The sequence below is a fragment of the Acomys minous genome (assembly GCF_964271855.1).
Source record: "Acomys minous genome assembly, chromosome: 19".
Classification (NCBI taxonomy): Eukaryota; Metazoa; Chordata; class Mammalia; order Rodentia; family Muridae; genus Acomys; species Acomys minous.
This window is the reverse complement of record NC_140499.1, coordinates 56,286,618-56,516,534: the sequence shown is the minus strand read 5'-3', so window position 1 is coordinate 56,516,534 and position 229,917 is coordinate 56,286,618. Positions and strand designations below refer to the sequence as shown.

General features: G+C 45.8%; 2 protein-coding genes across 5 annotated transcripts; both read left to right on the top strand.

The window, feature by feature from the left end:
• The first annotated feature begins 21,545 nt into the window (after positions 1–21,545).
• TMEM131L (transmembrane 131 like) lies at positions 21,546–155,924 on the top strand. 4 transcript variants are annotated; one of them, XM_084768806.1, is made up of 35 exons: positions 21,546–21,729; positions 22,327–22,397; positions 29,683–29,726; positions 88,402–88,470; positions 94,833–94,956; positions 95,814–95,930; positions 96,442–96,558; positions 113,858–113,935; positions 114,133–114,286; positions 115,740–115,798; positions 116,063–116,171; positions 117,983–118,076; positions 118,462–118,615; positions 119,242–119,412; positions 120,769–120,838; positions 121,903–122,020; positions 124,240–124,390; positions 125,827–125,936; positions 126,901–126,973; positions 129,541–129,668; positions 131,174–131,316; positions 132,073–132,259; positions 132,684–132,869; positions 133,593–133,742; positions 134,044–134,666; positions 137,909–138,057; positions 140,081–140,202; positions 143,493–143,650; positions 144,663–144,845; positions 147,655–147,733; positions 148,995–149,077; positions 152,703–152,823; positions 153,670–153,761; positions 154,836–154,975; positions 155,510–155,924. In XM_084768806.1, exons 1-35 carry the CDS (start codon positions 21,606–21,608, stop codon positions 155,783–155,785), a joined length of 4,827 nt encoding a protein of 1,608 aa, XP_084624932.1. In that variant the 5' UTR covers positions 21,546–21,605; the 3' UTR covers positions 155,786–155,924. The 4 variants fall into 4 exon arrangements, with proteins under 4 accessions (XP_084624932.1, XP_084624931.1, XP_084624933.1 ...); XM_084768805.1 differs by having other exon boundaries at positions 140,078–140,202; positions 153,673–153,761; XM_084768807.1 differs by having other exon boundaries at positions 21,547–21,729; positions 124,240–124,381; positions 140,078–140,202.
• A 42,293-nt stretch (positions 155,925–198,217) lies between these two features.
• Positions 198,218–203,442, top strand: TLR2 (toll like receptor 2). Its single transcript, XM_084768389.1, has 2 exons — positions 198,218–198,358; positions 201,068–203,442. The coding sequence occupies exon 2, from the start codon at positions 201,083–201,085 to the stop codon at positions 203,435–203,437; it is 2,355 nt and encodes a 784-aa protein (XP_084624515.1). The 5' UTR covers positions 198,218–198,358; positions 201,068–201,082; the 3' UTR covers positions 203,438–203,442.
• The last annotated feature ends 26,475 nt before the right edge of the window (positions 203,443–229,917 follow it).

Genomic DNA, 229,917 nt, shown 5'->3' with positions numbered 1-229,917 from the left:
CTTTGTCTTGCCTGTCCAACAACAGGGTTATGCTTCTTCCCAGCCTGGAGTGAAGCTCTCGGTTGAGGTAGTCAAGAGATAGTTATTGGTCACCAGTGTTTGTGTGTGCCTCTGCTCCTGACTTCCGGTCTGAAAGCTGTCTTCTAGGACTTGGTGTCACTCAGTCGTAGAATGGCTACCTAGCACACGCAGGTGCCTGGCTTCCATCCCCAACACTCAGTCCAATTTCTACAATTTCCATTTCTCCTTTTAGTAACCTTTTGCTTTTCAGGAAAACCAAGAATATTAACGGAGAATTTAGAGAAGCTGTGGGATACTATAGCTTAAGTGCTTTGAAATAAGAATTTCTCTACAAATGACGTTACTTAACATTTAGAAATATGGTAACTGTAGTTTTCTTTCATTGTGTGTGTGTGCACGTAACTTTTTGTAATCCTAGTTACTTGGAAGGCTGAGGCAGGTGGCTCGTGAGTTTGAGGTCAGCCTGGGCTACATAACCCTGTTCCTCAAAGACAATTTGTGGGGCTTCAGACATGTCTCCGTAGCTAAGACTGAGTACTGTTCTTGCAAGGGGACCTGAGTTGGGTTCCCAGCAGCATATATTCTATGTATTTATAATAGGTAGATATATGTATCTGAATGTGTAGCTCAGTTGTAGAACATATACTTAACATGGGATAGGTCCTATCTTATATCTTCAGTATGAAGATATAGTATAAAAATATTTACCATTTGCTGGGCAGTGGTGGCGCACACCTTTAATCCCAACACTTGGGAGGCAGAGGCAGGCAGATTGCTGTGAGTTTGAGGCCAGCCTAGTCTACAAATTGAGTCCAGGACAGTCAAAGCTACACAGAGACACCCTGTCTCAAAAAACCAAAAAAAAAAAAAAAAAAAAAAAAAAAAAGAAAGAAAGAAAAGAAAAAAATTATCATTTGCTAGTTGACTGCTGGTGGTCAAAGCACACTTTTTGATACTTCAAAATATTTTAATGCTCACAAAGATTCTTCCTTACTTTTTATATGTCTTATTCAAAGGGTAGTCCTTAGGAACCCTTTGCTCATCAATTTCCAATTTCCAATTTACTTTGAGACTCTACAGGAACGTATCCAGACATGTGATTGTGTGTGTGTGTGTGTGGCCAGTCTCTGCTCTTCTGTGATCTCTTACCCTCTCAGGGTCATGCTTGATCCTGCACTTCCGTTCGTTCAGCTAAGTGACTTCCGTTCTGCTGTGAAGAGACACCTTCGTCGTCGCCCACACAGTTGCCACAGTAGTTCTCACAGGGTTTCTCTCAACCCACCCAGAGTTATTTATATCATCACTTTAGCTTTGAAATCTGGTAGCTGCGTCTGTAAACTACTTAAAACAAAACTCACCCAGGGGTTCCCAGAAGAGGCTCTGGGTTAGAGTCATCGGTGTGAGAAGCACACAGGTTCTGGCTGGGCTGCCAGCTTCACTCTCACCCTCCCGGCGTTCCCACTCTTAGCATCTATCACCTTAGCCATAGATAAAATTGTCTTAAAAATCAGTTGAGGTTAAGGGCAACAGTTCTTCCCTGGTTCCTTATGGTTCCCATAGTATGGCACTGTGGTTAAGGGTGGAGGCCTCTTAAGCTACATTTTCCAGAGAAAATTCAACTTCACATTCCTGAGTGATTGTTGCATATCCTGTTAGGTGGTTGGTTTGCCTGTTCGTTCAGAAGTGTTGCCCGAAGTGTACATGAAAACTACATGGAAGCAAAGGTATACGAGCATCTCAAGAGTAAGGAGAGCACCAGGATCGTTTTACTATTTCATGATGCTCATGCCTTCTCCCTTCGGGATCCCTTACATAGGGGTCCTTACAGCTCAGTGGTAGGGCATTTGCCTAGTGTAAGCAAAGCCCTGAGTTCCATCCCCAGCACCAGAAAAAATGAAAATTGAAAAGGGCGAAGAAGAGGAAGAGAAGACAGTAAAAAGAGCAATCAAGTCTGCCTGAAGGGCACATGGGTGAGAGGGTAGTCAACTCTGCCTTAGATGAGCATTGACTACTTTGAGAGCTACAGAAGGCTCCAGCAGGTAAGAACACCTGAGCTTCACAGCACTCACCACCTGTGTAATTGTGAAATCTGCACTTACATATCTAGCTTTATCACAGTGCTGTTCTCGGACCTGTAGTTGGGGACGTTTAATGTAACTCGTGGCTGTGTTTATCTTCAGTGTGATGGTTTTGTATTATGAGTAACAGTATATGGGAAAGAAATAGGCAAGTTACTGCATGTAGACAAATCAGCACAGCAAAAACATGGAATTGGCATGCTTAGTGCATTTTCAGGGAAGGCAATTCATTCCTGGCGTTTGAGGGGGCTGCAGAGAGGGCTAGGAATAGACCAATGCTAGAACTGTGGCCCAGAATCGGCGTAGAAAGCCTTATAGGCTCTGCTGAGAATTCAGACTGTCTGCTGAGGTCCCAGGGATACCTCCAACACAGAAGATCAGCCTGTATTTTAGAGGGATCTCCAGCATCAGCATCCAAAAAGAGATGCTGGAGGTTCCCGTTGGCTGTTCTATGGATGGAAAGAGGAAGGCCAGATACTGAAAAGAAAACTCAGTATTGTTATTAGAATTCAGAGGGTGGAAAGAGTTGAAGATCATCAGGTCTCTACTTTGGCCTTGAACATTGTGCACAAAACCAAGATATGAGGACTAAAAAGAGAAGCAGGCCGTGGGAAGGAGTTGTTAAAACAATTCTGAGCGTTGTGAGCTTGAGGAGCCTCCCCCTCCCAGGGAGAGCCATTGTGTTTGCTGTGAGAGCAAGCCCAGAAGAGATCTTGGAGTCAGAGGAAGAGTTGCAGTGAGATCGTTGGAGCCATTTGATCAGCTAAAAGACAAAGAGAGATGACATAACAGAGAAGAGAAATGAGGGCGGGAACTGGGGGGGTCTGTGTTGGTTTGAGTGAGGATGCTCCCTACAGGCTCATAGATTTGAATGCTTGGTCCCCATTTGGTGGAACTATTTGGGGAGGATTTGGAAGTGTGGTCTTGTTGGAGAAGGTGTGTCACTGGGTGTGGCCTTTGAGGTTTGTAAAGCCCATGCCAGGCCCAGAGTCTCTGTCTCTATCTCTCTCTTTCTAAACCTTGCAGATCAGATATAAGCTCTCAACTACTGCTCCAGCACCATCTCTGCTTGCCTGCTGCCATGGTGGGCATGAACTTACTCCGAACTGTAAACATGCCCCAGTCAAATGCTTCCTTTTATGAGTTGCCTTGGTCGTGGAGTCTCTACACAGCAATAGAACAGTAGCTAAGATAGGTTCCTTTCCCCCTTTCAAATGTTCGGTGCCTTTTTTCCTCTTAAAAAAAATATCTAAACACACCAGGCCCTCGTAAGCGGAGATGACACCATTTGAGAGGTCCTTCGTCTTCTGGAGCTGTAAGAGCTAAGCTGGCACTAGTGAGATCAGGAGTGTTTCTCTGGGAGTTGACACACTTGTGGCTTAGGTAATACAAACCCTTGTAGAATCAGCTCACCTGGGCATTCACTAGCAGGCCTTGAAATGTCTGCACAAGTCCTCGGCACAGGGGCCACCACAACATGGAGCAAAGGAAATGCTTGCCTCAGCATCCAACCTTGGCAATCGTAAAATCCGGTCGCTGTTAACAGAGGATGCTGTGATGCCAGTAATCTAGGTAGGTTCTAGTGGTGACAGAGGAGGAGAACCACAGACAGGGTAAGTGAAGCAAGGCTGGAGACAGCACAGCTGGAGTGTGACACTGGTGAAGTCTGGGTTCATTCAGGCTGGGGGAGCCAGGTAGGAATTCATTCATGTTCTTGGTGAAGAGGAAGGGGTGAGGAGTCAGGAGCTGTGAGTCACGAGTTGGCTTAGTCAGTAGAGCACTATACTATACAAAGTAAGGATGTGAGTGTGGATGCCAGCACCCATGTGGCAGCCAGGAATGTCTGTGTGCATCTGTAACCTCAGCCCTGGGAGGCAGACACAGGCACATGTCTGGAGTTTGCTAGCCAGTGAGCCTGGCTGATTCAACGAGGTCTAGGTTCAGTGAGAGACCCTTTCTCAGAATAAAGAAAAAGTGCAGAGTGATAAAGGACATTCAGTGTCAGCCTCTGGCTTCCACATGCGTGCACACTCACACCCCTTCATGCAGAAGTACACACACACACACACACACACACATGAACACATAGCACACATATACACAGCATGCAGAAGAAGATACACACACATACATGAATGAACACATAGCACATTTATATACCAGCATGCACAAGTATACACATACACACACTTGAACATATAGCAAGCATATCAGGTATACCCACATGTATAAGTACACACATATATGAGCACATAGCATGCACACACACATATACACATCTGTATGCACAAGTACACACACACACAAACACACAACACACACTTCTGAAGGTACATCCCCATGCACAAGTACACACATACACATATGAACATATAACACACAGATACCCCCGTCTCTCATTAAAAGTTGGTGAATATGAAACCTTAATGAAAAGCAATGACTGAGAAAACAAAATCAACATTGAATATCATTTTGTTTAAATAAATCATTATAGACAGTTCTTTAAAGATAATATCACAGTTGTTTTCCTGTGGATACGTTTAGGATGGGCTTTTTGGAGGAGGTGGGGCAGAAGCAATGGAAAAACTTCAAATGGGCAGAGGAAGAAGGGGCGAAGATAGTTAAAGACAAGGAGAAAAGGGGGCCACAAAAGAGCAAGCTTGTCTGCAAAGTGGAGCCATCATTGGAATGACAGTGAGCATTTTACCAAATTGGCCATTAAACAAACAAACAAAAAACCCAAACAAACAAAAAACAAAAACTCCTAGAGTTGCACATTGAATTTTATCATGCCCTCAGTTGATGGTGAACCCATCCTTTGAGCCACTCAGGCCACAGACCTTAGAGTCAGTCTTGGCTGCCCCATCTTTCACTTGCCAGGTCTTTTTGTTCTCTAACAGGTTTTTTAAAATTGCTGTTTATTATCGTGTGTGTATGACTTGTGTTTCTGTGTATGATATGGAAGTGGGTGTGGGTGTGCCACAGGCACTAAGTAGGGGTGAGAACACAAGTATGGAATCCGTTCTCTTTCCACTTTTACATGAGTTGCCAGTATCGAATTTAGTTCAGCAGGCTTTCATGCCATCTCACTGGGCATATAGTTTGGAAAATCTTTTTTATCTCCTTTTAGATCATATTTGGAGCCCGACTGCCTCTCAGTAGCTCCCCTGCTAATGCCTGGTATGAGCCGCTGCAGCCTCTGGCCTGGTTTGCTCCACGGGCCTCCCAGCTGTGCTGCTGTTCCACCCTTGCTGTTCCCCACCGGCCCTCAACAGCAGCACACCAGCCGGGTCCTCACAGAGTGTACATCAGATCACGTCACTCTGTTAAAACCCTGTTGTGGCTCCTCAAATTATAGCAGAGTAAAGGTCACAGCATCTGTTGTGGCCTCTGAGGTGCTGACACCCCTCTCTCCACCTGTCCCTCTCTGACCCCCTCTCCGGGCCTGACCCCTTTCACTGCTCTGTCACTCTGCCTCCTGAAGTTTCAAGGCCTCTTGAGAATACTCTTTCCCCAGAGAGCTGTGGGGTAAAATTTGCCCACATGCTGTCTTTTTTTTTTTTTTTTGAGACAGGGTTTCTCTGTGTTATCTTGGCTGTCCCAGACTCACTTTATAGAACATGCTGGCCTCGAACTCACAGGGGTCCCCCTGCCTCTGCTGGGATTAAAGGCATGCACCACCACACCTGGCCCCCACGTGCTGTCTCTTTTTTCTAATGAAGCCTTCCTTTGCCTCACTGCTTAAACTTGTGTCTGTCCATACTTACCGCTTCCACGGCACCAACCAGTAGCCCTCTCCTACAAGGAAGATCACCTCTACTTGGCACGCAAGGCTGTTGAGTGTTTTAATCTCACAGCTACAGCTACATCTGATCTCAGACCTCCCTCCTTCCAGAGAATCCAACATCCTGGCCTGGGACTCACTCAGGTCCATAACTCCTTCTAGTCAGCGTGTCCTGGCAAACGCTGAGCACAGTATCTACTATGGCCTGGTTGTAAGAGCGCGTTTCTCAAGAGGGACTTTCTTTAGGTAGACTTACATCTGGCCATTTAAGGAGATTCTACTTTCAGTGTTATAGAAACTTGACTTTTCAAGAAATGAAAACATCTATTAAGCAGAGTTAATTGTTCTTGTCTGTTTTCTAATCTTGCGCGTGGCCTCCTCCACTCTGAATGGCGCCTTTTGAAAACTACACAAGGTTGTGTTTCGTTCGTTATGACCATGTGTATTCTCTGCCACACATCATTTTCATCCCCTAAAGTACTGAACTTAGCAAAAAAAAAAAAAAAAAAAAATCGAAGCAACCCCCCCATAGATAGATGTTCATTAAAATCTTAACTTTTTCATTTTGTGGCTAAGTGTCTTGGCTTGGGCTCTCCGGGAAGCCACTCTGCTGGTGGACTATGAGGCAGTCCTGGTCACCAAGGCGCCGAAGGCCAGTGGATTAATGGTCTGTTATCAAACACTGCTTTCACACAGGTTTGGGCCAGTATGCAGTTAGCTACGTTATGTTTGTTTATTAGCTGGCACTAGCTAATAAAATCGGGGAAAAACAAGACCAAGCCACTGTCACTCCTGCTCTTTTACATATGGAATGAGATTTAATTTGAAAATATGCAGAACTCATTTCTGTAAAGCTTTGGCAGTTTACCCTCTGGCATTAGCCAATTTATTGAGAATCATTAATTACCACCCTATGTTCCATGTGTGCATATGTGGCTGTTTCTTAGGAGCTAATGAGGAAGTGTTGCATCAAATTCATGGATTTTATATTTCTTAAAAAATGCCAAGGGCAGGTTTTAAAATCTTCTAATCAGAAGAAATGAGCATAGGAATATGTTAGTTAATTAGCTCAACACAGCCATTCCATAATGTCTACATATTTTGAACCGTGTGTACCATAAATGCGTATTATTTTTATTTGACTATTTAAAAATGTTAATTAAAAAATGAAGGCGTTACATGTTCAGCCCGTGAAGAAACAATGTAGACCTTGTCAGATGCGAATTTTTCTTGGGATGCAGAAGTGCAATCACAGGGCTGGTGACTTCTGAAAGGATGAGATCACCTTCCCTGTTGTCTTCAAGACAGCCCCAATGCCACTGGCTGATGTCCCCTCTCTTTTTCCACCGCCCGTTCTCAGTGGTCCCCGAAACGGAAGTCCAGTTCTCCCGGGGTTGTTGACTACAGATTTTACTGTAGGCAAGAGATAAGTGAATGGTAAACTCAGGTTGAAAAGCTGAGCTAGCAGGAAGTTGAGGACACGTGACTCTTTTATCTGTGCTAGGAATTCGTTCGTAGACTAATTGCTGAGATTTTGCCACTGTTTATACAGCATTTGAAATACTAGACTTTTACTCCCAGGAGATCACAGTCAGACTGTTTATGTCTCTCATCAGTTGAGCAAGAGTCACTTTATTATTTTAAACGGTCCCTCCATCCCGTCCCATTTCCTGATAACCAACCTTCACCAAGAGACTGGAACCGACAGCAGCAGCTAGCCATTGGCGAGAGACTGGGGTTTTTAAGCTACCGCCCCCTTCTCCCTCCACGTAGAAGCTGTTTTGTGTTTGCAGGGGAAAACCATAAGAGGCGGGCATGTAGGATGAACGGACTCAGCCTTACACCAAATTAAAGGGAAGGCACGCTCCGTGTCTCCTTTACTGTTCACTGTCCCAGAGCTTTGGGTGTTTGGAATGCAGCCTATGCCCTGTTGGCAGGAATTTGGAATCAATTTACAGTGTGCGAGATGCTAACACATGTTCTGGATCAGGGGCAGGGAATGTTCCGGAGCTGTAACTCTGTCTTCCCATTAGCACAGAGTCTTGCAAACTTGAAGCTGGAGAGGGGCCTAAAAACACTAGGCTCAGTGTGCATGTGTCTGCTTATAAACACAACACAACACAAACACAGACCCAGGGCGAATGCCATAAATTGAGGTCATCAGAAAAGATTAAAAAAAAAAAACAACAACAAAACCAACAACCCACCTTTATCAAATAGATCACCTGGCGTTTAGTAGGGATGCTACTTTTTTTTTTTTAACTAGAAATATAGCTGTGTGCACATTCGCATGTGTGTCTAGTGTTACAGAGATGTTTAACAACAGCTGGAGAGCACATCTGAGACTCAGTGGTGGCGAGAAGAAATCCAGCGGAAAGCGTCCATTTTAATAAGGCACACAAGCACTCGTACGAGACTCAGACAGTGTAAGCTGAAACTTGATACCCCAGGGGCACGAGGTAGAAGCTGAGTCTTGGCTCTAGAAGCTAAACATTCAAGTAACATGTAAGTGCGTGTAAGTGCACGCACGAAGCAGGCATCATTCGGCAGCCTTTGTGAAACCCAACGCCAAGGCTCGGCAAACAACATGCAATGCCGTTCTTCGAAAGATGGGATTTGCACATGATGATCAGAAAGAGTTACTTAAATCTTTAAACTTGTAGTGTTCTGGACCCTTGTAATGAGCGTCTTGTGCTTTCACTTTATGTAGGTACACATAGGCCTTCTCTGATGATTGTCTTGAGTGAATGAATGAATCCGTGACTATATGACTTTAAATATCCAGGCTATAAAAGTCATTGCACGAATCGTAATTGGTTTGGTGTTTTTAAAACATTTCACTAATTCACAACACGATTGACAAGTGAGTCTGAATTATGTATCACCAACATTTTGCCAACAAGAATCTGATTAATTTGACAGTTAAGCTTAGTTGTTTTGGGGTTAAGCTGTTTTTACATCTAGATAGATGTTTTAAGCTGATAAAGATGAGATATGATAGATATTGATTTACATTCAGAAACTTAGACTCACCAAGGTAGGAAAGATATTTTCTTCAAGGTTGCTAAATACAAATAGCCAAAACACTGTGAATGTAACATTTATGTAATTCTTGATTGTTTCATGGCTCTTCTTGATGTAGGTAGTTTATTGTGTATATATGTAATAATATAAATGTATATGTAAAAATAATAAAAAAGAAAAAAAGAATTTGATTAAATAAATGGTCAAAAAGCATAGCTTCAATTAGAAGAAAGACTATTTTATCATTTCTTATTTGAATTTAGAACTGTAAGAGTTTATGAAATGAGTCAGGCTTGGGCTGAGGCAAGGAGAGTACGTGAGCCTAGGAATTTGAGGTCAGCATGAGCAACACAGGAAACAGTCTCAAAAACTGAAGAAACAGGCATGAGGCTGGAGCACAGTGATAGCTCTCGATCCATGGTACTGAAAAGGAGGAAGGCTTGCCTGGTGTGCTCAAGGCCGTGGGTTCCATCCCCCACACCACACAAACCAGGTGTAACTTAGAAGATGGAAGTAGAAGATCAGGAGTTCAAGGTTATCCTTGGCTACATAGTGAGTTTGGAGAAAACCTGGGGTACTTGAGAACCTGTCCCTAAAAAAGGGAGGGGGGAGTTTATAAAACCCATCTCTTGATTTGAGTATGTTGTCAAAGAATGCCTTGGCTAGCTTTGCAGTTTCATATAGAGTGACACTCTAGTGTGTTAGTCACTTTTTTATGTTGTGACAAAAGGCTTGAGAAAATGACTTAAGGGAAGACATGTTGTTTTTTTAAAAATTTTATTTATATGAATGTTCTATCTGCATGTACACCTGCACACCAGAGGAGGGCATTAGAAGGTATAGGTGGTTGTGAGCCACCATGTGGTTGCTGGGAATTGAACTCAGGATCTCTGGAACTGCAGACAGTGCTCTTAACTGCTGAGTCATCGCTCCAGCCCCAAGACATGATTATTTTGGGATGGTTTTGGAAGTTTAGGCTCATTGTCCCTGCGCTCTTGTTTGTCATGAGGCAGAGCTTGATGGAGTGGCTGTAGTACAGTGGGACGAAGATGGCATTGCAGAGCAGGGGCCATCACCTCCCGGCACCCTGGAAAGCAGAGAGAGAGACAGACTGAGGGACTGAGGGACTGAGGACAATGTATAGTCCCCGAGGACCTGATCCTTTCAACTAGTCCCCATCTCCTAAGTTTCCACCATAGCCTATGAAACTATGACCTCATCAATGAATTAATCTATGCATGAGGTCAGAGCCATCATGATCTAATCATTTCCCAAGAGGCCTACCTCTAGACACTGCTGCATTGGGGACCAAGCCTTGAACATAAGCATTTTGTCGGGGGTGGGGGGGGGTGTATTTGGGACCATACCATAATACCTTCAGAGTGAGCATTACAAAGCATTTTCCAACCAGCAAAGTGCTTCTACAAACCTTATCCATCCAAACCCTACCTACCTGTTCCCTCTTTACTCAAGATATCGTGGCTGTGGTCAGAAGTGTCTGGTCTTAATATATGAGCATTAGTTTCCCAGAGGCCTGACTTCATCACACCAACTTCCCCTGACAGCTAGGGCCATCCTAGCCATTCCCAGTCCAGACCCCGCTCCTTTTGAACTGCTGACCTGTGCACCAATTTCCTGCTATAGGTGTCTGGACTGACCTGCTCATTAGGAGAGCAGAGAAATTCAGTTATTCTCCTTCTCCATGTAAGTCTGTCACACCTTGCCCACTTTCTTCCTGATGATCCCTCTCCCAAGCCTTCCAGTTTATCTCCCTCAACCATTCAGTCCTTTGCAAAAGGAAAAAAAAAACCATTATGGTGTGTGTGTGTGTGTGTGTGTGTGTGTGTGTGTGTGTGTGTGTGTACATATGCGTGTGCTGGTGTGCTTCAGCACACCTGTGGAAGTCAGAGGCCACTTTTCAGAGGCCAGTTCTCGTACTATGTGAGTCCTAGGACTGAACTCCTGTCCTCAGACTCAGCAGTAAGCGCCTTTACCTTGAGGTATCTCACTGGACTTCCTGCAAAGGTAACACCGTAGGCTATCTGATAGAAAAATGAATGCAGAATTGCTTAGTTCTGTCTAGGGTTTTGAGCAGTAGATTGTGTTTAGCTAAACACCTTCACCCATGTTCACCTTTCCAGATGGAACCCAGTTCTCCTTTCCTCCTTCACAAACTGCACATTCTGCCCAAAGTCAGACCTCTTCCTCTCCACATTACCTCTTCCTGTCTACAGTATTAAAATATAGACGTGTGAGTGTATTTATGTATACATATGTCCTCAAATGCCTTCTCACTGAGGCTGTCAATGTGTTTGGGTTTTTTTGTGTGTGTTTTTTTTTCTACTTAGGGGCTTTGCTTGGGATGTTTCCAGTTTGATCTCTTACAAATATCTTGTAAAATATATTTAAATTATTTTCTCTAAATTTCTAATAACTACTATTGTGTCAAGGGTATGGCCATTTTTAGGGCTCTTGTCTCTTATTCGGCTTTTCGTCAAGGAAAGGGACCATCTCGAATTGTCTGTGGAACTATAGGAATGGAGTTCTTCAAATCCCTCCCAGTGCTACATTCCACAATATTTCACCTTATTTTCTGCTGTTATGAACCTAATCACTATAAAGTGACACTGCTGGGACTAGAGCGATTGACAGTTGTCATGAGTTAAACCTTGGGGTTCAATCCCCAGCAGCAAAACTAAATAAGATAAAATAAAATGCTACTGCAGCTGTCTTGATTTGCACTACCAAGTCAGACAATCTATCAATATAAAAATATTCAGGGAGTAGGGAATATTAGGTAGTGAGTAAAAGTGGTTAACATGCCACCATGGTGACCTAAGTTCCGTTTCTAGAACCCACTTAAAAAGCTGGATTTGGGTGGCACATATCTGTAATCCCAGCATTTCTATGATGGAGTCAGGAGATTCAACCTGAATCTGGCTAGTGCAGCCCAGAGGCAGAGGCTGCAAGATAGACTCTGCAGCAGCATCATCATCATCATCATCATCATCATCATCATCATCATCATCAAACAACTGATCCAAAAAGCTGTCCTGTGATCCCACCTGAGCACCTGCTACTACATACACTCTCTCTTTTCTGTCTTTGCCTGTCTGTCTTCTCTGTCTGTCTGCCTCCGTCTCTAGCTCTTTTCTCTCACATACACAGGTAAATGTTTAAAAAGAATTCAGGACTCAGATAATCTTTAATATATAATAAAAATTTCAGGACGGGTAGAGTAAGTCATTCCATCATATCTATTGGGAAGACTTGGAAGGGGGGTGTTGGACCTTTAACTGCTGTTTGGCAATATTGTCACTGCAGTAATGTGCATACACATTTCCTCACCCGCTATAATTGCCAATATTTCTTGGCTAATTAACCAGCCTTCAAGCTTCAACCCCAGTATACCACTTCCAGCTTAGAGTGCTCACGCCGAATGAGGGCCCTAGGGATTGGAAGGGGGCTGTAGCCAGCGAGAATGGGAGCCAAAGTTCCCTGAGCCCTAGACAGTGCTCCTTTCCCCACATCCCGTGCTTTCCACTGCCCTCTGGACATGCAGATGTGTCAGGAATGCAGCTGTGATGCTGGAGTCCTCCCCCACAGCCTGCCCCCAGCAGCCCAGCAGCCAAGGGCTGAGTTTCCTCCTCCTGCTGTTTCCGACTCTGCCCCTTGGCTCTGAGCCACTCATCCAAGGACTCTCTTCAGGAGCTCGGCTCTAGTTTGTGATGCTTCCTGCTGTTCCCTCCGCGCTACCGCTACCGTTAGCAGTGGAGTTGCCTCGGGCTGTGTCTCTGCCCGTCTTGTTTGGCTACCGTGTTCTTCCTAGGCTGAAGGGCTGTTTCTCCATGCACTAGCCACGGGCAGCCACAGTGTGAGGATCCAGTCAGTTAGAATCACTTTGCTGTGCAGGTGAAGGCCCTCAGTAGTGTGATCTGAGGGGTACGCGTTTAAAAGGGTGTGGAGTCAGATGTCACATTCTGTCCTCCTATGACAGTGTCCTTCTCAGTAACTGAATGGGACATCCTATCATATCTGTAAGGGCATATTTTATATTACTTTCTAGACAGACAGACAGACAGACAGACACACACACACACACACACACACACACACACACACACGAGAGAGAGAGAGAGAGAGAGAGAGAGAGAGAGAGAGGAGAGAGAGGAGAGAGAGAGAGAGAGAGAGAGAGGAGAGAGAGAGAGAGAGAGAGAGAGAGAGAGAGAGAGAGAGAGAGAGAGAGAGAGAGAGAGAGAGAGAGAGGAGAGAGAGAGAGAGAGAGGAGAGAGAGAGAGAGAGAGAGGGAGGACGAGGCACCTGTACTGGATTTAGCCTGTTGTAGCAGAATGCCCTGGTGTGTTAGTAAAGTCACGGGCTAGATTGCCTGGGTTTGAATCTTGTCTCTGCTATTTAGTTCCACAACAGAGGGAGGGTCGCTCGATCTCTGCCTAGGTGAGTGTTTGTTCCTTTCATTGGCAGGATAATTCGTTGTTGCTTTATTTTATACAGGGGTATACTATATGACCAACCTGTTTCTTACATCTCTTTGTTTAGAGATGGGGAGGTGCTCTGATACCTAGGTTGGTCTTCGACCTCTGGGCTTACTTGGTCCTTCTCTAGCCTGTTATAGCAGGAACTACAGGCCTGTGCCACCGTGTCTGGCTCTTCCTGTTCTTTTAGTTAAGTTTTGAAAAGAGACACCGATCATGGGAAGATGGACAGATCCAACCTTACCTAAGGTGTCCCATTCTCAGTCAGTGGTAAGCAGCTGTATATGTGCTCGGAGGCAGAGTAAGGAAGCCTTATCCAGGCAAGGATGACTGTGACTTAACTGTGTCAGATGGGAGAAGTGAGGCCGTTGGCCTGGTGTTGAAGTGGACTTGGTGACAGCCTTTTATGAGCCATCATTTTTTTTTTTTCTGCAGTGCCGATCTAAATGTTCTGGCTTTGCCTTATTCATGCCCCCCTGCCTCTTTTTTTTTTTTTTTTTTAGATTTTTATTGACTTTGCCAAGTGACACTAGACTGACTTGCCATGAACCAAGGGGCGGCGGGGGTGGGGTTGGGTGGCGGTGAGAAACAGAGCCCCTTTATCACTCCCTCTTCATAATGTGTGGCTATCCTATGCCGAACCAGCAGGTTGTTATTTGAACTTTATGTGCGAGCCCAACATGACTGTAATTGGAAGGCACGCTGATCCAGGAAGCTGTGAGGTTGCTCGACATGGTAAATTCTGAAGCAGTAAAGATTGATGGATTTTAAAAGCTCAGGTTTCTGCTTTTCAAGCTATCAGGTTAGGATGGAAAAACCACTCAAGGATAGAAGTGGAAAGGACCGCAGAGGCTGTATCATTTTATGACTTTGTTTTTAAGAGGCCATGGAGGTGAAGTGTCTTGTAGGCTGTAAAGCATATTACAGGGAGATTATTCAAATGGGTTAAGTCAGAGAGATGGGTGTTCAGTTCTGGAAGCTGCTATATAGTGAGCTTGAGCTCCTGCAGCTGGGGTTACAGGCTTAACTCATACAGTACAACATGCCTACCTCAGCTAAATGGAAAGAAGAAACCCTCTGGAACCTTGGAACAGTCAATAACCAGAAACTGGCTCTATGGTTCAGACACTCTCTTAAAAAATGGGCCAAGAAAAAAAAAAGTGTGCTACATTTCTGGTGCCATAATGTCATTTGTTTGGTATCTCCAGTTACATGCTTTTGTTGTTGTTGTTGTTCTTGAGTTTGAACCAGGAGCCCCAAGAATGTCAAGGCAAATGCTTAAAGACCATGGCTCAACAGTGGTCATGAACCTTCTGTTCACTTGAAGATGTTAAGGAGACCTGCCCAAGTGTCCAAAAGGATGGATTAAGAGCTTGTTTTGAATTCTAGCTTTGCTGACTTATGACTGAGCAATCGCACCTTGCTTGTCTGTGTGCTGAGGCACAGGCTAGCATCTCTTCCCATTCCCTTGAGGCAGTATTAGGAGGCACACTTTAGAGAGGTGGTCAGGTCATTAGGGTTCTTATGACTGGAATAGAAAATGCCCCCACAGGCTGTTGGCTTGGTCCCCAGCCACTGCTGCTGTTTGGGGGAGGTGGTAGGATTTTTAGGAGATGGAGCCTAGCCTCTCTAGTTGTCCTCACCTGTCATAGTCATGAGAAAAGCCACTAACATAAAGGGGGGGGGGCTCATGAATGGGATTAGTGCCTTGTAAAAAGACCTCAGAGAGCTCCTTGCCGCTTCTATGGCAGGAAGACATTAAATACAGAGCATTTATGAACCAGGAGTTGGGCCAGACACTAGATCCATGTTAACTTCAGACTCCTCCCTTCAGAACTGTGGGGAATCAATCTGGGCCATTTTTAAGCCACCCAGTCTAGAATATTTTGATATAGCATTCCTGAATGCACTGAGACATTGTGTATCTATTTCCCCATGTGTAAAATAGTAATGGTGTCAGGACCTGTATCCTATGGGGTTATGGGAAGTATGGAATGAGTTACATACGAAGCACTTAGGACAGGGCTTGGTACATTATAGGTGCTGTATGAGCATTTCTAACATCATTCCTCGAAGCACCAGTTGAGTTACCATACTTTAACAACAGTTCTCAGCCTGTGGATCACAATTCCTTTGGGGGTGGGGGTCACAGGTCACGTATCCTGCACACCAGATATTTACATTACTATTCATAACAGTAGCAAAATTACAGTTGTGAAGAAGCAACAAAGTAATTTTATGGTTGGGGGGTCACTACAACATGAGGAACTATATTAAAGGATCACAGCATTATGAAGGTTGAGAACCACTCTCAAAAATGTAAATGGTGACGGAGGTGAACAAGTAGGTAGCATTTCCAGTGGAGGGCTACGTCTCACGTTGTAGTTTATGTAGGATCTTAAGTACCAGTCTTCCTAAGAGCATGTTACCAAAACACTGCCCCTGTTTTCTTGCTGCTCTTGGACAGTTTATCTATCCCAGCATCAAGGGAGAAAAACAAGTGGGGATGGCAGTGTGGGGATCTATACAGCTTGATTCCCCAAGTAGACAGTTTGCATCATAACGTGAACGTCATTAAGTTAATATATTTTCTAACTTATAGGGATAAGTGTCTCAGTAGACCAAGAGCCAGCATGCATAAAAGTCGCTAGAGGGACGAGGTCTGCATGTTCAGAAAGTTGTATGGAGAATCAAAAGAAATATATGGCAGATTTTGTATTGAGTTTCACATTGTAATTTACCAGAGGAATGGCGTGTGGGTGGGCCATCTTGTAGCTAGCTGCAGTTCATTCCACAAGGTGGCCAGCTGTAGCTGGGGCTTCATAGGGTTTTCTAAATCTACTACAAATATCCTATGCCAGGTAGAATTAAAACCTGATGTTAAAAAAGGTTTCTAATTTCTATTCTTGTCTCTTTGTTGTCAGGAGATAGGATGGTGAGATGAGTAAGAGGTAAAGTTTGAAGAGGTAATTAGTTGTCTCCCCTCCCAGCCTTAGTTCTAAATGAAAATAAGGGTCATAGTGCTAGTCCCAGCAGGCTCTTAGGAAGCGTATAAGACATGTCAGCACCATGAGTTTCCAGCGACAGAGCAGGAAGAAGCACCCCTGCTGGCCATAGTCCCTGTCAGTGAGTCTGTAAATGAGGTGCTAGGGTGGTTTGAAGAGGTTTGGCCCTCACACACTCATGTGTGTGAATGTTTGGCCATAGGGAGTGGCACTGTTAGGAGGTGTGGCCTTCTTAGAGGAAGTGTGTCACTGTGGAGGTGGGGCTTTGAGGTCTTAAATGCTCAAGCTCCACCCAGTGTGGGTTCCAGTCTCCCCCTGGCTGCGGGCCTGCATGCTGCATGCTTCCTACTATAATGAGACTAGACTAAATCCCCGACACGGGAAACTAGCCCCAGTTCAATGTTGCCCTTTATAAGAGTTGCCAGAGTCATGCTATTTCTTCAACAGCAATAAAACTGTCACTAGGACAGATGCTCTGCTTGCTTCAGGCATCCTTGCACTAGGGCTCAGTGTGGCTAACTTCAGCCCCTCTGCCTTGGGCACTCCAAGCACAAGCAAATGCAGCAGCACTCCACGACTGACGGATTGCAATAGTCAGATGTGACCATCAGGACAAAGGGGTTTCAGTAGAGAAAACAGAAGGCGGAGAGGGCTGTTGAAATGGCTCCACGGGCACAGGGGCTTGGTTCCAGGCTTGATAACCTGGGTTTGGTTCTTGGGCACCCACGTGATGGGAAAGAGAACTGGCTCCTGGATGTGCGTGTGAGTTCGAGGCTAGGCTGATCCAAAGAGCGAGTTCCAGGACAGCCAGGCATAGAGTAAAAATAAAATAAAAAGCGTAATAAAAAAAGTTTAAAAGATGACAGAAGGTACAAAGTCTCAAAAAGGTGGCCCGGTAGCGGTGGGCATGTGGAACGTGCAGACCACGGAGAAGAAGAGCACACGGGGTGCTGTAAGAGTCAGGAGGTGGGCACGGGAAGATGCCCCGTAGCTCTTGCAGGACAACTGTTCTCTAATACAAATTCCGTTCCCTACTGCAGAAAACTGCTGGGGAGCTTTGCGCATAACCCGAGCTCTGTTTTTTTTAAGTGGCCATTCTGGATCTGGTGCAATTGAGATGTAAGGAACATGGAAGCTGAGAGACCAGTGAAGGGGCATAGAGGCACGCGCGTGAGAGAGGGGGAGCGTGTCCTGGGCTAGCAGCGACGGTGGAAACGCTAGGTATGGGAAATGTTCTGCAAGTGGACACAGGATTTTTTTTTTTTGCATATATTTAAAGGATATGAAGGAAAGGAGAATTAAATATGACTCCTGGCTTTTGGCACAAGGAATTAGGTAGATAATGAAAACGTTAACTAGAACTTAAGACTAGGACGTAATCAGTGTGGATAGACGGAATTAAGAATTTGAGCGATGTTAGGTCTGAGATGCTCATAATACAGTAAGCTATCGATGACAAGCAGGCAGTTGCATTTAGAGTGGAACTCCCAGATGGGCTAAAAACTTGAGACTCATCTCCGTATAGACAGTAGTGACACGGGGCAGTATGTGTCCATTCAGAGAGGGTATAAAGGGTACAGGGACCACAGCCTAAGACCCTTGCTTTGAGGTTGGGCATGGGAGGAAGAGGCTGCCGAGAAAACTGCATCACGTCTTAGTTCGATTCTCACTGCTATCACAGACTACTCCAGATTGGGTAATTTATAAAGAAAAAATTCCTAAAAAAAAAAAAAATAAATAAATAAAAAAATTCAGAAACCTGGGAAATCCAGGTGAGGGCCTTCTTGCAGGACAGCCTGAGAAAGGAGAGAATTATTAATAATTGTCCACACTGGAGGCTTCAGGGGATGAGATGGGGTGAAGTTAGTGGTAGCCAGTGTGTTAATGAGGTGGCTCAGCAGGTAAAGGCAATTGCCTCTAAACATTACAGCCTAGAGTTCAAGTCCTGGCACCTGCTTGGTAGAAAGGAGGACATCCTAGGCTAGCCTTTAATGTGCCCCCCCCCCACATACACACATACACTCACATAGACATACGCAAATAATAAATGTAAAAATGATTCTTTAAAAAAAAAAGGTCATAGCAAAAAGAGTCTTTGAGTCAAGGCAGCAGCATTTGTACTTCAGGAATATAGGACCATCTCGTCTCGGCCTTTTGGCCAAGGTCAAGTGTGGGAATATAGGATCACAGGTTTCCACCCTGCGCATAGGCATTTCCTATCCAAAGCTGAAGATTATGTCCCGGCGGTGGTGGTGGCTTAGTGAAACTCTCGGTCTTGTTTCCTTAGGGTGAAGCTGAAAACTTCTGGAGCGATGGGCCAGCAGAAGGCGGCTGCATGTACAGGAATTACTCCGCTGTTTGAGTGACAGTGCCAATAAACAGGTAATTCATGCATTTAAAGTGTTAGTACAGGTGTGGCATGCCTCCACACTGGGAATAAATCGCAGTATGATTTCTAGCATTTATTGAACACCTACTGCCAGATTTTTGCCATGCCTTGTCTCATTTTATCTTCGTGGTTCTCTCTCACTTGGCCTCTCTAATCATCTCTAGATTAGGGGGTTGGGCTTACCACCTGAGTCAATTTTATGTAGGGCGTGTTGAGATGTAATAGGTGTGTAGACTTGTTTTTCATCTGTATTTAATTAAAAGTATGTTAAAAAGCATTAATATTGTGGATATTTTGAAATAACAGTCGGTATTATTATTGTAGTCTTGTGGTACTGGGGAGTACAGCCAGTGTCTTGTGGATGGGGCAAGCGCTGGCCACTGAGCTACATCCCTAGCCTTCTTTTCCTTTTTAATTTTGAGGCAAAGTCTCCTAAACTTGCCTCCATGGTCTTTTCATGACCTCTTTCACCTGCAGGATGGCCTTGAGAGTGTTCTGTTCTGTTCTCCTGCCAGAATCTAGTAGCCAGAATTTATAGGCCTCAGCTACCAGGCAGAGCTGAGTGTGAATTCTTTGTTGTTGTTGTTGTTGTTGTTGTTGTTATTATTATTATTATTATTATTATTATTATTATTATTATTATTATTGCTTTTTTGCCTTTAGCTTATGGTGTAGATTTAACTGAAGGGAAAAAAAAACCCTCAAAGTTAATAAAGAGAAAGATTTTCCTTAAATTCTCAGCTCTAACCGTCTGCCACTCTTATCTATTCATTGACAAGGGGATAGCAGAAACAGGTGTCATCTTTGGAGAACAGTTTTTCTTCAAAACGTGGAAGGCGCTTAACGGGGCCCTAACTTTCCTTTGTTCATGAGTCAGCATGAAGCACGCCTTCAGAGGAGGCCAAGTGGGTCAGATTTATCTAAGAAGACAGCTGTGTGGTCCTGTATCCTTCTCCGGCCACATGGCGCTGCAGATAGATGCTTCTGGCGCGGTGAGCAACAGTCAACCACCCACTTTGTAAAGACCTCAACCTGACAACATCAGGCTGCTAACCCTACCTCCCCAAACCTCTGGCAGGAGACTAAATGGGAGCAGATGGCCTAGAGCAATATTCTCAGCCTTTTACGTAATTCTCATTGCTAGCGTGGGACTTCACTAGTAAAAAAAGGTAAAATAACTTAAAAATCGGTGGAGTTTTACATCATGACTTTTAAATTAAACCTGTCAACTGACAATGCTTACTGTTTTCGCAGTATGAGAACATTTAAGATTAATGTATAGTAAATAAATAGGCCTGTAAGGGAACTTCCCATTAGAAACAAACTGAGAACACCTAATGTGGGCTATGTAAGTGTTGGCTTTATGGTGCTGTGTGTGACTTAAACCCAGAGCCTCCCCTCTGCTAACCAGGAACACCTTCAGCTCAGTTCATGTCCTTTTATTTTTTGTGTTATTTTGTTTTGTTTTTGACGCTCTTTAACACAGTGAGGGAATGTCAGAGTCTAAGGGACAAATATAAACAGAGAAGTGAAATAAAGAGGGTCACAGGGGATCTTTGCTAGGGACGTTCCCAGACAATCAAAAAAAAAAAAATTAGGAAATTGGATTTGCTCAAGTTGGGCAAAGCAAAGTGACTTTTTCATGTGGACATTTGCTTTTATCAGATGTCAAGTATAGCAAAGAAATCAGGTAGTTTAACCTCAGTCAGAGTTAGGTCCAGACAGCAAGATTGGGTCCACAGCCTTGTATTACCAAGAGAGCATCCGTCATTCAGTTTATCTGACCTGCTATGTGCCCATGTTTTTTTCCATAGTCTAGACTGGAAGGCTCCAGAAACAATTAAACAGACGATCAATGTAAGCAGACAGGTGTGCACCATCACTTCCTGCAGCTCACACTCTCTGAATTTCATATGAGCTACGTCTGCTGCACACAGCAAATCAACTTAAAAAAAAAAAACAGGCCAAAAAAAAAAATACATTTCCAGGTAAGACTCACACTACTAATTAAATTTGGAAACCGGCAGGCGACCAAGCCCTGCATTTCAACTCCGTTTAGTAAGGGGCTGGCTTACTTTTGCAGACTGATTCTGAAGGTGGGTACATCTGCAGGGTCTAATCTACGACGAAGCTCTCCCACCTGTCACGACTTGGACAGTCTCCACAGAGGGCGCGGAGCGCATTACCGCCACGCGGCGCTGAGGTCAGCCTCCCGGGGTGTTGGGAGAGCTTTTTATTCTAAATTACAGACCTCGCAGCCACCGGATATCCTTACTGTATAACTGGCAGTAGCTATGTGGCTGCACTCGCGTTTCCTGACAACCACAGCATTATTTCCGCTAATATCCTGTTCAAGGCCTCGCTCTGGGCTACGATTCATTGCCAGGACCCCTCCCCCCCCGCCCTCCCCCCGGCGCTACTGCCCCCCACCCCTCACTGCAGCCCGGGTGTCACCAACAAAGAGAACCCCTTGAAAGTTCACGAGAACACCCTCTCCTCGTGGGCCGCGAGTCCCGGCCCCTCGAGTGGAGCTGCTGGGGAGGCCCTCGGGCACGTGCGGCGCGCCGAGAGCGTTCGCATTGTCCTCGTCCCTCCGCTCGGCGCCGCGTTCCATCCCCTTCTATCTGCGGAGCACACGCGCTCCGGGGGCAAGCGGTGCGCCGGCGCTGAGCAGCAGGCCAACAGCTGCGGGGGCGGGGCCAACAGCGGGGGGCGGGGCCGGGGCGCGGGGGCGGGTCCGGGGCGCGGCTAGGCGGCCGCGGCGCCAGCAAGCGAGAGAAGGAGATCGCTGCGAGCGCGGCGAGCACCAGCATGGCGGGGCTCCGGCGCCCGCAGTCCGGCGCCTACCGCCGCACGGCCGCTGCCGTGAACCTTCTGCTGGGCGTCTTCCAGGTCCTGCTGTCCTGCTGCCGTCCGGGAGGGGCTCAGGGACAAGGTCAGCCCGTCGTCGGGGCTGGCTGTCCCCGCCGCCCCGCCCCCCCCTTTCTTTAAGGGAACTGTTGAAATCTGTGAGCGTTTGCGGAGGAAGGGGACCCGAGAGGCTGGGGAAGACCGGTTGCTGCAGCCCAGCGACCGCAGCGTCCCTCTCGGCGGCCCTAGGCCGGGCCAGGAGCGGGCAGCGTGGGGGCTCGGGGACCGCTAGCCGCGCGCGCCCCGGAGCCTTTGTGCGCGGGCCCCTGCGCCCCGGGCGCATCCCCCGCTTTGTGTGGCGCGCGGGTGCCTCGCCGCGCCCGGCTTCCTGCAGCTTTGTTTCCCCCAGCCCGGTGGCCCGGGGGTCGCTGTGCCTGGTGCGGCGGCCTCGCCCCGTGGTCGGGACCAAGCCCTCACGCCCTCTCCTCTTCGAGCGACCCTAGGGCCGCCGGCTGGGCATTGTATTTGCATCCTCGGTTCACCCCTCCGGTTGCCTCCCCCTGTGAGAGGAGAAGGAGACTTGTTTGGGGGCAGGCGGGTGGCACGGGGGACGGGGAAGGAAACAGGAAGCGTTTCTTTTCCGTGCATTACAAATGCGGTGTGTTTTTTGGTGTCCTTGCAGCGATTGAGCCCTTGCCGAACGTGGTGGAGCTGTGGCAGGCAGAAGAAGGGGAACTCCTGCTGCCCACTCAGGTGAGGAGGACCAGGTGACAGGGCGGGTGTGCTAGGGAGGAGAGGCCTGGAGGTTGCCGGCCTTCCCCTAGTGGCACAGGAGCACTCCGGTCACTTTGCAAGGCAAATAAACGGTCGTGCGGAGCCTGAACACCTGGCAACGGTGGCCCTTCGGCCTCCTCCCGCGCCATGTGACAGGGTGTGTGAGTCAGGCCCGCCGCAAGTTCAGAAGGTGGGTGCTCAGGCCACCGCAGCAGCAGCGTTGTGTGTCGCACAGCCTTGCGCCTGGCTAGTGGCGGGTTCCTTGGCTTGCTAGTGGTCCAGGGTGGGCGGAGGACTTGTTTGTGGGTCTACACTGCTGTCTCTAAGCATTCGGGTGTGGTGTGGATGGCAAGTGGCTGGAGGGACAATGGGAATATTGATTTCATAAATGTTAGTGAGCGGTACTTGCTATTAGCCTAAGTAGCTTTGGGATGAAGAAGTGACTTTAAAGGAGTGTAATCTTGGATTCTCTCCAAGTGTCTTTAATTCCTGTTAGAATACACCCACTTAAGAACCTGAATTTCTAGTTTTTCACCCCCCCCCCTTCCCCGCGATGATATAATGATTACATGTGGAAAAATAATTGCTAACGTTTTATTGGGAATCCGTAGCATAGAGGGCTTCGGGCTGCAACGGAAGTGGCACCAAAGCTTTTGTCTTCAATTGAATGTTTCATTGACTTGCAAAAGGTACCCATTTAAACATAATTTGCATGACTGTTTTTCAACAGCATCGCAATAGAGACTCAAAATGCATTTTTTGGGGGGGGGGTGTCTGTGTTGAATGGTAAGAGAACATTAGCTTGCCTGTAGTACATTTCAAAGTGTTTATTACTTCCCTGCCTGGGCTGGTGGCAGCATTAAAATCAAGCTGTTGAAGTCTGCCTTGCCTGCAGTCCCAGGCCTGCCGTTCCTCTGCTTAAGGGCTGGCCTCGAGATATGTGGAGTATTCATTTTGACCAGAGCTAATGAATAGCAGCTTACAGGCAGAGAGGTGATTTATTTATTTATTTATTTATTTATTATTTAGAAGATAATTTCCCAGCTCTTTCCTGAAGGCTGACAGGCTGCAGGAGAAGCTGAGAAGCAGCCTTTCTCCTAAAAGTGTATCCCACGTGGATTTTTAATCCTTGGTCCTAAATAATACATCTGTGTTTGAAAAGAGAGGAAGTTAAAAACAAAAACTAAAACAGCAAAACAAAACAAAACCAACAAAGTCTGAATCATCTGTAACTAGACCCTATACTTGGCACTTGGTGTGTTTACTTTAAATAGTCATATTTGTGAATATCAGCTGCTCAACAGTTGAGGCATGAGTGACCTTTGACCCAGAGGATTTCTCCACTGTGCCCTGTGCCTGTAGTATGCCAAATGCCATTCCTGGTCCCTACTCCTTGGATGCCAGTGACACCTTCACCGCCATCCTTTTGTTGTCCCTCTCCCCACTCTGTGAGCTTGTTGTTGGTTTAAAATAAGTTCTTGTCGCGTTGCCTCAGATTCCTCCACTTGGGCCATCCTCTCTGTTTCATTCCTGCATTAGCTGGAGCTATAGGAACGCATGTCTTCCATTGGACCTTGATCCAACCACCAGTTTTACCAAATGAGAGTGTCTCAAAGTATCTAGGGCAGCAGAATTCACATTTGGGTTCAACTGAAGCCTTTATGTCTGAACAGGGTAGTGATGCGGAGGCCAACACAAACAGGAAAATAAATTATAGACAATACCTGTTTCTGCCTCTGTGAAAGATACATTGTTTGTGCTCAGGAGTGGAAATGTCAAGGCCTATGGTGACGCTAATTACTTCGTTTATAGGCTCAAAAGTTATTTTATAAAATGGCTAGTTTCTGGCTTGATTTTACTTACTTGCATAGTGTGGTTTGTTCTGATTAAAAAAAAAATGGTTAGGGTTGAGAATGTGTCGTTCCAGAAGTCTTGCCATAGAGACTGATAGCCAAGGTATTCTAGCCAGTGCTGTGGCGAAAGTGAAACTAGAGCTCACAATAGTTTTCTGCACATAGCATCTCTGTATGCATGCCCTTTAGATACTGTCCCACTGCGCACATGCTGCCTGGGCAGGGAGGAAGGTGTGTGTATGTGCCTTAGATACAGACTGTTCTAAAGGAGTTCTTTCAAGGAACTTAGAATTATTTTCAAAAGGTTTTCTTGTGGATGTCACAAGAGTCTGTGGAGAATACTTATTGTGTCATGTACATTTTATACCTTCCATTCAGGAAGACTAGAAAATGGCTTTGGAACCTAAAAGTTGTAGACGAAAGGTTTGAAATAGGAACGTCAAGATATCATGTTCAATGAACAATAGATTTGCCCAATATTGATTATTTACACAGTTACTTATTTGGAAGTTTTTTTGTTTTGTTTTGTTTTTAAATGAGACTCTTAAGTGATAAAGAAGTTCTTACTTATCATTCATAAAAGAAAAAAAAATGAAGTCAGCCAGAGGTGGCGCAGGCCTTTAATCCTAGCTCTTGGGAGGCAGAGGCAGGCAGCTCTCTATCAGTTTAGGGCCAGCCTGACCTACAGAGGGAGTTCCAGGACAGTGGGGGCTTCACAGAGAAATCCTGTCCCCCCCAAAAAACCCCAACTAATCAACAAAAAACAAATCAAATCAACCAAACAGACGAAATGTTACAAGCTGCCAGATCCTCTTTGTCTCTTTAAGTGTCTAGGTATGAATTCTGGTAAGTCCCACTCAAACTGTTAAACTCATCCTTTTATTTGTTGCTAAAGATTGAACCTAGGGGCTGGAGAGATGGCTCAGAGGTTTAAGAGCACCAGCTGCTCTTTCGAAGGTCCCGAGTTCAATTCCTAGCAACCACATGGTGGCTCACAACCACCTGTAATAAGATCTGGTGCCTTCTTGTGGTGGGCAGGCACACATGTGTGTAGAATACTGTATAAATAATAAATAAATCTTTAAAACTAAAAAAGATTGAACCCAGGACCTTCCATGTGCTAAACACGTGTTCTGGTCACTGGTCTGTATCTGGCCCAGCATACCTCTCTTTTTTTGTTACCAGGTTTCTCATCTGTAGAGTCGGGTGTTTTTCACACTGATTTCAGAGGAGTTCCAGCTTGCTTGTCATCTTGGTGGTTTCTCAGCCAACTCATAAGCTTGGTCATGGAAAACATAAACACTTTCCCTTGCTGAAGGGGCTGAACCAACGCAGATAACTCAGTATGATAGGCTGTGTGGTGAAACTGATACTAATGGTGTGTGTGTGTGTGTGTGGGATCCAGAGCCTTGTGCATGTTAGACAAATGATAGCAACGAATTAGATCTCCCAGCCCTATTTATATATTTTTGTTATGTAGTCTCCTGTGAGGAAATTATTTGGTATAGGAACACAAAAATTTATTTATCACTCATAATGAGAGGAAAGAGAAACCCATTTGGTTTTAATGTTAGACTTACAGGTCTGCCTGCCCCCTTACTGTCCAGCACACTGAATCCAAAGTGGTGTTGATGGTCCAGAGACCACACAGGTCTGGGCTTCTCATTAGCTGCCTAGTGGTAGCTGCCTTTGTGGAAGGTGACAGGCTTTGTACACCTTACTAATCCATGTAATGGAGGGTGAAGTCCCTTACCCTGCTCTGGCCTTTGGGCCTCCTGCAGTCTGACCTTGTCTCTTTCTCCTCTCCTCTGGGACTCACCCACTAGCCTGGTTCTGGGCCCACTGAGTCCAATATGTTGTCTGTGGTGTGAGCCATGGCACACAGGCACCTCATGGCTGGGTCCTTTGTGAGGCTTGGATTGCTGTATGGTGGCCATCATCTCCTCCTTTCTGAATTCTTGTGGTGGTTTGATAACCATTTGTGCCATGGTCTGATTGCTGAGGTTCGAGGGTTCTGCTATGGCCACAGTATTTCCTATGTAGTGGGCATTCAGTCGTCACCCCTGGAGCCTTTGGAGGAGAGGCAGTTGTCATATCTGGCCCCGCTTCTTTTTTGTTGCTGAAGATACTCAGTCCTGAAGATGGCAGATGAAATGCCTAAGCGTTCACTGGCCTGCTGTTGTGAGAACCACATTTGGTGCTGATTTCAGCAAGAGTCCCCCTAGCCTTCACGGATTTACTCATGACTGTGCAGAGTGGAGATGGAGATGGTTAGGCTGGCATGGGCCTTGGTGGGCCTGGCTTGGGGTTGTGATGCCCACCCATGTAGTCATTGGCACCACACAAGTGAATGTCCGTAAGTTAGGGATAAAGAATAAAACTTTGTCTTTAAAAATACCATGTCTTGTTGATCCACCCCACCCCCACCCCCCAGCCTCTTAATTCTGAGGGGGTGGATAATAGAAATTGGCAGAAAATGAAACCAGAAACGGCACGGTGAACACGTGTTTGTTTGTTTGTTTAATCCCAGGTATAGTGTTAGGTAATAGCATGCAACTCCGATCGGTGAATCATTAACCAGCATTTGGAAAACTTTTTGTCAGAGAGGTTTATTTTTGGCCTCGACAACACTGAAAAATAATGACTAACGTGGTTTGAGAACTGTCAGCATCATTTAAGCACCATGTGTTGTTCACTCAAAACCATACCCTGTAGAGTGTAAAGAGTTTTGCCTGGATTTATAGCTGCAGTGAGGGAGTAGCAGGGGAGGATTTGAACCTGGGACATGTTTAGCTCTAAAGCCTGCGCTTTTGGTTGTGACGCTGTATTTCAGTGCCACCAGACCAGCACTGTGGTGACCAGCACTGTGGTAGTAGTGGCAAAGTGCCTGTGTTGGAGGGAAATAACTTGTTCTACTGTGAGCTGGAGAATGTTGCTTAGAAGTTCTCAGAGACCCCGAGAGCTATTAGAATCTCACAGACAGCTGGGTTGTACTGTGCCTGCTGGCCGAGCGCTGTTTCAGGTGCTGGTGGTGATGCAGTAAACCGAAAGATCTGCCCCTGACGCCCGTGGCCTCCGAATGGGGCATATGGATGATGAGTGAGACGCAGAAGAAGCTCGTGGTGGTGATGCAGTCTGTTTGAAGAGCATGTGTGTTGTATGCAGACGGGAAGAGGCAGTGATGGGGATGTTTGCTTTGCTTGAAGAGGTTCGTGTATTTTTTGAAAAGATACGTGAGCTGGCCCTTGCAAGCAGCCTGGGATTGAGATAGCTGGTGCAAGGGCCCTGGGGCACCGGAGCAGGTAGGAATAAAGAGGATTTGATCTTGTTCTTTGAGGGCTTGGTTTTACTGAGCAGATAAAGCTAGTAATGCCTGGGTCAGTCTTCAAGTGCTGAAACTAAGAACGGAGAGGAAGGCAGTGTCCCCCAGAAGGCTCACTTAAGGCATAAGGCCAGAAGGGGCCCAACCCTGAGTATTACATGGTGGACAATGTAGTTCAGTTTCTACTGTGACATTTTAAATTGCAACCAAGAGCCTGCTAATCTGGAGGGGGGGGGATGGGGGATGGGTGTGTCAGGGTCAGTGCTGTGCTGGGTGGATCCTTCCTGAAAGTGCTTGGAGTGTATCTCAGGAACACTAGGGAGCTCTGGGAGCATTTTCCGTTTAACAGGGTCTCACTGTTAGCCCAGACTAGTCTGGAAACTCCCCACCTTCTTGCCACAGCTTTTGGGTCAGTCATCCTCAGGCTCCTTGTAGGGTACTGAGCAGGGACTCTGAAGAGGGGGGTCTACTGTGGGGGGCGTGGCTAGGAGTGATGTGGGGGAAGATTGGTATTGATTGTGTTGGTGTTTGCAGAATAGAATGGAGTCAAGCTCCATAGCATAGCAACAAGCCCTGTAATGGTATGGTAGTGCAGGCCCGTTACATTGATGGTGGCCCGGTGGACAGGGTAGAGGATGGACAGATCTAGATTTCTTGTTGGAGATGGAGGGAGGGGAGCAGTAAAGGGTTTATCTAGGGGTCAAGCATTGTGATGGTGTCCTCAGCAGAAGGGGGGCTGGTTTAAAAAAAAAACCCAGAAGCTTCTCTGCAGGCACTTCTGACACTGGCCTGTCTGTGTTCGCTGGGGAGTGGAGCATGAGACTGTGGAAGTAGTAAGCAGTGTGACATGCTGGCAGAGTCACTGTTGTGACTGGCTGCTAGCTTGGTGCAGTGCAGAGCAAAGCTTGCCTAGGAGCTTGGAGACTTGGCCTTGGAGACAGATGGGCATGGGCGCAATGTCTGCAGAGTGACTGAGGGAGAGGTGGGGCAGCACCTCTTGACAAGCAGTCTTGGCCTTGTGATTTCAGTGTGGGTTAACATGCTGCTGCACTTGTTTTAAAGGCTTTATTTACTTTTACCTGATGAGATCCGGGAGGCCAGAAGTTGCAGGTGGTTATGAGCTGCCTCGTGCCGGTGCTGGGTTCTCTGGAAAAACAGTAATGGCTCTTGACCACTGAGCCATCCCTCCAGACCCAACATGCTGACATTGTAGTGCAGAGGACCCAGGACTAAGAAGCAATACCTAGGTGGGGCTGGGGGGTAGAGGATCAGCTGCACTAGGCCAGAAAGGAGGAGCTAGTAAGTCGGGGCGCCTAAAGCTCCAAGGAAGGATAATGCCACTGCAGGGAGCCTGGGGGGGACACTGGCTGCTTAGCTGGCCTTGCCTTTGTTCAGTGTCCGCCCTGCAGATGTTTCAGTTGCCTTTTCCTCCTGACATACATGGAAAAACTTTTAAGAATGGTGTTTACTTAGTTTACAAAATTAGCAGCCTTTTTATTGATGTCAAAGTACATCACATATTCATTAACAGCATTCTGAGCTAAACAATGTCTTTTGTCTTCAGTGAAATTACTAATTATTATTTATTTGTTCTGGAGACAAGGTCTCACTATGCAGTCTTGCTGGCCTCAAATTCACTATGTATACTATGCTGGCCTTAAAAACTGTGTTTTAGACCAGTAGGTTATTTACTTAACTTACTTAAGTAGGAGACCACCGTTTGTCAGTTTATGGCTTTGTATTGCCATTATAACATCATTTTTTTAAAAAAGGATTTTATTTTTGTTTGTGTCTGTGTGTCTGTATGTGAGTATGTGTGGTGCCATCATAGGCCAGGAGAGGGCATTTGATTCCCAGGAGGTAGAGTTACAGGTTCTTGTGAGTTGTCGGACATGGGTGCTGGGCACCAAAGTTGGCCCCCCTGGAAGAGCGGTGAGCACTTGTAACCACCGATCCACGCCAGCAGTGTCCAGCACACTACCACTGTAACTCTCTGTTGACTGTTGTGCCGGTCACTGCAGCTCACCATCCTACTGTTGGTGATTGCGTTTCTTTGAAACGGTTGTTAATGGATGTTCTTTTACCACAGGGTGATTCTGAAGAGGATATGGAGGAGCCCCCTCAAGGACAGAGGTAAGGAGAGTGGGAGCAGGCCACTGCCCGCCAGGCACCCTGCCCTCCCTGGAAGTGTCTCTGTATATGTGTTTAATATTATCTATAATGTACCTTTCTCTGACCTCTTTGACCTCCATGTAGTATACATTCTCCAGTCATTGTTCTGGTTTTGTTTTAAAATGGTATAGAAAACTGTTGTCAATGTTCCCTTGTTTACCCGTGGTATATTTATACTTTCTTTCTTGTTCAGAAACATCTGTTGAGGTCACACTCTGTGCTCAGTGCTGAACAGAACACACCAAACAAGACCTTGTGTTGTGTATAGTGTGGCAGTCAGTGATAAGAATGCTGGCTCGGTAGCTGGGTAGTGGTGGGGCATGCCTTTAATCCCTGCATTCAGGAGGCAGAGGCAGGCAGATCTCTGAGTTTGAGGCTAGCCTGGTCTACAGAGCAACTATCAGGACAGCCAGGGCTACATAGAGAGAGCCTGTCTCAAACAACCCCCCAACCCAATTAGGTTCTTTTCCCTACCATTGTGTGTGTGTTTTAATTTTTATTTATCTATTTAGTTTAGTGTATTGCTGAAGATGAAACCCTGGACCGTGTGCATGTTACACACACCACCCTTTTCTTCCTAATTAGGACTAGTTTTAGTCTGTCCTTCTGGAGACAGGATCTCATGTCGTCTGGGCAGTCCAGACCTTGCTCTGTAGCTGGCCTCCTACTGCGCGTGCCTCTGCACACTGGATGCTGGACTTAGACGTGTGCACCGTCACACCCAGCTTGGGCAGTTTCTCTCTGTCGGTTTTCTTTCTACAAGTCACATTTGTCACATTTATTCATTAATTGTGTGCGTGAGATAGACAGACAGCGTGCGCCCACGCACTGTGGAATGTTCATGGAGGACGAGGAGGACATGAGAGTATGTTCTCTGCTGCCACTGTGTGGGGGCTGGGGATTGAACTCAAGTTGTCATGAATGAAAGCAAAGGCTTTTACCTGCTGAGCCATTTGGCAAGCCCTCTTGTCAGTTTTCTATTGGCTTAAAGGTATTGGATGGCACATGTATGTATATATCAGTATGTGCACTCATAATGTGCATATAGTCTGTATATTTGCTTATAAAGAGTGAATTAGTTTCACTAAGTGTAGTATTCACATTTATTGCTTGCAGGGTGCTCCATTTTCTGTTTCTTTTGTTTCTTTTAAAAAATGCTTGCTACCTCCTAGCACTTGGGAGCCAGTGGCAAGCCAGTCTCTCTGAGTTCAAGGCCAGCCAGGGCCACATAGAGAGAAGACTGTATCTCAAAGCAAAGCAAAACAAAATCAGGAAAACAATGGTTGCTCCCTACACTTGTTGGTAATGACTTTATTGAGCTGTAGTTCATTTTCTGTATGGCTTACCCATTTAAAGTTGTAGCGTGTTCCCAGTTGTACAGACCTCACAGCTTTAGAATGTCTGTTTTCTCCAGAACACCTTCCCCTTCAGTGTCAGCCTCTGCCTTCAGGCTCAGTAGCTTGTGGCTTACAGTTGGATCAGCCTGGACTTCATTTTGCTGGGGCCACTTATTCCAATATTTCACTGTTATTTTTGTCCCCAGCTGCTTTGCTTTTAACCCACTTTCTGCCTGTTTTTCTTTTGTTCATGTTCTTTGTTCGGCTTTTTGGGCTTGAGATTTTTTTTTTCCCTGATGTGTGGTGATTATTATGACGCCGGTAGAAGGCTCCTGTTAGTATCCATTTCTAGAAATGCAGATTCTGGAGTTGTCAGAATTACCTCAGTGCAGTGTCATGTGATGGCTGAATTAGTCGCCCACCCATTTATGAACTGTTTATTGACTATCAACTGCAGAATTGTCATTGTTCAGTTGATTTTTTAAAAGTTTCTTCATACCAGTTTACTATCCTGTGACTTTAAAATAAATATGTGAATTGGGCATGGGAGCATTTGCCTATGACCCTGGCACTTGAGCGGTAGAAACAGGAGGATCAGGAATTCGAGGTCATCCTTGGCTCCTTCCCTGAGGATCTCATGAATTACATAGAGCCACATCCTATAGAACCAAAGCCGAAATTAAAATACACAGAGACTTGCTTTTGAATAGATGAAAGATTCACAAGAAGGTTACAGAGACACAGAGAGAAGGCTTCCATAATTATTACCCAGGCTCCCCTGTTGTCACTGTTAACATCTTCTAATACTCAGGAACATTTATGACTGAAGCCAACACTGGTATCTTACTATGAACCAAGTTCTGGACTTTATTTGGTTGTCATTAGTGTTTTCCTAATATCCTTTTCAGGGCTGAGTCATCAGCGCTGTTCCTCACCTGCTGAAGGGCCTCTCTGCTTCTGAGTGTGAGCTGGGGTTCCTCGGCTTCAGGTCCCGGGAGCCCGTGCTTAGTTTTGGTTGCCATGTCTCCTTGGGCATGGCTGGTCCTCAGTTTGTCAGAGTTTTCTAAGTTTTGCTGGTCTTTTGAGGGGTCAGGTATTTTTTGTATAATGTCCTTGAATTTCTGTTTGTCTGATAATTTTTTCTCATGGTTGAATCGGCTGGAGTGTCAGGGAGGAAGGCCACAAAGACAAGCTGCCCTGCTGTCCTGTCACATCACAGAAGGGCACATGTGGCACCACTCTCTCGTGTCGTTCTGGCTTGGATCCCCAGGTCCTGTTGTCTGTCAGGGTTCCCTGCTGCAAGCTCTTCTCACCGCACCGCCTCTTTTCATACCACATTCTTTGAGGCGAATTTATTACATAGAATTGTGCTACACCAGATCAGGTTGTTTGGAATTCTTCGTGTGTGGATTTGCCTCTTCTCACTCACTTATTTAGTAACTCATGTGAGTATTCATGCTCCGGGGTACAGCCCAGCACCGGGTTTCCCTTCTGTTTTAATGCCACTCATCCTTAATCATAACTATGAAGTTATTAGTATCACTTTACACCTTTTAATAGCTTTTTTTTTTTTATCACTTTTAAGAACTGCACCGCAGTACCAACTTTTAGTGACAGATGGGCTTGGAGTCAATTAAGCTGTCACTATCAGTTCAACAAAACCATCCATTTCTGTCTAGATACCCTGGAGTAGCTACTATTAGGACAGCTTGAGACTAGAGAAAATAAGCCAGTCTGCTTCATGAGAGGGCGTGGTTGGCAGCGCCACGCATCACTAGAGAGAATCTAGGTGCTGCACCGCCAAGGCTGCCTGACGCGGGGCCTGACCAGGGCCTTGCTCATTCTGGGGTGTGAGGCCCCCAGAGCAGCTTGCCTGTTACCTCACGCTGCAGCTGAGGAAGCCGTCAGTGTAATTGGGCCGCGGTGAAGACTTTGTTTGTGTTATCTTGACTTCATCTTCCGTGGAAGCTCTGTAATTGTGTTTGGTGGCACGCCAGGAGAGCACTATCTGAAACCTTTCTCCCTTCTCCCCTCCCCTTCCCTCCTTTTCTCCTGGGGGTTTCTCGGATAGCAGCAGCAATCTACTCCGTGCCCAGAAGTAAAGAGTGCTCTGGGACATTCCTGACAGAGTTGACCGCAGCGCTCACCTGAGTGGATGCACTCTGGGAAGCTGGACTGGCTCCCTAAGTGCACGTCTCCCCAACAAGCCTTTTTGGAGCACAGTAGTATTTGATAGGAGCCGAACTGTTTAAGAATTGCTAAAGAATGAATAATGTTGTTATTTTAGTTTAAAAATGATTATAGAAATCACATGCACTTCCTGCCTGGAGACTGTGTCTGTGGATGGCTGTGCTCTACCACTGAGCTGTTCGCTCTGCTGAAAGAGTTTAGAGTCAGTCAGTTAAAGGTGGATCCTGAGAGTCGGACACCAGAAGACTCCTGCTGACCTCTCCACAGCTGAGATGTGCAGTCGTTGGCAGAAGCGACTGCATCTTTAGGGACGTTTTCTTTGAGTCTGGAGGAGATCCCTCAGCCCCAAGGCCTGCTGGAAAGGGAGCTGCTTTTCACTGCTCTCTGTTCACCTTCAGAGAGCTGGAAAAAGGTTAGCCATTTGAGTCTTACTTGTTACCCAGGGTTCCGTTGTGGGCATTCCTTTCCTCCTGCTCTGACATCTCCTTAGGTGACCTCCCCTGCCGTCCTTTTGTATTTCTTCTCTATGAGAAAAGACAATTTCCAATCTCTCTCCCACTTTCTCTCCTTCCCTCTTTCTCGATCGCTCCCCCACCCACCTTGTGTTCCTTAAATGCTTACATTGTCACCAAGTTTCACCCCAGCCATTAAGCCTTTGCCTTGTTCTAATATACATGCATGCGTGCGCATGTGCGCACACACACACACACACACACACACACACACACACACACACACACACGCATGAACGCACATACACACATGTGCACACAGGTATATGTATATATGGCAAACAGATTGTACCTTCTGCCCAGAAGTCTCACCTAGTGTCCACTGATAGCTCTCTGTAGTCTTTAGGTGCTTCAAAGCTAGTGTGTCCGGAACTGAGCTCCTGGGCTTCTCCTTTGGCTCTTCCTCCAGCTTCAGGCCCTGGGTGAAAAGAACACCCTGGCCTAATGGTAATGTCAGCATGCTATAGACAGCAAGGCACAGGGTGACGGATGGGAGGGAGGATGGACGGGAGGGAGGACAGTTGGGAGGGAGGATGGGCAGAAGGGAGGGAGGGAGGACGGCTTCTTTTACTCCTTTCCTTCCCTCTCAGGACCAGCAGTCTTGGATGTATGGCTCCACTTCAGGGATTCTGCTGTCTCTCTTCAGCCAGGTCTTCCCATCCCAGTGATGTATTGGCTCCCTCTTGCGATCAGCCTTTTTTCGGCCAATTACTGCTGGGTAGAGTGTAGACTCCCATGCATGGCACAGGCACAGAAAGTCATTTGTGGTTGAGGATCTTGTCTGTCTTTTCCATCTTTCCCTGATGTTCTTATTTCCTTTCAGCCACATGGCTATGTGTCCTCTCTGCAATTTCCTTCCTTCCTTCCTTCCTTCCTTCCTTCCTTCCTCCTTCCCTCCCTCCGTTCCTCCTCCCTCCCTTCCTCCCTTCACTCTGGTTGCCTTCCGGAACCCTGCTGTATATAGCATGCTGACACTAGTATTAGACCAGGATGCTTGCTCCTTGTGGAAATTACCTTTGTGGTACCCGAGGTCCAGTCTGATACTCCTGTTGATTCTTCAGTTCCAGGCTCAGTAACTCACCCAAGGAGAGGCTGCTAGATGCAGTCCTGCGTGATCATGCTTTTTACTATTAGTCTTTTAGCTCGGTTCCATGTGTTTAATGTATTCTTCACGCCTAAGCCTCAGTCATTGCTGTTAAAGCCACAGGTGTTATATCAGTGGCACAGGTTGTGACTTTAAATTGAGCTACTGCAAATGTCATATATTTCAAGAGACTGTCCACCAGGTCTCTGTCAATGTCAGGGTCCTTGTTGCTTTCTCTAGGGTCAGGGCACAGAGACTGGTGCAAAATGAATGAATTTAGCTATGGTCATCATGGCTTTGATAAATATGAGGATTTCCTTTGACTCCAATCAGCCTTGTAATTTAGGTTTTCTTAATACAGTACAGGCTTTTAACAGGGTTCGTGGCATTTATTAAAACTATTCTCTAAGCGCAAAACCTTTTCAAATATTTTTAAAATTTATGTTGTGTAATTTTTAGCAGCGTTTTCATCATTTATATAATTATTCAGCTTTAATTGAAATAAATTACTAAAACAATATGCTGGAACCAGCAGCCCTTCATTTGCTGTTTTGAGCTATTTAAATACATCTTTCCACAGATTCTTGCAGTGGCTAGTTTGGTATGCATTTGCCATGTCATAATTTTTTAATCCTTAAAGAATTAAGCGTAGTCTATAATAAAAATAAGCAAGCCACTTCATTGGATGTCAGTCGCCCCTGGACCGAGCAAGTGGGACTGTGGTATAAGCGGTTGGGTTCGTGTAGATGTGGTGGTGAGCTGTCCAAGTCCAGTCAGAGACAGACTGCCCCTTCCTCCCCAGGCCTTTAGAGAGGTGATTTATCTCAAGACTAAAGGGTGTTCCATTTGCGCCTCTGTGGCAGGCTGGTTATTTATTACCACAGGACACAGTGTTCAGCTGCAAAACCACTTTACGGAGCCCATTTAGCAGATGGGCACTCTGCAGCGAGAGCCAGGCCGAGAGAGAGGCACAGCCCAGGAAGACATGCCCATGGAAGGGAGAGCCTCTGCCAAGTGCCTCTGAGGCAAGAGCCAGGGCCCAGCTGGGAGTCAGGCAGACACTGGGGTTTAAGCCTTGGGAACCCGGGTGTCAATGTCTTCGGGAAATCTCATCTCTGGGAAGGGCTGGACTGATGTGATGCTCTGGGTACCGGGCTGCTGTTATGCAGTGGGCATCTGAATGGCTGTACATCATGTTATGGGGTCCAAGGGGCTGTGAGGACTGAAGGCACCGCGGATGCACCGCTGATGACATCACAGCGGCAGCACTGATTAATTCTGCAAGGGTGTTCTAGGTTGCTTTTGCTTAAGATAGTAGCACAGCCTGGGATTTCTGTACTTAAAATAATTTCCCAAGGCAGTATTCTCTGTCTAGGAACACCAGCATTAAGATAATGGGGGCTCCTGGGAGCTCGTTACTCTTTTAAATGAATTGTCATCAAATTATTAGTTTGCTGCTCAGAGTTTTGCACATGTGAAATTTGAGTCTAGAGCAGTAGTGTCTGTCCCCCAACCCCACCCCGGCCCCCACCACAAACATACGCCATAGGAGAAGAATGTTGTCACAAATAATTGCTGTGGTAGTCTAGACAGTATTTCACAGATGCTGTGGTTAAGAGCTCTGGCTGCTCCTCCTGAGGACCTGGGTTTGATTCCGAGGACCCATACGGTGTCTTAGAATTATCTTTAAGTCCAGTTCCAGTGGACCCCGGGCCCTTCTTCTTGCCTCTGCAGGTACCAGGCAACCACTTGTGCACAGACACATGGAGACAAGACAGCCATACACATAAAACTAAGAAAAAATTATTGAGAAATTTTAGTTACAGATCGTTCCTATTTTGGAGAAGGTGGTTGTACCTACTTCTTGCTGTCCCCTTCTCTGCGGTGAACCTCCTTCAGTCTGTTTAGAGCCTTTCCTGCTTTTCACCTCTCTCTCATCTTTGTGTTTTGTTCAGAGAGAATGGCTCTGTGTGATGTGCTGCTGCCAGACTGTTCTCTTGCAGGGAGCTGATGGGCCCTCGTGAGATGCTCTAAGGTGCCACCACTGCAGTTGCAGGTAGTCGGCAGAGTGTGACAGCTTTAGTGACAGCTCCGCCATCATGTGTGGTCTCTGAATAGACCAGATGCAGTGTGTGTAGTAGATAGCTCTTGTCATTCTTCCTACACTACTGACTCAACTTGGAAAGTCAGTCTGCATTGCCGTTAAACAGCTGTCCAGGTAGCCAGGTGGATATGTGGTGATATTATTTTATAGATGAGGAAAGATGTTCACAATTGTAAAATAAGGTTACAGAGCTACGAAAGCACAGAATTATACAAGTGTTCTCTTTCTGTGCATACTTGTCTGCTCTGGTGTTGAATGCAAAGGAAAATAGGTCGGGAAGCATCTTCCCACTTGGATATACTGACAGTTTGCTCCTGTGGGATTGAGTTGTGGAAGTGGTTTTGTTCTTCAGATAGTTCTAGAAAAACCCCTGGAAAGTATGAGCCTTCTCTTCCGATCGTCTCAGAGGAGGATCTTTTAACACGTGCTGGATCTGAACTTTAGTTTTACAGTCTTGCTAAACTGGAATCCTCCATGAACATTCTGCTGTGTCCTTTTGAAATAATCTGGAAAATTTAAACATGCATAGTGGCACACCAGGACTGTGCAAACCGCATGCCACCGTGGTGCATGCGGATGAGTTGTCCTGTTGGCTTGCTTTGCTTTATGGTTATTTTCAGCAGCAAGGAACAGAAAACCCTGACTCAACGAGCTCCAACAATAAAGGAAGCATCATGTCACCTAACCAGAAGCCAGGGCAGGGTGGCTCTGGGTTGGTTCACTCAGCAGGTTTCTTTCTACCTGCTGGTTTTGCTGTGCTCAGTAGACTCAAGTTTGCAGGCCTCATCCGGAAGGGCAGGTTAAAATAACCTCCATCTGGCGCCTCTTTCTCATTAGCACCCTTAGGCATTTCTCCTTGTATCTCCGAGGTCACAGATGGATCTGTGCCCATCATGCCTCCTTACAGGCCTAGGCGGTGGGGAAACTGCTTGATTTACCTCAAAGCGGGGTTTAATCACAAGGGTGTTGTGGTCACTGGCCACTACCAGGGCTTTGCCTAAGTTGGGCCAGGGGCCTGGGCAGTAGGAAGCTGGCAGCAGCGCTGCCTCACCAAGGGAGGGACTGGGGCCAAGTGTGGAGGGAGCCACCGACTCAGCATTACCTGGGAACTTGCTAGACAGCTGAGTTCTCAGACCCCACCCAGGTCTACTGAGTCAGAAGCTCCGGGGGAGAGGCCCAGCCATCTGTGGTAAGGAGCCCTCTGGGTGATTCTGATGCAGGCTCCAGCTTGAAGCGTGTTGGTCCAGGGTGAGACATCTAAGGCATCGCATTTCAAACTTACTTTTGTTGACAATTAAATAATGAGAAGCAGAGGTGATCTCGCAGGGTCAAGCGGTAGGTAGGAATTGGGGGATGGCGGTTGTTATTCAGGCTTGCCTGTCATCACTGGCCCGGGGTTTTACCAGATCAAGAGTGCGTACATGTTCTCGTCGTATGGTCTCCAGTTGTGCCAGTGGTGAGCCTTGAGTGAGCCTGGTGTTCAGCATGCCTTGGCATACTGGTGAGCAGGGGGTTAGGCTACGGCCCTGTAGCTTCCAGCTCAGAGCTGGGAACCTCTCTCAAGCAGTCCACTTATTATAAAGGAGGTGTATCCGGCAGAAAGCACTGGCCCGATTACAAAAAGGCTGTTATTGGGAGGGAGTGGCCACTCATAGTTCAGGGCGATGTGTGTGCCCAGGCTGTCTCCTGTGGCGTGCGGCAAGGATGAGGGGATGAATTAGGGAGCATGGGGCCAGGGAAGGATATCAATTAGGTAAAAGTTGGAAGTGTTCTTAGAACTCAGAGGAACCGGGATGGCTCAAATCAATACAGGAACCACTCACACTATAAAGGGGACATCCATGTTCCCCCATCATCTGCATCTCCCTCCTCCCCCCCAGCCCCACCCAGTGACTCAGGGTGTGAGGAACTTGAGTGGTACTGGGGCAGGCTGGGGCCCAGAGGAGGCAGCTGGGAGCTATAGAGGAGCAATAAAACTGGGACAAGGCTTGTCTTGTGTAGTTATGTGGGAGAGGGGACTCCCCAGCTAAACCATAGAGCGGGGATTCACTGAGGTCCTTCTACAGTACTGTAGGAACGTTTATTTGCCAGCTGAGGGGGCTGGGTAGAGTAGGGTAAGAGTAGGAACCAAGTTTGACTGTGGGGTCTTGTTTTTCTAGGGCTGACGTAAAGGTCCCACAACCTGGTGCGTAGAACAATAGCAGTGTATTCTATCCGGGTCTGGAGATCAAAGCCTTGGTTCGGGTGCTGACAGGGCTCTGTTCTTCTGAGACACTCCGGGGTCCTTCTTTGCATCAGCTGCCTGGCAGCTGCATCACTGCGCTCTCTGCCTTTGTCCCTAGGTGTCTGTTCTTGGAGGATGACCACACAGTTTAACTCTGTAGGCAGCAATAACTTATGAGACCTTGTTAGAATCCCCTACCCCACCCCGCCACCCCCAGCTCACAGGAAATAATTGTTTGGTACTGGCTTACGCTCACACAGCCAGGCTGCACAGTTTCACATCAGCTGCACAGGCATTCTTGAGGATTTTCTTGGCAAAAAGTGAATGGATCTTTTTTCTAAATTCTTTGCCTATTTGTAGGAGCATATGCAAAGGAAATGGCAACAAATTGTGAGCGCTGAGTTCTGTGTGTGTGTCAGTTGTGAGAAATTACGTGGGAAGATTCATGAAAAAGTATTTGAAGAGCAAGTAGGCAAATCCTTGAACTCAAATCATGCTGCTTTAACTAGAGTTTAGAAAGACAGGACCACAGATGAGGCTGTGGGTTGGTTGTGTGTGCTGAGGGGTGCCAGTGAGAGATCTTCAGCCCATCCCCTTAGCTACCTGCCCGTGGAGGCCTGCTGGCCCTGTGGATCGATCCTGTGGGCTGTTCCTAGACTTGGCTGAGGATCCTTTTGTTGTTTTCTGGAAATGTTGGAATCCTAGAGGTGAGTTTCTGCTTTCATGCATTTTAGTGACAATTACCCAAGGGTGTTACCTCGACGTCCGCGGTGAGTAGCTGCTATCTCTCAAGAGTTTGAACCCTTAGCCTGGGATCTGTTGTTAGGTGGATAAATGCCACATCCAAATTGCCTGTTAGTTGGACTTTCATGTAACTTAATTAGCAGCTTTGTGTTTGGGGAGAAGCCTATCTCTGATCCTGAAATTGGTTCCGGGTGGGGTGGTATAATTCCTGGGTAATTAGGTGCCTTCACAGCGCCTACTCTAGTCATTAGAGGCCTGGGCATTTGGAGGCAGGACTGTGAGAGATGGAGAAAGCACTTGGTCTCTTGTCCTTAATCTTTTAATCCATTTAACCTGGGTTGTAAAGTGAGGCTTCATTTTAATTAGAAAGTATATTTAGGTGGCTTGGAAGGGGTTTCATTAACTCACCACATTTGGGGTTTAGTTGGTGGGGATCCTATCCCTAGTTGCCTGCTTAGGCTCAGGTGAAGGCATCCTGGGCATGGAGGTCCAGAGCCCAAGTTCTTTGAGTCTCAGGGCAAACCAAAAGTCTAGGTTAAAAAAAAAAAAAAAAGAACTGAGCCCAAAGCCCAGGCAGAAGCCAATCGAAGTGAGTTTAGTTTAGGGATGGGACCTGGATCATGCCTTTGTAGACTTCAGAGGTATGATGCTAGCCTGGGGATTAGGGTTTGTGGCAGATTGGGTGCCAGTAGCTTGGACTCATGAGTTTAAGGCCTGCCTCACCTAAATACTATTTACATTTTCTTATTATTTCCTCTTTGGGACTGGGAGAGAATGGAGAAGGGAAAAAGCTTTGCAATAGACTCAGCATCTGTGACTCACAACAGAGGGAAGCACAGAAGTACATTAGGGAACTGTGGAGCAGAGGAAAGGCCGTGTGGAGGGGATCTCGGTTTCAGGGGGGTTTGCCCACACATACCCTTTCGAGATTCTGACCAGGTAGGTGGTGATTGTGGTCTTGGTCCCCACAATCCCAGTGATGTGGGGTGTGATGTGAAGTCCCCAGTGTTTCTCGAATTGTTTTCTCAGTGACCCTCCTCCCCCACTCTTTCTTTTTTTGTCCCTCTGATTATTCATGTGAAGCCTGGCGTGGTGGCACACACCTGTATCCCAGCACTCGAGGAGGCAGCGGCAGGCAGATCTCAGGACAGCCAAGGCTACACATAGCCTGTCTGGAAAAACCAAATACATGAATAAATAAAATAAAGATTTATTCATGTGGCCAGTAAAAAGAACTTTTATTCACATAAACATGTTTATGGACAGCATGGAATGTGTTGTCATATTAGTTATTGCGTTCTCGTTTGTGTAGTTTTAACACGATTGTGTAATGAAAGCCCTCAGCACACTTACTGTAGTCTCTGTATTGATTTTCAGTGGTACCTTTGTATAGTATGATTTTACTTTAATTATCATTTTTTGATGTGAGGATTGAACTTATGTGTACTGCTGTGCTTTCGAGCCCTGATTATTATTATCTTTTTTTTTTTTAAACAGAAGGGTCCTTAGGCTATGTTACTTTTCTAGCCTGCTTTGGAGATTTTTCAGAAGAGACATAGTAAACATAATAATAACAGTAATAATAAAACACCAAGCACTGTGTTTCAGGCCCTGGGCAAAACAGTACATAAACATCGGCAGGTCTTTTCCTTGTCAACACTTTGGAGAAAGGCAGTGCGGGCTACTTGTGGCAGCACATCGGCATACAACACTTCCTTTGGAAACAGGAAATTATCCTGCTGGATTAGCAGACTTTAACATACTCTTTACCTGGAGGAATGGCCCCCAGCGCAAGCAGCTGGAACCCCAAACTACACTGGTGCTCTCCCAGAGGCACCCTCTTCATACTTAAGCAAAGGCCTCATGGCCAGAGTGGGCTGAATCTGTTCCCTTTCCACAGTTTGAAATTTTATTTATTTTTTATTTTGTATTTTTTAAGGAAAAAAAATGGCCTAGAGTGGCGTTGAACTCGCTGTGTAGTTAACCATGACCTGGAACTTCTGATCTTCCTGTGTCTGCCTCTGCAGTGCTGGGATTGCAGGCATGGGCCACTGTGCCTCGTGGGGGCATTTTCACTATAACGGGGAAGCACATACTCCTTTTGTAACTCACCAAAAGTTATTTTTAAATTAGAATATTAAAGGTCTGCACCCGCTCTTGGCATCCTGGTTCTCCTGAGTGTTTTTCCTCACCAGATTCTCATAGCCTCAGATAGCAGATGGCTCAGTGAGGGGAAAGCAGCTGGGCATCTATATTATTTTCTGTTGCTGTGATGAGATACTATGAACAAAAGCAACTTACAGGAAGGACTTGATCTTGCCTTATTTAATTTGGGTTCCAGAGGGAGAGTTCACAGTGGTAGGAGCTTCGCTTCTTCCTGCAGATGCAGAGGCTTAGGGCTGAGACTGAGGTGCAGTGAGGAAGCCATCATGTGTGCAGACATTAATGACTGTAAATGGTGTGAGCATCGCTCCTCCAGCTTCCTGCCTTCTCCTCTATCCTAAGACAAGGGGAAAAGCATGCTGTCATTTATCTGCACATATCCCAACGTTGCTGCTAATGACATAAAGTGGGAAAATGCAGGGTTAAGTTGCAGAAACTTTGACTCAGTATAAAAGGACAGGTGGGGTTGTTCTGTTTGTTTGCTTATTTTTCTAAGTATAACTTAGCTCTGGGTTGCAAGTTACAATGTCCGTGATGGTGATGGTGGCTTACGTCTAGCTTGTAGGTGCTGCACTGTGATTAGATGCATTAAAATGTTTGTCTCTCTTTAGTTCATCTTCAGATTATGAAAGAAGTTTGGGTCTTGAGGTGACGCAGCAGGTAAAGGCATGTGCTACCAAGCCGAACCAGCTGAATAGGTTCCCGGGTTCCACACTGGCAAAAGGAGAGAACTGGCCCCTGAAAGTTGTCCTCTGACCCTCACATCCACATGGCTTCTGTCTTATCCGCCACCCTCTAAACCCCACTTCTCTCTCTCTCTCTCTCTCTCTCTCTCTCTCTCTCTCTCACACACACACACACACACACACACACGCATAAACACACACACACACAGTAAATTTAACAAAAAATTTTTTGAGACAGGGTTTCTCTGCATAACAGCCCTGGCTGACCTAGAACCTACTTTGCTGACCAGGCTGTCCTCAAGCTCATAAGAGATCCTTCTGCCTCTGCCTCCCAAGTGCTGGGATTAAAGGCATGTGCCACCATGCCCAGCCTGATGTAACAAAAGTTTTTTTAAAAAAATAGTTTATTAAAACTAGAATTTTAGTTAACCCTTATTCAAATTTTTATAATTTCCATCAATGAATTTTTAATTAGATTTGCAACAAGTACTTTGAATCCTTAGGTTAACAAGTGTCTCAAGATTTTGTGTGTGTGTGTGTTGTTGTTGTTGTTGTTGTTGTTCTTGTCTCGAGGCAGGGTTTCTCTAAGTAGCCATGGCAGTCCTGGACTCACTTTGTAGACCAGGTTGGCCTTGAACTCACAGGGATCTGCCTGCTTCTGGCTCCCGAGTGCTGGGATTAACTGGCTCAAGATAGTGTTTTAAGTCTCTCAAATCTGTCAAATCTATTTTCTCAAGAAAACAGGCATTAGAAGACTGTATGAGGAAGGGGGTCTAACTCAGTAGTGGGTGCTGGCTAGCTTGTGTGATGCTCTGGCTTTGGTCTCCCTCACTGCAGAAACAACCAAAAGAAAGTCTAATGAAGATATCATCTGTGTTGCATGGTTGTTAGAAAGCCCCTGAAGCATATTGGCCAAATTAGTAAGTTATAAATGTGTAGCTTTGCGAGAACAAATGACTGTGGCTGCTCTAAAGTAAGGAGCACTTGTGAGTTGAGCTTTTGTTTAGTCCTTTTTACTTATAACCATTCTGGCTTTGTCACCTGTGGTCCTGGTCATAGGACAGCAGTGGGGACCAAGGCTGGTGAGTTGTGAAGTAGTAAGTTGGTGAGAGCCATCGCCTGAACGCTACTGACACTTGACAAGAGAAAGAGGGAGCAGAAAGTAAAAACTGAGGCAGAGCCAGGATGCTTTCTCCTGGGAGCTCTGTGGCGTGGGCTGGCCTGTGGTCCAGGTGGATGTGACTGACTGACTGAAGCAGGATGTTGCTTTCCAGCCCCAAGGTAGAGGAGCGGCACAGTGGCTTAGGCTTACTAGTGCTCAGGACTACCTGGCCTTGACTCTGACATCTCCTTGTCAGCTGGTGACAGTCGGCTAAAGCTTTCTGTGCCTTTGTTTCCCTTTCTTTAAAACAAGGCCGCTGCGGTGTTTCTGTGGAGTATATAAAAGCCGTCTGCAGGAGTTTGTGGCTGGCAGTGCATGGTACAGTGTGGGTACTTGAGAGAGGCTCCTCCTGTGGACCTCTGCATGGAAATAGAATGAGTTTATAACACTGTACTTAGAACTGGAGCCATCGCTTCATGGATAGGCCAAAAATTAGCAAATGTATTATAGACAGTGTTAGAGTAAAATACTCAAACAGGAAGTATGTTCATAATAATGAATCTTTTCAGGAAAAAAAAATTACCCTTGGCAACCTGGAAGACTTCATTCTGACGTGTTCAGTATTTTTGCTCACTGTGTTCCGCAGTAACATACATTTTAATTTCTTCTTGTGTTTGCACATTCGTGTGTTCCGCAGTAACATACATTTTAATTTCTTCTTGTGTTTGCACATTCGTGTAGATTCGTGCATGCGGTGGCATGCTTGTGGAGGTCAGAGGTCAACTTGTAGGCGTTTGTTCTCTCCTTCCATCATGTGCCCTGTCAGGCTTGGTAGAAAGTTCCTATACCCACCAAGCAATCTCACTGCCTCTCAACCCCCCCCCCCCATCCCTCCCGTCAAGGTGCCTTGACTTAGAGAAACACTTGGTAACAGGAGAACTGAATAGAAAGGTAACTGCCTAAATTTTAACCTTCATCAAGTTCCCTTTGGCCTGAATCTGTGGTCCAGTGAAAGTCCTTCATGCTAGGCTGCCCTTTCCCAGTTGTAGACTTGGTGAAGGCTTCCTTGCCTCAGGAATGGGAAGTTGTCTTCTAGCGAAAGAGTGATTACAGGGCTTTGGGGAAGAGAGATGATGGAAGGTCACTTAAGGGAAGGCGTTTGGGGCTGTTGATCAGGAGGAGTCTAAGAGTTGACAGCAGCTAGTAGGACCAGGGAGACAGAATGTGTGCTCAAAGTCCTGGGTGCAGGGACCCTCCCACCAGACTGTCTTGTCAGGTGTCTCTTGGCTTCAGTCTGGGGAGGTGAGAGCATCTCGGAAGAACAGTTGCTATCTACTACAAAACCTTGAAGCTCTCTTGGGGGTTAATAAGGATGTGGCTGTACCCCTGCTTTGGGAGTGCATGTCAGCCCTAGATGGCAGAGAAATCTGAAGATAATTCCTTGAGTGCCAGCAAGGCTGTAGAGTGGCACGCTAGCTCCACTTCAGGGAGGGTAACGGAATGAGAAGTTTTTAAGACAGTCCCATTCTTAGTCACGCATCAGACTAAGTGAGACTAGATTTAATGGATAAGAATTCTTTAGAAAGTTGTCACATTATACTTGCCCACAAGTGGTACCCTAGAAACTTGCCCTAAACTAGCATAAGAAAACAAGTCCAAACATTTTAAATACCCAAATGCTTTATTTAAACTAAATTCTATCCAGAAGCTTAAGCATACAACAGATAAATAAGGGCTGTCCTGTTATAGTGGGGTAGGGAAGCACACTGAGGCAAAAGGGTACTTGTCGCTCAGGGACTGCCTCTTACCTCTGTGTTGTTCTGTGATTTGATGGTACCCAACCCCTCCGTGGCCACACAGATGGGTCTCAGTAGGCTCAGCGAGCCCCGTCTGCAGAGGGGAAGAAGCTGTCTGCAGCTCACATGGATGATGGTTCAGCCTCTGCCTCCTTTTGTGCTGTGCTCTCCACTCTACACTATTTTGCTTGCCTTGGCAAATGTATTTCAAAAACAGAAATACTTAAATGTTACCCACTTTTAACTCAGTGAACATTAAAAAAAAATTTACATTGTACATTGAACATCCAAATAGGTTTATGTCCCTAGGTTCAGCTCTTACGGTGTCCTTAAACCTTCTGAGAGCACAGCTCTCATGTGAGCAGTTTGTCATTTTTTGATCCGTCAGTTCTCAGCCCAGCTCCCTTCCGGTTGCCTGTCCCCTGTTAGTCTGGGGGAGGTGTGGGGGGCAGGAGACCGAGGGTGGAAGTGTGGGCAGCTGTGGGCTGCCCTGCGCTCGATGCCCCTTGCTTCAGCCTTCCATCTGCTCCCCATGGGCACAGAGACAGGGAGGGGAGGCTGGCTGGCAGCTTCTCCTCATAGTGTATTTTGGCAGAAGGCAGCAGCTGCTGTTGGAGTGGCCAGGAGGTTCACCAAGGCCAGCTTCCCAAGCTCCTGCTGCCCCCGACCCCCACTCGTGCCCACCTCACCATTTAACATGATCCTGTAACGTGAGTTTTCATAGACTGGTTCACAAAACTACTTTTCTTTTTGCAAGGTGCTGGAACAGAGGCTACCCAGTCCTTTGCCCTGTATTTGTGGCTGCTACCTGGGGACGTAGGGAAGGGGGGGCTGAGCAAATGTGTCCCCCACTTGTATTCTATAGTGTGAACAGCAAGAGTGGGCTCCTGTGGCCTTGGGGTCCCCGAGTGTCCTCACTCTGAGAAAAGCTGGGCTTAACCCTTTGTTGTCAGCCTTTCCCAGCGTTGTATGCTTGGAAGCCAGTCCTCAGGGACAGAATTTCAGTGTGGGTTAGGCCTGAGCCCACCAGTCAAGGACTGGAAGGCTGTACCTTGTGTCTTGTGAGCACTGCAGCAGGCGGTGAGCTCCTGGCAGGCTCTTTTGCTCAGCAGTCAGCATGCAGAGCTCACAGTCATCCTCAGGGATTGGGATATTGCCCGGCCTCTCTGCCTGTGGCTACTGACCTGCAACAGCACCAGATGTGGCACATCCTCTGCAATGTGTCAGTCTTGTCAGTCCTCTGCCAGTGAAGACATAAGTCTCGCTGTGACTTCCTGCATTACTTGACTATCAGCTTCAGTTGGATCCCTTTATAGGATGGGAAAGTTGCTGCAGTATGCTGGCTTGGATGAGAAATGTCCCCCAAAGTCTCTGGCATTAAATATTCGGTCCCTAGTTGGTGGCACTGTTTGGGGAGGCTGAAGAGGTGTCGCTTTGCTGGAGGAAGTATGTCTGTCCCTAGAGGCGGCTTTGAGATGCGGCCATTTGCAGTTTGCTCTGTGCTTCGTGCTTGCAGTTCCAGACTTGAACCCTCAGCTTCCTGCAGCCACGCCCTTGCTCGGGCATCCTGGGTTCTGACCCTGGCGGTCTTAGGTGCCTCGGCCGTGGTGCAGAAGTAACTGATCCAGTCTCTGAGACTGGCTCTCCCTGACTGAGCCTCTCTCATTGTCAAGGATGCCTTGTGAGTCAGACCTCACATTTGTTGTTTGGGCTTTCCAGCCTTGGCCGCAGTGTCCTGCTGAAGGGCAGTTCGTGCTCTGCCAGAGGGCTTGCCATGCTGGGCTAATTTGGACAGTTACTAGGTCTCTTGTATTGGTTGGTTTAATTGTATTTTTAACTTTCTCATACTAAATCTTTCCTCCCTCTTTCTCTCTAATGTTTGTTTGGTAAAAACTGCTTGGTCTGTGTGTGTGTGTGTGTGTGTATGTGTGTGTGTGTGTGTGTGTGTTGTTGTTGTTGTTGTTGTTTTTGCTTTGTTTTTGTTTCAGTTTTCAACTAAAAAGTTGAAATTTGGCCAGAAGTGTTAGAGTAGCACTAAATAGTGCCATGTGTAGAGAATCCGCTTTGTTTTCTTTTTGTCTTTCTTCTCTCTTTCTCTCTCTCTCTTTTTTATTTTTTTTTAATTTTTGGGGTTGGACCTTATTTGGGGTTGGACATTATTTATTATAGTGAAATCTGAGACTTCATTGGTGCCAGCTGTCTTTTCATTTTTTTAATTTAAATTTAATTTTAATTTAAAATTACACATATATTTTTGCATGGGTGTGTAAGTATGTGGGTGTTAACTTGCTTTGGTGCATCTTGTGGAGGTCAGAGAACAGCTTCTTCTTCACCATGTGGGTGACTGACTGGGATGAGACTGAGCTCAGTTCCTCAGCCTCCGTGGCAAGCACCTTTACAGGTGGGCCGTCTTCCCTGCCTCATGTTAGTTTTTATGGCCAAACAAACTGAAAATCACCAAGCAGACATAATAACCTCAGGCTTTCTTTTTATTTTTTCCCACAGAATAAGCTCTTTTTCATAATATATTCTTAGATAGTTGAATGCATTAAAAAGAAAGTATTTGTGCCAGGCATGGTGGTGCACACCTTGATCCCAGCACATGAGAGGCAGAGGCAGAGATGGGCAAATCTCTGTGAGATCTAGGTTACCTTGGTCTACGTATAGTGAGTTTCAGAGTAGTCAAAGCTACATAGTGAGACCTTGTCTCAAAAAAAAAAAAAAAAAAAAAAAGAAAGAAAGAATTTGCCTTTGGTCTTACTAATGTATTAACATTTTATATTGTTGGCTTGGAACTATCTTAGCCTGTAGAGACCAAAGAAACACAAACAGACATCACCCCTAACACACACACAGTTTTTGTTTTCTTTCATGGAAAAATTGATATCAAATGACCAGTGACTTAATGTCCTTTCTCCAAATCCTATGTAATGACAGGACAGACTTTAAAAAAGATGCTTCTGTGACAAAACCCATGGGGAAGAGCCTGTTAATGGAGCATTTCAGATTACTCTGGGTGACAGAAGGCGGGTGCAGAGCCTTAGGGATACAGCTCAGGGGCAGAGCAGTTTCCTGTCATGCTAAGGACCAGGTTCCTTCCTATTGTGCCTCACTGCCCCTCTCTCAAAGTGTAGGGTGGAGACAGACTGATGGAGGAAGCAGGGAGGGGCTGCAGCGCGGGAGTATTAGTTGAGGGTGCTCTAGATGTCTGTGCTGTGGATTGAAAGACTCCCATCCAGCATGTGGTGATACTAGGCTCAAAGTTTTGTTTGTTTGTTTTTATGGGGAGGGGTTACTAATAAAAATACATCTGGGACATCAGATTGACTACTCTTAAGGCTATGACACTTACAATGTCCACCTCACAGGGGTTTTGCAATTATTAAAGTAAAAACTCTGTGTGTATGTGTGTGTATACATATTTATACATACACACACACACACACACACACACACACACACACACACACACATATCCCCTATTGTATTTTTGGCCCATAGTAAGGACTAGTTGTGTGTGTGTGTGTGTGTGTGTGTGTGTGTGTGTGTGTGTGCGCGCGCGCGCACATGGAATTACAACTGCTGCATTAGCTGTCACTGCTGCACTAAGATGCTACACTAAGCATGCCAATGTGACTTCATGATAAAAAAACACAGAGGTATAAGCACTGAAGAAGTTTACCGCTAGACTGCTTATTCTCACAGCAGCCTCCTGTGGTCAACAAGGTTGCAGCTTATTTTGTCTTGAAGTCTAAAAAAGGTCAGGTCTCCAGAGGGAGAAAAGAGCTGGAGTAGGATTTACCCCGTACCCTTTTCCAGAGAGTAGCTCCAGTGGTGGCGGCGGGGAGAGACAGAGGTGGGATGGGGTACCTACTAGTGTGCGTGTGCATGCATGCCTTACCTAACAGTCGTAAGGTTGTGTCTGACTTCCGCGGTAGGCTAGAAGAGAGCTCTCCTTTTGCTAAGTGTCTAGCTATAAATATCTTTCTAAATTTGGGCACAGTGGCTCATGCCTGTAATTTTAATGCCCAAGAGGCTGAGGCAGGAGGATTGCCTCAAGTTTGAGGGCAGCCTGGGCAACAGAATAAGATTCTGTGTAAAATTACGAAAGCTGGACAGCACTTAGAATGCTGAGCTGGCAAGCCTCGGGGCCAACCTAGGCACATAGTAAGAGCCAGGGTAGCAGGGACTACTAAGGAGTGACGCTCTGTCTCAGAAAACAAAACACAACAAAAGCAAAAGCAAGCAAGCAGGCTTCTCTTTGTGACATGAAAGGAAAAGTGGCCGGGTTTGGTGCCCTGCATTTTCTTTGTTGTAGTGAGTGTATATACCAGCACTGTCTTTGTCACAGTGAGCCTCTACTCACTCACACACCCAATGTACACTTCTAGAACATGCTAGAAGTGCATGTTAGGCCCTAACACCAAGGATCACTGACTTACTACCTGCAGTTTTGTTGACAAAGGAGTTATTATTTGGCGTTAAACTCCCAACAATTTAGTATAATTGTTGCACACTTATATAATTAATGCACACTTAAAAGGGTTCTGTTGAAAAAGTTAAGCTTAGGACTACTTTCACAGGGACTTGTAGATAAAAAGACTAGAAGTGACTGAGTCCACCTCAGGAGGCCAGTTTAGTGACAGCAGCTGGCAGGGGATAGTTCAGATGGCTCGGCAAGTCCACCAACTTCTGGTGTCATAGCTGTTTGGAACCTACTTCAGAAGTGCTGTGCATCTGATGGTTTCCTGGAAAATCTACACCTTTCTTTAAGAGGACAGCCGACGGTCCATTCCTTTTCCCTATTCCTAGATGGGGGCTTTCTAGAAAGAAGTTTCATTTTGCTGGGCAGTTTTTTCCCCTTGATTCCTGCTTTTCCTGACCATGTTTATTTTTGTTGACCCAAATACTTGAGATCTATTTTTAGATGCAAAACTTAGATGCCTGGAGGCTAATCTTAATATAAAGTAAAGCGTGCAGGAAAACGGAGACGTGGAGCTGCGGCTTCTCCCTGGAGCTGGGAGAGCCTCTGCTCATTCAAGAAGCTTCTTAAGAACCTTAGCACTTGGCAGGCGCACGCTCACTGCACTCGTTGCTGTAACTTCTTTCTTAATTCATGTTCTCTCTTACTCACGTTCAGAGATTTGCCTCTTCTTTCTTGTCTCTGGGTCACAACATAGTTTAAATATTGCCTGTAAGCCAGGACAGGAGTACCAGTTTGAGTAGAAGAAGGCTAAATTTATGCTGCATAAAGTGAGTATTAAGATGAAGCAAGGGCCTGGGGAGATGGCTCAGTGGGTGAGGGGCCTGCCTGGGAGCCTGAGGACTGGGGTGCAGACCTCCAGAACCCCACACAGAGGCTGGATGTGCATGGGAGCTGCCTGGAATCTATGCCGAGAGGCAATGCCTGTACAAGCCAGCTTGACTAGCTGGAACTGGTGGGCTCTGCTTGAGACTGTGCCTCAGGAATTACAATGTCAAGTGACCGAGGAAGATACTCAGAGTGGACTGAGGGAGCCTCCGTATACATTCACACGCATCCGCCCCCACACACAGCATGCATGAAAGAATACAATGAAAAACTAAGCAAAACGAGTAGGTTGCCTATGGGTTACTCTCATTTTCCAATTAGTAGTTGTTTGTAATGACTTCTCTTTAAAGCACCATGGCTTTGGAAAACATGTTGGACGGAAATAAAATTGGATGGATGGAGGTATCCGTGATTAGGAGGAAGCACTGGGTATACCGTAAATTGATTTTTTTGATTCTATTTTGTGCCTGAAGCTAGTTAAGACCCCGGATGGGGCCCTGAAGCCTGCTAGATATGTGACTGGGGCAAATGGTTTCCCATCACTTCAGGCAAAACAAGGCTGCATACTGTCTTTCTTGGTAGCCTTATTGTGGAACTGTACTACGATTCTGGTTGTGACTTTGCTTTGAAAATGACTAAGGATCAGGAAAATGGGGTTATTTTACATAAAAATCGTAGCTAAGGCAATTTAAAAGCTCACTATTCTGATTTCTTCAGCATATAATGAAACCTTTGCTTTTAACCATCATAAAACACTAGGTATCTTTTTTTCTCAGCAAAAGGAATCTCAGTCTGTTCGAGTTGCAATTATTTTGTTCATTGGTTAGACTGAGTTTTAATTTAGATTTTTCTTATAAATGATTTTTTTTCTCCACTTAATCTGCAGAACCAGCAGAATACTATACTTCTCTTAAGTAGGTTTTGAGACTTGCTTCACCAAGAGCCGCCTTCATATTTAGTGAAACGTAGGCTACCTGAGGGGTAGAGTGCTTAGCTTTTTTACAGGGTCTCATTTGCCATGCAGGTGGGTGCCTGCACCTGAACCCCAACTTGTTTTCCAGAGTGACCAGCCTTCAAGAGCCCATCTTGAAATAGTCACCCTCTGAGATACTGGGCCTCAGGACTTAGATATGCCTTTTAAGGGAAAGCAGTTTTACCCCTTAACACAGACTGAAGGGGAAAAGAAAATGGTTGTGATTCTGTTTGCATTCTTACCTTCTGTAGAGGTGCACTCTAGATCATTGGGACATTATTTGCATAAGATAGACTAACAATTTATTTTCTATCTAAAATGCTGTGCAGAAAAATGAGCAGAACTCAGAAAATGGGAGGTGACGTGATGTAAGCACAGAGAAGTTCTCATTAAACTGGGCTTGAGAGGAGCTGGGGACTTGCTGGAAATCTGGGGCGGACCCAGAGGTCATTCATTGCATGAAGAGTGCTTGGGCATAGCAGAGGGTCAAGCACGGGGATGTTGTTGTAGATTTTGGGAGCTCGACTTATTTCCTGTGACATTAAAACCTTTCCAAGACGTCAAAAGCAAAAATCAGAATTTTTTTTTTTTAAGTAGAAGACAGAGGAGAACAATTTACATATTGGCAGACCTGAAGGGGAGAGAGAGGAAAGAGTGGGGTGGCACTAATGCCAAGCAAATGTTCTGCAAGTCCAGTAATATACTTTTGGAAGAACCCACCAGCATCTTGGGAAGATTATCACTTCTGAATTATAGTTCTGTAAAATATGAGCGTTCACAGATGAGAAAAAAATGCTTTCTCAAAAGACTCCTGTAAACAATTGAGTGCTTTTTAAGGGCAAGAGAATTGGATCGTCATCGTATTTCTCGAAGTGACATACAGAGCGAGGCACCGGGGTGTACCAAGGATTTTATATTGAGCCAAAGTGTTCTTCACTTGTCAATACCAGAAAACAGCCTGTGCAAATGTGGGTATTCAGTGTCTTTGAACCCTTGATGGCAAGTGTGTAAGAGGGTGGATGTGTTACCTTCCCAGTGCAGGGACACACCTGAGAGAGCACTCACAGAGCTCACAGTTCTGGAGGAGTTAGTGTGACAAGGGCGCATATCATGGCAGGAGCACGTAGTAGAGGAGGAGGCTGCTCCCTCATGGCAACTGAAAGGAAAGAGGGAGAGGAAGGGGCCGGGTCCCTGTGCTGTCAGTAGCAGAGAATGGGGAAACTAATTGAAGATGGTTTTTACCTCTTTTGTTGCTTGGTGCGTCTCAGAATCTTTCACTGCATGTGCTTGCTGTGTTTGGACTGTTTTCTGCATTGTGAGTCTTGACTTTCTAAAAGAAAATACGAAACAAAAATAAAGGCGTAAGAAACATCAAACCACGTCATCTAGACTCTTGGTGTGAAGATGTAGCCTGTGACTTCCTTCTGTCACTTAATGAGATGCTGCTGTGCTGGGTGATGTCCTTATATGTATCTTCCCATAAAATGCTTTGTAATTGTACACCATATATCACCCATTGATAAAATTCCCAGAACAGGTTATAATGGTATTTTTGAAGGTTTGCTTGAATTGTGATGTGTAAATAATGTTTTGCTTTTTTTTTTTTAAAGTCTAAAAAGATGGCATAGAGTCCCACAACATTTGATACAGTCTCTGATGCTTTTTGTTAAAATGTCCTGGGCCTTGGGTGTAGCTTAGTGGTAGAGTGCTTGCTTATGGCTTTAACCCCCAGTGCAGGAGGGGAGGAGAGGAGAGGGTGGGAAAAAGAGAAATAAAACCAGTTAACCTGGATGAACCTACAAATTAGAATAATGTATCACCCTTCCACAATAGAAAGTAGGTTTTATGTTCGGGTATTGATCAGTTTAGTGGGTTCCAACTCTCACCCACTCCTCAGAATTCCCTAGGAAGCGGTACTGATGCAGCCATCGGCCACCGCCGTTGGAAACTCATGGCTTCGCAGTAGCTTTTGTAGTAGAACGGCAGCCACTTGCGGTGCCCTTATTTTGATCTTGGTTACTGGAATATGATATGTCATGAAAGGGAATGCAGTGTTGATTTCATAGAAGGCCCAGTTAAAGCTCAGCTTGTGAAATGAACTGGGATGAAAACATTTTCACTTACTCATTGGCTTTTGTGGTGCTGGTGATGGAACCCAGGGCGTTACCACTGGACAGTATGTATGTGAAACAATTGCTTTATATTAGAGTTGGATAATTTAAAAGAGGCTGCTTCCTCCTCCTCCTTCCTCTTCTTCTTCATCTCTGTCATTTCTATTTGCTTTTGAACTCAAGGTCTGTCATTCTGGTGACTTAGAGCTGTGGCCTTTAAGCTGGAGGCTGCACACCACTGCAGATATTTGAAGCCTTGAGGGGACACCCAGGCATCTGTCATTTAGGGGAATCCATGGCTGGCACCTAGACCTTGGGTGCTCTTAGTCCCAGCTATTGACCTTGCTGAGATGTCTATGGCCTACAGGCCTGCTGGTTGCTCCCCACCTCCTTTTTCAAGATGACCCTCTTTCAAGGGTGCACACTTCTAGCTCGTCGCTAATGGCCAGGGCACAAGTGCAGAAGTGTAATATTCTGCAGCTGCCAAGAACGTGAGTGACTCTTAATGATCTGGGAAAGGAGCGCTTTGCAAATAAGTTTTTTGTTCTTTGCTTTCAAGAACACCGAAAGTGACTTAATTGCGTGGTCAGCTGATTTTTAAAACCCGTGGATGCATTTTACTTGAAGTATCCTCTCCTATTTTCATCTGCCTAGGTCACATCTGTAAGAACTAGACAGAACAGTAGAGTTCTAAATCTAATGCCATGCCAGCCATTAATCAGTTTCTACTGAGAATAACCAAGCTAGGAAGTACCACCTGTGTCACCACAGTGCACATATCCAACGACATCTTGACTGACTTTGGTACTATTACACCTCTGATTTCATCCATTTGCAAATCCTTATTGCAGAGAAATAGGATAGGGTAGACTTCTAGCATGGAAATTGTAGTATGGAGGACTGTGTGGAAAGTAATTGGAAAGATGAAGTCAAAGGGAGGCACTTAGGCACCGCTCCTGGCTCTTACTGAGCGCTTCAGTTTCTTTCTCTGGATAGATGCTATATGGGAAATGGCAGTGGCTTTCCCTCCACAGGGAATGCATTGAGTGAGGGACAGTTTGACTTACACCTCAGAATGTACAGTGCTACAGGAAATATATTCATTGCAACAATAAAGACAAGGCCTAATGGCCTAGCTTTGAATGGCTCTGAAGTCTCTGCTCTAAGATCATCTCTGCTGCCCCATCCCTCATCCCTGGGCCTTCTCCAGGCTGTTCTTGACATCTGGAAGTCTGCCTTCGCCTTCATCTTTTAGGCCAGGTGTGGTGGTGTGCACCTTGAATGGCAACTCTTGGGAGGCAGAGGCAGGTGGCTCTGAGTTTAAGGACATCTGATGGACCTAGTTATTCTAGGCATGCAGGCTGTTGCCATGGTCACAGATGTTGATTTCACCCACCTGGGCCCTTTTTCATCTTCGGCTGGTTTTCTTTTTCTTCTACTGGTTTGGATGTCATAGAGTCATAGGGATTGGTGGTGGACAAAGGAAAGTACTAGATTCCAGGGGCAGGGTGAGTAGTGGTCAGGGAACTGTGGCCTAACCTGGCTGGGTCACTAGCAGGCTGCATGTTTTGTTGGTCTGATGTCAGTGCTAGCCTGAGGGGAAAGAAACTGATGTCTGTCTTTCCGGAGCACCTTTGCGTATTGCCTAGAGAAAGCTGGGAGGCCTGGTCTATGATAAGTTTGTTTGCTTTGGCCCAGGGCCTGTGCTGAGTAGTTTAGCAGCTTCCATTTATGATTTCTGTTCTTGGTAGTTTTGAAAAGACAACCCAAGATCTTTATCACATGAGTGTGCTCAGCTTGAGCTAGAGTGGAGAGGGTTTGCTGGCGATTTTGTCCTGGGGCAGGCGAGGTGTTCCGGAAGCAGGCTTGTATTCTCATCCCCCTGCTGAGTCTACTAGTTCCCGTCTCAGGGATGTGTAGTGCTGCGCACGCTGCCATACTGCAAAGATATTTAAGGACACATCTAACTTGACAAGATTGGTCTCCATGCAGCAGTGTCTTCCTACTTAACCTCAGCTCCAGTTGCTCTGCCCCCATCTGGAACCATGGCCAGACTCCAGAAGGAGAACATGACAGTGGTGATGTGATGCTTCCAGAGCAGGTGCTCTAAACATCATGAGGAATTCAGGGACACCCTTGGCAAACCAATGTGTCCTTAGGCATCTTAGCAAAATGTCACCTCCGTCTGACTGTCATACGGCACAAAGCTCCCAGTTCTGACAAGAATTACGGTAAAAACTCTGTCTTCATTTACTCTTTGTTCCCGTGAAGACTTAGGGCATCATCGGATGATAACAGTTTATTGAATGTGAAATGTTTATTCTCATAATCTGTTTTAAGGTAAATGATCAAGTCTCTCTGTCTGACTCTGTAGCTCGTTGTGTTCTTTCCCTGCCTGCTGCACTGTGGGGAATCGAACTCAGGTCCCTGTGCATGCTAGGCAAGTGCTGTACACTGAGCTGCACTTGAGACCCCATTTCTATCACCTCCCCATTTCTGTCACCTCCGCTGTTAGGGATTTTAAGTTGATTTCTTTAAGCAGCCGTTTTTTGAGACACCATTTTTCCCAGATACTGCGTGGCATGGCCTTTGGTTTCATTTAATTTTGCTTTGAGTTCTCGAGTAGCCTCTTGCCCTGGATGCCCTGGGCCAAGTATCTGCAAGCTTTGATCTCCTCCTGCAAATTGAGATTTATGGTCCCTTTTCTGGAGGCTGTTGGAAGGCTTACAGGAGTCCCAGTGCTCCTGACTCTTGCAGAGGCTTTCATGAGTGACCTGCTGCACTCCTCTGGGACCTCAGTCACCTTTTATTTGGCATGTGTCTCAGCTGAAGAGAATTGTTTTTCAGGTGATGAGAAACCAGCCAAGAATGTATGGTGGTATTAGCGGAAGGCCCTGTTTAATTTTCCAAAATGGAAATAGTTTTTCTTTTAGTATAATGGTTACAATCATAGTAGTTTTGTTGTTGTTTTGTGTGGTTGGTTTGGTTTGGTTTATTGTGTATCTCTGGGAGGCCCCAGATTCTTAGGCTGTCCTTTTGTCTCTGACTCCCAAGTGGCTGGGATTATAGGTGTGCACCAGCTTGCCTGGCTCCATAGGATTTAATAGGTAATTATTGAGTTCTTGTTTTCTCTCATTCTTTAAAACTTGAACAATGTGCTTGTGTTTTACCATTCCCCTAAAACGGGGAGCTAGGCTCTATTGAGGTGGGTAGCACTGCTGTTGCCCTTGCTTTGGGTTTCCATTTTGAAAGCGAGTCTTGTTGTATAGTTCAAGTTGGCCCTGGGTTTATACAGTCTTCTTGTCTCGGCCCCGTGACCTTGCGTTGTAATGAGATTCTGAAGTTAGTGCTCACCCAAGCATGCTTAGCGGTGAAGTTTTAGAAAACACTAAAATATAAATAAAATGAACACTGTCGTAAAATACATGGATGACTTATTTTTTGTGTCTGTTTAGGGGCATGTGTGCCATAGCACCCATGTGGAGGAGGTCAGAGGACAGCTTGCAGTCACCGTGTGCGTCTGAGGGCTAAACTCAGGCTGCCAACTTGGCAGCAAGAACCTTTACCCATTGAGCCACCTTGCCCTCTCGTGTCTGAATTCTTAATAAAAATAGCTTTATTTATGTGTTTTTGCAGTGGTTGGTATGAAAAATCAAAGCCAGTGCTTGGCAAGTGAGCTGCACTCAGAGCCTAGGGGTTTCTTTTGTTGTTTAAGTATTTATCTCATTATTTTATGTGTACGTGTGTGGGCCTGAGTGTATGTTTGGGCACCATGTGCCTCAGAGGCCAGAAGAGGCTGTCAAATCCCCTGGAACTGGAGTTACAAGCAGTTTTGAGCCATCTTATATGGGCGTTCAGAACCAGACCCAGGTCCTCTGCAAGAGCAGCAAGTGCTCTTAGTCCCCTCCCTTTCTTGTTTGAAGGACTCTGTGTAGCGCAGGCTGGCCCTAGACTTTACACAAAGCCGAGTCTGGCCTCGAATTTCAGATTTTTTTTGATTCCATCTCCCAAGTGTTGGGGCTTACAGGGGTGTGCCACCATGCCCAGTTTGAGTCACATTTCTTTCCTGATTAGTTATTTTGAACTTCTCTTCATGTGTTTGTTGGCCATTTGTGCTTGTTATTTGGAACATCCTTTGGCATTTAAAAAATCGGGTCAAGTGTTTTTTGTTGTTGATGATGTATATACCATAAGGTTTTAATGTTTCCTGCCAGAGTCGCTTTGTATTAATGCAATATGCTATACTTTCTTTCTCTCTGTGGTATGTTTTTCCCTGTTGGGGATTAAACCCAGGACTTGAAGTACATTAAGCATATGGTCTACCACAGAGCCATGCTTTCCTGCCTCTACTTCGTGTTTTTAAATGGATTCTATAGTAGACACACAGAATCTTGTAAGCTACTTTTTAACGTTAGTATGCTGTAGCCATCTTTCCAGGCCCATATATTATTATATCATCTTTCACAACTACTTTGTAGTTCTTTATATGAATGCAGTATAATATAAAATTTATTTATTTGAGACAGATTTTCTTGGTGTAGCTTTGGCTATCCTAGAACTCACTCTGTAGACCAGGCTGGCCTTGAGCTCACAGAGATCCACCTTCCTTTGCCTCCTGAGTGCTGGGATTAAAGGTGTGTGCCACCGCCTCCCAGCTTAAAATCGAATTCTTTATATATGAGCTTTATTTGATTTTTCTTGTTTTCTTAGATTTTATGTTTTGGTGCCAGAGCTTTATTCCTGCCACACAGATGCTGTACCACTGAGTCCCACCCGTGACTGTACAGAGACTGATCTGAAAGGGGAAAGAGAAGCTCCGCCCTACATATTTTGGAGGCCATACATCTCTAGGAGGCTGGAATTACAATCACTAGACTGATGCGTAGCATCTTGTCAAATGCCCCCACAAAAACTGTTTCCCTGTGCACTGCCCTGCCTGTGCCTTGGTCATTAGTCTCCCCACCACGTTCCCCACACTGGGTAGTATAGTAGGATTTTTTTTTTTTTTGTCTATTTTAAAAAAAATTCAATCTAGGGTTGGAGAGATGGCTCAGAGGTTAAGAGCACTGACTGCTCTTCTGGAGGTCCTGAGTTCAATTCCCAGCAACTACATGGTGGCTCATAGCCATCTATGATGAGATCTGGTGCCCACTTCTGGTGTACAGGTGTACAGGTGTACACTTCTGGTGTACAGGTGTACATGAAGACAGCCATTGTATACATAATCAATCAATAAATAAAAAATTCAATCTAAAAGGTCCAGGTAGGTATGCTTCTTTTAATTTACATTTTTTATTAAAATTAAGCTGATGGAAGTAGGTTTATTTCCTTTGTTGAACATGTTACTCCTGTGTTGGGAATTACTTCCTGTGTCATGAGGATGTTTCCTGTGCTGAGAGATTATTCACTGTGCTAAACATGGAGGCTTTCCTACCTCTTCCACACACAAACACCTCCTCTTGCCACCTCTTCCCACAGGTTCCTTCTAAGGCCACGGGAGGCTTCCTAGGGACACTATGACATGGCTATACTTCTCACTCCCCACCTCTGTAAGCTTACCCAGCCTAGGATGTGGTGCCGAATACAGTATCGAGTGGGACAGAGGCCACCTGTTCAGTGTCATTAGCACGTTTAGCATTTAGACAAGGTGCCTGTTGTTTTATCTGTGGCTTAGTTCCTACAAGGCGCATGAAAGCACAGCAGCAGTGGGAGACATATTCTGAAGGTTTTAAGTTATGACCAACCATGTGTGTGTGTACTGTGTGTTGGTGCAGTCCTCCGTGTGTGTGTACTGTGTGTTGGTGCAGTCCTCCGTGTGAGTGTACTGTGTGTTGGTGCAGTCCTCCGTGTGAGTGTACTGTGTGTTGGTGCAGTCCTCCGTGTGTGTGTACTGTGTGTTGGTACAGTCCTCTGTGTGAGTGTACTGTGTGAGTGTACTGTGTGTTGGTGCAGCCCTCCGTGTGTGTGTACTGTGTGTTGGTACAGTCCTCCTGCGTTCTCAAACTATTGACCAGAAGTAGAAAAGCCTAGTTTGGTTAGTTCCTGTGTTGACCCAGCAGAGTTATTTAATTTCCTAAAGCTCCTTTCCTAACTAGCCGTGTGGGTACCTCCTTTTATTACATTTATAAGTGTTCTCTGTGGCTTGAAAATTTGTCCAGTGTGAGTGGGGTGCCCTCCATGTGATTTGTGTATTAGTTTTCTGATTTTATTGTGAGCAAACATTTTACAGCCCATCAATCTAATGACCTTTGGTGGAACAGACAATTTCTGACTTTCTTTTTGTGAGAATGGAGACCTGGAGAAAAGCGGTGTGAGTGTGCAGGGCTGGAGTGGACTCCAGCGGACAGATGGGGTCAGGGCTGGCCAGGGCCGGCCTCTGCAAGGCTTCCCGGGCACCACAGAGGCCAGCTCCACGCTGTGGCACTGAGCACCTTGGAGAGGAGGCTCAGAAGACAGTGTCCGGGCATAGTGGAATGCGGTGGGAAGCACAGGTAGATATAGAGAGAAGATACAACACGGGAAAGGCGGGGCCCAGTGTGGGGCTCTGTGAAAAAGAGCCCACATGGTTAGCTGAGAAACTGTTCGTGGAATGGCCAAGTTTGAAAGTGCACCAAGCCCCATTTTTATGACTGCTGCTTTGCTTCTGTTCTGTCATCCTGGAGAGCAGACGGGTGTGGGGTAGAACCTGCGAGATGCTGCAGGGTAGGGATGCTGGAGAATGACTCTGGCGCGCAGGCAGGAAACTGGCTAAGTTAATGAGAACTAGAGGTGTATAGGGCAGTTTCAAAGAGACCGTGGCGGACTTTTGTAGTTAACTTGTCTGTAGGGAGTCAGTAGCTCTGTCTTGGTCTCAGGATGTCTTTCCAGGGTCCCTGGGGCTGGCTACACATCAGCCTTCTCAGAGTCTGGGGACCATGGAGGTAGTGAGGGACCTTACTCTCTGCTTTACTTGGCTCTATTTCTACATTTTTAAAAATGACTTATCTTTTTCTTTGGTTTTGATTGTTTTGAGCCAAGTTTTACTCTGTAGCTCAGGCTGTCCTGGAGTGTAACTTAAAGCCCCAGCAAGTCTCAAACACGGAGTGAGTGATCCTCCTGCTTCAGCCTCTGGAGTGCTGTGGTTACAGGCGTGCAGCACCGTGCACAGCCGGTTCTCTATTTCCCACGAACGGCCTGTAGTCTGTGTTTGCATCCTTTTTCTCCCCACCTGCTCAGCGGGCAGAGTGCACATGCAATGATCTGTTTGGTTGGTGGTTGACTGCATACGTTTGCCTTGGGAAAATGGAAGGTCAAAGGTGAGTGGGAAAGTAATGGTAGAGGTCTGAGCTTTGACAACTGGATGGCAACGGTCTGATGTCGTGTGCTGCAGAGTGTTCTCTGGGTTTCTTGCTGGAGTTCCGCCTTCAATAGAAGCTGCCAAAAATGACCTAGTGGCATAGTGTGCTTCTATTTACTGTTGAGGACATCAAAATGCCACTCGAATTCCAGTGGGTAGTTCTGTTCATTTTACCCTGCTCAGGTACTGAGAGGCTTTTCTTAGACTTTAACTAACATCAATAGAAGAAATAAAAGGGAACCACCAGCAGCTGCAGCCTGGAAGTGGGTATAGGCATTTAGTACCTGTGAATTTGGCGACTTTTAGAGACTGGGATGAACGAAAATGGGGCCGGAAGGCAGGAGGGTAAATTGGCTGCGGCCCCATGTATATTGTTGCATATCAGGCTGGAAGTGAGATCTGATGACAAAGGCATGTTGTCCTTTCAAACCCTGGGGACTCTTACAAGCACTTCAAGTGTGCACTGTGGGCAGGTCAGAAACTTGTGGATGCTTTAGAGAAATAAGGAAGTTAGCTAGCCCCCCCCCCCCACTCCCCACCCCCAGGGAATTCACACATTTCTGCACTTGAAAACAAAACTACCAGGGAGAAGCCCTGACCTTCATGCTGGGTGAATGCTACTGGCTGTGGTCAGGTCAGGGGAAGCACTTGGCAGAAATTCTCATGAGAACCTGCAGCCAGGACCTGTGTGAGCTCAGGGAGCTTGTCTGCTTCTTCATCTGGCCTAGCTTTGGGAGTAGGGTGTCCTAGAGTGTTTGAATAAGCACCACCTTTCTCAGGCCAATTTTACAATCCAAGATTTGTATTAAGATTGACTTAAATTTGCATGAAAAATAAACTCAGGTTGAAAGCTCAGTTTTCATGCATCTTAAAAATAGATACCTAGCTTTTAAATATCTGTTGCATACGGTAAGTAGCAAATTGGGAAGGCCCAGGGGACTTGAGAGAAAATTTGAATAACACCCTCATGGGAGACTAGGGCAGGCCAGCTGTGAGCTCTTTAGGCCCCTCTTTCCCCCTGACAGGGTTTCAGCTTGTAGCAGCACTGTTAAGGGACAGGTTCATAGGTGTGCCAGTGACTCTTGAGTGAAGTGGGTTGACAGTGAAATCTGAGGAGTTGTTTTGCCTTGAGGGAGTAAATAGGAAGAACTGGGTACCCTGTCCTAGGCCTTTGTAGCTTCTGCTTTTCAGTTGGGACCTCTGGATCTGGTGTTAAACCGTTCTTCACGTCCCACAAAGCAGGTGTTCAGCATGTCTGTTTCATGGGGAAGGATAGGAGGCTTGCAGCCCACCCTAGGCACCCAGGTCTTTGAGTCTGTAATCTAGGGAGGGGTGGTCATGGTGACTCCATGCTAGAGAGCAATGCTACCCACAGGTTGGCAGTGTAGCAACGCTAGCCACTTCCTAGATCTGTGATCTTGGGCTCCTATGATGAGGACAGGTTCTTCCCGTGTAGGCCTGCCTTGTAGTCTTTGTAGGAGTGGGGTGGTTATAACACGATCAGATGACTGTGTGCTTAGGACACGTTGAATTATAGCTGTTTCTCTAGGGAACTTTCTAGGCATTGGTCTAACAGATAGGGCACTTTCAGATACATACTTGTCTTATATTTCAGATACATGCTTGTCTCTCTTATTTTGTATCTTTAAAAAAATGTTTGTTTGGGCCTGGTGTGGTGGCTCACGCCTTTAATCCTAGCACTCGGGAGGCAGAGGTAGGCAGATTGATGTGAGTTCGAGGCCAGCCTGGTCTACAAAGTGAGTCCAAGGCTACACAGAGAAACCCTGTCTCGAAAAACGAAACAAAACAAAAAGTTTGTTTGTTTTATGTATGTGTATGTGCCACGGTATGTATGTGGAGGCCAGAGGGCAACTTCTCCCACCCTGCCATGTGGGGTTCAGGGATCAAACGCCTTGCTTGCCCCAAGCACCTTTACAAGCGCCTCACTTTTTCTTTTTTTACTTACATTGCATATATGCTAAGCAAGTCAGTGTTCTGCCATACTGTTGAGTAACTGCTTATCTTCTAGTTTGGATAAGAGGTATCTCTTAAGGCTGTTCTTTATTTCTAGTTGTAAAACGTCTAGACTATCAATGTACCATTCGAACCGCTTTAAGGGTGTAGTTCGGTATCGATGACTAGGCTGTGTGTTAAACATCCACATGACTGTCCCTTTCTAAATTGTTTTTATCTTGCAAAGCTAAAATTCTGTGCCCATTATACAATAACGACCGCACAGGGTGGTGGCACTTTACCTGTAACCCTGGCACCTCAGGGCCTACGACTGCTCTGTCCAGGTCCAGGCTAAGCCCGTCTCAAAACAACAGCAATTAAAGCAACCAAGCGGCCCAGCTACTCCCCCATTCTCGGTGCTGTCGGCCCCTGGCAACCACCGTCCTTCTGTCTCTGCGATTTGACTCTTCTCAGGACCCCGTGGGGTGGGCTCACACAGACGCGTGCTTTGGGGACTGGCTTATTTTACTTAGCATGTCTTTAAGCATTATTGATTGTGTTTTTGTTGTTGATGATCATTTTAAAATATTTTATTATTGAAGTGGAAACATGTTTGATTTGTGTTCTCCCGATAGTATGAGGAACAATGGAGAGATTCCCTAGCCCACATGTCTGCTAAATAGCTCTTGCTATTTAGAATACGTTCATCTCCAGGGATTTCATTTTAGAGTAGTTTAGTTGAGAGTAAAGTCCCACGCACAGTGGGAGGGCTGGTTTCTTAAGGCACAAAGAAGGCCATCGAGCATGAGCTTTTCAACAGTGAGAGGTGACATCTGCGTCTGCAGGGCAGAAGTGGAAGAGCTAAGGAGAGGTGTGGAGTGAAGTGAGAACCTCAGCTGCCCTTCATGAACTGGGACCTTCCCATCTTTGAAGTCTGCTTTGTGGATTTTGAGTTCCTGTTTTATGCTCTTTTAGTTGAAACTTTCTAAGTTCATAAGTGGGAATAGAGCACCAGCTTTCATTAGGTATGAGTATGAGGGGACATCTTAGTGCCATTGCTTTCTTCCAAGGTGGGTGCGTCGGGGGAGGTGTGGGCTTAATTACCGGGGAACCACACCCAGGCTGGAAGTGAAGGAGGCCACGGCCAGCCCTCAGCACGTCAGGCAGCCTGATCAGGGCCTCTTCCTGGAAGTCTACCCTCCCAGCCTCCTGCTGCTTGCTCTGCCCAGTGCTCTTCTTAGTGGCCACTAGTCAGAGGGAGTTCTGCAAGAGCCAGGGCCCATTGGCACCTAGTATTTTGTAGCCTGGTGTTGTAGTAGATGTTTCGTAGGCTGAGTGAGTGATTGGCAGTCTGCCCAGGATGTGGCCGTTCCCATGGCTCTTCTGTACCACAGTCCTCACTCCTACTTTGAACACTGGGTGTGCTCCATGCCCTGCCTTGATTTACCTTTCTCATGGAAGTAGGGGAAATGCCTGCTTCTTCCCACTAACATGTGGGTCCCCCCAGCCCACTCTGACCTGTCGTATAGCTGTTCATCATGTGGCTCTGTTCATCTTGTGACACCTCTGCTCTGTTGCTCTCAGTACTAAAAACCACTTAGATTGTAGGGCTGCCTATTGTTTCAACTTTTGTGCCTGTAGCATGCTATGTTAAGATGTGACCTGAACTTTGGCTGTGAATATGATTATCAAATGTTCTGTCAGGCACTGACAAACCCGGTGGCTACCAACTGCCTGGCTTATGCTAAAGTATTGGTTAAATTGAGGAGTTTCTTACTATCTGGCTCCTTGCAGTCTGCGGCATGCGGTATTTATTTTCTAGAAGATGTAAGACTTATTCTCAGCTTACTGAAAGCTCTTAGAGAGGGGGAACAGTTGCTTAAGAATGGCATGGGATGGGTGGCAAGCATAACAGACTTTAACATTTGAAAGAGAATAGTTCTTCCTTCAGGCCCATCCATCCTGAGGCCAACAGGCTGTGCGTGACCAAGAGTAGCTATGAATGTAGCCCAGCCACGAAACGTAAACTTACTTAAAGCGTGATAAGATTCTCTTTTGCAACTTGATTTTAGTTTTGTGACTTGGTTGTATAGCTTTTGATCATGGTCCCGTTTCGGTGTCAAAGGGTTGGACATGGCTGGTAGAGGAAACGACTCTATGATGTAGGTCTGAAGCTCAGACCTGAGGTAAGACGAAGGGGAAGTCTCTGAGGAAGAACTGCAGTGTTGGCATATGTGTGCGCTGATGGCTGCCATCCTTTGGCTGGTGCTTAAATGGGTGCACTCCTGAGAAACACTCAGAAAAGAGGCCACTTGCCTCTAACTGGCTTCCAGTGTCAGAGCTGAATTTTCATATGATCACTAATTTCTATTGATAGGATTGTAGAGGAAAGTCTGTGGGCAAGTATAAGAGAAAATTTAAGGGCTTGGGCATATAGCCCAGTGGTAGTGACCAAGCATACCCTTTCTGTCTGTTTGTCTTTTTGTCTTTCTGTCTTTCTTTCTTTTTTTCTTTTTCTTTTTCAAGACAAGGTTTCTCTGGGTAGCCTTGGTTGTCTTGGACTCACTTTGTAGACCAGGCTGGCCTTGAACTCACAGGCATACCCTTTCTTGTCTGAGGAGATTTTGTGAAGAAGTACAGCTTCCCACTAGTGCCTTGGATTGCTGGGTATGAGTGTGGGGCTTGGTTTTCAGCTCTGCTCATTAACTAGATTCCTGACTTTGGGCCAGAGCTTCTCCGGGTTTGCGTTTCCTGGCCTGGAGAAGAAGAGATTTACTTCTGTGATCTCTTAAGGTTGCTTCTGCCATAAACCCCCAGGGTCATGGGTTGAGTATGACTTTTAAAATAGCTGTGTTATTGAGAGGATTTTCAGCTGTGCCCCAGCCTTTGTGCAGCGTAGTCATTGCCGTTATTTATTTGTTGCTGTTGGCTAGCATGCCACTCTTCCATTATAACATGGTTGCCATAAGAAGAGACAGCTTTATGCTATGGCCCTAGGAGTGTGCCGTGGAGAAAAAGTGAGGATTGCCTCTGTGTGAGTGACTGCTGCGTGGTGTGCTGCCTAGTTCTGTGTCAACCTGACATAAGCTGTGGTCATCTGAGAGGAGGGGACCTCCATTGAAGAAATGCCCCCAGAAGATTGAGCCGCAGTCAGGCAGACATATATGTAGGACATTTTCTTAAGTGGTGGTCAGTGGGGAGCTCCCAGCCCACTGTGGGTGGGAGTACTCCTGGACAGGTAGTCCTGTGTTATGTAAGAAAGCAGGCTGAGCAAGCCAGTAAGCAGCACTCCCCCATGGCCTCTGCACCAGCGTTTGCCTCCAGGCTCCTGTCCTTTTTGAGTTCTTTTCCTGACTTTCTTTGATGATGAACAGTGATGTGGAAAGTGAAAGTCAGATAGACTCCTTTCTCCCCAAGTTGCTTTTGGTCATGGTCTTTTACCACAGCAATAATGACCCTCACTGAGACAGATGACTCATGTGTTAAGGTCCACGTTGCCCTAGCAAGCTTGATGATGTTAAGTGTGCTAATGCTGTATTGTGCAGGTGTTTGGCAGATGTGCCCTGCTTTGTAGGTGGAGACCTTACAGAATGACTGTTCCCTTACATGTGAGAGTGATGCAGGCAGGTGCTGTAGGTATGATCAAAAGTGTGAAGGTGAGTTAAGTTTTTAAAATGTCACTTAATAGCTTTTCTTCCGTCAGTCTAATGCCTTCATAAACAAACCGTTGCCCATTTAGCTTTTAATGCCTTCTTAACACAGCTGCTGCCCTAGTCTTACTCATTCTTACTTATTAATTGTTCCCCCACTGAGCTTTTCTCTGAGGCAGTGGTCCTCAAACACTGAAGTACAGGAAGGTCAGGTCAGGCCTGGTTAGCCTGGGGTTTCTGAGTTAAGGATGGATGGAGTGGCTCTGAGATTGCATGCAGACCAACACTGCTTTCTGGACTAAGGTGCTTTCTGTGGCTCACTGTCTGTTGTTTACTTAGCCCTAGTTCTGGATGCTTAGCATGATTCTGAGGGCTTGTCCTTACCACTGCTGTGTTAGACTGAGGTTACAAGGTGAGGAATACCCTCCTAACCTTAAACACTCTCCCCGCCCCCAGCCGCTGCCAGCTTACTCCCTCTTGAGGCTGCTGAGGCTTGTAGAGAGTTGTCATTCTGTGACCTGCACTGTAATCCAAGTTGGTGTGAGAGGCTGAGGAAATGTGGTGTGGGCCATGGGCTTGGTGGCAGAAGCTGTGGTGATGATTACTGTTGATCCTCAGGCTCTGAGCTCTGGGTACTTTTGTCTTTGTGTCCCTTTTGTGGGAACAGGGCCCTAGACACTGTAGCACTCAGTGTTGGATGAGAGGGTATCTGCCTCTTATGGAAAGGTCAAACAAAGGTCCCTTTTGTCAGGTCAGGTTGCACCTGTGACATAAGGAGCATAGATAGGACTTGTGACTGAGACAGCAGGAAGTGACTCTCACAAGGTGAAGAGAAGGAAATCTTGCTGTGGTTGTAGGAGAATTCACTCCCACCTCTGCTCCCTGTCATCCTTTAAAACTGGGCAGATCAAAACAGGCCCACCCTTACAAGCTCTTCACTTTAATGCCTACTTTTCGATAGTTTCAGAATACTTTCACAACTTCTGCCCAGTGAATTAGAACCGAGTCCTCTTCTGTTTGAGGAAGCAAGGCTGAGGGAAGGTAGCGGATGTGGACCTGCTAACCTCAAGCTCTTGGCCCCACTGTTGAGGCTTACGCTGTGATACTGGGGTCTGGCTGTGACCTCTGCTCGAACACAGCTCTCACGTGCCTCCGTGGACCACCTTGCCTCTGTTTCTCTTTTTGAAGAGCCCCGTTTTCCTCGGTTTTGAGAGGCTTCTTTAATCTTGGTCCCATTTGTTTGAGAGCGGCCGTCTCTCTGACACTCACGTCTTAGTCTTTGGCTGTGATGAAAGACACTGTGCACCCAGCCCTTGATTGACAGCATCCACCCTGGAGAGCTGCACAGATACTGATGGGGTTTTTAGCTGGGAATGGAATGGTGTGGCCTCTGCCTGGCTCCAGGACTTGGCATCAGATCGCGTAGACTGTGTTGCGGCTTGCCTCTGTGGGTGGGGGACTTAGGAGTGAAATGGGAGCGCGCTGAGAGGGGAGAGCAAGCTTAGGAAGACAGGGCAGAGCAGGGCTATGAGTGAGTGTCCAGCAGTTGGCAGCGATGGACTCTGTGGGATGCGAACATTGATGCTTGGTGCGTCATTTTTCAGTTACTAGAAAAACTATGTGGCATGTTTTAAAATAGAATGAGCAGGCTGGTCTCGCTAATGCCCATAAGCCATTTCACCGAGGGAAAGTGGGGCGGTGAACATGGCAAAACAGTAATAGGTGAGAGACACTGCTAGGGCTTAAAGACAGTAAAGAGGAAAGTATTTACTTCTGAACTTGAGGAAATAGCTCTCTCACTTTTCTCTTAATGGTTCTCTTACTTTCTTTAAAGTAATGGTCTCGCCATTACAGCATCCCTTCCTGATCCTGTCACACGTGTGTGTCAAGCTGTCAGGCACAGCACTATCATGCAGCTCAGTTTCAGAGTTCCTGAGACAAATGGACATGGAATGGGGGCTCCCCGCCACCCCCACTGTGTGGGCTGGAGATATAGACTCGAGGTCAGGAAAGGGCCACCGGCAGGGGTGTCATTTCCAACTGTATGTGTTGTGGCTCACAGCAGGCTTCAGATTTTTGCACTGTTCCTGGAAGCCAGCTGTCCTGTAGCGTCTGGCCTGGGAAGGACAGACATCCAGTCTGCTGTCCAGAGGGGCAAAAGAGCACTCAACAGTTGCTGCTTCTGGAATCGTTTTCATGTTTAATTTTGTCTTTGTTCTTGGGAGACATGACACTTAACCTTGTGACTGTGAACTTGGACTTTAATCTAGAAGATGGCACCGTGCTTTCCCACGTAGGGGCACCTGGCCTTGCAGTAGTGAAAGAGAGGATTGGTTACGTTGACTTTTCTGTTTAAGAAAATTGAATATAACGTGCTTTTGAAGTGTGGTGGGTGGAGTGGAATTCTCGTACAAAAGAAGTGAAAGTAAACTTTCCACATAAACTGGTGGGTTCTGTGGGTGTACCTCCTTTCCCTTCAGCATAGCTAGAAGAGAAAATGTAACTCACTGTGTGTGTGTTTCCACTTGCTGAGAGTGAGTGTGTAAAGAAAGAAGACTTGTGTGGACTGACTTAGAAGTGTAGGCACTGTGGTTACGAAAGGGAGTGAGTTGAAAGACACGAAAAACCAAAGAGGAAAGAAAACTAAATTCCCAGTGGGAATTTTAAAGTCAAACACAAGTATAAAACCAGATCTGAGTGATAGTTCCTTCCAGGAGAGAGTAAGCTAAGGAACTTAAGGGCAGCCACGTGTGCATCCGTGCTTGAGCTCTCTAGCTTGAATCCTTGCGTCAGTGGCTTCAAAGACTTCCCCTTACTTCCTCCTACCCCTTCCACGGAACCTGTGGGGGGCTCTCAGTGACATGCGCCCACGTTTTGAAATCACTCTTGTGTGTTGTCTTAAGTAATATGTGACTGCAGGCTGGAGTCTGGGTTGTCTCATACGGTGCACACATGTCTCTCGCAGGAAACAGCGTCAGTATTTCAACTCTAACTAGCTCCCAGTCAGTATTTGTGTCAAATGTTTCATTTGCAGAATGTAAGATTCTTGCTGTTTCTCATTCATTTTCCTTAGATCTTTGCTGCCTTCCCTCCCCCCTGAGAAAACACACTCCATGTGGCTTAAGAACTCTGTTTAAATCTTCTATTCATTCACTGCCAAGAAAATGCTGGTTGGGTGTTGACAGATATTTAATAATAGGATTTAAAAAAAATGTCCAGCATAGGGAGACATTAATTCTATCAGTTCGGTTGTTTTAAACAGGGGAAATGACAGGGATTGAAAAGTGACAACTTATTGGAGAAATTTGTAAAGATGCAGACACATTGCATTCTGAGGAGAATCAAAGAGGCAATTGAGAAGATGCTGTCAGATAGAGCTTGAGTCTGAGTTAGTGTTTCTTCGTAGGAAGAGAAATAAAAGAAAGCCCAGAGGGAGTAATGGATGGAGAAAAACTGCTTAAAAAGCAAATGCCTACAGGGTCTGCGTTCTTCTTGAGGCTGCTGGCAGGCTGGAACTGGGTTCTGGTGACCTCTTTAAAAGGAATTTAATAGAGTAGGTTTTGATGTATACAGGGGCAGGGGTCAGCCTCGGAGCCTAGTCCAGAGAGTGAACTTCTTACCAGTTGACTCTGGACAGCTGACACCAGACCAGAAGTAGAGGTACCTGGTCTTTGAGTGAAAGTGAGGACATGATCACTCCTAGGTGACTGAAGAGAAGGTTTTTATTGTAGGTATGAGGGAAAGAAGAGCCAGAGACATCTGGAAGGGTCCAGACTGAACAGGTTGTGAGAGGAGGCAGAGAGGGGGACAAAGGGGAACAGGAGAGGAAGAAGAACCAAGAGGAGAAGAAGTGTGGCCAAAAAGGCTGGGTTCTATAGCAACCAGGAGGTGGGGGAAGGGAAGCAAAGCTGGGGGTGGGGCTGGAGAGGGTTAGGCTGGGGGCAGGGGTGGGAGTGCTGAGAGGGGCTGGGACTCAGCAGCAGGTACTTGTGATGCTGGGAGAGTCTGGCAGCCACCATCTGTTTTGATATGTGAAATAGGCACCGCAGTTAGCCATTTGTCTTGAGTTTCTTTGGGATCTAAGTCGTGGGATGACTGCGCCTGCAGTACCGGGGTGTGGGCTACCTTCCAAACATTTGAGAGGCACCAGCCCCTGTCGTCCTGGGCCAGTTCCTTATGATTCTGGAAATCTGTCTTGGGAGCTCAGCATAGACTCTGTTTTTGTGAACACGTCAGTGACCTTGTACATACTGAATTCTCTGGATTAAATCTGTTTCTATTCCGGATAGCTAGCTTGTTTTCATGCAACCCCTTTCAGAGTGAAGACTATTGAAGTGGGAAAGAGCGTCATTGCAAGCATCTTAAGTGAGGATGGATGGATGGTTGGCAGACTGCAGAAGCTGGATGCTTTGAAAAAGGAATCCATCCCTAGCTCCCAGATTTACACAGTCTTAGTCCAGTTTTCCTAATGTGCATCGTGGAATTGCTTAGTGAGACACAGAGTTCCAGACTTCATCCCCAGAGGTACTGATTTGGGGGACCTGGTGTTAGTTACTCTTCTGACTGTGACAAAATTCCAGAGAACGTTGGCTAAGGGAGGAAAGATGAATTGGGCTCAAGGCGTCAGTGATTTCAGTCTGTGGTCCAAGCTCCAAGTCCTATGGCATGGAAGGACACAGTGGAATAAAGCCGCTCACTTCATTGGCATCTGGGAAGCAGAAAGGGGGAAGGGTGTGGACAGCAGTGACCCACATCCTAATAGTCCACCAGCTGTAAACTGGTCAAGGGACTAACTCTCATGACACGTTTGTCTCTCAAAGCCTGTTAGCTAGCAGCTGACTTTTAATACATGAGCCTTTAATGAAAATAAAATTCACACCCAAATCAGGTTTCTCTGGCTGTCCTGAGGGATGGCCATATTGGATGCCGTGGGCTGCATGTTGTAAGGGATTCCACTACAGAGAATTTGCGTTCCTTGAGTTAAAGTAGTTAAATCTGTCACCACTGCCACCAGGGCACAATACTTCCGGTCTAGAGTGTGCAGGAGGATGAGAATGGACTCATCTGTAGTGAGAAATAAAATGTCACTGAGGCTAGTGAGGCGACTCTGGGTGAAAGGATTTGTCCTGCAAGCCTGGCAACCCGAGTTCAGTCCGAGGAACCCACACAGATTGGAAGGAGAGAACCAACTCCACAAAGCCACCTGTGACCTCTACACATACTTTGTGCCATACGTGTGCCATCCCATTAGACACAATAATAAATAAGTAAATACTTTAAAATGCCAGTTTGTTGTACATTTCATTATACATTTTATTATATAATTATTTTATTATATAAGTTAGCACTGGGTGTATTTTATTACCTCTGTTTTAGCCAAGGGAGGAATGCAGTGGAAGGTCTGTAAGACAGGAACTGCTTCCTGAGAGATTCAGTGGAGCCCGGGGAACTGCGCACTGGTGCGATGGCTGAGCCGTGGAGGCTGGCTAGCTGCAGGGTCCCAGGCCTTGCCGCGGGCTCTGGGGCAGTCCTCTCCCCACCTTCCTCCTTTCTGCCGTCTCTTCATGTTCTCCGCTGGCTTCCTAAGGGTACATGCTAACAGATTACAAAGGACATCACCTGTGTCCTGTCTTAGTCGCGCCTGCCTGATTGAAACTGATGAGCCCTCCGTGATGGAGTCCTTGTCACAGCAGGGGTTGCATGCCAAATGGGTCTCTACTGAAGGGCAAGGCTGTTGGCTCTGTGCAGCTGCCAGGCACTGGAGATTAAGCAGGGTGGTTTTGCACTGGGATAATAGGCAGGAATTAGCTGCAGCTCACAGAGTACTGCATAATCATGAGAAATGTGAAGGGTGTTAATCAGACGCATCTGCATAGGACGTTTTCATTGTGTACAAGAGGAGGGCGAGTGTGCTTCTGCACACACAGATGCGAGGTCTGTAGGGCGAGGCTGGCTGTGTGTGTGAGAAGCTGCATCTGCCACAAGGGCTGTTCTTTCCCACAGCGGAGGCAGAGTGATTGAGCTGGGCGGCTGCTGTGCAGACGTACTGTGACTTCTCTCTTCTTCTTCTGTCTTAACACTGTATTGAGATAATTGACATGCCATACACAGTGCAACCTGGCACTTTGCATTTGGTTTTTAAGCATATTTTAGGGTTGTATAGGCACTATTACAGTCTATTGAGATTTTTGCCCCTCCTAAAAGAAGCTGTTGGCATGTGTACGAGGCCAGAAGAGGGGATGGGAACTCCTGGAGCTGGAGTGTAGGCTGTTGTGACGTGCCCTGTGTGAGTGCTGGGAACTAGGGCCGGGAGCTAGAGCCAGAGCAACAGGCACCCTTAACCGCTGACCCATCTCTCCAGCCTTGTTTATAGTTTTAAGTATTCTTTCTCTCCTTTTTCTTTTTAGTGGAAACACCTTATCTTGGGGCTTTTCAAAAGACACATTGCTAGGAAAGCGATTGTTTCATGAAATCACTGATGATTTTAATATTATAGATTCCCTGTTTTACTGACTTTTGGACCCAACCTCATGACTCACATTGTAGCTACTGGCTTCATATACCTAACCCTAAGTTGGGACTGTCTCGGTTTCAGATGGGTTTGCTCATGCGCCTTAAGCACTGGAGTTCACTTGTTCTGGTATCCTGAGATTAGAGGCTTGATGCGTGAGGACATAGTTACACAGCTCTTGCCACCTTATTGGCCACAGTCTCTTACTTCCAAGGGGACTAGGTACATGGGCACATCAGCAGCGTGAGCCTGTGAACTAAATACTGGGCCTCCACCCAGCTTGCCTATGGATTTGTGTAACTGGCTTATCAGTACTTTTTGGCTTTTCATCATCACTCTGGGATTGTAAATCATGAATGATTGATTCACAAAATGAGACCAGAAGAACTCATAGGCGTTGTGCAGTAACATGTGTTGCTGCTGATCTGGTGGGTTAGATCCCCAAAGGATCTGTTGGTTGTGAACTAGTCACAGTCATGCACCCCAAGAATAAAAGAGGGGATGACTCTTACCCTACAAAACGAGTTGAGGGAGGGAGTGTACAGTAGTGACCACAGTGTGACCGACTGCTCCCCGGTTGGATGAGATGCATCGTCTCCTCTCCATGGAGGCCATGGAGGCGTGCAGAGGGGTGTGCAAGCCACTCACTGCTGGAGGCCATGGAGGTGTGCAGAGGGCTGTGCAAGCCACTCACTGGTGTAGGCCATGGAGGCGTGCAGAGGGGTGTGCAAGCCACTCACTGGTGTAGGCCATGGAGGCGTGCAGAGGGGTGTGCAAGCCACTCACTGGTGTAGGCCATGAAGGCGTGCAGAGGGGTGTGCAAGCCACTCACTGGTCAGCCTGCAGTGCATTCGCTGAATGGCCAACCCAGACACAAATTATCTCACTCTCCATTCCTAGTCTCATAAAAGGCCACTGGAGTGGCTGCCATGGGACCGTCCTTTCCACTCAGGAGCGCCTTGCTTTTCCTTAATCTATGTAATCTACATTTGCTGTGCGTTTTCTTTGTCTGCTTTTCTTATTTGCCATGGGCATCAGACAAAGGAACCTGGAAGGTACTGGCTCAGGGCGGCTTTGATCCATATTCCCTATGCTAATGAGCCAAGAGAGGCTCCTTCATGATCAAAGAGCCTGCATCAGGTGGATTTGAGCCAGGACTGTACTTGGGTGCTACTTTCTGAAAGCATTTTCAAAACCAAGGATCAGCCACACTGTCCTCTTCCAGTCCAGAGTTACCTGTCACTCAAACTTCAGATATGCACCTCAGAGTTGCAGCATTTGTAATCATCTAATTCATTCCAATATTGTATATCTTTGCCATGATTAGAGTGTGCATGGGTGTGTGTGCATATGGTGTGTGTGTGGGGGGGGTGAGTGTGGAACCTATGTCTTGCACATAGGCAAGTGCTTTACCACAGAGCTACATTACAAACTCAGTCTTGACATTTTAAAAAAGTTGAATAATAAATATCAGTTACCTGTCATTGGTTTTTAGAAACACATTTTTATTCATTTTGTACATTAGATTTACTAAAGGAGAGGTTAAGGTTGGAATGATAAACACTTTTCATGTGTGTTGTTCTTGACATGTTAGGATGAGACCATTTCATACTGGAAAATGAAAAAGAAATATTTTGAGGCTGGAGCTGTGAGTTTATAATAAGGCCATGGCACCATTTGGAACACTTGTCCCTTACTCAGCTCACGTTGCCCTCGGAGCGACTGTTCTGAGCACCGAGGACACACCATTTTGCCCTCGGAGTGCCTGTTCTGAGCACTGAGGACACATCAGTTTGTGTAGGTCTTTGCAGCCTGACAATGGGAAGCGAAGCAGCAGTGACCCTGCTCAGACTCAGTGACCCTCAGGGACGCTGGAGGCGCAGTGTGGACTGGGAAAGTAGAGCAAGACAGAAAGGCCAGAGTGTGGGTTGTGGGCCACACCTTTGAGTACAGGCATCTTTTCATTTTTTTAAAAAATAATTCATTTTAATTATATTTATGTGAGGGTGTCAGATCCCCTGGAACTGAAATTACAGACAGTTGGGAGCTGCCATGTGGGTGCTGGGAATTGAACCTGGGTCCTTTGGAAGAGCAGGCAGTGCTCTTAACTGCTGAGCCATCTCTCCAGCCTCAGGCATCTTTTCAAAGAGTTAAAGAAGGGAGGACATTTGCCATGAGATTATCTGAGTGGAGGGCTCCTGGGAGAGAGACGGCTGCAGCTAAAGCCGCAGGGCCGGGCCTTGTGTATAGCCGCAGTGTTCTCACGGCTGACTGTGGACCGAGGAGATGAGGGGACTGAGCTGGGTGGGGCCCTGGTGGACCGTGGCATGGATTTCATGGAAGGCCCCTCAAAATAGGGGTTATCTTGGGGATGCAGAGTGGTACATTGACCAGGTTCAAAGTGGGTTTTAGAGGGCTGTACCGTCAGAGTTGAACAAGCCCTAGGGAAATCAGCAACCAGCACCAGCTTGCTGACGGTCTGCACTGAATGGTGATAAGGCCCTGGGAAGGTTCTGCCTAAGGTTTGAAATCGGATACAAGTACAGGTGGGATGGATGTGGCATTAGTGTCAGGGGTGACTACAGGACCCTTTGTGAGGAGGTGGCTGAATCAGCCTGTTCTTAGCTGTCCATCTATGGGATGAGTAGGCTGGACCTGCTAACTTGCTGAAAGCCTGGGTGAAAACTGATTAGTCAGTGAGAGACCTGAGGTGGTAAGATGGAGAGGACTGGGCGCCCATGTACACACAGGGAAGGGACAGCCAGGGAAGAACACCCTGAGGAGAGAGCAGGAATTGGGTCCTGCTGAGTGCGCTGGAAGGAAGAGGACCCGCAAGGCGGGAGTGTGCTGTGTGAATCCACGCAAGGAAATAATGGCAGAATGTACTTAGGAAGTTTGTACTTTCTATTCCCCTCAAAGTTTTTAAAAAACTTGCCGTTCTGAATATATATTTTTTTAAAGTTTTGGACACAGAAGCACTTCGCACAGAAGCACAGTCACAGTTTTTAGGAAATTGGAGGAAAGGGAAATGTAACTATGTTCCACTCACTCCAGCATTGCTAAGAGTAATCTGGCAACTTCTGTCTCATTTTCCCTTCATGTGTTTTTGCTTTTGTTTTTGTTTTTGATTGTGATCAAGTTGTACACAGCAGTTTTTGCCTCCTCACAGTAGCACCTTTCCCTCCCCTCCCCTCCCCTCCCCTCCCCTCCCCTCCCCTCCCCTCCCCTCCCCCTCCCCCTCCCCTCCCCTCCCCATCCCCATTGTCAGTTGCTATTGTAGTCCTCTCCCTTGCTGGAGAGCTACGGAGGGATCTAGTCACATCCTACTGGCTGCTGGATTTCTCCAGCTGCCGGGGTTGCCTTTGTGGGCCTGCACCGGATGCTTGCTGCCTTTGTCTAGGGCTGGGGAGGGCTGGAGAGGGAGGGGAAGTGGTTAGAGGGTGAGGTGGGCTGAAAAAGGGACCCTGGAGAAGGATGGGGGCTGGCCTGCTGTGAAGGGGGGGGAGCAAGAGCAAGTGGGGCCTGCCTCCTAGGGATGGGGACTAGCCAGGCCATTCTTTCTTTTACGGCCCCTACAGCAATTACACTTCAGCCCTCAAGGGTTTGAAAGAAAAAAATTACAATTTAAAAGGAAAACTCTGGGTGCCCGATTTGCATATGAGTGGCAGCTGTATAATTAAGAACAATTAAATTCCCTGGCTGAATTGAAAGGGAGGCCCCCCCCCCCCCCCCCACTGTGGCTGGGTCCCTGCGGAGCACAGCCTGTAGCTGCCAGTTCCCTGGAATTCTGCTGGCAGCGTGTTGCCCTCTTCCAAGACTCTCCTTGTAATCAGTGGAATTCTGGAGCAGAGGCTTGGTAGCTCTCCCCACTTGTCTGTCTCCTCTGTCTTCCCTTCCTCACAGGGAAGGGCCGACACACCACCTGATCACTGGCTTTCTTCCTTCTGTGGCCAGATAGGTCTTCTTTTGCTGAAGGTCTGGTCACAAGACCTTTAGTCAGGTTCTGCACATTTCTCACTAGCCCCATGCTCCGTGCCTGGGATTCACTGATACTACTGGCCTGGGAATTTAGTTCTCCCCCCCCCCCACTGTGGTGTGTCCCATGGACATTTTCCTCCCAGTATTTCCAAGGAAGCAAGGCACAGTTTTTTAGTTTTTTTCTCTTCTGGTTTTACAAGACTTTGTATGTAGAATAAGGATGCAACTGCTTCCTGTTCGCTGTCCTGGTGAAGGAGGAACTGGATGCCAATAAGCACAGCTTATGAGCAGTTTCTGAAAGGTAGCCTCAGCTGTGCTCTTACTGATGAAGCAAGCTTAGTTAAACGCTATGATGACCAAGGCAGCTTTTGGAAGAAGAGGTTTGGGAGGTTACTTAACAGTTTTACAGGATGAGTCTGTGGCCGTCACACCAAGGGTTCTGACAGTAGGCAGACAGGCATGGCACTGGAGCATACATGTGTTCCATAAACAGGAGGAGGGGAGTGGGGAAGGGAGGCGGGGCGGGGCGGGGGGGGGGCAGTAGAGAGGAGAGAGCATGCTAACTGGGTCCAACTCAAGGCCCACCCCCACGCTTCGTAATTGTTTCCAAACAGTTCCACCATCTGAGAACCAAACATTCAAATATATGAGTCTGTGGGGGCCACTCCCATTCGAACCTCCACAAGGCTCCCTTCTAGGACTTTGTGTCTATAAATCCTTCGCAGTCTCCTCTGTCTGTGGTGTGACATGCCAGTCAGGTGTCTCACAGAGGTTCTTGTGTTTCTATGTGGCGGAGGTGAGGCAGAACCCTGCTTCTCAGCCAGCGTATGCAGGCGCTCATCACTGACCTCAGCACTTGACTAGAGCTGTGGATGGCCACAAGCACAGTCAGTGCAAGGCAGCGCAGACCATCTTTCTCTTCTTAGACATTTGCTTTCCTGACAGGTTTGGGTTATGTTTGTATTAATGCTACTGAAAAGATCAGGGTCTGGAGACCATGAAAATCCGGAATGGCCACATCTCTCTGGTGGCAGGCAGATGCTGTAACTGGAGTTTGCATAGGCCCAGTGCCTCTGTGTAGTGGCTTCTGGCAGTTTCTGTCATTAGAAAAGGACAAGAAGTTGCCTCAGTTGCAATTAAATGTCTTGGTCACATCTCCCATGAGAGACACAGAGCTACACAGTTGCGGCTTCAGGGGGTCAGGGTCCCCTCTGCACACAGACTACTGTGGCTTCTTTCCTTCTCTGATATTTATGGTGTGTCATTGCATAGGGAAGAGGCCATGGCATTCCTGGAAGCCTCCCTCAGCTTCCAGCCTGGTTCCTAGAATGTAAATCACCGGCTACACCCGCATCAGAGGAACCATGGACATGTGCGCAGCCAAGACCTCATTATGTGGCAGAAGGAGAAGTCTGGGTGATGTGAGAGGCCCAGAGAACAGTCTGTCACAGACTCTGGTCACCATTATATGGCCAAGAGGACACTGCTTTGACATAACAACTTTCTGGATTTGCCTCCTATCCTTGCTATTTTGTATTAAGGAATACTTTTCTTCTGGGCACATTCTAGACCCGATTCTGTACTCTTTGAGTTTTGTATGGGAGAAAATTGCCTTTAAGCCATTCTGACAGTAGGGTTATTGCGTAGACGTGACCTTGGCGGTAAGTCAGGCTGTGTGGACAAGTGTGTGGCTGGTGTTCCCTGGGCAGCGCACACTCCTGCTGCATCCCTACCTGCTTATTCACTGGTTGGGTCTGAGGTTTATTCACGGCCTGTACACTCCAGCTGCATGCATAGCTGTGCCTTTCATTACTTTTTAAAACATTACTTTCAGAGTATATATGTTTTATTTTTCCTGCAGAAAGGAGTTGAACTTACTCTGACCATATTGTGCAAATAATTCATAGAAATAAGAATTGGCCCCAGCAGAGTGAGACTTCGAGCAGCATTTTTGCGTTGTGCCAGACTGTCGTAATTGCTGTAAAGCCATGAGGCTGCTTCATTCACTACGGTCAAGCAGACCGTGAGGCCCGCCCTTCAAGAAGCAGTGAAAACGCTTAGAAGTGTTCACTAGATTCCTCAGGCAGTGCTACTAACACTCTGTATAATTGTCTCAACGTGATTTTGATAATTTCCTCATGTTGGGTAAGATCCTAATGCAGATAGGTAAAAGAAGTGAATGTCCATAGCCTTCTAGTCCTGTGTTATTATAAAAACAAGTCCAGCTATCAGATTGATTCAAGAGCTTTTAGATACTCATTTTAAGAGAGGCAGGCTCACTGTTGCCTTTTCATTATGGTGATAAATGTCCGCAGTGATCGGCCCATAGGGAGACTGTTTCAGAGGTTTCATCCGATGGCCTGGCCTCTCTGGTCTGGGGTCTCTGGGATGTCAGTACAAGGTGATGACAGAGTTCCAAAACCTTTCACTTCTGGCCATGCTTCCTGGGGGGGGGGGCAGGAGGAGAGGGGAGGTTGGCTCTAGAGAGGGAGAAGAAGGCAGTGGAGTCCCAGTGTCTCCTCAGCACCAGGCCTCCCGTTCCCTAAACCCTATTTCTTGCCCCTTTAAGTTCTGCCACTTCCCAGTGGAGCCATAGGCTACAGACTATGCCTTTAATATGTGGTCTTTGGAGGACTTACCCAAACCATAGCGGTCACCTTCAAGGAGCTGTAAGTACGAAAATTTATAAGGATACTTTGGGGACTGACTGTGGCTCCTCTAGTTCATGGATGCATTGCTTGCCTTTACTTAAGAAGGAAAACAAAAAACAAAACAAAACAAAAAAACAAAACCAAAAAACAAAAAGCCCTGTTCTTAGTTTCCTCATTTTCTTGCTCTCTGTGGGAGTTTGTGCACTGTCTCCTTTGCTATGTGTAAGATTATGGCTGCAGACATCTAATACTAAATTATGCTTTGTGCTACCTTGTTGCTCCAGAGTTCTAAGGAAAGGCGAAGTGGATTTGGTATTTTGCACATTATGAAATCATAATTCAAGATATTCTAAGATGATAGGTAGAATGTTACCTCTTAGAGTGTAGGGAAGATGTCAGTCTTTAAACCACAAAGGAGTTACACCTAAATTGAAGTCAGAGAAATCTGGAGCAGGAGGGAAACGGCTCCTAATTGCCGCACTGCTCTTTGACAGGCGTTTACAGTCCGTGTGGCTACTGGAGTTCTTTACAGCATGTACAATGTGCTGTGACTAATGTGTTAATATAATGGCATATTTTGAAGTTTTTTTGAATTGCAAATACGTGCTTTTTGAAAATAAAGCCCTGATAGTATGAATGAAGAAAAGGAGACTTAAGTGGTATTGAAGTGTGAAATCCCTGGAGACCCCTCAGAACCACTTGCTTATGGAATTAAGGAAGGTTACAAGAGTGGGGGGCCCATATGGCGCCCCTGTGGGCACGTAGGCGGGCCGCTTAGCAAGGTGATTGTCTCACACATCAAGTTCACTGCCATCTTGGATTCCACCTGGAGGTGCTGGCAACTGCCCCTCTAGGTGGTTCTGGTGCAGATGGGAGGTCAAGCCAGGAGCTCCACAGAAGAGTCTAGGCTACAGATAAACAGGGCTTGGCAAGTGAATTAGTTAAACCTAAGAACCTAGAGTTGGCTGGCTTAAGCAAAAAAAGGGAATTTAGTGAAAAGATGCTGGCAGCTGACAGACTCTTCGGGAAGAATTAAGAATAGGCGAGGGGATCACAAACCAGAGGAGACTGGGCAGCTAGAACAGGTGCCAGAGAGAGGAACCTGCTGGGGACCTGCTGGGGACATCGCCACCTTTGGCCCTGACACAGCTGTGTTATTGCTGCTGTGGTTGCCTAAGGGGGAGACTCTGCCTTCCGTACTTTTCTTTTTGTCGCTTCAGTGCCTTATGGCCTACCTCAGGTGAGTCAGTCTGGTCACATCTTGATCATGTGACAGTATCCTATCTGCTCAGAAGCTGTAGAGCAGAAAGTCTACAAATGCTGTCAGAATGGTACTGAATGGCTACCAAGTGTCTTTGTGACGAATCAACAAAGTCTTAGAGATGGCAGACCTAGTGTTTGTGACGAATCAGCAAAGTCTTAGAGGTGGCAGACCTAGTGGGTGTGCAGGAACCCTTGGCCAGAGTAAGAGAACGCAGAGGAAGAGCCTTATTCAGTCTTGGGCAGAGATGCACAGAGACAGGAGCTTGAGAGGGGAGAGCCGGTGCTGCAGCTGCTACAGCAGTAGGGACTACAGGAGCAGTTTCCTAGAAACCCAGGGAGGGCTGCTCCAGAGGTGGCAGCCAGCAGAGTCGTCAAGGAGCTCAGCCCTTGACTTCACAGCTTGTGGGTCACTGGTGCCCTTAGCAGGAGAGCAGGGCAGCTTGGTGATAACAAGGAAAGGGCAGGCCCTGGAGCCAGGCTCCCCAGTGTACGTTCACATCCCATCTCTACCCTGGAGCAGGAGGGCTTTGGTAGGTTGTTGAAGCCCTCCAGTCATTTCCTCATGTTGCCAGCCAACTTTCTGTTACTGTGGAAAATATCTGAGGTTGGCTCATGGTTTTAGAGGTTCCTGCCAATGACCAGGTGGGGTTATTGCTTGTATGTCTCTTTGGACGTTCTGGATGTCAGTGGTGGGAACATAGAGAGAGCAAACTGGCCATGACCCACAGACGACGGCTGCCTTCAAGGACATATTCTCAGTGACTGAACGCCTGCTCCTAGGCTTCACCCAACAACTCCACACCTCTCAGCAGTGTCACTCTGTGGGCAAAGATGTTAGCACGTGGGCGTGTGGGAGGTTGAGGACCTTAACTGTAGCAGGTGACGAGGGTCCACACAGGGGTGTACAATTATGTGTGATAAAGTGCGGGACCAACATCCGGCACCTCAGAAGGGCTCAGTGCTTAGTTGCTGTCAACTAAGTTGTTCGTCAACACTTAGATTGTGAGGGGCAAGAAGGCTTGGAGAAACATGGGAGGTCAGGGGGCTTAAGTGACCAGGGCACAGCTCTCTTCATTTGTATGTGTAGGAGAGAAAAGAGGGGGTAATGCTGAAAATTCCCAGAGAACGGGAGCCCAGGATCCATCCGGAAATAGTAGCTGGCTAGTGGGTTAGCCTTTGACAGAGGAATTCTCTCTGTGGGAGTTATAGATGTGAGGATTTTCATCAGCAGTTGTGGGGACACATTAGTGGAGGACATTTGTCATGGCTTTAGGAATGCCTGGCTGCCAATACATTGGGGCTGCCTTCAAACCCAAGCCTTTTTTAAATCCCTGAGTGTATCCAGCAGCCCCAGGTTGCGTTCTCCAGCACTTTACTCACTGATGTATCCATGTATCCATGTATCAAGGCTTTGACCTTGAGACCCGAGGCTTTCTACAGTAAGAGAAACTAAGAAACCATGTTCTGCTAAAAGACCATGTTTCCCCACTGTGGGGTTCTAAGGTGGAGGGAAAGCCAGGTGATTACAAGTGCTGCATGAATGCTGTCTTCTGGAATCTAGACGGGAATGTTATTCTTTCATGGAATAATTTGTGCTTTGTGAAAGATGGATGGGCCATCTTTCTTGGTCATCCCTCCTTTTCATTCTTATACATTGGCCAAAGCCATTGTCTTGGCTTTTTTTTTTTAAATTAATTTTGTGTGCTCTCTAGGTATTGGAAAGTCTGTTGAAAGGTAGCAGCTTTGTAGATGGTAAGGCTTTGAGAGCCACTGGCGGAAGCAGGGCATTGAGGAGTGTGGAGACCAGTCAGGTGCCGTCCCTGCGGCTCCTTCCCGTGGGCAGTCACTGTTGTGTCAGAAAGAGAAGGCCATCCTTGGAAACAGTGCCCCATCTCAGGGGAGTTGCCAGCCGTAGGAGGAAAGCGTGGCTGGCTCTATCTGCTGGAGCACCTGGGGACCTGGCCAGCACCCCCAGTGGTCCCGCAGAGCTTTCCTGTGAGCCACTACGAGAGGCTGGGCCATCTCTGCCCCGCTGTCACCCACTTTTCTCCCGCTCACCTCTTCCTGCTTCCGTACTTTTCTCAGTTTTTAGATCTTTGCTGACAGCCAGCTCTTCTGGATGTGGCCTCCATGCAGTGTCCAGCTGTGGGAGCTGTCCGTTGAGGTCCATCTCATATAGCCCCGTTCTTTGAAAGCTTTGCTGGAGCTGAGCCTGGAACTCAGTAATAGAGTACCAGCCCAGCATATGTGGGGGCCAGGATTCCAGCTCAGTTAAAAAGAAAAAGAAACTTTGGCTGTTTAAAAAAATTTTTTTTCCAGGAAAGTAACCTCATAGTTTGCCTGTTGGCATACTCACACACTGTGGGCTATGGCCTGAGGATGGCATATTTCTTAGGCTGCAGCACGCCTGTCCCAGTGCTGCTAGGGTTGGGGCCAGACTCACTGGCCCTGCTGTTCCCTCTGGAAAGGTGGAGTATTGTGTTTGGTCAGCTGACAAGTCATCTGAACAGCCAGAACAGCTGGTTATAGTTGATTCATGTCCATGTCTAAGCTGCAGGGCTGTTGTTTTTAAAAGGGTACGTGTGACGTCAGCACCTAGGGCGGCTTTTTCTAAGAGTAAAGAGTCTAGGTTTCTGCACGGTTCTGAGAATGCCAGCTGTCTCAGTACAGTCCATTAATTTTGCAGAAGAGGAAACTGAGTCCCGTACTGTGGGACCCTGTGGCAGCTGTACCAGGCTTGTGGCATTTCTGATCAAATGTCTTTTCTCTTGGACTAACCACCTTTTCAAGCTTCTCTTAATTTAGTTTTGTTTTATTTGGCTTTGTTTTATATGAGTAGATAAAAATACAGCCAAAGTTTAGGAAAAAGAGAAAGACAAAATAATTTGGATCATTTAAACTGAGCTAGACCTTTAGAAAAAACGTATGGGATACCCTGATTTGGGACGTTTAAATAGTGATAAACTTTTTAAAAGTGTGGGATGCCTTGATCTGTGTCATTTAGATGAAATAGACCTTAAAAAGTGTGTGATGACTTGATTTGGGTCTTTTAGACTGAGATAGACACTATTTTAAAAGTGTGGGATGATTTGATTTGGGTCATTTAGACAGAAATGGATCTTTAAAAAGTATGGGATGACTTGATTTGGGTCATTAGACAGAGATAGACCTTAAAATACTGTGGGATGGATGCCTTGCAGCTGCTGAAAAGGTTCTGTTTTTTGCACATGGTGGGCATCTTTAAAACAAGGACTTAAACACCAGGTCCGTAGATCAGAAGCAAAGCGTGCTGTTAGCCTGCACACAGCTCTGGGTTCATTCTCAGCTCCCATCATCCAGTAAGGACCAAGGGTGTGAGGAGCAGGTGGTACATAGACAAGAGCTCCTGTTCTTTGGGGCGTTACCACCTGGGTTTCCATCCCTATCCCTGTCCCAGAAGCAGAACAGCCCCTGTGCTGTCCTCTTTTAATAAAAAGTGTGTCTTAAAGACACAGTTTAAGTACATGGTTGCCTTTTACAAGATGCATGCACTCACTTTGTGTCGTATGGGACTCTCCTAGAGTAAGAGAGGCCAGGTGAGACTTGCCATTCCAGGATGATGGGCTGTGTCATTAAGGGTAAGATGTGTAAGGATAATGCTGCCTTGTGAAAGAATGGAGGTGAGAAGGTGGTTCATTGTTCATTTGCCATAGCCTCTCAGGCTTATTTCTTTTGAAGGTGTTGGTTTGGAGATGACTTTGGCATTTCAACCACAGTATTAAGTTCTTAGCACTGATAATTTGAGGATAAATTTTGATGTCCATATATGACTAAACCCTGACCACTAGCTACTTACCTTTTCTCCTTAACTTTGCACCACAGTAGTGAACGTAACAGTTCTCTGTGGCTCCTAGAAGTCCGGGACTTTCCCCAGCAGCTACCCATGGGCAGCTCTGCAGGAGACACCAGCTGGCGTCCTATAGTCTAGTTCAGTTCTTACACTGTCTCTGGTCGGACCCTGCAGCCCAAGACTACAGCCTCCAGGCCTCCTCCCCACTTGAGGTGCCAAGCCACAAGCCCTAGTTGTTTTGCCCACACTTCTGACCCACAGGTGGTAGGCAAGGTTCTCATGACCTGCCAGGTTTTGGATACATTGGATAGAGCAGCTCACAGAGGCCAGAGAAACTTAGGTTCACTGTTGTATTATAAAGGGTATGACAGGACCCGCCTGAATCAAGGCATAAGGGAGGCAGGCAGGCAGGTCCCCTGCCGTGTGCTGAGCTGTGGTGTCTCCATGCATGCGCATAGGTGCAGATAAGCTGGGCAGAGAGCCCAGCAAGGCCTATCTGTTCACTCTCCTCACCAAGTGCAGCCCAGCTTTCTCTGCACTACCTGTAAGACCCCTCAGGATGAGGGAGGTCTCATCCTACAAAAGGACAGGTCAGAGAATGTCTTAACACAGGGAAGAGTTGGTTTCTAAGAATTTCTGTGACCTTAGGGGAGAAAATCATTGATGGGATTTTGTGTTTTTTACTTAAAGTTAGAGAAATTTGGGTGTATTTCTGCTGTATTACTTTATGTTGGTTCCCCAGATGCCTGACTTTTTTTGTTTTGTTTTTTGTTAAGCATATGACGTTTCTGATTATGGGATTTGAAAGTCTGTTATGTGGAAGATAGTCCAAGTCTGTGTTTTGTTTGTTCTATTCATAGGCAGTCACTATGAATAGAAAGTCACTATCACTCCATTGGGATCCCTCCGTCCAGAGGCCAGCATGGACACTGAGCCCAGTGGCCTCTCTATTTGTTTTCCCTTTTTTTTTTTTCATTAGATGAATGTCATCCTCTTTGTAATATGATCCTGTAGTTGTTACATAAGCCATGTTCAGGCATGAAGCAAAGGCCTGTCCTCTCACTTTATCTTCACAACAACTGTAAGCTAAATACTGCTGTCCCCTGAAATTTTTTTAGATAATAAAGCAGGCATTAACAAATTAAGGTAGTGACCCCACTCAGGACAGGAAAGCAATGGCTGTGGGTGTGGGACCACACTTGTCAGACCTCCACAACCCAGTTTGTGAGTCAACAGGCTAGGCATAGTTAGTTCCCTGGGTAGGTCACTTGATGCCTAAATAGGGTAGTGTTCTTCTCTCTTCCAGTTGCCACTGGTCTGAGTGAGAATTTTGGCTCCGTCTCTGTGCTTTGTGACCTTGGGAGTTGATGAAATCTTTTCGGCTTCATCTGTCCACTTGGAAACCCGTGGACAGGTGCAAAACCTAATGACCAACCCAGTTCTTGGCGCCCTGGATGGGAAGGAACTGTTCTTCATTGTTAATGCAGCATGTGTCTGTGCCTCTTGAAGGCTGCTTGTGGGTCTCCTGGAGTGCTAAGCCTTGGCCAGCTTGGTGTAGAGTGGGTACCCACCGTGGACCTCTGAGGCTTTCACTTCTGTTCTGGAGGCAGTTTGTAGTCAGAGCACTGACGCTGGTCCTTGGGGTCTGACAGACTCCATTAGCTAGCACATCTCTTCTGCATCCACTCTACTGGGTAGACAAGTTCGGGAGATGAGACCAAAGTGTCACATTGATGACACAGCTGGTGTTGGAGACTCAGGCATCTCTAACCGAGAAAGGACATTTTCAAAGGAAGAGTTAGAGGAGGAAGGGCGTTTGATGGATGCAGGGAGAAGGAGGAAGAAAAGACTGCAGTTGCAGTTGTGAGTGAGGACCATGGTGCTGGTTCTCCATCCCCTCCACAGATCGTACTCTCAGGAAAAATCAAACCCTGGCAACAAGATCTTCTAGAGGTCACAAAACTTACTAACTGGCAGAATTAAAGTTCAGATGACCAAGGTGGGACCAGCTTTTAGGGGCAGGAAAAAGAATGGCAAGATTCTGTTATGGAAAGCTGTTCTGAGCTCACTTAAGGAGCATCTCCTGTTAAATATCTCCGCGTTATGTAACTTTCAAATTTTTGGCTGTCTATCTGTCTAATTTATCTAAGTGTTTATATATTTTGTAATATCAATTATATTTTTCATTTACATGTGCTTGGTTTGCTTTTCTACTGAGTTGATCTATAGAAACTAACTTTTAAAGTTTATTTTATGTGTATATGTGTTTTGCTTGTATGTATGCATGTATATGTAGCATGTGTGTGCTTGGTGCCCAAAGAAGTCAGAAGGGCAGTCAGGTCTACTGGAACTGGAGTTAAAGATGGTTGTGTGTTGATAGGTAGGTGCTGGGAACTGAGCCTGCATCCTCTGCAAGAACAGCAAGTGCCCTTAACTTCTGAGCCATCTCTTCAGCTCTGTGACTTTTAAAGGGAAATGAAATCACAATAATGAGCAACAACTGCTAAAAATGTGACTTGGCTATGTAAGATGTAATGATTCTTATTCTTAAAAGTATATGTCACAAATGATGGATCATATCTGTAATCCTAGCACATAGGAGCTGAGACAAGATTTGAGATCAGCCTGAGCTGCAGAGTGAGTTCAAGCCTAGCCTGGCCTACAGAGTGAGCCTTCATCTCAGGAACCAACAAAACTAAACGAATAAATCCAGACCTGCTTGGAGATTATGCCTACCCTCAGGAGTTGGCCTGGCTGTGACACACTGGCTTTTCCCTGCTAACCATTGGCCCAGTGAATTTAGGGGCCATAGTTTCCTTAGACCTAAGATATATACCCCTTTCTTTATTCGGGGCATATGAAGATAGGCCCATTACCTGATTTCATGCAGAAAGAAGCCTACTAATCATTAAGTGGGGCTCCATTTATGTTGCCGTCCCGCTAACAAGATCTGTACATTTGATAAGCATTGTACTAACTGTAAAGAATGTAAATTTTTGGAACTCTACTTCAATCTATAAGAGAGTGCACTTTTATCTCATGAATTTAGAGTCACTGGCCTAAGTACATGATTGCAGCATCCAAAATTTAAAACTACAACAATTAATGTCTCTTCTTTTGTCTTTCAGCTTCTCAGAGAAACTGTTTATTGGGAAAGGCTTACATTTTCAGCCGTCAGTTCTAGATTTTGGGATACAGTAAGTATTTTTTATTACAACTAAACTCATCTTATTTGTATTAATTATCAGCGTATCTTTTAGAAATGCATTTTTAATTATATATGCATGTGTTGGGAGGTGTGGGTATGTGCATATGTGTGCAGATGCCCACGGAGGCCAGAAGAGGACGGACGATGGATCCCTTGGAGCTGGAGTTGCAGGCAGCTGTGAGCTGCCCAGTAAGGATTCTGGGAGCTGAGCCTCAGTTCTCTGCAAGAGCAGCTTGAGCTGATAACCTGTTAGCCCCTGTCCTCCCTGCGTTTTATATGATACATATATATATATATCCATATTCTAAGCAGGTTAATCTGAAAGGAGCCAGACAAGGTGGCCCACGCTCAGCACTAAGGAGACAGAGGCAGGCGGATCACTGTGAGTTTGAGGCCAGCCTGGTCTACAGCCAAGACTACACAGAGAAACCTTGCTGATAATAATAGTAGTAGTAGTAGTAGTAATAGTGATAGTAGTAGTAGTAATGTGAAAGGATGCCAATCCTGAGACTTGTTAGAAGAATATCTTCATGAGAGAGAGAGAGAGAGAGAGAGTGAGAGAGAGAGAGAGAGAGAGAGAGAGAGAGAGAGAGAGAGAGAGAGGTATTTTGCTGTGCTAAGGATTGAAGTTAGGACCTTGTCGTCCATGCCAGGCATATGTTTTGTGTTTTAATTCTGACCTGTATCATCAGCCCTGCTTAGTTACTTAAAGCCACTACCACTCTGTTTGGTAGTGGCTAGACTTCAGTAAGAAGTCAGTGTTAAGCCTTTGTTTTTTTAGAACACGTTGAATTACTTTATAATAGAAAATTTGAATATTTATGATTTCTGAATTATTTTTGGTCAGGTGCAATTTTTCTCTTTCTTGCTGTGCCTTAAGGCTGGAAGCTGTACTGAGGTCAGCTATGGACATTTAGGTAGAGAAGGTGCGATTAGCTACAAGGAGATTCACAGTGTTAAGAACCATGAAATGAAGAAGCCCAGGCGTTGAGATCGCACGAGGAGGAGGAGGCTGGAGAGGAGGCAGCTTGGAGCTCTTGTCTGGGATGCAGTTGCAAATGTAAAACCTGTTATTAAGTTCCTTGTATGTAGAGGCTGGTGGCCGTGAAAAGACGCACCTTCAAATTAGCTTCTCAAAGCTGTGTTTGGGCTCCCAGGGCCTCTTCGTGCGCTTTAGGAAGAGCTTTTGTGAGTTCAGGGAAGGCTGGGCGAGTGACGTGGTGGGGAAGGGAACGCTAGGGCCAGTGGGGTCCGGCACCGCTGTGCACTCTTCTGCCAGGCCTGTAATTTCCTTCTCTTCTTGAAGGTTAGACCAACAGGGAAGGGCTAATTGGAAATGAAATGTCCTGTTGAGATTTTTTAAAGGAGATCTTTCTAAAAGGAGGAAGAGAAAAAATTAAGGTAGTTGCTGACTTTACAAGATTCTAGATGTCTGAATAAATTACTTAATTATTTAATTAATAACAAGGTTTTGCACTGTAGCCCTGGCTAGCTTGAAAAGTCACAGAGCTCTCCTCTGCCTCCTGAGTGCTAGGACTAAAGGCTTTTGCTTGTAAAGGCCCAGACTAGTTCGTATTGAATTACTTTTTATTTTCTTAAGATGAAGACATTTTTTAAAGACTGAATTTATAATCATTTAACTGATAATATAAATGATATCTAGCTTCAAGTCTGAGAGAATAGTTTGCACAACTTTTTCCCCCTTGAGGAAAGTGTGTGTGTGTGTGTGTGTGTGTGTGTGTGTGTGTGTGTGTGTGTGTGTATGCAGACTATTTTAGAGACTGTATTTTAGATTGGTAGGTATAATGAAGTGGGTCATGGTGAATGGAGCCAGCATAGAAATAAAAAACATCCAGGGTCTAGGATCCTGACTGTCATTTACTCTTCTGCATCACACAGCCCTATCATTTGGTAGCTGGAGAGATGGCTCAGGGGTCAAGAGCACTTACTACTTTTTCATGGGCTCAGTTCCCAGCACACAAGTGACAGTTCACAGCTGCCTGTAATGCTAGACCCAGGGAATCAGACCATCTTTTCTGGCCAGGCACTAGCCAGGCATATAATGCACATACATGCATGCATACATACAGGCAGACACTCATACACATAAACTTAAAGTATTTTTTAAAATTCTACAGTTGGTGAGTGAGTGTATGTGTGTGTGTGTGTGTGTGTGTGTGTGTGTGTGTATGTGTGTGTACTACATTTGTCGTCATTAGCCACATGCATTAATTGCTGGTTCTGCTGTCTACAAACCATATGGAATGATTATGTAAAGAGCTTTAGTTTGAAAGGGTTACTGATTTATAGACTTGAGCTGCCTTTAGATGATTCAGCTACGCTATGTTAGTACTTTACAGTTTTCAGTGTGTGGTTGTGTTTTATGTCATTTGAGTTGAGTTGCTTTATCCTTTTGTTTTGTTTGAGATAAGGTCTCACTCACTAAGTGGCCCTAGCTAGCCTGGACCTCAAGTAGACAAGGCTGGCCTCAAGCTTGTGGCAAACCTCTTGGCTCTGCCTCTGGAATTCTGGAATTCTGGACGTGCAGTACCTGACCCTTCATCATTTGAGTTTCCTTGAGCCCTGCAGTGATAACCTAGGCAGGCATTGTCTGAGCATGCACATCTCAATTTCGAATGTCTCTGTACTTGAGCACGGGACACAGAAGTCTACACATGTGTCGCTTGAGTAGTGCAGTTTGCCCAGGGTCACATTACAACAAAGGGGGAGAGGTGGAACCAAGCTGTCACTCATCATGCTAGCTTTTATGGTAGTAAATTGCAGACTGTCTGGGCTGGAGAGATGGCTCAGCCGTTAAAGTCTAGGCTCACAACCAAAATGCAGACTGTCATTTTCTTAAAGTTAAAAAAAACACCCTGTGAACATATACAGGGGGAGGAGGTCCCCCTCAGTCACAGTCGTAGGGGAGGGGAGTAGGGGGAAAGCGGGAGGGAGGGAGGAATGGGAGGATACAAGGGATGGGATAACAATTTAGATGTAATATGAATACATTAATAAGATATTTTTTAGAAGGCAAAAAAAGTTTAAAAAACAAAAACTCCCCAAGACTGAACTTTAGTTTTATTTATAACACGCTTTAAAAAGGCACTTGTGATTTCCTTGTTTCCACCCACCTGGCTGCTTTATCATTATTAGACTAGAACAGGAGCTGATTCCCTCGCTTCCCTGGTCCAGCATTCACCCTCGTTACCTTGGTGTCAGCCTCAGGCGACAACGCACTCTCTCCGAGCTTCAGTTTCCATTTCAGCTTCAGAATCAGGATCTTGTTACTGCTTTGTGTTTCTTCTGCTCCCTGGGAGCTTACCCTGAGGCCTAAACTTCTGGTTCGAAGACGAGAGAAGTGTTAATCATTCATACATTTTCATCATTCTTTTGTCGTATTAAATTAATAGATTGTCTTCCAGTTGTCACTACTGAAGGAAATTCATACCCTTTTAACACATGTAAAAATAGAATATTGAAAAGTAGGATAAAAATAGCCAGTGGTAAGGAGGCTTCTGTGTCAGCTGGGATTCTGGTGACTGCAGCCACCCTGCTGTGGAGAGCACTGCCATCTCTCCTTAATGCCTTTCCCTGTGTTCTTGGAAACCAGAACACTTGTGTTCAAGTATGTGAATAGTATGTAAAGCATTGGAAGACAGGTTTACATGGCTTGTGCACTGGTTGGTGCCTTTTGCTTAAGGCCACTGAAGTCTTCATTCATTTATGGCAAGAAAGGCAGATCTGAGCCCTTATGTTTCTAGTAGGGCTTTTGTTATTGTTTGTGTGTTTTGGTTGTTTCTCTGTGTAGCCCTGGCTATCCTGGAGCCTGCTCTATAGAACAGGCTGGTCTTGAACTCAGAGATCCACCTGCCTCTGCCTTTTAATTGCTAGGATTGAAGGCGTGCACCACCATACCTGGCAGGAAAAGATGTTTTTAATTGAATTATCTGAGGGCTAGAGTGGTGGCTAAGCAGGTGAGAGTGCTCGCTGCGCTTCCAGAGACCACAAGGTCAGTTTCAGCATCCATATTGGGCATCTCGCAGCCACCGTTAACTCCAGCTCCAGGAGGCCTGACACTCCTGTTTGAAATCTGTGGGTATCCCCCCCCCCCGCCCCAATTCATACACTTGTGACATACACTCACTCAGATGCATATACATACACATAAATGAAAAAAGTAAATTAAAATTTGAATACCAGGAGAAACAAGGTTTTAATCACACGGATGTGTGCTTTATAAGTGGAGGTCCTAAAATACTTATTATTTAAAATACACATCAGATATATTAAAATCTTTCATTAAGATAAATGTTAAAAAAAAGTCACCATGAGAGTTGGGACAAAACGTCCAAACACTGAACGGCAGCCACACGGTGTTTCTTATGAGAGAAACAACATGCATGTATTGTTCTTGCTTAAGTGAACTTTTCCCAGGCTGGTCTTGTCCTCAGTCTCACAATCCTGCTGGAATAACCAGCACATCTTTATTATCAGAAAAGATGGAACAAGGTCTAAGAAATACAAGCATAACACATGAGGTTCTTGCTTAAGTTGGAATGTAGGTCTCCTTGGGGGCCATACTAATAAGACCTGCAGATCTGGGTAGCTGCAAGGAGGACTGCAGTGCAGTCCAGCAGGCTCTGCTGCAGCCCGATGGAGCTGGTAAAGTCAGTGCTGGACAGCAGGAGTCAGAATGAAATGACCGGACCCATTGCAGACGGGTGGGCTGGAGGCCCCTCCTGTGCTCCGTAGTCTCCTCGCTAGGCCACCAGCCAAAGCCTTGACGTGACGGCGTCTCCATTAGATCATCACTGGGTGGTTGGCAGGAGGTTTTCAAGCTGTGTGCAAAGCCTTCTGCCTGTGCAGGTTTTTGTTTTCCTTTTAAGACAGGATTTCCCTCTGTACCTCAGGCCTGAAACTTGTGATTTCCCCAGCGTCAGCCTCCCAAATGCTCTCCCACTCACCGTATCGAGCACCATGGAAACCCTGCCCCTCCCCCCCCATCTTTTCCTTTCTTCCCAAACTATCATAAAAATTTATTTACCAAAAAGTTCAGAATGAAGATATTCTTGTCCTGATTTTAAGAGTAAATTAAAATAGGCATTAAGGAAGGGATGTGGGTTTCTGTGACCAGTGCCCACATAAGCTTGTTCCAGGGCTCTGAACACCACGGTTTGATTCCCTCATGTTGTTCTTCTGCCCAGAGTTGTCATCTCCATACAGTGATGAGTCCTGTGACAAAGGGGAAATTGCCCTGATACTCCTTGGATACTTGCCACCATTTAATTTCAGTGATAACCTTTTGTGCACACACTTTTCAGTTGAGGAGGGCAGGCTCAGAGCAGCTCTTAAGTGGTGAATACAATTTCTCATCTAAATAGATCTTGATTTGAATTAGAAACCCTAGATACATTCGTACATGCCAGAGTGTGTTTGGTTTTTATAAACAAACAAACATGAAAGCACTTAATAACCCAGATATGCCAAATTCTTACAACATAGAAACAGATGGGGTGCTAGTTAAGAGCACTAGCTAATCTTCCAGACGACCCGGGTTCAGTTCCCAGCACCCCCATGGCAGTTCACAACTGTTTGTAACCCCAGTTCCAGGGGGTCTGACACTCTCACACACATATGCATGGAGGCAGACCACCAGTGCACATCAAAATAAATAAATATTTTTGTTTTTAAAACTGTTGTGTATTAAACGTTTTATTTCCAATAAGATTTGATAATTGTTTTGAGAACTTTTCTCTCCAGAAGGGGTAGGAATTGAGTATCTTACTAAAGTCCCAGTGATAAAGCAAAGCATGATTTTTCCAAAGGGGAACCAGTGAGTGTCTTGGCTTTGCTTATAGACCATGGATGAAGAGCTACTGGCAAGAGCATGGGTAGCCCAAGTAGCCCCACCGAGAAGTCCTTACCCAGCATGCACTCCAGCTCCCCGGGGCTGTGTCGACTGTGCCTCCTCCCTTCGGGTCTCCAAAGACTGTATACTCCAGCCCCTGCCCATGGTCACGTGCAAGTGTAAAGAACAGTTTCCCCAGCCTCTCCTTCACGAGGGAATGCCAGCTGTCAACAAGCCAGCTGTAATCTTTTGCCACCAGACACAGCTGAACTGAGGGTGATGGAGGCTTCTGGCCCTGAGGCTAGGACTGTCCACCCTGTTTCCTTTTTAACTTTACAGTGGACATGAATAGCTCTCTGGGGTTAGGTATGTATAGCCTAAGAGCTGTAGCTCAGTGGGGCGCATGGCACCCCGGGGTCAGTCCTTAGCATAAGTGCATGTGTGTGAATATGCGTGACACTGGTAACCACAGCACCTTGCCTCTCCACCTCCCCACCCAGGTCCCTGGGGCACCCTGCAGCGAAGCTTCTCTATGCCTACAACCCGAGCAGGGACAGTGAGGTTGTGGTGAACTCAGTGTTCACAGCTGCTCGACATTTTCACGTGCCACCTGTCCACTGCAGGGTGAGTGTTGCTGACTGCTTATCTTTCTGCTCATATCCCCCTCTTTCCGGCCCATGTTTGCATTTCCTAGCTCTTTGTTTGCTTTACGTGTACTGTTTCATCCATTTTCATAATTTTGGTGGCTCTGGGTATTTACTGGGGAAACATGTTTAAAGAAGCTGTAGTAATGTCTCTGTGTTTAGCATGGCGTTATCATGGCTGAGAAGGCTCACATAATTGCTCTTAAGGTTGTCACGGATACTGAGGCTTCTGAACCTCGTGCTGGGTTTAGAGTTGTACCTTCTCAGACTTTGTCAGTCAGAGCTCCTTGTGGATGCAGCATCTGCTGTAGCTTGTGTGGCAGCAGGGCTGCAGCCTCTAGTCCTCGGTCGTCTTCTGCTCACCTTGAACATCACTAAGCTCTTACCTATTTTGATTACTGTGTCTGCTTGATGTCAAGAATTTTTCACAAACTACTGAGACCAAGGCAATGTTAACGGAGAGCCCTTCTACATTTGGTTTACGCCGATAAACACTGCCTGGGTTTGAGTAAGATGTTGGCATATGTAATAGTAAATCTATACAACTGACATAATCCTCCGTACTTAAATAGAAACAGCTATGTGAGATAAAGACAAGTGAACCCGTGGAGAGAGTAGAGAGGGAAGACCCAGGACTCCAGTCTGGAGTGGGAGACCTGGGCAGTTATTTGCCCTGAGTTGGCAACTGTTTTTGTGGTGACACAGATGATCAGTTTGGAGAGGCTCAGAGCTTCGTGATGCTGGTGGAGGGGACAGGATGTGCAGGGAACTGTTTGCAGTCAAAAGGAAAATCCGTGCTCACTGTTCCAGATGGCTAACGAGGTGCTTTCCTTTCAGGTCGTTCCAGCGATGGGGAAAACTTCCTTCAGAATTATTTTCTTACCTACCGAGGAAGGGAGCATTGAAAGCTCTTTATTTATTAATACCTCCTCACACGGAGTCCTTTCCTATCATGTAAGTAGCTTGTCCTTTGAAGTGTTTTAGAATGAAGCAAAAACTATATGCCATACAGTCTTTTAGAATAAAACCCAGTAGGCTTTTCCCTCTCAGACAGGTGTGAGGGCTGCTCCAAGGGCCTCCCTGACACTTCTGCCTGCCTCCTCTTGCAGGAGTTATTTGTGGTCAGGAGACACCGCCATGTGTATGGCCCGCAACATCGCTGTTCAAGTCAAGATACTGGGAAGGGTACATGTGCTGGTGTTCGGAGAACAGGGACCTTAACCCAAGTATGGTACCCAGGGCAGCCTAAACATTCAAGCACCAGAATATGTTGTTTGTGCTTAATTCTCACCAGGTTCCACTAAACACGTTGGTCCCACATCAGAAGAGGTGTCCCTGACAGGAGTTTTACTTATAAGGAACATTTAGGGTTTTCGTAGCTGAAGTTGGATGTGCTGGTCAGCACTGTGTGCAGACAAAGCATTCTCACACTGACAGACCCTGTGTCTCTTTCGATTTCCTGCAGGTATCTGGAGTGGGCGCTCGCAGAGTCTCTACCGAAGGGTCTGTGGAGCCGCTGCCGAACGCGTACTTCCTGCTTCCACAGGTCCAGAGTATTCAGCTTTCACAGACACAGGCACAGGTCATTTTACTAGAGCTGCTTTGAACTAACTTGTAGTTCAACAAGCGCATCTGTTTTCTGTGGTCAATTAGGGCCTGACTATTTTGAGAAGTCTGGAGCTATGGAAATAATAGATGTGTTTAAAGTGTCAGTGAAATCCTTGCCCTTTTGTTCCTTTCTTTCTCCTTCCTCCCTTTTCTTCCTTCCTTTCTTTCTTTCATTTCTTGCGTGCGTGCATGCATGCGTGTGTGCATGTGTACACATGTATGTGCCTGAATCCCGGGCCTCATTCATGCTAGGCAAGTGTTCTTCCGCTGAGCTGTAGCCAGCTCTACATACTTCATAGCAGCCTAGAGCCGCTACGCCACAGTTTTCTGCCTCTATTGCTGCCATATAAAATGGTTGTTTCTTTATTGTTAACCACTGGGGCTGTGTGCTCATGTTTCTTTACTTTCCATTTCCTTGGCTATAATTTCACAGTGAGGCTGTAGTCATAGACAGACCATGAGCTGTTCTACAGGCCTTGTTAAATCTTTCTGGCTGCTCTTTAGGAAGACAGGAAGAACCATTCTAGAGCCACCAGCAGTGACAGGCTTTCCAAGATGATTACCACCCTCTTCCTCTTCCTGCTTCTCGTCCTGCCTGGTCATGGCTTAGAGAGGGAAGCACTTGGTTTTTTGGTGTTTTGAGACAGGGCCTTACTCTGTACCTCTGGCTGGCCTGGAACTTGCTATGTAGACCAGCCTTGCTGCAGATTTGCAAAGATTTGCCTGCCTCTGCCTCCCAAGTTCTGGGATTAAAGATGTGCACAACCGCACCCTGCAGAAGGAACACTTTTTCATGTTTTAATAATTCTATATAATTGAAAACTTTTCATGCACATGTCGCTAGCAGCTTACAGAGTTTTGGTCCTTAGCTGCCTTTTTCACAAACTACAAATTGAGCCCATCCATTCCCTGCTTAAAACCCTTCAGTGTGCTCCTTCAGGTGTTAAAAACACCCATTCCTCAGTGCTGTCCTTACCCTGTGCAACCTTGCATGCCAGAGACTGAAACCAGTGTATGAAAGGCAGACACTATGCTCCTGAGGGGCCACCTCCAGCCCTGGGTCTGGATCGGCAGTCCTATTGCACACCACCCTCTTCTCACCTTGTTGAGCTAGTGTCCCGTGTCCCCTCCCCCTCCCCCCGTGGCTTATGTGTGCCATTTGCCCTCGCCACATGTCCTCTGCAGCTGCAGTTTTCCCAGGCCTCCACTCCTTGTCTCTAGTTTGTTCTTATGTAACCTCTCTCGGTTCAGGGGTTTCTATGGGAGCTGTCCTCTCTTCCCAGCCTGGCTCCGGGGCTTTACGAAAACTATTTTCCTTCCCTTCTGAGCACACACGTCATGCATGAGTTGGAGAGGTGGCACAGTGGTTAAGAGCTGATGTCAAACTCTCAGTACCCACACAGACAGCCAGGCATGTCCCTGTGCCTGTAACCACAGTATGGTGGGGATAGTGACAGGAGGATCACTGGGGCTTGCTGGCTACCATATAGCTCCAGGTTCCTTAACAGACCCTGTCACAACTAAAAAAACGAATCAGGGTACCTGGCATCATCCTCTGACATACAAGACCTGTGTGCACATACACATATGCACACTACATAATATAATCACCATCTGAACTTTGCTCCACACTCCATGAAAGCACTGAGGGCTGATCCAGTTTTCCAGGAGGCTCCCTTCACCTCACCAGGTGGCTGTGGCTGAGACCCCTCTCTAAGTTGTCTGTAGGCTTTGTGGTTTTCCTCACTGGGCAGTTTTCTGTTCCTGCCCTAGGCCTGCCCTGGTGATAGTGACTTGGCTTTTCTTGATCCCTGTTTCTGCTCTAGCAGATACAGGTTGAGCATCTTGATCCCAAAAATGTGAAATATAAGACATTCAAAAATCCCACACTGTCTGGGTATGGACATAGGATGTTCCCAATGGGAAATTTCACACATGATCTCACATAATCATTTACACTTAAAACACATACACACTAAAAATTGTATATATGAGGTCCATTATGTAATATGTACATGAAGTATAAATAAATTTTATGTTTAAACTTGGGTACCTTCCCTAATGCATTGCATTATGTATATGCAAATATCCCAGAAATAAAAAACAGCCTAGACCTAAGATGTTTCTGGCCATGCACATTTGGGAAAAGGGAATTTTAACCTATGGTTCACTTTTTGCCATTTTTTCTTTTGTGCATTTTAGCTTATTTTAATAGTTTTACTGGTGCATAAGTGACACTTATCTATCCATTGAAAGATGACAGCTGAGTGTGGTTATCATAGTCACAGAATTGTGGATGGCCATTACTTGCTTCAGGCTCTGGTAGCTGTATGTGAGGGGTTAGTAACTAAACTGTCCAAACGGCTGCTCTATTATAAGGGAGGACTTTTATTATGAGTAAGAGACAGAGAGCATCCAGAAGCATCTGGAAGGTTCCAGAGCAGAGGGAAAAGAAAGACTGGACATGGCCAGGGCTGTGTCAAGGGAATCAAGAACAGTGACAAGGAGAGGCAGAGAATAGTGGGCAGGGGTGTAAAGAGACCCGGGATCTGAGGCTTGAGGGGCCAAGAGGCTGATGTGTGGCTTTGAAATGTATGACAGGTGCTTGGGAATAGGGACTGAGGGAGCCTGGAAGCCAGCATGGACTTTGATATGCTGATAGCTGCCACAGGGATGTGTCAATGGAGAGCATGTGTCCCCTTCTGCCAGAGTCAAGGGAAAAGACTCATTTGGGGCACTGGGAACGTGGTTCACAAATTCCTGACAAACACTGGCTTTTCTCTGCCAGAAATCCTTCTGTACTCCGGCTTGAGATCATTTCTGGATGTACGAACTGCCTGAGGCCTAGCAGTGGCCACGCCCCATGGCTTGTCTCTGGATTCGTCTGTTCTGCACACTTCACATCAAGTGGTGTTTTGTGATTGGCATCAGTCCCTTAACACAGACTCAGGTTTCGTCACACCTTTCCTTTCCTTGTGTTGCTGAAGAGCATGTCTGGGCACCATCACCCTGCGTGTACCTTCAGTTCCTGTGGGTGGTTAGTGTTTTTGGCTGTTATGAATATTGTTACTATAGGCAGTTGTTTGTGTGTGTGGAATAGTATTTTTTTGTTCTCTTGGATCTTACTTTCTATTACTTTGATTACTGTGATGAGACTGAGCCAAAAGCAACTTGGGGAAGACAGGGTTTATTTCATCTTACAGCTTGCATCACGAAGGGAATTTGGGGCAGGAGCACAAGGCAGGAAACAAGAGGCAGGAACAGAAGCAGAGACCATGCTGCTCACTGGCTTGTTCTTCATGGCTTGTATAGCTTGCCTTCGTATGCAAGCCAGGACCAGCCCAAGGGCAGCACTGATAATAGTGGCTCCAGCCTTCCCACATCAATCATTAATCAAGCAAATTCCCCCACAGACTTGCCCACAGGCCCATCTGATTAGCGCACCTTCTTAATTGAGGTTCCCTCTTCCCAGATGGCTCTAGGTTATGTCAAGTTGACCAAAAAAAAAAAAACCCTAACCAACACAGATGCAGACCTAGGAGAGTAACTTGTTAAGTAATATATTTTAGGAGCTGTCAAAACCTTTTGAAAGTGGTTACATCACTTTATAGTGCCACTAGCAATGTTCATCAGCTTTGCCAAAGCTTCGTATCTATCATCTGATCTCTTTTTAAAGCAGCCACTCTGATGTGGCGCCAAGTCATTTGATTTGCATTTCCGTAATGGCTAAACCGAAGAGCATCTTTTTGAACGCTCATCCGCACTCGTGTATTATTTGTGAAGATGTGTCTGTTTATGTAGCTTGCCCTCCCTGTAAATACTTGAGGTATTTTGTCTGGCGTGGGGTAGGATGGGGGTGCATGCATGCCATGGTAGAGGTCTGAGGACAGCTTCGTTAAGCTGTTCTCCTCTTCCCCTGTGTGGGTTTGGGGTTTTCAACTCAGCCTCCAAGTGTTAGTCTATCTGACTGTTCCCTCCTCTTTTTTAATTTTCACTTTTAAATAGTTTTTTAAATGTAGATCAGAATGACTTTTGAAACTATACGTAGCCAAAGATGACCTAGAACCTCCCACCCTGTTTTCCCTCCTGAGCATTGGAGTCACGTGTGTGCACCATGCCCATGTATATAATGCTAAGAGCAAACCAAAGGCTTTCTGCTTGCTAGACAACTGAGCTACATCCCTCTTTCTTCCTTTTTCTCATTTTAAATTGTGTTGTCATTTCTTTTTGAGAAGTATAAGCTTTCTGTCCTGGAGGTTAAGTTCCTGATTTGTAAATAGTTTTTCCCACTCTGTAGATTGTGGTCGCCCCCCTCCCCCCTTATTTGTTTGTTTTTCGAGACAGGGTTTCTCTGTGTTGTAGCCCTGGCTGTCCTGGAACTCACTATATAGACCAAGCAGGTGATTTGCCTGCCTCTGCCTCCCTGAGTGCTGGAGATTAAAGGCACGTGCCACCACTCTGGGAGTCTTCTGTTGAGAGTATTCTTTGAAGTACAAAAGACAGATTTTGATAAAGTCCTGTTTGTCTGATTTTTCCCTTTGGTTAGTTTTATTTTTAGTATCCTACTTAAAGATTATCCAAGATAATGCAGTTCACCTGTTCATGACCAGTCGTCTTCAGTCTTGTGACTGGCGTGAGGAAGATGCCCGTGGTCCAGGGGCCCCCATCCCATCTCGTCCCTTGTCAGCCTTGTCATCATTCCTCCCCCTTGAGTTGTGGGGTTTCTCCTTCACTTTTGTTTATATGGAGATTTGTGACTTAAGTCAGCCTCTTTTAGACATTGCTCTGTCCACAGTCAGTCCGTCCATCCATCAGTCAACAGATATTTCTTGAGTGTTCCAGTAAATAATTAGGCTGTGAACAAAGTACAGTACCTCTACTCTCTCTCTTTTTTTGTTTTGTTTTGTTTTTTGAGACTCACTTTGTAGACCAGGCTGGCCTTGAACTCACAGAGATGGGTCTGCCTCTGCCTCCCAAGTTCTGGGATTAAAGGTGTGCGCCACCACCACGTGGCCAGTACCCCTACTCTTGTGCTGAATGGATTTCGAAGTTTGTAGACAAAACTGGTCATTTGTCAGAGAGCGACACTTAGGGCTAGTGCAGACATCTGAAAGTGTTTCCCAGAAGTTCCATATTTCACTTTCTCTTATCTCAGCCAGGGTTAGGAAAAGAACATTCTTAAGATTTTTTTTAGCACTTATTATATACTTGAAAGTAAAAATCCTACAGAATGTAAACCTAGGAAAGAGTTATGGGATCTCTAAGGATGTATCCCTACTGTGATATCTCCGCACGGAAGCTGTTTGCTTGTGTGCACATGTGCTCCTCGTGGGCCCGTTGTTGCCAGCTCATGTCAAAAGGAAAACATCATTTTAAATACTGTCTGCATGGGATTTCTACTTCTGCTAATGTTGCTCTCCCAGGGTGGAAGGTCGTGTGTAGGAGGTCATAATTTCCTCCAAGGAGTCCCGGTACTCAAGGCACAATTGTGGCCTTTTTAATTTTTTTTATTTTTTATTTCCTAGTAGCAGGCTGGAAAGTATGTCAGGCACAGCTAAAGAGTGAGATGTCTAGACAGAAGTGAGCACATCATGAACTTTAAAAAAAAAATGCTTCTTCAGGTAACTTCAATTTGTTTAAGGAGAAAATGTGATGTTAAGAAAAGATGTAGAGTTATTTTACATGGCTCAATTAAGTCATATAAAAACTGGGACCAAGATGATAGAATAACTGAAAAATGCTTTCGGGTGAAACAGGAGACTCATAGAAATGTTGTTTTTGTGTATGTGGCCTGGGGTGGGGTGTCTCTCTTTGGTAATGTGATCATCTGTGGCTTATAGGCGGAAGTACAAGCTCCTTAGCTTTGTTAAAACGCAAGGCTGTCCCTCGCCCGGCCGCCTTCTCCATGCTCCATGCGCCTGCCTCTTCCTTCTGAGCTTCTCATCCTCCTCAGAGCAGGCCTTCCCTTTCTGCCACATCCTCCTCCCCGCCCCCACCCAGCCCTATTGTAATACTCTGCTTCCTGCTCTTCCTGGGGGCTCTCCTGGACAGGGCCCAGTTTGTCATTTTTAGAATGTCCACATCAACTCACTGGGTAGTGCATTGAAGGCCCCTGAGTTTTAAATAGATAGGTGAGTCAATGAGAATTTGAGCCATGATCCCCAAATAGCACATGTAGCGGTCGCTCCCTCCAGGCTTTGCAGAGCTTCACCGTCTCACCCTCCCCACCCCCCTACCCACCCCCGGGGCTGACCTTCAGCACACTTACCAACATGGCCGGAGATTTGGTCCTATTTTAGAAATTGTTGAAAGGACTTAGAGTTTAAATTACTCGGTTGGAGTCAAGATTAGATTAGGATTGCAAATGACAACTGAGCATACTTTAATTTTTTTCCCCAAATGTAGTAACTGTCATAATGATTTTCCTCTGTATTGAATTATTTCATGATATAGGAAAGAAAAATGCCAATAAAAATTTTTGCAGCATTTTTATTATGGCAACAAAATAGAGACAGTTTAAGACTCCACAGTGGAAAAAGGATTTGGCCAATTGAATTGTCAGCTTAGCAGCATATTCCAGCTCCTTCCAGTCTGATTAGGAGGTCCAGGTGGAAGTACTTGACAAGCAGGAAATGCCCAAGGTTGACTGTGCTCTCACAGTGTAGCTTTGTGCTGGGTAGAGTGCTAGCTGACAAAAAGGCAACACTTTTGTGTATGTCTTAGCTTGGTTTTTATTGATGTGATAAATTCCATGGCCAAAAGCAGCTTGGGGAGAAGAGGGCTTTTTTGGCTTATATATCCCAAGACCACTGAGGGAAACCCAGGCAGGAACTGATGCGGAGGTCGTGTAGGGGTGAGGCTTGTTGGCTTGCTCAGCCTGTTTTCTTATGCCATCCAGGACCACCTGCTCAGAGGTCCCGCTGCCCCCAGTGAGCTGAGCCCTTCCTATCAATTATTTGTCAAACATATGCCTCACAGACTTGCCTACAGGCCGGTGTGATGGTTTCCTTATTCCAGATAATCCTGGGTAGCTTATGTCAGGTTGATAAGAAACTAACCAGCACAGTATATCTTGCAATTCTGAATAATTAATATATGATTTCATTATTACCTCTCCCTTTCCTTCTTCCAACCCCTTTCATGGCCTCTTTTTCAAGTTTAAAACCTCGTTTTTCTCTAATTATTACGGTTATATATGTATAACTATCACATGACTATATAAGTGCGATCTGCTGAGCCTGTTTAATGTAGCTTGAACGTGTGGTCCCAGAGCTGACCACCTGGTATTGGATAACCAAGCATGGGTTCATCCCTGGGGAAGCCCAATTCTCCGCCTCTCAGCGGTTACTAATTGCCTATAGCTGTTTGTTCAGGAATTGCTCCCATGAAAAATATTTTTTAAAATGTTTTCTTTAATGCCTTCTTGAATCCAGGCTTCTTACACATGGAGAATGTCTTATTGATTTATTTGGTCAAAACATTTTTTGAAACATGTTGTCCCAGTAACCATTTGTGTGAAAGGCTAAAAAGAACTTAAAATTTTGGAATCACTATAAAACAATAATTGTCTAAAGTGACATTAAAATATGAGAAGCCAGCCGGGTGTGGTGGCGCACACCTTTAATCCCAGCACTCGGGAGGCAGAGGCAGGCGGATCACTGTGAGTTCGAAGCCAGCCTGGTCTACAAAGCGAGTTCAGGACAGCCAAGGCTACACAGAGAAACCCTGTCTCAAAAAACCAAAAAAAAAAAAAAAGGGAAGCCTAGAGAAGTTATAATTAAAGTGAATTTATGGTATATAGTTGTACTGTGCACACACACTTGTGCATGGTAACACACTATTGTCTAAAAAGAATGTTTTCAAGATATTTTGTGTTTGCAAAAATTATGAATTTGCACAAAAACATGGGAAACAAAACTAGAGAAGTGAGAAGTAGAGCTTGGAGTTGAGGGAGGGTGGATTTAACCAGTGTTTGCTGGGTGTGTGTGTGAGTGTGTGTGTGTGTCTGTGTGTGAGAAAATACCACACTGAACACTGCTGATAAGTGCTATGCTGGGAGCATATGCCAGTATGCTATGTAATGATATGCTAGTAAAAAAATACTACAAAGCACAGCCATATTTGGCAAAGGTCACCAATATTAACACCTGTTGTCATCTGTAATTTCCTAGTTTATGTGTGGATGAGGGATAGCTCCGCACCAGTGACCATGTTGCTGCGCTCTGTGGTGAAAACACTTTTTTGGGCTGCGTGCTGTCTAACACCCCTCTGACCAGGAGTTACTAGCCTTTCAGAACTGGCGCCGCCTTTGCCTCGTGCCTGCCAGGAGCAGGTGCTGGAGCCCCATGGGAAGGTGGCCAAGGAGCTGCTGTCGCATAGCTACCTTCATGGGTGCTGATCCCTGTCAGTTTAGTATGACAGTCAGTGGTGGAAGTGCTAAAGCCAGTGTGGGGAACAAGACTTGAGAAGGAATATTTTTCACTCACACTTGGACAAAGGAGAAATGGAAAGGGCACATTTTTCTTTTTTTAAAAATGTACTGCAAAAATTTAATCTAGGATATGGAGGGGGAACATAGAAAATAGGGACAGTCTACAGGCCCCATAGTGGTTCTGGTCTCCTGACTGTCCACATGATTAGTTGAGTGGAGGGAGCAGTTTCTTGAAACACTTCTGCAGTTTAGATGAGGCATGTTTATATGTTTTCCTCTACCAGATTATAAGCTATATCAAGCTTTATGTCCTAACTAATAAATGACACAGTCTGGAAACACACACACACACACACACACACACACACACACACACACACACCACGTATCAGTTGCATTTATCAGCAGCATTCAGTATAGTATATTGATGAATGGTAATAATTGAACTAATTATTAGATAATTAAATTACCTTAAAAGGAAATTATAAGCTGTTTGAGAAATTATGGCCTACAGTTTTTTTTTAAATTTCTTTCAAATATTCATTGTATTAGAATATGGTAGAAACTTCTGTTAGAAGACTTACAGCTGTCTCATTGGCACTGTTTCCTGACTAGTTCTGAACCTGGTGCATGTGAGGAGTCAGGAGGTAGAAAGCTAAGCATGATTGAGCCAGACATGGTGGAGGATGCCTTTATCCCAGCACTCAGAAGACAGAACTGTTGAGTTCTGGCCAGACTCTACCTCAAAAATGGGGAGCCAGGGGAGCCAGCACTTCAGCCATGGGGAGCCTGAGGTTAAAAGTTGAGGCCAACCTGGGCTATACAGTGAACCTCCTGTCTCAAACAAAGTCAAAGAAAAACAAAAGAAGAATTAGAAATAAAAAGAAAACTCCTTAGCACACATGACTGAGGCATGCTCGCCCTTAGGGTGAGCCACTCTCTCCCTGACCCCAGGTCAGGCCACCTGGCCCACTGGAGGGCAATTTGCAGCTGAAGGGGACTTGCTCACCCTGTCACAGAGAAGGGAAAAGCTGCCTGGTACCCTTGAAGCACAGCATCCTAACATGTTGCTCATAGCTAGGAACCACTGTGCCTCCTGGGAAGGCAGCCAAGATGAGAGGGCAGGAGAGCTGGGGAAGAGGTTCTCATAAAACTCCCCCAGTTTAATAGTCTTGGACCAGCTGATATATTTACAGAGCTGGAGGAAACCAGCCCATGAACTGCCACCTTCCTGTGCCTGGGTCTTTGTTTTATTGTTTTTTTTTTAAAATATATTTTATTAATTTATTCATATTACATCTCAATTGGTATCCCATCCTTTGTATCCTCCTATTCCTCCCTCCCTCCCATTTTCCCCTTACTCCTCTCCCCTATGACTGTGACTGAGGGGGACCTCTTTCCCCTATATATGCTCATAGGGTATCAAGTCTCTTCTTGGTAGCCTGCTATCCTTCCTCTGAGTGCCACCAGGCCTCCCCATCCAGGGGACGTGGTCAAATATAGGGCACCAGAGTTTGTATGAAAGTCAGACCCCACTCTCCACTCAACTGTGGAGAATGTCCTGTCCATTGGTTGGATCTGGGTAGGGGTTTGAAGTTAACTGGATGTATTGTCCTTGGCTGGTGCCATAGCCTATCATAATGTTCTTCTTGTAGGTTTCTAGGACCCTCTGGATCCTTCTATTTCCCCATTCTCCCATGCTTCTCTCACCTAGAGTCCCAATAGGATGTCCTCCCCTCTGTCCCACTTTCCTGGGGTCTTTGTATTAGAAAAACCCACGAGGTACACTGAAAGGGGCACTATGCCGAGGCTTGAATGCTAGTTTCCTTGTCTTTCCCCATCCATAGTCCTCAGCTATGATTTCCAGGCTAGCTTGTGAGTTTTTCTTTAATAGGGCTGCAGCACAGCACTAAGACGCTCCTCTGAGGGCTAGCCTGCCTTATCCAGTGTTGTGTGGCACTAGTGGATAAGGAGAACCCCCAACCATGACTGCCTGCACAGTAGTCATGGTTCTGTGCAGGTGGCCTCAGCGGTCAGCTAACCAACTTGTGCCTCAGTGGCTTTTTGTTTTGTTTTGTTATTGTTGTTGTTTTTCAAGACAGGGTTTCTCTGTGTAGCCTTGACTGTCCTATAGACCAGGTTGGCCTTGAACTCACATCGATCTGCCTGCCTCTGCTTCCCAAGTGCTGGGATTAAAGGCGTATGCCACCACTGCCAGGCTCCTTGTGCCTCAGTTTATCCCTGAAGTGGAATAGCTCTTCTTGGTAGAATTGAATCGCTACTGAGTAGATCAAGCGATGTAAAGAGCTTAGAGCCAGTTCCTAACACACAGGTAAAGTCTATTTGTCAGGACTTTAAAACAGGCTTTCAATATAAACCTTCTATTATGAAATTCTCAAGGAAAACTTTCAAATTCAGATTCAGTCTTCTGTCAAGGCATGGAAGTGTAAGGCTACAGACCCATATCAGATTATCTTGGCCTGGGTTCATAGACAAAGAATTTCAAGTCCTTCCTTATTGTTTTTGTCTTGGCCAGAGAGCTTCCCCATGCCTGTGGGCAGCTGGGGAACCTTTGCTGGCTACATCCAAGGCTCCCTCTAGTGAGAGTTGAGGCCAACCTGGGCTGTACAGTGAACCTCCTGTCTCAAACAGGAGTGGCCGTCCCAGGATCCCTGTGCTGACAAATGTTTCAGTCCTAACGTTCTCCTGAGCCTCTCTTATGTCCTGGTAAGATCCCCAGGAATATCAGAGCATCAGTCTTACAGGCACTTGAAGTAGAAGACATGCTCCTCCCTGCTCTCTAGCAGCCAGCCTGAGCATACTTGTTCCCAGTGTCTCTCATGCGTCCAAGATTGGGAGGATGGAGACAGCATCTTGCCATCACTGGGTTTTTTTCAAGCCCAAGACCTTTACACATACTGCTTGGTGGGTGGACATGACTGTTGGTGAAGAGGCTCGTTGGGTACTGTGGAGTTGAGAGGAGCCACCTAACAAGGAGGTGGCTTCTGAGGCACTGGCCCCTCCTTCAGCACTCGGGGCAGCAGCTTGCTTTGGTTTCTGCCCCACAGCTTTGCAGGTCCCCTTATTCCTGCGATATTCAACCAAATGGTGTCCAGACTCCGTGAGTCCCTAGGCTAAGATGTGGGGTGCACTGGACTCAGCCACCTCTCGCTGTTGACCCAGGAGGCTTCAGATCTATTTCTTAGGGAAGGGTTTCCTGTCTGTACCATCTACTTGCAGCCAGAGAGCTGCCCTAGCTGATTCCTGAGGGGGCCCAAGAGCCCAGAGGAGAGAGTCATCAGCCTTGGGCTCTCTTCCTTCTCAGTAGGTTGGAGGGAACTTCTCATGTGGTACAGGAAGTGCTTTACCGCCCATGCTCTTGCTCTGACCACCCCCCGTGATGAGCAAGGCTGTCACGTGGCTTTCACTTTCAGTAGCAGGTAAGTGTGCTTGCTGCACAAGCCTAGGATCTGGGGTCAAATCCCCAGCATCACAAAGGCCTGTAGCCCTCCGCTGTACCTGGGTGGACAGGTGCACTGCTTGCTGGCTGCCAGCCTCACTCCAGATTCAGTGTGTGACTGCTTCACAGGGATAAGGCAGAGTGAGAGAGCAGGTTACCTGCTGTCTGTCCTCTGGTGCCCCAGGCCTGCATACCCTGCATACACGTGTCTTCCCCCAACTTTTAAATAAATTGAGAAGAGGAAAGACTGACTTTGCCTCTTGGTTTCAGCCCATGAACACATGGCTCCCAACATGTTGAGCCTGTGTCAAGACAAGGCAGTGTATCATGGGTGTGTGTGTGTGTGTGTGTGTGTGTGTGTGTGTGTGTGTGTGTGTTAGAACAAGACAGCTGTTTACCTTGTGGTGGCCAGGAAGTAAAGGGGTAGGCAGTGGTGCCAGAAACCCCTTCAAATGGGACGGGGCCAATTGTTTGCACAATGTAGGCCACTTGCATTTGCATTGATCCACCTCATTACCTAAAGAAGATCTCACTCTAAATTGCTTGCATCTGTCCTTCAAGGTTTCTGGCAAATTTGTGGGGGGGGTGGGTGGGCGACAGGACGAGGCAGTAAACGTGTGTGTCCCCATCCCCTCTAGGTTCTAAACTAATTGTTATATTAGATGAAAAGAATTTGAAGTGTTTTTAGAACAAAAATATTTTCCTTAGAAACCAAAGGAGTGAGGAAGAGGAGTCCCCTCTTCTCAGCTTTAATGTGGGAAAGCCACTGTGGAATTAAGTTAAGGAAGTACATTAACTGTGAGTGAATAAATAGGAGGCAACCGCCTCCCTCCCCTCCTCTGTGCGCACTCTGCCCACAGTGAATCCAGTGCCTCTCTCCTAAGGGTGGACGTGGGGTCCTAGAGTAATGCAGCAGGGGGCTGGGGCTTGACCTTGTATGTAATTTGTAGGTTAACCTCCTTTCTTTAAGCCAAAACAAAACAAACAAATTCCAGGCTGCTGTAAGTTTGTGCTCATGTTTTGTGAGTGTATCTGGCAACATAAGTTAAGGTTTTGGGGGTCTTTGGGGTGTTTTGGTTTGATTGGTTGGTTCGTTGGGTTTTCCTCCGTTAGAGGATAGAAGCTAGTGGTGCAATTGAAACAGAATTACTGTTTAGTATCAGGGAGAAACAGTCATGCTGCTCCTGATAATTCAGCTAAATCTGTCCATCAAACGTTGAATGATAGTTGGTCATAGCATCTGGGTGAGAGCTGTGTGCCAGGAGCAGTACACCAGGATAGCTCTCATTTTCTACAAGGCCACTGCTGCGCAGACTCGGTTGTAACAGCCTCATGTGTCTGGGCTGCCAACTGGAAAACCTCATGGCTTGTACAGAACTTATGTTCCTACTAATAGGCATGTTGGCACAAAAGATGTAGCACTTGAAGCTGTGACAGTGTCTGAGGAAAATAGATTGTAAGGTTGGGGCTTTCCAGGGCAACTTTTATTTGGAAACCCCGTTTCAAGTGCCTTGCTCTTGTGGTCTGGGTGACTGCAGTGAGAAGTCTCCTGTCCTCGCTTTGTCATCAGGGGGCTGTCATAGTGACTTAGGGCTTTACCGCTTTGCTTTCTGTTTTGTTGCACAGTCTCAGAACTTCACAGTTGCTCCTGGATGTCTCACAGAGTGGACGGAGTTGACTTCGGAGCTCAGTTCCCAGTTCCGTGCACTCCTTTTGACCATAAAACCGCAGGCTCTGTATCCAAAGGGTTAAAACCATTTCTGCTTTCTTGAGTATGGTATCTTGAGATGGCTTTTGAAATCTTATATGTGTGCTGGTGAAGTTCTGGCCTGTGGTGTGCAGGGGAAGAATAAGCTCAGTGTATCCTGGTTTCTTGCACAAAGTACTGGTTTGCCGAAAGAGCTCCTCCCACCAGCTGGCTCCAGGACCGCTGATAAGTCATCCACCCCTCCAAGCTACATTTCCTCCACGTCTAAAGAGAATACCACCATATTCTTTTTTAAGAAAAGACTGAAGATATGTTATGCACAATGGGAAGTTTCAAACATAGAGAATTGTTTGTTTGTTGGTATTGTTGGTTTTCTTAACTGCCCAGGTACTTTGGATTAGGAGGGGATACACTATTGCCTCTACCGTGTATTCTTAGGTGATGTGCTTGAGCAAGGCTTACACTAGCAAATCACACTTGAAGATAGTGACTCTACCAGTGTCCCTGCTTGGAATCAGGTGCTCGTGCGCAATTAAGCAAGCCTTCTCTTTGCTGAGCTTTCCCAGTGCTCAGCTCTTTTAGGTCCTTTCGGGGGAATTTGCAATACTTTCATTGTGGTTGTTCCAGTGGTTTGCACTTTGGTAATAGTTAATTGTTAGTTAACAATAGTTAATTGTTAAGGTTAAGGTTGCAATAATTTTGTTCTTTTGGGAAAGAGGTGTCAGCTTTTCAACTCTCCCTTGACAAATCCACAGGTCACCAATGGTGTGGACATACATACTTCAGCTCCCCCTTGTGGATTTCTGAGATACAGTTTGAGTCTCCCAAGATCAGAGAATCTGAAATACAGACTGCTCTAAAATCTGAAAAATTTTGAGCCCCAACAGGACACCAGAAGTATGATAGTTTAGTGTACACAGTTTTTTTTCCCCACTGGCAGAATTACGTTAAATATGTCTAGGCTACATGTGTAAAGTGTATGAGACATAAGTGAATTTTGTGTTTAGACACAACTCCCACTCTCAGGGTTAGCTAATGATGTATGTGGAAATAGTCCAGAGCAAAAGACTTTTTTCAAGCCTCTAGAATAAAAACTACTTGATCCTTTGTGATTTCTTTTGGCTATGCTTCTGCTGAGCACGTGCATCTTGCTTAAACTGGCTGACTATGAAAATCATCTATGCAGAAATTTAGCAAGAATAACAGAACATTAGCTTTTCAATCACACCAAGTCACTGTGTTCTTAATTAAGTTTAAGTTGTCATCCATTCAGAGAAATGTTAGAGGGAAGAAAACTCTTTTTAAATTAAAAGGAAAACTTTCTATAAATGTGCACACTTTCAAAATATGTCAACAATGTTTTTCCCATTAGAATGGAAAATTTCAAGTCAAAAGTGCACCCCACATAACAGGTTTTAATTTACTCTTTTGATTTATAGGTGTTGCTTCTTCCCTCTAGGTTGCTGCCTAGTTCAAGTTTTCTCAGCTCAGTGGCATCTGTGACCGCACCCCCTCTGCTGGCTCATCAGCCATATATCAAGTGGCTGCTTTGGTAGAAGCATGGAATTCGGTGCTTATGGTCTGCTGCAGAGGCTAGACCTTGGCTGGATTGTTAGAATGGGAGCGAGGTCATAGGTGGCCATGTGTGGGTGGTGGGGGGTTCCTCAGATAAGGCTTCTGGGGGTATGTAAGCTGAGGTGTGAAGTGTAAAATAGACAACATGTATGTATGTATGTATGTATGTATGTATGTATGTGGTGGGGGGAGGGGGCGGCGAGGATAGGCAAGTGGGTTTACTGCAAAGGAACAGCAGCTTCAAACATGCCAACTAGAACAGTGAAGCCAGTGTGGACATGGAGGTGAAACTAGGCAAGAGGGTACACTCTGTAACGTCAGGAGAGGAGCAGCTTCCGGAGGCGTACACGTGGAGGGAGAGAGAAGACACTCCGTAGCCGACACTCCATAGCCCGCGGATCACAGTGGCCCCTGAAGATTGTAGCAGCTAGGCAGCCCTGGCAACCTTACAGGATTGTTCTCTTTTGGATTGTATAGAACACTAGTTACTAGCAGTAATTTTTGTAAGTCTTTGTTTGATTTACTTGCCTGCCCAAAGTAGCTTAAATATGTTATACTGTACTTAAAAATGTAATGCACTTTATTATTATTTTCTCTCCTGTACTTTAATTGCATGAATGAGAGGCAGAGTTATTCATTTTAGTGTTGGGGAATGGACCAGTGGACCCAGGCCCTCAAAAATATAAAAAAGCATTTGGTTTACACCATTGCCTCTACCGTGTATTCTTAGGTGATGTGCTTGAGCAAGGCTTACACTAGCAAATCACACTTGAAGATAGTGACTCTACCAGTGTCCCTGCCTGGAATCAGGTGCTCGTGCGCAATTAAGCAAGCCTTCTCTTTGCTGAGCTTTCCCAGTGCTCAGACTCTGGCTCCTGGGATAAATACATTCTTCTTGTAATGACGATGACAGAGATCTCATGCCAGAGAACACGTCAGTTCCAGGCCAAGTTACTGAGATTTGCTACCTTTCTTGACTTGTGTTTGCAAACCCATCCCCAGCCTGGACAGCTGTGTCCTTCCTAGACTGGGTTGCTCGCTTCCTTTTCTTGAAGTTCTGTCAAAAATGGCTGAGATCTTTGAACTTTGAACTTCCTTATACTTTTGTCTTCTATCCATAGTTCTCACATGTTAACAGTGACAGGCAGTGAACATTTGCACATCTATTTTTGAGGTTTCTGTCAGACTCTAGGGGTGGTGGTTTCTAGTGGTATACATTAGAAAGAAGGCATACATTAAAAAACAAACAAGGCTGCGGTGGTGGCACACACCTTTAATCCTTGCACTTGGAAGCAGAGGCAGGTGAATCTCTAGAGTTCGAGGCCAGCCTGGTGGTCTATAGAGAGAGTTCCAGGACAGCCACAGCTACACAGAGAAACTATGTCTTGGAAAAACAAAACAAAACATCAGTAAGTTGATTGGGTATAGTAGTGCATACTCTAATCTTAGCATTCAGGACAGTGAGGCAGGAGGATCATGGGTTTATGGACAGCTAGGGCTATGTTGTGAGACCTTGTTTCAAAACCAAACGAGCATGGGCTGGAGAGATGGCTTGATGGTTAAGAACACTTGTTGCTCTCTTGCAGAGGACCTCAGTTTAGTTCCCAGCACCCGTGTAGGGAGGGTCACAACGGCCTGTAACTCCAGTTCCAAGGCATCTAATGCCCTCTCCTGGTCTACTCAGGCACTAACACGCATAAGGTATAAATGCATGTGTGCATGCATACATACATGCACACACACACTTACACATGCACGAATATTAAAAAGAAAATAAGCCAAAAACAGTAAGTTGGTTATTGCTGGGCAAATCACTTTAAGATAAAAGTATGCTTCTTTGTTTAAACCAGATGTTAAGCAGACCCGAGGCGGTATCCATATGTATATTGGGACATACGTACCTGCTTCCAGCCTTGCTAGGAGTCTTCATTTATTACTTCCTTTAGAATGTAAGCCTAGCGACAGCAGAATATATTTCCAGTACGCCATAACACATAGCACTTAGCAGCTGCTCAGAGTTTGTTGAGGAATGACTGTTCCTGGCCAAGCCGGCTGATGCTCTCAGCCTCCCCTTAAGTTCTTTTCCCTCTTTCTTTCAGGCAGAGACCACTAATACCAGCCTCCTTCGGGTCCAACTGGAATGCAGTTTACACAATAAAGTGTGTCAGCAATTAAAGGTAAACAGTAGTTAGCAGATCGGTTTTCTTTCCTGCCTCTTAAAAATCAAAGTGAAAACAGTGGTGCATTCTCACCATAAACATGCTGTTGCCTTGGGTATTGCTCTTTTTGAAAACTATGTAGTCACGAAGTTCAGATGGTTTTTTGTGTGTGTCACTTTTGAATGTCTCGTCTTTGCCCACACCTCCCATTTCAGAGTTGCTATGTGGGATCCGATGATGCCTTACACTTGAAGATGAGCATAATTGTAGCAGTGGAAAACTCCTCCAAGCAGCCCGAGGAGAACACTCAAGCCCTGTTGGATCACCTCTCTATCGTTTATGTAGCTACCACTGACCCTGGGGCCTCAGGTACGGTGGGGGCTTTCTGGTTTCGGTTGTGGGCCTGTGGCTCAGTGGCGTGGGCACTGGGCCCTGGCTCCTCTCCATCTAGCTCTGCCAAAAAATTATAGCTGTAAAGCCTTTTTCGTGCAGCACGACTAGGTTTCCCTGAATCATTATTCAGTTTTATCAAAGAGTCAAGACTTTGGGTAGCTTGCCCCGGGAACTGGGTCTCAGTCTGCAGCTCCTCTAACGGTGTTATTTCAGGGAAGTTAGGTGACCACAGCAAGCTGTTTTGAGTCTCCTTGGGAATAGTTTTTCTTGGCGTTTTGCAGATAATAAGCAAATGAAACGGGCATGACTGCCTACAGTAAACATTCACAAAGGGTTTGGAGTCTTACTCCAGAGTTACCAAGTTGCAGGAGCTCAGTTGACCTGATCATGCTGTGTCATTCTAAGAGCTGGTTGTTTCTGGATATTTGACAACTTGGAGGAGAATCCCTCCCTGGGAACATGTATCCTCCTTAATAGAAAGAACCTATTTTGACAGTGCAACGTTTGAAGAACACTTGCAGGAAATACATTCTAGCTGATTGATGTGTGAGACGCATAGTATGGGATCGTGTTATGTATTGGTTTTAACAGCTGCGGTGGCATGTGAGTTTATATTTACTACTCACTCAGAGAAGGAATGACACAGTGATATAGAGAAGCGTAGTTATTTATTGGCTGTCAGCAGTGTGGTGTGTCTAGTGCTCTGTCCTTCCTGGCCAGCCACCAATCTCATGCTGGCGCCTGAGCCGATAGCGTCCCTAACGCATCCCTGAGCGCCACAGTTTTCATAGTCAGGCAAGCGCCATTTGCTTCCCGTTTTAGAACTAGACATGGCAGCAATGGACAGAACTGCCCCTGCCCCATGGTTTGTAGGTTGCTAGGTTTTGTGATGGCCAGGTGGGCCCCCAGGCTGAGAAGACCCCTGTTAACCCGTAAGGAGCACATTTGGATGGTGGATAAAGGGGAGGCTGCCTCCTGAAACGCCAGCGTTTAATTGCTCCCCAGTGTGTTGGTTTAAGTAAGGAAAACACAAAGCTGCCTAGATGCCTGGAGAGCATAGCTTTGCTTGAAGCTGTCTAGTTGGTGGCTGTCATTCGGGCAGAGCACATGTCCATGTCTGTCCTGTGTGTTCTTCAGCACCCGAGAACCTGCAAGCTCAGGCCAAGTTTGTTTTGTTTTGTTTAATAAGGCTCACTCTTCCTATGACGTAAGGCCTATCCTATGTCCAAGAAGCTCTGGCTTTGATCCCCAGCACTAAACTCTTGCATGTACCCCAGAAGGTGGGAAAAAAATGGATCTTCCATTCAATTTCAGTGTTGTAGAAACGTTTTCGCCTTTTTAAGAAATGTATACTGCATATTACTGTGTTGAGTCGAGGAGATTCTGTGGCTCTTTGTTTTAACCTCACTGCTCTGATTCTTTTGGACAGATGAATCTGCAGTAAATATGTATGTATTGCATTCAGGAAACAGCCTTATTTGGATACAGGTAATTGCTGAAGCTTGTACATACAGTAATTTGAGATTACAAGTGTGCGTTTTGCTGCAGGTCCTTAGGGAGTCCCAGGAGCAGAGGCCTTTGTGTCTACTTTCTTTTACTGTCATGTAAACCCGCTCTCCCTTGCTTGCACACCCTGTTTACGTGGAGTTGTCAGCACCCCTATCTGCTGTTGCCAGGAGTTTTACTCAGGGTTGTTTTACGCTACTCTCCTGCTTAAGAGGAGTAAGTTGGGTTTATTCCTTGTTGTTGCAGGATATACATCATTCCTCACAGGAAAACGTCCTGTCTCTGCTATTTGAGCCGGTACTGCTACCTACTTCCACAACAAACTTCACAAAAATTGCTTCGTTTACTTGCAAAGGTAATCACTTAAGCAGCCGGGCTACTCCTGTTGCTCGGGATTTGTTTTTTTTTTTTTTGTTTTTTTTTGTTTTTTTTTGTTTTTTTATCCCCATTGGCAGCTTGATTCAGTGTAGTTCCAACTGCAGGTGAGGCACAGTTTAGAGAAACCGCGTAGGTCTGGTTCCTGTAAACCACAGCCTTCGCTGTGATCTCAAGTTGTCATGGATGCCACCTGTGTTTTCTGTGCCTGTGGGATTCTGGGTTTCACGCTCCACTTGGTGGCGTGCAGTTCAGTATGTGTATTGTGTTACTTTCACAGGGAGCAGAGTCGCAGGGCCCCTGTTCAGTTTACTTGGTAGAATGCGACAGTGAATGTCTGTAGTGAGTTTAAAATCTAGTCCTGTGTTCAGATTCTTACTTACAGTTCAAAGGTGCTCTTTAAAAGAATGCCCATGGAGCTGAGGCAGGAAAACATACCCAGACTCACCCATATTTAAAGAACTCACTCCATTTAAAGCAACAAGTGAGATATAATTTATTACAGAGACCAATAAGGATTTTAAAGGGGTGTTAGAATTATGTTTTTATAATGAAGAAAAGAAACCTTTTAGGTAAGAGTTGACTTAGGCTGTTGAGAAGGAAGCTGATTAATCTTTATGAAATTTAAGATACTTCAGTCCTTAATTGTAGCTTAGCGATTGTGCCCTCTAGATATTTGTGTTCTCAAAACTATACCTAAGGCGGGCATGGTGGCATGCGTCTGTGGTAGTGGAGACTGGAGGATTGCTCGAGCCCAGAGAATTGGAGGCCAGCAGTCGCACCACCGTCTCAAAAGCCTGAAGTGTCTATACAGAAATGCCATTTGACAGTAGAAAGCCTAGGAGCCCACTGACAGGCTCAGCTGAGGCAGTGTGCCCTGCAGCTGCTAGGAGATCCCTTGCAGCGTGTGTGTGTGGACATTAGGTGTTTAAAGTACCTGCACGGGTGTTCAAGGAAGCACTGGTTTTGGCTGTCTGAGATCACTGAAAAGTAGGGTAAAGGTAGACTCACTTTAATGGTTTCTTTTAAATAAATTTTTGTACTTAGTTTGGAAGCACATGTGCTTTAAATAGAAGCAGTTTCAGTGTGTAAGTTAAGAATTCAACAGTAGCCAAGTGTGGTGGTGTACGCCTGTAATCCCAGCACTCAGAGGCAGGCAGATGGATGTGAGTTCGAGGCCAGCCTGGTTTACAAAGAGAGTTCCAAAACACCCTTACACAGAGAAACAACACAGAACAAACAAAAAAGAAAGAAAGAAAGAAAAGAAAAGAAAAAAGAAAAAAGAATTGAACAGTAGTGATTTAATGTCATGATCTAGATCAAAACAAGCTTGGAAATACTGTTTGTGTAAGCAAGCTTCCGCACTGTTCACCAGGATTTTCCCTGGGCCACTTGGATTTCTTCCCCTCCCATTCCTCCACATTCTCCTCTTTCCTCCACCCAGTGAGCTGCTTTCTCGTCTCTGGCAGAGCTAAGAGCCTCCCTCTTATTGATAGTGAGGACAGATCTTTGTAAAGAAAAGCTTCAAAATACTGACTCCCGACTTTTTATTCTCCCTGAAAGAACTGAGAGGCTGGTTTACAGAGGGGGAGGGGAGGGTGTACGTAGCATATTCCAGATGACTATTAGCAGCCAGCAAGGAAGAAAGGTGGGAGCCAAAAGGAGCCATGTACTAGTCTAATGGAGGCAGCGAAGGCAACCAAAAATGTATAAACATTCATTTTTGTTCAGGTTTAACAAAAAGAAAGATACTAATGCTTATGCCTCACGCTTAATTCTTTGTACCCACAGCAGGTACCTCATGTGACAGTGGCGTTGTGGATGTGAGGAAGAGAAAAGGCACCCCAGCAATAAAAGTATGCCTCTCCTCTCCTGTGGTTCAGGGGTAGGTTCTATCATCTAGTGTGCTTTAAAAGTGTGACCATTGTTACTGCGTTACTCTTTCTGGAATGTTATTGCTTTGTGTTAGCCTGTCCAACACAGAAGGCAGCTTTTGTAGCAAAATGGAGAAGTGGGGCTAAAAAATTGAGTTTGGGGCAGGGTAATTGTCCCTCTGTATTTTCTGAGTTGTATTTGGATCCTAGTTTTGCCCTGGTCATGGCCCCGTCACTTCCGCCTCGCCTGTATTGCTCTGTGGGGTGACCAGGAGGACGAGGGAGATGCTGTTGATAGTCACGTTCTCTGCTCCTATTTCCTCAATGCAGGCTCTGTGGAGGACGGACAGCTGTGCTACACACAGGGATAGTCACGTGCATGTCTTCTATTCACAGGTATTTCAGCGTGGATGCCTCGACAGCCCAATTTCACATAGAGAGTCTTGAGAATGCAACAGGAGTATGGTCAATATGGTACCGCAGCCGTTTTGACCGTAGCATTGTAATAAAAGATGTGTTTGTTTCCAAGGAGGCCAAGCACATTTTAAAGGTACTCTAGCCCAGCTTAAGTTTGTCTAATATCGTGCTATGAAGTCAATACCTATAACACCTAATTTTTAAAAAAGATTTATTATTATTATTATTATTATTATTATTATTATTATTATTATTATTATTATATAGTGTTCTGCCTCCATGTACACCTTCGGGCCAGAAGAGGGCATCAGATCACTTTTATAGATGGTTGTGAACCACCATGTGGTTCCTGGGAATTGAACTTAAGACCTTTGGAAGAGCAACCGGCGCTCTTAACCTCTTAGCCATCTCTCCAGTCCTATAACACCTAATTTTGACTTACGGTTTTTAAAGCAAATACAATTTCTTTTTAACATTTCAGAGTTACTGGATAGCTATCTGTACTTTCCCTCTTTGAGAGTAAACGTATGATTAAATAGATGGTTTTTACAAAGTACTTCGAAATTTCTGCTATGACATTAAAAACTGGGTATTGAAAAATAAACTTTGTTTAAAATCATAAATATTTGACTTTTGATCTGGAACAAATGGAATACAATTCTAATTTCCAGACTTTAGAACAAATTTAGCACTATACTGTAACAGTTTCAGTCATAACGAGTGCTAGGAAGTAACCTCTCTTGCTTGTGTTCCTTTTAGGTTCTGGGTTTCCCTGGCCCTTTATTTCTACCTCCAGGCTGTTGGAATATATTTTCTTTGAAACTTGCTGTTAAAGGCATTGCCCTAAATCTGCTCACCAATGTATTTCTGACTACAAGCACTGGTGCTGTTTTTGCACTACCTCTGCAGATTTTCTCGGCCGCAGCCAAGGTATTGTGTACACCCTCTGTGCGATATAATGTCACTTAGCAGTTACAGATGCCTTGTGTCCCCGTGTGCTGTTTAACTTTTATTAACTCAGACAAGTTTATGTTCTTTAAGGCTGTTTAAGAAATTTAAAGGCATCACCAAGCCAATCGTAGGCGGTAAACGTGTTTAGATGTGGCAATACTGATTTAGAAGGGCCATTTCTCAAGGAGTAGTCATTACTTAATAAAATAAATCATCACCAGCAGATCAGTTTCACTTTTCCTTTTGCTGCTGAGGAGCAAACGCAGGGTCCTGTATTCGCCAGGCAGATGCTCTGCGCTTGAGCGACATCCTTAGGTCCATCCCCAAAGGCTGGGAAGTCATGTGTGCTTACTGCAGGGAGCACAGTTGAACTTTTAATACTTGTTTGCAAGGATTATTCAGTGTTTTAAATCGACTTCTTTTAAATGGCTATCGGCTGCTCATAATCATTGAATTTTCCTAGGGGGTCCAGTCTAAAGCTTAAAAGGTTTTTTAAGAGAATTCTTCCTAAAATCTGGGCAAATTGTGTTCAATTTAGATTATTTTAAGCATGTCTCATTTTCCTTAATGTTTATTTTTGTTTAGTTATTGCTTCCTTTTGAGCCAAGCTATTCTGTATAACACTGAGTTCTGGTTCTTCACAATGAGACATTCATACAACCATCTTTATGATTTTTTTCTCACTTATTAGTGTCGATGCTTCATAGGTGGAAATGCCTCACACTTAGCTGAGTGTGATGGTAGGGCTTTACACACCAAAATCAGTGAGAGTATGAGGCTCATCCACTTGGCCATATTTTGAGCAGGAGGGATTTCTTTAAAAATACCCTTTTCCAACCAAGAGATACCTATAAAAACAGTGATTAAGGGGGCTAGCCAGAGGCAGGCCTCAGCTGCATGTGCAAGAACAGCAGAAACACTCCCAGACCTGTAGGAGGGGTAGACTAGAGCTCAGTGTACCCTGCCTAGAAGATTAGTGTTAGAGACGCACGAGACACAAAACTGCCACAACTGTTCTGAGTCTAATTCATATGGCTGCTTGGTGTCTTGTGGGCCAACAGTTAGAGTAGTCATTGGCAGTTGTTCAGAAGCCACCGTAAGTTGTTATGTGGGCATCAGTAATTGTCTGGAAGTCACTGTCAAGGCCCTGTGTGGCTCAGCCCAGATCCCTCTGAGCTGATAAAGGAGCAAAGAACTTGCTTCTCAGTGGTTTGGCTTCTGGTTAAAGGGGAGACCGCTGAGGGAGAGGCCGCCGTCCGCTTCTTGAGTTCGTGTTTAGGACTTTAATGCCGAGTGTTGTGTTTTAAGTTATTCATATGTTACTTTTCAATCTAGGAAGGGAGTCTGGGGTTTGAAGTGATAGCACATTGTGGCATGCATTATTTCATGGGAAAAACAAAACCAGGTAAGTATTTTGCTTTAGGATTTCTGTAGCACTCGAGTTTGGGGGTGGGGGTGGAAAGCAGTGACAGAAATTAGCGTTTGTAGATGGGATTGATTAATAACTAATTCTGTTAAAGCGATTGCATCGTGTTCAGTGCTGAGAGAGCATGGTCATTGGTGGAGTGACCTGAAGTTGTGGGCCATCCTCTACGCCCAGACAGGGCGCTTGTAGAAATGAGAATGTCCTCTTTTTCTTACGTAGTTTGTGCTTTTGTGAGTGAGTAGGAAAAATTTTCATTTGATCATGGCAGCTTTAGCACCAGAAAAAACTATAAAATTGGGAATCCTATATAAAAGCTGATAGAAGTTAGAATCATTGGGAATCATCTGCAGGCTTAGGCCGTAGGGCCATATAAATGAGCAGGTGCTAAGTGTGCTGTGAGGCAGAAGGCCTTGGTAGTGATTTTGGAAGTTGTTCCGGGGGTTTGCTATTTGCTTTATTCTTTATTTTCGTGTTTTGATTTAGTGAGATTTCTGATGTAAGGGAACTTTTATATCACAGACTTACCTTTGGGAGAACCACTTTTTCTTTTTAGCACTCTTGTTAGTAGAGGCAGGACAGGGCAGATGTATAGAGGTGGAGTAATATGTGTTGTACAGCATCAACCCCCTGGTCGGGCCCTCTTTATGACAATCACTGCTTGTCCCTCCGTATCCCCACCTACATAGTACCCTGAAAGATGTGCTGGCAAAGGCTGTGTCCATGGAAGCAGCTCTGCACGTTAGCTACACCGCTGTTAAAAATGTTGCAAGCATAACTTTAATTTGTCTCAGGCTGTATCATGTGCCATGCGTCTTTTACGTTGTTACCTTCCACATGATTTGCTTTAGTTTTATTTTTACATGTTTGTTTAATTTGACGTACCATATGCCATTGATTTAGAGGGGCTTTCCGAGGAAAGCAACAGAATTTGTCCACTCCACAGCCCTCTTAGTTTGTGAAGTTTGATGCTCAGCCCTTGGCATTATTGACTAGCTTAATTGTACTTTGTAAATCTAAATTCTTGAACATGATCTGACTTTCAGAAAATCCTAATTGGGATAGAAGCCTTTCTCTGGATCGGTCTACCTGGGACATGGATTCTGACCTTGCAAATAAACTATATGAAAGATGGAAGAAATACAAACATGGCGATGTGTGCAGGTGCGTTCTTGGAGTACCTGCTTTGTGGTACATTATGCTCTGGATGTGTTTGTTAGTGATTGTAAAACTTCAAGCCTCAGAAATGCTGACAGGGCAATGCAGTGAATGCTTCTCAGTGTTTCCTCAATCACAGTTTGCTCATTAGGTGTTAAAATTTTGCCTTTCTTGCTGTTATTTCTGGCTCCATGCATATGCACATGTTCTCTTGCCATTTTTGGCTGAGTTGATTGAGAGTAAGCAGTGAATTTCATTCTTGAGCCCTCAGTGCTTTATTGGGAAAATCTTTGCTAGGCGTCGCATTGAGGCTCTCATTACTTTATTAGAAAATTACTGGAGAGTGTCCTCTTCAATGTAACATTACCACTGCAACCAGCAAATTGAAAATAATATATCATATATTGTCCACTCTAAAAGTTCCATAGTTGGCCTACAATGCCTGTTTCCTTGTTTTAATTGAGGCTGTTCAGGGTGTATCCTCTTGTCCTGTTTCTGCAGTCTATAGAGTAGAACCTCATCTGTCTTCAGTTTTTATCATGTCGACACAGTTTTGAGTCTAGGCCAGTTGTCTTCTAGGAAATCTCACACTGTGGGCTTCTTTTTTTTTTTTCTCCTCTAATTGGTTTCTCAAGTTTACATCTGTTGAAACTTGTTTTTAAACTCTATTTTCCTTGGGGTATTGTAGCCTCTACCTCCCTTCCACCAGCCCCTTAACCCTGGGTATGAGAAAGAAGGTTAGTGTGGAGAGGCCCCTACTTCTCCCGGCTGTCTAGGGTCAGTCGGTTCTCTTGGTGCAGTACCAATGTTCGTCAACAGTAAACGCAGCAAGCAGTCTCCTCCAGGCTGCTGCATTGAAATGTTTCTGTCTGCCACACCATCCATCTTTGGTCTTCAAACTGCCACACACCACACTTTCTCTCTCCAGGCTCTTGTATTTATCTTCCTCAGAGTCCTGGGCCACGCCCCTCTCCCTGCCACACAAGGCAGGCTGTTACCCACTGGTAAAGACCACACCCCACAGGAGGCAATTATCAGCTGTGGACATACTAAAGCCCAAACTAAAAAACCCACACTTGGGATTAAGATACAGACACATTTATATAACATAACTGAGTTTACAGAGAAACCAAAACTTCCATTGCATACATCCATTTCAACAAGAATACTGATTCCATGCTGATGTGTTTGTATGACTGCGTCACATCAGGAGCCCACATGGATGTCACTTTTGTCCCATGGTTAGCATCATTCCGTTGAATCATTTGGTTTAGGTGATGTGTGACAGATTACCCACCTTGGAGATGTTTATCCTTTGATAAGTCAGTAGTCTGGTCATATAAATTTGCTGATTCTTAGGACTTTCACACTATGCTTGTAGTGTTCGTGGATGAGGCTTGCCTCAGTTAGACTAGTGACTGTGATGGTAAGGCTGAGGATTACCTTGTGTGGGCCCTGTTTGTTACCTCATGTTGTGCTTTTGAAGCCCATGCTGAGCATCACCAGAGTCTCCAGTTTGTGTGTGTACTTTATTCCTGTCATCACGATGTCCATTTCTGTGTGGGGGTGTATGTGTGAGAGCATGGGTATACACACCTGTTCACATAGGCAGGACCCTGAGAAGGATGTGCTGTGCTCTGGCTTTCTCTGCCTCTTCCCCTTGAGACGATCTCTCACTGAACTTGGAGCTCACCATTTTTAGCTAGGCTAAGCCTGTACTTGCAGCCATGCCCAGCTGCCTTTGTAGCTGCTGGAAATGGTTCTCACACCCAGCCAGCACTCTTACTGAACCTGCTCCCCAGCCCCAGAATTACTAGTTTTGATGACAAATTCCATATTTACTGTAAGTGTCCTTCAGGGTTGCTTGGGTGTCTTTTTGATGTGGTGTCAAAATTGAGTCATTCTCTGGACACTTGCTTACTTTCCAGTAAGACAGGTATTTTTTGTTTGAATGTGTGTGTTTATGTGTACATACGTATGTGTTTAGTGTCAGACACTGAACTTGGGGACTCTGACATGTAAAACGTGTTCAGCCTCAGGACATCAGCAAACCTCTGTGACTAGTCATACACTTTGTATTTCCAAATTCTACCAAAAGTCATTTCTCCAAGAGCCCCTGTTTTTTTAGAGGGAGTGATATTTAGTATTTCCATATTTTTTAATGTTGAGGTTATTTTTCATAAACGTTTATTATTACTATTCTTTTTTCTTTGTCGATTATCCAGGAGAAATGTTTTGGGAATGACTCAGTTTGCCTTTGCAAAGAAACCCAAGGAGTCAGAGCCGTTTGTTTCCTTTTTGCCTCGTCTGGTCCTGGAGCCTGGCCTCGTGTTGAACTTCAGTGCCACTGCGCTCAGGAACGCTGTGGTAAGGAAAGTATGGCTTGCACTTCTTTGTTGGTGACAGCCAAGCCTGGGGCTTTTTGAGTCCCGGGGTATTTTATACCTGGCGATTTGTTTTTAGAAGACATTAATTGAAATTCACATACAAACGTCATTAGGGTATTGAGTAGGGGTGTGTCACAGTGACAAGAAGAGAGACTTGGTTCACAGCCCTTGAACACAGAGGTGTCAGTTGGCTATGACCTGCATAAGTAAGTGTTTGAGGTGGGGTTCGTACTGCCTGAAACAACTTTCTGTGTCACAGAGAGATCCTCAGCAGAAGGGAATCTTGAGGCAGCCAGGTAGCTCTGTGATGCCACCAGCGACCCAGACACTGTGTGACTATTGACCCAGCTTTCGTGCGTTGGCTTTCTTCCTCATGGACTTGTCCCACTTGGTCTGGGTGGCAGGAAAAGGCAAAGGAAACAAGCTAAGGACACTGCACCTTGCACTCACTGAGCCATTTAAACTCCTATTTTGGCTTAAAGACTTGTAACTTTCAAAACTAGTACCAGGAACTCCCACTGCCCCTTACAGGATTCATTACCTTTTTATATTTATTTGCGTATTTGTTTATTTATTTGTATGTGCACTAGTGTGCAGTAAACATCAGAGGACTGCTTTCAGGAGTCGATTCTCTTTTTCATCTTGTGGGTTCTAGGGATTATAGTCAGTTTATGAAGCTTGGCGGCAAGCATCTTTATGCCAACAGTCCTCCTGGTCATTCCCTCTCTCCCTTGACAAACGTGTCGTTTTATGAACCATTGAATATTAGACATTGGGCTGCCTTACCCCTAACTGACAACTGTGTGAGTTATTTAAGAACAAGGGGGCTGGAGAGATGGCTCAGAGGTGAAGAGCACTGACTACTTTTCCAGAGGTCCTGAGTTCAAATCCCAGCAACCACATGGTGGCTCACAACCATCTATAATGTGATCTAATGCCCTCTTCTGGCCTGCAGGTGTACATGCAGGCAGAGCACTATATATTTAATAAATTTTAAAAAATCTTTAAAAAAAAAAAAAAAAGAAAGAAAGAAAAGAAAAAAAAAGAACGAGGGCATTTGCTTATATAACCAGAATATAAAATGTAACATTTATCATGATGTTGTTACCTAATCTACATTCTTGTAGGCAAGGCTTTCCTTTATCCCCCTTGGCCTCAGATGCAACCCAGGATTCAGTGCGCTGGCCTCCGGGTCTGCTTTAATCTTCCTAGCCTGTCTATTCTTTCTCACCCACCCCACCTCGACACCAAGGTTGAGCATGTGCTGAGCTCCCGCATGGGTGTGTTTGGAAATCTTCAGGCCGTTAACTTAGTAATCTGTGCAGTGACTCTCCTGGTAAGATTGAGGGTGTGCTGTCTTGGCACGAATGTCTTGAGAGAGCCCTATGTTCTTTGCCATGTTAACTCTCCTGTCCTTCAATCTAGGTGAAATACTTTGTGGTGAGGAACCCGTCCCCTCGGCCAGTCTCTCTGCAGCTCCTGCCTCTCTCCCTATACCCGAAGCCTGAAGCCGCAGTGCGCCTGCTGCACAAATGGTAGGGAGTTACACTCAAAGCCCTGCACCTCTCTCCCCAGCTCTGTGTGGTGGCACGCAGTGTGAGCCCTCAACCTGAGTACCGGAGCCCAGTCCCTTGATGCGTGTGGCTTGATGGAGACCTTGCCATTGTTTTGCGTGGCATTGTCACTGCACCTGGTCTGTCAGCCCAGTGGAACATTCTCCTCTTGAATTAAAGGAACCATCACAGATTTTCATGTATATGTAATTATGGTGCTCTTTGGTAGCACAAGAAGTGAATTTAAAGACAGGTACAGTGGTGCCTGCCTGTAATCCTACCATTTGGGAGTCTGAGATGGGAAGAGTTTGAAACTAGGCTGGGAAACATAGCACTTCGCCTACCCCTGGATCAAGAAGTGAGTTGAGCGTAGCGTTAAGCAGAATGAGCTGGGAAGCATTAACTCTGCCTCCGACACCTCGCTATGACGGTGTTGTGGATGTTCTTGGAGTGACCCTCTTCTTCGTTAGGAAGCTGTGTTGCAAACTTGATCTAGGGACGGACGTCTCAGCAAAGTCTCAGCCTTTGCCCTACTGACGCTTCAGAGCAGATGCTGCCTGTAGAGGAAGCAGTGGCCAAACAGTCCTGGAGCTGTCAGCGCTTTCACTGGTTTCTGCTCACTTTCACCTGAGGCCAACAAGATTTCCCCAGGGGCCTATAGCTGCCATTGGTTGAGAGCAGCTTACTCTCAAGCACCATAGTAAGCCACCTGGAGGCAAATAGTATGCTTGCTATGTCAATAAATCTCTGTTGCTGTGTCTCTTTGTATTATGGGCTGCCTAAGTCATCCATTGAGGACTAATTACCTACTGCCTGTAGGTGGGCGTGGAGAGGACTGAGGTCGAGTGGCCATCCTTAGGATGAGTGTATGAACATATACATATTATTCTTTATTGGCTGGTCCCAATGCTCTTTTGAACATAGGAGGTTTCTGTTTTGTTTTTAGGTTTGGCACAGATATGCAGATGATTAATTTCACAACTGGTGAATTCCAGCTCACCAAAGCTTGTCCTTACCAGGTAGGAGGTCATCTTCAAACATTGAAAATGCTGACTTGCTAGCTACAGAAACAGTTGGCCTTACCACCTGGTGTTCTGATGTCTATATGTTCTGTGTTGGCTCTTGTTTTCCTTCTCTGGCCACGAAGCATTCCTAACAGGGTTGGTTGGTTTGTTTTTTAATTACGTAGTACCATAGGATTAGTTTAGCCTATGCATCATTTTAACCTAATGGATTAGATTCATGTACAAGGAAAAATAGCATCATTTTAACCTAATGGATTAGATTCATGTACAAGGAAAAATAGCAACTGAATCCAAGCTAAATAAAAAACAAAACAAAATAGATAAACAAAAAATACAACTAGAGATCTAAAGATTAGTTTATAATTCTCTTAGGATCCCTTGGCCTCTTCATATTCCTTTTTAGCACATCTCAGGGAAAAGCAGATACATTTTAAAATGTTTTCATGCGTGCCAGGTGTGGTAGTACATGCCTTTAATCCCAGCATTCAGGAGGCAGATCTCTGATGCAGAGTTCAAGGCCAGCCTACTTCTACATAGTGAGTTCTAGGATAGCCAGGGATATGGAGGGAGGGAGGGAGTGGGGGGGGATCTTCTCTGAAAAAGCAAGAAAGCAAACAAAAAGTTTTCTCATGTCTTAGTGAGTTGAAAAGTTACCAGATTCCTGTGATACTCAGGTCCTGCATTAAAAAGGTTTCTTTAAGGTTCTTAGGCCTCTGGGCAGTCATGATGCCTTCAACACTTTGGAGCAGGAGTCACACTGTCACATGATGAGGTCGTTGTGTGCCAGTGGCCATAGCAGTTTCATTTCCTAGTCTCCATTTAGTGGTGGAGGATTTGTCTCTTATGTTCAGAACCAAAGTTAAAGCAGCTATAAAAAGAATGTGCGCAGACTTACAGTGGCCTCCACTAGTGTCCCTCTAAACACTTGATACAGTCTGAATGGAAGAGCAGGAAGGAGGCCACAGATAGCCGGAGGGTTCAACCAGAGTGAACCAGAGCACGTTTTTAATTTTAAGTACACTTGCAATAGAGACATTTTTACAGTGATGGACAAACCATCACCTAGAGGGGCAGAGCCTTTTATCACGGCGTCACTTGTTCTCCCTGGTGACCCTGCCCCCCTCTGCTCCTCTGCATGGAGGTAATTAGTTCAAAATACTGAGAAATTATTTTCCTATGTTTTAGTAAGTCAAGAACTCTTTTTCATGGGGCTGGAGTTAAGAGCACTTGTCCCCTCTTGTAGAGAACTCAGGCTTGGTTCCTAGTAGCTGCATGGTAGCTCACATTCTGATAACCGCAGTCCAGGGGGTTGCAGTGGCTTCATCTTATCTCCATAGGTGCTTGCATGCAAGTGGTGCATATACAGAGAAGAGGGCAAACATATATGCACATAAATAAAAATAATATTTAACAAAGCTTAAAACTTTTCATGTGAAAAGGGGACTCTGGCATTGTGATTTTGTTGACTTGCTTGTAGAAGTATAGTTTAGTTTTATTTTGTTAAGATGTCTGGAACTGTGTGGTATAGCCCTTAATTCATTTACCTGTATGATTTGGGGCAGTTGTTTCATCTCATCTTTAACCTTCATAACAGAACTTGAAGATTCAATAAGGTTCATAAAATCGATTGCCTACCTGATGTTTTATGTGGCTTGAATAACTCAGTGCCTGGCATATAAAAGCCACTCACTAGGCTGTTGCTGCTGTTGATATTATTACAGATTTAATATGGGTGTCCTGTGTTTATATTATATTTATAAGGCAAGATTTTGTCTTGCAGAGTTTATCATTTTAATGGAATTGAATGCAGTTTCATCACTATTTGTTCTCCCAGGAGCACAGGAAATGCAGTAAGGCTTGAAGATAAAACAGAAAAGAGAAATGTTAGCATGCAGATTTTATATTATGCCCATCAAAAACCACTTACTTTTCATGAGTTATACGAAATGCTTTCATTAAAAAATCTTGCCTATAAGTGCTAAAACAACAGCATTTATTCAGAGGAATACTAGAGGGGATAAAAGCAACTGTGAATAAATACTGGCCTCTCTTTTAGCTAGAGAAACTAGAAAAAGATGGTTTCTGTAAAACTTAAGTTCACTGTTAAAGACAGTTTGCGCTTGTCTGATGTGGGTGGCAATCTTGTTCAGTTTCTACAGAGTTGAGCAGAGAAGTGTTTTCTCATTGCTGTTTCATAATCAAAGCGTTTGCTGTAGAAGGCGTCTAACTCCGACTCCTGTGTAAGCCAGGAGGCAAGTCCACACTGCAGTGCCCTGCTAGGATGCCCTGCAGTCACTACCAAAGTTTCTTAAATGGGGCCTAGGAAGTATTTGCCCCAGCTTGCGTGCTTCAGAACAGACAAGTGCAGAAAAACTGAGACAATGGGTGAAGCTCGGCGCCGTAGCACGTGCCTTGCGTCCCGTCCCCAGCACTAACACAAGGAGGGGAAACAAAACAGGCTGGTGAGGGTGGATGTGGTGGAGCCTGTGACTGGGGCTGCTCACTGGCTGGAAACCCACTCTGCTGGTTGAGGTGCTTGATGGTGTGCTCTGTGACCCCAGGGTGAACCGTCTGAGGAGTCCAGGTTTGGTGCGCTCCACCTCCACTTGCAGCCGCTGGAAATGAGAAGGATTGGCGTTGTGTTCACACCAGTGGACTATGGAAGAGTCACCTCCCTCATTCTGATCCGGTAGGTGTGTCCAGGTCACAGAGTCGCTCTGTTTCTGTCTCACTGGGAGGTGACTCTTCTCAGAATGTAGTGATGGGACCGTGTTGTAGGTCAGGAAGAGGCAGGGGCTGAAGAGAGGGACCCTCACTTAGTCCCTGTGCTTCAGTCACGTCCCTCCCTAGTATGCTAGTGTCTCCAGAAGGGAGGTGAACTTCACTCAGCGTCTGGTTGGATATGGTCCTGAAAGGCAGAGCATGCCCACACATGTTTACTTCTGTGTCCTTAGCAATAAAGATAATTGCAACCCTGCTGTAGACTTTCCCATGAGTAGATCTGGACTTCCCACTGCTTGTGCTCTGTAGCCCCAAGGCCAGTGGAAAAGGAACCTCACTGGGCGGCCACTGCTCATTTCTTCTTCTTGGATGACAGTTCCTGCTTGCTGCCTTAAGCAGGAGAACTGCATTTTACTCTTCACTTTCTCCATCCTGTAGTCCTTATGAGAGTCTTCTTGCGAAAGCTACAGTATAGACCTGAATTGAAGCTCTCTGCACTGGTGAGCCTAACCCCAATCAAAGTTGAATAAGTCACACTTCCGTTACTTTTCAAGTGTCAGGTCAATTGCACAGAGTTCCCTGGAGGCTTCCTTTAACATGCCGGTGTTGGTTCTTCCATAGCTGAATGAGACTGAAAAGGAAATGTGCTGAAATAAAATGCAGAGGCCTTGTGCTCATAAGCCTTCACCCAAGATTCCCCATTCCTGTTGAGTCCTGTTGAGGGGTCGAACAGTGTATAAGTAAACGTTGCCTCCCCAGACTTAAAAGCTTTTATAGTGATTCGGTTGCTTGTGATGGTTTCTTTATTGATAGAGAATTTTCTGTAAGTTACTCGTTTATCGTTTAAAGCCTTTTACATTGCTAATCAGGCTTCAGAGATATAAACATATTTCTGTACACTTTGCATAATTAGAAACCTAGATGAATTCCCTCTGTGGTGTTGTCAGCGTGATGCTGGGAATTCAGGCTTGTGTGCATTCTTTAAACTTTCCACAATAAAAGATGAGCACTAGTCTGCACTACCACATTAACAAGAATCTGGCTAGTTATATGTAATTTGTGGGATCATATTTTGAGTATTTGACTTAAAAAAAAAAACCCAAGAGTTTTAATTCTAGGGCCATCCCACCATAAGTCAGTATTTCTTCTCATCACAGTGAAAACTTCTTAATTCACTCTGTAAGTAAGTTTTGTCATTTTGTCAAGTTTGTTGGCATCTGGGTCTGCTGCTTCATTTCTTGGTGTGTGGCCACCACCCTGGCCTCATCCCTTCTGCTGCCAGTTGGCTTGAGCAGTCTGGACTAGCATGCGTTTCCTGGAGGCACCTTAGGAGATGCCACACTTTAAAGAGATTGTTGCCGGGTAAGTCTGCAGCATGTAACACTTAAGTGTAGCTTCTCTGTCTCAGGCTGTGTTTTAGGACTGTGTTGACTTAGGCCTGGGGTGACGCTGCTGTGCTTCCCTTCACCGTAGGAACAACTTGACTGTCATAGACATGGTTGGTGTGGAAGGATTTGGAGCACAAGAGCTCTTGAAAGTGGGCGGACGACTTCCTGGAGCAGGAGGGTCACTCCGATTCAAGGTGCCTGAGTCGACCCTGATGGACTGCCGTCGACGTGAGTACGCGGGCTTGGCACCTGCAGCACAGTCATCTTCATTCATTTAGTAACTTAGGGTCTTCTTGAGTGATTGAGTTAAGGATCGATACAGAAACCATAGACCTTGTTAAAATAATTCTCTGTATATAGATTCGACGGAGTTAGTAAATTTACAGTTAGATTTTAAGTTGTTGACTCTTTCCCAAAGCCCCCCATATAAAATACACTCTCATTATTTCTGAAGGTTTGATATTATATATGATCTGTGTCTAGTAGCTGATGATTTAGAACAAAACCGTGTGTAAAACCTGGCGTGGTGGGACACACCTATAGTGCCAGGGCTTAGGAGGCAGTGTCAAGAAGATCAGAGGTGTAAGCAAGTTTGAGGCCAGCCTGGGATACCTGAGGCCCTGTCTCTTTCCCCATCCCTGGTTCAATATTAATGAAAGTTCCAGGGCCACGGGGCCCAGGATACCGTGCAGTAAATCCAAACTGTTTGGCTCGAAGAAGAATAAGACATTGGAGTTTCGCCTCTGGTAGATGAAGAAAGATTCTTCATATGAGAAGAATCTGGACTTGAGTATTTTTATTGTTTCCTCCTCATATAGCAAAATCTAGAGATGATGGGATTAGACATTATTCTACAAACAAGGTAGCAATCAGTCTGTGAGCGATGTTCAACTTTTCACATCTTCATAATGTTTTGACTTGGTAAATTATTGAAGCTAGTTTTGAAGTTTATGTCCACTAAACAAAATAACTTGTTCTCACTAGAACTGAAGGACAGTAAGCAGATTTTATCTATTACGAAGAACTTCAAAGTTGAGAACATCGGACCTCTTCCTGTAAGGGTGACATCCCTGAAAATCAACGGGTATAACTGCCAGGGTTATGGATTTGAAGTGCTGGACTGCCATCCGTTCTCACTGAACCCAAACACGTCCCGGGACATCAGTATCGTGTAAGTGCTGGAGTCATTTCATTCCAGTTCGTGGTGCACTGCTGGGGACGTACCCAGCTCATCGGAAAGGCATCTTAGGCCACTACATAACTATTTGGGTGTTTTAAATTTTTAAAACGTTTTGGCTGCATGTGTGTCTGTGTACGATGTGAGTGCTTGGTACCCAAGGAGGCTGCACGAAGGTGCCTGATCCATTGGAACTAGAGTTAGAGACATTGTGAGCTGCCATGTGGGTGCTGGGCATGGAGCCCAAGTCCTCTGGAAGAGCAGCCAGTGCTGTTAACCTCTGAGCCTTCTCCCCGGTCCTGGCTTCTATTCTTATTTTGCTTATTTGTAGTGAGAATTAAAACCAGTAAATACTCATAAGATGAGCTACTTCCCCCTAAAATCATAAACAATCATAAAGATGAGCCGCTTTTCCCAGGTTTACTCCAGACTTTACCTCTTCCTGGGTCATCCGTGAGCTGACTCTGGTCACCGCAGCGGACCTAGAGTTCCACTTCACACTCAACGTGACCCTCCCTCATCACATGTTGCCCTTGTGTGCAGAGGTGGTTCCGGGTCCCAGCTGGGAGGAGTCCTTCTGGAGGCTCACTGTCTTCTTCGTCAGGTACACTTCCTCCCCCTTCTCAGGCACAGTAGTAAAGTCCTGGTGCAGACTTATTTGAAAACGCAGATTGCCCGAGTGTGAGACAGAGTGGGGATTTTGATTGCTTTGAGTCCTCTGGCATATGATGGAAAACGAGGCACAGCGGGAAGTGTGGCAAAGCTTTAGGAAACCGCCTCGGAGGGCTGTAGACTGAGGTGTAATGCATGCTTGTGTTCCACGTGCGTTCACTGGCACCACAGTGGCAGTCTTACCAGCTCAGCCCAGTGGCTGTTTGACATTATAAGACCACAATGACGCTTAAACAATAACTATTTAGAAAATATGTCTAAACATTGGATCGTCATGTCAGCCTTATGAATGTGAACATTTAAAAACCACTGAGTGCTTTTTTTTTTAACCTGTGAGAAGCATCAGAAATTAATCATACATTTCATGAACTGTATTATCAGGTCTGCAGCTTTCTACCGTTTGTTCATCTACTATGCTTCTGTAATGGAAAAAAATGTCTTTTAGGGGGGTTTTCTGTTTTGGTTTTCTGTTGTCTTGCTTTTTGTTTTTTTGAGGTAGTCTCATTTTGTTGCCCATTCTGGACTCAAGCGATCCCCCCTGCTTCGACTTTTGAGTAGCTGGGACTGAGGCTCTGTTGTACTGTCTGGCTTTTACTGGGTCTTTTTCACGATGTTCAGAGCCATACAGTAATGAACGGCACTGTGTTCTCCCCAGTTTGTCCCTGTTGGGTGTGATTTTAATAGCCTTCCAACAAGCACAGTACATTTTGATGGAATTCATGAAAACCAGACAGAGGCAAACTGGCAGCTCGTCCTCGCAGCAGAATGGTGGTCCAGTGGACGTGATCAGCACCCAGTCTCACAAGTAAGAGGCCTGCCTCCCTGTGTGCAGGGTGGGCTCACATGGCTTGTTTCTGATTCCTCTCAATGTACTAGAGATTTTGTCTTTATCAAATCCTTGTAGGATGTTTGAACAGCTACATTATCTTCTCAGATAGTCTCTGGGTGCAGGCTTGACTCCTTGGTGGCCTCGCCAGTAGAAAACCCAAGGGGCTTTGAAAGACGGGGAATCATGGCACCAGTGGCTCCCACCGTGTGCCTTAGAGACAGAAGTGAAGCCTACTTTACTTTGCATTCATGCTAAATGTGTTTCTTCTTGTATTCAGAAGCAACTGCAAGAACTTCCTTGACACGTACAGCCCATCTGATAAAGGCAGAGGGAAGAGCTGCCTTCCGGTGGGCCCAGCCCTGAGCAGGCTGCAGAACGCTGCCAAGAGGAGCCCGGCCACCTACGGCCATTCTCAGAAGAAACACAAGTGCTCCTTCTACTACAGCAAACAGAAACCCAGTGCGCCCGCGGCCAGCAGCGCCAGCGTTCCCACTGAGGGGAAGCCGACTCTCACCCTGGCAAGCTCCTCGTCTGCTGCCAAGGAGGACATGTGCGCTGACGGCATGAGCGAGAGCTGGGTCAGCCTCAGATATGCCAGTGGCATGAATGTCAGCTTGCCGAAGAATTTAACCCTTCCCAAAAACGTACCGAGCAAAGAGGACGGCGCACCGAAATCCACAGTCGTCACTAGCTCTTCTTCAGAATGTACTATGAAGGAGGGGACCCAGACATGTATGTTTCCTAAGGAAACTGACAGGGAAGCTTCAGAATACGTGGCTGAGCTCAAGGAGCAAGAGCCCTGTCCACAGAAGGCTTCTAAGAAGTCACCTGAAAGTCCTCTGCCCAGAACCCCACCCCAATACCCGCAGTCAGACTTGCCAGAAGTTTCCAGAAAACACGGTAATCTTGGCCGCCTCCTTGACAGTTGTTGTCTTCTGGTCTCTTGCCTGTTCTGAGTAAGATTTGGTCTCAGCTGTAACCTTCTGAGCCGTTTGGTGCTATCCCCTCCCTCTTTCTCTCCCTCTCCCGCTCTTTCTCTCTCTCTTTTCTTGAGATTCTTACACTGTGTTACAATCCAGTCTTGTCTGACTCACCTCAGGACTCTTCCTCAGCATCCCAAGTCACGGGGACACAGGGGAAAGCCACAGTACCCAACTGTGATCTTCGAGTTTAGTTATGGGAGCTGAGTGAGTTGGTGCACAATTTTAGCAACAGCATAAATATTGCAATTCAAAAAAACCAATGGAGTTTTGTGGGGGTTGATCTAGGGCCAGCCATCATGTATTCAGGTGTTAGTAGCTTGCCTCCCCCTCCCAAGAGTCTTATTATTTTATGATCAGACTATCAAGTACCTCAAATGTTGCTGTCTAACCTTGCCTCCAAAATTATCCTTGAATGGCTAAATAAAAGGCCTACACAGCTGGGCAGGGCAGAGTGAGAGGCGGAGCTAAGGTTTGAGAGCTTGGAGAACAGAAGAATCATGGGAAGGAGAGAGACAGGAGAGGAGGAGAAGGAAGCCAAACAGATGCCAGGGGAGAGAACCGTGTGGCTGGGAGGAATCCTCTCTGTTGGAGAGAAGCGGCCCAGATGAAAAGCCAAGCAAGTATTTATGGGAGTGTGGAGGGAAGTAGCCAGGCAGGAATGATTAAGGCAGATGGCCTGGGCTGGGGGCTGGGAGGTAACAAGGTGGCCTGTGGGTGTGGGTGTGGGTGGGCTATATTCTGCCCAGCCTTACGTGAAATAAGGCTTATTTAAAAGTCTATCAGGTGTCTGTGTCTTTTATTCTTTAATAGCGGGTTAAATAAAACCGCCACAATAATTACAGACTTTTAATAATGAACCTTATTAGCCATTTTTATTTTCTACAACAGAGTTTTAACACAAAGCACCTGTTTTGTAGCCTGCTACAGCTAAAAGTTTCAAGTTTTAGAATGAGGTGAGGTGTTGCTGTTATGTATCATCGTTGGGAAGACGCTGATACATTTTTAATTGTTTGTTCTAGGCTTCAAGCTTTTGGTGAAAAGTAGTCACCAGGTGCAGGGTTTCTGACTAAACCACCTACCTACCTTCTTTCCTTCCTTTTCTTGGTTTTTTGAGACTGAGTTTCTCTATGTAGCCCTGGCTATCCTCGAACTGGCTCTGTAGACCAGGCTGGCTTCAAATTCAGAAATCTACCTGCCTCTGCCTCCCAAGTGCTGGGACTAAAGGCGTGCACCACCACACCTGGTTACACCAACTTGACTGTTGGCGGCAGCATCTCTTGCTCCCTGGTCTTGCTTCTTTAACAGCGTCTTCTGGTTAAAGAAAGACAGGTGCTCTCATGTGACAGATGCTGTTGACTGAAGGAGGAAGTCATCAGCATACCCTAGACTGATGCCTGCAGACGCTGTCAGAAGGACCAGTACCCCCTCTATCTGTTGGAAGATCTCAGTTGTCTTCATTTATTTATTTTAGGCAGGGTCTTATTAGGTAGCCCCTGGCTGGCCTGGAACTCACTTTGTAGACCAAGCTGGCCACAGACTCACAGAGGTTACTCACTGGGTTACTGAAATTAAAGGTGTGTGCTACCGTTACCAGTCTGGCTTTGATCTTAGCAATTAGCCACTAGTACTCGCTGGCCAGCTTCATGTTACTGCAGGGAAGCGTCTCGTAAACAGTGAGCTTGCAGAGAAAGGTTTCCTGAGGGCAAGGTTCTGGAGGTTCTGTCCTGAGCCAGGTGGCCTCTTTGTCTTAGCTTCTAATTGGAGTTCAGCTGGCAAAGTAGGAAGCCTGCATCAGAGTAACACATGAACTTCACGAGCCAGGAAACAGAAGGGTACGTGTAGGGGGAGGAGACCGAGGTCTCAACACCCACCATGAGGGTTTAGCAGTCCCAAGACCTGAGAACCTCCCAGGAGGCCTGCCTCTTAAAGGTCCACTGCACCTCCCGACAGTGCTAGCCTGGGGACCAAGGACCACGTTCAAAGCACACAAAGCTCATTAGTCATCACTTGTCGATAATGAAGTGAAGGTATCGAAAGGCTCAAAACTAATTCTGAATAGCTTTATGCATTTGGCACAGTCCTCAAATGGAATTTTACTATTGCAGAAAGAATGTTCAGGTGTAAAAGATAGTTGGGGTTTTCTGAGAGGACCATGCACTATAATGGAGTTTTTAGACAACCATCCTCAGTCTATTATTGAGACTTCATCATCAACCCAAATAATAACCCTGCCTGCTAAGTAGTAAATTAAACACCCCTTACTCCTGCCCCATCCCCTGTTTCAATGTGACTGCATAGGTTTCCCTCAGAACTGAAACGATAAAACATTTGTTCCTTTTTGTCTGGCTTATTCATTTAGTATACTGTACTGTCTTTAAAGTCCCTCAGGCTGTGTCTTTTAACCAGGAATTAACTTATTTATTTATTTATTTATTTATTTATTTATTTATTTATTTATTTTTATTTAGACAGGGTTTCTCTGTGTAGCCGTGGCTATCTTAGGCTCACTTTATAGTCCAGGCTGGCCTCGAACTCACAGAGATCCACCTGCTGGGACTAAAGGTGTATGCCACCACTGCCTGGCTTTAACCAGGATTTTAATCCCACTTAAAAACATTGTCTTAACTAATGTAAGTGTTGGGTTTGGCAGTGTTAAATGTAGCCCTAATACACAGTTTTCTGTTCATCCATTTGTGGAAAGCAGGTTTCCACCTTTGGGCTATTGTGAATAATGACAACACAGTAATGTTAGTGGCCTACCCCCACTCTGACATCTTTTAAAGATTTTAGAACTTTTATAAAAGTATATTTTCTTTAAAATTATTTATTATATATACAATGTTGTATCTACATGTACAGCTGCACACCAGAAGAGAACACCAGATCTCATTATAGATGATTGTGGACCACTATGTGGTTGCTGGGAATTGAACTCAGGACCTCTGGAAGAGCAGCCAGTGCTCTTGACTTCTGAACCATCTCTACAGCCCAAAAGAATATTTTCACTTGCAAACAAAACAGATTTCTGGAGAAGCGTGGTTATAAAAAAGAAAAGTGCCTAAATTTCATTAAACTAAATGAGACGGCAAAGGAAAAACATTTAGCTATTAAGAATAGGAATGGAAAAATACTAGAACCTAATCTTTTTATTTACTCAAGGAACTAACCAGCAAGTGCCTGTCAAGAAGGAAGTGGACGGCTTTGAGACTGTGAAAGGGGTTGACACCAAGCTGTCTTCAATAAAGAGGACTCAGAAAGCATCCCCAGAAGACACATGTTCTGAGAGGCAGGACGCGCCTTCAGCAGAGGTCAGCCTTCCCTTTTCTCTGTCCTATTAAAAAGAGCATAGCACACATTTCCGGCCAAGATTACAGCTGTTGTCTCTGAGAAGTATGTTTCTTGCTCTGTAGATGATAGCCGAAGTTGGATGTGTTTGTTTAGAAAGCTTTATCTTCTGATTATGTGGGTGATAGTAAAATGATTTGTAGTGAGCCCAGGTAGCTTTTAGTCTCGGGGCGGGGGTAGGGGACTGATCTTAAACAGTGGGGTAGTTCCCAGTGACAGCAGTGGACAGAAGTAGACCAGAACCTGTACATCTATCTCCTTTTCAAAGCAGTCTTGGTGAATTGCTTATCTTTCCCCGTCCCGTGTCTATTACCATCTTTTCTCTAAAAGATCAGAAACATTGTTATTACTGTAATAGAAGAAGCCTTTCCTGCAGTAAGGGCAGAGTTCAGTGCTGAGATGAAAATGTTCTGCTATGTGGGTCTGGGAAAGTTGACGCATAATAACAGACGTCGGCACATTGTACGTAATTCATGAATCTTGAGGCATAACGAGTTGGCAGGGCAAGCAAAGCATAAGACATGGACTTAATCTTCTTCAGCCTCCTCTGTGGGAGCATGTGATGCTAGGAACACTGGTGCAGTGCCTGCTAGAGAGCGAAAGTATGGAGAGACTGTGTTGTCCAGTCAGGTTGACATGCACACACAGAGGGAAGAGCAGACATTTTAAAAGGAAAATGAACTTGTGAACTTGTGTTGAGAAAATGAAGTAATGGAAATCCACCAAACTGAAAGGAGAAATAAAGATTCAGGGTTGCAGAAACTGCTAAAGGCCTTTAGTGACATCAGCTCACTTTATGTCCAGAACTGAGAATAAACAGCAGCAATTAACCGAAGCCAGATTGAAAATACTAAAAAAATTAACAGTAAAAATACAGGAATATCTAAAAATATATAGAAGATGGCGCTGATGAAAGGCAGATGAAAATAATTTTTACCTGTGATCATTACTGGTAGAGGGCAATCTTACGTCGGGGTCTGTTTGTCTGTCTGTCCTTGTGGGACTGGGCATCAAACCCAGAACCTACCCACCCACAGTCTTAACTTTTCTGTCGTTGTTGGATTGTTGTTTTGTTTTTGGAGACAGTGTCTCTCTACATAGCTCTGACTGTACTGAAACTCACTATGTAGACCAGACTGGCCCCAACTGTGATCTCCTGCCTCTGCCTCTTGAGTGCTGGGATTAAAGGCATGTGCCACAATGTCTGGCCTGGAAAAGATCTTTTGTGTGTGTGTGTGTGTGTGTGTGTGTTATTATGTATGTTATATATGTAATATATATTAGATATATTATGCAGAAAATGTTAGAAAGTTAATAGTTCTTTTGGTTCTCCTTTGGTTACTTAAAAAAAATGAGATTCTTGATCTTACTGTTTGATTTAAAAGTGATTCACTGTCTTTGTGTCATATATATTTCCACGACCTGTTCTGTCATCCTTGTGTGTGTGTGGGTTCGTGGGGAAGTATTCAGAAGGACGGTTTGTGAAGGAGTCACACCGTGAGCCTGGCTGTTTCAGAGTGGCCACTCTGAAGCTTACTTTAAGCTTTATATAACAAACATGACTCTTGTTTAAATTAAATGGAAGTAATACAAAATTAGTATACCAGAGACATTCCAAAGTAGGTTGAGAAAGGCACAGGTGTTTGCATCATGACTGGCACTGGGCCACAGGGTCCTGGGAAGCCCTGGAGGAGGTAGCGCTTTGTACCAGGGGCAGCGCACAGGAAGGTCAAGGTAGGCCTCGCGCACGATGGACCCTCTAAGAGGACCCGTAAAGGCTCCAACATGGGAGTGTCTAGGGCAGGAAAGGGGGAAAGTGAAAACAAAGCAGAGACTGAAAAGGCTGGGCATCGTGTCTCATCAGAGTTGTAATGCTCTGGTTGCAGAGAGAGTTGGTCCTCAAAAGTTAAACAAAGGCAGTCACAGTTCATCTTTAGTAGACATGGTCTCTTGAGGCATGAGTGTTTCCTTTTTCCTCTTCAGCAGGAAGATCCTTACAGGAAGAGGAAACTTCAGGAGAAAAGAGAAGGAAGCACACAAACTCTCAATTGGAATAAAAGCCGAACATGTAGAAAAAACAAGAAAAGGGGTTCTTCCCAGGCCTCCAGGTATGCCGTCTCTGCAGCCCTGACCAGGCCAACCCAGATTCCATCTCACCTCAGTCTCATGTTTCTGTGAGCTCTGTAGGCAGGACAGCACGGTGCCGAGTGTTCAGACATGAACATGCCGAATCAGCGTGATTTCTCATTGAAATTTCACTCCTTGAAAAATATTGTAACATGACCTCTTAAGACTTATTTTTATCTGTCCCTTATAAAATGCTAAAAACCATGGGAAATTTTAGAGAAAAGACCTAAGTTGCTCCTGTGGCACGGGACCTATGAAGGTGGCCACTGTGCCTCGGAAGCCTGCTGTTTATAGACAACTGTTTTCTCAGGCTTGTATTTTTTTATCTGCAAGATTAGCAACCTAAACAGTACTGCGGAAGCTCTGCGTTGCTGAGGTTGCAGAGGTGTTCCCTAAATCTAGTGTACTATAAGTTGCTCAGCTTGAAGATTTTTAAACCAGAGCAGCAGTTTGTATGTTCATTTTGACTCCATAGTCATCAAAGATTGCTGGTCTGGTGTTTCATCAGAGACTCCCAGTACCCCGCACGTGTGGTGGAGCCTCTTGCGGACAGTCTCCTTTCTTTCCTATCCACAATCAGGCTTTTCCAGTTCTCCGGGTCCTCATTGGCTGGAGGATGCCCCCTTGCAGTGCTGCCCCAGTTTTCTATGGAAAACTCCATTCCAAGATCCCAACACATGTCCTTAGTGCTCCCTGAGTAACAGGAAAACCAAGCCAGGAGCCCTCTCTTCCCCATGCAGGCTTTGCATCTTGAGTCCTGGCATCTGGACAGCACCACCCTGTGAGCTTGATTTGGTGTTTCAACCTGCTGATTTTATGGTCCTCCAGCTCTTCCACCTTAGAGTGGGCGTGAGAGTCCCCTCTGCTGTAGTTGAGCATTCTGTGGGCTCAGAGCACCCAGGATGGCCGCCACCCAGCTCAGTGCTGAAGGAGGGGGCCGCCACCCAGCTTAGAGCTCATGATTCAGCACTGTCATAGCTCCTCAGAGATCCCAGTCTGTTCCTGGAAGTCTATCAGGTGGCAGTTCCAGGGTAGCTTTCTGGCTCTGCTCTATCCCTCATTCACAGAGAGCAGTCAGCGTGGTGAAAATAGCCATGCTACATACCACATCCTCTATGGATATTTATCTGTATAAAGGAAAGGAAACATTGGCCCTTTTGCATTCTCCTATATGTATTTTCATAAACATGGTTGACTCGGATCACTTTAAAGTATAATGCTTTCCTAAATAGGAGCCTATAGAAAGATAAGTATATAATGTGAGTGTGTGTGTACACGTGCGGGTATGGGGTGGGAGTACATAATGTGAGTGTGTGTGCACACGTGTGGGTATGTGGTGGGAGTACATAATGTGAGTGTGTGTGCACGTGCGGGTATGTGGTGGGAGTACATATGTGAGTGTGTGTGCACACGTGTGGGTATGTGGTGTGAGTACATAATGTGAGTGTGTGTACACACGTGCGGGTATGTGGTAGGAGTATATAATGTGAGTGTGTGTGCACACGTGTGGGTATGTGGTGGGAGTACATAATGTGAGTGTGTGTGCACACGTGTGGGTATGTGGTGGGAGTACATAATGTGGATGTGTTTGCACACGTGCGGGTATGTGGTAGGAGTACATAATGTGAGTGTGTGTGCACACGTGCGGGTATGTGGTAGGAGTACATAATGTGAGTGTGTGTGCACACGTGCGGGTATGTGGTGGGAGTACATAATGTGGATGTGTTTGCACACGTGTGGGTATGTGGTGGGAGTACATAATATGGAGGTGTGTGCACACGTGTGGGTATGTGGTGGGAGTACATAATGTGGGGGGTGTGCACACGTGTGGGTATGTGGTGGGAGTACATAATGTGGGGGGTGTGCACACGTGTGGGTATGTGGTGGGAGTACATAATGTGGGGGTGTGTGCACACGTGTGGGTATGTGGTGGGAGTACATAATGTGGGCGTGTGTGCACACGTGTGGGTATGTGGTGGGATTATATAATGTGGATGTGTGTGCACACGTGTGGGTATGTGGTGGGAGTACATAATGTGGATGTGTGTGCACACGTGTGGGTATGTGGTGGGAGTACATAATATGGAGGTGTGTGCACACGTGTGGGTATGTGGTGGGAGTACATAATGTGGGGAGGTGTGCACACGTGTGGGTATGTGGTGGGAGTACATAATGTGGGGAGGTGTGCACACGTGTGGGTATGTGGTGGGAGTACATAATGTGGGGGTGTGTGCACACGTGTGGGTATGTGGTGGGAGTACATAATGTGGGGAGGTGTGCACACGTGTGGGTATGTGGTGGGAGTACATAATGTGGGTGTGTGTGCACACATGTGAGTATGTGGTGTGAGTACATAATGTCGGTGTGTGTGCACACATGTGGAATCCAGAGGCTGATGTTGAGTATCTTCCTCAATCACTCACCTTATATTTTGAGACAGTTTCTCACTGAGCCTGGAGTAGTTTATCTGCCTGGCCAGGAACCCTGGGAATCCTGCTGTCTCTGCCACTTCAGCTGTCTTTCCAGGCTGCTGTGTCTGGCTTTTTACATGTGTGTTAGGGATGGAATTCTGGTCCTGGGGCTTGCATACTGACTGAGCCCTTTATCAAGTGAACACTCTTCCCAGCCCGTGCAGTTCTGTGATTTCTACTTAGAAAATTATGTTGTAATTGTTTCCTTGAGGACCCTTTGGCCCTTTAGCAGAGGTGTGGTTCAACTTACAAACTTTGAGGGGAAGGAGAAGAGCATTATGCTTTGTAGGCGCTGCACTCCACAGCAGTGTGCCGAGTATGGTAATTGCTAAGCAAATGTTTGCAAATGTGGAAGAATGTATTTAAAGGAACACTCAGACCTCCCACTAGACACTAAGCAGCTGGTTCACCCATTGAAAATCCAGGAAAACAGGCCAGGAACCCTGGCTCTGCTCCTGAATTGCAAGGCGATCTTGAGTCACACTATGGAATCTGTTTTTCTCTATATAAAATATGAAATAGATTAAATATCTCTAAATTCATTCTAATTCAAAATGGCAACCTCTTATGGGGTTGCAGGAATGCAAAGCATTTAGCCTATGGCTTTTTTGTGCTAAACATGGTCCTATGCCTGAGCCACACTTCGGCCTCCCACATTTTCAGGGGCCTTTCTTGCTCCTACTAGACTCAGAGAGGGGGCCCCAGCTTGTCCCAATTGTGACTTTCACCTGATATATCTCAAGTAGAAAGTATTTTTGTGTAGTGAGAGAGAGGTGTGACTCCTCTTGTGGCTCTCCCAGGCCTCCTGACCAGAGTGAACTGAAGCTTGTGTGCAGCGACTTCGAGAGGCCGGAGCTGAGCAGTGACGTCGGAAGCTGGTGTGCCCAGGACAGCACTGGGGAGGCATGTAAAGCTGGCATGGAAATTGTGGGCAGCTCCCCTGTGCAGAGAGAGGAGGGTATGTAGCATAGAGCTGTGATTGGTCTCCTTGTATCTGTCCTTTGAGAGTCTCGAGTTCTGAGAAAAACCCCAGCTGTCACTTTACAGGCCATGTAGCTGTTGGTGACTGCACCAGAAACTTGTCAGGGTTAGGTCAGAGCCTGAGCATGGCTACTGTCCCCTGAGGTCTGTCCATTCCCAACTGTTATTGTGCATACCACTGAAGGAACAGGGCCAGTGTGTACAGGCCATAGACAAGGGCCCCTGGAAGAAAAGGCAGAGCCAGGTGAGTTGGGGTGTCCAACTTTTGAACTGGTGTTTTCTGCATAGCGCTATAATTTCTGGATCAGACTGCTGGTCCCAGGAGTGGGCCTGTGGGGACGCCAGTGCCAGAGCCAACAGGGCAGGGGCCACTGAAGGTGGGAATCGAAGTATAATCTGTGATCCAGTCCATGCTAACATACCACACACTAGCTCCCCTGTGCACGCTGGATGGACACCAAGGCAGCGGCTTCCATCCCTTTTCATTGGTAGTCTCCAGGAAAGATGGGTGTCGCTCTTCAGGCTTAACTGGACCTTCTTCCCATACATCATTATCAGCAGTGCTTTGAAACCTGTAATAAACATCTTGATAGAGGCATTATAAGCCTCTCATCTATTCAATAGTATAGACACGATTTTCTTGGTAGAAATTTTGTTATTTCTAGAAGCATTTGCATGTAATTTAGTCGGTTTTGCAGTTTGAGGTTCACATCCCATGTGCCTGCTAGGCAAGTGCTCCTGCACTGAGTTCCACAGAGCCCTGGAGCCATTCTTAGATGAAGGTTCTACTTGATCCTGCTGTCCGTCCACAGGCAGCGCAGCCTTAGCCCTTGCCCTGCTGTTCTGGGGCCATGTTTTTACTAACTGAGCAGAGGTGGTGGCTGTGAGCATCCCCTGGCCTTCTTATCCCCCTTCTCCACTTGCTGCCAATGGCACTAGGAGTGTGGGACCTGCCTTGGTGCAGCACGGCCCCTCTTCTGCCTCTCCAGACAGTTACTACCAGAAGTCTGAGAAGAAGTGTGCAGACAAGTTTTGCTCGGACTCCAGCTCTGACTGTGGTAGCTCCTCGGGCAGCGTTCGGGCCAGCCGGGGCAGCTGGGGCAGCTGGAGCAGCAGCAGCTCTGACTGCGACAGGAAGCCAGTGGTGGATGCACAGCACTTCCTGCAGCCTGGTGAGTCCTTAGGGCCCTCGGGGTGCCTTGCAGAGGACAGCAGGTGGGCTATGGCTTTCGGGCTCATCTTGCCTCAGGCTGTCTACTTCCCCCTCTCCTCCTCCTCCTCCTCCTCCTCCTCCTCCTCCTCTTCCTCTTCCTCCTCCTCCCCCCTCTTCCTCCTCCTCCCCCCTCCTCCTCCTCCTCCTCTTCCTCTTCCTCCTCCTCCCCCCTCCTCCTCTTCTTCCTCCTCCTCTTCTTCTTCCTCCTCCTCCCCCCTCCTCCTCTTCTTCCTCCTCCTCTTCTTCTTCCTCCTCCTCCCCCCTCTTCCTCCTCCTCCCCCCTCCTCCTCCTCCTCCTCTTCCTCTTCCTCCTCCTCCCCCCTCCTCCTCTTCTTCCTCCTCCTCTTCTTCTTCCTCCCCCTCCTCCTCCTCCTCCTCCTCCTCCTCCTCTTCCTCCTCCTTCCTCCTGGTCACCATGTTGCTGGTACTGTCTTGTTTCTATCTTGAAACACTTCAGAGGCGTGTACATTTGTCCATCTTTTATTGTGCTAAATAGTTTTACAGAACTGGCTGTTTTTTAAACCATTTTTTAAATGTATAGAGTGGTGTACATTCACATTGTACAGCCATCACCACCATCCACTACCAGAATTTTCCATCCGACTGAGTCTGAACCCGTTGAATTGTAACTCCCATTCCTCCCTGAGCCTCTGCTCACCTTCTCTGCCCCTAAGAATTTAACTGCTTGGGTATCTCACATAATGATGGTGGACATGCATGATTGTCTTATGTGGAGTGTATGGCTGTAGATTGTATATGCTTGCTGTATGGAACTGGATGGTTGTGACCGTGTGTGATGGTCTTATGTGGAGCAGAAGTGATTTTGGATCACACATGATCATTTATGTGTGTCAGATGTGATTATCTTTTGGTGAATGGTTTATTCACCCAGTGTGACATCCCCGGGGGCTCAGCCACACTGCAGAATATGTCACTAGTGACATTCCATTATGCATGTTTTGTTTGTTTGTTGGATATGCTCATCAGTGGTTAGTCCAGGCCGATGCTTTTACCTTTTGGCTGTTGTGAATAAAAATATTGCTGTTATCAGCACTTTTCCTCCCTTATCTTTGAGAATTTAGTGACAGGAGAGGTTAGAGTCATGACTGTATTCCTGTCTTCCAGAATTAGCTATCTTTTTTCTACATTGCGTTTTTGTTGTTGTTGTTGTTGTTGTTGTTACATTTATTTGTTATTACATACGTGTGGGCGTAGGTGTGTTTGGGTGTTTGCACACACCCCAAGGATTAGACTGTGGTGTGACAGACAGCAAGTACCTTTTCTCGCACACGCACACATACACACATGCACACACTTTTTAAAGGGAGGAAGCCTTTGCTCATTTACCGACTTATCTCAAGGCCTCACTATCATGAGTACTTTTAATGCTGTTTTTGTGTTATGCTCATAATTTCATTAGAAACACGGGGAATTGTTTGTTCTTAGCTTGAATAAATGAAACACTAGCTCCAAATAGCATTCTGGTTTTTGTGTTTTTTTAATAGTCCTGTGTCAGCAGCTCATTCTGTTGAGTTGTTCTCAACACAGCAAAGGGGCAGCAGACTCAGTAAAGCTCAGTCTGTGTCACCTCATGTGTCCAGGAATGCTGGCCTTCCAAAAGCCCAGGCCACTTGCCACCTATCTCTTGCCCTCCTGGTAGACAGGTGTGGTGACCCGGCCCTGGACAGAGGCCCAGCACTAGCACTCAGAGAGGCTGTTAGTGGGGATCACAACTTTCAAACCAGAGGATAAAACTCTGTCTCAAAAACTTAGAACAGGATAAAATAAAAATACAGGGGTGTGGAATAGCTCAGTGGCTTAGCATGTACAACACTTAAGTTCAAATCCAAATTCAAATACCAAAAAGACAGAAAGTTTTGAGACACCAGTCCTAGAGAAAGCCCACTTGTGGCTCCGCCCCGGGGCCTCGGTGTCCTTTGTTTCCCTCCTTGCTCCCCACCTGCCTCTTCATTGCTTTCCAATGCTCCTAAGATTTCAGTGCTGCAGAGAAGGGTTGGATGTCTGATTGGTAAATAGGGTTTTTCTCTACCTCCATGAAGAGACCAGCCCCTTCCTTAAGAGTTTCAGTCTCATAGAAACACAGACTAGCTAAGGGTTAGGCTTTTGACATTGGGGATTTTCATGGCTGGAAGCAGCTTGCTTTTCACATACTAATTTTGTACTCTGTTTGCCATAGGACTAAGAGTTTGCCAAGCAGGAAAACATCCGTGACCTTGGGTCCCCACTACCCACATAAAAGCCAGAGTGGTGATGCCCTGGAGGACAGGGCTCTGACAGGCCCTTGGAGCTCATGGCTTTAGCTCTGTGTTAATGAGCAGACCCTGTCTCAAAAGCCAAGATAGAAAATGACAGAAGAGAGCCAGGCGTGGTGGCACACGCCTTTAATCCCAGCACCAGGCAGAGGCAGGTGGATCCCTGTGAGTTCGAGGCCAACTTGGTCTACAAAGGGAGTCCAAGACAGCCAAAGCTACACAGAGAAACCCTGTCTCAAAAAATAAAAAAAGACAGAAGACACCCAACATTGAGCTCTGGTATCCACCTGCATGTGAGCATACACCTTTACACCTTTACACACACATGCAAAATATACAATTAAAAGAATGAGTGGGTATGTGACTATCAATTTAAAATGAGAAGTAAATCACTCGTTAGGGGCTAATACAGACACTGTCTGTACCTGGACACAGAGTGCACACAGTCGACTTGAGAAGAAGACATCCTCTGATCGTGTGCTGCTTTTCATGCAGGAGACCGTGTTTCCCCACTGGATCTCCCTTCGGAAGCTTGCGTCCCTGTGAGCCTCTCTCAGCACATCTGTAGCCCCATGTGAGTACTGAGGGGCCTCGCTGCCTCACTCTCAGCTTTCTTTCCATCAGTGAGGTGCTTCGTGGTGCATCATTCTATAGGCTGAAATAGGAACGCCTTTTAAAGACCCAAGTAAACAAAATCTGATGGTATTATTAACTCAGACAAGTGATCGTGATCCGGGCTCATGTGAAGATTCTCTAGTGTTGTCTTCTCAAGGATGTGACCATACTGGGAAATCTGTCACCTCTGTAAGCAGAAAGGGGAGCCATCTCCACTGGCCTAGGACTTCTTGAATTCAGTCTGCGCACCGATAGTTCAGAAAGCCTTCAAGGGCCTGGTAGACACATTGACAGTTCCTTTGTATGATTCTGTTTTCAGCATTGGATTAAAAAAAAAAAAGTTGCCCTTCTGTCTCTGTAGGCAGTATGTTCTAGAACCTACACACACTCCCAGCTCTACAGATGCTCAGGTCCCTCACGTAATGTGGATAGTAACATCTGCCTGTGATCCTGGCACTCAGAAGACTGAGGCAGAAGGATTGCCATGAATTTGAGCAGCTTGGGCTTTGTAGTACTAAAGACTAGACTGGTTTAGCCTGTACTATGTGGCAAAGTGTTGTCTCGGATAACAACAAAGTGACAATATTTTCATAGAACTATTTGTGCCAGTCCTCCCATATACATTAAATCATCTCTACATTACTCAAAGTGCTAATGCAGTACAGATGCTCTGTAAATAGGTGTCAAATTACCCTTTTTAGGGAATAATGGCAAGAGAAAAGTGTAGCTTTTCAGTACAGACTTGGCCTTTGGGAGTCTGATTCCACAGGGCTTGCTCGGCAGCTTCCTCCAGGTGCTTTCAGGCCACCATGTGGAACCCATGATGACCGAGGGCCAGCTGTGCCTTTCATAGTGTGAGGACAAAGGATGTGGCTTGGGTAGGGTGCCAGGTTCCCTGGATGCCTTGTAAGAGAGCAGGCGTATGAATATGTGAAGATTTGGCTGACACAGGGAAGCTCCCTGTGCACTGTGTGTCAGAGGCAGAAAGCCATCCAGCAGCGAAGACTGCTTTCTCAATGAAGGCAGGCCGGAAGCTGCAGCTGAGCCCACGGCGATCCAGTTGATTTGTCATAGTATCCCTCAGCTCTGGCCCAGCCTTGTGCATCTTTAACACCTGTGTGTTTCTGAAGGGACTTCTGTAAAACGCAAATAAGATTTGGTTATGGGGTTTTTGGATTTCCCTGTGGAAGTCATACTTTCTTGTCCTCCCTTTGCCACAGAGATGTGAGTGGCCTGTCTCCGTTCCCAGAGCCCTCCTGTCCTGGTCTTCCTGCTGCACCTGTAGCTGCTGGAGAAGAGAAAGGTGAGGCTCACTCTGACAGGCATCAGCCAGGGGCTGTGCTGGGCGCTGGAGAAGCCACCTCAGGTGGGGCCCCTCCCCGGCCTTGTCCGCAGGCCTTAGAAGGGCACCTGCTCTGTGGACCCAGCCAGCCCTCCTCATTGTGAACATCCTCAGCAGACAGGACCCAGGCGGCCCTGGGACATCCCGAGCCTCCTGCTGCACTGAGCTCACTCCTTCAGTCAGAGATAACAGAACACAAGAGGGGGTGTGGCCCGAGAGGAGCAAGGCTGAGGTGGGAATCAGCCAGGACAGTGGACTTCCTGTCCTCACCTGGCTGCCTTCTCCCCGAGCCCACCATGTGGGAGCACATTAACTGGGCCCCAGGAGCCTGGGTGAGCAGCCTGGCTCCTGACCCAGGACTAAGGCAGAGAGTTGATCGCTAGCTCCCGACACCTCCTGCTGGTGGGTAAAACACTGGCCCCAGACAGTGGACACTGAGGTGGCTAGAAGGTACCCCTGCTTCCTCCTGGGGCCTCCAGTGAGGAGCCACTTTCTCCTCCACCATCAGTTCTTCCGTTCTCTTTTTATTAACTTCTATCTCTGCCTTTTCTCTGGTGCCCTTTTATTTTGGGGCGTCTTCCAAGTCAGAGTCAGGAATCATAGTGTGACGTGCCTGGACATTACTCTTCATGGCAGCACTAGCTTTGGCATGCATATTTGTTTCTGTGCATAGATATTTATGGCACACAGAATGCTGTGTGAGGGAGGTGGAGAGTTCCAGGTCAGCTGGAGCACACAGCAAGGCAGAAGCTGTTCTACCCACTGGAGAGTTAGGAGGATAGCTGAAGGCTCTGTGCATCTTGGAAATGTATTCTGAACTTGTCAGATCATTAATGAAAACAGACTGTTTGTGAATTGGGCCCAGTCGGTAATCCATACAACACAAATGTTTCCAATGAAAGAAAATGAAAAATTCAGTCATTTCTACTTTGCCAGGCCAAGGTTTGGTTCTGCTGTCATGTCTGTGAGCTAATAGAGGGCAGGGTTTAATTGGCTCCAGGGAACAGTTAGAAACAACAAATTCCAGATACCCAGAGCCAACAGAGCTCAGCAGAGGAGCACCCGCCTGGTAAGCACAAGGCTCTGGGTTCCATCCCCGCCACCAGAAGCTGCATCTCCATTACTGTGTGTTATGCTGCCTTTGCTTTGTCTGTTAGAGTTTTCATGAGACCTGGTGTTCCAGTCAGGCATTAACGTGTTTCAGATGTCCTACCTGGCACCCGCTGACAATCTACAATTGCTTTTAAAAAATTATGTCCTTGTGCTCCTTGGCTATGTTTTAAAGTCCTAAAGAAATCAGTTGTCTCCTGCTCTGCTGCGTACAGGCATCGCCCTGCTCACTTCGCTCTCCCTCACCTCTCCACTTTTGTCCCTGTCCCACAGAAATGTCTTGTCCCTTGGGAGCCATTTCCTTGACTTCTGTATGTGGCTGCCTTCACCTTGCAAAGCTCATGGTGAGGTTGCTAGTCCTGCCCAGCCTCCCCTCTTCAGGGAAGCACTACACATGTGCTGGCCAGGCCAGTATTCCCAGCTCCCTCACTCCTCATGGCTCCCAGTGGCATCTGCTGTCCCTACTGGTTTAATCGCCTTCTGCCTCATTCTGGTTGATCCTGCTTCCTTCTTCCTACAAACGAGAGAGCCTGTTCCACACCTTTCTAAGTCGCCCTCACCCACACTGGCCCACTGTGTGCTTCTCTGCTGGGAGTGGCCTTCCATTCCCTCCTCCTCTATCCGGTCAGTACACAAGTGTGCTGTGTCCCCTCCCATCCTTAACCCCCAGCATAGCAGTGCTCTGCCACTGGGTGCCCTTCTCTGCCTGCTGCTGGGTTTCTCGACGCCTGTCCCAGAGGCCTCCTTAAAGACCATGTTGGTGGATGGCAGTGTCCCTGTCCTTCCCAACCTCACTTTGCCACCACACCCCTAAAGCAGGAGTCAGGTCCCGGGCATTTCCACGTTGCCCCATCCTTGTGTCTTCAGTCCCCACACAGACCTGTTTCAGCTGTGGGTCCCTGATCCAGCTCCTCATCACCCCACAGTGACCTTGGCTCTTCAGAGCCTGAGGCTTGGTGCCGGCCCCTCAGTCGGCTCCTCTGCCGGTCTCCTCCACATTTAAAACTTGAAGCCTCACCTTAAATTCCCACATCTCTCAGGTTTCTGTCTTCAGCTTGGGCCTCTTTCCAGGACCATGAACCCACCTTATAGCCAACTTCTGGTTTAACTCCTTTGGGGTTCTAATGTGAGCCAAGTGCTCAGCTTCCTCTTCCCTCTTCCTAAGTGCCTAGACAGACCCCAAACCTCCAATTCATCCTGGGCCCTTTCTTTCGTGTGTCTCACGCGGGACCCACCTTTCTCTGGTCACCCTCCCCTTCTCCATCTGTAGAGTCTGGCACCTCGCTCCCCACTTCCTCCCTGACCGCCCTGCTCCAGGTAGGCCTTACTTAACACTTGCCTTATCAGTCACTTCCTCACAGGGGTCCTGCTTTGGCCTTCCCCCTTTTACCACATGCCATTATGTGTTAAGCATAAGTGGGATCACATGACTGTCAGGGCTGGGAAGCCCCTGAGATTTTTGTGCTGCCTGAAAACAAGAGACGATAGGTCAGACAAGACTCCCAGTAGAGCAAGAGGCATGAGCCTCATCCAGTCCGTCCTTCCTCTGTTGCTCCAGAGGTAGCACAGACCCAAACTGGCCCCTGGGTTTAGGGAAGCCAAGCCTTACTAATGGACGGGATGCACTATGGTCCAGGGCCTGCCGTGTGTTATTGATGCCCTGTGTGGTGTGGCCAAGCCCACTATTGGCAGGCAGTGGTGGTCCCATAAGTACGATACTTCCTTCTGCCAGTTGTGAGAGCTAGACGTGTTTATATGCAGGGCAGAGAAGGCCCGGCAGCAAAGTGCAATCCTCCTAAACTGGCAGTTTGTGTGACAGACTGGGACAAGTTTTCCCAGAGGGATGGTCGCCTTTTTGTCTCAGACACAGGGCTGTGCCGGCTACACCAGCACAAACCCGTTTCCCTTAGTACCAAGTGGCCTGAGCAGCCCCAGAAAGACACCTGGACAAGGGGATGTAGATGTGCCAGGAGACGAACCCTGAGCCTCGGGAACCCAAGTCTGTCCAGTAGCAGACCTGTGGCTCTGCTGGAGGCCTGCGCTCCAAGGTGTTGGCTTAGCATATGTCTGTGGAAAGATGGTCCAGTGTAGTCCCCAGTATTTCTGCTGGCAAAACATGCAAAACGGGCATGCCCGTGGGAACTCGTGCCCAGCACTCACACTGTTCACCGTCCAGGGCTTTCCCTCCAAAGCATGGTGCCAATCCCAGTCTGCCTTGAATCCTTCCCTCCTTCTTTTCACCATTCCATCACTGGCTTCCCTCTGTGGAGGCCCAGCCACGCCCACTTCGTGGCCTTCCCAGCCTGGCAGGGGCTTCCCAGGCACGCATGACTCATTCCCCACCCTCAGTCACATCTTTACCAGAAGGTTCCCTCAGGGAGGCCTGAGCCTCTCCCTCCCCGCCCCCCTTCCTTAAATTGCCACGTGGACTCTGCCACTTAGGCTCTCACTTGAACATACCTCCTTGAACCCTCAGGTCTGGGTCAACCTGGAGGCCTGTGGCCTTCCCAGCCAGTGTGTCTGACCAGCAGCTTCAGCTGCCCAGTGGAGAACGGTGCGCCAGCTGCGTCACAGGAGCCCGCCCCGACCCCTGACAGGTAGGTCTCACAGCTCTGACACAACTCGACCTGGCCGAAGGCAGGCCTGCAACAGGAGCTGGAGCTCAGGTCATCCTCAGGGAAACTAGGCCTGTGCCTCAGAGCTGTGTGTTTTCTGCCCTCCAGAGTTACATTGCGTGATAAACAGACCAGCCACTGTGGGACACAAGAAATGAGAGCAGCAAAGCAGGCAGCCCCACCAGCATGATTCCATACATGGAACAAATCTGAAAATGCTCCTGTTTCTCACTCCTTGGCAGATTGTCATTTTCCCATGGCTCATTCTTGAATACATTTACAAATTAACTAGTCAGGAGCCTGATTTAAAAACAAAACATACACACACACAACAGCAGCTGCTTCAGTTTGCCACACAGTATATTATTTAGTCAGACGTGGCAAACATTGGCATCTGTTATCAGAGCATCCAGTCTGTAGTGGTCACAGTATCAGTGACAGTCCAGTCTGTAGCAGTGAATTTTCCAAGCTGAATGCGGCTTGCGTTCTGAGGACGTTTAATTGGCAGAGCCAACATGGCGAAGCCTTTCAGGTACATACGGAGACCCTGGGGTGCCCCTCTCCATGGTGCTAATGCAGCTGCAGGCAGGTGCTGTGTCTTGTTAACAAGTGTGGTTAGGAAGGGCAGCCAAGTGATGCCCTGCAGGTAGAATGTCATCGATAAGAAAGTAATCCTTTCACCCTGACTTGACAAAACCACAGTCGTTTATTTCCCTGAATTGGGGCTTTTCAGATGAGGATGCAGGGCAGTAGAGCCAGTTCTGTCTTTACGTGATCTCTTGGTGTCCTGTTTTTGAAACTGGACCTTATTTTTGTTTGTTTCCGTAGCAGTTTCATTGACTGGAGTGCGTCATGTGAAGGCCAGTTTCCCAGTGTGTACTGCCCGCTGGAACTGAACGATTACAATGCCTTCCCAGAAGGTAAGGCATCTGACCAATGCCTGTGGCACTCGTTCATTCTCAGAAGCCAGAGCAAGGGGATGTGCACTTAATGTAGCAACTCACAGTGAGCTACGAGCTGACTGTGATGACCCTCCAGGGGGCTGCTCCTTAGATCCACTTATGTACACAGAAAGAGGCGATTGTGACTGACCTCCCCCCACCAGCAGCCCTCAGTCTGGTATCTAGGGGCTTCTGTGTATAACCTTATCCCACTTAGTCCTGTAAATTTGGAGGAACCAAGTCACTTCTGGGTCTAGTCTCATAGGACCGTAGTCTCTATAGCCCTAACAGGGCAGCTTTTCTAACTCTTCAGCGTCTCCTGTGGGACAGATTCATTCTTCAGCATGTCCTGACTACCCAGGGGTGTGGGAAATCCTGCCAAGGGAGGAGGCATGCGCCTGCAGCAGGAATAGTGGGCACTGACAGGTGCTCAGTCTCAGATCATGTGCTCTAATAAGTAACTTAAGACTTGGAGAATTCCTTGGTCATCTGGAAAGTGCAGGAGACAAGTGGGCCAGGATTCCTCATGCTGTCACTGCCTCTCCCAGTGAGGGCTAAGAAAGTACTGCGTCCAGTGTTGATTCCTGGCACATGCATTGCAGCCATAAAACCACAAGAGGGCGCTTTGGCAACTTTCTGTCTAGGATTGAGGCTTTACGTCTCTATTTTCTTGGTGATAGCTAGAACTACTTGGTTTACAATGACTATCAGACCATGTGGTCCATGCGCAGATCACTGCGGCTAGGAGCACTGCTAACTAACAAAATGGAACGGAACATAGTGGGGTGATATAGTCAAAAGTGCCTGAGACCCTGGGGTTCCATCCCCAAGCACTGAGTGTGTTACGGGGGCTAAGAGCAGGTAAGAATTTTGGCACTGTTCACTTCTTTTCAATGCTCTAAGTAAACTTTGTGCATTAGAAATATCCCCGTGAGATGAACAAGTGCAGACACATTAACGTGCAGATTAGACTCACATGTTAGGGCCAGTATAGTAAATCCGAGAAACCTTTTCATCCACGAGTGAGCGTGCTGCCTCTCCCATTCCTCATAGAAAACATGAGTTACACCAGTGGCTTCCCCTGCTCCTCGAAAGTTCAGACCGACTTCACTGCCCACAGCGCTCCCTCCACCTGGAACACTCCAGCCAGCGTGCCCACAGCCTGGGGGCAAGCCAGTGTCGCCAACTCTTCGGTGAGTGTCGCTCGTCCGGTTCGCCTTCAGTGCTTACTCCTGTAGTTTGCGCCCCTCAGCATGGAGCTCAGGTCGGGCAGAGCTGCTGGGATTCTATACACAAGCGCATTGGCCGCATCCTGCAGGATGTAATGTGCCGACAGGTGGTGGGGACTCAAAGGCTGGGCCAGGAAGTCTGTGTCACAAGCCTTCGGTGCCCTCCACAGCCTTCCAGCTGGACTGGAGGAGTTCCACAGGTCAGTCAGGATTGCCCGTCACCGTCTCTTCTCATGTCCACACCACATGGTTTTGTTTTTGTTTTTGTTTTTTTTCACGTGAAAGGCATCTGGCTGATCCTGAAAACTGCAGGTAGACTGACTTAGTTAGATGACAGTTCCACAGCCTCCTCAAGCAGCCCAGAATGTTAGGGGCAATTTAACAGCTCTCGGCTAACTGGGTGGACATGACGCCATGGCTCTATCCCCTGGGGTGTCCGTTCAGACTCGGGGTTGCATCTTGAAAGCCCCCTCTTTCTCTTCTTTATTTCCACTTCAGTCCTACCTCACGAGCACCCGAAGTTTGTCTCCCATGTCTGGACTGTTTGGTTCCATCTGGGCCCCACAAAGTGACGTGTATGAAAACTGCTGCCCCGTCGTCAGTCCTCCCACAGAACATTCGACCCACGTGGAAAACCAGGTCGTGTGCAAGGAGTACTACCCGGGCTTTAACCCGTTTCGTGCCTACATGAACCTGGACATATGGACTAGCACCGCCAATCGCAGTGCAGACTTCCCCCTGCGCAGAGACGCCAGCTACTGCGGGAACGTGTGAGGGGCTGAGTTTTGAGCAGTGTGAATAAAGGGCCTTGTGTTTTGATTCCTAGCATAAACTGGTTGTTGAGATAGAGTACAGCATTGGTGGATATTTTGGCACTTTTATATAAAAATAAATGTTTTGTTTGTTTGTTTTTGTTTTTAAATGTGGGTGCTTGTTTTCTGAACCCTCCATGAGTTTTGGAGACTTGGTTCTCTGGATCACAGTTTCCACCGTTCAGGAAGTGGGTGGCTGTGGTTCTGTCCAAGCAGATCCCTGGGAACCTGCAGAGAGTGTGACTTAGTCCTTCAGTCTCTGGAATTCAGAGCTTTTGAAGAGGACCTTGTGTGCAGTCCCTGCAACCAGTCAGATGAAGGCTGGCGAGGAAAGGCCACCTAGCAGGAAGTCACTGTCTGATGGAGGCTCTCCAGGAAAAGGTCCTGGTGCTGTTTCCTGCTGTCCTTTTGGTAACAGTTGTCCTTGCCAGTCTGCTAGGCCAGTCAATGGTGGACTTCCAGGTAGTGGGGCCCTTCCTTCCGGGAAGTGGGGCTCTTCCTTCCGGGAAGTGGGGTTCTTCCTTCTGGGAAGTGGGCTCCCCTCAGCACTGGCACCTCGGGCAGTTGGATGCTGGTGGTAGAGCAGTTGGTCACCGGTGTTAGAAGCCTGCTCTGAGGTAGCAGTATGTATTGCTAAGTATAAACATTGAGAACATTTTCAACTTTGAATAAGTTTCTTATTTTTATATCCCCACTTTGTCTTTATTGGAGACTGAGGTTGGAGTGCCTTTGAGTGGGGTGCTACAGTTGGTCTGATTTGCTCCTTTTACTGAGGGTGAGTGGGGAGCCCTGGAGGGAGACAGGTGGCTACAAGCTCGGGGCTGCCCTTTGGTAAGGCTAAGCCTTCAGGGCTTTAGTTCCGGGTAGCCCCCTAGTCAGCATACCAGAATCCTGGCGTGGCTGAAGCAGGCCCTTCAGCATTGAGTAGTGTTAACTTGTTTTTATTTTTTTCAATTTTGCTTCTAGAGAAGGAGAGGCAAAGACTTAGATGCCTTGACAGCCATGTCCCTGTCATTATTCCTACAAACCAAAGAGTAGAAACGTCACACCTGTTTACTGTCAGATAATAAACAGCAGTACATCCAGGTAACGGACCTCCACCCTGTCTTAAAAAGGAGTGGAACTGACCCCTGCTGCAAAGGTGAGCCTTGAGAACATTGCGCTAAGTGGAATAAGCCAGGTAAACACTGGCCAGGTTTGCCTATGAGGATGGAGAGTGATTGACAGCAGAAGAGTAGCTGTTTGGGGGGAGGGGGAGGGAACAGGGAGGAGGGAGGGAGGGACTACCATTGATTGGCCTAGAGCTGCTGTTCGGGATGACAAGTTCCACAGGTGGATAATGGTTACACAGCACTGTGAACAAACAGCGCTGATGGGCTAAACACATACAGGTAAAAATGGTGAATTTTGTATTTTGTATATCCACTACAATAAGAGCATCCTGGGGTGGAGGAAGCACCCCAACATGTTTTTCAATACCAGGTTCACAGAGTCTGAGATATGAGATGCTGTCAGTATTGTTTCCAACTGCTTTTCTGATTTAGGTTTCTGAACTTGTTATCTCAATTCCCCACTAGGAAAGGGAGAAGACACGGTACATTTTTTTTTCCGTTCTAATATGCACACAAAATAAAATTTTTCACTTTTACTGGAATGTTCTTTAACCTTAAGACTGAAGTAAAGAAAGCAGAAGTTAATTTTCATTTTTTTCATTATGCACTAAGCAGCTTCTTGGGCCTGGGAGCTGCCTCATGCTGTGGACAGGACAGGCAGGCAGTCCCAGCAAATAGCAGGATGCCGCCTCCCAGAAGCAAGGCAGGCTTGAGAACACACAAAGATGATCTGAGACAGTCAGTACCCTAACGGTTAGTAAGAGATGTGTTAGCATGGCAGCAAAACCTCTGGTACATTTGAGGTAAAAACCTTTAACCTCGAGAAAGCTGGTATGTCACGTTCGGTGGACACACGTTTGCAGTGGGGCACAGTGAAAGCATAAGCCTTGAGCAAGGTCGCTGGAGTAGCTGGCCTGTTGGTCTGGGGGGTCACACTACAAGGACATGGAAAGCCACCTTCATAAATGCCTTAGGAACCAAAAGAAGGGTGGGTTTCCCCTCTGCGTGCAGGAAGAAACCAACGTTTATCGGTCTGAAGACCACCCAGATGTTGGCTGCTGCGGCGGCCCAGGTGAAGGGGGGAGACTAGGAGATGGTGTGGAGTAGTGCTGAGGTCTGGGTCCGCATGGGGCAGCCACTGGAGAGAAGGAAAGCCCTGTAGCCACAGGGACCCAGTGCACGGGAGCGGGTCTGTGGGGGTAGACCCGGCGACAGCAGGGGGAGCTCGAGGGTTACGCCCCTGGAGGAGGCGGCCTGCCTTCTCCCTGACCTGCCTGCCCTGACCGCAGCTCACAGGGGACCTCTCCGTACCCATGTCTTCCTCTGTAAAATGAAAATAATAGCATATGTACTTCAGAGAGCTATGAGGGTTAACAGACTTCATTGAGCCCCTCCTGCTGCTGCTGCTGTTCCACTCAGTTGTTGCCATCCCTTAAAGGAGCCAAGGCCGGTTAAATACTAGGTCCTAGCTGTAGCAGAGGCATTTTTTTATAGTGAGTTATTATTTATATCCTCCCCCTTACCCCTCATATGTACCCTTCCCAGGTCACAGAGCCTCCTTTAACTATGGTTGTTACATATACATAGAATAAATAAACATGTAAATACAACCTTCGGAGTCCCTTCAGCTCAGCAGTGCCTGCATGTATGTTTCTAGGCCTGACCACGTGGTATTGGATAACCAGGCAGGCGCTGGTCCCTGGGAAAGATTCTCCCTCTCTCAGTAGTTGTTAGTTGCACATAGCCCTTCATCAATGGGCGGCACCGGGGGAGACTTCCCCCATCTGTTGGCATGACAACAGGTGTTGCAACTGTTCCTGTCTTCTGCCTGCTGAGATTTCATGGGTGAGGCTTCACTATGAAAGCTCACAGCCTCGCGGCGTACTTCCTGGTCCTCTGGCTTGGACAGTCACTCAGCGTGCTCTTCTGCGGTGCTCCCTGAGCCTTAGGTGTGGGCATTGTATTGTGGCTGTGTCGTTTGGGGTCCGGTACCCTGTGGTCCGTTGCTCTCTGCATTTTGACTTGTGGCTCTCTATAATGAGCTCCTGCTACAAAAGGAAGCTTTGATAAGCGGTGAAAGCTAGGCATATCTGTAACTATAAAGGCAGGTGGTTAGAATGCAGTTTGCAACCATACAGTAGCTTCTCCTCTGGGGCCTCGGACCTCCACAGCCACTCCCAGCTGCCTAGGCTTACAGTACTTGTGGCAGGATTTCAGATCGGCCTGTCTTGTACATTGGGTGTCTTAAGAACTGGCTTCCAAGGAAAAGAATGATATGCGCACCAAAAAAATTTTGCATCCATCCATTCATATTACAGCTAACTTTCAGAAAGACAACAGGTGATAATTAAAACACAAATACAGCAGTAGTTTATTTTATACGCACATGTTGGATATTTGGTTTGGGTTTTGATTTTATGACTCTAGGGCTTGAAGTTAGTTAGTCACACCTGCCCTGAGCTGCAGCCCCAGACCTTTCAGATTTTTTTATTTTGAGATATGGTCTCACTAGATTGCTCAAATTGGCCTTAAATTTATAATCCTCTTGCCTCATCCACTCAAGTGGCTAAAACCTGTGTCACCACTGCTGGCTAAAATTGTCCATTTTAATTTGCTGCTAGTTATGCAGATGAGAACTGTAGCGGCTAAGACCCCGTTGGCTTTCCCTTGGTTTCTGGTTGAACACAACCAATCCAGCTTCTTCCCCATTTGGAAATGGCATTCTTGTTATTTAGACCCAACCATTAGCAAGGTGATCTGGGCCCAGGGGTCCTGCTCAAACTATGGCACCAGCCAAGGACAATACGTGCAGTAAACCTTGAACCCCTACCCAGATCTAGTCTACTTGATATTTTACAAAATTTACGGGTAAAATCTCAAGACTTAACTTAAGGCTTTTCCACTAAAATGGAGGCTTAGTGATGGATCCTTAAAGTGGCATGTGTTGCTGGTGAACTTGGACAGGAATCCAATTCAGCAGTAATCTTTCTGACATTCGTCAGTTTGGCCCATTTTCACTGCCCTGCATCTTCATGGCGATCTGTGCTGTGTCAAAAGCATCCTACACGCTGTCCTCTGATGAGTCCTAGGAACACAAGAGCAAGCTGATAGACCCATGGCCTCTCAGAACTTTGTTAGGGAAACTTCCTGGGTCCTAAAGAATCCACCCAGCGTTTCCATTGTCTGCCTGCCTGTCAATACTGTTAGACCTGTCAATCCTGTTGTGTGCTTTTTGTTCAAAAACAAAAAGCAGGCAAGCAAGAAAAAACCCAAAGGAATATATGTAAGAATATTCTTATACAAGAAAAGAACTAATCTTTTCAGCTGTTTCTAGCTATATTTTGTGTGTGTGTGTGTGTGTGTGTGTGTGTGTGTGTGTGTGTTACCAGAGAAGTATAGCCTATTAAAAGCTTTTCTTACTTCAGTTTTCCTGAATATAATACATAAAACATAACCAACATCTGATGGGGGAAAAACATACCAAGTAGTGTATATCAATGGTTTCCAAAGATTCTCTTAAGTGTTGGCAGGCCTTCAGGAAGGCTATGACAGGTCATCTCAGTTATCACCTTGTTGGGGTCTAGAATCAACTAAGGTATAAGCCTGTGGGCACACCTGTAAGTTATTTGAGCTTGTAGGAACTACCCAAAATGTAGGTGTTACCATATGGTGGCAGCCAGGTTAAAAAAAAAAAAAAAGTGGGATAAAGGGCCAGTTTTGCTTTTTCCCTGTTTGCCTTCCCATCTAACTACTTTCCTTTGCTGGTGTCAGAACCTGTGTTCTCTGGGCCTCCAACACAGCCTGAAGACAGGCAGCTCTCCAGGCATCCCGCAGGCCTCCAGCTCTAGTTAGACAGCCGGGCGGTTTGCCTGTGGACAGCGGAGTAGCCATTGTCGGCCTGCTCATCCGGTATGTACAGGCCAGCCAACAGCACTTTTGACTGTCTGTTCTGGGAACTCTGCTCCTCTGGAGAACACTTGGAATGCCAAGGTCTCTCTTACCCCTTCATAGAAAGGAACTTGTAAAATAGTGAACCCTGGTGTAAGTACTCTCAGGTGCTGGTACTGAGGTTGATTGGTTCTATGACTTTGGCAGAGACTTGTGGATGGTGCATCATGTGCTGGGGGGTGGGGTTGCGCAACATGAGTGGGCCAGTGCACACAAGGTATGTGCTGGTGCACATGTGTGGGCTGGTACATGTGCACATAATATTCACATGGGGAGGCTGGGGTTGGGTGTTCAGTCACTCTCCACCTTTTAAATTTTATTTTTATTTATTTTTTCTTTTTTCTTTGAGACAATGTCTCATTGATCCTGGAGCTTGCTGATTTTGATTAGGATGGCTGGCCAACAGGCACCAGGGAGCCTTCTGTCTCTGCCTCCTTGACACTAGGATTATAGCAAATGCAGCAGGCTTTTTTATGTGGGTGTTGAGGCTGGGCATCTAATTCAGAAACTTACGCCTGTACAGTAAGGACTTTACTAGATGAGCCACCTCCTCAGCCTTTTTTTTTTCTTAACTTTAAAAAAAAAGTCTGTATCTGAGGGAGTATGCAGTGAGAAACTTGTTCATAGTAGTTCAAGGTGCCACTCATTTCTTTTAGACAGCTTGATTGAAAATACCCTTCTAATTTCAAAAGAGGATTACATTTTAGAATATGCATTAGTTTTTTTTTTTTTATATTACTGTTAAATATCCTCCACAAAACATTGTGCTTTCTTTGTAGTTTTGTAGGCCCAAATTCAAACCTGGATCGACAAGGACTAAAATCAAAGCATCGATAGTGTAAGTGACAGTGCAGTGAAGCCACCAAACGTGACCACTCCATAGGTAGAGAGAAAGATTTATTGGTGATGGAATTGCCAAGGCTGTTGTCAAGGGGTGGGGGTGGGGGTGGGGCAGAGAGAAGCAAACCGGCAGAAAAGCAAGTGGATTTTATTTGGCAGGTAGCAGGGTGAGGCCTTTGAGCTGATTGGTGCAGGCTGTTGAGATTGATGGGACCTAGATGCCCCTGAAGTAGCTGACCTTCAGGATTGGAGTAAGGAAGGTTCTGGAGAATAGAAGCTGGCCTTAGGACAGTTTAGCAGATTGAAAAACAGTGAGGGTTGATTCATCTATGACAAAGAAAGTCCCCGGCTCTGGCCATGCTGGGCCAGACCATGTAGTCCTGCAGGACCAGTGTGAGACTTGTCTGCCCTCACATATGGCACGTAGTCGGCTTGGTGGTAGCCACAAAGCACAGAGGAGTCATGATGCAAAAGAGGTCCCAGGCTCCAAAGTGTGGAAGGAACAAGCGGCTCTGGCACTGATGCTCTGGTGCTGCAGCATAGACAGGGAAGACCGCGTGTAGCCTGGTTCTCTGCAGGGATGGTGGAAGGCGTCCCTTGAGAGAGGCTATGATGATGGGACTCGGGTGGTAGAAGAAGAAAACTGATCTCTACACATGTGCCATGGCATGTCTGCCCGTGTGCTCACATGAGCGCGCGCGTGTGCACACACACACACATACACGAAATGTAATAAAAATGTTAAGTAGGATGTGGTGCTATGCATCTGTAATCCCTACAGCAAGATGGAAGGTGGAGACAGGCGAATCAGCCAGAAGCCCCGCCATGGGCAGCTAGCAGGGAAGCAACAGAAAGAACAGACAGTGCTGCCACAACAAGGTAGGAGGAGAGAACTGAATCGCCAAAGTTGTTCTCTGACCTTCACGGGTGTGGCATGGCCTGTATGTACACACACACACACACACACACACACACACACACACACACACACACACACACACACACCAGTTTTTTCCTAAAATGTAGGCCTTGGGAGAAAGTGGAGGTTCTAACTATACTACGAAGTCTCCAAAATTCACTGTGCCAGGTGTGGTGGTGTGTTCCTCTGTAATCCCAGCACTCAGAAGCTTGAGGCAGGAGAAATATAAGTTCAAGGCCAGCCTGAATAAAGTAGTGAAGCTGTGTCTCAGAGAAAAAAAAAAACCAAACCACCACCAACAACAAAGTAGCTGTAAGAGGAAACCATAGGTGATGTTAGAATTAGACAAGGCATCCTCAAGGTGCACAGCTGGGATAGAGTGCATTGTGAGCAGGATTCCAAGCGAGTCCTGCGTGCTATTTTTTGTGTGTGCGTCTATCCCCTCCTTTATGGAGGACAGAGTCTTTATTATAGGCATGTTTACAGCTACTACCCCCCTCCATTCCCCGAAAGTTTTAATTAAATCTTAGGGGAGCTTTATTTAACAATGGTGAACAGTATCTTTAAAAACAAATTTTAAAGTCCTCATAAAGTGCACATCATGCTGTAAAGCACATGGTTTAAAGGCCGAGGGAAAGTGCCACTTGGGTGTGTGCGCATTACCCAATGAAGTCCCATAAACTTAGGTATGTGGTAATGACTTGGCTGGGATTAAAGGCACACAGCAAGGTCTTTAAACAGAGTACAGCCAGCAGACAAAATAATTACAGTTAATCAAAAGGATGGACAAGCTGAGTAATACGGCTTTGTCAAATACATCTGCCGTGATTCTTGTGCAAATTCCAGTTCTATATCCAAAGTGATTTCTTCGAGACCTAGAGATTTAAACATGTTCTTTGCAGTGCTGGGAATCGAACCCAAGGCCTTGTGCATTATAGGCAAATGCCCTCCTGATGAGCTCTGTGAGCTATGTCCCCATTTCTCTGACATTTGAACAATTCAGTCCTCCTGCTGGAGTAAGACGATAATAATATAAAATATACTTGGATTTCAGTGAATTATTTGTTTTAACATCTTAAATAACTTACATGTGTATATGTAGATAAGTATGACATGTGTGCTTATGTATATAAATAAGAGCATACATATTTGCAAGAGTGTGGCTACATGTGTGTACAAGTGTACGTGCGTGTGTCTGTGGAGGGCGAATGTTGAGATAGGTGTCTTCTTCAGCCTCGATTGCTTTTCAGTTTATTTGCTGAGGCAGGACCTCTTAGTTGAGCCCAGAGCTCACCGAGCTGGCTAGGCTGGCTAGCCAGCTTGTTGTAGGGATCCCTCATGCCAGCTTCCTAAGCCCTGAGATTACAGGCAGGCTGCCACACCTGCTTGGCATTTACATGGGTCCTGGGGATCCGAACTCAGATCTCTATGCTTGTTATCAAGCAGTTTACCCGCTGAGCTGAGTCCCCAGCCCCACCGACCAATTATTGACAAAGAAAATCTGTTACATTGAGAGAGAGAGAGAGAGAGAGAGAGAGAGAGAGAGAGAGAGAGAGAGAGAGAGAGAGAACTGCAAACACACACCTTTGCTTGTGCCTGGTGTCCTTTCATCTGACTATAGTGAAATGCAGATGGCAGATGTCTCAGTGGGAAAGAGTGCTTGACATGCAAACCTGATGAACTGAGTTCAGTGCCCAGACCCCACACAATGGTGGAAGAGAGAACTGACTCCACAAACTTGTCCTCTGACCTCATCATGCAAGCTCCCACATTATCCCCTCACACAAACACTAAACGTCCTAAAACAACTGAAGGGGCAGACCTGGCTACAACAGTAGTGTGAGATATGGTCATGCAGCTGACTGCTCAGGTTTGAAACAACTTCCTTCTACAAAACAGCTACAGGGCTGGGTCAAGCCAGATTCAAGTCCAGCACGTAGAGCCATGGTGGTGTTGCCAAACATTAACCAGCGGCTCCTCGTGTTTCTTTTATTTCACGTTTTAAAAATCCACTGGATCAAATACCAGCCCCGCACAATGGATTCTTCAGTTCTTGTCGGTAGCATGCTTTTGTGTTGATGAAACAATACCAATGAATGTGCTGTTTGTAATAAATAGCACTTTGGAGCCTGGGAAGTCCAGGTCACAGTGCTGGCTGCTGGGTGAAGGTCTCCTGGCTGTGTCTCCACATCACATAGTGAAAGTAGAAGGACATGACTGTGGGAGAGATAACCCCCCTGCTGGGAGTGTTTTTAATTATCCTTTTTTGTCGGGGGGGGGGGGTCTAGAGAGGGTGGGTGTTTCTAGATTCTTGGCCTGTCTCATCCACACCCAAAGAATTGAAAAGGGCTCACATGAATTTGCAAAGAGGCAAGATGATTTTCTTTTGTTTACTTTCAGAGCAAAGCCATAGTAAAGATTGGAGAGACGTACACTGTTTAGACTGACTGCAGCCCTCGTGGGTGAGAGTACTTAGTGCCCCAGGGTCATAGCCTGGTGACTCTATGAGATCTGAAGGAACTAGTTACTGAGATGCCATTTGGATGGTTCTCTATTTTGATGGGCACACTAGGTCATATTCATCTTTTTTCTTGCTGCACAGTTGTGGGCGTGTTTGTTTTCTCTATTTTATTTGGGTTCTTATATCTACCACCCTTCTCCACCCCAATCCCTTCCAATACCCCAACACCAGGTAGGGGAGACAGATGGTTAGTAGGAGAGTGGGCATTGAGATCTTTTTAGACTACTTCCTGCTTATTGAGTTCCTTGGAGCAAGTCTCATCCTTCGTCTCATCAGGATATCTCCAATTTTTTCTTGTCTCTTTTCTCATGACCATTTGACAAATCAGCAACAGCCTCTGCAGGAGCAGGAACCAGCAGGAGGAACAGCCCCGCCTCCTTTCTTAATGCTCTGCTCTTTTTATACCATCTCCAGCGTCCCCAGAATTAAACTATCTTCAGCTGGCAGAATCACACCCCAGCCAGAGCCCACAGGAGGCAAATAGTGTGCCGCTGAGGAGAGTCTGAAGCAGCCCCATATCCCACCTGAGATTAAAATACAACGTGTTTACATAGCATAACTTAGTTTTCAAAGGAACCAAAATTCTCAACATACACAGTGCCTCCCATAACATAATTGACTTTAACCAAAGGCATACCCAATTATGCATACATATAAGATGGTAAATAGGAGATGCCATTCTCCATCAAAGTTCACTCAAAGGGTACAGTTTGCCTTACTGTGCGTGTACCCAAAGCCAGTTCAGGCTGGACTGACCCTTCTGTTCTTTGTCCATCACTCCATACAAAGTCTCATATACCAGGACTATGTTTAAATAGAAATTACCTCAATTTGATGTTATTAGGGGCAGAGACACCACACTATCATTCAGAGACTAATGCACAGGTAGTCCAGTGCAGGTTGGCATCCTAAGGGGCTCTGAGGCCGTTGGGTGCATTATTTAGAGAAGGGTGTGTGCATAGTATGTGCAGGTGAAGGGACTAGTCCGCCAAGTGCATTGTTACAAGGGAAGGCATTATGATGTGTAGTCCCAAACCGAACATCACCATAACCCCAGGCTAACCTAGTTTCTACGCTTGCCTGCCTCATGATGACATTGATCTATTGGTAAGGATGGAGACCCAGATTCTGATACCTCCTATGGGGGCCCGTCCTACACCCCTACACTGGAGGTCTCATTTTTATCTCACAAATCACAGCACTAGGATATGATGCAATGGCAGATGAGTGACCAGAGACGCTTAGACAGTGGCCCAGTTCAGCTGTCCCCAGTGTGACTCTGCCTTTCAGGGCACTTGGCTCTTATGACAGTTGCCTGCCCCTGTAGGAGAAAGGCCTGGAGCTCAGCATACTCTTCTGTGTTGTCGCCTACGTTCACAGCCCACAGGTCAGAACGGCCAAGCAACTCCACTCAAGGGAGAAAGCGGCGGGAAAATGAAAGTACACACGTGTCCTGCCAGACAGGAGAGCTGGACATTGTGAAGATCCAGAAATGCTTAGTTTGCATGGTCTTGGAGATGGCTTCTTTAGCTGGAGAGAATTGGGGTTCTGAGCCTTAGGGCAACCTCCTGCAGAAACCCTACAGTCCCAGGAACAGTCTGGCTTGAAGCCCCCCTCCCACCCCCTCCTCTTTGGTTGTGTTTTGATAATTCCTGAAAGTAAGAATTCAGCCCCGCAAGCCTTTTTCTGAGTCACACCACTGTAACAGCTCATGTCGTCAGTGGGCAGCTAACTAGGCCTTACAAATACATATATATACATACATACATACTACATACATACATACATACATACATACATACATACATACATACCTGTATGCTTTTAAAGCAGGAAAACAGAGACGAACACATATTAACAAGTGCTCAACATGTTAACAAGTGCTCCCAAGTGGTTGTATTGCTGACAGCTGTGCAGCCACTGGCAAACTGACCTCAGTGGTTCAGGAAGAACTTGGTGGTTGTCCTGGAGCTAGAACCCTGGCTCCCTGTAGGGCAGTGACAGTGTCAACCCCACCTAGGTGGAGACGCAATAAAGCCAGACTCAGCTGGTTAGTTCATGATTCCATGCACGGTTGGGTGAGAAAATGTTCAAAACAGCCATGGTAGCTATTGTATGGAGACAATGTCACAGGTAGGAAAAAAAAAAAAGCATCACCAATAGGTATCAGAAAAGCAAGCTGGGCTTGGAAGATGTCAGAGTTTAATAGAAACGTTGAAGATGAGGCTGAGTGAGCTTGGCAGCCTCGAAGGCAGCCATGTCTCTGGCTGTCTAAACAAAGCAGCATTTCTCCTACTCAACTATAGAAATGACACTGAGGCCTTGCTTACAGTGACCACTGGTCTCAACTTTCCTTTTCCTCTGGGTTATCTCCTCCACCTCACCCTACCCCACCCCACCCCACCCCACCCCACCCCACCCCACCCCACCCCACCCCACCCCACCCCCAATTGCTTCCTTCAGTCTTCGGTGACAGTCACCCTTAAGCCCAATGGAGAATCTTTATCTACTTATAGATGAGTGAGGGAGGGTGTCTAGGCTAGAGTGCTTGCTTTGCATTCATAGGGCCTCAAGTTCAATCCTCAGTATAGCTGGAAAAAACAAGAAAACAAAAGTTGAAGTATCCTTTGTTCCACTAGTTTTAGGGAATACAGTTAACTAAGAGGAAAAAAAAAACGCTAACTGCCTTTGTAAGCCGACCCCTCAAAAGCACATAGCATTTGGGGCACAGCCATGAGCCACTCAACAGCAGGGCTGGAACCTGAGAAAGCAAGAGGGTATGTAATAACCAAGCAAGACAGAGGCACAATCGAGAGACCTGGTAAACACCAGATGCACGAGGCTGCTGCTGCTATGACGTGCGCTGTGTCGATAAGAACTGTAACTAACCCGGAACAAAGTTGGTTCTTATCATCGTTAAAGTGCTGTGTGCTGTGCACAAATGTGTGTGCTGGACTTTCACACAACTGTGCAGTGGATTGGTCTCCACCATATGAGCAGCCGGTACTTGGGTCACATGGCTAATACTGTCATGTCACTAGAAGACAGAGTTGCAGACCCTGTTGTGATCTTTGTTTTTAAAAATTACTTATTTTGAGTGTGCCTTGGGGGTGCACCTGTGCCACAGTGTTTGTGTGGCCATCAGAGGACAAGTTACTGGGATTGGCTCCCTCTTCCATGGATGGAGCTCACGTTGTTAGGCATGGCGGCCAATGCCTTTGCCTGATGAACCATCTTGGCAGTCCTCTGTTACAGTCTTGAAAGACCATTTTATGATCTGATGTGACTCATTACTGACATATCTGTGATCATGCAGCCACGTAGCATGTGACACCGGTTGTGTGTGTTTGCGTGCGTGCCTGCGCGTGCATGCTCTACGCTTTTCCATATTGTGTGAAAATGAGCTTTTGTAGGATGTGCCTTACCTTTGGTGACTCCATTTTATAAGCAGCTTTTGGTTCCATCTTGACAAAGAGGAAGACTGTAGCCCTTGGGTGGACCCACAAACTACACAGTCAGGCACCAGCCAACCAGCACAGACTGGTAAGTGACTTATTCCTGGGATTAGAAACTTCTTTCTACAAATGTATTCTGGTGACTTGAAGCAGTGAGAACGTATGAGCCCCCAAACATCAGGCACACCAGCCGGAGGAAAGGCTGTATTTCTCTTTCTGCGATTCCATAAAGTGATGACACCTAATACACCTGATGGCATGGCCCCGCACCAATCCATCACTGGATGCCTGGCGTTTATGTCAAAGACTGACAAGCAAAGGACTCTCAACTGTCCCTGGAGCTTCAGGTCAGGCTCCTGTTGACATGGCCTACATAATCTGTCCACCTTTTCACCAGAGTTGGTGAAAAGGCAGGCTTAGGGCATAGTCCAGAAGCCTCTGTTTGCTGCCCTTAGAGCCCATTTCAGTCTTTCAACTTTCATCTGATTTGGACCCCAGTCTTGACTCCAGCAGCTCCAATAGCAGCTTCCTTTCTGCGCTGATCCTGTTTGTTACTCTTCTCAATACAGATCCACTCAGCCACTTCTGAAACGTTTTGGACTCTGTTGCCGTCTCTTAACTGTGTATAGGCATCCAGGCATATAGATATATTTACTGTCTGCCATGTGATGTAAGAGTTAGTCATCAAGATTGGAATGAAAGGATTTGCATTTGCTTTGGCCAGGCTATCAAGGTAGACAGGGCTATTTGTCAAACTACTTGGAGTGCAGTGGCCGAACTGTGCAGATTTATTGTTATTCAATAAATTCTGCCACTGTGGGAAGCCACAAGCACGTTTGTGTTTCTGGTATAGTGTACTCAGGAAAGTGAGTTCAAAACCAGGGTGGTCACACTCTTCTGCAGATGATTTTTCCCAAATCGTGTGGACAGCGAGGCTATTTCAGAATGTCCATTAGACACTTGGTCAGCACCTCACACTCAAAATGTCAGCACCAATCTCATCTGCTCTATCTTCTTCCTAACCGAAACCCAGGCAGGCCTAGTTTGTTTGCTTACTTATTTCTTCAGTGTCTTTCAAGTCCCTAGCTGGGACCTAGACACCTGACAGCCCAAATAAATAAGTCCAGATGCACCCTTGTTTCTGAGGTCTAGGAGTCAAGGCACGGTATCTCAGTCAATGTTCTATTGCTGTGACAAGACACCATGACCATAGTAACTCTTATAAAGAAAACACTTAATAGGGGCTGACTTACAAGTTCAGAGGTTCAGTTCATTATTATCACGGCAGGAAGCATGGCAGCTCACAGGCAGACATGGTGCTGGAGAGGCAGCTGAGAGGTCTACATTGGGACCGGCAGGCAGCAGGAAGAGAGAGAGTGACAGTGGTCCTGGCTTGAACTTCTGAGACCTCAAATCCTCCCCTCCCCACCCCCACACTTCCTCCAACAAGGCCACACCTCCCCATAGTGCCACTCCCTGTGAGTCAATGGGAGCCATTTTCATTCAGTCCACCACACAGGGCTTCTGGGCTCCTCAAGGAAGTGGTAGAAGTGTCTTCCCAGGTTGAGGTCATCTAGACTTAGTAGGTGTGGCTGGGGGTGGGGGATGGGATGAATTTGCCTCCAAGCTCCATTATGTGGCTGCTGTTAGCAGTATTTGGCTTCTGGCTAGATACTGGCTGCAGGTCGCCTTCAGCGTGTTCAACAGGCATTTCTTTTTCTAAATATTTATTTATTCACTGTACATCCTGATTGCAGCACCCATCTTGTCCTCCCAGTTCCCCCATACACACACCCCTCTCCCATTCTTCCCTCTCCTTCTCCTCAAAGAAGGGGGTGGGGGGGCTCCCCCCATGGGTACCAACCTGCCCTGGCATATTAAGTAGCTGCAGGACTAAATGCATCCTCTCCCACTGAGGCCAGACAAGGCAGCCAGCCCAGTTAGGGGAACAAAATCCAAAGGGAAGCATCAGAGTCAGAGAGGGCCCCTGCTCCATTTGTTGTGGGATCCACAGGAAGACCAAGCTGCACATCTGCTACATCTGTACAGGGGCCCTAGGACCAGTCCAAGCATGCTTATGGGGCAGCTGACAGCAGAGCAGCATGCGTGTCCTCAGAGCAATCAATGGGAAAGGGAAGAGAGGGCAAGAGACACTAGAGGAAACAAATGAGGGCGACGTGGCCTTTCTTAGAGGTGACCCAGTCTTAGAAGGGACATGGCATTACTTTGCTACTCATTTTCATGCGGAGGAAATTGCATAGTATGTGAAGAACAAGAAGTGGGGCTCACGAGAAGCCCCTTCCGAGGACACCTACCACAGTCAGCAAGGAAACAAGGTGCATGGGGGTGGGAGTGTGTAACACGGTGATTCCTGGTGTCTGGTGTGTGTGTGTGTGTGTGTGTGTGTGTGTGTGTGTGTGTGTGTGTGTGTAATAGATATCAGGAATCTAGACACAGGAGTAATAAGCTCTAGATGTTGAGGGTCAATGCGGGGGTGGGGCAGGATGGAGAACTGCACAATAACCTACTAAATATTTTATGGTACCTGGAAGGGATGAGCTTAAAGACTCCAAACACAAAGATAAGGCGGAAATGGTATTATACTGATTTGATCAGAACACACTGTATTTATTCGTGGAAACACCGTGCTGGACCCCATAAAAACATATACTTATTAAATAGTAATCAAAGGATTCTTAAAATGCTGAAAAGAGACGGAAACTACCCTGATTTGACCATTCCACACTTTATAGATGCATCTGCTTGCTATACCGTGCTCCACTAAGATAATAATTCATATTTTAAAGATAAAAAAAAAGTCCAGATCCTTTTTTCCAGAAAGAAAATGGGAATGAGACAAAGAACATCTGGGAGAGACCTCTCTGGGGTGTGACAGGTAAGTGCAGAAGAGTGGTGAGGAAGGGCCCACCCGGGAAGGTCACTTCCAGTATAGGCAACCAGACTGGCCAAGGGGAAGGACTTGGAAGAAAAGGAGACATTGACGGCACAAGTGAGAGTGCGGAAGTGGGTGCCAGGGAAGGAAGTGGGTGCTGACAAGCACATGGGGTGTGCACTGGGTTTTTGAAATATTGAGCAACTTCCCTAAGACCACACAGAGACAATACAGGTGAGGATTTGATCTTTGGTTTATCTAATGCTCAACCCATATTTAGACCACACTCGTGTCTGCAAAGTTAACTCTACTAAAAGGGCTGAGGCAACACTGGCTTGTATCTCACGTACCTCAGCCTATGAAGCCTTCAGGCTAACACCAGGACAGTACTGGGGACACGGGGACAGTGAGTCACCCTGTAGTGACAATGTGACCATGAAGTCTCTGCTATGATGTGACACTCTGGCTGAGCTAGTGGCCTTACATCAGCCTGATGCAGACTCAGCTGTGTTTTTTGTTGCCAGAAGAATGAACTATGGCCAGCCCCACCTTGTAAAACACTTCCGTTCAGAGGCTTCTCTTTTTACAGTTGTTTTTCTCCCGACATTGTTCCTGAGAGAAACCCTAGTTCTGGGTTGGGCGAGATCTGGGCTTAGTCCCTATGGATCCTCAGTCACCAAAGGCTTAGGGCCACAGGTACAGGGCCCTTACTCACTTGGTCACCGCCCAGCATCCACTTCACACTGTGTTTACACAAGATTGTTCAGTTCTTTCCTGAATTTTAATTTTGTAGTATCCATCTCCCAAGTGTGGGCTGGTGGAGGGTCAGCTAGATGGCTTAGCAGGTAAAAGTAGGCAAGATGGCTCAGTAAGGGAAAAAAAGCTTGCCACGTGAATCTGATAGACTGAGTTTGAGGCCCAGAACCCACCATGGAAGGAGAGAATGGACATCTGAAAATTATCTACCTTCTACTTACGAATGTGTGCTCACACACACACATACATACATACACACACACACACACACACACACACACACACACACACACACACACCATGGAAGGAGGGAATGGACATCTGAAAATTATCTACCTTCTACTTATGCGCGTGCGCCTGCACACACACACACACACACACACACACACACCATGGAAGGAGGGAATGGACATCTGAAAATTATCTACCTTCTACTTATGCGTGTGCGCGTGCACACACACACACACACACACACCCACCATGGAAGGAGGGAATGGAGATCTGAAAATCATTACCTACCTTCTACTTAAGCACATGTGCACAGATACACACATACATACAAACACACACACACCATGCCATATATGCATGCACACATGTGCACATACTACATCATCATCATCATCATCATCATCATAAAACAGAACATTCCTGAATAATGTCTTTCGAAGTCAAAGGCTAAATCAGTCAATGGCACAAGCTGAGCTACAGGCCCTTTTGTGTTTTGTCCATTTGACTACATCCTAGGGTGCCTCAAAGCAGAAGTTGACCACTGTAGTGATCTCTCTCCTGACAGTGGATAGCCATGTCTGAGCTCTGGCTTTGTTCCTGTTCCTTCCCTGCAGGATCGACAGACTCAGCTCTAACTTTCGGCTCTGTATCTTGAACTGCTTAGAGGCCTCTCACTGTGGTAGGCCCAGTCCACTCTCCTTTCTGTGAAAAACTGTGCTTGTCTGTGGGTAGAATATACTCCTCACTCCACTATCAGACTTAACCAGTTTCTTGCTTTGACCGTAAAATGAGGAGCCGAGCAACAATATGCCAGCTTCCAACACCCTCTTCAATAGGCTCTGTATAACCAACTCTGTTAGTCTATGACTCTTTCCATCCAAAGGAGCAGGTTCAGATTTAGGCTGTTTTTTTGAGCCTGGGACACAAAATAAGACAATCATATGTCTACAGGCTACATCTCAACATCAGAGGAGAATATCATTGTCCCTGTGGAGCTAGATTTGTAGGCACTTAGGATGCAAGAAAGACAGTCTCAGGGTTCATATTTGATAAGGCTAGACATTGTGTTGCAGTCACAGACTTCATGGGTAAGGACCCTGAGTATTTTCTGTATGAAGTGAAAGTGAAACCCATGTTGCAGTGGTGACTTCAGGATGTTGGCGAGGCCAGGTGCATGGAGCATCTTCTAAGGAGACCTGTAGACACCAGTAAAACTGGCCTGAGAGAGAGCCCATGTGTCCTGAGGACAACAGGCCACAGATGCAGGCTACCCAAGTCTGTAGGAGCTCAGATGATGTCACCACATGCCTTGGATGATGGATAAGGAGCTTTTCCTGCTGGGTGTCTGTCCTACTTTGGCTCAATATTGTCTTGATATACTTGCATTTCTCTATTCTTAGCCCACTTGGAAAGAAAATATTACTCTGTGTCATTATATAGTGGGAAGAGGAAAGAGGCAACTTTACCTTCTGTTTTATGGCAGGGGAGGCTCATAGTTAACAGTTTATCTTGAGTCTTAGAAAGGACTTTTGAAAACATTGAAAGTGTTAAGACTGTGGTAACTTTTAATATTGGAATGACTGGGTTTTCATTGTGAGATGCCCATGAGTCTATGGGGGCAGAGGTAGACTGTTATGGTTTGAGTGTGAAGTGTTTCCCACAGGCTTGTGCATTTATCACTTGCTCTCTAGTTAGTGGTGCTGTTCTGGGATACTGAAACCTTCATGCTGTAGGGCCTTACTGGAAGATGTAGGGCGCTTGGGAAGGAATTTTAATGGTTGTACCTCAGTCCTGCTGCTGGCATGGCCTCTCGGCTTCCTGGGTGGCCATGAGAGAAGCTTCTACTGCAAGCTGCTGCCTTTATGGACCAAGCCATTCTCCCATGCTTTCTTCATCATGATGGGTCATGAACCAAAAACAACAACAACAACAACAACACAAAAAAACAAAAAACAAACAACAAAACAAAACAAACAAACAAAACCACAAAAAGCCTTCTCCTCTCTAAGCTATTTCTCTTAAATAGTTTTTGCCACAACAATGAGCAAAATAACTGATACACCCAACCAAATTTCAACCACAGAGCAAAGGAGCTATAATGCGGGAGACAGGCTATCATGATAGTCCATTCCTGAAAGGTCAGCTATGGTGGCAGTAGCGCTTCACTCCTGCCCTCCAGGATTGGGAGACAGAGCTCGGAGGATTGCCTGGTCTACACAGTGAGTTTCAGGGCAGCGTAGCCTACAGAGTGTGACACTTCCTCAAATTGCAAAGCAAACAAGAGCGAAAGAGCGGCTGTGAATGTCCTTTCCTGAGTGTGGAACCATCTCACACTTCTGTCTCAACACCCAGTTATAGCTTTTCAATGACACTGAAGTGCCATAGCCCCCTAAGGGGTTGTCCTTTCCTCTTCTACGTCCTTATTTCCAACTACTGGCCTTACAGCCTCCTTGCCATCTCTTATATATAGTATGGATGTTCTGGCCAACAAGTCTTTGTGAGTTCTGTTTTCTCTGATGCATCCCTTTTCTAGGAATCCATGGGATACATCCTGTGTTCTGAGTGCTACCTATTACTTTATCAGGGGACTTTCCTGATCGTGGCCACATTGAGACCCTATGTCCTTGCATAGTGTTGCTTTAGACAGTGAATTGGGGTAGAAGTCACATCTGTCACTTCTAGGTTGAAGCATGTATAAGAGTAATTGCCCTGGTGCTGGTTAGGGTTTTTTTGGTTTGTTTGTTTTTGTTTTTCTGTCAACACACACTAGAGTCATCTGGGAAGAAGGAATCTTAGCTAACTGAGTTTTCCTCTATCAGATGATAGGCAAGTCTGTCGGACATTTTCTTGAATTATGATTGATATAGGATTACTGGGCCTATTGTGGGTGGTGCCTGAGCAGGTGGTCCTGGATGATATAAGAAAGATAGCTGAGCAAGCCACAGGGAGCAAGCCAGTAAGTATCAGTACTTCATGCCCTCTGTTCCCACTCCTGACTCCATTTTTGTTGCTGGCTTTGAAGAAGCAGCTCTCAAGCAAGTCAGTCATTTTGGAGAAATCTGGGCAGTGAGAAGACTGCAGAGCTAAAGCCACCTCAATCAAGGAATGAAGCCCTTCACCCACTGCCTCAGAGAATGTGTGGTGCTCTAAACTAAGGGTTTTCTGTGTGCCCTTCTTCTGTTTAGCCCTGGATGAGAACGCAGCACAGCCAGTAGCAGGATAGCAGCCTGATGAGGCTTGAGTTGAGAACCCTGGCTGAGCCATGGTCACCATGGTGGTCTCCCAGGTCTCTGACTAGAATGAACCCTGTAAGAAAACATTGCGTGCTTGCTTCTATGGTCCCAGAACCTTGTGTTGGAAGACGTTTTGTGCACTGTGTATTCAAATGCTGATTTCTGTACCCAGAGATCTGGTTGTAGTCTTCTTAAGACTGATTTCAAGGCTGGGTGGTGGTGGCGCACGCCTTTAATCCCAGCACTCAGAAGGCAGAGGCAGGTGGATCACTGTGAGTTTGAGGCCAGCCTGGTCTACAAAGCAAGTCCAGGTTAGTCAAGGCTACACAGAGCAACCCTGTCTCAAAACAAAACAAAACAACAACAACAACAACAACAAAGACTGGTTTCAGTCTTGTTTTCGTGGTGTCCTTGATTTCTTGGATGTTTTGTGTCAGGAATTGTTTTAGATTTGCATTTTCTTTAGTGGCTGCATCAAATTCTTCTAGTGTATCTTCTACACCTGAGATTCTTTCCTCCATCTCTTGTATTCTGTTGTTGATGTTTACCTCGATAATTCCTATTTTCTTCTCTAAGTCCTCTCCACAATTTCCCCAGTTTGTGGTTTTTTTTTTTTTTCTTGTTTCCATTTTCATCTTCAGATCTTGAATTGTTTTATTTATTCCCTTCACCTGATTGCTTGCGTTTTCCTGAATTTCTTCCAGTGATTTATTCATTTCCTCTTTGTAGGCCTCTGTCCTGGGCCCCCTAAGGGCCTTGATCTGTTTGTATCTTTTTGTATTTCTTTACAGATTTTATTCGTTTCCTCATTATCATCTTCCTAAGGATGTATGTGAGGTAATTTTCTTGTGTTTCAGTTGTGTTAGGGTGTCCAGGGCTGATTGCTTTGGGATAACTGGGTTCTGGAGAAACCACATTACTTTGGGGTTTTGTTGTTTATGCTTTTATGCTGGCCTTTAGCCATATGTCTGCCTCTGGCATTGTGTGGTAGATTCTGATGCCCTTCACTGGCCTTTGAGAGCAGCTGGTAGTTGAGCAGCTATAGGCTGAGACCCAGCACCTATGGGGACCAGGGAAACCCTTCCATGGATCAGCCAGGCAACCTGAGGTCAGACCTGGGAACTTATCCTGAACCAGCTGGGTGACCTGAGGCCAGATCTATCTCTGTTCCACACTATGGTATCTCCTCTTGGCAGAGAGACTCGGCCACTGATGTTTTATGGTCCACAGTTCATTTTGAGGCACTGAGCACAGTGTGCTGTGTGCTGTGCACTGGATGTGTGCTGGAGACTAAGCCTGTGTCTGTGTGGACCTGGGGACTTTCTGTGGATATGTTGGGTGACCTGAGGTCAGATCCACTTGTGTTTCACACCATGGGGTCTCTTCTGGGCTGGGAGACCCAGACACTGATATTTTGTGGCCCACAGCTCATTCATTCTGAGACATTAAGTGCAGTGAGCTGCACACGGGCATGTTGCTAGGGGCTGGAGCCCATAAAAAAGCTTTCAGGGACCCAGGGACTTTTCTGTGGATTAGCCGGGTGAACAGAATCTGGACCCACCTGTGTTCTACACCATGTGTTTCCCTATCACCTGGGAAATACCAGCACAGGTGTTTTGGAGCCCACAGATTGGTCCTTTGGCTGCTGTGGAGTCACTGCTGTCATGCTGATCAGGCACAATGTGTGATGTGCACTGCTATCTTGGATTCTCAAGTGAACTGCTGTTCTTGAGGGAACAAATCTGTACCCAAAACAGTGCAGAAGAGCAGAAGAAATGAACCTATTCCCTGAAGCCCATCTGTGAGGGCTCTAACCCCATCCCTGCGAGGTTCTACCCTCATGACTTAATCACTTCTCTCTTACTACTTTTGCCTTGGAAATGAACTTTCAGAATATGAATTCTTGGGGAACTCCTGCCTGTTTGCCTTCACTCTTGTTGGCAAGCTCATCTACCCTGTTGCTGAATTCCTTCACTAATGCTAGAACCAGCTTCCAGTGTACACTTTGCAGGAATCTTCTAGGCCTTCAGTATCAGATTGGGACTGATGAGACATCTATGGTGGTGAACTGGGTAACTACTGGATTCCCAGATACTCAGCGTGAGATAGCCTCTGTTGGACCAGACTATAGCATCATGTATTCCCATGTAATAAATCCCCTTTTAATATATATTCATTCCATTACTTATATTCCTTTAAAGAACCCCAGCGAACACAGATTGCACTTGGCAAAGAGGAATCAAGGCTGCAGGTGGAATTAAGGATACTTGCCAGTTGAGTTAGAGACAGAGCATTATTCTGGTTTGTCTGAGTAGGTCCAGGTAAGAGGGGGAGGCCAGAAGGGTCTGAGTTGGAAAGGACTTGAAGGATTATGCTACTGGCTTTAAAAACCGGAAGAAGCAAGAAATGCTCATGGCTTCTAACGCTCAAGGAAGGTGGCAAGCCAGGTTCAGGCCTACAGTCTCCAGACAACAGGGCACCCCTGCTTTGTCTTGATATTAGCCAGGGAGGCAGATTCTGCATATCTGACTTCGGAATTATATGATAATGACCTTGTGTGGTGTTTCAAGTCACTAGCTTTGTGGTAAGTGGTGATAGCCATGATCTATTGGAGACTTAACTTCCGTACTCTTTGGCCAGCCTGCTTGTCAGCTTCATGGTTGACACTAGGCAAGTGTCACCCACCAACAATAGCAGAAGCCAAGGGATCAGCATTTGGATGGGTTGGACTCATTCTGTCAGAGCAATGTGAAAAAGCCATGTGATGTCTGCGTACACAGTGGGTTGTGTCATAGGAAAAGAACCCGGAGGCAGGCAGATCTTGAATGCCTGAAGGGCTACAGCTGATGTCCATGGTTTAACTGAATGGCTTCAACTTTAGATGACGTGGAAATACCCCACCATAAACATTCTAGTTTTTACTTCTGGTGCCATTTCCAATAGATTACATGAGGCATGCAACGCTTTACTTTAAAATGGGCTTTGTGTTTCCCTTCCCCTCCCCCCCCAAGACAGGGTTTCTCTGTGTTAGCCTTGGCTGTCCTGGACTCACTTTGTAGACCAGGCTGGCCTCGAACTCACAGCGATCCACCTGCCTCTGCCTCCCGTGTGCTGGGATTACATGCATGCTTTATGTTGTGAGCATGACTAAGCTAAACCAGACCGAGCTATGGTGTTCAGGAGACTAGGTGCATTAATGCATTTTTTACTTGGTATTTTCATCTTGTGACAGGTATGTTGGGGTACACCATCATTGTCATTCAAAGAACACAGTCTATCTTCTGCCCTGGTGGGGGACAGTATCTCTTCCAAAGCCAATTGCTAGGTGAACACTTTCAAGCAGGAATCCAAACTAATGGTCTCTAAAGCTGTCCCAAGTCAGGCCTATTATTGTGTAGATACGGAAATATCTAACTACGAGGGGAGTTGAGAAATGTTGCTCTTGTTTTCAACTGGGCTCATTGTCCGAGGTTTTATTTTTCAGTCGCTGCAATATTGGGAGTCAAACAAGCAACAGCATATAGTGTAGAGCTTTTGCTTACTCATACATTCAGGAGATTATTTAGGGTGTAGCTCCAAAGAAACAGTAAGACAGTTAAAGATGGCCACAGCTATGCCTCCTGCCAGACTCTGCAAAGTCTAGAGACACAGCCATAACAGGAAGCCACATAAGAACTCCTCCCCCACTTCACACAGGCAGACACACACTCATGTACACACACACTCACATGCACACATACACTCACACACACTCACATATACACATACTCACATGCACAGATAGAATCACATATACACACTCATATACACACATACATATACACGCACTCATATACATATAATCACATATGCACATACACTCATATGTATATACACACATATACACATGCTTATGCATGTGTGTGTGCGCACACACACATGTGGTACACACATACACACACAGTCCTATGTGGAATACTGTTTAAATATGAAGCTAACTCAGTTACGGAATAGATGTCAATGGCGTGACTTGGACCAAAGGAAAGCAGAGTGCCAGAGTGCGATCTGCTCCCCTGCAAAGTGGAAGCCTTCAGCACTCCATCAACTCTAACTGGCCCACTCACCTGTCAGTCATCCTTTAGTGCTTTTTGTGGGTTTTAGCTTCACTAAAGTACGACCGATGAAACTGCCATACATTTAATGGTGTTACGAGAAGCGTTGCTGCTCATATATGTTGTACAATGGTGCCCAGCATCAAGATAATAAACATTCTGTTGCTCCCCACAGTGAGCCACCGGTGTGGGGAGCATTTGTGATCTCTTCTCTTAGCACGCCGGAGGCATTCAATTCGGCATTTTTAACTAAGGTTGCCATGAAGTGTAAGAATTTATCCATCTTATGACTGTAGGTCTGTACCCTCTGACCAGCCTCACCACACACTTCCCACACGCCTCAGACACTTGTACTTCTTTTCCAACTCTCTTCTTAAGACTTCTCACATGGGATCATGTTTTGTAGTCTGTTTTGTGAGTGCAGCTTATTTCACTGAACATAAAATATTCTAGGTACACCAATATTGTTTCAAATGGCAGTATTTCTTCTTTTTAATCCTGCAGAATACCAATTTGCACAAATACCATTCTCTTTTATTCACTTGGCAGCAGGCAGGCTGGTTCCATATCCCAGCTACTGTGAGTAAGCTAGTTAACTACGGTAAACTGGGGGTGCAGACTTCTCTTCGGTGAACTGCTTTCATTCCACTTAAATAAATACCCCGTAGTGGAATTTGGGGCTCAGCTACTTTTAGCTTTATGAGAAAGTGTCATAGAGTTTTCTGTCACAACTGCGCTGATGTACTCTCTCCTCAACAGTGTGTAAGCCTTCCTTCTTTCTGGCCAGTGCTTGCCACCTTCCAGCCTTCTGACCGTAGCCACAGCTACACTTGATAATGCATTGTGGTTTTGATTTGCATTTCCTTTATGATTAGCCCTGCTAATCATGCTTTTGAACACCTGTGTTGTATTTCCATGATTTCTTTAGGGAAATGTCAATCTACTTGCTTGATTTTTTTTTTTTTTTAGTATATGTATATGGGTTTGTGCGCATGCGTGTTGGTGCCTACAGAGGGTGTTAGGGGGCATTGGATTCCATGGAGGTGGAATTGCAGGTAGTTGTAATCTGTCCGATACAGGAACTGGGGATCAAACCATGGTCTTCTGCAAGTGCAGCAGGTGCCCTTAAACTCTGAGCAGTCTTTCTAGGCCTGCTTTGGCCACGTTTAAGATCCAGTTTGTCTTTTATTACATGAGATACTTCTGCGCATTAACCTTTATTGGACACGTGGTTTGCAAATATTCTCTCCCAGCTGTCACTCATCCTTTTACCGTTTGGCTGTGTTCCGTGCCGTGAAGAAGAGAATGCTTTTTTATTTTCTTGAGAGAATCTCTCCATAGCTCAGGCTGACTTCAACCTTCTGCTGGGATGCCCAGCCCACACCATCACGCCTCATTTGAAATGTAGGGCAAGCTCAGTATGAGCCCTATTTAGGTAGGAAAGAAACACTTTAGAAATTCAGTGGCTCCGTCAGCAGGAAAGCAATGCTGACGGCCAGACACTGTGATGGACACTCCGCTTACCTGGATCTTCAGCCTCTGTGAACTATGTTCAGTTGAGAACGGAGTAGTTAGCCCAAGACTGATAGGGGACCCCTTAGAAATGACTTCGCCTTTAGTCAGACAAGATCACTTCAGTCACACCATGTTTTTACCATACCGTGTCATTCAATCAACCCCTTCATTCCTGAGAAACTTAGGACTATTGAGTTTTAAGTCACCTAGAGTTCTGTGTCCACGCATGTGCCTGTATGTGGTGAGACCATGTTAAATCTTCTTTTATAGAAAACTTTAAAGTCTTTTAAAAATACTTATTTTTCATTATTTGTGTGTATGTATGTATGTGTGTGTTCATGTCTAGGCACCTATGTGGAGGTCAGAGAGTGATTTGCTGGGGTAGGTTCACTCCTTCCACCAAGTGGGGCTTGTAGATCAACCTTAGGTCATTGGGCTCGGTGGCAAGTGACAATCTCGTTTATCCTCTGAACCATCTCACCAGCCCATCTTTCAATAAATTTTAAATATACAATACAGTTGAAAGCACTACCCTCTTTTGACAAGAGTTAATTATTATTCAAATGAACCGTGAACATGATTGATATACTTTATTTTCACACACATACACACACACACACACACACACACACACACACACACACACACACACACACACACACGTGGGGTGGAGCTTCTTTTTGGTATCTCCATCTCTATGTGTGTGCTTCCCAAGGGCAAAGCCCTGACTTCCCTATTGTCACCTCCCTCCCCTCCTCCCCCACCCCCACCCCAGCTCCCTAATCCTGGCTCCTGAGAGGGTAAACAAACAAACCCTCAGAGCACCTCTCTGGGGCCTGCAGTTCTCCTGGCATTCCTCTGCAGGAAAGCCCTTTGGAACCAGTTTGAGGTTGGGGTCGGGCAGGTGGGGACGTGAGGCCAGGCATTGGGGGAGGGCTCAATCAGACCGGAAACTCAGGGTTCACAGTCTGCCACTTTCGTTTCCTAAAACTGAAACCTGTGTGAAGGGATTATGCAACAGTGGCATTTCAGCTCCCTTACTCACTGGCACCCTGGGCAGGGCCTGGTGAGGCCAGTCCTGTGATAGCTCCTGAGGCAGCTAGTCTTGTCTTGTTATGCAAGTTCCTGAAGGAGTGCCAGAACTTTCTCAGCTGACTCCAGCTCGTCTTCATCCTTGGAAAACCCTGGGAATCCCCCGCTTCTTCCCAGCCAAGGGCTGGGCTCCTCTTCTCTGGGAGGGAAGTTGTCATTTGCTTTTGGGCTGCAAGTCCTGGCCTGGAGCCCTCTTTTAGCAGAGGCAAAACTACTACCACAGATGAGCTTGGACCAACTGTCACCTCACTCACTTGTATACCTCCTCCATTTCCCTGGACTCTGTTTTTCTGCCTATGTTATTTTTCCTGGGCCGTTGTAGCTGTTTTTCTGGGGAGTGACATTCCTGCTCTCTCTGAGTCACCAACACTGGCTTTTCATGAGAGAAAGGGGCCATTAACTTGGTGGAAGAAAATAACTTGCCCTAATCCATGTAAAATGTAAATAACTGAAGGTCTGATTATAATCACGTTTCTCTTGTTTGTTGTGGTTTTGGACAGACTGTCATATAGCCTAGGCTGGCTTCAAACTCCTCACCTTCCTGTCTTCATCTCCCAAGTGCTGGGCTTCCATGTGTGAGCTACCATACACGGCCAAGTGAATACTTTCAATGACACAGTTCTGTAAGCAACCTTTGGCTAATTTGTTCTTTGCAGGTCCCTCAAGTAATAGCTGTTGAGGAAGTTGGTTTCCTCAAGAGTCAAATGATGGGACAGTTCTGGTCCACTATTTGCTCTGCATCATAGATGCCCTCAGTGAAAGAGCAGTGGAGAATTGACTGCACAGGGCGGAGAGGGAAGAGAGAGGAAGAAGGAGAAGGAGGTGGGGGTGGGGCGGGGGGGGGAGGGATAGAGACTTGGGGGAGGGCGGGGGGGGGGGAGGGATAGAGACTTGGGGGAGGGCGGGGAGGGGGAGATTGTTCCCTGGTTATTTTCCTGGCAATCAATATATGTTCTTAGAAACAAATGCTTTTCAGGAAAAGTGGGTCAAAATGTAATCTAGCTATCTCCATCCATTCACATTGTTAATTTTTTAAAATAGTTTTTATCCTCTGCCAACATAGCTTTGGAGCACTGCAATTTCATAAGTCTAGATGTTCTTCTGCCAGCTGACCTACAGTTCCCTTTCTAACTCAGCCCATAACTACGTACTTTATGCCGTCCTACTACTACTACTACTATTATTAATAGTAGCAGCAGCAGCAGCACTCTTCTGCCTTGTGTTTCTACATGCATATGGGCAGGTAGTTTTGATTTTCTACTCTGTTTTCCACAAAGTAAGCATATGATTTGAATGGTCTTAGCAATCCAACTTGTAACCAGCTCTTACAAACGCCAGGCACCATTTGTGCCCGGCCCACATTTTTCCCAGCCGGGATGACTTGATCCAGATTTCACAGCTAGCAAGATAGCTCAGAGGCTGCATTTCAGTGCTCTTCATGTGGCCAGATGATTCTCCAGAGCTCCCTCTGGACTATTATTTTTCATAGCAGAGTCATGGTGTCCAAACGAAGCAGAGGTGGAACTCAGCCGTTTTGCTCCCAGGACATGCTCAGGGCTGGTGAAGTGGTCTTGCTGGGAATTGCCACACTTAGCAAATTTTGATATCTGCTCAGAGAAGATAAATGTAAACAAAACAAGAGATGGCCTAATACCCTGCTTCCCTCAGGACAAATGTTCCCATCCTTTTTCTCCTGATCTTTCAACAATTTGACTAGACTGACTAGATGAACTGCAAACTAGAGATGAAACTAATTTAAATTGTAAAGCCTTTCTTGAAAACACTGGAGTGTTCGTTTGGTCCTGGGGCCTTGTATTGTGGACAAGAATGAGTTCTACTTCCCAGATGTGAAAACCGAGTCTTGTAATCTATCTGCCCAGTCACACAGCCTGTAGATGGAACCGTCAAGATTTAAGCTTGAGTCTGCCTGACAGAGCTTACCCTTCTGGTTCATGCTTCATTGCCTCAGCAATCAATGCGGTGGAGGCTGGGTTATTGGCAGGGCTTTGGGTGGGGCATTATTCTGGGACCCAGTAGTCAACTGACACAGCTCTGGAGTGGAGGCATATGGGCCACTGCTGAAGGCTGCCCCAAGTCCAGGGACTGATTTAAATCAGTGATTAGTCTCGCAAAATATTTGATCACACTGTGACCCCCGAGATTGTATACTGGAAAAACCTGTTTTGAGTTGTGGTGTGGCTCCACCCTAGCACACACCTTTAATCCAAGAGCTTTTTGTACACAGGATTAAAGTCAACCATAGGTCAAGAGGGGGAGCAAGCAACCAGCTGACAGTGAGTGGACATAAGTAAACACAGGCCAGGGGGACATGGAGGTGAAGGGTATGTAAGACAGTGTGGAGAAGGGTTTTTTTTTTTCCCTTTTTGGTTGGTGATGAAGACAGAAGGTCAGCTGGGTGCTTTCTCTGCCTCTCTGAGCTATTAGGTTCTCACCCTTCCTTGGTAAAATTGAATGACTGGGTTTTTGTTTTAAAAGCAACATTTAGCTTTAAGTCCCTTAGTGGCAAAGTAAAGGGCATACATCTTAGATCTGCAATGAAAGCTACAACCTGCACCCAAGGATGATGATGATGATGATGATAATGATGATGATGATGCAATGAAAGCTACAACCTGCAGGCCAAGGATGATGATGATGATGATGATGATGATGATGATGATGCAATGAAAGCTACCTGCAAACTAAGGATGATGATGACAACTTACCATTACTGAGCTCCTTCTGTACAGCATTTTGATTGAGCTACTATACATACATAGCTTGCTTTAGACAGTGAGAAAACCCATCTGTTATTGGAGCAGAATATCATACTTGAGCCATGATTTAATTATCATTGACCTCCATCTTAGACCTAAAATGATAATGGCTCAGAATGTTCGTGTGTGGCAATTGCACACATTGCAGTTGAATTGTGCAAAATCTGTTGGGCAACAGTCCTGTAAGGAGAACTTACAGCAAAATGGGAAGACACGTACGCATCATAAAAACTCCGGCCTCTTGGACTACCTGGGTGTGTGGCTACGGACCACTGGCTGAGTAGGTTATGGAGGCTGGGAGGTTGGTCTCAGGACAGCCAGTGATGTACACAATCAGATGGAACAGCTCAATCCCAGCTGTTACTTGGCAAGTTTCTAAACTCTCTGAGCATCTTTTGGCTAAAAAGAAGATAATACCCCTCTTATAAAATTGTTTAATAATGGCCTAAGTGAAAAAGCAAAAAAACTAAATAGATTTTAGCTCAAGATAGGGTCTCAGTGGAATTTAATCTCCACTTCTCCATTCCCATTTTGGAACTGTTTATGAAATGTTATATTGTCCGTTGCCTCCTCTTCTTTCCCTCCCATTATGTGATTCTCTCTCTCTCTCTCTCTCTCTCTCTCTCTCTCTCTCTCTCTCTTTCTCTCTCTTTCTCTCCCCTCCTCCTCCCTCCCTCCCTACCACAGTAAATACACTGGATACACACACACACACACACACACACACACACACACACACACACACACACACAGACACAGGATATACACACACATATATACAGCAAGTACACTGGGATGCACACATACATACATACATACATACATACATACATACACACACACATATATATAAAACATCTATTATGCACAAAGTTACTAAGGTTAGTAGTGAGGAGATCTATATTGCTGTTTGTGGCACAGTGTATAGTCACACAAGCATCAACCACTGAAGAGAAAACCACTTGTGTAAGTTGAAGAGTAAGGAAAGGGGAAACCTAAAGGAGGATCCAGAGCTATCTATGCATGTGGAGCTGGTGGAGGCTGTGTCAGGGGTGGTGATGATGTAGAGCTGCTGCTGATGGTAGCACTGGTCCAGATGGTGGTGACCATGGTGGAGAGATGGCAGTGGAGGTAATGGAGGTGGTGGTGACAGTGGAGTGGATAGAAGTGAAGTTGACAGAGGCGATAGCAGTTAGTGGGGTTGATGGAATTGTGGTGGTAAAAGTGTTGGTGATAGTAACAGGGCACAAAGAGATGGTAGGGATGGTAGACTTGGTGCTGATGATGTTTGAGAGAATGGTTGGAGATGATGGAGGTGGTGTGTGTGTGTGTGTGTGTGTGTGTGTGTGTGTGTGTGTGTGTAGGGGTTTAAGGTATGCACTATAAGGAGTGCATGTGGCTGAGGTAGAGTTGTAGGAAATATATGAGGTGGGCAGAGAGAGCAAGCATACATGGGTAATAATCAAAGAGTCCTGGCAGCACCTAGGTCAGGATAGGGGGTGCTGATGCTCCTAGGAGGACTTCTGTCTTTTACTGAAACAGGAAAGAAAGGAAGGGTATGGCCAGTTCCTAAGTGAGAGCTGAAATGATTTCTTGGAATGGCTTTGAGCTTTTCTGGGATGCAAAGGAAAAGTTCCCAGAGGGGATACAGGAGGCAGAGCCAGCCTATGGCTGAAGGGGTGTGGACCAAGCTTGACATGCCCTGTGGAGAAGGCAAACGTGTCTGAAGAAACACAGTGAAGTGCTTGGGTGAGTCAAGGAAAGCAGGCAGCAGGGGACTTCCAGCTATGAGGTTTTGTCAAACAGAAAAAATAGGGACATAAGAAAGAGAGTGAGAGAGCTCTGTAATGCTCAGATTTTAAAGTGACAAGTTGATGCTTGTCTGAGCTTCATTGGGCAGCTCACCCAGCACTCCAGGGGCAGTTAGCATCCATGCTCAGATCTCTCATGGCTGCACCCAAGCCGCTTTTTCCCCTTATAAGAAGGGGACAGCTGAACGTGGTGGTGTACCCCTTTAATCCCAGCACTTGGGAGGCAGAGGCAGGTGGATTGCTGTGAGTATGAGGGGCTAGCCTGGTCTACAAATCGAGTCTAGACAGCCAAGGCTACACAGAGAAACCCTATCTTAAAAAAGGGGGGCGGAGACAAGATCCTTTTTGTACTCCAATTAGAAGGTTTGGGGCAGGCATGGCTCTCTATCTTGGAAACCCAAGGATGTACAGACCCACCTTTGAGCTTCATCAACCGCTTGCCTGAGAAGAAAGGAGTTAGCAAGTGGGTTGAGGAATAAGGAAAGATTGGCAGGGGCTAGGGAGGTTTATATCATAGTATCCGGACACATTTGTATCCACGTTGTAGAAAGGAGTCTGTCTGTATGTGGTATTAATAGCTTATCAAGAATACACTATCAACTGCTTGCTTGTTCTAACGAAGTGCCTACCGGAGGAGTGCATGGCTGATACTGGCAGATACTAACCAGGCTCAACATTCCAAAGGAACGCCTGAGCCCAAGTGTCCAGAGATAGGTACGTGCAAGGGGGTGGTCAGGAGCATGAGAGACATAGATTTCACACGTCTCATGAACGTCGCTGGCCACCCCAGTAGAGGTTGAGACTGAACTCTGATCGGATACCTTTGTTCCCTTCCCTGTAGAGTAGTGTGGTTCTCAACCTGTGGGTAGCAACCCCTTTGGCAAATCTCTATCTTTACAAATATCTACACTATTGATTCATAATGGTAGCAAAATTACAGCATAATACCAACACAAATAACTTTATGGTTATGGTCACCACAACACGAAGGACTGCATTGACTGTACTGGGAAGGTTGAGAGTCACCGATGGAGAAGCCTGCTGGCTAGAGGTGATGGGTGGTTAGGTGTTTTGTTTGTCAAGTCTTAAGCTGCTGCCTTCTGCTAGCTCTCCGAATAAAGTATAACCACCCTTGTGAGCTATGGGCTGTGTGTGTGTCTCACTTCCCTGGAGACCCAATGGCAGTTAGTGATTGTGGGTGCAGGGGACATTTTCTTCAGCAGTGTGCCTGTCAATGACCTCTTGCACCTGTAATCCCAGAGTTTGGGAGGCTAAAGTAGTGAGTTTGAGGCCAGCCTGGGCTTTTTAGTGAAGCTGCTGTCTCTAAGCCAAGAACTACGATGGAGGCCTTTTCCCAAATCAAGGGCAGAGAAGCCGTTCTTGTGTGTGCTCATGTTTTCTTTTTTGACATTGACTCTGGCCAGCATTCTTTTTACTGTGTTTGTTTTGGGTGTAGGCGTATTCCAGGAATTTCATACCAAGTCTAAAACTTACCCCCAAGTCCCTCAAGAACAAGGTCTGAAAGAGTCAGGGTCTGTGATCATGCTTGCAGGAGATGGGTGTCAACCCTGCCCCCCATTGATCAGACTGTCCATTCCCCTCCCAGTGACCAGACTATCCATTCCCTCCCAGTTATCAGATTATCCACTACTGATCCCCCAAATGATCAGACCGCTCACCCCTGTGGAAGTGTACTTGATGTGGGAGCATTGATAAACTAGGGCCTGTAATACCTGTAACTGGGCTCTGTCTGGAAAAGTGAGGGAATATTCACCTTCAAATGTCCAAGTGTTTCTCCCACTATAGAATCTGTTGTTCACATGCATTAAAATTGCTTTGTTTGGGGGTCTGGTGTCTTGGCTTTACCAGCAAAGGTGCTTGTCACTAAGCCTAATGACCTGAGCTCAGTCCCTGACAACCACACAGTGGAAGTAGCAACTGATTCTTACATGTTGTCTTCTGATCTCTACAAATGTGTCATGGTGTGCACATGCATGCATGTATACACACACACACACACTCACACACATATGCACACATACTTGTAAATACATATGTTTTAAATTAAAATTTGTTTCAAGATGACATAGCCTGCATGTAGCAATACTTTCTCTGTGTCACGTGGATAGACCATTTACTTCAAGGCTGGTTCCTACAAGCAGTACTGGGACCTCCTGGAGCATAGGAGGACTTACATGTGCTCTCCACCCCACCCACCTAACTCACTAGAAGAAAAAGGGGATTTGCCTCCTGTTAGCTTGTGATGACTAAGTACATCATGGAGCGCTATGGAATACGTGGCTATCTCTCCGTGACGTGGGTGACATTAGGGCTCTTACATGTAGATGAGGAGAATCCGACACACGTTATGGAAAAACCTTAAATACAGCATCTCACACCCTCAGGGCAAGCCAGGGAAGAGATCCTAGAAAATGATGTCACAGTTGATTGCTTGCCACTAATTCATAGCCACAGATGTAAGAAGCTTGGACATAAAAACAAGGCCCAGTTGACTGAGCAGCCAATTGCATAAGCTTGTGAGGGCATCTCTAACATAAAGGCGGATGTGTGGGCAGGAGAGATGGCTCAGTGAGTAACTGTTGTTGTGGCTGCAGAGGCCCAGAGGTCAGTTCCTAGCACACATTTCAGGTAGCTCACAACCTCTTCTAACTCCAGTACCAGGAGATTTGACACCCTCTTCTGGTCTCCATAGGCACTGCACTTACCTATACATGTGTGCACACAGACACAGACGTACACATAAACAAAACTAAAATAAGTATTAAAGACAGTGAAAGAAGAGGGATTTTTTTTTTCATTTCAGTATGTCTTCTCTTGCCTTTTAACTTCTGAGCCGTACAATCTCAGGGAAGATTTCCTGGTTTTGTTTCCGTTTTCATTTTTTTACTTCTTTTCTGCACAGCTATTGCTGCTGCATGTGGTGTGTATCCCAGTGTGTGCAAGTTATGTGCTGAGAATTCCTGTACTGCTAAGATCCTAGGCTGATAGTCAACCTGATGCAAGGTGGCAGGAAGCCACCCTCTGAAGGAAACCGATCTCTGACGAGTTACTCCTAACAGTGGTGAGTGATAAAAGTATGGGGGCGTGGACAGGGGCACATTGTACTCCATACTGTAGAAAGGAATCTGCAGTGTGCGTTATCAGTGGCTTAGCAGGTACACACCGTTAATGGCGTGCTTGTTCTGAGTCAGCTCTCTAGCTCAGGTGGCACCTGGAGAAATGACTGTGGGGCGGCTGGTACCATGGGAATTAAGCTTATTAAGTATTCAAGAGGCTCCAGATGTCAGATGTCCACCAAGATGCAATGTAGAAGGGCAAGGAGTGACAGGGAGAGAAATATAACATCACAAGTCTGAGGAACGTGACTGACAGGGACAGGTAATAGGTGTCGGGATCGGTGTTAGGACCCTGACCAAGAAACAAGTGGGCTGAGTGAGTCATTTTGAAGGGTAGACCACTGTGAGCACTGACCACATCCTGCTGATGGCATGAAGCAGAAAGCGTACAGAGGTCAAGATCCCTGAAAGAAGCTACCCAGGCTGAGAAGACCTCAGGGAGAGAACGGCCAACAAGTCTAGGAGGTGACAGAGACAAAGAGGCACAGAACAGTGTGGGCAGGTGACAGGAGGCCATGCCTCAGAGGAACTGTTTTCTCACACCTGACTGAGGTGGAAACACCTGGTTAGGGAGGCGAGTTGTACCACTAATGCTGCTTTGTGCAGAATACCATGAGACCCATAGGAAAGATAGAGTTACCCTCACTGCACAAGCTGATTTAATACAAATGATCTCTTGGTAACCCAAGCAGTCTGGGATTGCTGGGTGCCAGATACGTAGGCGTGACTGCTATACAGGAGCCCAGGACAGCAAGAGGCACGACAGATTAGACAGGAGGAGCTGGCCATGGCAGGTCCAGACCAGAGGACCGTATGCAGTTCCCAGGGAGGAGAAAGAGCGCTGGCTAGTGGCTTGGCGTGAGGAGAAAAGAAAAAGAGGTGTGGTAGTAACAGTTTACTTTAAGGAGCCCACTTTGTCTTTGCTTCCTTTCCAAAGTCCTCGAACATTTTTCTCTGTAGGAGAGAAAATTCGAGACTTTGCTTCAGCTTTATTTACCAGTTAATGTTGCAGTTTCCCAAATTGTACAGTTAGGAACTTGTTTTTCCTTCAGCTTTTTAGTTTTAATTACCTACTTGGAAACATCCCCAAATCTAAGTAACATTTTAAAAGAGACTCTGCCTTACATTTATTAGTATTTACAAACTTGGCAGGATGAGCTATCTTTTGTTTGCTCTCCCTCTTTGAGACAGACCTTGCTGTGTAGCCTAGTTAGACCTCCTGAAAGTGCCCATGCTTACTTACTGGGCCAAGGTCACCTGATAAGGAATTAAATCAGGCCATTTGGAGGGGCCACAGCAAAGATGAGGCTGTGGCAATTTTATTCAGAGCAATCAGACTTTCTCTACCTTTATCAGAAACAGAATACAACAGCACTGCCCAGGATCAATACAGCTGTAGTTGCCAGGATACAATGACATTTGCAAACTTTACAGGGTACGCAAGAACAATTGTCCTGTCAGGATTCCATGCTTCCTTGACTTCTCAGAAAATATACAGAGAAAAACAAAGTGACCCACACACTTCACTGCCTGAGGCAGTGTGTCTGTCTCTCAGGAACTGGAAGACACATTGTGCCCCAGGAGCCATGGACTCTAACCTGAAAAAACCTACAATGCATGCCTCTCAAGGCAGCTAGGCCAAGACAGCTCCATGGTTCCCTGCAACTCACAACTTGAATCCTCATGCCTCAGCCTCCCGAGTGCTTGCAACAGCCAGTCCTAGCACAAACAACTTATTTAAACTTTTAAGCATTTTAAAGTTCATTTATATATGAACTATATGACATATTCTTTAAAAGTACTTCAGTTACATGAATCAAACTTTTTTTCTGAGTTAATACAATTATAAATATAATGAACTTTAATTCCTTGTAAATGTTTTAAGAAAAGATACAAATATTTCAACGTATGCTTCTACAAAGGAAAAAAAGCCCACTAAGTATAACAAACTATAATTTGTATATAATAATCCCTCACAGTTCACAAGGGATTGAGTCCAGGGCTTCTTATCTAAAATGGCCTGGTATACATGTGTAAACTATGCTCCTGAATGCGTCAGGTCACCTCTAGATTACTTACAGCACCTAATGCAATGTAAATGCTTTGTAAAGATCTGTATAGTGCTTGGGGGGGGGAGGGGGCGGGGCTACAGACAAGGAAAGAGCCTGCACATGCTCAGTGTGGACACATTTTTTTCTGTTTCTTTTTGAATGCGAGGGTCGGGTCAATTAGTGGAAGTAGAACCCAAGGATGTGGAGGGCTGACTGATCTGAAACAAGTGTGCTGACCAAGTGTGGGGTGGGGGTGTGTGTGGGGGTGAGCACCACAGAAGAGGATACAGAATTTTCTGAAGCAGTGTTAGGCTGCTGCAGCGTGTGTCCACATGCATTTGGCACAGTGGTTGGTACGTGTCAATTCAAGTTTTGCTTTTCTGGAAATCCTCTGGAAAGTAAAAAATATATTTTTGATCTGCAGGTAGTGGTATCTAATTCTGCATATATAGGTGAGGGGTCTACAGAGATGTATGTATTTTAAATTGGAGTTTTAAGTCCGACTTTTACTCCAGTTAGCCAAAATTCTCTTAGATGTGACACATCCTTTAAGGAAAAAAAAAGTCTCAAAGAATATTACCTATGTGTGTATGAAATCATAAAACAATAAATATGTTAAAAATCAAAGATGTAGGAAAAAGTATATAGCTGAGTGGTAGTGTTTGTCTAGTGTGCACGGGGACCTGGCTCAGCACAGAGGTAAGACAAAACAACAACAACAACAACAACAACAACAACAACAACACCCAAATTCATACCCATGCATCCCATAACATAAAATATGCAAATGCTCATTGCAGACCTTATAGAAACTTAATTTTGGGGTCAAATACAATGGTCTATAAATTGCTCAGAGGACAACAACTTCTTAGCCATGGAGAGACACACATGCAGTAAACCATCACATTTACATAACTTGGGGAATTCCTTCTTAGTTGCTCAATAACACTAGCCAAGAAGTTGGTGATGGTCTTGTCTGTGACTCTGACTGGTGCTCACTGCACTCTAGTTACACTTAATAATTAGGAGCTAAACCTAAGCAAAACAGGAAGCCACACAGGTCATGTGTCGTGGTTTTGAATGACTCATCTTTCCCATCCGCATGCAGGCTGGCAGCCCTGCCTACTTTTCATATTTTTCTGCTTGGTGTTTAGACAGGGATACCAACTGGTCAGATTTTAGGGGGTGGGGGGAGGGGTCCTTTTGAAATGAAGACAGCTGCTGGATCACCAAACTAGTAAGTTGGTTAGGTCAAGAGACCACTGCTCAGTTCTGTCCCTTGCTGTTCCTGTGTCTGTCAACCTCTGTTTCAGGTGTCTACACTTTAGTCATCAGTGCCCAGTTTAAGCTCTGGCAAGGGGAGACAATGCATGACTCAAGGGGTGCTGGATAGATGCCTGTTGCATCCTGGAGGCTGGTGTACTTCCATTCGGAAGAGCGAAATCCATGCCCTGGGGATTTCCATCCAGCCACTCAGTATGGATCTGGAAACTCCCTGTTATAGTAAAATGTATTGGTTCGGCCTAAGATGGCTAATAACTCTGACACAGTGTCTGAAACGTACTTTAAAGCTGCCAGCACTACGCTGGGCAGAATCTAAACTGACACAAATCTACTCCTAAACTAACATAAACAAACTACTCTAAACCTCATAACATATAGAACCCCAAACATTTGCTACTACGGTGATCCTCCAGCCATTTTCTCTCCCTTTCCTGCTCCACTCTCAACCTTCCTCCCCTCTCAACTGTCAAACTTGTGTCCGCCCACTCTCCAGGAAATCCCGCCTTCCACTTCCTATCCTTCTGCCCAGCTTATTGGCTAAACAGCACTTTATTGACAGTTGTTACATCCACTCAAGACATTGCTCCACAACTCCCCCCCCCCCCACTTTTTTTAATGGCCTAAAAGAATTTATACAATGAATGAAAACTATTTGCCTTGTCTTTGAGAGTCTTCTATATTTGGTTCCAACCTAAAGGAGCTCTCCTCATTCATCATCTATGGACTGGCCCTTCTAGTATACAAAACTCAGGGTGTCTCCCCGCTCTCTCCCTCTCTCCCTCTCTCTCTCCTTCCTTCGCTCCCTCCCTCCCTCCCTCATTCTTCTCTCCCTACCCCCTTCTCCCCCACTTCTCTCTCCTATCTGCTACTCTCCCTCTCTCCTTCTCCCTCTCTTCTTCCCCTCACTCTTTGTTTCTTTCTTTGTTTCTTTCTTTGTTTCTTTCTTTCTTTCTCTGTATTTCTCTACTCTCCTCAACTTTATATTCCTGAAATATAAGCCCTCTAAAAAGGAAAATAAAAACTATTGGTGCTGGGGTTTTAACTCCTGGACAGAGCATGTATTTAGCACATGTGACATCTTTGGTCCAATCCCCAACACCAGAACTCGAAGCAAAGCAAAACAACAACCACCACCAAAATCCGATAGGATTTCTTTACACACTCTGTATCTGAGTTAAGGCAGATGCTTCTGAGTGCCAGAGATGAAGCCAGAAGCCTGAACTGCATGTAGACCTGTCACTTGGGTGAACATACAAAATAGCCAGTTTTAATCACCAAAGTTTAGATAGTTTTCCAAATTTTCCAAAGTGAAAATTGCCATTCCTCTTATCAGATGAAAGGAAACAGAAGAAAACCTTACCATTGGCTCAGTGCAAACCAATAGTGAGACAGCCTGGGGCAGTGAGAACGCCTGGAGTGACAGAACAGTAGCACTTGTAAATCAGTTACTGGAGGAGGACCAGGGTGGCTGGCACTGGGAACAGCAAGCTCAGCCCAGGCCCAGTGGAAGCTGCCAGACCAGCAGAGCTTAGCCCTGGAGGATTTTCCAGGGTGGCAGAACTTGAGATGTGTAGTTGGAAACTCACGGGTTAAAGTGTTAAGACCTACCGGACAGGTTATTTCTGACACATTCTTAAAGTTAGGCTTGGGATCTTCGTGCAGCTTTGATGGTTGAACACTGAAGTGTCCCCTTCAAAGGGATGCCTGGCCCTCACTAGATGCCTTGAATTTAGTACAAAATATCCAGACACTCTGAGGTTGTGGCTTGGTCTGGAAACACTGGCTCCCTTTGAACTGCACACATCTGCACTTGTTCTTTTACTGAACATGCACCAGTGGAGGGGAGGAGTGTGTGATGGTTAATCTTCATTGCAATTCTATTTATTTAGAAGTGCATAGGGAACTCACTTCCGGGTATACCCTGAGGACATTTTGAGAGAGACTTCACTGAAGAGAGAAGACCCACCCTGAACATGGGCAGCAGCAGCAGCAGCAGCAGCGTCTGGGATCCCAGACTGAATACAAAGAGAGGAGAACATAGCACCAGCACCCACTCTGCTCTTGCCTAAGGACGCAGTGTGATCAGTGGCCTCTGACTCCTGCTGGCCCTACCTTCCTCATCATGGGTAGACTGCGTTCTCAAAACTGTGAGCCAAAAAGAAATCACCCTTTGTCACAGCAGGTGAGGAAGGCCATCCTGCGACATGGAACATCATCCAGCCAAACTTAACTCAGTATTTCCCAGATGTCACACCACAGTCTTTCACAGGGTCACAACTTGAACAACGCATTTTGAGAGGCATGCTTAAGATTCTGTCAGATGCTTAAAAACAAAAACAAAAACAAAACTTTAAGGAGCTAAATGTGGGGTGGGGGCTTTGCCAGCATTTCCACAGAATCTGGGTGTGGCTCGGTTCCTAGAGGAAGCCCAGGTGTAGGCTTCTATTTTTCAAAAACCTACTTTATTTAGGTTCTTAGCCGCTTCTACCTCCTTTCCAACCCACCAAACAGAGGTAGGAGAGAATGCAGGTTAATAGGAATGGGGTTAATAGCACCCTCCACAACCTCGCACCTGGATTTCTTGGCTCCGCTGGTCTCCTTGTGGAGTTTCTGACCCCTCCACGTCCCTCTATTCCCCAGCTCTGCCATAAGACTCCCAGTTTTCCACCCTGAAGTTTGGCTGTGAGTCTCAGCATCTGCTTCGATCTCCTGCTGGGTGGCGTCTTTCAGAGGACCTCTATGGCAGGCTCCCATCCTGTTCCTTCTCTTCAACTGCTTCCCCTGTCTGATCTATTTGTCCTTCTGAATGAGAATTGAGCATCCTCCCTAGGGTCCTCCTTGTTATTTAGTTGCTTTAGGTCTGTGTACTGTAGTGTGGTTATCCTGCATTATGTGGCTAATATCTGCTTATAAGTGAGTATAAACCATGCGTCTTTATGGGTCTGGGTTACCTCACTCAGGATGATCATTTCTAGTTCCATCCATTTACCTGCAAATTTCAAGAGCTGCTTGTTTTTAATAGCTAAATAGTATTCCATTGTGTAAATGTGCTACAGTTTCTTTATCCATACTTCGATTGAGGGACGTCTAGCTAGGTTGCTTCCAGATTCTGGCTATTACAAGTAAAGCTGCTAGGAACATAGTTGACTGAATGTCCTTGTTGTATGGTGGAACATCTTTTGGGTATATGCCCAGGTGTTGTATAGCTGGGTCTTGAGGTAACACTATCCCCAATTTTCTGAGAAAGCACCAGATTGATTTCCAAAGTGGTTGCACAAGTTTGCACTCCACCAGCAATGGAGGAAGGGTTCCCCTTTTCCCACATGCCCACTGGCATGTGCTGTCACTTGAATTTTTGATCTTAGACATTCTTGTAGGTATAAGATGGAATCTCAGAGTTGTCCCTGATAACTAAAGACTTTGAACATTTTTTTAGGTGTTTCCCAGCCATTTGATGTTCCTCTGTTGAGAATTCTCGGTTTAGCTCTGTACTCCATTTTTAAATTGGATAATTTGATTTGGTGGTGCTTACTTTCTTGAGTTCTTTATATATTTTGGATATTAGCCCTTTGTCAGTTGTATGATATGAGAGTATACATAAGTGACGCCCAACGTTCTACCAAGGAACTCCTACAGCAGATAAACACCTTCAGCAAAGTGGCTGGATACAAAATCAACTGAAAAACAAAAACAAAAACAAAAAACAAACCAGTAGCCTTCCTTTATACAAAAGACAAAAAGGCTGAAAAAGAAATTAGAGAAACAAGTCCCTTCACAATAGCCCTGAAAAGCAGGGTATCTTGATTTAACGCTAACCAAGCAAGCAAAACAGTTGTATGAAAAATACTTTAAGTCTCTGAAGAAAGAAACTGAAGAAGATATCAGAAGATGGAAAGATCTCCCATGCTCATGGATCGGTAGGAGTAACAGGAATGGCCATCTTACAAAAAGCAAGCTACAGATTAAACACAATTCCCATCAAAATGCCAACACAATTCTCTACAGACCTTGAAAAAACTATTCTCAACTTCATATGGAAAAACAAAAATACCCAAATAGCCAAGACAATCCTATACAATAAAAGATCTTCTGGAAATATCTCCATCCCTGATCACAAGCTGTACTGTAGAACAACGGTAATTTAAAAAACTACATGGTACTGACATAGAAACAGACAGGTGGATCAATGGAATCAAATTGAAGACCCAGAAATAAACCTAGCCAATAAGCTACCTAAATGATTAAGGACAGGAGAGGAATTCAGTGTAGCCACATCAGGAAGATGACTAAATAAAGAGGTCATGACACGCCCATCCTAAGTCCACCATCTCAAGTTTAAGTCACAAGTTCAAGTTTAGATATGGCAAGAAGTATCCATAAATAGGCCACCTTGGTCGAGACATTGTTCAAGCCTCCAGTCTTTCCTTCACGGTGATCTTACAAAAAACTTCCTGTCTTTGCAACCCTTAACTTCACCCAACAGGAGACACTTGGAAAGAATTCCAATAACCAAAGGGAGAATGTGTCTCCTTAGAATATCTTCTTTCTGCCAGAAACCTTACAGTAGGATGCTCAACTTTCACTTTGATTGCCCAGTCTCGGTGGTCACTTGGGGAATCCCACACGGAGCCTCTGGCCTCTCAGTTCTGTTTTCCCTGCCCTGTTGCTCCTGCCAACTTCTGGTGCCACGCTTGGCTCCCCGCGCAGACAGACCCTTGTGGGCGGCGCTTGTCTCAAGTTGGGCGGTGCTGGCGACCGGGAAGTTCTGGCCCTGGACTGGGGACATCCCCTTCCCGCACTTCCCGGTCCTCTCCAGCCAGGGACCCAGGTAGCCAGAGGGTGCGGGAGCGGCTGCTGGAGGTCTCCCAGGTAGGTCGGTCGTTCCCGCTGCGGGGTCTCTGCATTACTTCCCAGCCATGGCCAGGGACGTCGGGGCGGCCGCTGTGGCCCTGCAGGTGCGGGGCCTCGGTTCCCACCGCGATGCACCTGCACCCAGGCGGTTCTGCTTTGGTGACAGAAGTTTCCGGCAGTGGCCCCTGCTTTAACTTTGGGAACAGGTGTGTCTGGCTGCAGTGCCTGAAAGAAAAAGGGATACCCAGAGAGTAGAGGGGCACCGGTAGAGCTGCTGCCACTGTGGAGCCCGCGGCTGTGTGACTGGCGTCTTTGCAGCCTCCCTGGCCTCGGGGTGGCAGAGAGGAGCCCCTGTAGTGTCCCTGAGCCCTGGTACTCTCCTGGGGACGGTGGCGCTGTCCCAGCCTTCCCGGAAAGGGCTAAGGGCTACCCTCTCTTGTCCTCAGCCTCTCTTGTCCTGGCTCGTAAAGGCAGGCATTCACTCTTCACTCGCAGGAGGTGTGTCCGCAATCACTGTTTCAGACTAGGAGGCTGTGAAGGCTGGACACATTCTCTGAGATCTGTAAGCGGATGAAAAGATGTCGCGCGGGAGAAGGTGCAGACTGTTCTCTTCCAGCTGAGATCTTGCTTCTGCGTGTAGGGGCTTCACTGCTCTGCCTTCCTTCATCTCTGGAAATGAAGTTGCAGAGTTGCAGCTCTGGTTAGAACTTACTGAGGGAGTTCTTTGAATAAGGAGTCTCCGTGGGTCCCCTTATGAAGCCAGCTCAGTTCCATAAAGGAGAAGCTCGTGTTTACATTTTAGATGTCAGGAAAAGGGTTTTCTGGTTTCAAAGGGAGAAATTATTTTGGGTGTAAAATGCTCAGCTTGCTGGATGATTTTGATCTGACTGGAAAGTCTTGCCTACGCTACCAAATCTTTAGCAAAGAACAAATGGTTCACTATTTCCCACAAAGGGAAATAGCAAAAATCATGACTATTGAAAAATGTCTTATTTCACCACATTCGAAGTTTCTTTCTGTTCCAAGCAAAGAACACTTGCCCCTTAAACTTTCAATTAATTTTTATAAAAATTGCCAGATGTTGACAATATATTTTGGAAGTTTCTAAGCTACCAGTTATTTTTTTTAACTTCTAAATTTATAAGTAAAGTAACATTTAACTTGATAAATGCCCAATGAAAAACCACCTACACGTTTAAAGTCAAGAGAGAACACAAAATTTAGAAAGTTCATAATGCAATGATTGGAAGCCTCAAAATATTAATTATATTGAATAAGATAGACTTCATTTAAATGATCAGGTTAATAGTGTCAGAAAAGACACTACACAGCTACAACCTAGATATTATCTGCTGGTTTATCTTTTTGAGATGGTCTAGTGCCTTATAGGCAGGCCTTGAACTCCACCAGTGTCTGTGGAGGACCTTGAACTACTGCTTCTCCTGTCCCTACTTCTAGAGTGCTGGGGTCAGAGGCATGCACCGATGTGCCCTATTTATTCAGGGCTGTGGATCAAACAAAGTCTTCTCTGCACACTAGCAAAGCACTCTACTGACAAGCTACACCCTAGGCTCATCACCAGCTGATTTCAAGAGATACATTTCATAAGGACACTAAAAATCGAAAGGGAAAATGCACACAACCAGTTATCAAAAGAAAGTTGTTGTGGATAGAGAGATGGATTATTGGAAGTGAAGAGCATTTGCTGCTCTCTCAGGGGACCTGGGTTCAGTTCCCAACACCCATCCAGTTATAGGGGGGTCTCATGCCTTCTTTTGGCTTCTGAGGGCACTGCATACACACGGTGCACATGTGTATATTCAGTCAAAGCACTCATGCACTCATACATGTACAATAAAGTGCTGCTTGCCACCAGGCCTGATGACCTGAGTTCAATTTCCAGAATCCACATGGTAGAAAGAAAGAAAGAATTGGCTTCCTCAAATGCTCCCTGACTTCCACGATTGTGCTGCCGCACACGTGTGCCCCTCCCCCAACAACAAATAAGTGTAAAAAGTATTTTGGAAAATCGTTGTGCTACCTTGCTGAGTACACACAACAATGGCATGTGGTTGCATGGAAGAGCTACAGTTATAGGTGCGCTAGGGGAAAAAAAAGTGTTTGGATTCTCCCATGAAAGGGTACTCGCAAAGTCAACGAAGCTCCTTTACTCACTTTCATCTAAGTAGCCCATCTGGCATTGGACACGGCTTTCTGGACTTAACTCTGCAGGAAGAGAAGGTTCGGATGGCCTGATGGCCCTCAACTCAGCAAACCACTGGGTCCCTCTGCGCAGGGCTCCAAACATCCCTTTGGTATGGTAGCAGTAAGAACAAGGCAGCGTCGGTGGGCACGAGACGGTCTTCTGGTCAGAAAATAGGCTGGTTCTAGACCTTCATTTGGTTCATGTGTCCAATGAGAAAGGCGGTTGAGTCCTGTGTGATCATGAGCCAAGGGAGCAATGAGCCAAGGAAGAGACAGGCTTAATGAGCATTAGCAACAGGAGCCGGTGACTAGAAACCCACACGGCCACGTCTACTCATTTCTTTAACTACTTGCTCGCCCATTCCTCTGTGCCTTTCTTTGTTCTTTGTTGTTGAGTATAAACTAAACTCTGGAGGGCCTTTCTGTGACCTCGCTAGCCCCCTCCAGTAATTGAGACACAAGAGTAAAAATCATGACACATCATCAGGCACACTCACTCACATGTGCTTCCTTTGCTTTAAGGTCAAATCTGGGAGGATGCTACCTGCCCTTTGGAACTTCTGGACTGTGGTGGCCATGATAGGCCTCTTGAAGGAAGGCTGTTCTGCTCCAGAGCCCCTGTCATGTGATGCTGCTGGTGTATGTGATGGCCGCTCCAGGTCTTTCACGTCTATACCCTCAGGACTCACAGCAGCCATGAAGAGCCTTGACCTATCTGACAACAAGATCACCTACATTGGCCGTGGTGACCTGCGGGTGTGTGTGAACCTCCAGGCTCTGATGCTGGAGTCCAGCGGAATCAACTCAATAGAGGACGACGCCTTTGGTTCCCTGGGCAGTCTTGAACACTTGGACTTGTCCAATAATCACTTAACTAACTTGTCTTCCTCCTGGTTCAGGCCCCTTTCCTCTTTGAAATACTTAAACTTAATGGGAAATCCTTATAGGACACTGGGCGAAACGTCACTGTTTTCCAACCTCACAAATTTACAAACCCTCAGGGTAGGAAATGCTGTCGCCTTCAGTGGGATCAGGAGAATAGATTTTGTTGGGTTGACTTCTCTCGATGAACTTGAAGTTAAAGCACCAGGTCTCCAGAACTATGAGCCCAGCAGTCTAAGGCCGATTCAAGACCTCCGTCACCTGACCCTCCACCTGAGGGAGCATGCTTTCCTGCTGCAGGTTTTGCCCGATATTCTGAGTTCTGTGACATATTTAGAAGTGAGAGACACTAGCTTGAACAGCTTCCACTTTTCAGAACTGTCCGCAGATGAAACCACGTCCCCGATGAAAAAGCTAGCATTCCGAAGTGCGGCTATCACTGACAAAAGTTTTAATGAACTTCTGAAGCTGCTGCCTTACACTCCGGAGCTGTTGGAGGTAGAATTTGACGACTGCACCCTCAATGGAGTTGGGGATTTCCACCCATCGGAGTCAGACATTGTGAGGGAGCTAGGTAAAGTGGAAACAGTGACGATAAGGAGGTTGCACATCCCCAATTTCTACTTATTTTATGATCTGAGCGCTGTATACTCCCTCCTGAAGAAAGTTAAGCGAATCACAGTAGAGAACAGTAAGGTTTTTCTGGTTCCTTGTTTGTTTTCCCAGCATTTGAAATCATTAGAATTCTTGGACCTCAGTGAAAATTTGATGGTTGAAGAATATTTGAAAAACTCAGCCTGTGAGGATGCCTGGCCTGCTCTGCAGACCTTAGTTTTGAGCCAGAATCACTTGAGATCAATAGAAAAAACAGGCGAGATTTTGCTGACTCTGAAAAACCTGACAGCGCTGGATATTAGCAGGAACAGTTTTCATCCTATGCCCGACACTTGTCAGTGGCCACCGAAGATGCGCTTCCTGAACTTGTCTAGTACAAGGATACAGGTCATAAAAGCATGCATTCCCCAGACACTGGAGGTGCTGGACGTTAGTAACAACAATCTCGATTCGTTTTCTTTGTATTTGCCTCTGCTCCAAGAGCTCTATATTTCTAGAAATAAGCTGAAGACACTCCCAGATGCCTCCTTGTTCCCTGTGTTACTGGTCATGAAGATCAGAGAGAACGCAATAAGCACTTTCTCTAAAGACCAACTTGATTCTTTCCCCAACCTGGGGACTCTGGAAGCAGGAGACAACCACTTCATCTGCTCCTGCGAGTTTCTGTCCTTCACACTGGAGAGGCCAGCTGTGGCCCAGGTCTTGGTCGACTGGCCAGACAGCTACCTGTGTGACTCTCCTCCCCGCCTGCAAGGCCAGAGGGTTCAGGACGCCCGGCCTTCAGTCTTGGAGTGCCACCAGGCTGCCGTAGTGTGTGGCATCTGCCTCGCTCTACTCGTGTTGATCCTGCTCGTGTGCGGCCTGTGCCACCATTTTCACGGGCTCTGGTACCTGCGAATGATGTGGGCGTGGCTTCAGGCCAAGAGGAAGCCCAAGAGAGGTCCTTGCAGGGACGTTTGCTATGACGCCTTTGTTTCCTACAGCGAGCAGGATTCCTATTGGGTGGAGAACCTCATGGTCCAGCAGCTGGAAAACTCTGACCCGCCCTTCAAGCTGTGTCTCCACAAGCGGGACTTCGTACCCGGCAAGTGGATCATTGACAACATCATCGACTCCATCGAAAAGAGCCACAAAACCGTGTTCGTGCTTTCTGAGAACTTCGTCCGGAGCGAGTGGTGCAAGTACGAACTGGACTTCTCCCACTTCAGGCTCTTCGATGAGAGCAACGATGCGGCCATCCTGGTTTTGCTGGAGCGCATTGAGAAGAAAGCCATCCCCCAGCGCTTCTGCAAACTGCGCAGGATAATGAACACCAAGACCTACTTGGAGTGGCCCTTGGATGAAGCCCAGCAGGAGGTGTTTTGGGCAAATCTGAGAACTGCAATAAAGTCCTAGTTCCTCCACCCAGCTCCCGTCTTGTCTTTTTAAAATATATATATATATATATATAATTTAAGTAATTTATTCAGATTACATCTAAATTGTTATCCCCTCACTTGTATCTTCCTGTTCCCCCTCTCCCTCCCTCTTTCATCCTATTCCCCTCCCCTAGGTTTGTGACAGAAGGGGACCTCTTCCCCCACCATATTATCCCAGCCTATCAGGTCTCACCCTGGTAGCCTGCTTACCCTTCCTCTGTGTGCTCACCAGGCCTCCCCACCAAGGGGAAGTGGCCAAACACGGAGCACCAGAGTTTCTGTTAGACTCAGTCTCTGCTCTCCACACCCCTGTGGAGAATGTGCTGTCCATTGGCTAGGTCTGAATAGAGGTCTGGGTTTACTAGATGCATTGTCCTTGGTTAGTACAGTAGTTTGAGCAGATCCCCCCTGGGTCCAGATCCACCAGCCTTGATGGTCTTCTTATAGGTTTCTAGGACCCTCTGGATCCTTCTATTTCCCCATCCTCTGATACCTCTCTCACCTGGAGTCCTAATAGGAAGTCCCAGTGTCTACCCCTATCTCCTGCTAAGTAAAGTCTCCCAGGGGACATCTCTGTTGGGCTAGTGTCCAGTTATAAGTGAGTATACACCATGTGTGTCTTTCTGGGTCTGGGTTAACTCACTCAGGATGATCATTTCTAGTTCCATCCATTTGCCTGCAAACTTCAGGATTTCCTTGTTTTTAATAAAGAGAGGAAGAAGGGGATCCAGCTACGAACATCCCATTCAAGAGCATACCCAACATGAACTTGCTTCCTTCCAATAGGCCCCACCCACTTCCTAAAGGTTCCACCACCTCCCAAAAGTCCAAAGTCCATTCAGAGACTCAAACTCACAATTATGAGCTCCTGAAAACCAAAACATAAGATACATACTTCTAAAATGCAATAGCATACACATCACCACTCCCAGAAAGAACACACAAAGACATAGTGAGACAAAACTGGACCAAATCGTAGCCGGGCCACCACCAAGCCATGCAGCTTCATCTGTCTGCCATCTGGGGCACGTGGCAGCAGCATCTGAGATGCAACAGGCTTGGTGGCCCTGCCCCTGTGCCCCTGCCACTTGCAGGAAATACACTTATACCACACGCACAGTGCTTCACGCACAGGCCTCTCATGGCCTCCCAGCAGAGGCTCCAACCCAGCTACGCATTAATCCACCTCATCTGTTTTCATGTTTTGTTGTGTTTCTGCAGACTTGGCGGAAGATGCGATCACCAATTATTCTCGTGTTCTGAATGCCTACAAAGCAAGCATCATAGAGAGGATACCACATTCTGCCGCCAGGTTAGCAAGTATCCAGGCCCCTTGGAGTATGACTGCAGCAGCCCCGATGGCTGAAGCTCGTTGGGCTGCTCTGTCTCAGCAGAGTGTCCAGATGACCCTGTCTTAGTGAGAATCCTTCAGTTCTACGTCATGAAGCCTTCAATGGGTGAGTCTTGCCCTTGAGGTAAGTTTCTCATTTCACCAATACAAAGTGTGTGCTTTCATCTTTATTGTACTAACCTCTTTAGCAGCTGTCATGTTTTCCCCTATAGCGTGTCCTTTGCTCATAGCTCGAAACATGCTCACACTCTTTTCCTTGCCACATGGCAAATCTTTCAAATTCCCTCTGCTTTTTCCTTGTCTTTCTTGGTATACATTTGGCTAACCACTGCAAGCAGTAAACTGTTCTCTGCCTGTGTGTTGTACATGTAAGCAAAGGATTTTTTAAAAAATCATTATATACCTAGAGATTCCTTATGACTATGACTCAAAATTTAGCTCCACCTGCAATAATCTGAAGACAGATACCACTGCCTTTACTGTTTGTAGGCTTTGATAATGCATCAAGTGTTAATGCAATATTCTTTGTTCAGAGTTCTCCACTGATTCCCAGCAACTTTATCTTGTGCTGGGAACCACATGTGAAATGGAGTGAACCTCTTTTGACTGCTGTAGCCACCGTATGTGCTTCTGTGCAGAAAGCACACTGACTGGGTGCAGGCATTAAATCTTCAGTCTATATGCACCCTATCCAGACATGCTAAGGGAACAGGTTATTCAGATATCAGTAATGGAGAGAGAGAGAGATCTTAGCTGCCTACAAAAATAAAGAAAAACAAAGAAGCCATTCTCCTGAGGTCAAGTATCTATATAGCAGTAGTTAAGATAAAGTTCACAATTATTAGTTACACTTACCAAATCCTCAACAGTACAATCCTATTGTATGTATGTAACTGTGTCAGAATAAGCTTTGTCACAGTTCATGTCGCATAAACTATGGTTAAGACAAGACATGGCTTGGTGCTGGTCCTGTTAGGATTTGGTCCAGTTTTGTCTCACTATGTCTCAGGGCGTTCTATCTGGGAGTGGCGATGTGTATACCATTGTATACTAAAAGTATGTATCTGTGTTTTGATTTTTCAGGAGCTCATAATTATGAGTTTATCTTGGGTCTCTGAAGAGACTTTGGACTTTGGGAGATGATGGAACCTTTAGGAAGTGGGTGGGACCTATTGGAGGGAAGCAAGTTCACGTCAGGTGATGGTAGCTGGGTCTTCTACTTCCTCTTTTTATGTTTGTGTACTGGCCACTATGAAGCGATCTGCTTCTTTCCCATGCACTGTCTGCCATGGTTTACTGCTTTCCCACAGACTTCAAGCCAACAGGGTCAACTAAGCATGAACAAGAGCCTCTAAAACCGTGAGCCAAAATAATTCTCCTTCCTTTTAAGTTGCTCGTCTCGAGTATTTGTTACCGTAACAGAAAGCTAATATACTGATTGTATGACATTTCTTAACCTGTGAGAGTCATTTTGTAGTCCATGCAAACAGGTGTTGCTTTACCCACTGAAAGTTCCAGAGGCTTCCTGAAAGCTACTTTTCATGTAACGGTCCAAAAAAGCGAGTAGATATATTCAAACCAGAAATCAATGTAAGGACTCCATTTTTTTTTCTTTCAGAAATAAAACTAATTTTTAGTGCTTTGTAACTGTGATGCAAGCCCAAGAATGTTGCTTTACTACACAGGCTATTGCCTTTCCTCTTGGTCACCTGCCAGAACATGGTAGTAAAATCCTATTGCTGCGGACACCATGTGCTTGAGTCATAGGACAAAGAGAAATGGAGCTGGTACTGACCTTGAGGCTTGCTCTTCACCGGCCAGCTCTCACAACACCAGAAGGTGCTATGCATCCTGTTGGGTTAGAGAAGTTATTGTTCGTTTCACCCGGCTGGGAAGCTGACAGGCTCAATGGCAACTGGCCTGACAAGATACACCATTGGTGAAAATGTAGCATGAATGTTTTATAACTGCTGCCTGATAGTATTTAAGGCCTGTTCCACAAGAAGTCCCATGCCTGGTACTGTTAACTGAGCTAAGAACCTGTGGCTGAGTAGGTCATAGGCTCTAGGAGAGAACTAACTACCACCACCACCATTTTTTTTTTTTGAGACAGGGTTTCTCTGTGTAGCCCTGGCTGTCTGGACTAGCTTTGTAAACCAGCCTGGCCTCAAACTCACAGCGATCTACCTGCGTCTGCCTCCCACATGCTTGGATTAAATGTGTGCGCCATCATGCCTGGCTTAACTATTATTATTGAACTAACTGGCCATGGTATTAAACTGCGCCCTAAATACTTACCTTTACATCCATAGGTTAGCACAGCTCTACCTTTGTTGGCGAACCTTCTTTTTGCAGCAGGTACTGATTGATAGACTCACAACCTGGTCAAAGTAGTAGGGAGTCCTCATCTGTAGACCGGACCATCTGTGTTACATGCCTTCACCCCAAGGCTCAGGGGTCATCACGGAAGAGGAAGCAGACAGACTGGAAGGGTCAGAAGTAGTAACAGGAATGCCGTGAAACAGTTCCTTGTGGCCACGGCAGCCATGCTGCACACGTGAGCTCAGAGTGGCTATGGCAGCAAACACAAGACCCGCACATGGTCCAGCCAGCTGAAATCCAGCACAGACTGGGCATGGTCTCACAAAGCCCCACCCACGGATCCATCCATTTCCCTTGGATGCAGTCTCTGACAGATTGTCCATGTTCTAGGAGATGGCCCCACACCCGTGCACATGCTGGCAGCATTGAGTGGATGTGGTGGATTGAAAAAGGGGAGAGAACATGACCTTGGAAGGGAAAGTAGTGGAGAGATTATGGGATGGATGAGGGTGGGGGGTGGAGAGGAGAGTAGGGAGAAGATTTGGTCAAAACATACATATGAAATTCTCAAACAATAAAAAGATCATTTTCTTTCCTTAGTCCTTGCATTTGCCTAGCATATAATGCATACACTGGTTGTCTGATTATTAAGATATTTGCCATGTAGAGAAACACTAGAACCAAGTCTAGTAGTTTGAACAGTGAACCAATTGTAATACTGAGGTATTTGGTAGTTTGAAGAAAAAAATTTCCAAAAGAAGGAAAGTGAGTTACTTTGATAATGAAATACTGATGGTCACACTGCCAGTTTGTGAAAGGCAAGAAAAGCGGGAAGATATGAATGAAGGGATTGATAACAATAGGGATATAATGTGAATAAATTATAATAGTTTTAAATAAAAAAATAAATTATAATAAATAAAAAAGAAGAAAAGCAAATGGATGTAGTTCCTTCTGCTTCATAGAGGTGAAAAAGCCTCAAGAATTGTAGAGCAAGTATCTACCAGTCTGCAGACAGTGTTGGCTGTTTAATAAGTGACCCTCAATTCCAGGTGGATTAACTTCAGGAGTAGTAGCAGTTGCTTTTGTATAGCTGTGACAAGACACCATGACCAGGGCAACTGTAGTAGCAGGTGCTTTTGTACAGCTGTGATAAGACACCATGACCAGGGCAACTGTAGTAGCAGGTGCTTTTGTACAGCTGTGGTAAGACACCATGACCCGGGCAACTGTAGTAGCAGTTGCTTTTGTACGGCTGTGGTAAGACACCATGACCTGGGCAACTGTAGTAGCAGTTGCTTTTGTACGGCTGTGGTAAGACACCATGACCAGGACAGCTGCTAGAAGGAGGGTTTATCTGGGCTTGTGGTTCCAGAGCTTAAGAGTCCATCATCACCATCATGATGGGCAGATGGCAAATCACCAGTGGCTACTAAGAGCAGCAAGCTGAGAGCTCATATCTTGAGCCACAAGCATGAAGTAGGGAGGGGCAACTCAGAATGGGGCAAGACTTTAAACTCTTAAAGATGCTTCCAGCGACAGACTTCCTTCAGCAATGCCACCCTTCCTAAGCCTCCCAGTCGGCACCATCAACAGGGGACCAAGCATTTAAACATTGAGCCCAGGGAGGGGCATTCTCATTCAAACTCCCACAGGGGTCTAGCACATCCTTCCGGGGTCAACTCATCCCAATTGGTCCTACGTATTCCGTTAACTGAAATCCTTTTGCCACTTTAACTTAACTGTCTCAACAAATACTTGTGAAGGTTTCTACTTACTGGGCACTGCTTGAAGGGCTGTGGATGTAGTAGGTGACGAAACAGATGAAACTTGGCTGCGTGGAGCGCAAGACAAGTAAAAGTGTATGGCATTTGATTTTAGATACTGGTGAGTTCTCTGAGGAAGGGGACCATCAGGTACCAAAAAAAGAACCATGCTGCCCATCCATGTGTGTATGTGTGTACAGGTGTGTGTAAACAGAGAAGTGGTTCCTTCTTCTTTAGGTCCGCCATTGGGCAGGTTGAATTTGGTTGGCAGTACTGGGGGAGGGGGTGGTCCCAGTGTTGTAGATTAGGGAAAACGGTTAACTACAACTACTGATTGATTCACAGTCATTGGTCTGAATGTGGTCTGGAGGCCAATAGCCCATGGTTTTCTGGCCAGCCTGATACCCATCCATGTGGACAGTAACAATATAGAACATCCTTCCCTAAGAAACAGAGGACCGTGGAGGTGGGACCCTGGCAAGGCCATCGATCCAAGTCCTCCAGACCAGCTCTCTACGCAACTGAGAGTTTCCACTATTTTATCTCCTTGGAATCTTGGACATTTTTTTGCAATGTGCTTGCGTTAGTATAAAGTGGTGGATTAGAAGAAGGATTGTGAACTCAGACACACACAGGCAGCCTTTTATTTAAGAAGGCTGGCATGGAGCCACACCCTCCAGAGGAGTCAGAACTCTGGGGTCATGGAGCCAGCATCTGACACCCCCCGTCTCCTGGGCTGTGCTCCTTCGTCTTCAACGTTGCTAGGCTGGAAGCTGCACACTGGCAGAGCTGCTGCAGAGAGAGTTGCAGGCAGTCGTAGATCCTGGATCATGGTGACTCACGTTGGCTCCCTCCTCACTTGTGTGGCTCATGCTAAAGTGGGCCATAAATAACGCTCCCCCCAAAGCATATTTAAAGGTGACTACATTTTAGATTACAGATGCACACACGTCCAGCAACCCCTAAGGGCTTTTTAAGATGGAGAGAGAAAATATTTCCATTTGAAAATGGCAGAGGGGGCTCTGTTCCAATGTTTGAAAAAGTAAATCATACTTAAAACTAGGGCCAGACTTGGAAATTTTCTAAGAATGATAGTTTAGGGGTGTGTGTGTGTGTGTGTGTGTGTGTATGTGTGTGTGTGTGTGTGTGTGTGTGTGTGTGTGTGTATCACAATAAGAAAAAAACCCCACACTGTAGAATTCCATATGGTATATCTCTGCGTTTCTTCCCTTAAATTTTTAGGGCTTAAATGTTGAAGAAAGGCTCCTATTACATTTGAGATGCATTTGGACCGGTTTCTGACTCTTCACACTGAATCAGTGGCAAGTGTCCAGATTAAACAGGACTGAATCATTGGCCATGCACATTGAAGGCGTTAGGTGTTATTGACTGGATTGGGTGGGATGCTGTGGCAAAGGGCTCACCACACCAGAGCTTTGATGTGACTGGGAGTATGGAGGCAGTGCTGTAAGATCAATGCTGTAATGTGAAGATGAACGATGCTTTGTTGTATTCTTAGGAACAAATGAAAATATGGACTGCTGGCCAACCCAAACATTACTGCTGTGTGTAACCATAGGCTCGAACAGCAGGGGCTGGCTTTGTTCAAGGGTCCTAAATAGTATTTTCTAGTTGAGGCTATTCTCATGGAAATTTTTTTCATAGGTCCAAACTTATCCATAGAGGTTTTTGGTTTGTTTGTTTGTTTTTTGGTTTTTGTTGTTGTTGTTTTGTTTTTTGGGTTTTCGAGACAGGGTCTCTCTGTGTTTGCCTCAGCTGTCCTGGACTCGCTTTGTAGACCAGGTTAGCCTTGAACTCACAGCGATCCACCTACTTATGCCTCCCGAGTGCTGGGATTAAAGGCATGGGCCACCATACCCGGCACCATAGAGGTTTGGCTGTAAAATATCCTTTATGGGCTCATGTGGTTTTTTGGATACTTGATGCCACGGTGGTGGCACCATATTGGAATCCTGAAGGGGTGAGGGTTCCTGGTGGAAGAACGCCACTGGGCATGGATCACGGAAGGCTGTAAGTTCACCTTTGGTCCCAGCCTTGCCTTCTGTATTATGGCCAGCCATGATATGAACAGCACCCACCACACGTTCCTGCCGCCATGCCTGCCCAGCCGCGATGAACCAAAACCCTCTGAATCTGTGAACTGGAATCAGTCTTTTTCCTCCTCAGGTTATTTCTGTGATGGATCTTGCTCATGGCTATGTGAAGGTGACCAATACAAATTCCTACCATTCCAGGCCCTCCAGCTACCAGAGGGCTGGTGGATCAAGACCCCATAAGTAGAAGCACTGAGTGGTCCAAAAGGAAGATGCCAAATGCCAGCCCGTCCTCTTGTGATCTAATACGTGAGGCTGCCTTATGGTGCCTTCCTATTTAAAGGCCCCTGACTAGAAACTTCACAAGAGGTTTGGTTTTCATCTTCCCTAGTCTGTTGCCACAAGGGGACTCCTTGCAGATTATTTCCAGTCAAAGTGAGCTTTGTATGTGTTGTTCTGCCTAGATTTAAACACCGGGCTCTATATGAGCAGCCCTGCATGCTCCCTGCATCTGGTACTCTCTCTCCATAGGGTTTTATGGTGCTGGGATGAATCCAAGGCCTCCTGCATCCTAAACATGTACCTTGGCATCGAGTGATACTCCAACACTATACGTGGCTCTTTTCCTCTCTCTCTCTCTCTCTCTCTCTCTCTCTCTCTCTCTCTCTCGGCTCACTTCTATCTCCCCTCATATGCTCGCTCAAAGGCAGTAGCTTTCCTGCCCATGTGGGATGAACAGCCTTCTTTAGGAAAAATACCGGTATGGAGGCGCACGCCTTTACTCCCGGCACTCAGGAGGCAGAGGCAGGCAGATAGCTGTGAGTTCGAGGCCTGCCTACTCTACAAAGTGGGTCTAGGACAGCCAAGGCTATACAGAGGAAATTCTGTCTCGAAAAAAAAAAACAAAAACAAAACAACAACCCAAAAACAAACAAAAAAAAAAAAAAAAAAGAAAAGAAAAAGAAAGAAAGAAAGAGAGAAAAAAGAAAAATATTATAAAGGGGGAGGCTCATCTTAATCAACCATTCATCATTCAACAGGATCATCAGAAAGTCTCAAGAAGAGACAGGGCCAGAGTTCAAAGGGCTGGGACTTGAGGGTGCGACTTATGCAAGGCAGAGAAAATGGAAACAGATGGCGAGGACCAGAAGGTGAAAGCTCTGAGAAACCCAAGAAGGCCTTCTGTAGAAATGAGACATACATATGGCTACATGACAACTGGAAGGTGTTTTCAATGAGTCCGACTTTGTGAAGTGCAACAAAGATCATTTGCCCACAAACCGCACAGATGTCGCTGATCAGGCTCCTGGTGGGGATCTGGCTGACACTGTAGAGCTACCTAGAAAAAGAAAAAAACACTGTTGGAGAGGAGTGTGCTCGCCTTTGAGGGCACACAGGACAGACACTGCAGGCACTGCACCAGACAGTCCTTGGGACCTGGGGTCTTCATTGCTTCTGAACTGAGACGGTATCTAAGAAGTTGTTTCCTGTAGGGATGATGCTCAGAGTTGCTGAGCATCCATGGTAGGGTCCCTCCACATACCAAGCTCCACGTTTGCTCTGCCTCCGAGCGGCAGCTATTGTCCACAGTGGTAAGTCTGAACCTCAGAGGCAGCTGTCGAGCTTAGCCAGTCCCTGGACCTTCCCTCTCAGTTTCCTCCTGGAGATTCCCGGTCAGAAACCTGGAGCAAACCTAAGCATCCATTTCCTTTTCTCGAAACTCCCATGTTATTATCTGCGTACTGATCAACCCCTGAAAATAACACATTTAGAATTAGAACATGGAAAGCCTTCATTTTCCAGTGAAGTGAAAAATAATTATTTTTGAACATAATATTTATCTTATAATAGTTTCAGGTTACAAGAAAACATTCAGAGATGGTACAAAGGGGGCCACACTTGCCTTTGCCTGTGGTTATTAAGAGATCTATCGAAGGACATGGCAGATGAGTCTGGGGGCCTAAGCCACCCGAGGGCAGCCTGACTAAGTCAGGGGCAAGTGTCAGGGCCCCTACCTGGAGGCAGGCTTCCTTCTCTGGGTTGTGTTTTCCAGTCCTTTGCTTAGAAAACGACTACACTATGGAGGCAGTTCTCACTTAGTCCCCATAAAATAGTCTTCACATCATCCTACTTTTCCTTTTCTTCATCCTATCCATATTCTAATCATCTATACATCTGAAAATCTATACATCTATTATCATGTATACAGTGCTCTGTTTGCATGTACACCTGCAGGCCAGTAGAGGGCATCAGATCACATTATAGATGGTTGTGAGCCACCATGGGGTTGCTGGGAATTGAACTCAGGACCTTTGGAAGAGGAGGCGGTGCCCTTAACCTCTGAGCCATCTCTCTAGCCCCTGGTTTGTTTTCTTGTAGAGTGGCATGAGAAATCAGGATTAAAACCAGGGTAATAAACTCACAGCTTCATACAGAAGAATCTTAGTATGTTTACCACCATTACCAGTGAAGATAGTCCCCTCCAAATCTGAAGGGCTAAGTTCTTGGCATGCCTTCTTGTAGGAAACAAAGTTCATGGATAAAGGTCCAAAAATCCTAAGCAGTAATAGTTTTCGAATAACTACACTCTCAAATGTTCCGTGAAAATCCTTTCAAATGTTTCTACAGCCACAAAAATGAAGCACTATAGATGTGTGATAACAAATAAAAATGTAGTTCTGTGACTTTCTAGATCTTAACCTAGCAGTATTGCGTTGGCACAGTTACCTCTTCTGCTCTGCTAGGAACGTTAGGCACTCTCTCTGGAAGGCCTGTGAAACACTTATAAAATGAGATTGCTGTGCAGCCAAAGGAAGTGCCCATGGCAACACAGGGCTGATTGTTCATCCACTTACCTTGCTATTTTATGACTCAAGGGTTGCCAGTTTCTGCTTTTGAATTTTTGTTATGGCCCCAGAGACTTGGAGTGACTTCAGTATAAGGGATATTCTGGGGAATTTTTATTTGAGCTGTTTTCCATAGCTGTGTGATTCCTCTTAAAATCCCCGTTCCCCAGCACAGGCCTGGTCTGTGGCCTCATTAATTCCTGAGCCACCTTCTTAATGGAGAAGCAGCTCTGACTACAGATCATGATTGCCTACCCTACCCTAGTTATTTTCTCACAAGACTCTAGCCTTTTCCTTCTGGTTCAGTTTCTAAGCACCCACTCTCCTCCGCTGGAGACTCGTGATGCTAAGTGGGAGTACAGCTCCAAACACGCAGTCGGGAACTGCATAATGACATTTCTGTAGTGATGGGCCTCATATAGAACGGTGGCCCCTTAATATTTTATCATAGTTTGAAGGGTTACGCAATGACACCACCTAACACAAGTCTCGGCAGGTACCATCCCGACCAAGTGATCCAAGCCTGCGGTTTTACATTTTCTAGCAGCCGCATTCAAAAGTAAACAAGAAGAGGTGGTGACATTTATGCTACCAAAGTACTTAAAGCACTTCCCTTTCAACATATAATCAACACAAATTCTTAGTCTCATCGTGCTGCCTTTGAAATCCAGTGTGTATTTTACACGTAAGACGCATCTTGTTTCATAGTTGAAGTGCTCAGGCATCATATAAGCCCGTGGATTTGGCAATGGTCAACTCAAGATCTTTAAAGGGGCTCAGGACACTAAGACTTCATGGAAAGGGAACACATAATTTAATCAGTTATTCTACACCGCTGGAGCCCCACTTTCAATGGAGATCGTCTCGGTTTGCAGGTGAATTATAGATTCCCTTTTAAAGCTCTCGGTTTTTGAAAAGGTTTTATTTTGTATGGTGTCCTTTCTTGCTTTTCTCTTGGGTCCTCCAATAAGGCTACATGTCGGGATCTACTATGGAAAAATGGTACATGGATCATGGCAGGGCCAAGTGCTTCCTGGTGAGAAGGACATGGCAGGTGAATGACGCAGGCAACTTCGTAGAGGCATTAGTAAGTGAAGATGCTTACTTGAGTATTCGATTGAATCCACACATCGTAAACATGATGGCCAAATAACCCATGATGCCAAATGCATAGCTCATCTTGCAGATTAAAAGAAAGCATTTGAAGACCAATCTATGGGAACAGAAAGTGGAGGCAGCATAGAGTATGAAATTAAGCACTCTCTGTCTTTCCAGACACTGTTTAAATAAAATCTTTTTATACTGATGTTTGCTCTTTGAGTACAGGGTCTCTGTATGCAGCCAGAGTAGCCTCAGACTTGAGATCTCCTTCCTTAGCTTCTGAAGTGTGGGAAATTACTCTGCTTGCCCCAGTTTTGCTCATGACTTTGACTTTTGTGCTCATTGCAACCCTACTATCTTCCCCAGTTTGCTTCCTGTTGGAGGCAATATATCACACGCATAATTAAAATCATGGTATTATTAAATCAAGCTTTCATTACTATATTAAACGATGCTTTCTTTCTTTATCTTTTAGGGGAAAATGCTCAGTATGCACTGCCATGGCCAGCAAGATGCTTTATTTCATTGAGTTCTAATTCAAAAGGATTATTTGAATCCTCTTGGGTTGTGGACAAGTCTGAGAACTGTGTTGTTTACATATTTTTTTTTATGATGAATGTCTTTCCACGTTCAAGAAACATACAAGAGCACATGTCCTGGCAACTCTTACTCCAGTGCACTTATGCCCATGGAGGGGCAGGCAATGGTAGAGTCTGTAGAGTCTGCACAGACTGGCTTGCATTTCCATGAGACTGTGGTGTCTCTAAAGAAGGCAGAAGAAGGCGGTAGGGTCTTTCTGTTGAGAAAAAGACCCTAGTAAGTTATTCTGATCCGCCTGTGCTGAGCAATTTACATCACTGCAAGAGCAGCCAGTTCAAAGTGGAAGATTATGCTGCAAAAGTGATGCTGCTGGACCTAAAGCCTCCTCCTGGCCCAGCCCCAGCCCTGGATAGCACCAGACAGTAGGTTCCATAAACAGCACATGTATTCAGGGTCTCTCTTAGGCTCAGGCCTGTGTAGGAGATGTTCCTGGCTAACAGCATTTTGAATTGCAAGGCCACTCTGTGCCAAGTGGCTTTCAGATTTAAGGAAGCCACAGCATGCTGTTGAAGGTGGAACTTGGCAGACTGTCATCTTTGGATTGAGCCCGACTTGGCACCATAGACCTTGGTCCATTTCCTTGGCAGTTCTTCCCATGACTGCCTTATTTGAAAAGGGATGATGATGGGGCTGGCTCCTCACACTGACTTGGAAAATATATGGTATAATGTACTTGTGTTTAATAGACTGGGCACAGGAAGCCCCCAGCATGCTGCGTCAGTGTCAGGTCTATAAAATCATCCCATCGCCTATCTCCCTGCTCATTGGGCTGCATACTTCAGGAAGAGTAGAACCCAGAGCTTCCTGGCTGCTGGAAATTACTCCAGGAAAAGGACCATGTTCCTGCCTCAGGGCAGCCTCCATGTGAAACCTCTCTCCTACTGTCATTCCGTGGCATGTAAATATCCAGTCAACACAGTTTGGAACTGTGCTGTGTTAGAAAACACATCCAACTCGGCATGCGCGTATGCTTTCATCTTTAGCAAAGAGTAAAACTGAAGGTACACCAAATAATTGCTTAAAAATAAATGTTACGATTTATCATTAGTGGATGTTTGATTCACACATGTATTTTATATACCCGTATAATCTGGGGTCATGCAAAAAAATTTTTTTTGTGAAGGCATTTAAGAAGTTCTGCTTTTGGAATACAGTGAAAACATGGCTTTTGGGCAGCACTTGGCTTATATAGAGCCTTGTGCAGGCAGAAGCTGAAAGGGATTGCTGTGGCCATGGGTCGTAGATAGCATGGTACCCTGGCCACCTCAGATATATGGGCCATGGAGACTAGCAAAGCACATTTGGGTAATTCCTCTAGTTGAAGTGTTTCTGCACTGGGTGAGAGGGTTTGCTTAGGAGCCTGCATTGAACTAGGGGAATTCACTATGCAGTGGGAAAGGAAACTGTTCGCATGGCAAGCGAACTACTTGTTTGGTTTTTATTTATTTATTTATTTTTTAAGTGAACTACTTGTACTGCTTGTATTCAAGGGAGGAACCCAAGTACATTTGGGTTCTGAGACTCAAAGCACTCTGACAAATCTTAAATACCTTATACCGTTTTGTAGTCAGGAGAAAGAGCGCATGCGTCCACTTTTGATTGACTTTTAAGGGTTTTGTAAGACCCCTATTTGGCTTGTCTAAATTGCCTCCTGACACTACTCCCAAGCTTTTACCAGTGGGGAATTAGGTTAACTATCTGCGAACTTGCATAATGTCACTGTTTTGTTGTTGTTGTTTTGTTTTTCTGAGACAGGCTGATCTGGGACTCACTATGTAGTCCAGGCTGGCCTAAAACTCATGATCCTCCTCAAGAGAAAATGTCACATTTATCATCATGTTTATTTAAACATTCCTCCCTGTATACTTCTCCCTTTCCAAGCAAAAAGGGAAAAACCTACTGTTTTATCTTTCTTAGTGTTTAACAGGAGAAAGCCAAATCCACAAACAGAGAAATGCTCATGAAAATATTTCCCTGAGGCTTATGATTCTTTTTCCTCTCCAGCAGGGTACAGCTTTGCCACCATCTCATGACCACTGCGCACTACACACGCCCTCCTTTCCTTGGGGCAGCTGTGAGGACTTGCACCCCACTCACCAGTTAAGAGAGCAGGAGTGAGCTGTTGGGGGGAGCTGGGATCTGGCTCCTGCGAAATGAGGCCTTTGCGGAGCCCATGGAATAGTGTAACTCTCAGGAGGATGACAGCCACCCCACGATGCTGAAACCCCACTAGGTAGGTGCGCCTCGCTATATTTCTGATGTGTTACGTCCATTCTGGTTGGAACATAAACTTTCAGTCCCTGCCGTGTTTTAAAGTGCCTGTGGCGTAACTAGCAGGGGGAATAGAACAGAATGCTGAGCTAAAAATAAACATGTAAATAGTGCTCTAGAGATTTTTTTTAAAAAGTGGTTTCACTTCCTTTTTTCCATGCCTCTGTCAACTAAAGTCTACAAATACGAACTCTGCGGGAGGCAGGTCTGAATCGCCACTGCACAGGGTATGTGAGTTAGCAGTGTGATAGCCAGTGTCCAGATTGGCAAAGGTTAAAAAAAGGATTAACGGATCTTCGGAAACCTGCAGACACTCTTCGAAAAGGGGAAATCAGATAAATCTTTTAATGTTTACAAGTCGGAGATGAAGCCAGCCATGGTAGGACAAGCCTATAAAATATTTACAAGATCATTTACCCACTTAGGCCTTTGGTTCTATCATGTAAACTACGAGGAAAAAAAATAAACATATTAATTCCAGCCCTGGGAGAGCCTTAGGCAGGGGGATTGTGGGTTTTTAGACATATATTTAGCGTATATTGTGAATTCTTGTATCAAAATAAAAACAAGAACGGACAAACACAACCCAAGACCAACGAAATGAAAACTTCAGCTCAAATTAAAAAGGAAATAAAAGGGGCTGTGAGGAAGCAGTGACCGGAATCCATACTGTGGGTGTTTGCCCCGAGTGTGGTTTCTGGGCGCCTCTGGAGAGAATGTAACCAGTAAGAGTGGAGACCATTGCCCACAGAGACAGAAGCCGCCACCAGCACAGCTTTAGCCTGAAGTACAAAGCGACAACCCACATCTTTAGCAAGGTCACCAGCTCTCAGAGAAGTGAACAGAAAGTCTCCTTCCAAGACAGGGGCCCCTGAATGGCACCTCAGTTTGCTGTGTGATGCTGGTGATTCCTGAGCTGGACCTCAGCCGTGGCACCTCCATCACACACTGAATGATTTGGGCCCTTTGTAAGAGTGGAAAGCCACCCCACCACCGTGCCTTTTCTGAAACAATGGCTCACCCACGAGCTGTGCATTAGGTCTGCTGGTAAGTCACGGAGAACTGGTGTAGTCACCTGAGAGATCACACGGGCATGCTACAGAATGCTCGAGCCTCTCACCTGCCTGGGCCTCGACAGTGAAAGGTTTTAGGACGGGCAAGCATTACTACAATTGTAAAACTACTTTAAAAAAAAAAAAGCATGGAGCTGGAAGTGGTGGCACACGCCTTTAATCCCAGCACTTGGGAGGTAGAGGCAAGTGGATCGCTGTGAGTTCGAGGCCAACCTGGTCTACAAAATGAGTCTAGGACAGGCAAAGTTACACAGCAAAACCCTGTCTCAAAAAAAAAAAAAAAAAAAAAAAAAAAGTACAGATGCCTGTGCTGCCTCCTTATCTTGTAGGGTGACATAGAGTTCAAACACAGCCTGGAGAGGAAAGCACTCTGAAACCACATGGTGTTACGTGAAAACTGTCACTAACACACGCCGCCCCTGTGAAAGGTCGTGGAGGAAGCAGTGGTCAGTGACTCACAGACTTCTGGGACGGCTACTTGGATCACCTTGAGTTCCACAGCTCAGCTCTCTCACCTCTATTTCGCTCTTCTTTGTTTTCTTTTTTCTTTCTCCTCTTTAGCTGCTGACACCCTTCCGGAGAAAGCGTGGTATATGGACCCCACTCTTCCATTGTCCTCTGTGTTTATACCACTGACCAGATTCCAAGGGGCCTCCAGAGGGGACATTTAATCTGGCTGGGCCCAACTCCACAACACGGGGTCAGGCCAGACTAAGGTGATTAGCTGTAGGTCACTGGTTGCCCGGTTTTTGTTTGTTTGTTTGTTTTTGTTTTGTTTGTTTGTTTGTTTGTTTTTTGTTTTTTGGCAACAGCTGTACTTTCAGAGCCGTCCTATTGGCGAATCAGTTCTCTTGTAAAAAGAAGACTTGGAAAAGTAAGACCTTTGGCCTTTTAAATTTTACAGCATCAACCTCTTATCTATGCAGAATGGTTACCAAGGGCCGCCAAGGAGCTTTCATCTCCGAGTGGAACAGCTATGTTTGGGATGACCTCGTAGAGCCCCGCTGAGCATTCTGGTCCTGGATCCTGGCTTAGCAGTGAAGAACTCTTGCCTGGTCATTAAACTTCCAGAGAGGTGGGAAGAGCTGGTAGAATATATCACATATTTATTATCCCGAGCACAAAAGAAGAGCTTAGGGGAAAATGTCTGCCATTTGTGGCTCCTTTAAATAAGGTCTCGATCTTAATGGTCTGAAGGTGATAAACAAAACTACAAGACAAGTCAAGACTTCAAGATGTGAGAGAAAAAGCAAATAATGAGGAATTTCTCTGGCTTTTGATTCTCTTCCCCTCTTCCTCCAGCTTCAGAAACAGGATTGTTCCAAATCATTTTGCAAAAGTTGCTAACGTTGTATTCTTTCACAAGCACTTGAAAAAAATAAACATGCCTACAGAGCAAAAAAATATCTGGAGAGTTTTGGTGAAAAAAATTCAGCTATTTATGCTTTTCAGAGAACACTTCAGAGAAGAGTAAATATTTTTTATTCTTGCTTAATTAGTCAGATGATTGCATCTTCCACTCTATTCGTGGGTACGGTCATTGTGTGAATGTACATGTGTTGGTGTGTGCAAATGGTGCATGTGTGTGCATGCATGTGCATTTGTGTGTGTGAGTATATGCGGGCGTGTGTGTGTGTGTGTGTGTGTGTGTGTGTGTGTGTGTGTGTGTGTGAAACAAGCCTTACTTTAGGAAATTGAACAGTTTTCACAAGAGCCAGTCATCACTTACAAGATAACTAAGATTCAAGATGCACAGATGTTAGTGCTCACCATGGCAACTGCGGAATTCTGATGTTAGCAATAACAATTGTCAACTCCTAAAAATACTGGTCATTTGTTATATATCATAAATGATACATTTTCTGGTTTTTAAGGTCTATTACTTATGCTGCTAAAGGAGATGGGTGTCTTTCAAAATCATCTGTTTTTACTTGTTTGTATTTTTTTCTTCATCTTTGTAAGAATTCATCTTTTACACTTACCCCATAAAAATGAAATTTATAAAAAATAAAACCCTTTTAAAATATGTATTTTATTATTTTACATGCATGAGTGTTTTGCCTGTGTGTGTGTGTGTGTGTGTGTGTGTGTGTGTGTGTGTGTGTGTGTGTACCACATGCATGCCTGGTGCTTTGGAGGTCAGAAGCAGCATTAGATCTCCTGGGACTGAAGTTAGAGATGGTTTTGTGCCACCATATCAGTGCTGGGAGCCTGATCTGGATCCTCTGTAAGGGCAACAAGTGGGCCCTATGGGCACCTGCACGAAAGCACCCTTAGCCCTTCCCCACATCTACACGTAATTGAAAATAATAAAAATGAACCTTTAAAAATTAAGAAATCGCTTCTAGAAGAGTTCAACTTTCTGTTTCTATAATACCTGGACTTAATCAATCATAAATAACAATATTCAGTGTAGGCATTATTCTTAAAACGAGGCTTCAGCCATCAGAGATGAAAGCAGAGCAAAAACATTATCATCAAGTGCAGGTATGAAAAGTACAAGTACTGGCTTTTAAACTGTCTTTAAACTGTACACCCAGAACCATATCTTCTCAAAAGAAAGGTAAAAACTTGGCATTATGAGTTGAATAATTGTGTGAGTTGTTTCAAAACGAGGGTCACATTTCATAGCGATTTAAAAGGTTCTTTATCAATTTCCAGACCAGTTAAAACTCCTCTTTTTAAATAGTTACTGCCACATATGAAATGTAGGAATGCCGTGCCTCGTAAATAAACACACGCACTAAGTGAGATCAAGGCGCACACATGCAAAGAAGGGAACCTGGCATGTGGGAGACATTAACAATGCCAGAGGGGTCACCATCTGGGCACGTGAGGAGAACGCACATCTGCATTCCTGGCAGAGGGCAGCTAGAACATCTGGATCACATCACCCATGTTCTCCCCACCCACATATCACACAGCACGAGGAATTTCCTGACAGATCAGATGTTGCCCAAAGGTAGCATTTTCCCCCCCTTGTTGTCATGCACATAAGGGAACGTCAAAAGAATAAGAGGTCAAATCAAAGGTATATTTCATTTCATTTGAACATAACAATGAATGGGTCAAAAGTATTGAAGGAAAGACGACATGTGCTGCTCCTTTTCTTTGCACTGCAAGTCTCCCAACTGTTTGCCACCATTTGTATGTGTGGACTGCATATGGGAAGGGCAGGAGGATACTCAGACGGAAGGAGGGAAACGCGTGGAAGTGAATGACTCCAGGAAGCACTGGTGCTATCAGCACACTTGACAGGAAGTGTGGACATGAGCCTAAACAGGAAGAACGCATGGAATGCTGGCTCATGATGGACCTTGAGAATGTCAGTTGCCCACATTTCTATCTCATAATCAACCCAGACCACTGATTTTTTTTTTTGTCATTTAAGTCTTAAAGAAGATCCTGCAATTGCATCTGTGTAGATCCTGTAACGGACCATACATAACTGCGTCTGCATAGATCCTGTAATGGTATGTACACAGCTACGTCTATGTTTGTATCTTGCCTCGTTTTCAAAAGATTTGAGCAGACATATGTTCTATGAGCAGAATAGTCAGGCAACAAGCTTGATTCAAACAGAGCAAAAGTTTGATTGGCCGTAAGTTATTTGTTTTTGTGTTGAGGTAAGTTAATGGTGTGTCTGAACTCTGAATTCTGTATAGCTCGTTTTCAGGCCGTATTCGTTTATGGAGTCATTGAAGGTTTCTTTTTCAAGGGATTCATCTCTCATTACTTCCTGAGCATATGAACAATAGCTTCACATTAAAGCAGGGAGAGATAACAGAAAGAGGTCGTGCTTTAATTAGGAGCTGTTAAAAGGAAATGATTTAACCTTGAAGTCCTGCCAACGTCTACTCTGTATCAAGATTGTCACTTTGGAGAAAAAAAAAAAAGATTACTGCCCGAAAGAGAAAAATGCCAGCTTTCAAATGGTTGGTCTACCCTGTGCTGAAAATGTAGGATAAAGCCTTCTACAATTTAGTAGTATCCCAAGCAAAGTAGGAAATCCGCCTCTGCCCCCCAAATCTATACTTTTGGTTTCACATAGGCCTGCTATCGGTGTTTTAGACCCTATTTGACAAGTAGATGATTTTCTTTGCTTTTTTTTCTTTGTCCTGAATTCTGTGGCTCCTAAAGACCACAGAGCGTTAATCTGTCAGGTCTAGACAAGTTAAGTGACAATTTTGTGTGTGTGTGTGTGTGTGTGTGTGTGTGTGTTGTATAGCTCAGCATAGTCTCAAATTTGCTAATTTGCTGACTCTGGCCTTAAATTCCTAATCCTTCTGTCTCTAGTTCTGTGTCACTGGGATTAAAGGCATGAGCCACCATACATGGATCAGAAAGTGTTCTGGCTTTGTGAATTGTCTGTTCACTTAAGTACATAGCCCCAGATATGCTTGAAAAAATGTGAAAATAATGATATCATCACAATATAAGCAACATAAGTTAGTAACAGTGTCTTCTGCCTATACAGCTACTCATGCGCATTAGCATAGACTTTCAGACATGCCCTGTCTACTTCCTTCTCTTGAATAAAATCTGTACATGTCTACGCAAACAGCAAGCAACACAGCTCCCACTGGCACACTCCTGCAGAACAGGGTCAGATTGCAACCACTGTCAACGAGGGAGCTGTCTTGTCAATTAGAGTTTTGTGCTCTTGTGCAGTCTCTCTCCGATACCTTCGTCTTCAGACTCCACTAATTACCCACATGACTTTCCCACTAACTTCCTTCAGTGTTGTTTCCAACATCTGCGATTTACTCAGGTCCTTTTGTTATAGTCTGTTTTCTTCTTAGGATTTCCACTCTTATATTTGACCTTTAAAAGTGTCTATCTATAAGGTCCACTTTCTGCACCATACAATTCTTTGGGTCTTGACAAATGAGGGTTTTGTATTCATGAATACAGTGTAACACAGATCGATTTTTACTGCTCTTTAAAAAAAAAAGCAACTCATTCCATGTGTTTATTTCTTGTCTTTCCTCTGAAGCACTCAGTGTTTTACTGAATAGGTTCATGTTTCTGCATCTCCCATATAATTAGAACCATACAACGTGCAGCCGTTCATCAGGGTTCCTCTATGTCTTTCCGTGATTTGGAAACTTATATTTTTTTTTTTGTTGAGTAGTATTTCGTTGCATAGATATATCAGTTAATTCATTTGTTCAGAGGTTGAAATGCACCTGGGTTGCTTCCAGTTAGGGATGATTATGGATAAAGAGGATATCTGTCTGTCTGTGTGTCTGTCTATTTGTCTGTCTATCTATCTATCTATCTATCTATCTATCTATCTATCTATCTATATCTATGTATCTATCATCTATCTATCCATCTGTTACACACACACACACACACACACACACACACACACACACACACACAGGTTTTTTAGTGAATATAGGTTTAAAATTCAACTGAGTAAATACCTAGTGTTGATCATTTGGTAAGACCACGAGCAGCCTTTGTGGGACACTACTAAAGAGCTCCAAAACTTTTGCCTTCCAATTTTGCCTTCTCAGCAATGAGAGCTCCTGCTCCTTCTGCTTTCTCAGGAGCATTTAACACTTGTAGTTTCTTGTGCTTCAGCTTTTAAAATAGCATTTGCATTTGCATGTACATTTTGTTACCATCCCGGTTTCTGGTCCCCCCCCCCCCCCATGACATGAGAGAATGAGGATGGTGAGTTTTTTCACACATGCTCAGTTGCCATCTTCTCATCTGTTTGGATAAGGTGTCCTTTCAGAAAGCGTGGTACCTTTTAAACATGTTTCTTTAATTTTAAAAAATTAAGTGTGTGTGTGTGTGCCAATATGAGTTTATGTGCATGATGTGCATGCATGCAGGAGCCCACAGAGGCCAGAAGAGGGCGTTAGAATCCATGAAACTGGAGTCACAGGTAGTTGTGAGTCTCCTGATTTGGGTAGGAAGCAAAGCCAGGTCCTCTGCAGGAGCAGTAAATGGTCTTAAATGCAGAGCCACCTCTCAAGCCCCCAGTTAATTTGCTTTCTATAGTTAAAATTTAAGTATAATTTGGATTCAAGTTCATTTCCAAGTGTGTGCCACTCTACATGTTTTCTCTTAGTCTGAGGCCTGATTTGTATCTGGTTTTCATTTTCTTTATGGTATCTTTGACAGGATAAGTTAAAACAATTTTTTTTGACAAGATAGTTTTTAGGTTCCATAAAATAAAATTTCATTTTCATTCATGGGTCCCATTTTTTGACATCGGGCCTAAGAACTCATCCCCAAACCCAAGTGTACTGAAATATTTTTCCTATGTTATCTTACAAACATCGGGTATTTTATATTTATCTAACATATTTTGAATTTTATAGAAGTTATAGGGTTTGTATCCAGTTAACTTTTTTTCTTTTTTGCATGTGGAAAGTTGAGTTGACCAATCAGCATTTATTGAAACTCCTAGCTCTTCTCCTTTGAACTGTCTCTGCCTTTGCCTCAGATGAGTTGACTGCCTTTGTGTGGTTCTCTTAGGGGACTGTCCCATCTGGCCAGTAATTGTGTGTTTATTCTTTTTGCTTATACCACACTGCTGATGACTGAAGCTTTATAGCAAGTCTTGAAGTTGGATAGCATCCATCCTTAGACCTCGTTCTCCCTTGGTGTTGACTTGCTATTCTGGTTCTTTGAGCTTTCAATATAAACTGTGGAACTGTTTTGTTACAATACACGGAACAGCTTGCTAGAATGTGGTTTGGGCTTTTATTGATTCTGTAAGCCAAACCCGGAAGAATTATCATCCTAACAATATGTAACTTGAACATGAGATATCTTTCTAGTTATTTTAGAGCTTTTGGCTGTCTTAATATAGATCTTGCACATGATTTCTTAGATTTATGCCTAAGTTTTCTTGGTGCTACCTGTGAATGGTAGACCTTGCCTGGGATCAACCCCATTCACCTCTCTCTGTGATTTTTAAGGTGGTGGGTCCCCATGTCTTCAATTCTCTGCCAAGTTCAATAGTTTTGATACTCAGTTTGCACAGGCTGCTGCTGTTGTACAACGGGAGGGATAGTTCTAAAGTTTTTATATGTTGTAGCAGACACTGGCAGGTTTTTTCTCCATTTCTTTACAGTCTATTATCTTAAATAAGGGAAAAATGAGGCTCACTGTGATTAAAGGAATGGCTAGGGTCTTCAGCTCTAAGCAAGCCTGTGGTCTCTCCCTTCATCATCCTGCCTCCCGGTCCAATGAGCGCACCTTTCAAAAGTAGCCCAGCGAACTGTTCTCCAAACAAACATGGCTGAGTCAAAGGGTGTGGCAATACGCACACAGGTACGTGGCTTTCAAGAAGAAATTCACCAAAATGCCCTAATGTAAAATGTGCATCAGTGACCAGGGAGTCACTTTAGCTTCACACAAGCGTCTGGAAAAGAATCCTTCCATTGGCAGACTGCTTTGACAGCTCGTATAGTTACAGATGTAAACATCTCAGATGGATGTGCTATCTGTTCTGCACACTTAGAGTCAACACAGGGCTCTGAACCATCCATCCCCCATGCTAGAACTCCTTGCAGACATGTTTCCGAGCCACACCTCTGTGAGACAGGTCCTTAGATGTGTCTGCTGTCCATGCTTTGGAGATATTTAAGGAGCTTGCTCTTGTTGTGACAGTAAATGATTAGTGGGGCTGGATTCTAGCCTTATATCTGCAACCAATTAATTACACAGCTTTAGCCAACTTGTTTAAACTCTATGAACTATATTGTGCGAAGAGGGATTAAAAATTAAGTCCCACTCCAGATAACTGGATTAATGTTCAAAAGACCCTTGTCATGGCTATAATAGTAATTCAGGAGGTGTATATTATTGTTATTATTACAGTGATTATAATTATTATAAGGTGATTATTATAGCAATTATAATTATATATGCGGTTTAATGATATGCTACTAATATATTGGTGGAAGTTACAGCAGCAAATCATAGGAATAAACTTTATTATATGCCCACTCATATTATGTTATAGATATTATCCTTTATTGTATTATATTATAGATTTTGTAGATTATATGGACCTTTGTTATGTTTTATTATAGATGGTATGGCCCTCTGTTATTCTATAGAAAAGAGCTAGAAACTTAAAATAATTTTATAAATGAATTCAAGGCTCTCAGTAGCCGTTTGAGCCACTACATGACCTCGGGTATCCCTAGAAAATATTCAAAAGCTAGGCTCTCTCTGGATAGTTACTTCAGATATCACCTGTAGCCTCAAATATTAACTAGAGTAATATACTCAGCCCTGGTTTTCCCAATATAGTTCATTTGACACATACTTTTAAAAAAGCAAAGTCTTAACAAACTATGGGTGCTTCATAAGCACTTCCAGTTTCAGTGGTGACAGACGCCACCAAAGTCAGGCTGTGTCCTGACAACTTGCTCTGGAGATTAATTTCCCAAAAAAGGATGAAAAGTACAGAGCACCTAGGGCTACTTGTAAAGGAAGCCAGGCCCCACTACTGGATGCCTCTGTGAGTGACAGGGCCAGTGGAGACATTCTGGGGAATGGCTAATTGACCTGCTCCTTTGGGACAATGTCATTAAGGGACTGATGCCCTATTTAGTTTCTAAGCTAACCCAACAGAATATTGTCACAAAGAGACCTAGCTATGTGCTTGGTCACTGTCAGAACCCCCAGCTTTGTGAAGAGTAAAATAGGACTGCCTTTAGAGAGGCCACACTCTCAGCCATCTGGTAATCTTCAGGGTGACCTTTAGAACGGCAGAGCCCCTTGGACTTGTGACAAAATAGGAGAGCCATGTGACAGGAATCACTTAGGGAGTGAGGGTGGTGTGATTGAGGGGTGTGGGGGTCATCCCAAAACACAACATCTCAAGTGTCCAAGTCAGCAAAGTACACAACAGAAAACAACTTAGAGATGCTGCTGCCAGTCAAGCTTGCGAAGCCCACCTGGACTCAATGTGTCCTTATAAACCAGAGAGGACCAGACGCTCCGATGGCCACAAGTCTTTAGAGAGAAGCTGATGGCTGCTCAGGCATACCCGTGTCGCTACCCCAGTAAGAGCTCCACACTTACTGATGCAATGGTATACATTCTCAGAGCCGACACAGGAGCAGGTTCTTTTTTAAACACAAGGACAGAGTCCTTGACGTTCGCCACCCCAAAGCACAACAAACAGAATTGTATAAGGGAGCAAGGCAACAGCCTATGGGCCCATGTGGCATTGGTTTCTCTTTAAGGGGAGGGAGCTAACTGTGCAAAATAACTACAGAGGCAAAACCGCCCTATATTATCTGATTCAGAGATAATTTTTAAGTATGGAGAAAAGATAGAGAGATGGCTCAGCGGTGCAGAGCATCATTTGTTGTTTTTGCAGAGCACCCAGGTTAGGTTGGTAGCACCCACATGGCAGCTCACAACATTCGTAGCTCCTGGTACCAGGGGATATGATGAGGTACTTTACTCATAGGAATGTACATACGTACATGCAAGAAAACACTCAGACACATAAAATAAATCTCAAAAAAAATAAATAAATAAGACACAGAAATGGAGCACTGAGTAATTTCTTAGGTCTTCAGGCTCCTGTTTGCACGAGGACTCAGAAGTTCCAACTTGGGCTTTTCCATTTTTACAGAGTGGGCTGTTGGGAGATACACTTACAGCTCTTCCGTGAGGCAGGCAGTGGATAACTAGTGATATGTGATTCTAGGTTTATCTGTTTAAAATGTATTCAAGTGTAATGTATGGGGTGGTTTTTGTTGTCTAAGAAGGCTTTTGTGGTCATATTTCATTTATTCTTGGGATGTTGTTCATAGACACATGCAGTGTACTTATCACATCTATCCCGATCTTCTGTCAACTCTGTTGAGTCTCTTCCCCCCCCCCCCCACGCCCCCCACCTCATGTCCATTATTAAAAAGAAGCCAAGACCAAACCCTACCAATTAGTGCTGCCCATATTCTCAGGGGTGTAAAGCCATTCATGGGTACCTTGCTAGGGGCCAAGCAGGAGGGCTTTTTTTTTTAATTGACAAGATAATGGTGATGCACAATTTTGATGGATTTGCTTAAAAAGAAAAAAGAAAAGAAAAGAAAAAAGAAACACAAAACAAAACAAAACAAAAAAACTCAAAACCCAAAAAACCAAGATTCTCGTCTCTTCTTAAAATATTAGAAAGCCCCCAAACTTAAATAGTATACTATACTGAAAATTCCTCTAAACCCTGGGGTACATAAGAAATAATGTTTATGATGGAACAATAAAATAAAACATTGGTCTAAGACAATCCTTTATCTTTCACAGGCAAGCCTTTTATAACAGGCAGTGCAAGGCTCCTAGAGTGCCCACAGAGGACCTGTCCCCCTTGCACTGCTTCTGCATTGAGGCCACGTTGGGATGTTAACCAGGGGTTTTCTAAGTGTGGTCTCGGGAACAGCAGCATCAGTAACACCTGAGAACTTGGTTCCCATTGAATCAGCAACTCCGGCAGTGGAGGTTTGCTTCTGATTGGACCAAGCTGTCCAGGGAACCCTGCCTGAGGACTGTGAAGGTAAGCTCTCTCAGGCCACAGGGATGGCAGGGTTCAATGGACACGAATCCACTGAGATTGGTCTTCAGAGGGACGCCCTGATCTGGGTTGCACATTTCCAAGGAGATGCAAACCTTTTGTGGTAAGATGACGGCCAGCACTATCCATTAGTATCATTTACCTCTAACGAAATGGTATGACACACCTTAAACGTTTGCTTTCTGCCACCCTAAACCTCATTTTCTAGGCTTTTGGCAGAGGTTGACCACGAACAAAGGGGAACACGGTAGTTAAGCAAGGCCTCTCACACTAAAGGCCATAGTGACAATTAGGCTAGGTCACTTGTGTCTTAGAAGCTGGCCTGCATGGTGGAAGTTTACTAGCGTTCCTGGGTTATTTCCGTTGGACACAAGGAGCAGTCCCTCGTCCTTCATACTGTCCCCTCAAGCCAAGCCTTGACAATCAGAAGCCTTCCCAGACATGGCCAGAAATCGCTGCAGAGAAAAAGCGCACTTGGCTGGGAGACACTGACCTAAGTTAAAACAGCCCTAGTC

Bases quoted from the DNA above. Each gene is read 5' to 3' on its own strand.
- TMEM131L (XM_084768804.1), top strand. From the start codon at position 21,606: ATGGCGGGGCTCCGGCGCCCGCAGTCCGGCGCCTACCGCCGCACGGCC. The intron at 124,391-125,826 runs GTATGGCTTGCA...CCTTCAATCTAG, and splicing joins GGAACGCTGTGGTAAGGAAA to GTGAAATACTTTGTGGTGAG. The intron at 147,734-148,994 runs GTGAGTACTGAG...CCTTTGCCACAG, and splicing joins CAGCACATCTGTAGCCCCAT to AGATGTGAGTGGCCTGTCTC.
- TLR2 (XM_084768389.1), top strand. From the start codon at position 201,083: ATGCTACCTGCCCTTTGGAACTTCTGGACTGTGGTGGCCATGATAGGC.